The 232,720-nt window shown below is 47.1% G+C and overlaps 1 protein-coding gene across 3 annotated transcripts; it reads right to left on the reverse strand.

Moving 5' to 3' along the window:
- Window positions 1-31,979: 31,979 nt before the first annotated feature.
- On the reverse strand, window positions 31,980-164,730 carry ETS1 (ETS proto-oncogene 1, transcription factor). Of its 3 annotated transcripts, XM_006111157.4 has the most exons (10): window positions 164,602-164,730; window positions 154,964-155,046; window positions 146,180-146,318; window positions 70,192-70,311; window positions 68,844-69,044; window positions 63,941-64,018; window positions 61,592-61,840; window positions 57,827-58,087; window positions 40,345-40,463; window positions 31,980-39,091 (listed from the first exon to the last, which is right to left on the reverse strand). In XM_006111157.4, exons 2-10 carry the CDS (start codon window positions 155,033-155,035, stop codon window positions 38,876-38,878), a joined length of 1,455 nt encoding a protein of 484 aa, XP_006111219.1. In that variant the 5' UTR covers window positions 155,036-155,046; window positions 164,602-164,730; the 3' UTR covers window positions 31,980-38,875. The 3 variants fall into 3 exon arrangements, with proteins under 3 accessions (XP_006111219.1, XP_006111220.1, XP_006111222.1); XM_006111158.4 differs by lacking the exon at window positions 164,602-164,730 and having other exon boundaries at window positions 146,180-146,322; XM_006111160.2 differs by lacking the exons at window positions 146,180-146,318; window positions 154,964-155,046; window positions 164,602-164,730 and adding an exon at window positions 107,990-108,444.
- Between the last annotated feature and the right edge of the window lie 67,990 nt (window positions 164,731-232,720).

The following is a 232,720-nucleotide window of genomic DNA, read 5'->3' on the forward strand; positions in this document are numbered from 1 at the left end:
CCTAAATAGGTTTTCCCCTTTGAATTTTTCCAGTTTCACATCAACTAAGCTCCAGCAAAACATCTGGAATAGCGTTATCCCATTTCTCCTTAGCTGCCCCGCTGTTTGCTCCACTACGCCTGCAAGCTCTTTGGGGCAAGGACTGGCTGGCACGGTGAACCAGTTTTCAAATTCTATGGGCTACTGCAGGAGAGTAAATAATAAATAAGCAAAATAATGTGATGGCAGACACTTACTAGTTTGAACATGTCAAAATGAAATGTTCAACTAAAAAAAAAAAGCAAGTTTCCCTCAGGAACAATGTGCTGAATTTGACTCAATTCGTGAATGGCTTTGGTCAAGTCAGAACTGTATTGTTTGGTGAGTAAACTTTGAGTCTCAACAATTTTCTCCCAACTCTAGTTCCAATACACATTGATAGCAACAGGCTAATGGCATGTCTACACTAGGAAACTATTTTGAAATAACTAATATCAATTTAATAACTCCCAAAATAACAAAATCGAAATAGCATGTCCACACTACAGGGGAGCCTCAAAATTAGTCCAAGGCAGGCTCCATTATTGTGGACATGCTACCTTGACTTAAAGCCCCAGGAAGCACTGGGGAGTAATTAGTTTGAATGACTCTGGGGAGGAGCTATTTCAAAATAGCACAGGAGCGTCCACACTAAAATTAGTGTTATTCCCCAACGAAAGCAGGAGTACAGATTTCAAAATAACAGGCTTGGTAGTGTGGAGCTTATACCTTTGACCTAAGGGGGCTTATTTAGAAATAAAGCCCTAGTGTAGACCAAGGCTAAGGGTGATTGAGGCCTTGTCCACATATGCATGAATTGAACTAGAACTGGTTTTAAAATGAATGCAAACCACAGTGTGGACATACATCTCAGTTTACACCTGACTTATATTGGTTTCACCTGTGTGGGCAAAACTAAATTATTGATTAAATCAATTGAGTTAAACTGTCTCAACTACCTTGTGTAGACAGGGCCATGTCACTGATGATCAGAGAATGGAATGCTTCAGCTCTTGCCATTTCCAAATCCAGACAGAAACCTTTGTTCTGCTTCTGGGCTTCGTTTTCGTGAAGTGATCCTTTTAGGAGCTACACATTCCTCAGTCTTCATTTTACCATCAACTGATTATGCAGCGCTTCAGGATGCTTCCAGGGACTCTGCGGTAGACTTGCAGCTACAGGTCAGTATCGTCGCACACTTCCTGCATAGTCTACTTGTAGGGTGCACAGCCCTTCATCACACCGTCTTGGCCCACTCTGAAACACTGAAAAGTTTTTCATTCTGGTGGGTAACCCAATCCTGGGACTGATTCTTGGGTTCCATCATTGACTTGACTGCCAACCCACAGTTTAAAAGTGGGCAAATCCTCCCTGTCTCTGTCTCGCTCCCCAACTTGTTTGTTGTCTTGCAATCAGATTGTGAGACGCATGGGCAGGGACCATCTTTCTGCCCTGTATTTGTACAGCACCTAACACAATAGGGTCCCGGGTCATGATTGGGACTCTTATGGTAAGTGCACATCGCCTGAGGCAGCAAACCACCTAGCTATGTAATCGTTGCAGTGAGGGTAATGAAGTTTAGGGTAGAGTGACCAGATAACAAGTGTGAAAATAGGGGCATTTTCTTTAAATGGGCCAGGAGGGGAATATAGCTGTATGTATAAGACAAAACCCTTAATATTGGGATGGACCTGCTAATACCAGGACACCTGACCACCCTAGTCTAGGGCTGGGAGTGGCTTTGACAGCCCAAGTTCCAATACAAGCCACAAGTTAAGCTGTATCCAACATAGTGTAAACCCAAATCTGTTGACCCAGGCTTGGAGGTTTGTTGCTGTGGGGTGCCCATTGTACCCATTTCCAATACTACAATGATGGTGATTATTAGGATTAGTACTACAAGGATTAGGTACCCCACCCCAATCGGATATGGGTGTTCAAATCTCATAGGCTCTTTTGAAAATCGTAGAAAAAGCTCCCAACCCCTATACATACATATACCAAGACATTGTCCCAACCCCTGAGAACTTACCAACAAAGCAACCATTGTACAGGTTAAGACAAGACCATTTTATCTGTGAAAATAGATGTACATAGGTCGGGTTGCAATTTAAATATTTGCAGAAAGGAAATTGAGAGAAGCAACACCTTCTTTTTTCCATTTGAAAATTTTCAGGGATTTCGTTTTTTCTTGTGTCAACCACACCATCAAAAAGAAAAATGAAAAATTTCAATTTGTTTTTTTTTTAAATGCCTCAATTATTTTGACCCAAATTAAATTTGGGGCAGGAGAAAATTCCACTTGGCCAAAAAAGTATTTTTAATTGGAAAAAAATTATGGAAAAGTTACTAAGTGTGGGCAATATTTTCCCATCTTAAAGGCCTTAACTGAAAAAAATTATGGAAAAGTTACTAAGTGTGGGCAAAATTTTCCCATCTTAAAGGCCTTAACTGAAATCTGTAAGTTGCTTCAGCTCCTTGGATAAAATCTGCAACATAAATTCATCAAGAGGCACACATATGATGCATACATAAAGTATATCTATCTACTATCAAATCAGAGACCAGGCAGGCGAGATAGTATCTCTTCTTAAAAGCTGTCACCTCATCTGCCTATCTCTCTAATATCCTGGGACCAACACTGTTACAAGTACACTACATATTATAAAATCATCTACTTAGCTCCTGATAATATCCTTCCTTTCGATAAATATATTCCCATCGGCAGTAAAGTAAAAGGCAAGAAGCTACCAGAGAATGATGATTTCTGCTTAGTCTCATGTTTGACTCCAGTATATTATACCTCCAGCTATCCGGCTAATCCTCAGTCCTCTGGCGTCTGTAAGATAATCATGGGAAGGAGGGGGAGAAGACAGAGGTCCTGGTAATGAACCCAGAAGGTTGTGAATCTTCTTGTCTGCTACATGCAAACAGTCATTATCCAGGGAGCATGAACATTGCTGAAAGGGCTTCTGTTGGTAGGTAATTTACTGTCCAGTAGCGATGCAGATGCCCTGAGCAACGGGTGGGGTGGAAGCCTTCAGACAAGCATGGCACATCTGACCCTACTTAACTGCAAGCCCAGAGAAGAGCAAAGCCAGGTATTTTATAGAAATTGGGAACATGCTGGACATGAAGGGAAATCCTAGAGGAAGGTCATCTCCACGCTGAGAGACACACACAGGATATTATTCACTTGCACCTTTCAGATCTGTGAAGAATGAACTTCACTGGGGCTTTTCAGGCCCTTGCAGCTCATAGGAAAAGCCCTTGTTGAGTGTTGACATGGAAACGAAATCAGCGCTTCAGGCAAGGGGATCCATCCTGAACGTGGTTGTGTTGCACGTAGAGATGGGGGAAATTCACAATTTCGTTCAAAGCTGAGCTCTGCGAGGCACAGATCTGCTGAAAGCTTTATTATGTGACAATTCATAAGCTGGGGCAAGTGTCCAAGACACACAAGGATACGTGAGTGGCTGAAAGGACGATGAAGTAGCACAAGCAGTGCAGTTTCCAATGCGTACCACCCCACCTAGGACAGAATGAGGCATCAAATAGCCACAATCCGGGTGCCCCACAAAAGCCTGCCAGAATTCAGACACGTCCGGGGGAAAGGCCAGCAAGAATGTCCTTGAAGCTCAAACACAGGATGGTTCCTGAGGGAATCAAGAAAATATGGCTGCTCTGGAGCTTGTCTGCACGTTGCATTGGTCTGCACGAGAAGGGTGGAAATCCTCGTGCTGCTAGCATGTTGCATACTGCCTAAAAGTTCCCTAGTGCACGTTTATTGACTTACTGGCTCAAAAGAGGACTCTGTACCACACACTGGGGAATTCCCTCTCCTTCACGTAGTGTCTCTCAGGGCTCCACTAGCCTTAATCCGGCCCTGGGTCGAGTTCTCTGGTACAGTGTTCATTGGGCTGCCATGTCGACCATCAGGAGGGACAAGGGGTAGCGATCCTCTGGGATGGTTAGTCCCTGGAAATTCAGAGCTTTCTAACTCTCAGAGGCATGGATATTGTGGAACAGCCTAACTACAGGTTGAACGTCTCTATTCTGGCACTCTAGTCCTGCAACAGCTGTGATCCAGCATGATTTTGGTTAGCCAGATGTCCACTTAGCACGGGTGTGGCCAAGTTTTCCACGGTCCCGTAAAGTTTGTTTACAGCCACCAGTCCTGGCGCTCAGTGTTCTGTGCTACTGTTTAGTTCTAATTTACCCCTAAATGTCTTCTAAGGGCCCAATAAGCCGGGGAAAGGTCAGTAATGCTGCTAGACACCATTGAGGCTCCTGGGGTCCGGAAAATTCCCTGGTTCGGCATCAGTCATGTCCCGAGGGTGCCAGACTAGACCAATTCAACCTGTAGTTTGAAGATGAAGCTGGAAGAGGATGATAATGTGAGGTCACTAGCAATAGCAGGGGAATGGAGACAGTGACTCAGAGGTTCGTGCCCTGTGATCCACATTCCTGTAGGTTACAGCAGCTTTCAGGCCCGGAGGTCACAAGCCCTTTACATTCTGCACTGAGGGGGGTCAGCACCGGCTGGGAAAAAACAGTGTAGATTTGGGGCTCCCATGGGGATCTGAATATTCAGTTCCAGGGCCTTCTCTTAGGGACTGTGGGGGGAGCAATGGCAACTCCACTAGCCCATCTACCAGAAGAGCAGCCACACAAGAGCTGCCCATGATGTGTTAATTACATTCCACAGAGGTGGATGTCCTGCATGAACCTACATCTGAGTCACAAAAGCGCCAGGGGAATAAACACTTGACTCACAGATGCAATGACAATTATTTTGAAGTAACGACATAATGCTTAGATCATTTCCCTCCTGGGAGCTCACAGAATCTGAGTCCTGATGTGTGGTTTTGTGTTAGAGAGGAACACGTGGTCTCTGCCCCAAACAGCTCACAATCTAAGGTTACTATCAATTAGCTTTGCTATAATGATGAGTAAGCACTTTGGGCTTGAAATAGCATCTGTTTCGAAGAAGCTTGTGGGGGCTGTCCAAAGCCTTCTCCTTCACTGGTGCAAACCAGCATAGCCCCACTGATTAGGCAACTGTGCTTTATCCCATAGAGGAGCTGACTCCATAGCGCCTGTGCCCTGCAGCTAGCACACGTTTTGAACTGTCCTGTGAGAGCAGCTGCCGGTGCAGCGGTGTTCTCTCCCACTCCTGGCTGCCGAGTATGGCTCCTGCGTGCCCCTTTGCATCCCTTTATTTCTTTTAATTGCAGCTCGCTTTTTCCTTCTGGCACAAGCCACCCGGTGCCTATTTTTGCCCGCAGAGATTGGATGGGACATGAAAGTTGGACCTCACAGAAGCAACAACAAGACCCGAAAAGGGGAAGAAGAAGAAACCCAAACAAGGCTCAACCCTCCAAAGGCTGGCAGGACGTCTCGTGGCAAAGCAAAGCCCAAGCCTAAGCAAGAAACGGAGCCATGCCAGGGTAGCTGACCCCGGCCCTTTCCCAGCATGTGGGGCAGCTGTGCTTAGTGCTGACAGCAGCAGTTTCTGCACTGCCCTCTATTTGCTTTTTTCCTTGCCAATGAAAAATGAGCCTCCAGTGATACAGAGCACTGCAGCGTTCCCAGTGATTTACCGAGAGCTTTGCTCGGACAAGGTCTTTCCGCTTAACCAGACAGGGGAGGGAGTAGGGTGAGGGGGGTAGGGAATTGTAAACTGGCAGGAAGATTAGAAACAGATGTTTCAAGGGCTCACATGAAGGGCCCTGCAGAGTTTTCTGCCAAAATCTGTGGATTGCTGCTAAAGAGAAGGATTCCTCCTGCATGCCAGTCATATACCTGTGAGACTCCAGGGCTTGTCTGTTTATTCCTGCCCTTCTGCCATTGTGCTGGCCTTTGAGGATCTCTCAGATGCCTACCATCATGGTAACTAAATGCCAGGAAGATCTGCCTTGGCAACACGTCATTTGAGCTGGTGACAGCTGGAAAAATTGTGACCCTTTGAGGCTTTTTGTTTTGTACTTCATTGAATTTGGACACTGACCATCGATTGTTCACTTTCACTTTTGTCTTTAGTCTGTTTAATTGTAATTGACTGGCAGGGTTATCTTAAACCCCTATTCCCAACAGAGATTGGGAAATGGTTATGGAGGCTTTGTTGACTCATTGACTCAAGGAACCCAAGGGAAAAAGGGGATTGGCACTCTCAGAAGACAGGATCTAGGGTGTGGGCCGAGCAGTCTTGAATGAAGAACCCTAGCAGCTGCCAAGCCTAGTCAGCTGGCTGGACTTAAATTTTGTTAATTTCTTTGACGTTAGAGCCAAACCTCAGGAGTTTGAATTTTACAGACCAGATTCATAGAATCATAGACCAGACCAGATTCATAGAATCATACAGTGGGAAGAGCCCTCAGGAGTCATTGAGTCCAACCCCCTGCCCAAAGCAGGACCAACCCAACTAAATCATCCCAGTCAGGGCTTTGTCAGGCTGGGATTCTCATTTGATGTAAATGAGCGTGGCTCCGCTGAAATCAATTGTTATGCTACTTCTTACCAGCTGAAAACCTAGCCCTTTGAGCTTCATGGAAAGCATTAGGGTTTGTCTACACTGCAGGGCTTAACTCGAAATTAGCTATGCAAATTGAGCTACGTCAATTGCGTATCTTATTTCGAAATAGGGAGCACCTACACAGCACTTATTTCGAAATAGAGCACTCTTCCTCCGACTTCCCTTACTCCCCGGACAAAGTTATTTTGGAATAGCACTAGTTATTTTGAAATAGTGTTGCAGTGTAGATTTACCCTTTGGGTACGGCTAGACTACACGCCTGTTTTGAATGAGGCTTTTTCGAAAGATCACAGTGCTCTGATCCGGCTGGTCCGGCTGTGGAGGAGAAGAAGGTGAAGTGCTCAGTTTTATGAATGCACAAACTGTCCCTGCTTGTGATCAGTGAGTAAAGTCCTTAGAACAAGGGATGGGAATGTTCTCACTGCAAGCCCACGTCTGGCCTGGCCAGCAGCCCCGCCCCACAGGGGCCCCAAGGTGGCTAGGGCAACGTCCCGCCCCTTCCCATCCCCACCATGGCCATACAGCCCAGGGAAGTGTACAGCCACAGTGGGCCACAAGACACAGGACAGGGGCCAGGAGCAGCTTGGGTCTCCCAGGGCCCCCACCCACACACCCACCACCTACCCATGGAAGCACTGTCTGCGGGACTGATTGTTGTGTTGCTTGTGCATACATGCCCAAGCGCTAGGTATGACACTTGCGGTGATCTGTGTGGTGTCATGCGTGTGCCCTTGTGACCAGCCTGCTTTCCGCAGTTCCTGGTGGGGGGAGGACAGCCCTCCCTGGGGTCAGACATGTGTGGGGCCCTCCCCGAGCTGTGAGCAGCTGCCCACGTGTGTCCGGGGAATGAAAATGCTTGCACATGCACAGAGAGGTGCAAGCTCATCCAGGAAGAGCATGACATGTGCAGATTGCCCTGCATCCCCTGTGCTCCCACCTCCCCCTTCTGTGTGTGTGACCCTAACTGCGCTCACCTGATGTTCCTTCACCAGCATCAGAGGATGCCTGTAAGGCCTCCTGGGTCTCGGGGACAGGCTCCAGAGTCAGGGTAACCACACGGCAGTTGAGATCCTCCTCCTCCACCTCTTCATCCTGCAGCTGCTCTTCTGGGTTATCCTCAGCCCCCTCCTGGCAACCCCACACTGGTGTCTGCAACCCGGTCTGGCCCAGAACTGGGGCAGAGAGGGGTTCCCACCACCCAGAATTCTGTCCAGCTCCTGGAAGTATGCGCAGTAGCGTGGCGCTTCCCTCGAGGCGGAGCTGCGCTCGCGGGCCCTGGCATAACCCTGCCTTAGTTCTTTAACCTTGGCCTACACCTGGTCCAATGCTCTGGGGTGGTGTCCTTTTTTGGCCAGCCCCTCGGCCATGTGGCCATAAATGTCTACGACAACGGGAATGTGGCGCCTGTAGTGATTCCTCCTCTCCCCATAGTTCTAAAAGGGTCTGACCAGGCTGGAACTTGCCTGTTGCCTCTGGAAGGCTGCTGGGATGGCTCCCTGGAAGGTCCATGGAGGCCTCGGGGGTCTTGGACTTGTGCCATGATGAATTCTCAGAGAGGCAGGGAGAACCGTGTGGACAGAGGCTTCCTCTAGCTGCCTTCCTGCCACAATGGCTGCGCAGGGTACCTGTGCCTTGAAAACATGGCTACAGACAGGAACAAGAGAGGTTTTTCCTGCAGATGGACTGTCCACCAGGGCTTTTCCCTGGAGGTCTGTTTTTTCAGAAAAAAAAAAATCAACACCGCGTCCATAGACACCTTTTTTCAACAGATCACTGTCGAAAAAGGTGTTATTCCTCGTAAAATGAGCTTTACAGCTGTCGACAAAACTGCTGCGTTCTTTCGGTTTACTTTCGAAAGAACACGGTGGTAGTGTAGACGCGGGTGAAGTTTTTTGGAAAAAAGACAACTTTTTTTTTAAAAACTGTATAGTCTAGACACAGTCTTAGAGGCCATGTTATTAAAAGTACCTGCTTGTATCTCTTTATTGAGTCTTTTGCATTAGTGAGGGGCTGCTATGTTTGGGTTTCCAATATATAGATTTGTGTTCATATCAAGCACTCTAATGCCCAGCTCTGATCCTGCAGTTTAAGACACTCTAAATTTAGATTCTGCAGTTAGCTGTGTAATGTGACTATTTCAAAACATTTCATATCACCTGACCCCAGTGTATTCCTGTTCCTTATAATCATTCATGGAAAAATTCACCATCACCAGTGATACTGAACAAACCTCGGGTGAAATGAAAAAGCATCCAAAAGTTTGACAGTTCCTCCAAGCTATCTATCTGGTTTCTCCTGCAAACTTGGGCTTTAAATCTTACCAAACTAAGTTTTCTCATGAGATTTCAAACACTCCTGGCTGGATCACAATTTATTCTGGACCAGCCTAGTTTGACATATTCCAGTCCATCCTACTGCAGGATCCAAACTATAATAGGCTTTAAAAAAAGGTGGGGGAGGGGCAGAAAAGCTTCCAAAACATTTTTGAAACTTTTTTGGGGGGAAAAAGTCACAAAACAACATAACCACTTCCCAACCGAATCCAAGATCCATCCAAAAATCAGAATGTTCCAAAGCATAAGAATGAATAAGAACAGTTAGATAATTAATCCAAAAATGTGGACTTGAAACTTTCTCTGTACAGGTTTAATCTGAAAGATATGTAGGGCCACTTCTTGTTTTATCTGATATGTCCTGCAGGGTGCTAATATTCATATTTTAGATCATAAACCCAAATTCATCCCTGTTGCAGTGCCATTGACTTTAGTGTCATTAAATCAGAATTTGGAAGTGAATCACAGCCACAGAAAATAATGCTGGACAGACCAATCAGTCCATCATCTTAGTCAATGCAGGAGTGTTCTCCAGGCGACATTCATTAGCACTTTGTCATCTTCAGATCCATATTTGTAAAATTCCCAGGCCACTAGGTTTCCCCTACTTCCCTTCAGAAACTAATCACAGCTCTTCCTTCTGGATGTTTATATACTTCAAATATTTTCAGATTGGTACCATGTCCCTTCTGAGTCATTTGGGAAGTAAACTTTGCACATTTAACCCATTTGATCAAGCTCTCCAGCCCCCACCTCAGTTATGGAGTTCTGAAATCCCTCTAGTTTGTTCGGGTAATGACTTACTCAAAACAGAAGGCAAAGAGCCCAGCTGTAGCTGTGTCAGATCTACAGAAAGGGGTATTACTTTCCTCTGGGATGTGATTCCTCTCTGAGCCTTACACTTGGGTGAGGATGTTTAAAAAGAACCTGACCCCATAGCACAAGAGTGAATAGTTTGAAGACCAACCAATACTTTTGGAAGAGAACTAGATCTTCCTGCCTCGGGGTGTAATCCCCAAGCTCTAACCACTGGGGGCGCAATTTTCCCTGGAGGCACAATTATTTCATGATTGCCAACAGAGGGCTTCTTGTGCCTGCCTCCGCAGCATCTGATACTAGCCACTGTCTACAGTACACACTATGGCTACGTCTACACTGGCCCCTTTTCCGAAAGGGGCATGCTAATTTTAAACTTCAGAATAGGGAAATCCGCGGGGGATTTAAATATCCCCCGCGGGATTTAAATAAAGATGTCCGCCGCTTTTTTCCGGCTTGTAGATAAGCCGGAAAAAAGCGTCTAGACTGGCCCGATCCTCCAGAATAAAACCCTATTCTTTGAAGTAGGAATAAGAGATCCTCCGGAATAGGGCTTTATTCCGGAGGATCGGGCCAGTCTAGACGCTTTTTTCCGGCTTATCTACAAGCCGGAAAAAAGCGGCGGACATCTTTATTTAAATCCCGCGGGGGATATTTAAATCCCCCGCGGATTTCCCTATTCTGAAGTTTAAAATTAGCATGCCCCTTTCGGAAAAGGGGCCAGTGTAGACGTAGCCAAAGCCACTCATCACATAATCTCTGCACTTCACAATCTTTATTGTAAGGACACAGTGGGTGAGGTAATAGCTTTTATTGTGTGAATATTTAGGGTTGCCAGGTGTCCAGTATTGAACCAGACAGTCCAGTATTTGGACTTTGTGTCCGGTAAACAAATTGAGAAAATACCAGCCATATAAATGTCCGGTATTTTCTAATTAAGGGCATTTTTCTGCTTTTCCCGGGCCCAGCTCGGTGCCCGACAGAAGCATGCTTGGGACACGCATCAGTTAAAGGGGCTGAGACCGCATTTTGGCCCAACCTCCCAAATCCCCCACCTTCAAGTCTCCCTGCTATTTCCTGGCACTTTTTTTTTTTTTTTTTTTTTTTGCTTGATACATTTTAATCAAATTTTTGTCCATCAGGCAATCCTATGAATATGAGAGACAAGCTTTTAAGCTACAAAGAGCTCTTCTTTGGGACGTTATCGTATTCAAGCTCATCACCCCCTAAAGCAAGAAGATACCATTGTCTTCATTGTATTTTGTCCTTGGAGAACCAAGGCCCAGAGAGATGAAGTGGCTTACACAAAGTGCTGTTGAATGGCTGTGAGGAAAAATGCAGCTATGCGGGAATTGGGCCTGGGCTTCCTGAAACACTGGCTGGTATCCTAACCTAGAGCATCCTTTCTGAGCATGGTGAGATCTAGCACTTGAGAGATGCTGAGCCAATCCAGGATGGATTGATTAAAATGATTAAAGGTCTAGAGAACATGACCTATGCAGGAAGACTGAAAGAATTGGGTTTGTTTAGTTTGGAAAAGAAGACTGAGAGGGGACATGTATCGTAAAGGTTGTTACAATGAAGAAGGAGAAAAATTATTCTTCTTGACGTCTGAGGATAGGAGAAGAAGCAATGGGCTTAAATTGCAGCAAGGGAGGTTTAGATTGAACATTAGGAAACACTTCCCAACTGTCAGGGTGGTTAAACACTGGAATAAATTGCCCAGGGAGGTTGTGGAATCTTCATCATTGGAGGCATTTAAGAGCACATCAGATAGACATCTATCAGGGGTGATCTAGATCACACCTGGTCCTTCTGTGAGGGCAGGGAACTGGTGTTGATGACCTCTCAAGGTCCCGTCTACTTCTAGTATTCTATGAGTCTATGATTCTATGGCCATTTCCAGGACTTCAGCTATAGAGCCAAGAGGCATGAATGGATAGAAAGACCTTTCCACACCATTACAAACATGTTTAATCAAGATACTATCAGGCTGTTTTCTGCACTCTGTCAGGACGGTGAACCAACCCAATCTTTTCTCTGCACTTCCAGTGTTCTTACTCCTGATCCAATGCAGCATCTCACATGGGAGAATGACATCCGGGGTTTGCAGAGAAGCCAATGTTATGAAACACTTCCTACATTCAGATTCATGAATGAAAAAGTGTTCCGGGCTTTTGCTTTGGAGAGGAAATCAGCATGCAGACGGATGGCAGAACAAGGAGCAATGGTGTCAAGTTACAGTGGGGGAGGTCTAGGTTGGATATTAGGAAAAACAATTTCACGAGGAGGGTGGTGAAGCACTGGAATGAGTTACCTAGGGAGGGGGTGGAATCTCCATCCCTAGAGGTTTTTAAGTCTCAGCCTGACAAAGCCCCGGCTGGGTTGATTTAGTTGGGATTGGTCCTGCTTTGGGCAGGGGCCTGGACTCGATGACTCCTGAGGTCTCTTCTAGCCCTGGGATTCTATGATTCTAAGCCATGTGGGGTTATTTACAGCCGGCAAGGAAATCTGGAGGAGTTATCTCATGAAAGCACATGGGCAAGCTTTCAGCTTGGCACATGCATAGAGGGAGGGGCACAGAGGAGAGGCACTCATCTCCCATGTTGGGGTGAGTAACTCCATGACACACAATTTGTGTTCAGCTGCCCATGGATGCATGGGACAACACTGCCAAATGCTGCTGTTTGTCTGGCTCGCTCACCACCTGGTCTGGGATTCATCAGGGAAATATTTAGGATATGACATGGGGAGGGAATGCCAGGGCTCCATTTCCCGTGGCCTGGGCTCAGGGACTGGGGGCTGTTATGCCATGTTTACCCTTGTTTTTGTCAATGGGCAAAAAATAAAACTGAGGCTTAAAAAATGTTGCAGTCAGCACTGTGCCTGGAATGGCCAGAAACTGGTTTCCAGCAGCATCTAAATAATTCATGCACAGCGATCCTAAATAACCCACAGCATCCGTGTACTGCATTTCAGCCAGAGCACTTTACAAAGGATGGCAAATATTGTTATCCCCATTTTATAGATAAAGAAACTGAGGCACAGAGCGATCTTAGGTACCACGGTCTGTTGCAGAGGTGGGAAGGGAACCCAAAAATCCTGACTCCAGGGCCACTGCCTCTTAGAATAGCCACTGTACATGCTTAATATTGGTTGTGAAATACTGTTTGTTTCAATGGATTGTTAGCCTGTACTTCTCTATTCTCCTCTTGAGTAATTTTATTCTCTGGCTACTCAAATCCTGCCTGGGTACAAGGTACATCTCTCACCACTGGTGTGGCACCTCCACCTACCTGGTCACTTTGGGGATTAGCTCTTGAGGTTAAGGCCCCTGTCTGCATTTTGCAGGAAGTTACTCTATTTCTCCATCTGGTCCGCAGCCCCTCTCTGTACCCAGCATCCTCTTTGTGATTCAGCCCTCCACCTAGATCGCTCAGTGTCCCGCCTTCCCAGAAAGCAAAGTCCCTTCTCTCTAACAGCCCTAGGTAGTCTCCACTCCCAATTCCCTGGGGTGTCCCTCCTTCAATGGCTGGAAGGGGAAGTCAGGCCCAACCTCTGTTCTGGCTTCTAGTCAGCCGTGCTGGGCTTTGTTCTTCACTTCTCCTTCCCTGCATTGCTACCTGGCTCCCTTTTTCTCTCTAGGTGTATCAGCTCCAAACCCCTCTGCCATCATAGAATCCTAGGACTAGAAGAGACCTCAGGAGTCATCAAGTCCAACCCCTTGTCCAAAGCAGAAGCAACTAACTAACTAACCAACTCTAACTAAATCATCCCAGCCAAGGCTTTGTCAAGCTGGGACTTAAAAACTTCTAAGGATGGAGATTCCACTGTCTCCCTAGATAACCCATTCCAGCGCTTCACCACCTTCCTAGGATCAAAGGGGTAGCCGTGTTAGTCTGGATCTGCAAAAGCAACAAGGAGTCATGTAGCACCTTATACACGAACTGATGTATTGGAGCATGAGCTTTCATGGGCAAAGACCCACTTCGTCAGATGCATGTAGTGGAAATATCCAGAGGCAGGTATAAATATGCAGGCCAGAATCAGGCTAGATATAATGAGTTTAATTCAATCAGGGAGGATGAGGCCCACTTCTAGCAGCTGATCTGGAGGTATGAATACCAAGAGAGGAGAAGCTGCTTTTGTAGTTAGCTAGCCATTCACAGTCGCTAACTACAAAAGCAGCTTCTTTCTTCGACTTCCCTTACTCCTCATGGAAGCAAGACTACCCCTGTGCAGTCCTGTAGGGTGGACAACCCATCTCAGGCCCCCTTGCAGTTACTAGCAGATGTCATATCCTTCCTCTTGGGCTACCCAAATTATGTAATGCTGCTATTGCCTGTTTTTCATTAGAGTTGTGAGGCACAGGATCATGGTATGTTAAGATACTTTTTCAGGATAAAAAGTTCTTAGCATAAGAATGGCCCCACCCGGTCAGCCCAATGGTCCATATAGCCTAGTATCCTATCTGCCGACAGCAGCCAATTATATTATCCACTCCCAGCTTCTGGCAGTCAGATGTTTAAGGATGCCCTGAGCATAAAGCTGTACCCTGGCTATTAGCGGACATATCCTACATAAATTCCTCTAGTTCCTTTTTTGAACTCCATTATAGTCTTTGCCTTCACAACCTCCTCTGGCAACAATTTCCACGGGTTGACTGTATACATCAACATTCCTGCCAGCAAGCCAAGTCCTTCACTGGGTGGGTCCAGTGTTAGAATGTAAACTGGTAAAAAGCGACACTGAAGGGGCATGAACCCAGCTGAAATAAAAAGCATCGAAAAATGTAAACTTGCTTTTTCACAGTGGGTCAGCCAGGATGAAATTCATCCCCAAGCAGAGGGAACAGCAGAAGATCTGTGTGCTCACTTAAGTCCTGTTTGGGAGCTTGGACAAGATCAACAAAAGTTGCTTGGCTTTTTGCTGCTTTATGAACAGCTCTGGCTCAGGGTTAGTGTTGGCAGAGTTGGGTATTAGCACAGAATGATAACAAACAGAGCTGGGCAAACTTCTTGGATCAAAATAGTTTCCAGCAAAAAAGTGCAGAATCAGGTTGACTGAAACATATTATTGTGAATTCCTGTTGAATGTGCTGATTTATTTCAGTTAAAGTCAAGTCTAAAGGAATCAAAACATTTTGCTGGCCATTTTCAAAAGGAAGTGTTCTGACTTTTCAGGTGGAAACAATTCTTTGTTTAGATGTTTCCTTCAATTTTGTAAAAGTTTTAAAAGCTGGAAAACAAAAGGAATTCATTCCACCCGCGAAGTGGATTTTTGGGTTCACTGGACATTTTCAAAAATAGCCATTGTGGGGAACCCCCAAATGAATGATTCCCCCCCCAAAAAAAATTGTAATTCCCTGTGCACAAAAAAGGCATTCTTACAGCTCTAAAAACAGACAAAGAACTGATTTTAAAAAAAAATTAAAAAGTTTTAAGAGCATCTTCTTCCTGTTCCGAAAGGAAAATTTTCTGCTTTAGATGCAACTATGTTCCACTCCACTTCCCATGCGCTGCAGCATCTGCAGGAAGACCTTAATGGTAGCACAAGCAAAAATCACTTTCGTTTTCACTGCCCCCTACCAGGGGAACATGTCACATTTGCAGACAGAGTGCACAGCTGCAATCAGTCATTTAGTAAAGAGAAGTAAGTAACTTGGATACTGAGTTTCAGCTCCTAGATACTGCCGTGATTGATGCTGGGTAAATCAGTGGGATCGTTAGTCCTCTCCTTGTGGTCCATTGATCACCGGTGGTCTGCGGCGCGCTTGCTGGTGGTCTGTGCACAGCTGGCTGGTTATATGCTTTGGCCCCGCCTCCTTGATTCCAGCTGGTAAATCTCATTAAAAGCAGCTACAAATATGTGGAATACTTCCCTGTTATTTCTTTTCCATGTGGCTATAGTTGTCACTGGAGCATTGTGAGATCACAAATGGGCAAGGTGCTGGGTCTGAATGAATGAAAGAATGGCCTTATTGGGTGAGACCAAAGGTCCATCTAGCTCAAGATCCTTCTCTCCTGTTAGTGGCCAACGCCTGATGCTTCGGAGGGAATCACAGAGGGAATCACAGTGATCCACCTCCTGCTATCCGCCCCTAGCTTCTGGCAGTCAGAGGTTAGGATATCCAGTGCATGGGGTTGCATCCCTGACCACCTTGACTAATAGCCACAGATGGACCAATCCTCCATGGTTATGAACTGGTGGGTCTGGGCTGCCATGAATGAGAAGGGAAGTGTGTGTGGGGGGGAGGGGTCTAGCACTCAGGATCAGGAAGCCAGGTGGGACAAAAAGGAAGGTGCATTTTGGAAAATGACCAGGAAGTGGGGCTGGATTGAGAGAAACCAGAAGAGAGATAAGACCATCCAGGGTGGAATGGGAGAGGCAGTGGGGCCAGGTGGTGGGCTCATGAGAAAGGTGAAAGGAAGCAGGGCAGAGGGGAGGGAGTGCAGGCTAGGTGATAGAGAAAGGGGAGGGTTTGAGTGAGGAGAAGGGAGAGGTGTGAGATGATATGGTCCATGCTAGAAGAAAAGGGGGTGGGAGCAGACATGCCCTGAATTTTGGCAATTTTGGTCTTTTGAGATGCCACTGGGAACAGTCACTCAGAGCCGCTGAGGCTAAGAACAATCTAGGCAGACTTTAGAGCTGCTTAGTCTGTGCTGGTCCTGAAACCCCCACCTCCCAGCAGGGGAGGGAAAAGCTGCTCCTCATTCTGCCTGCATCAGTTCCTCAATGAACCTACCCCAGGGCCTTCCTGTGGCATAGACCTGAGTGGGCAGCCTGGAACGGCTGTTTCTCCCCTCTGGCCCCCGTGCCCATTTCCTGCCCCTCCCGGGAGCCGATTGCACCGTCCAGCAGTCTGGAATTCACCAGCCATGGGGACCATCAGGGCTGCACAGGGACCCCGTCCAGCGGGGGTGTAAGGAGGGTTCTGCCTTCTCAGGCCATTGTGATGTCAGTGGCTGTTTACATTGCCTTTCATTCTCCCATCTCTGCCCTGGAGCCACCAAGCCATAGAAATGTCAGGCAGGAAAGGACCATGAGAGGTCATCTGGGCCAGCTCCCTGCCCTGAGGCAGGACCAGCCCTGACAGATGTTTGTCCAAGCTGTTCCTTAAAAGCTCCAACAAAAAGGATGGCACACCCACCCTGGGAAGCCTCTGAGTGTGAGCTAGTTTTTCCTATTCTCTACCCTAAATCTCCTTTGCTACAGATTAAACCCATTGCTCCTTGTCCTACCTGCAATGGCCATCAAGCACAATCCTCTTGATGGCTGCCCTCTTCTAACAGGCTGTGATCGGACAGTCTGCCAGTAAAGGCAGTGGGAGCTAAGGGTTAGACTTCACTGTCGCTTGGCAAAGGCCCCGCTTATGAACTGTGAATGTACAAAGACACTGGGGAGAGATGAAGCAGACCTGGGAGTTAGAAGTGTTTAAGAGGCAATTTCATTACAGTTTCTTTAAGAACACAGGGCCAGGAGCTTTGTAAGGAGGTAGAACAAGACTTTCCTCTCTCCAGGCCAACAGCTGGGAGAAGAGGACCAACATAAACGCTTCCTCCTCCCACACAGGAAGGTCTCCACCAGCAGCCACCAGCAGGTGATGGCTGGGCACCCTGAAGCTGGAGGCTGATAAAGGAAAAAGAGAGACGTCACCAAAGGCCCTTCAGCTGGTTACCAGAGAACTCAGCTCCAGAGAGAAGTGCTGGAGATGCCTGGCTCAGGAAGGAGTAGCCCAGGGCAGGAATGGTTCCAGAAACAGTGACCCAGGAGCAGGAAAGAAGAAAGGAGACAGAGACTGTTGGTTGGACTGGGCTGGAAGTTACTTCCCAGGTCTTACACCCATATGCCCCAGAATGACATTAGCCTTTTTGCAACTGCATCACATTGGTGCATCATGGCTAGTGTATGATTCCCTGTAAGCCCCAGCTCCATTCCAGCCGTACAACTGCCCCACCAGCTATTCCCCCTTCCAGGGTGGGGGTGTTTGATTTGCCCGTTCTGCATGCAGTACTTTGCCCTCATCTTGACTGAATTTCATTCTGCTGATTTCGGGCCAGTTCTCCAGTGGATCAAGGTCATTCCCAGCAACCACCAAGGGCCACTATGACCCCAAAGAGGCTGGGGACAATATTGAGCCACACCCCCTCCTGCGCCAGTCTGTGTGGCTGGCTAGTTCCTGGGATGGACCATCAGAAGGAGGCAGTTATCCCAGTGATCCAGGTCATTCAGGGATGGTGGCGCCTCTAACTGAGGCATGGCAGTGCCAGACCATCCCAGTGCAGGCCAAGCCTCTGTGTTGAAATCAGCCCTTAGTCAGTGCCAGGGCTCCCGAGAAGCCCATCCCCAGTGGCTCTGAAATCCCCTCCGATCCTTCTCAGAGCGGCTGGGCACAATCGGGCATTGTGTGGATGGCTTCACAGCAGGGCTAGGGAACGCCAGCTCCCGTTGAGGGAATTGGAGATTGGAGAGGCTGGAAAGTTTCTCTTGGACAGGGTTCAGAGGCCTCTGTGCAGCAGGAGAGCCCAGAGTGGAAAGAAAACAGTGTGAGGAATGGAAAGTGCTGACCGGCCCTGGCATCCCCAGCCTGCCAGGCACAGGAGCCACCTGTGGCTGTAATACCAAGCAGAGCTGTCTTGCCAGCGATGACACACAGGCCCAGCGGGGAGAGCTCCACATGGAGAGGGGGAGGGGGACTTTCCACAGGGAAAGGAGCACACACGGCCTAAGAATTTACCATTTACCATTCCCTGTGGGCTCAGTGCCCTCCTCCCCTCTAACCTGGCTCAGCGCTCCACTCTGACATCCCCCCGCCTCCCCTCGTATCCCAGCTCAGATTAATGGGGAATTGTCCCTCCTCAGAATGTTCTAGAAGGGACAGAATTGTCTGTAATACTCAGTTGGGCTTTGCATGAAGGGACTCGAAGAACCAATTTCCAGTGTGTTTCCACAGATCCCCTTTAGAATTTTTGCTTCACGAATCATTTCATATTCCCAGACCATTCCCCCTCACCCTTCGGCTTTCTTAATTCTTCATTGAGGAGCTGCAGTTGAGGGTGACCTGATTCCCCTCGATGACTGACAGAGCTGTCTCTTCTCATAAAAATGCTAATCTCTCCTGAGCAGCCATGGGTCAACTGCTTGAGCAGGAGTCTGGTCCAAATGAAAGGCTGAAATTGAAGTAGGCTCACATGCAGCCTTAAATTAGCTCTGAGCATCAAGTAGGGTTGCCAGATGGTTGAAACAAAAATACCAAGCACTCACCCTCCCCTCCTCTCCAAAAAAACACCGGGAAAAAATTCTGTTGAAGAAAAAAAAAGGGGGGGAGTCCAAAGTTGTTGAGAAAAAAAAAGGACTCCAAGACTTAAGCAAAATAAAATAAAATAAAACAGCATTAAAACAGAATATCCTCTTTAAGAGTTAGTGCAGGGATAGGAACATGGGAGTGGTTGAGCACTAAGACCCAGGGGAGTCATTGCTTCCCCTTGGTCTTTTTGCCAGCAGCCATTGCGGAACCAGATAAGCATGGAGTCTGGGGTCGGGGGGCTTGGGGTGTTGGGGGCCAGAGGAGGCTCAGGGGGGGAGGAGAGAGGCTGGGTACTGAGTGTTTGTAGGATTGCCAGGTGCCCAGCATTTTCACCTCCTGGCCAGGGAAAAAAATCAGAAAATACCAGACATCTTAGGTGTCCGCTATTTTCTGACTTTTTTTTACCGGACAGGAGGCAAAAATACCGGATTGTCTGGGTGAATACCGGACACCTGGCAACCCTAGCATCAAGCTCCATTTCCCAACCCAGAGGAGAAAACTAATATATAGATTTTACTGATTAGCAAGTTATTCTCACACACTCTCACATAGCTCTGTTAAACATTCACCAAGTCAATTAATCTATCAGAACGAAAAGATAATTACAGGTGGGATTTCCCTGCCTTGAGATGTTGTCTGTGTAGTAGTAGAAGGGAACCACTTGTTCAAGGAAAGCTGCAGAACTTAATTTCATTTGTAACTATTTGAGCCATCTACTCACTGTGTCTCTTTTTTTGTGCTCCTCACCTCCTTTTTTCTCTTTTTTTCCTCCTCCTTGCTTCCTCCTTCTCTTATTTATTCTTGGATCTGGACTTCTAATACTCCTGTGATCTGAAGAAGTGGTTGTGCCCATAAAAGCTCATGACACCATTTGCATGTTTTGTTAGTCTCTGAGGTGCTACTAGACTATTTGTTGTTTTTTAAGTTTTTCCTGTTAGGGTACGTCTAAACTACATGGCTCTGTCGACGGAGCCATGTAGATTTGTTGTTTTGGCAAAGGCAAATGAAGCCGCGATTTAAATGATTGCGGCTTCATTTACATTTACATGGCTGCCGCACTGAGCCGACAAACAGCTGATCAGCTGTTTGTCCGCCCAGCGCGCTAGTCTGGACGCTCCCCTGCCGACATCAAAGCCCTTTGTCGGCAGCCCCGGTAAACCTCATCCCACGAGGAATAACGGGGCTGCCGACAAAGGGCTTTGATGTCGGCAGGGGAGCGTCCAGACTAGCGCGCTGAGCGGACAAACAGCTGATCAGCTGTTTGTCGGCTCAGTGCGGCAGCCATGTAAATGTAAATGAAGCCGCGATCAGTTAAATCGCGGCTTCATTTGCCTTTGCCTATGTGTCTAAGGCTGTGTCTAGACTACATGCCTCTGTCATCAGAGGCATGTAGATTAAAGACTAACTCAGCTACCCCTCTGAAGCTTACCTGTACAAGTTTGATACCTGCAATAGAGGTGTAAACAAAGACTTTAACTGGATTACCCGCTACATTCCACATCCTAATGACATAAAAAGCCAAGCTCCGGGTACTTAAGAGTACTTAGAACCCACTCTATCCGCTTCATTTAGCAGGGACATTCTAATTGACAATTTTTTTCTTCTCTTTCTTTCCCTGTCCCCTCACTTTCTCTGCTATTTATTTTGCAACCTGGACCCCTTAACTCCATTCAGCTGAAGAAATGATTTGTGTCCATGAAAGTTCATGATACTTTGTTGGTCTCTAAGGTGCTGCAGGACTAATTGTTTTTTAATTTTTTTTTTTGTTTTTTAAATTTTTGTTAATTAAACAATTAATTGTTTTTTAAATTTTTTCACTCTGTAGAAAACACTCAACACTTCATAATTCAGAATCCTGTCCTATCAATGGAGTTTCTAAAGTGTCCATCCTTATGTTTAGTCTTCAGCAATTTCACTTCCTGTTTTCAATATCACTTAGTTCCCACCCCAACACCCATTTAGATTTTTCAGCCCAGTGAGACCATGCTGGGGCGGGGGGGAACCCTACCCCAAACTATCTACATGTTTTACCCTTTGTTTCTGTGCCTATTTCCTGTTGCACTGGGCTGCCTCGCTTTGAGTAGGTGTATTCTTGGTCGTATGCACTAGAGCATCAGATAAGAACAACCATACTGTGTCAGACCAAAGGTCCATCTGGCCCTGTATCCTCTTTTCCAACAGTGGCCAATGCCAGATACCCCCGTGGGAATGAATAGAACAAGCAGTCATCAAGTGATCCCTCCCCTGTGACCAATTCTGGCAAACAGAGGATAGGGAATGTCATGTCTAGACCGTAGGTCATTGTAGGCAGTCTCATCCCAGACCATCTCAGTTCAGGCGGAGCAATTATGTTGAAAGCAACCCTTATCAGTACCAGGCTCTTGACAAGCTTGTCTCCAGAGGCTCTGAAATCCCCTCTGTTCCTTCTCAGAGCGGCAGGCACAATCGGTGCACGGCTTCACAGCAGGGCTGGGGAACTCTGGGGAAGCTCAGTTTTGAAAGAAGTTAAGGGTTTTGCCCTATTGTACGTGTGCATGTGTGTACACGGGCTCTGAGATAGCAGTTTGGATTAGTGGGTAGATCACTGTGCTCAGAGTCACACGGACTGGGCTCTGCTCCTACTCTGCCACTGATTTGCTGTGTGACCATGGGGAAGTCACTTAGTTTATCTTTGTTCCCTCTCCTATCCTTTGTCAGTCTTGTTTATTTTGAGCTGTGTCCTTCCTCCATTACATCAGTCATAAACCTGCATTGGTCCCAGTCATATTGAGTGTCCAAGCTGAATGTCAGGCTTCTGCATTATGCACGAGTTAAAGCTATCAGCTCTGCCCTATACTCCCTGGAACATCGCCCTGCTTCCCCCAAAGACAACATGACCCCACTGCTGCACTGGGGTGGGAACACCGCACTCTGCACTCTCAGTGCAGATCACGTGTGCAACCATAACATTGGCCCCTTGACCGCTGCCGAGCGAGCCAGCCAGTAGCCTGCATTGATGAGACATGCACTGACGCATCTCTGGTTTGAATGGAGTGAAGAACGAGACCAGCAACAAAAGGTTTAATAGTCTAGTGGAAGACAGACACACACACACACACCCTCCCTGACTACACCCCTAACAGAGAGAATCACTTCCATTATCACTGGGCCAAATTCATCCCCAGGGCTGACCTTCCCATGAGGTGAACTGAAGTGAAGGCCTCAGGTGCCAGACTGGGGGGAAGGGGGGGTGTGCCACTAGGACCCAGAGTGTAGAAAATTGTCTGCTGCTGTTAGTTCTCCTTTACTGGGGTAGGTAGCAGAGCAGTCCCATGAGAGGAGTAGAACAGGAAGAAGGCAGAATTGAGACCTTTCAAAGTTTTGGCCCAAGCGAGGGGGCATGAGCTCCCCGTCTCAGGTGCCAAAATGTTGTGGGAACAGCCCTATTCATCCCTGAGGAGGCTGCGTAAAAGCCACAAGGGTTACCCCAGAGATGGGCTCTCAGTGAGGTGTGGACAGAAAGCAGATCCCGAATCCATCTCTTCCCCTCTTGAGGGCTGATAAGTAGCTGCTGAGAGGCGGCCTGCTCCTTGAGACCTTATCAGCTGGGACTGTCATGGCTGTGCTAGGCCTGAGAGGAGCTTGTTGACAGATCCTGGGTGAGACAGGGGCGTGAATGGGGCTCAGAGGAGAGCAAGGGTGTGGCAAGCCCCAGCTAGCTATTTCCAGGAAATCAGAAAAACACGGAATGGTTTTCTCTTGTGCTCGTCCCCAGATCTCCCAGTTATTCACGTTGGTGCTTGGTTTCTGTAGCTCACAATGATACCCACAGCACATGCTGAGGGCCGCAATTTATCTATATGCAAATATTAATGGAAATAGCTTCTTTCAGCCGGACAGGCATGAATACAAAGATTAAGGCAAGACTACACAATACGCAGGCCCCATTTAAGTCAGTTCTGCTGAAATTAATAAAATGCAATAGTTACCCGATTTCCACCCATGAGCAATGATAATCCAGGAATGTAACTACTAAAACACATTTCAACAGAAGACCATTATATTGACAATTTTGTTTTGGCTTCACAATTTTACCAAATCAAACAAAAACTGCCAGTACCGTATTTACTGAAATATAAGTACAATCAATGGGGGTATGTCTACACTAGCTCGTTAATTCGAGCTAGGTAGGCAAATCAGGCAACCAGAGTTGCAAGTGAAACCCGGGATTTAAATACCCTGGGCTTTATTTGCATGTTCCCATCCGGCCGCCATTTTTAAATCCCCCTTAGTTCGAACAAACTGCCCACGGCTACACGCAGCAGTTTAAAGTTAATCCGAACTAAGTCCTTAGAGAGCCAGGTCCCGTCCAGCCCTCCCACTCCAAACCAATGCCCCTCCCCTCCCCTAGAGCCGGGTACCACCCAGCCCCCTGCTCTAACCCAAAGCCCCTCTCCTTCCCCAGAACCAGGCAACCTCAGCCTCTCATCTCTAACCCAGTGCCACAGAGCTGGGGACATGAATCTACTGGGGCAGAGGGTAATGCCCTGGGTCTCACCAGAGCCCTGCGCTTTTCCCTGCAGGCGCTGGGCCCATGTGCAGAGTGGCTGTGAATGGTCGGGGTGCACGGCTCTGAACGTTCCATTGAAGGCACGTGCTGCCGCCCCCTCCCAGATTCCCTTTGCAGGGCAAAAAATCCCAGACGTTTTTTTCCTTTTAAAAAACCATCTGGATGGTGATTTAACATGTAAAAACAAGGACACGTCTGGGGACAACTGGACGTATGGTAATCCTACCCATGCCCCAGTGCAGACCTTTCTCACCCCGGCCTCGCTGCTTGGCTCTGCCGCCGCCTCGTCACATCTCTCGCTGCCCAGCTCTGCCACTGCCTTGCCACGTGCCTCCCTGCCTGGGTCCCCCGCTGCCTCTTGCCATCCCTGGCAGCTCCTGCGCACATGCCAACACAGCCTGGCTCAGTGCAGCACCACACAGCTCGGCTCCAGGGAGGCGCTGCTTCTGTGGCTGACACGGCAGGCATGCTCTGCTGACACCTCTTGCTGGCCCCACCAGCCAGCAGCTCCTGCACGCGCGGCCTGGCTCAATGCACTGCCATGCGGCTCCGCTCCCGGGAGACACTGCCGCTGAAGCCCACAGCGACGAGGCAGGCAGGTAGCCTGGAAAGAGTCTCAAGGTGCCACAGGCTGCATACGAATGGCAGGCAACCCACAGTCCATGTGTTGAATAGCTCTGCTGTAGCTCATCTCTAACTTAGAGCTGGCAGAAGGGGCTGGAGTGACTCACTGGCAACCCAAAAAAAGTCCCAGGTAGCTGGGAAAGTCCACCCCCCACACACACCTGTCGTCTCCTGACCTGGCGGGATGAGCTACAGAGGTAGGAAGGAAGCTCAGTCTCCGAGGCTCATTCAGTCCTTAGCCTTTCTGCTTAGAAAGTCACTTGGCGTCAGTGGCTTTTGTGTCCGGTTCAGACTCGACTGGGACTCCTCCAGTCATTTCTTAGAAGGCATCTCTGTCTGAGTGAGGGGTTTGGATCATAAGCCCTGCCCTGGTCTGGATGTGAATCCCTGACTTTGCTGCCACATTGACAGCTGGCATTCTAGTGGGTGTACACGAATGGTGGATGGCACAGACCGAGCACTGTGCCCCCATGACCTTGGGCATTACATTTCACTCTTGGCCAGGGAATTCTATTCATAGAATCACAGAACACTAGAACTGGAAGGGACCTTGGGCGGTCATCAAGGCCAGTCCCCGGCCCTCACGGCAGAACCAAGCACCATCTAGATGATCCCTGACAGGTGCCTGTCTAACCTGCTCTTAAATATCTCCATGATAGTGATTCCACTACTCCCTAGGCAATTTATTCCAGTGTTTAACCGCCCTGACAGTTACGAAGTTTTTCCTAATGTCCAACCTAAACCTCCCTTGCTGTAATTTAAGCCCATTGCTTCTTGTCTATCCTCAGAGGTGAAGAAGAACCATTTTTCTCCCCCCTCCTTGTAACATCCTTTTAGGCACTTGAAAACTGCTCTCATGTCCCCTCTCGGTCTTCTCTTTTCTAAACTAAACAAGCCCAGTTCTTTCAGTCTTCCCTCATAGCTCATGTTTTCTGGGACTTGAATGATTTTTGTGGCTCTTCTTTGGACCTTCTCTAGTTTCTCCACATCTTTCCTGAAATGTGGTGCCCAGGACTAGACCCAATACTCCAACTGAGGTCCTAATCAGTGCAGCGTAGAGCGGAAGAATGACTTCTTGTATCTGGCTCACAACACTCCTGTTAATACATCCCAGAATCATGTTTGCTTTTTTTGCAACAGCATCACACTGCTGACTCTTATTTAGCCTGTGGTCCACTATGACCCCTAGATTCCTTTCTGAAGTATTCCTTCCTAGACAGTCTGTGTAGTCTGTGACGGTACTCCTTCCTAGACTGTTCTATTGGTGTAGCACAGTCTGTTAAACTACATGGGCTCGTCTACATTGGCCCCTTTTCCGGAAGGGGCATGTTAATTTCAGAGGTCATAATAGGGAAATCCGCGGGGGATTTAAATATCCCCCGCGGCATTTAAATAAAAATGTCCGCCGCTTTTTTCCGGCTTTTAGAAAAGCCGGAAAAGAGCGTCTACACTGGCCCCGATCCTCCGGAAAAAAAGCCCTTTGAATAAGGGCTACTTTGAATAAGATCCTCCGGAAAAGGGCTTTTTTTCCGGAGGATCGGGGCCAGTGTAGACGCTCTTTTCCGGCTTTTCTAAAAGCCGGAAAAAAGCGGCGGACATTTTTATTTAAATGCCGCGGGGGATATTTAAATCCCCCGCGGATTTCCCTATTACGACCTCTGAAATTAACATGCCCCTTCCGGAAAAGGGGCCAATGTAGACGTAGCCCATCGGTGCATCGTACTCAGTGTGCATATTCGCATAAATCCAGTGGTTGCACTAGTATCAGCTAGCTCACATTTGTGCCATGTGCCCACACAACACTACGCAGATTGTGGCCCACTGCTTTATGGGTAGGTATTCCAGGATTACTGGTACTGCTCCCCCAAATGACAAGTTTGGCTCTGAATGTGTGTTACCTTCCAGAGCATTGTAGGAAATGGTGTCAAAATCACGTCTAGACTGGCGCTTTTCTCCGGCTTATCCCCAAGCCGGAAAAAAGCGGCAGCCATGTTAATGCAAATACTGCGGGGGATATTTAACTCCCCCGCGGATTTTGCTATTCCGATGTGTCTAATCTGCATCCCTTTTCCGGAAAAGGGGTGCAGTGTAGACACAGCCTTGGTGTTGATAACTCTCAGGTCTGTCTAGACACAATAAAAGCCCTGTGGCACTGCCTGTGGTTTGTGGGGTCCCAGACCTTAGGCTCCCGCCTGAGCCCAACTATCTACCCAGCAGTTTTAGTGTCCCGTAGCACAGCCCATTCCCCCGGAGCCTGAGTCAGCTGTCCCGGACTTGCTACAGGTGTTTAATTGTAGTGTAGACTTAAAGTAAACGGCCAGTCCCCCTCAAGTCTGACCTTACTGCACTGATGCTATTCCAGTTCTAGCTCTCCCCACCACTCCCCCACAGCTCTGGCTATGCCTTAGTCCTAGCTTTAACTTGAACAGAGATGAATGTTGGGGGGGGTGATCTTTTGTGATGTGTATAAATGTCTCTCATGATCTGGAAGGAGACCACCGAACTGGTTTGCAGTTATTCCCTCAGCTAGATTTGCAGGGTGGCCTACAGAGAAGAGCTGTGCGGTAACGCTAGGAGAAAGTCTTAAAGAAACAGATGAGAACGGAGCAGCCTTGTCCATTTATTTATGCAGGGAAGTTCTGCTTTGCTGAAGCATGAGGTTTCTTTGCCTTACCCAGTGTTCCAGCTGGGAGGCACAAAGAGATCAAAAGCTGTACCAGCAGTCACATGGCACGCTGGTGGCCCAGAAGGGATTAGAACCCAAGTTTGTTCCTGGCATTTCAACTGTTTTGCTAACCACTAAACCACATGGCATAGCAGCAGGGCAAGCAAGTTTTGCCTTGCCACATTGAGGACAGACATGCTTTCTAAGACAGCAGCCCCATTGTGTGCTAAAATGTGTCAATCGGTTGAACTGGCATCATCCTCTAGATTTGGGTGTTATTTAAACAAGTCTCGCTGTCAGAACACTAGGCGGTCAGTAATCATTAGCCGCAGGAACTCATGTCCATGGAAAAGGCCCGTTGGGTCATCCAGGTCCATCCCACTGCTATGCCACCCTCATTCCCCCATCACGTCTGAGCCTTGCCTTCAGTACCCTGCCCATCTATGTCCCCCACGTGTATCTCACAGCACTGTCTTAGTACCTGCCCAGACAGATAGTCACCTGCTGTAGTTCATATGCCCCAAGTTATTTCCTCTTCAGTATTCTATGCTCTATAGGGGTATGTCAACACAACATTATTTTGAAATAACTTAGTCCGCGTCTACACAGCAGGCAGAAATAATGTCAAAATACTGTCAAGCTGGAGGACTTCTAACTCTATCTCCTGTAACCTTCACTGTACGAAGAGTAAGGGAAATTGTAAGAAGAGTGCTCTGTTTCGAAGTAAGTGCTGTGTAGACACACCCTTAGGCTAAGTCTACACTGCACAATTATTTTGGAATAATGGTCATTATTCCAAAATAACAATGTGAGTGTCTACACAGCAATTCCGTTATTTCAAAATCATTTCAAAATAACGGAAGGCTTATTCCGACTTCTGTAAACCTCATTTTATGAAGAATAATGCCTATTCTAAAATAGCTATTTCGAAATAAGGCGTGTGTAGACGCTCCATTACTGCTATTTCGAAATAGCTCCTCACCACGGCCATTCTAAATTATTCCTCCTGGGGCTCTAAATTGAGATTGCATGTCTACATTAGGGAAGCCTGCCTGAGACTAATTTTGCGGCTTAGAAGTGTAGATATGCTATTTCGAAATAAGCTATTTCGGAATAACTCTTCCAGAATAGCTTACTCTGAAATAAGGGTATGTCTCCTCAGCAAAGTTATTTAGAAATAGCATCCGTTATTTCAAAATAACTTTCCTGGCATCTACACAAGCCAACAGCTATTTCAAAATTAATTCGAAATAGTAGAGGGCTTTTTTCGAAATTGGTAAACCTCATTCCACGAGGAATATTGCCAATTTCGAAACTGCTATTTTGAAATAAGCGCTGTGTAGATGCTTATTTCGAAATAGGGGGCCTCCAGCCCTTCTCAGGGTGCCCTGCTGGCTACCCTGGCCACAAGATAACTTCTGACCTGGTGCGCTGCCGAAACCAGTTCTGGCAGGCCTTAAATGTGATTCAGCGTCCAATCAGTGTGGACGTGCTCTTTCAAAATAGCAAAAATGCATTCTTTCGAAATGCATTTTATGTGTAGACACATTATTTCAAAATAACTATTTTGAAATTAGCTATTTAGAAATAATGCTGTAGTGTAGACATACCCTTACTGTACAGTGTAGGCATAGCCTAGCAGTGCTCACCAACCAGTAGATCGGGATCTGCGGGTAGATCCTGGAGCCTCTGACAGGTGAACTTGACTGTGGAGGCCAGCAAGTACCAGCACATTAATTGCCCCTCCCCCACTGCCGTACTGCTCCTGCCCTCTATCTTGGAGCTGCCCCCTGGCCAGCAGTGCCCAGCTGGAGCCAGCTCTGAAACCCTGCCCTAGTCATGACCCCGTCTTGCACCCCATGTCCCTGCCCCAGGCTCAGCATGGAGCTCCTCCCACACTCCAGAGCCTGCATCCCCCTCTACAGCATCCCAACCCTCTGCCCCAGCCTGGTGAACGTGAGGATGGGGGAAGACAAGGAAATGATCAGGGTGGGTCCTTGGACAAGGGTGGGGAGGTGGGACAAGGCTGTTAGGATTTACCTCAAACCCAAAGTCTGCTCTTAAATTCAAAAAGTGATCTTGTGCTTAAAAAGGTTGGAAACCCCTGCGCTATATCCATCTTCCCTTTATCCGTTACCTTGCTGGCACTAAACAAACATGAAGACTGTAATCATAGAATCCTAGGCTGGGAAGAGACCTCTGGAGGCCATCGAGTCCAGCCCTCTGCCCAAAGCAGGACCAACCCAACTCAATCATCCCCCCCAGGGCTTTGACAACCCGAAACTTAAAAACCTCTAGGGATGGAGATTCCACTACTTCCCTAGAGAACCCATCCCAGTGCTTCACCACCCTCCTAGGGAAACAGTTTTTCCTAATATCCAACCGAGACCTCCCCAGCTGCAACTTGAGACCATTGCTCCTCGTTCTGTCATCTGTCACCACTGAGAACAGCTTTTCTCTGTCCTCTTTGGAGGATCTTAAGAACTTTATCTAACTCAATTAAGCAAATGAACTTCCATAACATCTCTGTTCTAATAGGCATCCATGTTAGGAGGCTCTTCTACTGCTATCCAAAAAGGGTTTTTTTTTTCAGTTTAGGAAGTGACATTGACAATATAACTTTCCCATAGCAAGAGCTGTGCATTTATTTATCAGTGGGCTGACTTTCTTTCTGTGCGGAGACTCACCACCAGGCAGTCAAACTTCATGTTAAATATCTAAAAGGGTATCATGAGGAGGGAGAAAACTTGTTCATCTTGTCCTCTGGGGATAGAACAAGAAGCAATGGGCTTAAATTGCAGCAAGAGAGGTTTAGGTTGGACATTAGGAAAAAGTTCCTAACTGTCAGGGTGGTCAAACACTGGAATAAATTGCCCAGGGAGGTTGTGGAATCCCCATCTGTGGAGATATTTAAGAGCAGGTTAGATAAATGTCTATCAGGACAGTATTTGGTCCTGCCATGAGGGCAGGGGACTGGACTCGATGACCTCTCGAGGTCCCTTCCAGTCCTAGTAGTCTATGATTAAATACTGCATATGTCTAATGCTGTCCCTTGTATGCTGGGGTGAATTACGCCCACCCAGACACAGTAGGGTTGGAATGTGACCTACACATGTTTCCACAAGGCAGTGAGGAGGCGTTCGAATCCACATCATTCCGCCACATGGGTTAGTCAGTCTCGGGGCTGTGTGTATAGGAACTAGTGCCTACTTCAGGTTTGTAAACTAATTTGAGATCAAAGGAGGAAAAGTGGCAAGTGTTGTGGTTACTCCCTGCAGCAGACATGTAAGGACAAGCCTTCGCCTCCAGTCCCATAATGGCTTGGCCAACATGAACAATGCTGCTGAACAATTGCTGTTGAGCTAGCCCACAGTACAGCTGATTGAAATATTTCCAAGAGAACAGTTTTCCATTGGAAAATGCAGATTCGATGGTATGAATGATTTGCAGGAACAGATTAAAAATTCTTCTTTTGTCGCTGGACCTGGAATCTGTTTTTTGTTCCGTGTGTGGGTATGTCTACACTACCACCCTAGTTCGAACTAGGGTGGTTAATGTAGTCATACGAACTTGCAAATGAAGCCCGGGATTTGAATTTCCCGAGCTTCATTTGCATGTTGCCGGGCGCCGCCATTTTTAAATGTCCGCTAGTGCGGACTCCGTGCCCGTGGCTACACGCGGCACGAACTAGATAGTTCGGACTAGGCTTCCTATTCCGAACAATCTGTATGCCTCGTTCCACGGAATAGGAAGCCTAGTCCGAACTATCTAGTTTGTGCCGCGTGTAGCCGCGGGCACGGAGTCCGCACTAGTGGACATTTAAAAATGGCGGCGCCCGGCAACATGCAAATGAAGCTCAGGAAATTCAAATCCCGGGCTTCATTTGCAAGTTCGTATGACTACATTAACCACCCTAGTTCGGACTAGGGTGATAGTGTAGACATACCCTGTGAGAGATATCATGGAGAAGATGCGCATGGGGAGTAGATGCATAGTCTGAGAGAGGCCACGTCTTAGAGGGAGGTTAGAGGCAGAGACGGGCAGGATATTCATGGTAAAGTTGAGGAGTGATATGGGGTATTGACAAAATAGATTTTATAATTGTCCAAAAAATGTTGACTTTTTCTGATTTGGGATGAAAGGAAATTTCAAAATGCCAGAATGCATCCAAATGGTAGTTCTGAGTTTTGAGCTCCTCTAACCCAGCGATAACTTACCACAGAAACACCCTGGAGCAAAGAGGTATCTGGGAAAGTGTTATGCTTTTGAGGGGTGTGTCTGAGTCCCAACATCTCAAGGCCTTGGTTTAAACTAGGGAGTTATTTTGAAATAACCCTCCCTTATTTCAAAATAAAAAGTGGAGCATCCACACTACCAAGCCCATTATTTCGAAATAACGGGCAGGTTATTTTAAAATCTATACTCCTGCTTTCCTCAGGGACTAACACTTATTTGGTAAAAGTTATTCTGAAATAGCATTAGTGTGGACACTTTACTTTGGGGGGGGGGGTAGTTATTTTCAAAATAGCAGCAGCAATTAAAAATAATTACTCCCCAGTGCTTCTTGGGGCTCTAAGTCGGGGAAGCAAGTCCACAATAACAGAGCCTGCCTCCGACTAATATTGAGGCTCCTCCGTAGTGGTGACACACTATTTTGATTTTGTTATTTTGGGAGTTATTTCAAATTTACTTATTTCAAAATAATTTTCTATTGTAGATACGCCCATAGGCCATGTCTTTGATGTGGTCTTGGAATAATGTCAGCATTGTCAAGTCTCACAATTTCATTGTGAAATTCGATACTTTTGTTAAAATCCCAGTTTCTGGAAACCTGTGATTACATGAAAATTTCAGTTTGCATTTAATGGAAGAAAAATAGGTTTCAAAGCCTTGCAGTTGCAGGGGAAAAACTTGGAAACATAGCTGCTAAAGGCTTGGAAACAAGCAGCAAGTAAAAAGAACGCCATATTTGTTTACAGAATCTCCTTATTTTTATGTTAATCTCACAATGCTTCTGGAGTCAGAATCATGCTTTTTTTACCTGTTGGGACTAGCAATGCTACTAAATACTCAATCTAACTCTTTGCAGCAGAATGAGGGATTGGAGGAGAAATAATCATACTGACACCAAATCTTTATGATTTTTTTTAATTTCACATGGTTTAAAATACAATATGAAATAAGGCTACAGTATATAAAAAAACTCTCCAGCAAAATGATGTGCCAGCATCAGCAATTAAAACAAACCCAACCCCCTCCTTTAAGAATCCAAGGTAGGAGAGGCGATATTTGTATTCTTAAAAAAAAAAACCCACACACAGACACACACACATCGCTACATCTCTAAGCTACCTCAGTTCGTTTTTTTTTTTAAAAAAGCACCTGCTTTTTCCTCTTTTTTTTAATCTTGCTTTTAAAATTTTTTTCACTTTTAAAAATATAAATTATATGAAAATACAAGTTGGAAAATAGTTGAACAGCACAATATAACAATCTCTTTTTTCTCTTCTATGTTTATCAGCTTAAAAAAATCCCATGTGTAAAAACAAAACAAAAAAAAGACAAGTTCTTTTACTGAGGCAGTTAATTCCTGGAGATATTCCATTATAACACATATGTATACATATATTTATCACATATTCAAAACTCTTTGGAATGTAGACAACAGCTCGACTGATGTTCAATAGACCCCATCAGAGAGACGCATGCCAAGGAAAGCACATTTGCAGTGTTTAAAATGAAAAGAAACTCAACAAGCTCTAAGAACCCCATCGAGGTCACCTCCCAAACAGCAATGCTCAAAAAGTGCAAGGTTTTGGATATATCCTAAAATTTAGACACTTATTATAACTTTTTTTTTTTGACCTGACATTGGGCTGGAAATCTCCTGAGAGATTCATTTCAGGCTAGTGATGAATCGGCTGTCAGGGTCCTCAAGAAGTCATCTAGGCCAGCAAACTGTGCTGAGGCAGGGCTAAATAAACCTAAGTCATCCCTGAAGATTTCCAATGATGTAGATTCCATAATCTCTCCTGGAAGCTTAATTACCCTTACAATTAGAAAGATTTCTTAATATCTAACCTAAATCTTCCTTGCTGCAGATTACACCCATTATTACTTGTCCTTTCTCCTGGGAACATGGAGAACAATTGACCACCATCCTCTTTCTAACATCCTTAGCATACAGGATTTGCAGACTGTTAATCCACTTTCTTTTCTCAAAACTATGATACAATTTGGTTCTTGTCCTGTTCAGACATATCTCACAAGTGGACTCTCACAGAATGATAATACTCTTTTTGGGCAGAACCTGGAAGGGTAATAGAATGTAAAAAGCCTGATTCATACATATGCACATTTGTGTATGTGATTTTAATACACTCAAATGCATAGGTGATTATCTGTGTATCACCGTTGGTATATTATAATCATCTCTATGTACACAGCAAGAGATGTGCAAACGCTGTAATGAAAAAAAGTCTGTAAATATTTGTTCCTTTTTTTAAAATGAATTAGCTTTGATTGAGGTCACTTTTCATGATCTTTCAAGTGCACAGTTTAACTGGAAGGAAGCCAGTTTTGAACAAATGTTGCAGAATATTCCTAGCAAGCAAACCTAGAATTCCCAATTACAAGTATTCAACAATACAAAGAACCCTGCCTCAGCACAGAGGGGAGGGACTAACTGAGCTCACCAGTCCTACATTTCTAAGCGTGTAAGAATTACACACACACAATTAGGTTCTTCCAGTTGGAAAAAAAGGGGCCATATCATGTGCCTGAGCACCTGTCACATGTTGGATATTAAATTCTCACAATGAATTACGAGCTCATGAATTAGTCAGAAAAAAAAATTGAATCAGGTAGCAGATTTGAGAGCTTCCAGAACAAAAGAGAAAAATAATTGACTTAAATCTGGTTTTAATATTTGCCCACAGTGCAAAATTGACCCCAATCCAGGGGGGCCAGCACAAGAGACACCACTTAACCCATCAAACTAGGACTTGCGCCGGATCTTTGCACAGAGGTGGATTGCAACCCCACTGCATGCTCTCTTTCACACACACTGTATCGATATTGCGTGTATAGAGGTTAACCAAAGTTTTTCACACCTCATAAAAGATGCAGTTGGAGGTTTAGGTGCAGGTACATATTTGGCCTTAACTTTAGCTCATCTGGGTCACACATCCCTGTTCAAGAGTCAACGTGCATTTAAAAAAAAATCTGCAAATTTCCAGTGTATAAACAGCACACCGTGCTTTCTGTGACAGACTCTAGCCTAGAAGGGAGGGGGAAAGAGCAAAGTGTGGGTTAAGTCACTGCACGTAGCCAAGACGATTCTGTCTGCCCCTTGTTGCATTTACACGCAGCCTGCAATTTGGAAGGTGAATGGGGGTGAGTAAACTTGGCACAGCGTTGGAAGAGACATGTTGGAAAAGATGGAGCCATCCCTTTTGCAGCTCTTATAGGCCACTTTGAGAATGTTATGGAAACAGATTGTCTTGAGCAGAAGCAGCTTAAAACAGAAAATCTGCCCATGGTCAACTCTAGCAGAATGAATATCTTCTCAATCCGGCAGAAATCCTGAGGACCAACCCCTGCCCCCAAGTACCAACTCATAGTAAAGAATTATTACTGATTGACTTTCTGCTTGAACTGAACTAGAGGGCCCTGCACTGTGACCAAACCAGGGGACAGACATTTGTTGGGAGGATTAGAAGGTAGAAAGAGGAATGGGATGGTAGGACATCTGCCCCGTTCCCACAAATCAGACATCAGGAATGGTAAGAAAAATAAACCTGTAGGGGAACACTTTAGCCTCCCTGGACATTCAGTAATGGATTTGAAAGTAGCCTTCCTACAAAAGAACTTCAGAACCTGATTACAAAGGGAGACAGCTAAACTGGAGTTCATTTGCAAATTCAATACAATCAACTGGTTAATGCATTACTAAGGCAATTTCCCCTCATTCGATATTCACATCTCCCCATCAAATGCTGTGAATGAGCCACATTCACCCTGATCTGAATAGCCTCATTAATGCAAGCAACATCTTTCTCTTGCTGTTCTTATATATAGCCCTGCCTCTGTAACTTCCACTCCAATTCATCTGATGAGGTGGGGTTTGCTTATGTCCTAATAAATCTGTTAGTCTCTAAGGTGCCACAGGACTCCTCATTGTTTTTACCCCTTACAGGAGTGGTCCTGTAAAATAAGAGATTTAAGGTCCAGCCATGAACTGCCCAAAACTGACGCTGTAAGATGTGAACCTAAGGGCACGTTGCATGGAACACATAGAATGCTAACAACCCAGCAGAATTGTGTTACCAGTTGAGAATTAAACCTCTTTAGCTAACGAGTCACCAGCTACTATCCTAGTTTTATTTGGGACAAGTGTATTTCACTGGAATCACTTCTGGTTCAGGTGGTTCTCTGCCTCCCTGGAAAACAGAGTCCAAAATCTTCTTCCTTGCCTATCTTCTCTGAAACCCAAATTAACTCTACCCTCAGCTACTACCACCTTCAATGCTCAAAAACTCCACTGAGATGCCAACAGCCTACCACAACTGCCAGTCCCTCTCTGCTAAGGGCTAAAGGCATTTATGCTCAGGATGCTACATGAGAACATCTCTTTCAGAAGGCAGACAATCCTTTCTTCATTTAATGTAGACTCCTTTTACCTTCCTTTCATTATCCTTTCCTTCCTCTCCTTCATTCCAACCCATCTTTCTGCATGTCAGGTGGGAATCATGATTTAGAGCTTGTCTCCACTTACTAGGTGTTTGACACTGTAGAGATCGATCTCCCAGGGTTTGATTTAGTGGGTCTAGTAAGGGCCCACTAAATCAACCGCTGAAGGTGCCCCCCGTTAACTCTGGTATTCCACCAGGTCACAAGGAGTAAGGGAAGTCGATGGGAGAGTTTCTCCTGTTGAGGTCCCACCGTAGAGATTCTGCCGTAAGTCAGGATAAGTACATCGACTCCAGCTACACTACTCACGTTGCTAGAATTGTGTACCTTAGTTCAACGTTGTCCCCTAAGGTAGACCTGTTTTTAGGCCCAGCAATATGCTCTGACACCTGTACTTCCCTTGTCCCATAGCCACCATCTGCCTTCAACATTCTTGGTTTAAGCACCTTCCTAATCAGCTTGCTACATTTCTCCATGTGTTCAGCTTTACCGCCCACCCACCTGCTGAGCCAGGCAAAGCTCTCTGGGCATGCTGGGCCTGACTGAGTTGCAATAAAAAAAACATGCTTAAAAACAAATGCCCTGATATTCACAGGTGCTGAATACATGCCATTCTTGTAAAATCCAATCAGAGCTTATCAAGGTGACTTCTTTCCAATTGAACTCAACTGAGAGCCTCCCATTGCTTCCTGTTTGACACTTCCCTCCTATCCCACAGTGCTCTTGCTACATGAAGATGGGAAAACAGGAAGCAAACTGGATGTTCAGACTAAATACAAGAGCATTTTTAGCAAATTTATTCAGAACCCAGTTCAGCAGCCCTGATTCATTGACACTCTTCTATTTCCCCTGCATTGATCTACAAAGTCTCTCCACCCTCCCACTCCCTGTATTGATTCACCACACAGCTTCCGAAATTAGTTCAACCATTAAAGAGAACATAAGCAGTTGAAAGCTTTAATACTGTCTTTGCAAAAGAAACGATATTTAAAGTAGATTCTACCAGGATCAACCCTTGTGGCTCTGGTTTTAGGATCTGGGTCTAAACATTTAAAACTCAGGGCCTGAGTCTCCCTTTTACTTTGGGTCTGATCCAGAAGTAAAGCTAATGAGGAGTTAGCCACTGACTTCAATAGGCTGAAATCTCACTCCTGGTGTACACTGACAGTGCACAGAAATGATTCCTTTGAAGTCAATGGTGTTATAAAGGGAAAGGGACAGGAGTATCAGGCCATAAAAGTATGACTACACAGCAAAAAAAAAATGACACTAGGTAATGAGTCACAAGAGTCCAAGTCAGCTGACTCAGGCTCATGGGGCTCATGCAGCAGGGCTAAAAATAACAGAGTAGATGTTAAGGCATGGGCTGGCACCTGGCAAGATCTGAAATCTGGCTCCAGCTTCCATCTGAATGTCTACACTGCTATTTTTAACCCCACAGCATGAGCCTGAATTAATTGATCCAGGCTCTGAGAACTACTTCCACAGGGAAGGGGCAGTGTAGAGATACCCTCCATGTCTAAAACCTTGTCTATACTTATGGGAAGATCGACGCTCTGGAGATCAATCTTCTGGGGTTCAATTTAGCAGGTCTAGTAAGGACCTGCTAAATCGAATGCTGATGGCATCCCCATCAATCCCAGTACTCCACGAGGTCATAAGGTGCTCCATTGACCTCCTGCAGTGGAGATGCTGGAAAAATTTGATTTAAGGTATGTCAACTCCAGCTACACAATTCTGGTAGCTGGAGTTGTGAATCTTAAATTGAATTTATCGTGTAGTGTAGACCTGGCCTGCTGCATCTACACGTTCCAGACTCAAAGAGATCAATCCTATAAGATGATGGCCAATGCTAGCCTGATCCAGCAAAGCTGTTAAGCACCTGCTTAACATCAAGCATATGAATGATCCCCCTCACTTCAGTGGGGCTATTAATATGTTTAAGCATATGCTTATGAGTTTCTCTGGATTGGGCTTGCATGCTCGGTTGCCCAACTGGGGAGTCAGGGACCCATTTGTAACTCTGAGTTTTCATTTTACAAGTGCCTAGAATGGCAAACTAAAGGCAAGCATGGGTCAAAAATGGAGGGAAAAATCATCAAAAGTTTCCTCATTGTCCTAAGTTTTCTCACTTTTCATTGTTCGAAGTGTTTCATGATTTTTTCCCTAATACACTTTTCCATTTTCCAAACTGATTTTTTGGGTCAGTTTAGTCACATGGTAGGATATTTTAAAAAACCCAAAACCCTAGCAGTTATTTCAAAGCGTTAAAAAACATTCCTTTAGAAAATAACCAGATACTGATTCTGACAATGATAAGTGCAAATTTCAGCAACACACTTTTTTTGAACATATGGCTGTCTTAAAAGAATGGTTTGGGACAAAAAAAGGTTTTCTTTGAAAAATTTCATCCAGCGTTAGCAACAAACAATAGAGCAAAGTGCATGGGATTCAATGCAAGTGCAGAGCATCAACCCAGAATTTTGGTGGCCAGTCTGGCACTCATTTTCCTTCACATAAGATTCAGAGATCATAAGTCAGAGCGCTACACTTCTCCAGTGGGGTCTACATAAACTTTTTTTTTCTTCACTGTGATAAAGCTCTCTGCTGGCAAAACAGAAACATACACACACAATATTGCAAGACTGAGACCATCTTAGAGCTTAAGACTATTTAAAAAAATACTGGCACAAAATTTAATAAAATAAAATTTTAACAAATAATAATAAAAAAAATCTTGGTCCCTCCTAAAAAAAATCTGCCCTTTGTGTAACAGAAAATAACCAACAAAAAGGCAAAGTAACAAGAACTATTCTTCTTTTTTTTCCTATGTCGCCCCCTCCCTCAAAACAGGAAGTTCTGCCCACCCCTGTTCCTCCCATCGATAAAAAAAAAAATCAACCACATAATCCTTAGGAGTCTTGTCACTTCCTGAATTGTCAGTTTGTTGCACCAATAACATAGTAATCAAGGGGATCTTTTAGCTAATAATGTTTCCAGATGGTGTCAGATGGGGAGGGCTTATTTTGATTTTTTTTTTAAGTGAACTGTATTTCTCTGGATTTCTGAATACCCAGAAATTCATGCACACCCCCCCAAAAAAAAACTTCTCTGAGAACTTTCAGATAAACAGTTCTATTTTTCTTCTCCCAATCAAACATTGTCAGATTCAACCTTGACTCTGCCCACCCTCCTCTCCCCATCCAAAATGTCAAATTTGAGTTGCTCTTGAAAAAATATAGATAAGATATGTAACAGTAAAAAAACCCATTTAAGGTCCCATCAAATCTCCAGACCGACATGACATAACCTTCCACACAGTCTGGCTTGGTCGAATTCACTCATCAGCATCAGGTTTGACGTCCAACATGGCGTGGAGTTCCTCGGGCGTGTAGCCCAGAAGGCTCTGCAAGTCACAGACGAAACGGTACACGTAGCGCTTGCCAGCTGTCTTATGGATGATGTTCTTGTCGTAATAGTAGCGGAGGCCACGGCTCAGCTTCTCGTAGTTCATCTTGGGTTTGTTTTTCCTCTTGCCCCATCGCCTGGCAACCTGGGAGAGGAGGAAAACAAAGATGAAGGGGTCAGAGATTAAGTGTACATATGACAATACGTATCTTCCTCCAGGCATGGCTGAGTAATAAGGGACTGGTAGCTCCTTCTGCTGGGTGGGCTAATGGCCCTAATTTTTTTCTTCCTCCTCCATGAATTCAAGGAGGATTGGACCATCAATCCTACTTATTGGGCAGGAATAGTGTCCCTAGCCTCTTTGCCAGAGGATGAAAATGGGTGACAGGAGAGGGATCACTTGAGGATTCCCTGTTCTGTTCACCCCCTCCGGGTCATCTGGCATTGGCTACCACTGTCCTAGGTTACTAGGCTAGATGGACCTTTGGTCTGATCCAGTATGGCCGTTCTTATGAGGAATGGGCTCTGAGAGGAGTTGAATGCCAGAGTTTTCAGCGGGCCAGCAGATCAAACCCCTGATGGGCTGTAGAAACAGCACCCATTGGATCATGAAGTAGAATCAGATGAAGACAGGCAATGGGACCTGACCCATCCATTGAAGTCAATGTAAAGCTCCACCTCTCATCTCTCATAACATACTTCTATGGTAAGCTCTTTGGGGCCCTGGCTGTCTTTTCGAGTAGACAGCGCCTAGCATGCTTGGGGCTTACTCTGTGGTTGGTGGCCTCTAAAGCTATACAAATAACACAGAGGCAAAGTAGTTTCAGATAAAACTGAAAGCCATTTTTTCCCCAAAACGTTTGGCAAATTAAAAAAAAAAAATTGTTCCGGGTAAAAGTAAGCTTTGGCTTGACAATTTGTCAAGGTTTTGTTTCAGTTTCAAGCATGTAAACATTTGTATTAGTTTTTAAACACACTGAAAATAAATGTTGAATTACGGGATGGAATTGCTTCATTTTTCTTGACAGAATCCTCCCCCCACTTCTGACAAAAATGATTTGGCAAAAATGACACAAAATCATGACACATTTTACTGTTGCCAAATCTGCATTTTTCACCCAGAACAAAACAACTTTGGTATGAAATATTTCACCTAGCTTCTACTGCAACACAATTCATCATTACTCATTAATGATCAGATTTTAATGGGAACTCTCTAAACCATTGATTTTTCCAGAAAATATTGAGGGATCAACATCCCACAACCTTACGTCCCCCTGCCCAGAATCATACTGACATGACGTATAGCATCTCAGTCATGAAGCAAGAGGACTGAGGTTATGCTCCTAAGCATTTTCCATGGTCTCTGAGTCTCTGCTCAACTATGGAGTCCCATACCTCGTCTGGGTCTGAGAGCTTGAATTCCCAGCCATCACCCGTCCAGCTGATGAAGGATTGGCAGGACTTGTCGGTGAGCAGCTCCAGCAGGAACTGCCACAGCTGAATGGGTCCACTGCCTAGGAATGGGAAGAAGCCACAAGCTGTTAAAGCCCGGTGAGCCAGGACTGAAATGGATGCAGATTTCTTTCCACCCCAAACTCCTGCATGGGAAGACACAGACAAGCAAATGGATACGAAACACTCTGGCTGCTTGTCAGTACAGAAAGTACTCAGAGCTGAGACTCTGGTCCTGTTACATGCCCCACCACTGAGGAATTGACTTCACCTACTCTGAGATCAAGGCTCTGGAGATCGATCTTTCAGGGTTCAATTTAGCGGGTCTAGTAAGGACCCACTAAATCGAATGCTGATGGTGTCCCCATCAACTCCTGGACTTCACCAGGACACAATGTATAAGGGAAGTTAACGGGAGAGTTTCTCATGTTGACCTCCCACAGTGGGGATGGAGACAGAAATTTGACCTAAGGTATGTCAGCTCCAGCTACACTATTCTCATAGCTGGAGTTGCGTATCTTAGGTTGTCTTTCTCCAGCACTGTAGACCTGGCCACACTCAGATGCCTTCAGTTCCCTTTCTTAACTCCATGGACGCCCTTGAAGACTCCCTCCTTGTCTCTGTCTTCTTAGACTGCTGGTTCCTTGGGGCAAAGCCTTTGAATTCCTCTGTGTTTGTACATTGTGCCTAGCACAGTGGGAGCCGATGGAGTGGGACGTGGATATCAATTATTATTCATATGAATAGGTAGCATCCCCTTTGCCACATCTCAGGGCCCTGTCCTAGCAGTCTGAGTGAAGAGCTGAGCAACTGGCAGTTTGAGAGTTAACGCCTACAGGTAAAGCTACTTCCTACTGCAGTCCGAGTGGAACGCTCCACCACTGGAATGTTTCACCTCACTGGAAGTTACATAAAGAGGACTATTTCTTGGCATTAAAATAAGGAGGATTTTTTCTTCTGCCACTGAATCACCGTCTTCTCCTACGTGCCAAAAACCTCCCAGCTGCTGCTTGAACTCCTACACTATCACGCACCGCCTCCTGACCTTTGCATTCTGCTCCATGGCTGTGCACTGAGATGTGATAAAGGGGACACAGGTATGAAAATTATTTGGCCTCTCTCCAGGACATGTTGCTGCAGGAACCACCTACCTAAACTCGCAGAGAGCAAAAGATCAGTGAGGCAACTTAGTGCAGCCAGGTCGGCTAGGGCTACAAGGAACGGGGCTGGTTGGTCAGTGGGTACTGGAGAAGTAGGAAGGCCATTCTGACGAGTGCTAGAACAACAGAACTAAGGGTCATCAGAGGACAGTCTCACAGGTTAGCCTCTTGAATAATTCCCAAGACTTAGAACTAGATTCTTTGCAAGATTGGAGCGTGCAAGCCGATGTTAAGGTCTTCTGCGTGAAAGGTGGCTGTATGTTCTTCAGCAGCATCCTATCACATTGAACAGGGAATCCCACCCAGCCATGACATCCTGAAATCAGCTGGGATTGAATCCCTTTTGTACACTGTGCAGATCCGAGTCAGCCGAAGAGGAGAGCATGCAAAGTCCAGCCAACCCCTACCCAACCACAAGCAAGTTCCCCATTTGATTGTTCTCATGATGCATTACCATGGACATGGAGGTGTGAAGCCTCCCTTGTTATATACCCTTGAATCATACAAAGCTATTTGCTTTGCTGCTCCATTGTCTAAGTACCGTACGGATGCTCATTTTGGCCATCAGCTATTTGTCAAGCTTGTCGAGAAATGCCTTAGAAATGGCAACGCATGATGTCAAAAACATCCCAGTGATTATCAGGTTAACTTTCATCCCCTCTGACACAATGTGCCGTCCACCTGCCTGCAGCGGGCAAGTAGGCGGTTTTAAATCAGAACTGCCTCCTGCTGACAAACTTTTTCCGTCTGTGTCGGGGATAACAATTCTGGGAGGAGAGCATAACTCATCTGATCAGCAGAAAACTCCCACTCCTGAAACAAGATGCTTATCTACAACAGTCAAATCCCCCCGGATCCCAAATTCTCCCTCCTCCCAGAATTGATTTGCTGTAGGAGCCTTGGGTGTACTTGGTTGAGACTGGACATTTAATTTAAAGGCACAGTACTCCTTGTCTATTTGCATTGTATCTTGCCACGCTACAGGGCATCTGATTCCTACATGCGTAAGCACGGCAGATGCGAAGAAGTACGTGGCATGCTGCCCTGAGAGATTATGCCTTTACACACTTTCCTATCAGGCTTTCACTGGCTCAGAGTCACATGCTGAGTGACTCCTAAATACTGATATCTTCTTTTCTCTCATGTACCAGCAAAAGCCAAAATGGGAGCCCTCAAGCCAAAACCTGTCGGATTAGCACCTTTCACGAGGGACCACACCTAGAACACGGTGTTGCTTTGGGCCACATATTTCCAGCAAGACACTGACACAACTCAGAAGAGTTCAGAAAAGGGCAGTGGAAATGATCCAGGGCTTAGAGGGAATGAGTTGCAAGGAAAGAATTAAACATGTAAAGCGGGTTAGGCAACAATGAAGGTGGGGGAAAGGAGAACCAACTAATAATGGTGATGGGTGAAAGCCCGAAGACGGCAGAAGGAACAACAGGACAAAATCACTCGATGACAATTCATGCTGCATGTCAAGATAAAATTCCTGCTGTTGGGAATCAGAGGATGGGAGATAATCTCTCCAGGATGGTGACGGATGTCTTATTGCTTTTAGATTCATAGATTCCAAGGCCAGAAGAGACCATTCACCCTGGTGGGCTACCAGATTCTTTGTTTAGCTGAACATCCACAGGTATGGCCACTCACAGCTCCCATTGGCCGTGGTTTGCTGTTCCCTACCAATGAGAGCGGCGGGAAGCAGCATAGGCTGGGCCACTACTTCCTGCAGCTCCCATTGGCTGGAAATTGTGAACGACAGCCAATGGGCGCTGCAAGCCACTGTATCTGTGAACGTTCAGGTAAACTAAAATGTCTGGTGGCCCACCAGGGGCTAACCCCAGCAAACTGCCTCTGATCTGTGGGCCACTTTTTGCCCACCATGATCTAGTCTGATATCCTGCATAGAACAGGACAGAGAATTTCCCCAAATAATTTTAAAATCCTGAATGATGGAGACATTTAAAACTACTGGAAACTCAGCAAACTGCTAGTAGACTGGGAACAATCCTGCCTGGGGAAGGGGCAGATTAAATGGAGCCTCATGTGTCTGTTCTGGCTGTAGAACAGGGGTGAGGTGGCTGCTGACCCACAGGGGAAAAAACCCAATGCCTCTCGCCTCGGGGGATGGATCCAGCCACGCCAGGGGCCAGATCTGCCCCCTGGGCCTCAGGTTCCCCACCCCTGCTGGAAAGCCACATAGCAAATGAGAGAACTCAAGTGCCAACCTGACTGGGAACTCAAGCGCCAACCTGACCTGGCTTGCTATCTTAGCACCTTTGCAGGAACCTTGTGAATCCGCGCCTGGGCTCAAAGACTCACTACTGTGGGGTTAGTTTGGGAGGGTATGTCTACACTACCCCGCTAGTTCGAACTAGGAGGGTAATGTAGGCATACCGCACTTGCAAATGAAGCCCGGGATTTGAATTTCCCAGGCTTCATTTGCATAAGCGGGGAGCCGCCATTTTTAAAACCCCGCTGGTTCGAACCCCGTGCAGCGCGGCTACACGCTTGGTTCGAACCAGCGGGGTTTTAAAAATGGCGGCTCCCCGCTTATGCAAATGAAGCCCGGGAAATTCAAATCCCGGGCTTCATTTACAAGTGCGGTATGCCTACATTACCCTCCTAGTTCGAACTAGCGGGGTAGTGTAGACATACCCTTAGTTTGCTTGCAGCATAGATGTCCCTTGAGAGATTCCTGAAGATCTGCTGCTTCTCCTTTAGTTCAAGGGTATCGGAGTGATTATGAGACTCTTTGTTATCAGTGGACTGATGTGCAAAGCAATCTCTCTCTCGCCCCCGGCCTGAGCAAGGGAGACGCTACATTCTGCAGGGAAATATCTGAGAAAACCGCCTTTGGGGAGGCTTTGCCAAAGACTGGCTCCAAGGATTTTGTTACATTTGGTGGGGGCTGAGCTGCAACCCCACTGCCCAGATGCCCAGGCTGGGGAGGCTCAGACAGGGACTTTGCAGCTGCTTGCATTATAATGGGCTGGTCCAGACGCCTCCAAACTTTGGGGATCCCAGCTCTGCTTGCAATCATGATGAATTGCAGCTCGGGGTGGGGGAGCGGGAGCACAGCTGGAAAATTAGTTCTTCCCACCATAGTATTTCGGCAAGGCAGGTGGATGCACACTGTGCAATCCATGTGCGTTGTGCTGCAAGGGCTGATCAAACTGAGCAGGTTCTGGCCCTAAATAGACAACAGAGGATTCTCCTTATGCGGGGGAATTCCCCAACATCGTAAAAACCGACAGAGCCAGCCTCTGTGCCAGCCACTGTCACTGGTGAAGAGGGGGCGCTGGGGGCAGCGTTGCATGGTGCTCTAACTTACGTCGGGGCAGACTGACACGGGGATGCGCAGTAGAAAGAGGATCAGTTCTCTGCCCTGTCGATTTCCCTTAACCGTTGATGCCTGTTCCCACTAATGGGAACCTTGAGACAAGTGATTGACCTGGTCTGGCACATCGCCAGACCACTCCCGCTTTCACAAGCGCTTTCCAGACTTTCCAAGCTCCCAGAGAGGAATTTCTCTATCCTTAGGCCAAGGCGCCTGGTGCAATCAGCACATTCTCCTCCCGCTCGGCTGCCAGCTGGCATGGAGGGGGGTAGGAAAGCCTAGCAATTCATCACTCCAAGCAGTGTGGAATCCCACGCCACCGCATCCTGCAGGCTTTTCTCTTTGCAGGAGGGAATTTTGTCCAATGATTGCACAGGCAATTAGGAGTCAGACTCCACGGGGTCTGTTCCTGGCTGCCCATTGGAGAGTTAGCTGTCCGATAATGAGTGCACTTACGGCTAGCAAGCAGACTTCAGCTCCTGCACACACACACCCAGCCGCAGGGGAAAGCAACAGAAGCGTTAAAGCCCCGCTGCTACTGGAGTGCCACCGCACTGGAAATGTCAGAGAGTCAGCGGAGGCAGACGGCAGCAGGGACTGACACATAATGCATGTCTGAGCCTGTGCAACAGAGCACAGCGCTGGGGAGGCTGCGTTATCTGGCAGCACCTCTCTCGGTATTTGCTTCTCATTCTCAGAGAAGATTCAATTGGGAAGGCTGTGAGCATCGAGGAATGAATCGGGCTGGGTGTGAGTTGAAGGGAGGATATGCTCTGTGATGAGAGCCCTGGAGAGCGATGCTCTCATCTAGCCTTGGAACCAGCATGAATAATGACCGAGATTTTCAAATATGCAAGGGAGTTAGGAGCCCAGGAGCGGGGCACCTAACTCCCTGAGGCATTTTTGAAATCCCACCCACTGACACGGCATGACATTTTCAAAGTGGTGGGTGGTAGCCGATGAGCTCATGTTTGTTCTCCGCTCTCCAAGCACTGAACACTGTCCCCCGCCAGCTGCACACAGGGACCCTTGTCACACCTGTGCCAGCCTCCATCATTCTTCACAGCCCTGCAGCCGAGCCGGGTGGCAGCTACCCACCACGCCAGTGGGCCCAGATTTGGTGTAACTCGACAGAGCTCCATTGACATCAGTGTAGCTATGCTGATTTGTACCAATAGAGGAGCTCACGATGGAGGTCCCAAAGCCAACTGCCAGTGGGCGACTGAGAAGAATCATTAGGAAATGAGGAAACTTGGATCCTGACTGGAAAATCCTTCCTTCCCGGTGACACAAGAGTAAATACCCAGGGTCCCAATGCTTCTGCCAATGCTACAACCTCTACCAGATTCCCACTGGTGTAAATCACAGCAGCTGCGCCCCAGATAGGACACGGGCCCCTTTTGGGGCTAACTCTGGTGAAAGCCAGAGCGGCACCAGCAGAGCCTCCCGCTAAACTGCAGCCCTGCCCAGGAGGGCCCGGCAGGTCCCATGCACTGATGACCTCGTGCCAAATAGCCGGATCCAGAAATCCGCCCTGGGATGCAGATGCAAGTACAGAGGGTGCAAGCACAAGCTGCCTTTTGTGCCGGGGTCACTTCAAACACATCCGGGAGCTTTCGCCCATGCCCGGAGGAGGGTTTGCTGAGCCCACTCGTTCTCAGACGAGCCCCGGAAAAGATGACAACCTCACGCCCCCAAGGCAAGGCCTCTGAATTCTGGGCTGTCCCCGGAGCGGCTTGATGACCTTTGTCCCTGGGAGGGAAGCAGGGGGTGCTAAGAATAGAGCCAGTCAGAGGGGGCTCACATGCTAAATGTGACTCACAATGGGTGCCCTGTCTTGTTTCCCTCGCAGGGAAAAGCATCGGGGAGCATCACGCATTAGGAATTCTTGCACGTCATGGGGAAAATATGCCTCTTAAGCCTGATTATGAAATGCTGCCACAGTGGAAACCCTGTCTGAGCAAGGCTTCGAGTCCCAGCCAGGTCACCCTCCCAGGCTGCCCACCGACTCTGCCTTCCCATGGGCCACTAGGAGCTGGATGAGATGGGGACTTTGGTGCCCTCCAGAATTTGAGCTAGCTCTCTGCACAGTAGACTTTCCGCCCCTGAGCAGCCTTTCCTTGTAGCCTCCCACTTGCATCTGTCCCATCTCGGCCAATGATCTCATCAAGTCTTGCCAGCTAAGCATGGCTGGGCCTATGGGGTGTTGATGTAATGCTGACATCAGCATTGATGCCCAGTTGATTGCAGGGGGAATTGAACCCGGGACTGCTGTTGCTTAGTACATGAGCTTCAACTGCATGCACCAAAAGCCAGCTGTCTATTGGCTAAGGCTGTAGAGCAGATTCATTATTCTCTCTGTGCATAGTCTTGTGCTGCTAGCTGGGACATTACCACACCCGGCAGGTATGTGGGTTACACTGCACTATTCAGAGTGCTGGCTTGGAAAGGAGATGCAAAGCCCAAGCCTAAGACACGTGAATCCTGAGCCCTGATGCAAAAGAGCTTGTTAACCTTAGTATTTAACCCAAACTCCAGCGTGGGCAGTGAATTCTGCCTGCTCAGCACCGAATGTGGTATGCTTCACTTCCTGCCCTGTTGTTCAACAGCTGTTGTAGCCCACCCCAGAGATGGGCACATTTCAGCAGTGTCTGGCATGGTTACAAATCACATTTAGAGAAAAGCATCTCTTCCAACGATGAGGCATTGCTAGAAACACACAATGGCAACACTCTGTTTTTATTCGGACTTTAGGATGGGGAACTTCTGGGGTCCTATTAACAGTGGAATTGAGCCCAAAGGTGCAGGGGGGCTTCAGCTAGGGAAACTTGCACCACTTCCCTAGTGCTAGCAAGAGTACCAGGTTGTGTTTACAGTAGTGCGACATACTGCGGTAAATCACTTGGTCCAAGCCCTGTCTTACACTGGTGCAATGAATCTATGGAGACCGTTTGCACTAGTGTGGCTACATCAGAGAACCCCCCCTTCCATGCCTCTTTCTCCCTACCACCACCCGCAGCATAGACTTTACATGCTGAGGCCCTATCTGAAACATGTCATCCTGCTCCTTCTCTGGCTGATTTTCACACCCTCCTCCCCCCCTTCCCCCCACCCCGCAGTGACACTGTTTGAAAGAAACAAAACAAAAAACGAGAGCAGCGCACCTATTCTTTGCACTGGTGGTTTGTGGTTCCAACCAAACACAACAAGTGGGCACAGCAACATCTCCAAAGCAGCCTTCGCCTCTGTCACGCACTGATCCTGACCTGGACCTCCTCTGACACAGCGCCAGAGACCAGCATGATCAGGAGGAGCTGAGGCCTAATTTTCTGGCTCGGGGCAGTGGGTAGGTCTGCACAGTGGGGAGTCTGTACTGCTGCATTTCAAGTGCCATATCAGCCATGGGCAGCTCTTCTCTGTCTCTCCCTCACCAAATTTTGCTTTGTTGGGAGTAGCCTAGAGGAGGAACGTCAGTTTCAAGCCGAGATGGAGCTCAGGGGCCAAGTTCAGCTCCAGATTGCCTTTAAGTTTGGGTGTGACCGGAGACCATCGCTAGTAGCCAAAGAATGCAGAAAGCCTCCATGGTGGAGCATGCAAGTTAGGGTGTCTATGGCACCCCAAACCTGCTATTTGTACTATCTATGTCTATGGCACCCCAAACCTGCTATTTGTACTATCTATGTCTATGGCACCCCAAACCTGCCACACCACAGACTGTTCTTAGTAAAACTAGATCATGGAAGAGTCAACCCTGAACTGCAGAGGCTGTGTGGCTCGGGCTGCACGTTTTTGTTTTAAAACCTGAGCTGCAGTCATGGTTGGGCAGCGTTGCATGGGGCTGATTTTACTGTCATTTGCATATGTCTGGCAGGTGGCACATGGGCCATTGAACCAAGCCCAGGCCCCACCCGCTGGATTCCACCTTAGGGTGAGAAATGCGTCTCAAAGAGCCCTTTGCAAGGGAAGCCAGTGAAAGCTACAAGCGGGCCGTAGGGGCAAGTAGGATGTAAAGTCACGCTTGAAATCATCCCTCAACAGCAGGTGATGTTCATATCGAACCAGAATCCAAAGAGGGCAAGCGCTCCCCCAGTGCTGCCTGCCGCTAGGACCAGCCACTTTCTGTCTGTCCCCCACCAGCAACTGAATGCTCTTATGAATTCTATAACTGACCCACCCCAGTTCCCACGGATGGCCGACTTCACCCTTCTCCAGCAGCAGGGAATAATCAAGATGCCATAAGGGACCTTGACGTTTCTCCCTATGCAACTCCACTAAATAGAGATGGCCAGGCCACCCCATTCGATATATACCTCCTCCTGTGATGTGAGAGGATCTGAGAACTGTGCAGTGAACAGGCTTTCTAAGTGGGCTGGAGTGAGCAAACTTCCACCACCCCCTCCCCATCAGATCACACCTGTCAGGCCTGCTGGGTGTGAGTTTCAGCCAGCAGCGTGGGCGGCAGCATGAAGAGGCGAAGGAGTATGCAGATCTCCTAAAGAGACCCACTTTCTTCGATGCTGTCGTTTCTTTCTCGTAAACCGACAGCTGTGTTCTTTCACTTTGAAATGGAACCGGCAATCCTCACTCAGAAATTACAGCTTGTCCCACCTGGGCCCCAGGCCTTTGCAATCCGGGGTGGGATTTTGTGGTAGGAGAAAAGTTTTCCAATGCCTATTCTGAAGACATCTGTAAGGGCATGTCTACACTACCCTCCTAGTTCGAACTAGGAGGGTAATGTAGGCATACCACACTTGCAAATGAAGCCCGGGATTTGAATTTCCCGGGCTTCATTTGCATAAACTGGGCGCCGCCATTTTTAAATCCCTGCTCGTTCGAACCCCGTGCCGCGTCCGAACTACCTAGTTTGTGCCGCGTGTAGCCGCGCGGCACGGGGTTCGAAAGAGCGGTGATTTAAAAATGGCGGCACCCAGTTTATGCAAATGAAGCCTGGGCAATTCAAATCCCGGGCTTCATTTGCAAGTGCGGTATGCCTACATTACCCTCCTAGTTCGAACTAGCGGGGTAGTGTAGACATACCCTAAGACATTTGACAGTTGTAGAAAAGGGAGCTTTGGTCTGGACCTCAGCTGGGCAAAGTCGAGGGCAACAAAAATGATGAGGGGGCTGGAGCACATGACTTATGAGGGAAGGCTGAAGCATTTGGGCTTATTTGGTCTACAGAAGAGAAGAGTGAGGGGGGATTTGGTAGCAGCCTTCAACTTCCTTAAGGGGGGGTTCCAGAGAGAGGGAAGAGAGGCTGGGCATAGTAGTGACAGATGACAGAATAAGAAGCAATAGTCTCAAGTTGCAATGGGGAGATGTAGGTTGGATATTAGGAAAAACTATTTCCCTAGGAGGGTGGGGAGGCACTGGAAAGGGTTCCCCAGGGAGGGGGTGGAATCTCCATCCCTAGAAGTTTTTTAATCCCAGGTTGACAAAGCCCTGGCTGGGAAGATTGAGTTGGGGTTGGTCCTGCTTTGGGCAGGGGGTTTGGCTCAATGACTCCGGAGGTCCGGCCCAGGATTCTATGATTCTAGGACACTTGCAGAAGCAATTTGTTCAATGGAAATACTTCTGCCTGCACCAGGGAGGGAAAGGCTCGTGGGAGCCAGCCATTCCCCTGCAATCCAGTGTTGGCTGTCCTCTTCGCTGGCAGCAGAGTAAAGGAGTGGCAGCACTTCTTCACAAGAATGAAATGAAGAGCATACCTACTCGTGCCTGATCTTATAATACTCTTGCGAACCAATGCCGTAAGACCCAACATGCTATTAATTTGGGGCTCCAGGATACTCTCTAAAGCACCTGTATCTTCTTACTCATTAGTGGTAGCTTAGGTCTCAGGAGATCTAGATTCAGTTCCTCATTCTACCACTGATCTGCTGTCTGAGCTTGAGTAAATTGCTTCATCTCTCTGCGTCTTGCTTCACCACGACACAGGGGCAATAGTTCTGACTTATTTCAGCTCTAAGAAGGAGCTGTCTGTACAATCCTCAGCACAGCAGAGCTCTGGAATCAGTTGGGTTCCAGGCATTAATTGCAATACGAATAATAACTCTATAGCAAGCCGCCGCCAAATGTCAGGGGCTTTGCAGAGACGCTGACCTGCTGGGGCTTGGGAAGCACACAAACCCCCCGTTTCTGCTCTGTGTGCTATTTTGTTTGCTGGAGAACCGTGGTGCAGGCAAGTGGCCACAATGGGCAGAAGGAGGTGTGAAGTGTGAGATGGTCTCCCTCGGCTAAGAGGTCAGTGGCTGACGTGGGTTAGGCGAAAGATTCCCGGCACATATCGTGGTCTGAGATAACGGAAAAAAAACAGGTCACAGAAATCAGTGAGATTTAAGAGCTAACTTGTTATGTTGGCCCAGTGCAGGGGTTCTCTCTGCAATCAGTTCTCCAGTGCTTTGTCTGTCCAGTTTTAAAAGCCTCCAAGGATGGAATTTCTACTGCTTCTCTTTGGAAGACCATTCAACAGTGTATCAGCTCTCACTTTTTTGCCCTATTATAATGGAAGGGTTGTGTCTAAATCCCCTAGGCTGCCTGGAAATCTCCAAGCTGGAGCTGGCATTTGGGCACCTCACTTTTAAAATGTTCCCGCTCATTTAGGATGGGGAACAGTTTTTCAGAGCAGTCTCAGCTGACCTAGCTGTGTCCCGGTGAGTGTGGAAACAGGTTAGAAACTGAATTTTCATGAACTCTTGCGCAGTTACATTCTTCCCCCAAAGATAAGAAAATTGCATCAACCTCTCTGAGCAACCATGGCAACTTGTTAAATTAGGTCAAGATGTGGGGACAGATAAGGCCGCTTTGAGCGTCTGCTCACTAGCTGAGTTACGAACACATCAAATGCAAACTGGGCTTCCGCCAAAATGCACCTTCTCTCCAAGCTGTGCGCCTCCCCGGCCTGATACCATCGGTGTACTGCTTCTCTTGTGATAAAGCACAGTGGCACCTCCCCGTGCCGTCGGCAAAGCAGGCTCTTGACAACAAAAGCCAAATGATATTTTCAATGTCTTGCCTACAAAATGGGGATTGCAGCAAAAATATACCATGCGCTCACCCAATGGCTTTGCTCCAGGGGGCTCAAAAGCACTTGACAAACATCAACAGAGCCTTGATGGGAAAAGATGGTTATGCCCATTTTACAGAATAGTGACCAGAGGCATGGAAATGGAGATTTGCTCAAGCCACTATGTGAGTCAGTGGCTGAGAGAGGAATAGAACCCCGGAGTCCTGACTGCCAGGCTCTTGCGCCAACCACTAGACATCACTTCCTTACCCTAATTGCAAACAGAACCCAACCATGCTGGCTCCCGGATCTCCTGCTCCAGCCACTAGAAAGAGTCCTGATGCCCACTCTCCTGCCCCCACCACCCCACATGCCCTGTTTTACCGTTCCTGATATGATGGTTATTTTTAACTAGCAAAGCCCTGTCTCTTCCCAGTGTGAGCTCTGAGCATTATCTTCTGAAGGGAAGAAGCCTGCAAAATCCTAGCACTTTTCCAGGCTCACCCCATCTCTATTCATTTAAAATTGTAGTAAAATGGAGGTTGCAAATGCTCTTTATAGAGATGGCTTGAACAAAACCTCAGCTCCAAACACCCCAGACTTTGAAAGTGTCTTAGTCCAGATTCAAATTTTGGAGGCTCAATTTGCCTCTGCTTTGGAGCTTGTATTATTATCACTTGCTCTTGAGCAAAGTGGTTGTATCTTGCAACCAGATCTCAAACAGCTGCATTTTATATCCACGCGGTGTTCCCTTTATCCGGCAGTAAATGATGAGAAAAGGCAAGGCCCTGGTGAATTAGGGACCTCTATAATCACACCTTCAGACTGACACATCCGCGTACTGCTACAATAATGAGGCAGGTCCAGTCCCTTACCAAGTAGAGGTCTCAGACAGCGATGTCATTAGACTGAGCAAAGGCCAGTGATTTTCAAAGTGACTGGTGATGTTCAGTGCCCCACTTTCCAGGAACTCCACCTGAGATGCTTTTATAAGGTGAAGAAAGCTGCTTAAAGTCTGGGCACTGAAGAACAGAGGCACCCCAAAGCACTAATAAATTCTGAAAAAAAATTGGGTCTGGTGTCTAGGGTTTTGTTGATTCCTGAGTCAAAATGGAATTTGAAGGATGTCTGGGAAGGTTCCCATAAGAGCGTGCATGTTTCTTATACTAACATGTAGCATTTGGGTCATAGACAAGAGTGCTTTGGTACGGGAATAGGTAAAGATCTCGCTTTTTGGAGACATGAGTCCAAAAAGTGGACTGGAGTAAGGCTACATCTAGACTGCAAGCCCCTTTCGAAAGAGGCTTTTTCGAAATATACTTTTCAAAAAGAGCATCTAGACTACAACCAGTACTTTTGAAAAAGCAAGCTGCTTTTTCAAAAGAGCGCACCCAGGCAGTCCGGATGCTCTCTTTCGAAAAAGCACAGTTTGTATTCAAGAAAGCCTCTTTTTGAAAGAGCACTTTAGAAAAAAAGGCATTCTTCCTCATAAAATGAGGTTTACCGTGTTCGAAAAAACCGCCGTGTTCTTTCAATTTTATTTCAAAAGAACTCAACGGCAGTCTAGACGCAGGGAAAGTTTTTTAGAAAAAACCCTGTAGTCTAGACACACCCTGAGTGGAATGAAGGATCTAACTCATTTTAGGGACAGGTGCTCTGGTTTTCTCAGTGTTTCTCTGGTTTTCTCTAATAGTGGTATGAAATGTCTTGGTTTAGTTTGGGGCACATTGCTAGGCGAGGGTTGTTCAGTTTCACCGATGCACTGCACGCCCAGAGCTCTTTGGGAGATACTTGGCCTTTGATTAGGCACAGGAGCTGTGTTATATGAACCCTACCTCTTGACAGCTGATTATGAATAGAGCTGAATGCATAGCTGCTTGTTTTCTGAAAGATCATTCACTTTGGGTTGAACTACATGCTTTGTAGGACCCCAAATGAATAACCCAGGGTATGTCTACACTACCCTGCTAGTTCAAACTAGCAGGGTAATGTAGGCATACCGCAATTGCAAATGAAGCCCGTGATTTGAATTTCCCGGGCTTCATTTGCATAAGCCGGCCGGCGCCATTTTTAAATCCCCGCTCGTTCGAACCCCGTGCCGCGCGGCTACATGCGACATGAACTAGGGAGTTCGAACTAGGCTTCCTAGTTCGAACTACCGTTACTCCTCGTTCCACGAGGCGTACAGATAGTTCGGAATGGCTTGCTAGTTCGAACTATCTAGCCCGTGCCGCGTGTAGCCGCGCGGCACGGGGTTCGAACGAGCGGGGATTTAAAAATGGCGGCGCCCCGCTTATGCAAATGAAGCCCGGGAAATTCAAATCCCGGGCTTCATTTGCATAAGCGGGGCGCCGCCATTTTTAAATCCCCGTTCGTTCGAACCCCGTGATGCGCGGCTACACGCGGCACGAACTAGGGAGTTCGAACTAGGCTTCCTAGTTCGAACTACCGTTACTCCTCATTCCACGAGGAGTAACGGTAGTTCGAACTAGGAAGCCTAGTTCGAACTCCCTAGTTCGTGCCACGTCTAGCCGCACGGCACGGGGTTCGAACGAGCGGGGATTTAAAAATGGCGGCACACCGCTTATGCAAATGAAGCCTGGGAAATTCAAATCCCGGGCTTCATTTGCAATTGCGGTATGCCTACATTACCCTCCTATTTCCAAATAGGAGGGTAGTGTAGACATACCCCCAGTTAAATATCTACTCCCAATGTCATTTCAAAACAATAAGGCAAAACATCTCATTTTGAAAATTCTGCTTGCAGTAGTGGATGTAGCTGTATCAGTCCCAAGATATTAGACAGACAAGGTAGGGTAGATAACATCTTCGACTGAATCAACTTCTCTCTCAAAAAAAGAACTGGTCCAATTAAAGGGCCATTCACTCACCTCGCCACTCCAGTCTAAAATATTTTTTTACTGACTTTTTTGGGGGACCAAATCTAGTGTTGGTCAAAAGTTTGTTTGTTTGTTTTTGTGAATAACCTATTTATCTGAAAAACATTGCCTGGCTCTAAATGGCCGACTTCAAAGCTGGAGGGAAACAGGACAAGCACTTGTAGTTAGAGAGAGAGCACAGTCTCAAGGAAAAACTCCCGCTGACTTCAGAGCAAGGACAGAGCAGAGACTTCCTCAGCTGACTGGGAGAGTCGGTCAAGTTCTGCAAAGGGTCCAACCACACACAGCCTAGACTCACACGGCATGAGCGGGCTTTGGAAAGGAGCTCAGACACATGATGCTTTCCTGACACAGACTGGCCCCAGCAACCCTGCAAAGTGTCTCCCATTGCAGAATGGGATGTCTTTGATTATGAGGAGGCAGGGCAAAAAGCAACAGGAGGAAACTAAGCAAAGGAAAAGATGGGCCTGATCATCACCGTAAAATGTCCTCAAATGTTTGCGGCTACTTGCAAAATAACTGTACATGAGAATGGGCACTTAGATGTCCTGTATTGCTTATGCCAATCCTGCCAATGCCTCTCTCTTCCTAGGAGAGAGAGTGCATCTCTTGGTTAGTGCATGACAGTAGGAAACAGAAGGACTGGGATCTAAACCCAGCTCTGCCCCTAATTCAGGGACATACTTTTGTGCCTCAGTTTCCTCCATGAAATGGGGATCAGCACTAGTGCATAGGGCCATCAGGATTCCAAAGCACTTTGAGATCCCATTGCGAAAAGTCCTATTAGAAGCTCTTAGAAGATTGATTTGCTTGGGGGTAAGAGAAATGGCCAGCGATGTTTATGGGCCTACTCTGTAGGAACAAATAAAGTGTATTATGGAATGGAGACATGATGAAAGTACTGTGTTGCATGGCCCCTCCCCCAGCTGTCACAGGTCACATCCTATCAGGCAGTAACTAACACAGGAACACATCATGATTCAATTGTTTTTTGTTTGTTTGGTTGGTTTTTTACAGGTCACTTGAAAGACTCCCATTCAGTTGGCTGGATTGATCGCTCTCTAACATTAAAGCTATAGCAACAAACCACTTCCTTTTTACATACGGCTCCAAAAATTATCTTTCTGCCTCCTCCTCGTCACTCCCCCTACAAAAAATAAAATGATCAGCCCTAAGATGAACTGTGCGAGTGGGAGGAGCTTTCTGGAAGGGTCTCACTTCAGGATCTGCTTTGAGCCTCTTGATCTTTATCTGCACTTGCTATTTCTGCCTCCTGGCTTCTCCAAGTTCATAGCTGCCCTCACTAGGTGCACAAGGGGAAGGGGAACTGAGGAAAGACACTGTGCTCCCTCTCTGAACTAGATTTCAAATAAGTTCTGAAGTCCGATCACCGTTCCTTCTTCCCTGCTGTTTCCCCCCCAAACCCAAAGATCAATACGAAGTTCAGCAACACAATCCACTTGCCTAGATTCCAAAACAAATAGAGGATAAAATGTTCCAATCTTGTAGGGAAAAGACCCAGCCACATGAAAACACTTGAGAAGCTCTCCGCAGATTTAGGGCATGCCCAGAGCTCCATTTTGCCAGCCTTACTCCCAATGAGTTTGGGCAACATCATGAAGCCTTTCCCAAATGTAGAGTGCCTAATTCTCCATTGTCACACCCTTCTTCAAAGTGAATGACAACAGTGAATGGAGAAACAGGCTTACGTAAGAACAGCCATGCTGGGTCAGACCAAAGGTCCATCTAGCCCAGTGTCCTGTCTGCCAACAGTTGCCAATGCTAGGTTCTCCAGAGGGAATGAACAGAACAGATAACCTTCAAGTGATCCTTCCCCTGTTACCTATTCCCAGCCTCTGATAAACAGAGGCTAGGGACACCATTCCTACCCATCCTGGTTAATAGTCAATGATGGACTTAACCTCTATGAATGTATCTAACTCTCTTGAAACCTGTTAAAGTTTTGGTCTTCACAACATCCTCTGGCAAGGAGTTCCACAGGTTGACTATGTGCTGCATGAAGAAATACTTCCTTTTGTTTTAAACCTGCTACCTATTAATTTCATTCTAGTTCTTATGATATGGGAACAAGTAAATATTTTTCCCTATTCACTTTCTCTACACCACTCTTGGTTCTTACCAGTCAGGCTTCTTACATTTCCATCACCTTCCATTCCCAAGGCTACAAAAGCAGTACACAACCTGTCCAGCACTTCTCAAAATGCAGACACCTCTGGGGTGGAGGGCTGCAGAGAAGTGGACAACACACTGCAGACGAGCATGGGGAAAAGAAACATTGTCCTAAGTGGTGATGAAAATGCCTGTCTTGAGAAATAAGGAACTTGGTTTTCAGTGCCTGGCCTTTCAGAGCTGGGCAAAGGGAGGGCAAATTGCTATCCTGAGCAACATGGGTGCAAAATGCCACCTCGCTAAGTATAAATCAGGCCAAAACCGACAGGCTCAAGAGACATGATGGGATAACAGGAGCTCTCTCCTTTAGGTTACTGCTAGAAATCAGCTCCAGCAGTAACACCCAAAAGCGGGTGGATGGATGGTTGGAGCCTGAAGGGAGATGGCAGATGAGATGGGACCTAGACACAACAAAAGTTATGGGGTGCATGGACCGGCTTCCTCCAGACACAGGAAACTGAGGTAAAACTCAGCCCCTGAGACAGGTTCTCAGAGTGCAAGACTGAGCTCCTCCATAGTTGAGGCCTCTCGGTCCTGCTCCTAAAGGGACAGGTATCGACATCCCAAACTCCATTGTTAGGACTGGAGTGCTGGAGGCCTCTCAAAGGGACTCACGTGTCATTGTCCTGACGGCTGACACACTCCCTCCCCTATAGACACTGCCCCTTCGCGCAGAGCTGAGACCCATAAACTAGAGGGGATCGTTTGCTCAATGCACCTGTCCTGCACCTAGAGGCCTCAGCTGGTCTCTCCCCTTTTGCCAGCCCCCGCTTTATTTCCGAATGGCACCCAAGAGCCGGCTCTACCCGGGGGCACATGACCCTACCTGTGTAGCCAGCCAGGGCAGCGGCAGGAATGACGGGCTTGTCCTTGTTCATGTCGGCCCGGTCTCGAACATAGTCCTTGAAGGTGCCTTTGGGCTTGTGGTTGGGCAGTGCCGCTGGGTAGTCCTCCGAATCGAAGCTGTCGTAGGAGGGGACGCGCTGAAGGCTCTGGAAGGACGACTGGCTGCTCCAGGACTGCGTCAGTCGGTCGCAGCTATCGTAGCTCTCTATGCTCTCGAAGGAATCCTGGCCCCCTAGCTTACCTGGCAAGCAGAAGGGAGAATGAGAATGGCCCGGCCCGCAAGGAGGCAGGTTAAATGAGGTCAGGAGAAGGACAACGCCCCAGGTGTGCACTTCTACCAGACAGCTGCCGGAGCCACAGCCCTGCTAACTGCATTCGGCTCCAGACCTGGACACCGCACCGCCAGGGTGGCGCACCCTTTACCCCAAAGCAAACTTCAGTCCGGCACGGACATCCATGAGGCAGGGATATGACAGAGTAGGGCAATCGGAGGCACGCAGTAGTGAAAGGACTCGCCTGAGGTCACAATGTGTGTCACTTGGAGATCATCAGGAAAAGAACCCAGGAATCTGGGCTTTGGGTCTCCACCTCAGATGCAGAAAAAGTCCCTGAGCTGTATTTTTGGCCACCTAAATAAGACCCGCCTTCTGAAAGGGGATTTTCCTGAGGATTGAAGAGCAATGCACGTACTCCAAAGACAGGTGGGGAAGCTGCAGCCACAGTGCAAAGGTGCAAAGGGAAATCCTGGATCCACAGCCTGCCGGATCAGGGTTTGACTCTCCCAACCTGAGCCCATTTCTACCAATCGTCTGTACAGCACCATAGGGCTGCATGGCACTTTATAATGTTCTAGAGAACTTACAGCGGGGTAGGGAACCTGGGGGCCGGCCGGATCCGGCCCTCGAGGCTCAGGGCTCCCCTCCCAGCACTCCTGTGCTCTCTCTCCTGCTCAGACCCCAAGCCTGCTCCCCGGCAGCCCCCTCCCACACAATGAACCCTTCATTTTTGGTCCCAACCCAGAGCCTAGGGGCCCCCACAAAATCTACTAACCTGGGCCCCGTAGGTTCTGGTGTGTGTGGGAATGTAGGGAGTGTCTTTCTCTTTCTCAGTTGGGGCCACGTCAGTGAGGGATGGGATTTTTTGTCACTTTTGTTTGGCCCCCCAACTGATTTTTCCGTGGGTCAGCAGTCCCCTCCCCCAAAAAAGTTCCGCACCCCAGCTTACAGGTCAATGCATAGATTAAATGATGCAGTTGCACATTCCAAACAGCGTAGGCAAGGGTACAATTCACCCTCGTGCACAAGGCTAGCACCAAGTCCTGCTAAACCTTCGGTGTCTTTGCTACAAGACTATACTGCCACGTTTTATTGCACAAAATTGTAACAGAAGCTCCCAGTGACCCCCATGCAAGAATAGACCTGGAGGGTAAAGAAGAGGGTTGAGAATTCAAGCAACTATTTATATTTCTCCACTAACGTGCACACATCTTATGCTACTGATTATTTTCTAATAAGAGCAGTATATTAGGGGCCGGATCGTCAGCGAGCGTAAAACAGGGAGCTCTGTTAAAGTCAGTGGAGCTACACTGATTTCCACCAGCTACAGATTGCATTCTCTCTATGTAAAAAAATGAAGGGGGCTAAAAAGGGACACAAAAAAGCCTTCTCTCCGGGATCCCTCATTCCGCCTGTTGCTCAACCTCTTTCCTGACAAGCTCCAAGCGTAACAGGATCATTCAAGTTCATTAATTTCCCAAACGAGGCTAAAAACAGCTGCTGGGATTGTGTAAGAGCTCCTGAAGAAATTTCCACTGGCTGAGCTGCCGGTGGCTCAGACCCAGAGAGTACATCTCACAGGGGAAAGGCGGGTGGAATGGAGCTGGCAGGCTCACCCAAATATTTGTTGTGTTCTAGTTTAAACAGCTCTCGGAGCAAGAAGAGCTTAAATAATGTGGGTGTGAAAGCCTATGGACATTTTGTTCAGTGACTAATGGGACTAATGTAAACTAATGGTTTGTTGACTCTGAAACCTAATGATGGTTGTTTATATGTCAATGTTAATGATTTAACTTCTGTCTTGAAGGATTTTGCATTTGAGGTTTCAGCTCAGGCCCACTCATAATTTAAATGATTTTACTGTGGGTGATGCAGATAACAATGCCTATAATTAAGATTGCCCAACATTTATTTCCAGTCTTTGTTTCCAGTTGCTTTTCACTTTTACCACATTTAGTCCTTTTAGGTTGAAAATGTTCATGCCTCAAATGGATATATTCTGGGGGGAGAAAAGCTTCACAAAATAACTCAGTATTTTCTCAGAACAGGGTTTAAAAATTCATACAGCCATTCCGTAGAGAAGCTTTAGAACCCCCATGCTTTGTAGCAGGGACTTGAAATTTGCCAGGAAGAGCAGGTGTTTTGTCATCTATGTGAAAAGCCACCTCCACTGAGCCTTTGAAAAAAATCCCAGTTTGTACATGTGCAACAGAGACTTGTAGTTTGGCAGCTATATTTTCCAAAGATCCTATCTGCACTGAGCATACTAAAGTGGAAAAAATTAGTCTGTGATCATGTAATTAAAGACTTTATCAAATACATATACATATACATATACATATACATATACATATACATATACATATACACAGGAAAACCAAATAAGGATGCACAAATAGCCTTAATTCTGGCATTCCTTAGCTTTTAAGGGTGTGAATTTGCAACCTTAACATTCTTTTAATGTTGTGTTTGTATGGAATTTATAAGAAGCTTATAATTACAAACACAGTGGCTGGAAACCCATTTATACTAATTCCGGCAGCATTAAGGGAATCTTACCTCTAACATATTTACACCTACATGAGGTGTACACAACCAGAGTAGAATTTCATTTCAGGCAGATTCTGGCCCATGGTGTTTCTTCATTCACAAATGAAATGTTAAGGAGTTCCCTGACGTAGCCCACTCTCTCTGACTTTCTTTCCCTAGCACTAGGTGGGGAGGCTGTTATATCAGAACACCCTTTCCCCTGAGGCTTGTGGGGCCTGCAGGCCGGTATAAGATTGAGTCACAATAGTGAAAGTCTTTCAGTAAGAATTACCAAGGTGCCCGCTTTAAAGTTCAAGAGAAGGAACTAAATTAGAAGCTAATCTGCAAAAACAGCCCTTGCAAAAGGGCTTGCCTAAAATTGCAACACAGCTGCCCCTTGGCTCGCCGCATCTGCCTAATTTGCCTGAGTTATATAAATGTTTAACCAACAGAAGTTGTGTTTCTTTTTTAAAAAATAACCCTCCCTGACAACCTTTCCTCAGCTTGGAAATTAAAAAAAGAAAAAGAAAATAATGAAAATGGCCTTGATAGGGTAACATACATGTGATTCCAATGAATGGGGGCATGCTGCTGGTATTGGCAAGGAAACTTGAGTTTCCACAAAGATCCAACATGTGGCATTTTTTCAGTTCTTGTTCCATGTTAAAAAATTAAACAGATGTAACATTCAGCGTCAAGACCAACTTGTATCAACACTGGCATTCTGATGGGTATTGGCGGGGGAAGGGGGTGACAAGACCCCTGGATTCTGCCCAGTATGCAATCTCTGGGACCTCAGTTTATCTCTCAAAGCAGGTAGGGGACACCAATGGCTGTGACTTCTGACAAGGAACATCCAGGGGAGAGGAAGCGAGGGAAACGCCCAGGGGGAGGGAGAGAGTGGAAAACCAAGCAGAGACTTTGGAGCGTCTGCCCATTACCTCGACCGGTGCGCCCCATGCACATGTTATCTGGCGTTACAACTTCCTGCTTGATCGTGAAGTAGTCTGTCTGCAGGGAGTCTGTCTGGACAGGGTCGCGCAGGATGACCGATGGGTAGTCATTCTCGTACTTGAGGGAAAGGAGCTCCTCTGAGCTGATCGGATGGAGGGTCTGGTAGGACTCGGTGATAAAGCTGGGCTCAGAGAACTCCGAGGGAGGTACGCACTGAGCATGCTCAATGCCATAAGCTGCAAGTGGAACAGATGGGTGGGTTAATATTAGTAGACTGAAAAGACAGCGACTGACAGCTAAACAGAGTGCTGCTGTCTCTACCTCCCATCTCCTGTCCTGCGCGGACATGGTGAGATCCTTGGGTCTCTTTTCAATTATTGGTATCTGGATGTACAATGCCTAACACAAAGGGACCCAGAAATAGTCACAATAAGAATTCTCACTATGTCAGTGAGCACCAGACTAAGCCATGAGAAAAATAGGAGCAACCGTGGAGGGGTGCTGGGAGGAAAGCACCAGGAGGAGGCGCTCTACAATTATCCCGGGAAATGGAGTCTGGAGAAGGAGGAGGAGGGTCCTTGTCATCCCATTGGAGCTGGATGTAAATTGACATGGCAGCCGTGGAGATTGCTCCCCTTCACAATCACCAGGAGAGACTGGATGTCATAGTTAGGTTTCAGAGCCTCACATAAGGCTAACTGGCAGCAGTGGGACTCACACAAAGGATACGCTCCTGTTCTCTGCGGGGTGCATAGCTGACTTCTTTCTTAAAAATCTGTGGCAGCCAGAAGAATCCCCTTGTAGAATGGAATCACCCCGCTCTACACTTACTCTTCTTCAACCATTTCAGATGAAATCTGCTTTACACATCACAAGATTTCCACTCATTAGCCGAGCAATCTTACCCTGGCAACAAAGCCAGGCGAGTTCCTCTCTGCTCCAACCCTCCCCACTAACTAGAGAGAGTCTAAAAGCCAAATTTATGGATGTCAATTGTGCATGAAGCACAATACAAGTCGAACCTCCCTTGTCTGGCAACCTCGGGACCTGAGTGGTCTGGATCCATATTTGCCGGACAAGGGGAAGTCAAGACTTCCTACCCAGGCATAGGGCTCTGCTCCCGGCTGGAGCTTCTCTCCCTGCCACCTGCCACTTCCTCTAGCCACCCACTCTGCCAGCCCTGGTCGGGGATGCGTCCTCAACCTCGCCAGCCCCGGACAGAGGCCGGCCCTGCTGCCTTCAACACCAGCCCCGCTGCCTCCAATCCTGCCTCCAGTCCCGGCCCCGCTAACCCGCCATAGTACTGGCCCAGGCTGCATGCCTAGTTGCTGGCCCCGCTGCCTCCAGCCCTGGCTGAGGCTGCACTTCCCCACCATGCCAGCCCCAACCAGCCCCAACGAGGCTGTGTTTTGCCCCATGCCAGCCCCAGCCAGAGCTGAGCTCCCCACCTCACCAGCTTCAGCGGGGCTGCGCTTCTAGCCGCTGGCCCCACTGCCTCTAGCCCCAGCTGGGGTTGTGCTCCCCACCGTGCTAGTCCCACTGAGGATACACTCCCCACTGCCAGCCCAGCTCGGGCTGCACTTTTAAAACTGGCCTGCCGGGGCTCTCTGGTCCAGCAATATCTGTGGTCCTGTAGAACCTCCCCTTTAGGGAGGGGCTCTGAAGGGCTGGCATGGGGAGCTGGATCATTCTAGGTCAGAGACCCAGCACTTTCCTTGGCTGGCTGCTCTGTGGCGCTCCAGACTCTAAGCCCTCATTTACTAAATGCCTGGATTTTAAGCTACCTGGTTTGAGATAGTATAGGCCTGTTTTTCAGAAATGAGGAGAACTCACAACTCCAATCAAAATCAGTGGTGGGGGAGGAGGGTGTTCTGAAAATCAGGTCCTACAGATCTCAGATTGATCGTACAAAATTAAGCAACAAAAAAGCAGATGTAGAGTTAAGTCCTTAAGAGTGATGAGTGATGTCTGAGATTGCAGACAGTTTGTAGCAACAGTTTGAAGGTAGGCACTTCTGGTTATCTCAGTGAATGTTAACTCTGAAACATAGTGATGACCCCCAATTATAGAAAACAAAAGAGGGATAATACTACTACGAAAGTTGCACATTCTGTCATGACTAGTCCAATAATTTGTCAGCATACACAGCAGATGGTGATCAGAAAACACACTGAGTTCAGAGATCACTCTAGAATAAATGTCACTTTTCTAACCACAACCAGCAATTTTAAACAGGCTAGTGGCCAGCCCACTGTAAACAAGATGTAATCACATCAACATGCTTGGTTATTTAGAGGAAAAGAGAAGCAACTTTGGAAAAAGGGGATCAGACTTACTAATGAAGTAGTCCGATGTATAGCGGGATTCTGGGTATGCAGGGTTCACTCCATTAGCTGAGTATGGCTTTATCTCATCTATAAGAAGAAAGAGGAGTTAAAGAAACAAGCTTTATAGGAATCTCACCTTCGCTGAAACTTTCAATTATACTTGGAGGTCAGATTTCCCAAAAGCATTCAGCTTCCATTTAAATTGGAATTTTCCAAGAGGCAGAAAAAGGGCCAGATTAAGGGAGGGGGGCTAGCCGGGCAGCTGCCCGGGGCGCCAACCTATAGGGGGCACCTGACTGAAGTGGTAAGAGGTGCCATGCATGTGGGGGCAGGGCCACGCATGCGCCATGCGTCCGGGACGCCTGCTGTCCGGGGCGCCTGCTGCCCGAGGCACAAATATGGCTCGGTCCGGCACTGGGCAGAAGCAAGTGAGGTGTCCAAATCCCATTGAACCAGGTGCCTCACTTCCTTAGACTCTCTGGGGAAACTTAGGCCTTGTCTACACTATGTGGTGGATCAATGCTGCAGTGATCGATCCACTGGCCAGCGATGTATCGTGTTTGCTAAGACATGATAAATGAATCTCCAAGTGTGCTCCCATCGACTCCAGTAGTCCACCAAGACCGAAGAGTAGTCGGCGTCAATGGGAGAGCAGCCCTCATCGACCTTACTGCGTGCAAGACACTGTGGTGAGTATGTCAACTTCAGCAAGGCGATAGTCTTTGGCTCCAGTAAGTAGTACGGTTTTAAATAATGGTGAACAGGATTCCTATTGGCGATGGACTTTCTAGGCATTACTGAAATATCATTAATTAGTAGGTGAAAACCTGGGCTGTTGTATAGGTTTTATGGATCAAGTGTACAAGAACTGAAAATGTCAAAGAATTTAAAAACGGGATAGTAACGGGCCAGGAATCCCAGTGACAGCTGAACCTGGTGATATTCAGATCCAAAACACTTCTCAGGATCCATGTTAACGTTGGGTCTTTTTTCAATTGCTATTATCTGGATGTACCACGCCTAGCACAAAGGGACCCTGCTGGTTACTGAACATTCTAAACACTCGTGGAACCTCATTACAAAGATTATTATTTACATTTTAATTGTTTTTTAAATTAATTCAGACTCCTTTACACTCATTGATGGGCTGTTAATAGTGCCACCAAATTATGAAATTAGACTTTTTTAATGAAAAATTGGTCTAGAAATTTTTCCCCATTTTTTAACTAGCTCTAGTTGTGGGTGTCCTAATGTGACTCCTGAGCTGCTCCCACCCTGTTCGTGTGCAAAGAACGGAAGATGCTCCTACATTAACGAGACGTTGCTGCATAACCACCAACTTACTCTGATGGAATAGTTTTAGGCCTGTGTAGGGAAGAACCTCAAAGTTACAAACACTAGAAACTGACCAGTCATCCACACACCTCATCTGGAAACAGAAGTATGCAAGTGCACAATCAGACAGCAGAGACAAAAAGAAAAAAAAAAGAAAAGAAAAAAGCAAATGCAGTACAGTCCTACGTTAAATTCAAACTACTAAAAAAAAGGAGGTGTAGTTTTTCTCTTCTGCAGAGAAGTTTCAGAGCTGTCGTAAGTCGATGTTCAGTTGTAAACTTTTGAAAGAACAACCAGAACGTTTTGTTCAGAATTAAGAACAAGCTCCATTCCTGAGCGGTTTGTAGCTCTCTTGAGATTCTGCTGTATGGAGAGCACCCCTCTATCACAACGGGGCCCTGATCTTGGCAATTAACTGATAATAGTAACTGTATACACAATGCACCTCTCATTTCATCCCTTTCAATCACATCAGTGCAAGCGGATTGTGCCTTCCCAGTTGGGAAGCTGCACGGTTTCTGCCCTGGCTCATTTCATTCCCACCTTGCTCACTGCAGGAGCAGCTGCCAAGCGCACTGCGTTGGGATCGAGACAGTGTAATGGGACGTTACAAAGGGCAGCAAAAATAAAAGCATGAATGGCTCTGCCTGTGTTTATTTCTGCTGAGGCTGGAGAAAAGCTAACCAAAGATAATGCACGTTCACTTGAAGGAAGCTAATTTTGGCCTCCTCTCCTGGGACTGCAGGGTGGAAAATATTCTCAAACAAAGGAAGGTTTTGTAGAGAGACCTAATCCCCAACGCTCTTTTCCCCTCCCCACAGAGTCTGCCAAGCGGCAGGGTGGGTGACCACAGGGAAAGGGTGGGACTAGGTTAAAAAGGGCAACTTTCAGCTAGGTTTGCAGTCAAGCAGAGGGCATTGATGGCTGCTGGTAATTGGAGTTATTTTAGGAAGAAATTTGGAAAAATATGACGGCAAACACCCAAATGCATGAAGGAAAAGTCGCCCAGTTGCTGCCATTTTTATACCTTGCACCGCCGCCTGTGGTAGGTGAGTCACTCGCTCTGAAAGAGCGAACAGGAGGGGCATGTTAACAAGAGAGACTGGGAGGTTGCCGTGTGTCCTAATGTGACCTAATGCTTCTGAGTGGCTTAGTGACGGGATGTGAAATGCTTTGGGATTAACAGACAAGGCCCTAGTCCTGCTCCCCCTGAAGAACATGGGAGGCAGCTCTTGGGAACAAAGGGCTGATGATTAAAACATCAGTTTAAGTCTCAGAGGGGTAGCCATGTTAGTCTGCATCTGACGAAGTGGTTTTTGCCCATGAAAGCTCATGCCCCAATAAATCAGTAAGTCTTCAGGGTGCCACAGGACACTAGTTTAAGGTTCAAGAAACATTTGCTCAGTTTCTAGTTCTGCCAGTTTGCATTGGGTAATCTGCAGCATCACCCGGTGCCTCAGTTTCCCATCTGTAAAACACAGATAGAAATATCTGTCTTGTCCATTTCGATTTTAAGACCTGTGTTTGCACAGCAGCTTCCCGTTGATTATATTAGGAGCAGGAGCAGACCCGCTCTTCCCAGTTTGGAAGTCAGATGGTTTCTGCCCTTTTCATTATTGGTAGGTACTTTTCAGCCAAGGATCCCACAATCTAAGCCTCAGAGGGGCATGAAGCAACTTTATTTTACAGACAGAGAAACTGAGGCCCTACATGATTTGCACAAGGTGACACAGCATGCATGAACAGCTGCAAATAGAACCCAGTTGCCCCTGGTCCCAGGCTCTTGCCCGTAGGATAAATGGATAGAACAGAATCCAGAACCTGGCCTGTAAAAAGCCTTTTTGTTTTCTTTGGGACATCTAGCTACCTAGGTAATCACATGACCACAGAGTCAGAGCACCTACACATATTAATAGATTTAGCCTCACAGCTGCCGTGAGAGGTAAGGAAGCATTCTCCATAGTTTATAGTAGGGGAAACTGAGGCATGGATCACTCTAAGCTCCCACTGAAATCAATTCCCAGATCTGCTATACACTCCCTTGGGCATGTCACTTAGGCCCAGATGCCCAAAGGGAAATCAATGGAAGTCAGGCACTTAAACCCTTTTTTAGGTTCTCAGACCAAGTGACTTGTCCCAGGGAGCTGGTATAAGAGCTGGGAACTGAAACCACATCTCCTGAGTACCAACCCCATGCCTAACCACAAGACCTTCGCTCTACTGTGGGCAACTTTACCAAGGGCTCATTAAAATCAAATGGAAAAAGTAAAGAGCTGAAAAGATTCTGGTGCCAAAACAAGGAGCAAAACAACACAGGCTGCTGCAGCTGCATGTTTACCTTCTCAAACCACCAGAGACAGCAAAACTGGCAATCAGTAATTAACCTCCCTTTGCCAATGCGTTTCTTGGACAGCACAGAATCCCCCTCCTCTCCCAGCCACCGAAGCTGGGTTACTGGCAAGGGCAGGCGGTGGACGTAGTGGATGGATTAGGTGCTTAAAGTCAAGCATGTGCATTAGTACTTTGCTGAACTGGATGTGCCTGCTGCCACTGTGCATATCTCAGTTACAGCCAAGGCTCCTCATTGGGCATGTAGGTAGCTCTGTCACTCCAGGAGAGTGCATCAAAATGTTTATCAAAAAATCAAGATCCACCAAAGATGGTATGCAGGGGAAGATGGCGATCACTTCACCCACCCCCTCTGAAATGCAGCCACTTCTGGAGTGGAACACCGCTGGTGTTTAAACCAGGCCTAAGGAACAAAGAAAAATAGTTTCCAGTTGCGACCGGAAAGTGTGGGTGTGGTTCAGAAGTGTTGGCGTAACTGCTCCCATTGATGTCTATGATTACAATTCCCAGTGGAAGCTGTCAGGCCAGAGGTAACTGCCTTGGAAATACCCACCTTTCATTTCGAGGGATGCGGAATGACCCTGCCTGGCCCTGGAATTCAGCCAAGATGTTGCATTAACACCCTTCCTCCTTCAAAGAGCACCAGTGGCGCTTCATTAGCCTCTACTGGTCTGGGACTTCTGCTTTATGTTTTATTGGAAAGACAACATCTCCGGCAGCATCTGTTGTTGACGTGGGTCCGTCTACCTTTGAGCAGGGCGGTGTGATGCCCACTGGCCACAGATGTACCCATGCTAGTGCCTAAAAACAGCCAGGCATTGCAGTGGCACTAGCCACAGCTCGGGCTACTCATCTGTGTATGTATTGGGGGTCCAGCGGGTCTGTACGGAGGGTGACTAATGGGAGCACCGCCTGTGCCACCATGAACCTGCTGAACTCGAGCCAGGAATCACACCTCCCCAGTCAAAGGCAGACAGACTCTCGGAGGAAAGGGCACCAGCTGCATAGAACCACAAACATCATTTCCAACCACACCTGTAGAAGTCTCCCTCCCAAATACGGCCTCACAGATACTAGTCTGGAGGCTTCACTGCACACGGTGTTGGTAAATTACTGAATCCTACGGCAGTCAGACCCTAAACCGGGCTCTTGGAGAGCATGAGATTCAGTTGGCCTCTTTAATACGGGTATCCAAAGCGGTAGCCTAAGCAGTGACCCAGTCCGGTACCTTTCTGCAGGATCTCCAGATGCTCCCAGAGAATATCTCCCACGAAGTCAGGCGCTAGCTCCAGGAAGCAGTCCTTGCCCAGAGCACAGAGGGCAGCCCCGTTCATGCAGAACTTCTGGAAATCCACATCCTTCAGACTGAACTCATTCACAGCCCACATCACCCAGTCCCGGACATGAGTCTCCGTCCACTGCTGGGGGTCTGCACCAAGGGGTCATGGGAGAGAGCTGTTAGTAAGATTTCTAAGGGAATTAATAATGACGGATGTACAACGGTCATTTCTCCACCCCCTAAAATGCAGCTGCTTCTAGTGTGGAACACAGGAGCTGTTTAATCACCACATATTACAGACACAGGTCCAGCAGGCTCTGAGGGCTGGGAGAGGCAATCAGCACTGGGTCTTCCATCCAGGCCCTTGGCTACCCCCCCAAAAAAAATTATTCAGGGCCCCAGCAATCCTGTCAGCTCCCCTGTATAGACACATCATGTCAGTGAGGACCAAAATCTCAGCAATCCCTACAGCTATACAAACAGGGAAAGGTCCCCACAGATTTCCACCTTTGGATTGACACAAATATAACATACAATGGTGGGAAACAACATGAATTTAGCTGTATTCTGTAGGGCTGAGTGTTTCTTTTGTCGGCCGCTGGACAGCCTCTCTCTGCTCCTGACTCGGGTTGGAGACAACATTTCTAACAGCCCATGGGCATCAGTCTTCCATCATGGGTTGCTTATTTTCATTCAAACCACAAGCACCTTGCAGGTTATGCCAAAGGACACCTGACACTTCTCCCTTAGTACCAATGAAAGGAGCTGGATATCTCCATGGGATAGAGGGTTCTTGTGGTGCCTCAAGAGCACGCTAGACCCTGAGCAATAGAGGGGGAGGCAGCGCAAGGGCCAGGAAGGGGCGGGGCCTTAGACAGAAGGGGTGAGGTAACCAACCCTTAGCACCACACAGACTGCACCTCACCTCCCACACGCAGCCCTCAGCATTGCCTGGACAGCAGGACTCTGAAATTGCCACGCCCCAGGACAATAATTCCCTTTTCCCACCCCCCATCAGCAGCCTTGCTCAAGAGGGAACTTGATTAAAGGTGTATTTCTCATTGGGGCCAATGAGAGCAAAGCGCTTCTCAATTTCTGAATGGGACAGAGATCAGAGAGGATCAAGCCACCAAGAAATGGAGGAAGAAGCCAGGGATCACCGTGATGGCAGCAGAGACGGAATGGAAAGGAGACGGAAGTTTGGAGAAGGGGATATTTCAGATGAAGAAATGCCTCTGGTGTATGACCGTTCTGCCTGTAGCACAGGGCTCTGCCCATTAGGCATTACGTGCCCTACCTTTAGGGATTCCCAGCCGCTGTTGCTCTTTTGTGAAACCGCTGAAGGTGGCCTTCAGGGCCTGGGACATCATTTCTTTACTGCTCGGGGTTAGCAAAGGTACGTCTGCACATTCCATGTCTGAAAGAAGCAGAGGAAAAAACAAATAAACCAGACACCAAAGCTCATGACCCACTAAGGCAGAAGACTGGAGTGTTTGGAGCTGGTGGAATTATACCGCCAAAACTGAATCAGAAAAATAAGTGAGCCTAGCAACACAATATGAGCTGAAACCTCTCCCCATCTGCCTCATAAGTTCACCCTCAAATTATCACAGCAATATGCACAGGCTGGAAGAGGTGCTTCCACTGTGTCAACCTGAGGGCATGACACTGTTTCAAGGATGTTCATGGGTAACAAATGCCACCTTGTTAAAACCAATGGACCTGATTCTCTTTTCAGTTTTCTTGGTGTGAATCAGGAATAGCTTCACTGATACCAGAGGGCCTTTTTTTCTGAAAGGTCCCTTATTCCTCTTAAAATCAGGAATAAGGGATCTTTCGGAAAAGGCTTTATTTTCCAAAAGATCCCCATCTAGACTGGCACTTTTTTCCGGCAAAGCCCCGAGCCGGAAAAAAGCGGCAGCCATGTTTATACAAATGAAGCAGGGAAAATTTAAATCCCCGCTTCATTTGCAATTCCGACTTGTCTCATCTGCATCCCTTTTCCGGAAAAGGGGTGCAGTGTAGACACAGCTGAGGAGTTACACCAGCATAAAAGCATGGAATGATGCCTACCTGCTTTGCAAAGTACTTTGGGATCCGCTGAGGAAAAGTGCTATGCAAAAGCGAGAGTTATTATTATGAAGACAGGGAAAGTCAGACCTTAATATTTGTAAACAGAAAACTACAAATCTATTATCTACCCCAGAATTACACCTTAACATTATTAAAATTGTTCACTGCACGTGATTTTAAAAGGAGCTGTGGAAATCAATGCCCAGTCTCCCATTGATGTCGGTCAGCTTTGGGCAACTCCTTTAGGGCCTGATTCATAGCACATGCCATGGAAGTCAGCAGAAACTGCAGGTTCCCAGAACTGGCCAGAGTAGGATCTAATCTAAGCATTGGTCCTGTAAAGACCTATTCATGTACTGGGAGCATCCTCACAGAAACCAATAGGAGTTTCTATGCACCAGAGTCTTTGTACGATTAAGGTGTTAAAAACAATTGCTGGGGCTTCCCCTGCATTTGTGTCCCAATATATTGGTAATTCATTTGAAAGCTCCTCAGCTCGTATCTCCACCCATGTCTCTTGTTCAGACTCTCATGCACTGTCAGCACAAATGCTTAATGATGCTGCTGCTTTGTATTGCTCCCAGGCAGGAAGAATCAATTTTACTTTTGTTCCTAGTCAATTACACTTCCAGGTTCACAGGCACTATCCCAAAGGTTGCGATGTTTGGGTTGCAAAACTCCACAGCACTTTTTGTTTTACATAAGCTTAATTTATATGAAAATGTAGGGCTTTCTCAAAGTTTATTTTAACCTAACACTCTGGCAAAATTTGACCAAGCACTGTAACAGCTCGACATTGTCATATTTCACACGCCCTCCATTGTGATATGCATTCAGGCCTTGATCCAGCAAAGCGCTTAAGGTGATACTCATTTTTATGCCCACGAAGGGTCCTATAAAATAACCAGATTATTCAGATCCTTAAAAGAAAAGGCATGTGCTTCAGTGCTGTGCTGGATTGGGGCCTTTACGGTGCTCTGTAATGTGACACTGTGTAGCCAAGAGAGAATCTCTCTGGTGTAAATGCAAAGGGGAATCTCTAAGCTGATAAATACAGACACGCTCACTCCAGCTGTCTCATCTGCAGGGTTTTATGTAGCGTAACGTCACTCCACAAAATCTAAGAGCCATCCAGGACTGAGCTATCATTGCTGGCTATTTTACAAACACAGCGCTTCATGGACATCAATCAGTTAAGCTTCACAAGCCCCCTGTGGATCCTGGTAGCATGGAAAAGGGAAAAATATAGTTAGCTAAATACTTCAAAGTGCCCTAAAAGTTTGTAATTAGGTGAAAGCTAAAGGGAAAGGAGTATTACTTCCCCTAAATTGGTTTGCCTCATGCCCAGTGCTTGATTCCCTACTGTAGATCTTAGGGAAAAAGAAAGTGAGGAGGAGGGGAAAACACAGAGAATCCTGGAAAAGGCTCTTCATAACAAGACGTGGTGTGACGAAAGCCCAGCAGAAACTCTATTCAAAGGAGGAGGCGAACAAAGAGCTGGAAAATCCCAGATTAACTCAGAGTTACATAAGGCACAATCCATACAGTGAAGTAATTGCTGAGTCAGTAATTGAGCAATGCATGGCCACCCCCACTACAGCCAGTGAGGTCAGGCCAGAAACTCTGGCCCTTGGCATCAATCCTTGTGCGAAGGTTGATATGGCAAGAACCACTTGGATTGTTCAGGGTGGTTGCAATAAATACATTATATGTGTGTGTGTGTATTTGTTAAAAAAAACCAACAACCCTGTTCTCCCAATTAGAAATATGACCCTTGACGTGCTTACTTTTCAAACACACTCCTGAAATATAATATTACTGCAAAAGGAAGTCATCATAAAATAATCATCTCCTAGCACTTAACCCTGCTTTAGGGACTGTAAGTCTCAGAGCACTTTATGGAGCTGCATCAGATAGAGTTTACAAAGGGGGAAACTGAGGAACAGAGTGGCGACGTGACTTGCTTAAGGTCAGTGGCAGTCCCAAGAGCTCCTCTGAATGTTTTTGTTTTCTAACTGCAAAAAGGGTTTTCAATAGAAGGGTTTCATCCCCAACAATTCCATCTGCATTGAAAACACTGATTTTTTTTTTAATGAATTCCTGCATGTGGTTGCCTAAAACTAGAAAGTTTAGCTCTCGCTGATATATTTTGCCAGGGAACAGAGATAAATTCCGGACAGTTCTACTGAGGTCATGTCCATATGGGTCTAAGTGGTGCTGTGGACAGAGCTATGTTGGCAGGAGGGCTTCTCTACCCACGCAGCTGCCTCTGCTTGTGGGGTGGGGGATGGATTAATCGCTGGGAAAGCTCTCTCCCATTAGCTTAGAGCAGCTACACTAGGGAGCCCCCAACTGGGCTGATACCCTAATAAATGTGTTAATCTTTAAAGTACCACCAGACTCCTTGTTGGTTTTGCTGTGAGCTCTGTCGTGCAGCCAAAATGTGTGTGGGAACTTCAGCCCCACATCAGCAGCACAATTAGCTTCTGGCATGTGCTGAAGTCCCACTGACTTCCAGGGAATGAAGCATGTGCTAAGTGCTGTGTTGAACCAGGGGCCAGGGAACTCTGCCGACCTGACACCCCTATTCATCCACAGAGCAGAAGCAGCCCAGCAGCAAAGCCAGATTCCAGCTCCATTCCTGATCCAAAGGGCAGAGGGGGTGTTCAGCCTTCATGTCAATTCAGACTTGGGACCCTGTGCAGAGACTGACCAATGGGGGGCCAGCTGTGGAGTAGCGGGTCTGGAATACAGACAGTAAGAACTGTGAGAAAGCTGGAAACTTATTTCACATAGGCCTGTCATCAGCTGGTAGCAACCTCCAATCCTCAAAGAGCAGGCCGGATTTCAACTGGTGACCTGCCCGGTGAAAGGCTCCATGATCATCCCCGCCTGCTGGCCACCCATCTCTGACTTCAATACTAAACATAGAAGTATGGTAACAGAAGTAGATCAAGGGGCCACATTATCATATAATTGCACCTGCTGTAGCCTCATGCTCAACCCCCTATGGGTATGTCTACACTACCCTCCTAGTTCGAACTAGGAGGGTAATGTAGGCATACCGCACTTGCAAATGAAGCCCGGGATTTGAATTTCCCGGGCTTCATTTGCATAAGCGGGGAGCCGCCATTTTTAAATCCCCGCTGGTTCGAACCCCGTGCCGCGCGGCTACACGGGGCTCGAACTAGGTAGTTCGGACTAGGTTCCTAGTCCGAACTACCGTTACTCCTTGTGGAACGAGGTGTACCGGTAGTTCGGAATAGGAATCCTAGTCCGAACTACCTAGTTCGAGCCCCGTGTAGCCGCGCTGCACGGGGTTCGAACCAGCGGGGATTTAAAAATGGCGGCTCCCCGCTTATGCAAATGAAGCCCGGGAAATTCAAATCCCGGGCTTCATTTGCAAGTGCGGTATGCCTACATTACCCCGCTAGTTCGAACTAGCGGGGTAGTGTAGACATACCCTATCTCTGCAGGCAGAAACTCATCCACTTCACAAGCATCGTGTTAATCACACATGCAGGAGGGTTTGAATGCAGAAATGGACAAGGACACTAGTTAAAGGGCTCATAATTCAAAGGGTCCCTCTAGTCCTGCCACCCTGTGCTTATGGGGAAACTCTCTGAACTCCATATGACTCCTATTGCAGGTTGAGGGGTGAAACGTTGCCTTTGGGCCTGCAGCCCTGCATAGCGACTGGATCTGCCCATGACTCACAGATTCAGATGCACGGGCCAGAGCAATGATGCAAAATTCAGGTCCCATTCCTGCATTCAGACATGCACCTTGATCTAAACTAGGGTTGTAAAGGGTTAACTGGTTACCTGGTAAGCATGTGTCTTACTGGCATGCTTAACCGGTTTACTGGCGGGGAGCCGTTCCGGCAATGCAGCAGGTTTGGCCTGGCCTGGCCTGGCCGAAGCAGCCCCCGCCCACAGTGTGTGGCATGCCAGGCCTGGCTGGGCTGGAGCTGCCCCCCGCCCATGGGATCATGATTAACTGGTTAACTTTTTAACCAGGATTTTACATCCCTAGCCCCATCGCAAACCAACCAAAACTTCTCCTGTCTCCACCCTTGCACCTTCTGCCTTTTGTCATGGCCTGCAAGATAGGCAGCCAGCTCTAAAAACCCAGGAGCCAGAGAGGCTAAATGAAATCTGGCTCTTGCTTTTTAACTCCCTTCCCAGTGAATCATTCTGACCAGTCATCCGGCCACTCATCTATTGTGAATTACAGATTTCCATGCGTAGAGAGCTTTTAAACGGCTACATATCTCCCCCCCATCCCTACGCCATTCAACATTCAAGGCTTGATTCTCCACTCACTCATGCCATATTGCTGAGAGTGGAGAATCAGGACCTTAGAAAACAATTAACAGATTCAAACGCAGCATTTGGTTATTTCCTTGGGCTTGTTAGAGAAGAGTTGAAAGATTGAGCAGGAATCCCAGATCTCTCTCCTATTCGTCTCCTGTTTTGAGATCATGCTGAGAGAAAATGGATCAATGCACCATTCCCTTCATCATCCAGTTACTTTTTAATGATTCCGTTTCTGTACTCTGTAGTTACAGGGACCACACAGGCATATACTGTCCCCTCCCCTTTAGCAGGCTGGCTACGCAGCAGCTCATCGCTTGCTCTCTCTGTATGGGAACATGAGTCAGGATTAACCTAAGAAAACTTCTCCAGCCTTGTTTCCTACTGAATCATCCACATGAACATGTACAAAGTAGAACACTTCAGGCAATGCTACTGGGAAGGAGAGGGAACATTCAGATGTGCACAATGGTTAAAGTGTGGACATTGTCACCATTTTATTACAGGCAAATTAGCATCTGCAAAGTTGTTTATATGGAGGAGTCCAATTCCCCACCCGCAGTCAGTTTTACAGGATTTCACTATGAACATTTCACACAAAGTCATTTTGGTAAATTTGAGAGCCTGGCTCATAGCCCCGGGTCATTCGAGGAAAAAGTCCCATTTTCAAGCTAAAGAAAGGAAAACAAAAAGTTGCAATATGTATCAGGGATTTTTTCATATGGAACTAGATCATTGGAACAAGTACAAACCCTTAGGCTACGTCTACATTGGCATGATCTTGCGCAAATATTCTTTAAGGCAAGAGTTCTTGCGTTAAAATATTTGCGCAAGAGAGCGTCTACACTGGCATGTGCCTTTGCACAAGAGATGTGCTTTTGCGCAAGAGCATCCGTGCCAGTGTAGACGCTCTCTTGTGCAAGAAAGCTCCGATGGCCATTTTAGCCATCAGGCTTTCTTGCGCAATAAATTCATGTTGTCTGTCTACACTGGCCTCTTGTGCAAGAACAGTTGCGCAAGAGGGCTTATTCCTGAGCGGGAGCATCATAGTTCTTGTGCAAGAAGCACTGATTTCACACATTAGAACATCAATGTTCTTGCACAAGAACTCCTCGCCAGTGTAGACAGGCAGCATGTTTTTGCGCTAAAGCGGCTGCTTTGACGCAAGATCGCGCCAATGTAGACACAGCCTCACATTTCCAAATGTGTTGTTTAAAATACATGGCACTAGTTTTGTTGTTGAAGAGGTCACATTAGACTCAAAGGGTATGTCTACACTAGCTCATTAATGGAATGGCAGCTCCTTGTGGAATGAGGTGTAACACTTAATCCAAACTAAGGACTTCTTTCGGATTAACTTTAAACTGCCGCGTGTAGCCGTGGGCAGTTCGTTCGAACTAAGGGGGATTTAAAAATGGCGGCAAGATGGGAACATGCAAATAAAGCCCGGGTTATTTAAATCCCAGGCTTCATTTGCAACTCTGGTTGCCTGATTTGCCTACCTAGCTCGAATTAACAAGCTAGTGTAGACATACCTAAAGTGTGTTGTAACACATTCTGTTGTATTTTTCCCATTGGCTCTCTAGCTATGAGTGAAACAAACTCTTTAGTACTTCATACATGAAGGTCCCAATCCTGCAAAATCATCCCTTGGTTTTAAGCTACTTACATTAGACCCATCAATGTCTTTTTTCCCTGTATTTCCCCTGAATGCAGTGCCAGCTTGGTTTTCCTCTAACTGGTACAGATGCAACCCCAGAGTGGTGACTCATGATTTACATCAGGGTATGCAACAGAAAATTCAGACCCTAGAGTTCTGTCTCCCGACAATTTCTGTGCAATATCGCGGTTGTAGATTTGGAGCAGATACCCAGTGGTCTGAACCAAGAAGGACTTCCATAGCAAGGACAGATGTGGCTAAAGTCTGCTGGTTCAATTTTCATTGCCACCTTAAATTTGGTTTCCAAGACCAAACCTGAGCTAAATATTATGTGTTCCTCTATATACCTCCCCTGTCCTCAAGACACACAACAGGACTTAGGAATTATCTAAGGACAGGGGCGTTAAACCAGGTCAAACACATTTGTTTCTCCTAAGCTTCTATTGGAATTTGCAGCATCATTTAAACGCAACAGAAAACAGACTCGAGCGGAGGCCTGCATGGAGGTCAGGAGATTAGGAGTTCTAATCCCCGCACTGATTCACAAAATGGCTTGTTACTAAGTTTTTGTCTGAGCTGGGCCAACATGTGTTGTTTGCAGAGGTGCTGCAAATAATGTACCACCCTTCATTCCTTCCCACCCAGCTCTGCTGTGATGCCTCTAGGAAACTAGCTAATTTATAACAGCCAGCTTGTGAAGCATGTCTGGAATTTGGGCACATTGCAAAGATGCATTTGATATGTGTGTGTAGGGCGCCTACCGCAGTGGGCCCTGATCCTGCACAAGGTCCTTTGGACATATATTTAATAAAAGAGGAAGCTGTCAGGCAGCATGTTCAGCTCCTTGTCCACAGTACAACTAACACGGTAGCTACTGTACTGCTGGTGAAATACACAGGATCCTGCTCCTGCTGAAATCAATGGCAAAACTCTCCCTCATGTCTAAGGTGCAGGATCAGCATCCTCATGACAGTAGGTCTTATGGCCTGACTTCCAGAGGCCAACGGGAATTGTGGTTGCTCTGAAAATCAGGCTATTTTCTTCTGTGACTTAGCTGCCCAGTGTGGAAAGTGGGGCTACGGCAGGTTGAAGCACCTCACATGGGAAAGTCTGGGGATTGATTCACAAGGCCAAAGTTTTCCAGGGTGACAAAGGATGTGGGAGGGAGAACCCAGCTAAGCCTCAAACTCTTTAAATGGGCCAAGCCTACCCCTTCTACCAATCAAATCTCTTTCATGGGCCTCAGGATGGGCTCCCAAAACCTCCAGTCACTGGAAAAACTTGTCCTGCTTCCAAAGCACCTGGAGAGCCTGGGACAAACAGCTCTAGTCATGTCATCAATTATGTGAGCCCATCAAAATCCAAAGGCAGCTTTATTATTACCGATTATTTGCACCTAAGCGACCCGATGAGGGACCGTTGGGCATGGCCCATTCTTTATAACAGTAACACTAGAAACCCCAGTCATGCACTGGGACCCTTTGGCTGGGGTCTGTGCACCCACAAAACAAAAAGACAGAGGGTCTGATTTTTCAGTGCCCATGGAAGCCAAGGGGTGTTAGGCACCTAAATACTTTTGACAAAGGAAGGGCTGGAAAGATTAAGGCAGTGAATGAGCAGAGAGACTGGGTGTCCTGGAGTTCACCTCCCAGCTACACGCACGTGCGGAACTGGCTTTGCATTCATAAACTATTTATTCACAGCCCCTTTTTAAAAAAAACAAGAGGTTGCCAATTTACAAACTTTGGGGCTTTTGACCTCAAAATGCAAGTGCCACCACCGAATGCCCAGGCTCCAGCATCTGGTTGCTTAAGCAAAATAAATAACTTTTTTTTTTTTTTTAAGAATTAGGCTGCGTAGGGCGGGGAGCAGAATCATTTTTATCCCAAGCTTCCACACAGAGTCAATGCCCTTGAAAACCTCCCATTAGCAGCTCATTTGCTTTCCCATCAAAAGCACCAGTGTGTCCTTGCCCAGACCCCGCTACTTTACACAGTAGCCTGCACATAAATGGATGTCCGGTGGGTCAGAGTGGGGCTGGCTGACCTGGCCGCCCCGTGCCTGCCCCTCCTGTCCTTTCTCTGATGGATGGACGCAGAGGTCAGGAACCCTGCGCGCTGTTGTCCCAGGTAAAAGCAAAATGCCCCCTGCCCCCGCTCCAAGGCCCCAAACGCTCCCGGGCTAATCAAGCAAGATGCCTGGGATTCTGCTGCATGGTTATCATGCAGAAGGCTGAGAGCTCCCTCGGTCAGGGCAATGCCCCTGCTCCACAGGCGCCTGACGCCAAACAGAGGGGTCGGCGGCTGGAAGCTCATGACACCAGGCTGCCCCACAGCAGACGCTGTTTGGTTTGGCTCAGTGGCTCCTCTTGCTTTGACAACAAAGCCGGTCCCTGCCCCAAGGAGCTTAGGGTGCAAAAGGCTGGCAGCAGGAAGGCAGGAGGGGCCGGGAAGCCCCGAGCACAGAGGGGATCGCAGCTTCTGACTCACTTCTTGGGACGCCCCAGAAAGCATTGGCCATGAGGCAGGAACTGGGGAATTTGGCAGTGGGCAGTGACAGAGGGGAGATGTAGAAAGGGGCGGGGCACTGAGACAGGCATCCAACTCACCGCACGAGGAGAGAAAAAGCCAGCTAGGGAGGGCCCCGAGGAACAGATTTGAGGTGGAAGGGAAAGGATGGATTCCCTCTAACTTGAAGGACAAAGCCCCCGAGCTAGCGGCAGCGCTGGTCTATGATATGCAGAAAGCATCTCCAGCACCCTGCGTGCTCCAAAACAGACCGAGGACTTTAGCCCTAGGATGGTCATGAGGAATTTACTCATCCGAGGCACCTTGGATCACCCCAGCTCTCATAAAGTCCTGCTCCCCTCTTTCCCTGGCTGCCAGATCCCCCCCTTCCTCCCCGTGACTATTTATGGGAAGATTATCTCTCCAGCTACCTGCTTTCACCCAGCAGCCAACTGGGAGTCATACAGGTTTTGCCCCCACAGCTCTCCACACATCCCTGCTGCTCAACCGTCCATCCCCTGGCTGGTTCCCCTCATGAGGGATGGGGAGCAGGTCGATCACAGCTAGGAAGCGGGGCGGGGAGGACTGGATCTTGCTACGGGGATATGAAGCCCTCCAAATTCATTGAAAGCAGGGATGGGCTCAGGCCAGGCTCTCCAAAGTGACTGCTGAGGCCACTTTAGTGTGGGTTTCACATAGGCCTTGACCCAGCCATGGCTTCAAGTGGTGAACAAGCAAAGCATTAGCCTTTGTGACCGAGAATAGCTGGGTTCCCACGGGCTCTGGTTGGCGCACACCATGCCTGGACCATTGATATGACCTGGCACTGTGGAAAGCGCCTCTGGGGACCTTTCGCAGAAGCGCAGGTGGGCTCGTGCACGCAACACGCCTGTGAGAAGAGGCCTCCAGATCGAGATCCAGCAATTCACCCACCTCACACTTGCTTCCAATGAGCCATGGCAGGGGAGCAGGAAAACACAAACAAAGGCGAAAAACAAACAAAGGAAAAAAACAAACCTGCCAGATGGCTGGTCTGCTAAATGCTTCCCCAAATTCAGCCTGGCACCTGACAGCCAGCGCTATATTTAATTCACGGTTGCTTGATTTTTCCTCCTCCGTCCTTCCTTGAAGTGTCCAGAAGCCAAGATTCACCCAGAGGAACAGGGTGGAAGGAATCTCGACAGAGGTCAGAGCCCACTACCCAGCCAGGTGCAGAGTTTACAAGTTCACCCATCTCAATGGATGGGGAGAGATCTAGGATCTCCACCCCTCTCAGACAGACATGGGGGGATCCTAGATCTCTCCCCATCTGTTGAGATGCACCAGAGAATGTCCAGGTCTAGATAGGTCCGTCCCTTCTGCCCAGGCCCCGTCCCTTCAGCCTGGGACACCAAGCCACTCCTCCCACAAGGAGGTGCAGCGGTGTGGCCCCAGAGTATGGGAGGGAGGAAGGTGTGTGGCCCCAGAGCACAGGGAGAGCCACACTCTGCCCCCAGTGCGCCTGCAGAAGGCATTCTAGGGGCAGAGTGTAGGCAGGGCTGGGCTGGAGGTCGGGGAAGGCTATGCCTTCCCTTGCCTTGTGGACCCGCCGCCCTGGTGCCCAACCATGTAATCTGGTCACATCCTCCATTGTGCTCTCTTCCTCCTCCTCTGCAACGCCTGCCACCAGAAACTATTTTGCTGTTGCCCTTCTCTAGGGAGCAGTAATGCCAGGACTCCATTTATCTTTGGAGACTGCTTGAAATGATCACAGCTTTATGCAGTGGAGCAGTGCCTCCCAAGTACTGCAACACACCAGCGCAGAGGGATATGGGCAGGGAAGGACTCTGGACCTTCAGACATGAATGATGCTGCTCAGAGGCTTCTGCTAGCAATAAAATGGAAGGACCCCTCCATGCCCTCCCCCACAGAGACCATATGAAACTATGTCTCACCACAGTCCGAGCCTCACACTCATGACACCCAACGTGTCCTGGAACAGCCTGGCCTTTCCTCAGTGCCCTGCTCTGGGAGAGGGAGGGGATGGGAATGCCTGGGCAAATACCCCAGCTGAGCCCCTGTTTGTTTAGGCAAGATCAGGCAAAATTTGTCTGCACTTCTGAACTGTTTTCACAAGCCCGGCCTCTCCCTCCCACACAGGAAGCAGGAGCCAAGCCAGCCTGTTCCAATTAGGGCCCCTTCACGCACCCAGCCCAGAGATCTCCAACCTGGGGGACTGCGGGACGGGAATGAAGCTTGGGCTAGGGTCAGGAGAAAGGAAAAAGGGCAGAGAATGTGGATGGGGAGCAAGGACTGGGACTGAATAGGGACAGGAAGGAGGGTGGATGAGGAATGAGGGTGGGAGAAGAAATGGAGAAGAGTTAGCAGGGCAGAAGAAAGGGGCAGAAAGCCTGCTGAGAAGGAGAGGTGTTTTATCCCTTGGTAGCAATTATTCAGCAACCGTCCTTCCAGGGAAGGAATGAAGAGGACAGACTTGAGCTTTTTCCCTTCAAAACAGGCAGTTTTGGGGGAGGTACGGATGGGGGGGTGGGGTTACAGCTTTTTCCCAAACAGGGAAAAATAAATATTCTGTGTCAGAGATGAAAGCTGGGCTTCAAAAAAAAGGAGCAAGAGCGGAAACTGACACCCCACATTGCTTAGCACTGCAGGAAGAACAACAAAGCTGGCTTTCTTCTGGAGCGCAGCAGCTTTCTTATGGAGATGGCAGGGGGAGGAGAGGGTCTTCCAAAAAAATAAATGAAAGGCTTGAAAAATATCTCCCCCCACTCCAAGGAAAAGATTTGTGCTCCGTTTAGACCTGCTGTGGCCCCATCAGCATCGCTAGCCTCCTAGGGAAAGTTGGGGTCAAAGAGATGTCTGAGCCAGCTGGAATTGGGAGTCGGGGATCCTTTGTTCTATTCCTGTCTCTGCCCAGGGTTGCTGGCATTGGAAGACGTATCATGCCGCCGTGCCTCTGTGTTGTCATGTGCAAGAGAGAGAGGGCATTGACATGGCTTAATTATTGGTAATAAAGTGCTTTGAGATCGTCCAGAAGAGCAACACACTAACTCAACAGTGTGGTCTTATGGTATCACCAGGGCGTCAGTTGTTGCTGGAGCATCTTGCACTCAAAGCTAAGCCCTGGGTCACAGATTTTTCAAACTATTAACACTTCCCTGCGCTCCACGGACAAGCCCAAGCTGTGTGGCAGAAATGCTCAGGCTAATCCTGCCCTGCAGTCCAGAGCCCCAGGCGCATAGAGACACACCTCCAGCCTTGAGTTTCTCCTAGACCAGCCTCCGCCATGTCACATCCTCTCAACCCATGAGCGGAATCGTTAGCGGCTCAAGTGCAGGCCCGTTCTGCATTGCAACAGCGTGTGTGGTGCAGGGCATCCCGGGGGGTGTATTATTAGGGAACATTGAAAAGCATTTAATGGGGATGGAGGGATCATTTGGCTTCTGCTTCCCTTCCCCTCTATTACCGGTCTGCATAGAAATTGGCCAAGAGAAGGGGGTCTCCATACACTCTCGCTGACTGCCAGCATGGGACCAGAACCAACCAGGTCTCCTGATGCCATCAGACCCTCAGTGCACTGCTCTTTTAAAGTGTCCATGCAAAGGCAAGGTCCTCGCAAGATTTCTTGTCCCCTTTAGGATGGAGGTATTAGACTCAGTGTCCTGGAAAATGAGATCCCCTCTTTATCCACAGAGATGCAGTGGTCCCTGGAAGTATGATTCAACCCATGCCTCCAGATACTGCCTTTGGTGGGGTACCTTGGTTTGACCACCACTGATGCAAAGGGACACAATACCAAACATGGCCCTAAGAGGCATCCTCAGTGTGTTGCATTTCCAGACCTGGCAGAATTAAGGGTGTCAGAACAGACTTAAGGGCTTAGAGAAAGGATTTTGAGTAAAGAGACCTCGGGAGTCTATTCCACATCTCTGCTGCAGGCTTGCTGGGTGGCCTTGGGCCAGTCACGTCCCCCTTCTGTGCCTCAGTTTTCCCTTCTGTAAAATGGGGGTGGCAGCTACCTTCAGAAAGGTGCCGTGATTTTAAAAGCCCTGTAGTGGGACAATGAGAGATAAAAACATGAGCCAAAAAGTTTCAAGCAGAATTAGAACTTTCCTCAAGTTTGACAGCATTCTGGACTGGGGGGACGGGACGTTGGAGGGCAGATCATTTACTGTGCAGAGATATTTACTGAGTGTCTTTCATCTCAAATGTTGTGGGGAATGCAGCACATGCAGGAATCACTTTGCCTACTTTTGCTGGACACTGTCACACCCCCAGAGGCGACTGCATTGCCATGGTGGCAGGCAAACACCCTTCGGAAGTTTAAGGCCTGTCTACTTGCAAACGTGCCCTGGTTTAATTAAAGCAATTTAGTTAACTGCAAAGCCCCTTTGTGGGCATCCTTAAAGTGATTTAGACTAAACAGCACTTTGCCTAAATGAGCCATTTCTAAACTGGAATGGTGCTAGGACGTGGGAGCCCAGGATGTCAGAACCCAGAGTGGAGGGAAAGGAGTCAAATGCCCAACATCCTGCCCCCCCTTAACTTAGGAGTCAGCCCTTCGGAGACAATCATATTTAATGGCTAGAGCTTCATGTCACTTCTGCTGCCTCTCAACCTTCTAGGAGGGAAATTATGAAGCAACAGTGTACGGCGGTGGGAAATCCTCTTTAAAAGTGGGATTAGTTCTTTCTCTTGCAGGTTTGTTTTCCTTAAATCCCTTTTCAGCCGGCATTGCCAGACTTACAAATTCAGTGCTCTTCACAGGGACACGCCTCTCCTGTGATAATTAACTCTAATCCCCATGCAGCGCTTTGCTAACTAGCTCTAATTTGCAGGCACACACTGGAAGATAAACTAAAGGGAGCCCAAGGAGCCTGGAATAGGAACCAGGCTCACAATGAAAGGAGGTCAAGTGAACGCAGTGAGTGGCGCAGAAGAGAACAAAGCTTGGACGAGGGCAGCATGCGTCCAGGGGCCAGGCACAAAGGCTAAGACCCAGACTGGACTGAACCACTGTTCACCAGCAATGGGAAGAAACCGCCAATACTACAGCGCTTCCGACTGTTTAAGCAACACAAAGTTAAGTGTTCAGACAACTGCTGACACCTGGCCTTTCTGGAATGGGAGACTCTGGAGGTTTAGTTCTGCCTCCTGGACAGGCTGGGAATGCAGTGGGACCTGGTGTCACTTGCAGGAGATGAAGTTAAACTCTTCCTGGCAAACCCATGTCTGGCTCCCAGCCTTCCACCAAAAAGCTAGTGTGTATTTAGGCTCCTTGCTGGAGGAACTCTGCTGCCCAGCGTGGGAACTGTATTGCATTTCCAATCCACATTACAAGCACCAATCTTTCATGCTAACCTCTAATCTGGGCCCAGTGCAGTGTTACATGGAGCTACAAACACCCCGCCAGCTACATGGACCAAAGCAGTGTTCCCTGTAAGCCGAGCACTTAGGTGGCCACCCAGGAGAGGTTCAGGTGCTGCCCAGCTGGTTAGCAGAGCACCCACAGCCAGCAGAACATGTTTCTGCTGGTAGTGCACATCTGCACATGCTTTGGTGCACATAATAAAATGTATTCTGCACTTGGATGGAAAAAAATTAGAAGGACCATTGGACCGAAGGAGTAAGAGAGTTCAGGATGTGCTGCGAGTTCGTGGCTCAGTTCTGCCTCTGAGCCCCTCACCCAAATTCTTCCATAAGTGAAGCTGGACTATCTAAAAACACTAGCAGAATGAGTCCTCCATTTCCACCTCTGACCATCTGTCATTTCTGGGGTGTAATTTATTCCTTCTTCCAGCCCCTTGGATCTTGCCCTGGGATTTGGCCCGATTCTATTCCACATTGGGTTTTATTCTGCGCTCCTCACCATCCTGAGTGCCTGCCAGGAGAGCATTCAGCAACATGACTACTCCTCTGCCCAGTGTTTGTTCTCTCAGGGTATGTCTACACCACCCCGCTAGTTTGAACTAGCGGGGTAATGTATGCATACCGCACTTGCTAATGAAGCCCTTCACCCTGCCCCCGCCTTGTGCGAGCAGAGTCCTCGCAGGGCGGAGGAAACTTTGCGCGCTCCTCCCGCCCCCAGGCCAATCAGGGTTTGGGGGCAGGGGAGTGCGTGACATCTCCCGCCCTGCGAGGAGCATGTACCACTTTGAAGTGCTGCGTGCTCCTTGCAGGTCGGGAGGAAGTTTCGCGCACTCCCCGCCCCTAGGCCTTTATTGGCAGCAGGGCCTCTGTGGGCCAAATCAACTCGCTTAGCGGGCCGGATCTGGCCCGGGGAGGCCCTTTTGCCCACCTCTGAGCTAAGGGCATGTGACCTCTGCACTTGACTTTCCTTATGACTTCCCCATGCCCTCATCCTGAGGCCCCCATACACTTCCCCTCCCCTCCCCAACCCACATTACCTGGGGCAGGGGGTGGGTACGGCAGCAGGAGGAGTTGCTGGCAGTTCTGTTGCTTTCTTTATGGCCCCTCCCAGCAAGGAAACTCCCAGCCCCACCCTCCACAGAGCCACCTCTCCTCTCCAAACAGCATCTGCCCTGCTGAGGAGAGAGCGGGAGGTTCTGCTCCTTTTAGGAGGGGCAGCAGGGAAAGGCGCAGAATGCTGGCAGCTCCACTCCTGGCCTCCCCCCACCCCCTTTTCCTGTGGGACTCCATGCAGATGAAGCCTGTGGGAGGGTTGGGGGCAGGACAGTGTCAGGTCTGTACACCGTACAGTGAGAACCGTCCCACCGGTACAGCATACTTGCACTGCTGGGCGTTCCTGGACAGTTCCTGAAGGCCAGTTGGAGTCACTGTACGCAACACAGTGCCTACATGATGCTAAATGGACGTAACAGTATTGACTGTGACTGTACACCACGCGGGGAGGTGGGGGTACTAAATCAGCAGAGACACACATTTACGTCAGCTAAAACAATGAGGGGTCCTGCAGCAACTTATAGACTAACACGTATTTGGGCATCAGCTGCTGTGGGCTGGAGCCCACGTTGTCAGACATTAACTCACGTCAGCGGGAGCCAAATTTACATAACTCGGTTGATGCAAGGCAGCTTCTATCAATCTGACTGTAGTGTAGACCAGGTCTAAGGGTGTGACTCCTCCCTAGCACCCAAAGGTGGTTACACAGCAATTTCCAGCCCAGCTACTGAGACTTATCTGCCAATACCAGATCCCTCCTCCCACTGCCCAGCCTGGAATTCCCCAATCCCAGTTTGTCTGAAAACCAAAGTCTTGGAGACACTGCTCTCTCTATGTCTCTCGTGCTCGCGCCTTGCCCCCAGGCTGAGTCAGTGACATGTAATGCCAGACACAGGGCCACATGGCGGAAGAGAGACTTAACTACCCTCAAGCTAGGGTGACGTTCCATGCCAAACATCTCCCCCACACACACTGCAGTGCAGAAAGACAGCCCACATCAGCCATGGGCAACGTAGGCTAGTGAGTGGGCCACATAAATGGCCCTCTTCATGCCAGATTGTCCTGAGCAAGACAGTCTCCTGGGATAGGGTAGTTTTGCTCACTGCGCCTGTATACCTAAGATTTGTGGGTTGTGCCGACTGAACCCTAGCAGCGCGTTGGGTACATCTAAACTACATGCCTCCGTCGACGGAGGCATGAAGATTAGACAGATCGGCAGAGGGAAATGAAGCCGCGATTTAAATAATCGCGGCTTCATTTAAATTTAAATGGCTGCCCCGCTCTGCCGATCAGCTGTTTGTCGGCAGAGCGGGGCAGTCTAGACGTTCCCCTGTCGACAGAAAACCCTTTTGTCGACCGCCCCGTTATGCCTCGTGGGATGAGGTTTACCAGGGCGGTCGACTAAAGGGTTTTCTGTCGACAGGGGAACGTCTAGAGACTGACCCGCTCTGCCGACAAACAGCTGATCGGCAGAGCGGGGCAGCCATTTAAATTTAAATGAAGCCGCGATTATTTAAATCGCGGCTTCATTTCCCTCTGCCGATCTGTCTAATCTACATGCCTCCGTCTCTCACTGTCAATGTTGTGTGCAATCAGCACGCACCTCACTTCTTGTGCCCTGGCTTTACGTGCTTTAGTAACACCAGTAGGAAAAAACCTACAGACAACAACCAGCGGAATCTGGCAACCCTGAGCGTGAACAACAGCAAGCAAAATGTCTCTTGGGCCACACAGAGAAGCCCCTTGGGCTGCAGGTTGCCCATCACTGGTCCACAGGCTAGCAGCTGAGTGCAAGGCCCTGCACATCTGCGCTCAGAGCTGCTGGTGAATCCTGGGGAGGCTAGCCCTGCTACGGAGCTGGTGTGGAAGCTGGCGGTGCTCAGTGAGCTCAGCTGAGGTTTCAGCACTGATCTCTCGCTGTGCAGAGGTGCTCAGAGCTGCCTGCAGGTTGTCACTGCACTGTCCTGCAAGAGGCAGACTAGCCTGAGGGGAGCAGCTGTCTGCTTAGATGGCGCTCACAGCTTCCAGAGGCAGAAAGCATGTGGCCAGCAGTCCAGCAGGAGTTCTGAGACACAGCAAGCCGGGTCACTTCCCAGGAGTTTGTGTGCTTGGAAAGCCAGGAAGGGGGACCCAGCGCTCACTCCCTACCTGGGCAGTGGCAGCTGCCTGCAGCTTACGCCACCCCCCTTTGGCCTAGCTGCTAATTTGGCAATCTTAAATGGGGGAGGTTGCTCAGAGGGAGTGTGCAAGCTGTAAGGTAGCAAGTCCCCCATGCACCCTGGCAGGCCCTTCACTGTTTCTCTGTTCCGGAGAGAAGGCCACTTTCTCTTCTACACAGCGACTGCAGCGTCTCTTTCTATACCACTTCCCTCTCCTGTAGCTTCACTGCCCCGGTACCCAGGGCGGGTGGATTAAAGACAACCTGGGCATGTCTACAGGAGCTGTAATCCCAGGTGGGATGGCAGTGTACTCAGACCCGTTGTGTTCGCCACTTTCCGGGGTGAGAGGAGGTTTGATGAGAGAGGCCAGAAAGCGTGAAGAGAAGAGCAGTGGCTGTATGCTGCCCTGTTGCAATCACTAGGGTCGTTTCTCATCACCCTGCTCTTTGGCCAGCCCTGCTCAGAGACCTTTCCATCGAATCTGAGCCTAAAATCTATTTCCTCATCAAGAGCATTTTTCCCTTCCAGCACGGTATGTGCACTCCCGAATTTACGATGGCAGGGCAGGCCTCACTTCCTCCCCTCTCCCCCACGCGCTGTTCTCATGCATTGTGGCCCTAGTTGTATGCAATGGGTTTTTTTTTAAGAAATCAGATACGGATGTCGTTTCTTTTAAATCAAACAAATAATTGCAGGGGCTTGGCAAGCCGATCAGATTTGGGAGGTTTGAGTGCAGCTGGTAAATCTCAGGAGGGGTTGTTCAGACCAAATAATATTAGACCAAGAATAATCACTAAAAATACAACTCCACTGAAAAAGTAACCAATCCCTGTAGTCACTGACTAGAGATCACAGGGTCTTAGCTAAGGGAGGTGGGTAATGTATGCAAGGGAAGGCACAGCCCTCCCCAAACTGCCTACACACACCCCTGCCAAAGGCTGGGGGTGCGGATGGCAGCCCCAGCCCTACAGGTGGCCAGGAAGAATTGGGCTGGGGGTGGGCAGGTTTAGCTCCAGAGGTGGGGCAGAGCTGGGGCTTACCTTCCGCAACAGGGCCTTCACCCACTGCCCACGGTCTCAGCCCCTTTTCTCCCCTGCCCTACAATTGGAGTCACTTCTTTGCCCCTTTGGACCTATTCCCAGTGGAGTTTTGCCCCTTCTCTTTCTGGCCCTCGCGCCTCCCCACTTTATGGTTCAGACTTGTGGTAGCATTCGCCCCCATGTCCCCACCAACATTTTAATTGCTAAATGAGGTGCCCCAGATCCCCCCCTTCCTGCCCCACTGGGCAGCCCTCCCTGCACCCCTACATCTAGCAAGCACCAGCCGCCACAGTCTGCATGAGTTGCTGAAAGCCAGGGACATCCCAGAATTCGCAGTAAACTTTAACCACCTCCCCAGCCTGGCTGAAGGTTTTCTTCCCCGCCTGGGAGTTAGGCTGCATTAAAAGGCAGCGACAGGATCAGAAATGCACAGGACAAAAGGGAAGCTGGGGCCTCTCAATCAACAAAGCATCTCCCCTCTACTGTAGCCTGCTGCCCTGAAAGCCCTATTGGCCCAGTACCTGGCAACATGGCCGCCATCCTTCCAGTTGTCATGGCACCAGCAATGCCACCATGGGGTCCCCCTGGTTTGTAGCTCTTCCACAGAGCACAGTGACCACCAGCCCTGCCCAGCGGGGTTCAGACTACTTGAGGCCACAGGCAAAAGGCTAAAGAACGCATCCCTCACCAAAGGCTCTGGAAAGCTGAACTCCAGGGCCTCTTACCACCTGAGCTAACGGAGCTCGCTCCCAGCATCCAGCAAATCCCGCATCCCCCCATGGGCGAGGCTCCAAAGAGCAGCATCTCCGTTCATGCACACAGCAGCAGGGCAGTCAATCCTAGTGCTGGCCCTGGGCCGGCAGGTTGGCAGGAGTCCCCGTTGCAGCCTGTGAGCCAGGCCCCAGGGCCCACGCTCCCTGGCAGCGACAAAGGAGGGAGATTTCTCCGAGGTGGATGAAATACATTTGGAGTCCGTTTGTTGCTGGAGAAAGTTGCTGCATGGGCAGCCTGTGTGTAGCCACAGGTACAGGCCCTCTCACTCCAGCCAGGAGCTGCATGCCTGCTGAGGGAGGATATCTGGGCTGCCCTCTCCATGCCCTGCTGAGGCTGCAGACTAGGGGGTCAGTTGTGGTGGTTCCTCCGCTGTCTAAACCTGTCTGCTGGGAAATGGATGGGGCTCGTCAGCTGAACTGGCTGGCGGCCAGCCCACATTTTACCATCTACTATAATTATTGCTGGCGTGCAGTTAGTGCTGGCAATCGTCCTGTTTCCCTCTCTCTGCGGCTTCCGCAGGGATTCTCAACCTGGAGCCCGGACCCCAAGGCTGGGAGGTGAGGCTGGATCACAAAGAGGCAGCTACATCCTGCTCTCCCCGTATTGGTGAGATGGCTGACGAGGGTGGCGGGATCCTGGCTAACTGGGAGGGGAAGCTACAAAGATGCTGGCTAAGGATGGTCCGGTGGGTCAGGTGCAACCCTGGGGCTTCGGAAAACAGCGTTCAAGTCCCTGCTCTGCAACAGACTTGTGTGAGGCGCTTCCCCTCTGTGCCTCCTTCCCCAGCTGCCCAATAGGGATAAGACACTGCTCTGCCTCCTGCTGGGCTGTGAAGCCTTGTTAAACAACAGCAAAATGCTCCAAAGCGACAGTAACCCTGAGCCAGTGGCCCAGAGCAGAGACCGGCATCTCCAGGCACTTTTCCCAGACTAGATTCAGCCTCCCGTCACTTTAGCAAGAGGATTATTCTTCTCCTCCCGCCCTGTTATTTTTACACAGACAGGGAGTATACAGCCCAGAGACACACTGGGGGATTTTCTAAGCACAAATGGCAAAGATCTGACCCCCCCACTCGTCCCCCCGAGTCCTCCCATGCCTGGAAAACCCTCATCACACAACATGGGTTTCCTGTGTCCGCACCATCACCATCCCTTAGAGTCAGTCACAAGGTGCAGCCACCAGGGCAAGACAGCAGGTTGGCCAAGCTGCCACATGCCAACTAGCTGTGACTTCCCACCCAGATATTCCAGAAAAGGTCTTTGCGAGCCCCGATTTTCTATCAGGGACAAAGCAAACTCAGGGAAGAGGAGGAGGGGGAGGTAGCTGTGGAAGGCAGCTAGAGCTGTTCCTTCCCACAGGGCTGTCCTGACAGCCTCGCCTGTCCCGGCCCCAGGGCCAAATGCCAGGAGCAGGGTCCGTTTCATGAATGAATCCAAGTACGGATTAGGTCACTTCCCAGCCTCCTCCTCACTCTCTCAACAAACAGCTGGGAAAAGCAGGGGGCTGGGATGAAATTTTCTTGGATTGGCTTTCAGGCAGCAAGGGGGAGAGGCGGATATATGCGCAGGATGCAGAGCGCAGTATTCACATGCTGTTAAGGAATTCCACCACTCTGCCCCCAAGCCTCCTTCAGCAGAAGCAGAGGGTAAAAGGGCTTGTGACCACCTCAGCCAAGCAGCTCTTAGGGGAGACGTACCTGGGGAGAAGGGGCAGGAACAGTGTCTTTTGGCTGCTTAGGATCTGGGGGTCCTTGCCAAAAGGACCCAGGGAGTTCTCAGTGGATTGTAACCACCTGGCAAAGTCCACCTGTGGCCTGACTGGATAGCTCAGGTGATCAGCCATGGGCAATGGGTCCTGTCCACGCTAGCTCACCATGTGAAATCAGGTCTGTAGCAGCTGAAGGTTCTCACCACTTCATGGTTTATGTGAGATGGGGAGCTTGAGGGGCTGCAGTCCAGGTCTCCCTGGCATGTAGCCTATTTGCAACTCCTAGCAACGAATATCTCCAATGGCCGGTGATGAGACATTACATGGGCAGGGCTCTGAATTACGACAGAGAATTCTTTCCCAGCTCTCTCCCTGGTATATCTCATCCCCATGCACAGGGTCTAACTGATGAGCATCTGTGCAGTCAGGAAGGAACTTTCCTCCAGCTCAGAGTGGCAGAGACCTGGGGAGGGGGAAGAGGTGCCTTCTTCTGCACCATGAAGCCCGGCTCACTTGCAGGTTTGTACACGGGGTTCCTGCTGCTACAAATAACACATGAGAAGAGACAGTATTTCAAAGCTCCAAGGCTCTCCATATGGTGCTTTTCACTATCCCTGGAACACAGAAAGAGATTTGCAGCCACCCTTCCTCCTAGTCAGTCAGCACAACTTCTGGCAAAGATCTTGGTCAAGGGACAGCTCCAAAGCCCTTGGAAGTCAATGAAAGGGTCTGTCTTTGCCAGGTCAAGGCAGGCTGTGCGTTGCAGGTCTCATGATCAGGCTTTGCCTCTTACGGCATCCATCTATCTGGTTTCTCTCCCATTAGTTAAACCTGCAATGAGCAAATAAATAGCCCTGGCCTCACTGGAGCCAACTGGAAGTTTGTTACTGGGTTGACAATCTGCTCAGGAGCGACTGTGGGGAAAGAGGGGGGAATACAATAGGGGGGAACCAACGAGAAACTCTGGAGAGGGTAGAGGCAGAGAGCCGGGGAGAGGAAGAAACTGAACCGAAAGGCAGTGTGGCAGAGGGGGAAAGAGAAAGGGACAGGGAAACACACACAGCACACTGGGCCAGTCTGGCTTACCAGAGCTCTGAGACAGTCTCTGAAAAAGACAGTCCCTGGAGCTAGAGAAAAGAGGAATCTAAAAGGCGACTCCATCTCCGGGTGAGGAAAAGGGCTAAAAATCACAGTGCCAAAAGGGATAAAGTACCAAAAACAAAATCCAAATGTAAACTCTGGGCAGGGCTCCTAACCCCGAATCCTGGGTCAGGCTTCTGGCTCCAGGCCCGAGTGCCCGGGTCTCTGAGTACCTCTCAGTCTTCCCAAGCAAGAAGCAGCCAGCAGCTCCCACAGCTTGGCTCAGCTCCGGACGCCAGAGGTTGGGAAATCGTGAATCTTGACAGGGCTCTGACGAAAGCAGTAGCACAAAGCACTCCGTGACCGTAAGGGGATCTTTTTGGGACAAACGCTTCCGAGACAAGTCATGAGATAGTTTCTTCCCTGGAATTTGCTCCGGTGGCTCCCATTGGCCAGGCGCGGCTGACTCAAGAGACTGCCTGGCTCGGCCCTCCAGATGAGTAAATAAATTGACATGAGGCGTGGGGGAGAGTTCCACATCAATGGCAGGAGGAGATGAAAGAGGGGAACCAGTGGGAGCGTGTATCTATGACTCCTCGTGCCTTGTGCACTCAGTCAGATGGGGATCTGGCCCGGACTTGGCAACACGCTCGCTCGCTGCTGCTTTGTAATACACTGAATTAGTCACTGGATTAGTGAGCACATTTACACACGCTCGCACCCAGCTGTTTCAAGACACACTATCTCCCCCCCCCCGCCTTTCAGCTTTTTCTCCCCCTGAACTTTAGCCAGAGGCCAGATCCTGGCTTTAGATCAGCAATTGCTCTTCTCAGCCGGCAGACTCCACAGGCTAGAAGCAGCCCTTGATTACAGACTGGAGAAGCAGAACAGCTCACACTTCTCAACCCCCTCCAACCAGGGTGGATCCAGGGAATGGATCTGAATAGGAGACTAGGACCTCCCTGCCCTCACTCGTTTCTCAGTCTCTCCTGATCACACTGGCTAGATCACACCAAAGCACTGCGAGGTCGTTCTGTGCCATAGGATCCACATAGCCCCCATACGACAGCATCCAGTATGGGAACAAGAAGGGACAGCCATCCAACTTGAAGGCAAAACTCACACATTCACAGCTTCACATCTGAAGCTGCTTAGAGGGATGGAAAATAGCACCAGTGAGTAAGAGCCCTGCCATGCCACAGCTACCGTGACAGCTCCAAAACCTCACTGCTTACGTAGGAAGCTGAAGCTTTCCTGGTATGACTACGAACACATGGACCACAATGCTAAGGTACCCAGGTAACAAGAACAGGATGAACTGTTGTGACACTAGTTCATCCCTCTGTATCTAACTTTAAGAGATGAGACCCAGATGAGAGGGTCTATCTTACTCCAGAAAAGAGAAATGTAAGTCTAAGCACAGGTATAGGAGCCAGGTCTGGGATGGGGTTTTAACTTCCAGAAACAGTGCTCACTGTGGTTAAACCAAGAATAATTCTACTGATTTATCTCCCGCAATTGTTTTGAGAACTCGGCAGTTGATGCTCATATGGTGCTTTCGAGACAAAGCGCTGAGTGTTCTTGTTACAATTGTTTGGAATGTCACAATCATTTCCTTTTCCTTTCACAATTTCTCATTAACATGTTCTGGCTTTTCCTTGAAAAAACAATAGCAAGAAATCAGAAAGCTGGTTTTACTAATGATTTTCAGTTTGGTTTTCGGAATAAAGTTTTGGGAGTTGGTTTTCAAAAAAATTTTTTATCCCAAACATTTGAAGGGTTCCATTTCTAAAATGTTGACCAAAACAACACATTTCCCCCTAACCTGTTCATCTGAGTCAAGAAGCCATTTTTCGATAGCTCTAGTTATTGTACCAAACCAAGCACCATCTAGAGTTTCCAGCTGCCACTGTGCTACACTTTAGCCACCTTTTCTTTAGCCACTCCCACCTTCGTGTCACCAAGAGACAGAGAATCCAGCTCTGCCTTCCTCAAATCCACAGCCCTTGACCATGCAGTCTGCATCAACTCTTGTAAATTGCAAGTAATGTAGGGCCTATGACACACAGTTGAATGAGTCAGATTCCAGCCAGGAGAGCACAGTGGTGCACATACAAATTAACTGTTAATTATAATGCCTTGCATGCTTGATAAGTGGTCCCATGGATGCTAAAACTGCCTCCCTGATAACGACAAAGGGTTTAGCTAGAGAAGGTTTTAATGCTGTTGATCTCAGGAACTTTCAATTCAGCTGTCAAGGACAATACCAATAACAGCAAATATGGGTGGTGACGGAGCATTTAAAAATAAGAATTTAAGATGCCAATTAAAGGAAACTTTGCCCTTCCTGACTTACTTCTGATGTCGCATCTCTGTGCCCATTTCCTACCCTGTGGATGGACAAAGGCAGCGTCTATAACTGCACCACACTGGACAGGAGAGAGTGGAAGGTTAAGGTATTGAGATTAAGCCCAATAACTGGAGACCAGCGCCTCTGGGTCTATACAGTGACTTTGCACAATGACCTTGGATAAGTCTATGTGCCTCAGTTTCCCCACTCAGTTTCCCCATAGAAGTGCAGTAATGATTCCTTGTCTCATGGAACCTCAGGTTAATAGAGCACTTGCAGACCCTATGATAGGATCTGCTAGATAAAGGCAGAATTGAACTATGCACCCTAACACCAAAACTCTCACTGAATGCAATTTACTGCAGAATTAGGCTTTAAGAGTGAAAAGTCTTGGCCCGTTGCTGCAGGGGGCAGGTTCTATCACCCCACTTTCACTTGTTTGTCCTCACTTTACTAATTCATGCTCAGAGAGAAAAGGGGGGGGGGGGCGAGGCAGGCTACTGAAAGGCTAAAATTAGCTGGAGAGACTTGCCGAAGCATATTAGGACTAGGTCTATATGCACACTCCGGCTATGTCTGCACTGCCCCCGTTTTGTGCAAAAAATATGCAAATGAGGCAAAGCATGGAGTATCGCCATGCCTCATTTGCATAATTAAAGAGGCTCCATTTTTGCGCAAGAGGCTTTTGCACAAGAGCCATTCTTCCGCATTTTTTTCAGGAAGAACGGCTCTTGCACAAGAGGGAGGTTTTGCACAAAAACCAGAGCCTCATTAATTATGCAAATGAGCCATGGCAATATTCCATGCTTCGCCTCATTTGCCTATTTTTTGTGCAAAATGGGGGCAGTGTAGACATAGCCTCCATGTATATCAGACACTCCTTAGAAACATGGCCTTGGTGCAAATATGTTACATGAGAATTGGAGGCAGGAAGGGGATTTTGGCCAGCATCTGGGTTCTCTTATTCAAACCCAAATTCAAACCTACATTGCCCTTTGGGAAAGTGCGCCGACATATATGACCCATGTGGAGCCCCCTGCAGGCCCTCCAGATTAGAGAATATATTTCATTCCTTAACATGCCTGGCAGAGGCTGGGCACTGGCAGGACAAGCCCAAGGTGCTCCCATCAATATCCACCGTATGGCCATCTACTCCCTTTGCAATCAATGTATAGGGAGAGATGCAGGCTCCAATTCCAAAAGCAAGTATACACCAGCTTGCCACCCCGCCACGACACACTGAATGGGGCACAGACACAAGCTTCCTCCCTGTGAACCAAGCCGAGGTGAGCTGTGTGCCCAGCCAGTAAACAGCCTCTGCATGTGCGTGCGTACTCTTCCTTCGGACAGCACAGCGTGTCCGGTGACTAAGAGCTCTACCTCTGCAGGGCCAGCGGGAGTGATGTAGTGGTTGGAATGCGGGACTGATAGTCCCGACGCCTGGGTTCTGATCCCTGACTCTGCTGCTGACCCTGCTTCAGGCAAATCACTGTGTCTCCTGCCTCAGTTTCTCTATCTGTTATGTGGAGCCAGGCTTGCAGATTTTAGGACTGTGGATCCTCAGAAACTATAATTGCAGGGGAAAATCAAGCTATTGCCACAGCACCAGAATATACTGGCACAGGTCCAGGTAGCGCCCTAGCTAAGACCAAGGAGGAAAGGGGGTCAGTGCTAAACCTACTCCATCCTCAGCAGGAAGAATGATGGGTGAACCCTGAAGGCCTCCTGAGAAGCAGAGTGGTGGGGAGGGAAGACAAGACACGGGGGGGGTGTATCCCTCTGTCGACATTTTTTGAGGTTTACAGAATCTTTCGAAAAAGGTTTCTATTTCTGAAAGAACCATGTCGAGATTGCGGTTTCAATGTCAAAATAGCGCTTTTTCAAAAGACCACCATGACGCGATTATGCAAATGAAGCGTGGGAAATTCAAATTCCGGCTTCATTTGCAATATCGATGTGCCTAATTTACATCCCTCTGTCATCAGAGGGATCTAAATGAAGGTTTACAGGAGCTTTCGAAAAAGCACCCCGTTTTCGAAAGACCCGTGTCTAGACTGCAGTTTCAATTTCGAAATAGCGCTTTTACGAAAGAGCTCCATTACGTGATTATGCAAATGGAGCGTAGGATATTTAAATCCCCACTTCATTTGCACTTTTGAAGTGCTTCATTTACATCCCTCTGCTGACAGAGGGATGTAGCCTAGACAGAGCCTAAAGGAAAGGGAACAGAGATCCAACATTTTGCCCTGCAAAGGCCAGAGTGGGTAACTCTGTCCTGTGACAAGAGAATACTGGAGGAAAGAGATACACATAGGGGAAGGAGGCTGTGGGGAGGCCAGAGAGCTTGGGGGGGGCATCTGTATATTGAGAATAAACCTCCAAACTTGGGCACATCTGCTAGGTCCCGAGGCTCCGAAGCTCTGCTTGCTATGGCAGCCATGTTTTAAATGAGCTAAGAGCCAGAAAGTGCACAAACGACTTTGCCTCACCTGCATGTCCAAACTCTTAAGGCACAGTTGTTGCCTACAAAAGTTTGCACAGTATGAAATTTGAACGATGAGGAAAAAAACACACCCCTCCCACCTCCTGAGCCAAATGCTCTCAGAATGTGGGGGAGGGGTGATCAAGATAAGAATTTGGGGTCTATCAGTTGTTTAAACAAAATCCTCCTCGGCGTCCGCTTTTATTTTCGTCCATCTCTCTGGGCCAGACTGTGAACTTTGTATTCCCGCTGAGGAGCAGTTATTCACTCGAGGACAGCGATCGTGTTCAAGTGTCGGTGGAGTTGGGCTCCAAGTTCTCACCGTTTGTTTGCAAACACAGCCAGTCACAACCACAACAATAAAATCAATGTGGATTTGCACCAGCTGACACAGGTATAAACACAGCCATGAGGCAATCCCAAATGCATCATTTCACGCAGGACAGCAAAAACATCTCCCTTAGTATTCAACAATAACATACAGCGGGTATTGTCCGGAGCCGTGGACTCAGACCACAGTTTTGTGTTAAGCAGAGCCAGAAATATATGCTAGAAAGATCCAGCAAGAAATTTGGTTTCATTAGAACTCAAGCAATCCCCCGAAATTCCACTGCACCTGGGAAAAATGTAGGCGCTTGCTAAAGAATCAATAAATATTTATTGTTTCACCAGCAATATTATGACTGTGGATGTAAGCATGGCCCGAGGCCAGCAAAACTGGAGTCTTCTTGGCCAGCGCCACAGACACATTTCTCTCTGCATCTATTTGGAAGATTATAAACTGCACAATGAAAAAAAAAACGCACAGGGCAGAGAGCAGCTTAGTCACGGAATAGGAATAAAGGGGCTGAGAGCCAAATCCCGAGTGGTTCGGGGAACCCGTGTAGTCCTACTGGCTTCAGCAGAGCTTTGCTGATTTGCACCTAGAGAGGATCTGTTGCCCTACCAAGCGCAAACACGCCCTGTTAGAAATCTGGAGCATTAGGCCCTGGTTCTGTCACTGGATACGAGTGAACAGCATCCTGCATCCAAGAGTCAGGGTTCCACAAAGCTCACTGAGGGACAGGGCCTTAAAAAGGAAGCGGGTGATAATAATATGACTCAATCAATAGGTAAAACTCCCCTTGGCTTCAATGGGCACAGGAAGGAGCCAAACTTCCCTCCCCCTCTTTTGGGCCCAGCCTGCTCAGAAGCAGACATGAAAAACAACCCAGCGTGGGATAGAGTTGCCAGATGGTTTCAACAAAAATACTGGACACACTTGACATGACGTCACAATCGACATGATATCTTATTTAGAAAATACCGGGCATTTATATCTTCTCATTCATATTTTCTCAATTTGTTTCCCGAAGAGAAAGCTCAAATACTGGATTGTCCGGTTCAAAACCGGATACCTGGCAACCCTCTGGGGGGATGACCTGTTCCTGTCTCTAACTCCCATTCCCCCCCACCCACCCACCAAAAAAGGCTCATGTTAAGGACCATCACTGACATGCAGCCACTTCTGTGGTGGGGGAAGCAGACAACTGGCCCAGAGCACACTGTGGCAACAATTGGAGAGGTGGAAAATGTAGTATAATGAGGTGTGGCCAATCCCCTTACGAAAGGACCATGAGATCTGTAATATTGATGACGGGCAGGGAGGAGCTCAGCTTTCAAGGCCTTGCCACAAAAAGCTAAACACAATAAACGCCACCCGAGAATAAAAGCTTACTACTATGGGAGGCTGGAGGAGTTCTTTCTCTTGCTCAAGTGGCTGAGGGCTATGCTGCGGGCTCATGGTTCAACCCCTGCTGGTGACCAGGTAGTAATTCAGCACATCTGGAATTCCAACTGGCTAGCTTAGACCAATGAATGGCTAGAATGCCTCTGGGCCCTGGTCTGCACTAAGGCTTTATTTCAAAATAACCCTCCTTAGGTCAAATTAATAAGTGGAGCATCCACACGACCAAGCCCGTTACTTCGAAAAAACAGACTGATTATTTCAAAATAATAACTCCTGCTTTCCACAGGAAATAACACTTATTTTGAAATAGTTATTTCGAAATAACAGTCGTGTGGATGCTCCGGTGCTGCTATTTCAAAATAACTACTTCCCTGTGTCATTCAAACTAATTACTTCCCAGGATTCCCTGAGGCTCTAAGCTGAGGTAGTGCGTCCACATTCACGGAGCCTGCCTCAGACTAATTTTGAGGCTTCCCCATAGTGAGGACACGCTATTTTGATTTTGTTAAATCGACTTAACTCCTGATTTAAGTCATTTCAAAATAGTTTCCTAGTGTAGACGTGCCTGGGAGAACTCACACCTATAGTTTAAAGTCAGGGAGGTTTGGCAAACCTTAGCCCCATAAGCCACCTCCCCGCAGTTCAGTAGGCCAGAATATCCTTTCTTTAAACTAGACCTCTGCCCACTATGGCAGCAACTGAGGAAGTTAAATAAAAGAAACATAAAAATCCAGGCAAAGTGGCGAAGGGGAAAAAACAGTTTCCTCTCCCACCAACCCTGAGACTGAATCTTAGCCCTTCAGCAGCATCTAACCCACTGAGAAATGAAGGCACTGCCAGTGTGACGTTAGTTAGAAAACTCTGCTTATTTTAAAAAAAGGGAACGTTCTGACTCAGCGCACACCTGCTCGCTGCATAGCTGCTCACAGTGAGAGAACTGCTGGAAGAACACAAGGGATCTTCCCTTCTGTCTCCAGCAGCGGAGCTATCAGCTGAAGTTCTGTATCGCTGAAGGTCAATGGGACCAGTGTTCCCTGTAAGCTGTGGGCTTGTGTGGCTCAGTAGAGACTGAAATACTATGCAGCTGATTAGCAGAACACGCACAGCCAGGTTTCTTGTTTCTATTGCACGTTCACACATTTCCCAATGGACATACCAACATTTATTCTGCACCTGGAGGGAAAAGATTAGAGGGAACATTGAACGGGACCCTGGGTTTGTCTTTCAGCTCTGCACCTGGGATCTGAAAGTCTGAAAATGGGAAGGGAGGTCATCACACTCCAGACCTGGAGGAAGGGTGATCTAATGGTTAGTGCACTAGTGGTGCTCTTGGGAGATTGTGAACTTGGGCAAATCACTTAGGCCCAGATCCTCAAAGGGAGTCTGTAGCAGAGCAGCAAATTGAACCTCAAAGATATTTAGGTGCCTGTCCCCACTGAAATCTTTAATTCTAAATACCTTTAAAGAACTGGGGTGCAGCCACTTTGTGCCTCAGTTTCCCCTCTGTAAAATGAGGGTAACAGCACTGCCCTACCTTATAGAGGCGTTGTGAAGACAAATCCATTAGAGACCAGGAAGTGCTCAGATACTGAAGCAATGGGGGGGGGGGTACATATATAAATATCTAGAAACATACCCGTGGGGCTAGATGGTAACTTAACTATCTATCCTGACTAATGGCTGATGGAGTCTGTTCACTGATACTGGTGCAAGCTGGACTGGACCCCAAAGCAACTACAAGTCTGGAATATCCTTCTGCCTTAGCCAGTCACAAGTGATTCTGTTTTCAGGTGTAATGACTATTCAGTCGTCGTCTTGCATGATACCACTGTGGAGACTCTCATCCTCTCATGTAGCACAGCAGTTCATCCAGGCAGTCTCCTCACCCCTCTCAATTTCATTGAGCGGAGAGAGGGAAATAGCCTGCCATAATAACCCTGCATCTAGTTAAATAAGTTATTTGAACTGCTGGGCAATACAGAGGGGAACCTTTTAAAAATATATGGGGCCTTGGTTTGGTGATCGTTTTAATCCCATGACAGATTTGCCCCATCACCTGGAATTCAGGCAAGAGGGTTTTCCTCTTGGACCGGTGAGACAAAGACCTCAGTGTTTTACAGATGTATCCAGTGCACACGAGAGCATCTTACCTCCTGTAATATATTTGTCTCGCTACCCTTGAGAATTGGTTTGTACAAACCCTAACCACGGAGCTGTCAGCTCAGAGTGACAGAGTCTTTTACAGAAGCATTTCTTTAGTTAGTTTCCTTGTAAATATCAGTCTACTCTGCTCCAGACAGGGAGCGTGCAAACCCCAGCTACTTTGCTGAGCAGCCTCCAGCAGTCAGCTATCAGCGTGCAATGCTGGATGGCATGAAACTTGACTGCAAACTCTCTCTCTGGAGAGCTGAAAAACAAAAGACTAAACATGTCACTTTATAAGGTTTATGCCTCTAAGTTTCCTTTGAAAACCTGGGCCCAAGTCCTGTCATGTTTCCAGTCCCAAAACCATAAGAGTTAAACCTAATGCTAGGTAGCCTTTTGTGTACAATAGTTAAATACTTCACTTGTACCATGTGCTGCTCCAAACCACCAGAGACAATTTATAATCAGTACTAAATTATTATTACTGATTAATCCAAGCCACCACACTTGGCTGCTACATATTTGCACAGTACCATAAGGAGACAATTTGCAATGCACTCCCGGAGCTAATGCCGTCCCCTGCCAATCATTTGCAAATGCTAACATCCATGTGTACTTTTATTTGTGGCAGTGTTGCCTAGTAGGTAGTGCATTGGCTTCGCCATCAGAAGACCCAAGTTCTAAACTTGGCTCTGCTGTTTGACCTCAGGACAGCCACTTCTAGCTCATCTCATTTGGGATCTTTAGGCACCGTTATAATATAAATAACTGGGAACTGCACCCTCTGCTTGCTGCGCTTGCCTACCCCTCTCCCTCTGGCCGTTTTCACTTTGCTGAGAGAGCCTGAAGACGTGATTATGTCGTTCTGGCTACATCTACACTGACAATTTTTAAGGCAGAAAATATGCTAATGATGGACTCATTTGCATGAGTTGCAATCTCATTTGCAAATTCTGCTGATCCGTTTTTGCGCAAGAACAAGCAGTTTGGACGTTTCCTTTTTGTGCAAAGCCCACTTTTTGCGCAAGATCCTTGTGCCTCAAAAAAGGAGGTATACCGATCTTGCGCAAAAACAGGCTTTGGCGCAAAAAGGAAACATCCACACTGCTTGTTTTTACACAAAAACCCCTTGCGCAAAAATGGATTGGAAGGAAATATGCAAATGAGAGCACAACTCATGTAAATGAGTCCCTCATTAGCATACTGTCTGCTGCAAAAAATGGCAGTATAGATGTCGTTTCTGTCGCCCGGCAGGAACATTCTGTCGCCCTCCAGGAAAAACTTTTTTATACAGAGAGAAATCATACCAAGGTCTAGTAAGGAAAATGTCATAGAATAAGTAGAAGCAAAGAGTCTGCGGCGGCGCTTCCTCTCTGGCAGCTGCATTTGGGTGTTGGTGATCAGTACCGTGCTTAGAGAGAAAGATCGTGTAGGTAGAAAAGTCTTGTAAAATCAACCGGGAAAAAAAGGAATATATGACGGGGACCCAAGACTGATTTTGTTGGCACCCTGTGGGAAAAGAAAACTGGCTCCCCTCCCTAAAGGGAGCACCCACTCTTCCCTTCCTCCCATCCACCCAACCACCTGGCACCTATCTGAGCAATTCCTTTCCCCCAAAAGACACTCCCTGTTCTGCAGCAGGTGCTGTTAGTTCCCAGGTTCTGCTGCAGTGAAGGAAATATCCTAGCAGCTTACAGTGCTTAGGATTCGGGGAGTCATGCAAGACCTGACAGTGCACTGCTGGATCAGAACCAATCACCTGGCCCCTCATGCTCCCTTCCCCCTCCCCCACACCTTCTAGTTCGGTAGGAGTGGGAAGTCAATGGAAAAAATTCTGCAGCCCTAAAGAGCAATTCGGGATCAGCTTTCTTCTGAGTCACTACAGCAATGCCAGTGTTCCTCCACTTAGGCTAAGCAGGGGTTTCCCCTTGAATGAGGCTGCCCTACAGATTCACCTGTCACCTCAGAGGTCCCGTGTTTGGGGAGGTGTTCCTGTTACACTTGCTAGAGGAAGCAGGATAAATGTTGCATTTTACAAGGGAGCAAGGATGGTCTTGTAGGCACCAGGCCAGCCCTCACTGTTTCTATTCCTAGCCCTGCCCCAGACTCACCACGCCAGTCACTTTCCCCATGCTGTTTCCCACCTGCATTCAGAGTGCTAAACTCCAATCCCAGGTGTTCAGCTTTTAAAAGAACTTTTAGATCCTGCTAGGGAAGGCACTCAAGGCATGCAAAGCATCCATGCACTCATACCAGGATTTCCTTCATTTGGAAAGCCCCCAGATAACTTGGCTTAAGTCATTAGATTGCTTGTGCCGGTGGAGAATTAAGCAACTTGATGCATCTTGGCTCTGTGTCCAAATGCTGGTGATCAGAACCCCCCTCACACGGTAACACTGAATTACACAAAAGTTTTCCACTTCCCCTTTCCTAGCAGTAATCAAGTTGGTGAAATCTTGCTTCAGAACCTGAGTGTCTCTCATCCCAACCCTATAAACCAGGCGAAGGGCTCTCCTGGATAAAAATCTATCACCAAGATGCCACCTGGGTGTGATCCAGTAGAAATAATGAGCATATTCCCACACAGTGTTTGTTGCACTGCCCACAAAGGGCCGGATTCTTCCTCTGGTGTATTCAGGAGTAAGACCGCTTAGCACAATGGTGTTACACCCAGGTCATATTAGGAAAAGCAGGAGAATCAGGCTACAATTTCTCTCTCCCCATTTAATGTTCTATTGTCTTGCTGCTCAGTTACCAGTGGAAAACCCCAAGGGCAACAAGTCATAGAGTTCATCAGCGAGAAACTTACTACAGTCCTCGCTCAGCACTTCAGAGTCCCATTACATGTCCCCAACTTTCAGGGAGGGCTGCCAAGCTGCTTTTTACTCTAACCACAGAGGCCAGGGCAGCTTTACAGAGCTGCAGCCAAAAGAGGGATTTACCTCAGGCAGAGTTTACCAATTTCAATATTCAATCACTTTTATTTTTCTTTAATACCTGGCGAGTTGGATGCCATCTTTTACAGAGCAGCTGGCAAACGACACCCTGCCAATTACACCCTGCAGACTGCTTAGGGCTTTGGCATGTAACCAAACCAAATCATGTATTGGGTTATTAGTGTAATAATTTAACTAAAATGCCACATCAACCTATCTATCTGGGTTCCCATATAGATGTCCATCACCCTGGTAACTGAGTCCTCAACTTCTCATCTCACACACCCACACTGGCAACAAGAGCACTGGATCACACTTTGGAAAGTTTTTACAACTTTGCACCCTTTGGTCCAAGGCAACCTAATCTTTACTTTTAAACCTTCAGGGTGTGCCGCATGTCCCATCTAAGGACGGTTGAACAGGGCATGAGTGGATGGGAGCTGGATTTTATTCCAGGGGCAGAGGAAGAGAATGGGAGGGGTGTGAAGAGCTTTCCCTGGCTATCAGCCCAGCTGAGGCACCTTCATTGTTCTACAGGAGCATCAGGCACCTGGCATATTCAACACTGTTGGTGCACTGAAATAAATGAATTCTCACTGCATACAATGAAGCCAGCAGATAACAGTGTGACTCACAGAAGGCAAAAACAAGGGAGCATCAGGAAGACTAGACGGGTCGGAGACTGACACAAGGCAACAGAATCTTTCACCTTGTTCCGCAGTGACCAAAAATGGCACCATTGGCAGCACTGGCATGTTCGCTGGCCTACTGGAAAGGAGTTGCTGCTCTCTGTCCATTCCTAGTGAGACACGCGTCCATATCCCAAAACACTGCCAAAGGATGGAACACTGAACCATCTAAGCATGGGGGAGTCTAATATTCTATGGACCGAACACCATCAGCTTCAGCAACAACTGTCCACACTCGCCTCATGCTCTTGACAGTCCTCAAACTACATGAAGAAACACTTCAACTTTTCTTTCAAAACGTTAAGGGGGAAATGGGGTTAAGCCACCTAATTGACAACACTGACTTTGGCTCACAAGCATAGTACAACCACCCAAACAGAAGCAACGGGAACGGCACGCGATAGGAAGTCGTCTCATTTTTTAGTGTTCTTCCAGCCACAAGTTTGAACTTCAGGTCAACTTTTTAAAAATGCCTGCAGTCCTCCACTACGTGGGAAGAATCAGGTTAAAACTTTCATGGGCTTGTTAACATACGGAAAAGAAACTCAGCTTATTAGGACCAATGGTTGTCTCTCCAACCAGCACCAGGCAACCAGAGCAGGGTAGAATTATGCCCACCCTACTCCCATGGAACTCCATCAATCCCAAATCCACTGAATGGCTGGAACAGAGCAGACTTGTGCCCCACATGGTGAAGACACCTGGTCCTTACCGGCTGGTGCCAGGAGATGTTTAAATGTTAACGGATGCCTTAGTATGAATACAGGCAAAATAAATCCCCCATCTTGCTCCCAGACCTGCCATACAAATGTCCCCAGTAACTACAGACACTTCTGTGATTCATATCTCCCAGCCTTTACCTTGCAAAGTGACTGTATCCCTTACATTTGAAATTGTTAGCCATTTATACCTATTTCTACAGGCTCTGTTTGGGAGAACAGTAAACAAAAACAATCCTCATAAGTGACTCAAGACCAGATTTTTTAAATGTTTGCAGGCACCTAAAGACGCGGATAGGGGGTTTTCAAAAGAGGGCCAAATCAGTTGAAGTTAGGCACCAAATCCACTTCACTTTTGAATATCCCACTAGATGCTTCTCTGCATCTTTCAATGTTTAAATATGTTTGCACTCCTAAGTGTTTAATTTCTATAGGCTTGAAAACTGTACACAGTATCCCAACATTACAGTACTGGCCTGATTGCCAGAGGTGCCAAGTATCTGCAAACTTCCACTGAAGTTGCCTTTGAAAAAGCAGGCTGCATATACATCTAGGTATTGCATATGGATAGGTGCTCGGTAAATACATTATTACACTTGTATGTGATGTTGTGCAACCTATGCATGTATCGATTTACTGTAGCTATCTGCAGGCAAGCTGGTCTGATATCAGTTTGTAGTTTTATCTCTGCACGCTAACCACAAAACAATGCGCTGGCCCCCTGCATTTTTACTGTCAGCTGTCACTTCTTTTCCCACATGCAGCCTGAAAACACGTCAACTGGCAGGAACAGAGCCCAGACTGGATTTCCTAGAAACTCGATAATTGACCAAGAAATGCAGAACTCTCCAACGGGTTTATTTATTTATTACGCTGGAACCCTATTATGGCCAGAAATGCCAATTTCAATCATCAGAAGATCTTGCCACTGCAGAGTGGAGCAATGGAGCTGCGCTTAATCCCGGCTTGAACCTAGATGGAAAAGTTTTCACGACAGGCCCTTTCGTGATTCAAGACCTGCACTCTCCCCCCAGCTAAAGGTGAAATGGAAGTTGCTTCATTGTTGAGGGACAGAGGAGCCAGTTAAATGAGGTTAAAATGAGAACAGCAACCCTTATTATTGCAGAGGCTGAACTCTTAGTGTTAACCACAGAGAGCAGTCGCTAAATGTATATCTGGTAACAACAAACACATAGCAACAGGTTACTGAAATTGCTGTCATGATAACATCAGTACCCCCTCCCACCCCAGAACCTGTCCAGGGAAAGGCAGCACCTGCAATGCTCTCTGGTTTAGTTTCTGAACATGGCCTACATGCAACGCATGGGATTTGATGGCCACAAGATATTTCCAGGATCTTTCATGAGCCACTTAGAGCTGTTTCAGTAAGAGAAGTTTCTCTCATATTGGAGGAGGGAGAGAGGTCGTACCTCTGTGTAAAAGTGATCAAAGCTTCCCCTCCATCAAACCTCCCCCTCTAGAGTCAGATCCTTGTCCCTTGCTAAGTAGCCAGCTAGAGAAGGGACAACCACGTGAGAGCAGCCTTCATGTAGGCAATAAAACAGCCTTAAAACGGATCCAAGATCAGAGCATTTTGCCTTCCCTAAAGGCATTCCTCGATTCCTTGGTGTACAGGGAATTCGGACGGAGGGAGGGGAAAGGAAGAGGTGGCCTGCAGCAGATCCCATTACAATAAAAGTTGTGGGGGGGGGGAGAAGGGGGGTGGTTACCATTTCAGCCCACACATTTTGCAGAACTCGCAAGGCAAATATTTTACCCCCCTCTCCCACCCACTAAAAGAACAGCTGCAAAAATAAACTGCACCGAGAGGAAAGAGTCTCATGAACCCCTGGGGGAGAAGGAGCGTAGAACCTGGTCAAACAGAACCCAATGGGGCTGCAAAGCATCCCACGCCCCCCAGCCAACCCTCCTCCTAAGCCAGAGACCAGCAGCAGCTCCAGGCAACACTTCTCCCTCTGTGACCGCCTTCCCACCGCTCCTTCAGCGTCCCCGGGGAGGCGACCCATCTCCCAGCACAGCTCCAGCCGTGTTAGGAACCGCAGGTCCCAGATGGCTGAGCAAAGGAGCCAGCAGTGAAATGTACTTAGTGTCCCCCGGTGAGCACAGACCTAAGGCACCAGCAGTGAAATTGACTAACCGGAGCCAGGGTCAGAGCGCACAGCCCAGCCCCACAGATCACGGCTCCCAACCCCTCAGCGCAAGGCTCCGAGCGTGAAACTTACCCCCCTCCCTTCCCACAGACGCGCCCGGTCCTGAGGGGGCGGGGAGGCAGCCGCCGGCAAGCTTACCCGGGGAAGGGAAGAAATCTACATCCACCTTCTCGGTTTTGATGATGGTCAGGGTGGGTTTCAGGTCCACGGCCGCCTTCATGGCTCGCTCCCTGCTTGCCTCGGGTGTGTTTTACAATAGTCCCTGCCGGGGAGTCGTGGGGGGAGGAGAGGCTGCTGCCTGGGTTCCCGGTGCCCCCTGCTGGGAACGGTCCCGTGCGCCCCTGCCTGGCTGGCGCAAAGTTGGCTCTTGGAGAAGAAGGGGGCGCGTCTCTCCTCCCCTCCCTCCTTCCCCGGTCCCACGCTCAGCCTGGCCCGTCTCCTCCTCCTCGGCCCGCCGGGCTCGGTAGCTCGCCTTGCTCTCCCTTCCGCACTCCCTCGCTCTCTTATTCTTCTAGGGCGGATCTTCTCACAGGCGCCGCAGCTGAGCCCCCCTCCCCGCCAGCCCAGAGAGCAGCGGTTGGGGTGAGGAGCTGCAGGGAAGGGGAGGGAGATGGGCCGGGCTCAGCTACAGTGACAGCGGCCAGGGGAGGGACCCGGCTGCCTCCGCCCAGCCGGCCTCAGCGGGCTTCAAAAGACCAGAGTAGCGCGCACGGGTCCGGGCGCTTTGGGAAGGGCAGGGCGCACCAGCCTTCCCAAACTGGCCCACCCAGCGGATGCGGGAGAAGGGCCCGCTGTGGGGGGAAAGGTCCCATGTTGCAGGTAAAGTCCAGGGTCCCATAGGGAGAGTCGAGAGGGGAAACTCCCATGCCTGGCCCATTGGGGTGCATGGGGAGACGACCCCCTGTCCAATCCATACAGTGGGAAAGAAAGCCCCATTCCACTTCCCAGCTGGGGCTGGAGTGGAAGGTCCCAGGAAAGGAGTCTTAACAGAGCTGCTCCCCACTAAGATGCTACAGAACTTACTCTGAAACCTGGGGAGAACTGATCAGAGAATGAGCAGCTAAACCATCCTATCCACAGCACTCTCCATGACAAACCATGGGTCTTTTCTAGGCGGGATGGATACAAATAAGCAGATTGGGGAGGGATGGCCCACAATGTGGTCTCAGCTGCCCACACAGAGCTTGATTAATGATTTCAGTGGGCTATGGTTCAGGCCCAGCAACTAGATAACTGGCCTTCATACAGACTTCTGCCACCCAGAGCTGGGCACACCTAAAAACGGAACTGAAAGACATGTATTTGTATTAAAAACAGTTATGGGGATCTTTGATTAGGACTCTCTGAGAAAACACAACTTGTCATGGCAGGCTACCCCTCCCCCCATCCCGTCCCAGGAGACATTGTTGATGATCCAATATGACTTCTTGTTGAATCCAAGGTAACAGCATTCCTCCTGCAGTTTCAGCAAAATATGGTCCCCCTCAATTCCTCTCCTGAACTGTCAGAGTTGCTGTACGCTGTTACATAGCTAGATGCACTCCACACCAGAAGTGGCTGCATTCATAGAATCTCCTGAGTATGAATGCACTTCTCTGAACATACATGCCATGTGCAGACTCTATGTGGGAGGGGGGAGATTATATGTATGCTGGGGTTTGTTTATGTGTGATAAGGAGAGGAGAGAAAGGAAAGAAGAGAGAATCATTGTGTGTGTGCACATGCGTGCATACATGCGGGGGCTTGCATGCATGGGATGGCTGGAAGTTATCCAGCACAGCCCTAGTTTGCATAACTGGTTTGTAAAGGGGCTTGAAAGGTGCTATAAAAGATGTGAGATCAATATCATGCCAGGGTGTCGTGAGCTTAACTGAAGAGAGGAATCTCGGTTTTCACATAAAGTATGTTTTATGGGTAGCAAAAACTTCAGACCACAAACGGCAGCGCAAGAAGGGAGCTTATGACTCAGAGATGTCAATTTACCGGTAGAAGTGTAAGAAGACCAAAACAAATGGCCTTAGCAACCTGCCGTTGTGGTTCTCTCACTCAAAAGCGAACAGTCGCTGTTCTACTCGGAGAGGGAGATTGGGTCACGTTACTCAGAAACGGGCTGAACTGTACACTCTAAGCATCGATGGCGTTCTGCTCTGAAGTGCCTGATTTTGGAGCCAAATTGCACGGCTGTCTCTATTGTCTAGAAAAGGTGAGAGCAACCAAACAGATGTAAGAATCAGACTAGACTAGACTCACTTCCAAAACTTGCCTATGTCCAGAAGCAAATACAAACTTTGGGGCTCCGGCTATTTGGAGTTGGCCTTAGGGGTAGTTTTACCATTCACCTACAGCACATTTCTAGAAGGAAGAGCTGGGTGGCTTATGAGGCAGTGGGGTTGAGTGACCAGGATACAGAGTTGGAGTCAGGGGCTTGATTCTTACTAATGGCCACATTTCCCAAGGTATTTAGGTGCCAAAAATGCAGCTAGGCACAGAACACTGAGATAAATTTGGCTCCTGAGTCCTGATGAAAGTCAATTAAACTTACAGGCTAGAACCACAAAAAGCACCACTCAACCCCTCCCCCTCCTCAACTGCTCCCCAATCCCATAGGCACCTACGTTACCATTGCTCTTAAGTTTCTGCTGGTAGAGTGCTCTGGGCACTTAGGCAGTTTTGCACATGCCCATGGATGGAAGCTGTGTTCAGATGCCACTGAGCTGTTTGGCAGCCCACTTCATGCCGAAGCCTTAGCACAGGGGTGGGAAACCTCAGGCCCGGGGGCCGGATGCAGCCCCCAGCTTGCCTGGATCCAGCCCCTGAGGCTCAGGGATCCCCCCCACATTGGGGCACTGGTGCTGGTGCTCCAGCACCCCTGCAATCTACCCACACACAAAATCTACTAGCCTGAGCCCCCCCCCCTAGGCCCTGGTATGCCAGGGGAATGTGAGGAGTATCTTTCTCCTTCTCTGTCAGGGGCTTCTCCAGCTGATTTTTCTCTGTGTAAGTGGTCCTTGACTCAAAAAAAGCCCCCCCCCCCCACAGGATTCTCCTCCTAGCCAGTCCTAGGGGCTTGATGCAGTAGCACGCCTACCCGATCCTAATAAGGGTTCAGCACTGACTTGCCCACACCCCTTTGCAGATCTAGCCCCAGGTGTGTAACCCAGTTCTCTGCTTTTCACAATCTTACTAGGCATCCATCTACAGCTGTAGGCACCTAAATCCCTTTGTTCATCTGACTCCCAGACCCTTCTACACCCCTCTAGTAATGGCACGGTAGCACAAATGAGTACAAGGCTCCCTGGATTCTATTGCCAGTTCAGCCTCTGATTTGCTGTGGGAGCTCCAAAAAAGTCAGCCACTGAGCCCGTCGGTGCCTCAGTTTCCCCATGGGAATTCTAATTCCTATCCCGCTTTTTGAAAGGGCTTTGAGCTCTGCATAGGAAAAGCCAGGCACAAATGATACTCATTCTTCTTCAGTATCTAATGCTGCAATCATACTGGAAAACTGACGCTGAGAAAGAATGATCAAGAGCGATCCACATTTCGTATTTCATACTCTTCTTCTGTTAACAAGTGGTTGTGCTGAGAGCTTGTCCCTTTTGCTTGCCTTGTACATTTTTATTTTAGTTCTGCTCCTTCTTCTCCCAGCATAACTGGGAAAGAGAGGCTATGTCTAGACTACAGACTTTTTGCGCAAGAAGCTTTTGTCGGAAGAGATCTTCTGCAAAAACGTATTGCACAAGAGCACGTCCACACTGCAAAAGCGCATCAAAAAAGGGATGCGCTTTTGCGAAAGAGAGTGTGCAGACTGCCTGGATGCTCTCTCACAAGTAAGCAGTGATTGCTATGGACAGAATGGCCACCAGGGCACCTGTGCTTTTCCCTCTTCCTTCTTCTTGCGCAAAAAGACCCTCTTCCCCGTTCACACACACCTTTTCGCGCAAGAGCTCTTGTGCAAAAAGGCATTCTTCCTCATAGAATGAGGATTAACAAGTGCGCAAAAACCCCTCTGATCTTTTCTTACTTGTGCAAAAACACGCTTGAGGTTTGGACGCTCCGTGAGTTTTTGTGGAAAAACGGCCGTTTTTCTGCAAAAACTCTGTCCCTCCTTCTGGCTATGTCTACACTACAAAGTGGAGATCAGAAACTGAAAAAATAGGCTTTAGAAGGAGGTTAGACGGGACCTTTCCAGTTCAAAATCAAAAGCTGATGCAAAAGAAACAGCTGCCCCTTCTGTAGGATTTGTTCCAGTGCAGATTTAGGAGGGAAACATGATGCAATTTACACCGGCTGATAATCTTTCCCTTCCTATGTTTCCCAGGAATGCTGTAATCCCAAGGACAATGTATGTGTGAGTTTATACACATGCATGCTGTAATTTGCCGTGGGGAATGGTGCATTGGGGGAGGGGGTGGCCAGTTACATAGCTGGCTGCAGACTTTTGGCTGTAATGATGAAGCCATCAAAATGCACCTGTGGTCCCCGCAGTATTAAAATGACCCAGCCATTCCGCGGCGTTTGATAATCCAGGCAGTCTGCCTCCTGCTGCAAACCACAATCCTCAGAATGAAACAGACGATGAGACAGGCTCTGAGTCTTACCTTGGGGCCGGCTGCTGGGGATGGGCTGTCAACTACATCCTTGAGAACATAGCCGGGAGGGTCAGCCAGTGGGACAGCAGAGTGATGACAGGCAGGAGAACTACAAAGCTCAGTACGAGGGGCCAAAGCCTCATCTCCTGTATTCTAGCCCTAGTCCCCTGGGGTGATAACTGTTGGCTTGGACCCTATTGCAGGAGATAAAATTGCATGGACTGGCTGGGATCCTGAACACCTGAAACAAGCACCTTTTTGTCTCGTCAAACGTGGTTCTTATTAGGGAGTATCTTTAGGTATATGGACTCCCCACTAAGTTCTGGCCCAGCCAAATGAACAAGATGAGGTCATAGCCTGGTGGGATGTGGCCATAAGTAGCTTCTTCTCCCCCCCCCCCCCCCCAACTTCTATTTTACTTCACTGCTCGGGGAATGAAAGAAGGCACTAAAATACAGCCACAAATTCTGGAGAACCAGGGCTGGAAACAGGGTTAGAAGGAGAGACGGAACATCTGGGAGGCTGCAAATAGAAAATTCCTAGGACATACGAACGGCCATATTGGGTCAGACCAAAAGTCCATCTAGCCCAGTATCCTGTCTTCTGACAATGGCCAGTGCCAGGTACCCCAGAGGGAATGAACAGAATAGGGAATCATCAAGTGGTCCATCCCCCGTTGCACATTCCCAGCCTCTGACAAACAGAGGCTAAGGTCACCATCCCTGCCCATCCTGGCTATTAGCCATTGATGGACCTATCCTCCATGAATTTATGCAGTTCTTGTTTTAATCCTGTTAAAGTCCTGGTCTTCACAACATCCTCTGGCAAGGAGTTCCCCAGGTTGTGTGTTTTGTGAAGAAATATTTCCTTTTGTTTGTTTTAAACCTGCTACCTACTAATTTCATTTGGTGACCCCCTCCGTTCTTGTGTAATGGGAGCAAGTAAATATCTTTTCCTTATTTACTTTCTCCATAGGGGTCATGATTTTATAGACCTCTATCATATCCCCCAGTGGTATTAATCTCTCATCATATGGCAGCTATTCCACACCCCTAATCATTTTTGTTGCCCTTTTCTGAACTTTATTCCAATGCCAAGATATCTTTTTTGAGAGAAGGCGACCACATGTGCACGTAATATTCAAGATGTGGGCATGTCATGGAATTATACAGAGGCAATAAGATTTTCTCTGTCTTATTCGCGTTCCCTTTTTTAATGATTCCTAATGTTCGGTTTGCCGGCAGTGCAGCCTCTCTCTTTTAGACCAGCCACAGCCTGGCTGCTGCCTTCATTGGTGCTCATTTCAGGGCTCGAGACATGAAAGTCCCAGCTCTGAATTCCAGCAGAGTTGCTCAAAGGCTGTGTGTTTGGGAAGGCCAGGGAAAGAGTCCACTGGGTAGTTTCTCCATCTGGGAGGTGACTGTTTGCATTCATGCCTTCCCAGACATGAGTTGGTCTGGCAAGGGCTGGGGCTAATTCCTGCTCGCAGTTGTGAGAAACGTCTTTCCTTTTGAACCTTCAAAATCCCCCTCCTTTCCATGATCTCCGGCTATTGAATGTTCCTCTCCATGAGGCGTCTCTCCTATGGAGGAGGACGTGATCTCCCAGCTCCTCTTCTCACTGATATGTTAAAAAGATTCTGCTGTTGTGCAGAGATAACCATTTGCCCTCCTCCTCCAATGGGACCGGGTTGCTTCTCAAGCCTTTATTGTCTGCCTTCCTTTGTTTCAAAGTCCCCTTGTTCCCCCGTGAGCCCTTTGTTTTGTTTTGTTTTAAATAATAATAACAATAAAGGAATTTACTGCTGGTGAAAGGTGTCAAGACCGAGGCCTCAGTCGTGACTGGGGGTTAGCAGCAAGGCCTTCCCGGGTCTGGCACTTTCAATTTGGTGGAGTCAGATTGCAATCTGAAAGTAACCATCCTGTGAACTTCCAGTTTTTATGTGGCTGCCATTCCCCCTCTCCTCCCCTCCCTCAAATTTCCCCTCTCTTATTGCTGTGGAGACAGCACATTTTCAAAATGCTGTCCTACTACCTGCACAAAGAAACCCCTTCCCCCTCACTCCGACCGACCGCTGAAATGCAGTCAGCTCTGGGGTGAAATGTAGCAGCCGGTTTAACAGCACACAGCAACGCCACACAGCAGTTAAAGGCAGGAAATTAAGAATACCCTCGCCAATTAAATCTGCAGGGGGATATTTACAGCAGAATGTAATGAGCCAAATTGGAGCCCTACCCAAAATTGCAATGAGATTTTTTTTTAGTGGCTGCAAGTCACTGGTTTGATGTCTCATTGAGGAAACAATATCCAGAGGGCACCAGACAAAAATCAGGAGCAACAGGAACAAATGGCACGTGATTCCAAAGGGAAACAGAGACATGAAAGGATTTATTGCAAGAGGGTCACTGATGAAAAGAACAGCAACTCCTCCCTAAGAAAGGGGAAAAGCCAGGGAGGGAGCTGCTGGGTGTGGAGCCAGTGAAAGGCAATAGGAGGAAGACGTGTCTGCCACGTACATTCCTCAGGGAGATACCTTTTCCCAGAATTTAAAAGGAAAGTTTGGAGAAATAGCTGGGAAGCATTACAGACCATTGGGATATGCTGGTGAACAGGGTTGGACTGGCAGTCTGGCGACCCGAGGCTTTTCTTTAGAGACCGAATGCAGCAGGGTAAGTTTAACCCACAAGCCAGCATGTGCCCCTCCGCTGTACCTGATCCCCAGTGATTAGCAGGGCGCTCCAGGACCAGCGCCTGAGCTGCAGAGATTTCTCTTTTCCGTTCTCGCTCTTAATCCCCAATCTCAGCTACCATGGCACAGAACTGGGGGCTTCTCCAGCATCCAAAGAGCTCTGGCCGGAGACTCCCAGGACCCATTAGCGGCTGCGTGTTGCAGGTTCGTGAGCTGCAGAGGGTGTAAGCAACTTGCATCTCAGCTTAAAAGCCTGGAAAGACCCCACCATTTGCGCTCCAGAGGTGACCAGTGAACCAAGATCAGGCTAACCCTTATTCGCTCCTCAGTGCAGAGCTGGGGGGAGTGTCTCTGGCAACCTCCACTACTCACCCACTCAGCAGAGATGACTCACAAAGGTATCACGGAATAAATTGCCTAGGCAGGTTGTGGAATCTATATCACTGGAGATATTTAAGAGCAGGCTGGACGGACGGCTATCAGGGATGATCTAGACAGTGCTTGGTTCTGCTGTGAGGGCAGGGGACTGGACTTGATGACCTCTTGAGGTCCCTTCCAGTTCCAGTGTTCTGTGATTCTGTGATTCTATATTGACTATGAAATGCCCCCAGCTATGCACTGACCACCCCTTCAGTTCACACAGATCTCTACAGCCACCAGGGGGTAACAACAGAAGCATCTGAGGGTGATTCTTAGCTTTGGTTTCATCTCTCCAGTACCCAGTCAGTGTCCTGACAAGATTATGCTTCCCCGATGAAGTTCATTAGTGGAGCACGTTGGCACTCATTCATTACCCTGCTTGTAGAGCTGTGCTGGTGGAAATCTTTATAACCGGCTCTGCTCACAGACGCTTCCCAACTCCTCTGCTCAAGCAGTTGCATTGTTCTCCTAATAAAAGCATCCTGGATTTTTTTGCTACTTAACTCTAGAGTCGAGAGCTAAGTAGCAGAGACTCTTCGCAATTACTCCAAACATGGCAAGCCTCTTACCTTCCTCGCCCCTGCCAACACATCCCAAGCCTGACTTGCCATGACACAGGTCCAATATGCAGCATCCCTGCTGTTTAAGCCCTGGGCTTCTTCAGAGACAAGAGCCTCACATGGTTGTGAAGTATGTCAACAAGCACAGCAGTGTTGTCACATGAAGAGTAAGGGTGTGTCTAGACTACATGGCTCCATCGACGGAGCCATGTAGATGAGTTTACTAGACAAAGGGAAATGAAGCAGCAATTTAAATAATGGCCCGCGGCCCATTTGTTTGCGTCCCGCGGTGCGGCTTGGGTTTACGCGGGGCTCACCACGTGGCCCGTGGGTGGAAGCCAAAACAAAAAGTAATCAAAAAAGGTCTTCTGTTGACATGAGTTTTAGTAGTTAAATTCATGAACTGTCATTGCTCATTAAAAGTGCTGTCCTATGGGTCGAAATGGGGTAAATATTGCATTTTATTAATATCAGCAGAACTGACTTCAATGGGGTCTGTGTGTTGCGTAGTCTTGCTTTAATCCTTGTATGCATGCCCGTCAGTGTGAAAGAAGCTATTTGCATGTATTTGCATATATATTTGCATGTATATGCAACCACACTTAAGTTGCAGCCCTCAGCATGTGCTGTGAGTATCATTGTGGCTCCCGGAGCTTCCAAAGTTGAGTAGCCTTGGGCTAGATGGACCTTTGGTCTAACTCAACATGGCCGTTCTTATGGCCCCACTTTGGACGTCGGGGAAATTCTGATTCTTATTCTGGGGTCATCTCTATACATTGGCCAGCATCTCCTGTCACCCCAGATAATAGATTTAATCGTTGTTGTCCTCTCCCATAAAGAAATTGGGATTTTTGTTCCCAAACATGCACTGGAATCATATGCTGCTACTATGCTAATAAACCAGGGGAAAGTTTTCCACACAGCAAATAGCTATTTGGAATGCATATTTCTCTGCTTCGTCATGGTTATTTAATAACTTCACTTCAAGAGGGATCGCGGGAGAACCGCAATTTGTTTCCATGAGGGCATTGGCAGTCAGACAGTCCAAGCCCAAAGCTCAGCCTAGCATAATATTCAGCCTCGGAAACTGTAGCCATGAGACAAATATAATTGTGTGTATCGGGGGTGCTTCAGACATATGAATGAAATGGACATGAGTGGTTCAGGAAACGAAATTCTACAGCACATCTCTCAACACCGTAAGGATGGCCATGTGGTGAAGACACCAGTCAAGGACTCAGTCAGAAAATTCTCCAGCAGCTGTGCTCCTAAGTGTATTACCATTGAAAAATGCTGATTCATTGAAACCAGAACAGTTGGAGGGACCAGGAGAGACCATGCAGGAGAGGGAATATCTTTTATTGGATCACCCTCTGTTGGTGAGAGAGACATGCTTTCAAACTCCACAGAGCTTTTCTTCAGATCCTGGGACCGTTTTGATGAATTTCCCAATTTGAAAAAAAAAGTTGAAAAATGTTTCAAGACTTTTTTAATCAAAACATTTTGGGCTGGGAGGGGGGGTTGTTTATTTACATTAACTTTCAAAAGGAAAAGTTGATTTGAAGCAATGTCAAGAAAAGTTACAAAGAAAGAAGGTCTCACGTGAGCTGAACTGACTTTTTATTTCAGTTTGTTGGCCCCTGAAAATGTTGAGAGTTTGATTTTTCATGCTCATTCCGGATGAGAACATTTTTCAAAACCCCCAAAATTCTCCTAGGATGGGAAAATCCTTTCCCAGCCCAGCCCCACCCAGCCGTTGCAAATTCAATGCCTAGAAGAATCAGATATTTCCTCTATACTCTTTTACAAATCATTCCTTGCGTCCCAGGTCCTAGGTTTTGCAGGGGTGTTGTACAGATCCATCCATAAACACCTGGGAAGTGCTCTCACAGTGAGACAGGCTGTGCAATTACTTAGACTGAGAGAGAACTTTTTATGCTGACTCCCTATTGGGAGCATTATGGTGAGTCGTGCTTCCTGTCGGAGTAGCAGCAGGTGCTGTATATACATATAATGAAAAGATAGTTCCAGCCCCAGAGAGATGTCAATCAAACATCTGATGAGACACAACAGGTGGGCACAACACACAGCTGGGAGAAGCGCAAGCTCGGGACTATGATTAGTGTAACAAGCTGTGTTCTGGGCACACCAACTGCCTATCTATGGAGCGGAAGGATCAGGCCCTCGGCTAGTCTGCTGCTGGCATTCTGTTGAAAGCACACTTGGGCCCAGTCCCAGGAAAGTCCAAATCTGTCCTCTGCCAGATTTGCTCCTTCGGAGAGGAGACGTTCATCAGGGAGCAATGTGCTTCCAACGAGTTCCTCCCTCTCGCGGTGAAGGATTTTGTCACTGTGCATTTCCCATAGAAAAACCTTGCTCAGCGCTCTCTCCACACTGGAAATCTCTCGCCCCTCCCAATTGTCTGCGCTTGGCAGCCCTGCCTTATAGCGAATAAATGGCAGAGAAAATACTCCGCTCTACACGTGTTTGCATTTTTCAGGGTGGGTGTCTTGGACGGCAGTCCTGGCTGCACAACAATGCCGCGCTTGTTCTGCCTCGCGCTCCAGAGCAAGCCTGAATAGATCTGTCTAAAGTTATAAGCGGCGCAGCCTCTGGGCTCCGAGAGATCACAGGCCGCATGCTAGGCCAGAACAAAGACCCCGCTATTTCCTAACAATTAGCCCATCTAAAAGGACATCTATCTCCCTCTATTAGAGCCACCACGTGCCTCCAAGTCAGCCCATTGTAAGGCTAATTAAATAACACGCCTCTCTCCCCATGAGGGTCTCCTGATTAGCTTCCCTCAGCCCAGAAGCCCTGCTGGTACAAATGGGAAGGAGACAGCTGGTCAGCATGGCCCTTCAGTGGAAAGATCGTCTCCTTTATGTAACTAGTAACAGAGAGGTAGCCGTGTTAGTCTGATCTCGCTAAAACAAAAGGAAAAACTATGTAGCGCTTTAAAGATTAACAAGATGGTTTAATAGGTGATGAGCTTTCGTGGGCCAGACCCACTTCTGGCCCACGAAAGCTCATCACCTATTAAACCATCTTGTTAATCTTTAAATTGCTACATAGTTTTTCCTTTCCTTTATGTATCTGTTATCTTTACCATCAACACTGGTTACTTCAGTTTTTTACATTATGCATGTTTACATCAGTAGAGCGGAGATCTTGGGATACAGAGTAAAGATCTTAGGAGTAGAATATCATTTCACTTCCGTATCTCTCTGCCCATGGAAAACTAATAATAACATGCTCCCACTAGCTACAACTGGAACTGTGACACTCAGCATGTCTGCAGATCAGACCCTTGGTATACATGCAGTTGTGAATTTTTAAGGCCAGCCGAGTTCATTATGATTATCTAGTCTGGCCTCCTGTGTACCATCAGGCGGGGAATTTCACCCAGCAATTCCTACATCAAGTGTTTGTCAAGCCTAGAGCGAATCTTTCAAAATATATCTATTTGTAATGAAGAATCCACCATGTCCTTTGGTAAGTTTATCCAATGCTCAATTACTATCACTTAAATTCAGATTTGAAATTTGGCACAGGTTTTTTTTAACTAGCTTTAGTTTCCAGGCACTGGACCTGTTCAACTGCTTTTTTTGTCTAGACTGAAGAACCTATCCAAAATCTTTCAAAGCACTGAACATTGATTAATCTTCACAGGCCCTTCTCGGGTAGATTAATATTTTTGATGGACAAGCAAACTGAAGCTGAGAGGTTAAATGTGGCCAATGTCAATTGGTCACAGAATTGGGATTAAAATCCAGGACTGCATGACTTCCAAAACTACATTCACTCCTCTACATGGATTTATATTGCATAAAACCCCTTCCTGCTACTGTAGGATACAGTTCCCCCAAAAGAGGATGGCTGTGTCTACACTGGGCCACTTATTTTGGAAAAGCAGCCGCTTTTCTGGAATAACTTGAAAGCTGTCTACACTGGCCGCTTGCTTTTCCAGAAAAGCAATGACGATCTACTGTAAAATTGTCAGTGCTGCTCTCGTTCGGGCAAAAGTCCTTTTCCAGAAAAACTATTACGGAAAAGGGCCAGTGTAGACAGCACAGTACTCTTTTCCGCAAAAAAGCCCTGATCGCGAAAATGACGATTGGGGCTTTTTTCCAGAAAAGCGCGTCTACATTGGCACAGATGCTTTTTCGGGAAAAGTGCTTTTCCGGAAAAGTATCCTACCAATGTAGATGCGCTTTTTCTGGAAATACTTATAACGGAAAACTGTTCCATTTTAAGCATTTCCGGAAAAGGGTGCCAGTGTAGACGTAGCCGATGTGTTTAATATCTATGCACATCTTGCAAACAGTCCATGTTCTGCCTAGAAGTAGGTTAGCCCCAAAATTATAGTATCATAAGTAGATAGAAACCTGATCAATCCTTCTCACATGAGTTTGTCATTGACTGTGACCACAAAAGGATTGGACCATAACGTGAGTACAGTATAATACAGATAAAGACTCATTAGAGTTATGGCATCCAGGCAAGAGGCCAAAATAGGTCTCTCAAATAGAGGCCAGCCTGGTCTGGATAAAAATAAAAACTGACCTGAATCTTTAGCCCTGAAACATTTTCAGCCAGTCAGGAAAGTTCAGATGATCTTTCTCTGCACATGGGAACTCATGAGCCACCAGAACAGTAGACCCCAATGGCTAAGCGAGTCCAATATGCTGTCTTGCCTCAACCTCAATTCAGAATCACTAGAACGGGTCATGGTGAAGCCGAGTGGCCCTTTCACAAACCACAGTGTGTTCCTGCTCAGAATAAAGGCCAAGTTTTGATTTCTCCATCCATCATCTCCTGCTTCTTATGGGGGGATTTGCGTTTACACATGAGCTAAAGCCCAGCGAACAAAAGAGCACAACACTGCTAAATCGCTCCAGATGTCCAACACCTCCCCCTACCATATCACACATGTTCCCCAGACCAAGGAGAAATACAGTTGCTTTCTGCCAAGTCTATAGTCAGCATTAGTTGAGTGCATCCCCCTTGCCCCAATTAAATCATTATTTTTCCATTCTCAGCCATTGAAATCGTTATTTTCACACCAACTAGTGCATGGCTGGAAGACTAGAAGGTGGGTCTGTGGATTAATGAGCTGATTTCCCGTGGACCTCCGGCTGCAGCCTTGGAACAGCTGGAGTTCCTAGTGTAACCCACACACCTTCTGGGTGGGGTGCACTGTCCCATGTACTGGCACAGAGACTTCTTATAGAGAAAAGAATGAGTCTGCACTATAGCCTTAGCTAACAGCCAGCTGGGTTTTGGCTCTGTGCAGCAGAGGCTCATGTTCTAAGCTCCAGAGGTCCCAGGTTTGATTCCGCCCACAGGCAACTGGGGTCTGTCATTAGGTCAAACTGCTCTCCACAAAAGTGAGGCAGTAAGATCCCACATCCCAACTCTTGTCCCAGGGAGAAAGTAAAAGGCAGGAGACGGGGGAGGAAACAGAGCTTTGTTTCTGTTCTGGTGGGAACTTGACAAAAATTAGCTCCTGTTTTCAGACCCCCACACATCTCCCTAATTACTCATGGCCTGGTCCAGTTGCTGCTGGAGCATGTGTGGGAAAATTCTGAGGCGCTTTAAAGATGCATTGCAGCTTGCCAGAAAACAAAAGCATGCATGTGAATGCACATATATATGTGGGATTTTGTAGTAAATGCACAAAGAATAGTATGTCTCAACACACACTGCTGTTCAAATCATACTTGCTGCACCCTCTGCCAATGCAAACATTTTAGGTGAAATTTCGGGGAGGTTTCCACCATGCCAAATTTTTCTTTGCAGGAAGATAAGTGACTTGCCCAGAGCTAATCAATAAGCCACTAGCAGAGCTAGGGTATGTCTACACTTCAAGTTTATTTCAAAATAAGTTATTTTGGAATAATAACTTCCAAAATAGCGATTTCAAAATAGCAAATCCACACAACAGGGAACCTTCAAAAGTAGTCCGAGGCAGGCTCCCTAACGTGGACTTGCTACCTCAATTTAGAGCCCCAGGAAGCACCGGGGAATAATTAGTTTGAGTGACCCTGGGGAGGAGCTATTTCGAAATAGCAGCAATGCAGTGTCCACACTACCGCTATTCCGAAATAACAATTTTGAAATAAGTTTTATTCCTCGTGAATTGAGGGTTTATTATTTTGAAATAAGAAGCCTGTAATTTCAAAATAATGGGCTTGTGGTGTGGACGCTCACTTTGCTGGTTACCACAGAGGACTGGGTATCAGAAGAAATAAGTGCTATTCCCTGGTGGGCATGTCAACAGTGTTATTTCAAAACAACAGACAGAATTTCTCGCATCTAAGACCCCCTGAAGTGTGGCATGTTCAAAAGCACAGATCTAGGTCTGAACTTTGCCATTTGAGTTCCTCCCTTATTCACCTCAAGAAATGGATGGAGACAGAGAAAGCAGAAAGGTGCAACACATTAACCAGGGCCCCCTCTCAACCCATTTTTCCTGAAACCTCTGGGAACTGCTTCCCAAGCCACTTGATTAATAAGAACCCAGGAGGAAAAGCAGTTTATATAAGCTCCTCTTCTCTAAACTCGCTAAGTGCTTTAGAAAGTGGCGGGCCTGGAAACTCAAACTGGCAACTAAAAATATTATCTCTTCCATTTATAAACATCTAGAATGTTAATGATGTGAGATGTTGCAGAGATGGAGAGTCGGGCGCTGCATTCCAATTGGTAAACGTGGGAAAGCCCTGATAAAACCAGCTTCTTTTGGGCAGACGCGGAGTGGAAAGCACAGCAGGAATTGTCCGATGCCACCATAAAATGGTGGTTAGCGAACTTTGAGGGCATGTCTACACTAGGAAATTATTGTGAAATATTTCAGAATAATAACTCCCAAAATAACTATTTCAAAATAGTACGTCCACACTACAGGGAAGCCTCAAAATTAGTCCAAGACATACCCTGAGAGAGCCTATCTACACTAAAGCTATGTCTACACTATGAGTTTTCTCGGCAAAAAATATGCTAACGAGGGACTCATTTGCATGAGTCGCAATCTCATTTGCATATTTTCTGCCGATCTCTTTTTGGGCAAAAACAAGCAGTGTGAACATTTTTCGTTTTGCGCAAAAACCCCTTTTTCCGCAAGATCCTTATGCCCCCAAAAAGGATGTATACCAATCTTGCAGAAAAAGGACGTTTGGTGCAAAAAGAAAACGTCGACACTGCTTGTTTTTGTGCAAAAACCCCAGTGCAAAAACAGATTGGCAGAAAATATGCAAATAAGATCACAACTCATGCAAATGAGTACCGTGTTAACATATCTTTTGCGGAGAAAACTTGTCATATAGACATAGTCTAAGGGTACATCTTAGCTGAAGTTGGGTAGCTTAATTCGACTTAGCACCAAAAGCTGAATTTTAAAGCATTTCAACTTCAGCTACACAACTGACATTGCAGCAGGGCAGTCTACACAGCAGGAAGTCGAAGGAAAGACACTCTTCCTTCAACTTCCCTTACTCCTTGTGAAATGAGGGTTACCATGAGTCAGAGTAAGATGTCCTCTAGCTCACCATTATTTTGAAATAAAGGCTTGCTGTGTAGACACACACTATATTATTTCAGAATAACGCCAGTTATTCCAAAATAATGCTGCTGTGCAGACATAGCCTGAGAGGGCAGGAGAGGATTTCAGAAAATACCATCTATCCTCAAAGGCTGCAAAATGTGGAGCGTGACTTGAAATGAAGTGAAATAATATTTTTCAGGCATTCTCACCTTGACATTTTAGCCCAAATGACAGAGAGGGGCATGCCAACTTATCTAGATGTTTGCTAGACATTTTTTATGTAGCCTGTTGTAAAAGGAGGCAAAGTCAGTGCAAATTCAAGTATCACACAGACAACGAATTGTTTATACTACACACTGAAATGTAAGTACAATATTTATATTCCAATTGATTTATTTTATAATTATAGGGTAAAAATGAGAAAGTCAGCAATTTTTCAGCAACTGTGTGCTGTGACACTTTTGTATTTTTGTGTCTGATTTTGTAAGCAAGTAGTTTTTAAGTGAGGTGAAATTTGAGCATATGTAAGACAAATCAGACTCCTAAGAGGGGTACAGTTGTCTGGAAAGGTTAAGAGCTTTGGGGGTTAGTTTCCCAGACTAGAAAATATGGAATGAATGTCAGTAGCTATGATCCACAAATATTGGTGTGGAAGGTTACGGGCTGACACACAAAATTGCTTGGAAGAGAGATCCTTTCAAATGCTCTCTGATCTGAAGTCGGAGGTTAATTCTTTCCAGGCCTGGGTCACTTTCTTTTAGCTAGTGCTGAGTTTCCCTCCCTGCAGGTTTGGTCTGAAACTCTAGATAATCACTAGTTCAGAGCTCTAGATTCAGATAGTTGTGTACTGGTGAGCAATTCAGATCCATTCCTGGAATTTTAGAGTTGATAGAAAAATAGGGTTTCGTTTCTGCAAACATTTGAGAAACGTTAATTCTTTTTTGTTTTTGTTGGCATTTTTGGTGGGAAACTCCCACTTTTTATGGAAATATTAAACCCCAAAACATTTTGGTTTTCAGATAACAAATTATTGGGCTTGGGCAGTTTATTGACAAAACTGGAATTTTCCATGGAAAGCACACACACAGGGGAAAAAATTTATTGCAGTTGAAGAGCCACGTTTTCCATCAAAAAACACTTTTGACTGATAATTTTTTACCAGTCTTACCGAAGCTGGCAGCCTGAGGCTGAACACTGATAAAAGAGTCCAGGGGTTGCATTCCCTGTTGCGTTGCATCCTATGTAGTCATTTAAACCAGTGCAAAGTGGGCGTAAACTGTAGCCATTCAAATTCAGTCACCTTTCTCACTCTCCGTCTTGTCCACTGACCTAATGCATAATCTTGGACAAGTCACTGCCCCGTGCCTCAGTTTCCTTTTCTATCGAACATGGATAATGATACTAAGCTCCTTTGTAAATTGCTATTAGGAACAGAAAGTGCTGTATTAGAATAAGGTGTTATAACTAATATAAATGACAACACGGGGTTCAGGGCGAAGAAAGAAGAAGAAAAACTTTCCCTCATCCAGTCTGAATTAAGCATCCCAAGTGTGAGACTTTCAATAATTCCCTCGGAAGCTGTTCCAAAGTTTCTCCTGACATACTCAATTTTTTCCTTCTTCTTCCTTTGCATCTAGTTAGCATAGCACATGAAACATTTAGAACTAGGGTCTCCTTTCCCCTGTTCTCTGTGTTATCATTCACGTTAACACCATCACACCGCTGCATTGAAACAGACATGGGTTGATCTTTTCCATTGCTAGCTTCTACGGCTATCCCAACCTCATGGGTCTGTAAAATCTCACAATGAGAGGTCCTTTCATCTGATCTCTGGCAGTGGTCAGGTCAGAAAACCACCCTGAATAGCCTCTCTTCTGGCATGACCTCATTTTTTTCCCTATTATTTTCTACTTAGATCCTTACACCTTGCCCTCCACGATGAATGCCTTAGATCCTGCTTGAATCATGGCGGAACAGACACCACCATGAAAATGAAGAATAAAGAGGAAGGGAAGGCCTTCTCAACATTTTTGGTCACTGAAAAAATAGTTATATATGACCTCCAGGAGGAAAGTCTGGATTACTTCTGGCTCCATGCATCTGACAAAGTGGTTTTTACCCACGAAAGCTTATACCCACATAAATCAGACAGTCTTTAAGGCAGTGTTTCTTAAACTGTGTTCCGTGGCACACTGATGTGCCGCGAGGCAGTCGGAGGTGTGCCGCGGAGAACAGAATTAAAAATGGCCACCCTTAAAGGGGAGGCGATCTTTTTTGTTTGTTTTTGCTCAGAAACTTTCTCCGGGCCCTTTTTTTCCCTCAATAACTTCCCCCCGACCTTTCCCTCCCCCCCAACTTTTTTTTTTTTTTTTGGCTCAACAAAAAATCCTTGGTGTTCCTCATAAAAAAAATTATTGTTTTTAAGACCGAGGAACACCAAAGTTTGAGAAACACTGCTTTAAGATGTCACATGACTCCTCGTTGTTTTTGCAGAAACATGAATGTGACTACCCCTCTGAGACTTGGGTTAGTTCTCTCAAAGAGACATATTTTGCCCAGTCTTCATGCAAATACTCTAATACCCAGTCATTGTCATCACCTGGGATGTTTTCTAGGATGATATATTGCTGGCTATGCACTGTATGTTGAGTCTGCACATATCGTTCCATAAAGCTTTAATGAACGCTTGTTCTGCATCCTGCTATAGTTGTAGTTCAAAGGCAAAGTTCCCACTGAGCACATGTGGGCTGTTAATTCTTTCATGCTGCACCAGTCAGAGGCTGGTCCCCTGAAGTCCATGGGAGATTTGCTAATGACGTACGATAGATTTTTGACCGCATGTACAATTTGCACTAAAGTCAATGGGAGTTGCTCACGCAGCCAAGAGCCAATGATGCTATCTATATATTTTTGTTTGTTTCCAAGGTGCCACAGAACTGCTTGCTTATAATAGCCAACAAGTTAACGACACGCGGACTCGTGATGAAGAGTAGGGATTTCTGGCCAATGGGAGCTGCAGGGGCAGAGCCTACAGAGGAGGGCAGTGTGGTGACAGAGCTGCCCCCAGTGCTCGTGGCTCCAGCTCAGCTGGGGGGAGGGGACAGCAATGCACGGAGCCCCAGGCCAGGCAGGGCTGGCTAACGTTCAGGGGCTTTAGTGCCTGCAGCCCAGGGCCCCAGGCCAAGGGGGCTTTGCAAAAAGATCTGCACCTTTGGCAGCCCAAAGATCTTTTTGCAGGGGGCCCTAACTCTAGAGCCTTGGTTGCAGCCACTACAGACCCATAGACTGCACATGGGGCTGGGGAGGGGACTGCGGTACAACCTGCTTAGGAGGGGAGGACAGAGCCATGAGGCGCACTAATCCTGCACTGTGTGAAAAGCCTCTGGGGCGGACAGGAGTGGCAAGTGTTCCGAAGGGCATAGTGACCGTGGCTGGCCTGGGCTCAACTGCCCATCCAAAATGGTGGATAGCAAAAAAAGTAACCTCTCTCTAGGGTTCACAACCTTGAGTTCTGTGAATAAACCCCGCGGCTGTGTCTACACTGGGCCACTTATTCCGGAAAATCAGCCGCTTTTCCGGAATAAGCTGCAAGCTGTCTACACTGGCCCTTGAATTTCCGGAAAAGCAACGATGCTCTACTGTACAAAATCAGCCGCTATTCCGGAAAAACTATTCTGCTCCCGCTCGGGCATAAGTCCTTATTCTGGAACACTGTTCCGGAAAAGGGCCAGTGTAGACAGCCCAGTAGTCTTTTCCGGAAAAAAGCCCCAATCGCGGAAATGACGATCGGGGCTTTTTTCCGTAAAAGCGCGTCTACATTGGCCATGGACGCTTTTCCAGAAAAAGGGCTTTTCCGGAAAAGCATCCTGCCAATGTAGACGCTCTTTTTCCGGAAATACTTATAACGAAAACGATTCTGTTTTAAGCATTTCCGGAAATTCATGCCAGTGTAGACACAGCCCGCATGTTTTCTCAACAAATAGACCAGAGTGTCGGATGCTACAGACATTTAGATACACGATAAATGATGCCTTGGAACGCTCTTGCCTCTGTTTTGTTGACTCCAGCCCTCCCCGGGTCCCAGAGGTCAAGATCCAACCCATGTTTGAATGTTTAGCCACAATTTTTCAGTCCCAGAGCCCAAGTCAGATGACCCAGGCCATCCATGGACTTTTTATCCCCATGTAGATGTACCCTCAAAGGGAGACGCTGATCTAGCGAGCTTCCTACGGAAACACTGATCTGCTCATGGCCATTTGCTGACCTCCCCATCCGAGAGGGGTCCACATGCACACGGGCAGATTGGAAATATGGGCTTGGCCTTTTCAGAAGTGAAATGTCTCAGCTGGTCTAACTGGCATGGACATTGATGTAGCTGCGCCAATTCCCACCAGCTGAGAATCTAGCACCCTAACTAAAACCCGGCTGAGAGAGCTTGGTTTGGCAAACTCCACCAGCAAATCCAAACCTTTCCCACTTCTCACAAGAACCACCCTTACATAAGCACAACTTTTTCTGCCACTCTCTCATGGCCAGGAGCCATTGCCACACCATCTCAGGCACTTTCTATGCATACCGTCTGCCCAGCAACTTTGCACATAAGCTCATCCGCCCACCCGACTGCCAGAGAGAGGCAACCTGCCTCCTTGTGGAACAGCTGTGAGGAGAGGAGTGATACTTAGTCCATTGTGCAAAACTCAGCAGTCCACACGTTCTGACTTTACAAATGCTGTCCCGCAATTAGGCTTTCCCGCTATTCAAGAGGAGACCAGGGATTCAGTGTAAACTTCCACACAAGTTATACAAACTATGCACAGCATCATGGGGATAGCCTGTCAAATCTTTCTATAGGTCAGACCTCCCTGGTCCAGCACAGACCAGGGGAGGTCCCCTGCCACTGGCCCCCAAACCCATTGCCTGCTCCCAGCAGGGTATCACACCAGCAGGTACCTGCCCCCCCAAAACTGGATAGGCTTCTTGCCCAGCTGCTGCCAGCTCCCTGGGCAGCCTAGGCTTCAGCTCCTGCTGCAGGGCTCCGGTCCTGGTCCCATGCTCCTGGGAGCTGCTGCTGCAGGGCTCTGGACCTGGCCCACTGCCAGGGGACTCTGGCCCTGGTCCTGCTTACCATGGGCTGCCAGGGATTGCTGCTGGGCTCCAACCTTGGCCCCATGCTGCCCCCAGCCAGGCTGCCGACTCTGATGCCCCCAGCCCTGGCTGGCCCTCCTGCCTTTAGCTCTCTGGCCCCAGGACCATCCATGGCTGTTGCTGAACTAGGGAAGTCCAGTTTTTGGAGTTGCAACATTTTGGAGTTGCAACTTCCATGGAGTGGCTTGGTATTGCTGAAGACATCAACCATGCAAAGGGGATTTTCTGCTTTGTAGGAGGAGAGGTTTGTCTGCCCATTTTTTGGAACAGGGAGGGAGCAAATGATTGCACCACTCCGCATGTGTATTGCACCCTCCTTCTCAGGATCTGAAAGCACCTCACTATTCGTCCACACACACATCTTCAGGAAGGGAAGCTGAGACCCAGAGAGGCTAAGTGATTTGGTAAAAGTCCTTCAAGGAGTAAGAGGCAAGGTCTTCCTGTCCAACGTTTTCGCCACAAGAGATTCTTTCCTTCTTCATTGGGTCATGGAAGCTAGAAACAGAAAACAGCCACGAGGGCAGAGACAAAAGCAGAAACTCAACTGCATGCATCTGCTCCCTAAGTAGCTGCAGAATGTTCTTTCCAATTGAATTATGGGCCTGATTCAAGCAGCAGGGTTGAAGATGGACAAGGCTTAGTGAGCAGGCAGAAAAGACAGTGGAAAAGCAAACTTACTCTCCAGGTTATCCACAGAAGGCAAGAAGCCCAAGTGAGCGAGCACAAGATCCAGAGAGGACCCCAACTAAAATCACGCATAGGTGTTACCCCCAACTTTTGGGAGATTTGGGCAGGTTTCTTTTGCCACAATAAAAAGAATCAACAGCCATATTTAAGATATGAAAGTTCAAAATCACGTGGGAACCTTCCTGCCATTCTGACTTGCATTCACATTCTTCTTCAATGCTGGGATCCAAACAAGGCCAGAAAACAGAAGAACCAGCATGACATAAGAACCTAAGAACCGCCCAACTGGGTGAGACCAGAGGTCCATCTAGCCCAGTATCCTATGGCCAATGCCAGATGAATAGAACAGGTAACCATGAAGTGATTCCTCTCTCGTCACCCATTTCCAGCTTGTGACAAACAGGCTAGGGACACCATTCCTACCATGCTGGCTAATAAATATTGATGGACCTAACCTCCATGAATTTATCTAGAAATTTTTTGAACCCTGTTAAAGGCCTGGTCTTCACAACATCCTCTGACAAGGAGTTCCACAGGTTGACTGTGCACTGGATAGCAATGGATAGCACATTACATAAGGACTCAGATGACCTGGGTCTGGTATCACCTTCCCCACTGATGTGCTGTCCAAGTTACTGCTGCTTGGCTTCCCTTTCGCACCCTTACAGCGTAAGCTCTTTGAGGGCTAGGGCTGTTTTTTACTACTCATTTGCACAGTGCCCAACACAATGAAGGTCCAATCTGAAATGGGATCTGCAGGCACTACAAATAATAATCCAAATCCAAAACAGCACCAGAAAGCCTGCTCTCGTGACATTTCCAGCCCAGTTTTGCAGACTCACGGCATTCAAATAGCTCAGATAAGAGGCAGAGAGGCATCTCAACTAGCTTATCTGAGCTGGACACCAACTCCAAACCTTTCAAAATCTGCCCAGCGCTAGTATCATACCCACGTGGAATTCCGTTTGCATGCAAGTCCTCCGCCCCCATGAGCGGCAGTAACAGGGCATTCTTGAAATAGCAAGGGGGAAGCCTGGTGACGCTGGTGTTCTCCAGCGCACAGTTCTCTTGGGAGGCGCATTAAAGTGGGGGTGCTGAAAGGAGCTGGAAGATGACTCAGGGGACCATAGGTGGATCCTTTCACCAATGCCTCTCTGGTGTGAGTCCAGCCAAGAGCAGTTGCAGCTGCACTTCATGATGATGATCTGACCGGAGAGTCAGGCGCAATCTCTGAGACAGCTTGGAGTGAAAGAAGGTTGCCTGGGATTATCATTGAAAAGATCATGTCTCCTAGATTTCGAACAAGGCCATGAATTTGGCTCCTGCCCGGGTCCTCACAAGAATGAATGATGTGGAGGACAGACAGTCGTGTTGTAAAGCACTGGGCTGAGTCTCACAGACCTGTACTCAGTTCCAACTCTACCACGTGCTCCCTGTGACCGTGGGCAAATCACACAGGGTGGGATTCTGAACGCATAAAAATAGCCTATTGGAGCGGACCAATGCTCCAGGTAGGCCAGTGTCCTATCTTCCCGCAGTGGCCGAAGCAGGGGCTTTAGGGAGAATTAACAGGGCAATTAACAAGTGATCCATCCTATTGTCCACTCCCAACTTGTGACAGTCAGAGGATTGGGGACAAGCGCCGCATGGGATTGAGTCCCTAACGATCTTGGCTAATAGCCATTGGTAGAGCCCATTGGTGCCCCAAAGGGAAATATTTCTCCTTTACGCACTTTCTCTACCCCATTTGTGATGTCACAGATCTCCATCACGTACCCCCTTCGTCAGCTCTTTCCTAAGAGGAGCTGCTCCCGTCTTTCTAATCTCTCTGCTGTAGAAAAGCTGTTCTTTGCCCCTAAACATTTTGTTGCCCTCCTTAGTGCCTCTTTCCATTTGAATATCTTTTTGGACAGGAGTGATGTGAGGGGGAGGTCACATGCCCTTGCAAACACCAGGGCAGGCAAGCAAACACCAGGGGAGAGAGGGGTAAGGGACGAGCAGCCAGCGTTGCCAGGTCCCCATAACAGGGGTCAGGCAGGAGCCTCCCGCACTCACTGGGGAAAGCAAAGCAATGCAGCCCTTAGCACTCCTGGATATGGCGTTCAGGGAGAGCGCAGAACCACTCCCCACATTCACTGGCAGGAAGCGGAGTGACGCTGTCATGAGCAGGGGGCACAGTGCATGCAGGGGAGGACAGATTCCTGCTGCCAGCCCCAGACCCTCATAGTCTTCCAGACAAGCAGGCTGAGAGGAAGAGTCAGGGCAGAGCCTGGGCTAGGGGAGGTGCGAGGAGAAGTCATATGAGCTGTCAGTCACATGATCAGTGCTCCTCCCCCCCGTCTCGGTCTCTCCATAGCAGTTGCTCCTGTTTTTTGATATAGAACTCCATGTAGTACTCAAGGTACAGGCTTACCATGAATTTATAAAGTAACATTATGATAATTTCCATGTTATATAGTGACATGATTATTTTCCTGCCTCTTTCCTAATGAGCTCTATGGCTGCGTGTAGACTGGCAAGTTTTTCTGCAAAAAAAAAAAAACTTGCCAGCTGTCTACACTGGCCGCTTGAATTTGCGCAAGAACACTGACAATCTACTGTAAGATTGTCAGTGTTCTTGCGCAAATACTATGCTGCTCCCGTTCAGGAAAAAGACCTCTTGCACAAATGTATTTGCGCAAGAGGGCCAGTGTAGACAGGTAAAAACTGTTTTGCGCAAAAAAGCCCCGATGGCGAAAATGGCAATTGGGGCTTTCTTGCTCAAAACCGCGTCTAGATTGGCCACGGACGCTTTTCTGCAAAAAGTGTTTTTGTGCAAAAGCGTCCGTGCCAATCTAGATGCTCTTTTCCACAAATGCTTTTAATGGAAAAACTTTTCCATTAAAAGCATTTGCGGAAAATCATGCCAGTCCAGATGCAGCCTATCAGTCTGCTAGCTTTTTTGACTGCCAGTGGATGTTTTCAGAGAACCACCCATGGTGGCTCCTTTCTTAATATATGGAGATATACCTGTTTCCTAGAGCTGGAAGGGACCTTGAAAGGTCATTGAGTTCACTCCCGCTACCTTCATGGCAGCCTGTGTACCATCCCTGGTAGATTTGCCCCAGATCCCTAAATGTCCCCCTCGAGGATTGAACTTACAACCCTGGGTTTAGCAAGCCAATGAGCTATCCCTCCCTGTTGCATGGCTGTAGTTAATTTGAGAGCCCACCGTTTGGGATTGTGTTTTCCAGCAGACATCACTTCACATTTATCAATGCCATTTTGTTGTCCAGCAGCCTAAGAGAGTTAGGTACCAAACTCAGTGGAGCTGGCTACCTAAAAACTCCCAGCTATAACTTTGCTGACTCCATTCCCCATCTGTTAAATGAGGCGGATACTTCCCTAGCTCCCAGGGATGTAGAGAGGACAAACAGATTATTATCAAGTGCCGCTCGCTCGGTTCTAGGTGATTGGTGCGGTGTGAGTGTCTTGCCAGAGTTTGCAGGTAACGTACAATTGCCTAATATTATTTATTAATTTACAGTGATACACAGTGTTTCAAATGGCATTATTTTTAGAAATGTATCTGCAATGTCCCTTTTCTGCAGAGCACCACTGACATCTGCCCCATTTATCAGGACCATTTGAAAGTTTGAGTGCACTATGAGAGCCAAAAGACCAAGACCTATTGGAATATTTGATCCAGGGCATGTGTGACAGCAGTAACGCGTGGTCATGGCTAATGTCTCCATTGTGTTAGATGCTGTGCTAACACACAACAAACAGATGGTCCCTGACCCAAGGAATTTATAATCCAAGTATTCATGATCTAATGACTCATCTCGCTTAGGCAAAAATCTTCCAGAATTTAATGCAGATGAACCTAACTGGAGTTGAATAAAATTTAAAAAATTGCAGGGTCCTAATGGGGAATGATCTCCTCTCGATCTGTTTTTGGATCCAGGCCATAGAATTCTAAAATAGAAATAAAATTTGCTGACAAATTCTGTCAGGCGACTCATAGGCCTTGTGGAATATATTAGGAATTGATAACTTCTCTGTTGGGTTTTTGCAAAAGGTCCACCATTCCCAGGGTCAATAGCCAATGCTGCCTCCTGTCTTGCCACCTTTGCTGTCCATGACCTGTTCTAAAAATCTGAGGGGAGGGGGAAGAGGGGATGCTTGAATAAGGCAGAGTTTTCCCCAGCTCACCACCACTCAGCTGTAGTGGCAGCAGCACTGGGGTTAACCGCAGAGGAGCCCTGTAATGCAATGATTTCTGGTTTATTTCAGCAGGGGAAGTGTGTCCCTGCCTGATTAGCCTGATGGTTTCCTCTTTTCCCATAACCTCCAGACCCCCGTGGCCCAAGTGTTTACTTTCTGAAATAAAAAATCTGCTAGTGTTTTTCTTTTTCAGGGCATGTGTATTTTGGGAGGATTTGGGGGCGGGAGGAAAGTTGAATGGGATGGGAGGTTCGCACACACCTCCCCTCTTTTTTCTCCACCTCCCACCCCTCAGCTCTGAACCAGCTGCAGCCTCTGAGCTGAGACTTCTGGCTTCAATGTAAAAGGCCGAGCAAGGAAAACGTATTAGTGAGGGAGTTCAGTCTCCTGCTTCAGCAGCTATAAACACAAGAAACATCTGGAGGGAGCGTGTGGGGAGAGGGGACGGAACGCCATGTTGCCAGGAGCTGAAGGAAACAGACTGTTTTTCCAGAGTCCCAGCCCTCAAACTCCCCACCTCCTTTACACACACACACACACACACACACACACACACACCTCCTCCGAACATGGCCCAACCAACAATTTCCATTCAACGATAAATTAAAGAGAGGGCCTTGCTGGCCTTGTTCCACCACCCCAGTCCTTGACCCTCAGGTCAAAGTGAAGCACTCGGGCTCAACCACCTTGCTGATAGTTCTCTCCATCCCATGGCCCACAAGGTCCCTGCCTCATTCTGCAGGCCAGAGAGGTGGGAATGGCTCAGATAAGCATGGTGGCTCTTGGAGACCCCCTATCCAGCAAACACAAACTCTGAACCTTCAGAGACTGACTGGCCCTGAGAGAATATGCATCTTCCATGGTGACCCTCAAGAGCTTTGTGGCAGCATCTGCCAGCTGGTTTCTTATCTGACCCAGTAAAGATCTTCACTCCTTTCCTGTATGACTCTAAGTTCTCCTCTTTCCCCTGCAGCTTGTTTACACCAGGCTGTTTAAGACGGCTGGTCACCATTTTGCCAAGCTCTTTGTGCGTCCCTCTGCAAGTCTGCTAAGCTGGCTTTTAGCATGCTTAACATGCCTGGAAGAGTTGCTCCTTCAGCTCCAGAGGTACAGGTTATAATTCTGGAAGTCCCAAACTCGACCCCTGGAGTTGGTGACCTACTACAAAAGGCTAATCAGGCAGAGAGGCAGGATTTTCCAGACTCAGACAAGAAACAAACAGAAAAGCAAAACCCTGGATTTTTATCATTCTGCTGTTCAAATTAAAATAAACCTTCAATGTGCACATCGGCACCATCTTATCAGGGGGTTACATAGAGGTGGAGCTGGGCAGCTTCCCCTACCGTCTTGCCTGCAGACAGATTCCAAAAGAGCTTAACACATAGACTTGAAAATACTACATGCTCAAGATGCTAGGCCAGTCGTAGAGGGTGCAAAATGTGCCCAAATTAAATACATAAAAAAACTTTCTTAAAATATAAATACACAACAGGGGAAATGAGGAAATAAATTGACAGAGTGAGATGAGCACCCAAAAGTCAACTACTTTCTGACAGGCCCATCAAACAAAATAACTGAACACCACTGGTTGTCACCTACAGTCCCCAGCTTAAACCCCTCCAGAGCATCATTGACAATCAGCAAGCTATCCTGGAAAATGATCCCTTACAGGCCTTGGGAGACAGGCCAGTCTTTGCCTACAGACAGTCCCCTAACCTGAAACAAATACTTACCAGCAGCCAAGACCACACCACAGAAACACTTACCCAGGAACCTACTCCTACAATACACCCTGCTGCCAACCCTGTCCACATATCTATACAAGTGACACCATCACAGGACCCAACCCCATAAGCCACAAAATCAGGGGCTCATCCATGTACACATCCTCTAATGTGATATATGCCACGAAGTGCCAACAATGCCCCTCTGCCATGTATATTGGCCAAACTGGACAGTCTCTGTGACAAAGGATTAATGGACACAAATCAGACATCAGGAATGGTAACATACATAAACCTGTCAGGAAACATTTTAACCACCCTGGACATTCAGCAATGGATTAAAAAGTAGTCATCCTTCTACAAAAGATTTTGTCATTTGATTACAGAGGGAGACAGCTGAACTAGAGTTCATTTACATGTTCAACGCTATCAACTTAGGCTTGACTAAAGATCTTAACTGCTCAACTCACTACAAAGGCAATTTCCTTGCCTTTGATATTCACATTTTCACATCAAATGCTATGAATGAGACACATCCAGAGATACTTAGTTGTAGGACCAATGTTAATGAAGCTAATTGACAGGTAACTTCTTTTGCTACTCCAGCTCCACTGATGAAGTGAGTTTTACCCATGAAAGCTCATGATCTAATAAATGTTAGTCTCTAAGGGTATGTCTAAACTACATGGCTCCGTCGACGGAGCCATGTAGATTTGTTGTTTTCGCAAAGGCAAATGAAGCCACGATTTAAATGATCGCGGCTTCATTTACATTTACATGGCTGCTGCACTGAGCCGACAAACAGCTGATCAGCTGTTTGTCCGCCCAGCGCGCTAGTCTGGACGCTCCCCTGCCAACATCAAAGCCCTTTGTCGGCAGCCCCGATAAACCTCATCCCACGAGGAATAACAGGGCTGCCGACAAAGGGCTTTGATGTCGACAGGGGAGCGTCCAGACTAGCGCACTGAGTGGACAAACAGCTGATCAGCTGTTTGTCGGCTCAGCGCAGCAGCCATGTAAATGTAAATGAAGCCGCGATCATTTAAATCGCGGCTTCATTTGCCTTTGCCTATGTGTCTAATCTACATGCCTCTGACGACAGACGCATGTAGTCTAGACACAGCCTAAGGTGCCACAGGACTGCTCATTCTTCTCAGCTCCCACTGATATGAATGTCATTTGGAGATGCAGAAGGCCTGCACCTTTGCAGGATTTGTCCCTATGTAGGAGCTCAGTCACTTCACCCACTTCTGGGGTAGAACGCAACCCTGCACAATGGCTTAGCCTGTATAATGGAGCATGATTCCCTGTCCCACTAGTGCTGAAGAGGATTGAGAGATGGCGTACAATTACCCAGGTGAATTTGAGCCACAGCACAAGGGCTGAGAGCCCGGAGTTTTGTGCATAGTGCAGCAGGAAAACCAAATGGTCTTTGGTTGTATGATTCAGATGAAAGGAACAGAGACCATCTCTCTTTGCTGCTGAGTGAAAATGAGTGCCCATTAATGGAGAGAATTGTATTCATTCTACGCCAACTCCAGAGCCTCCATTTGGAGCAGGAGGTATGATGCCATTGAGTTCCCAGCCAATGAGATTCGGCGGGTGGGGTTGAAGGCATCCAATGAAACCAAATCCAGTCAGGTTTTAAATAAAGCAGGCTCCGAGGGTATAGCGTTTGTGAGGGGCTGTATTGGCTCAGCCCTGGGCTGCTGCAATCAGGGCAGCAGTGAATTAAGAGACGGTGCAGGGGAGGGAAGGAAGAAAGCAGGAGAGAAAGATAGTGATGAGCCCAAGATGGGACAGCTGTTCTAGACCTTCATGCAAATTCATTCCCTTCATTTAGCCTAGTAGTGAACAGACATCCCCAGTGCCCCCTCTTAGTCCCACCTGTCTTCCTCACGTGCCCCTTTCTCTCTCTGCTCCATTCCCCACCACCACGGCCCCCTCTGCTGGAGAGGTGGCGAAAGGGATGGGCCAGTGGGAAGGCCTGCCAAGGGGGCCTGAGAACTGCAGCCGGGGTTCCCAGACACACACAGATGTGCTTTCCCTGTGAAAAGAAGCCCATTCATGTCTGCAGAGAGAGAGCGGGGGAGGCATCGGCTTCAGGGGGTGGAGGGGGCAAGTGTCAGCGAAGGCTGAGAAAGGGAAGGAGGCTGCTGTTAAAAATAGGATAAAAGAAGATGGAAAAATGCAGAGCATTTTGTTAAGCAGCGCTTCGAAAATGTGCTGCAGCTGGAGAAGCCATTGGGGGCTGGGCCATGCTGGCCTTCACTCCCCCCCCCCCCCCCCCACCTCCTTCTTCCTCTGAGAGAGGGTCTGGAAAACAGCCCAGAAAATGCACACAAAGAGCCTTCCTCTGGGGAACTCCACTAGCGATAGGGGGTGGGGGGAGGAGAAGAAAGGGGGCGCGACAGGGCATATTTCACAACAAATATGGAGCCACAGAGGCAGGATCTTTGTGGGGGAGTCCTCCTAGTCCCCAGTCACCCAGCTGTGAGCCCCCCTACCCTCCCCAGCCTACTCCAGTGAATATATTTCTGATTCTTGAGCCCTGCCACTGCGTGATTCTGAGTGAAGAGCACAGCACAGTGAGTATGTGTGCTGGGAGGGGGAAAGAAATCGGGGGGTCCCCTTTGGTCCTGAGGGGAACAATGAATGCCATTTTGCCAGCCATTAACACTCGGCCCCTGGTCGCATTTTGCAAGGCAAAAAGAGTTTGAACTGTAGGTTAGTACCCATCACCTCAGACCTAGTTCCTGGGCCTCTAACAAGAAAATGCCACTGACGTACCATTGAACTGGTCTGGCCAGAGCTCAGCTGGTGGAGCAGTTTTTATGAGCCTGCCTCAGCTTGCTCACTGAGAGCAGCCAGGCCCTTTGAATAGGGATCGGAAACGTGCCCTGGAGACAGCTTGCGCCACCGTTGCTGCACCACGCACGAGCTCCGTTTTGCTGACAATTCAGCCGAAGAGGAGCAGTTGGGAATAAAATGGTCACACACCAACATTGCTCTGCGGCAGCCTCCCAAGTCTGATCAATCAGCAAGGAGGCGGTCGGATTGCCTCACGACCTGGAACCATGGGTGGGGGAAGCCACTGCCCTCCCAAACCGCCAGCCTGACTCCGCCCACACTCCGCCCCAGAACGCCTTCTGTAGGTGTACTGCAGTCGGAACGCTGCCCCTGAGCTACTGCCCTTTCCAAAAAGCTGGGATCACATGCCACCTGCCCTCACCATGCTCAGGGGGCATGCTGCCCCGCCTCCCCATGGTGTGGGGAGAGGGGAGCTGGAGGCAACTTGGCTCCCATGGGGGGCGGGGCCTCAACAGAAGGGGTGGGGTTGAGGCTGGGGGCTGGCTTCCTCCAGCCTTACCTTCACCCACCACCCATGTCTGGGACCCAGTACCACAAGGGGCGTGCTTAGAAGGTTAGGGCTCATAGCGAGATGAGGACAGGCACCCCACTGAAGTGTCACATCCTCACCCCATCAACTTTGTTGGCTCCTTCTCTACCTGATGTACCACAAGAGCTGAGTGATTGAGGGAAGGCAGGTGGAGGGAGGGAAGGAATGAAGGGCCTGGTTTAGATGAAGCACCTCAGCCGTTAGCACAGGATGAGCCTGTACCAAACCTTGGTGATTCCCATCTGGGCACAGACGGGCAGATTTACACACAGCAGGAGATACAGCAGGTCTGACTAGAAAGCAGGGAAGGAATTTCCAGGCCAGCGCAGCAGATCCAAGCAGGATTCAGGGATTCATCAGAACATTTCAAGCCAAAGATCAGAGTGTTCCAAGTGGTGCCAATTTTAATTTTTCTGTTGGGGAGAGATATCTATATTTAAGCATTTCCCCCTTTTTTAGCTATTGAGATGTTCACAGTTGTAGGGAATGATGGGGGAATCAGACAATTGGGGGGGGTCAGAATCATTTAATACAGTAGACATTGAGATTCCAGGAGTTAAAGCTTTATAACTGTTGAAACGCAAATGATCAACATCATCTGTCAAAATATACAAAGCAAACATCCTTACGTCAAACTCCAGTAAATTCTGAAGCAGCATTTTTCTTACTTTGCCCATCTGGAAATGCTGATTATTATCCATGGAAATATATTTTTCATTGGTAAGTATGTGCATTTATGGTGAAACTGATATTCATCAGCAGAAATCTAAGCCTTCAAAGCCTACTTACGAAACTCTGCGAGCCTTTATCCTGTCTTTGGGGCATTCAAGGTGTTTATTCAAATAACCCCATTGAAAACAATGGGACTGTTTGTACAGTAAGGTACTAATAAGGAGGGGCAGAATAAAGCTCTTAGTAGGTATTTCTGCCACCTCCTAGGCTAGGTTTTAGTCTTGTTTATTGCTGAACAAAAAGGGGACCCAGTCTGATTGCCCTCGGCAGTCAAGACCCATTTAACAAAGGGATGCTAGTGTATGATCTACAGTGGGACACACCTCACCCCTAGGATTTGTTGAATGCCGCTCAAAAAGATTTATGGAAATTTCCTCTTCCTGAACTAGCATAATTTCAGCCATCTCGCCCATTAAACAGGATGACCTTACTTATCACTAAGCCAAACAAACTTGTGTATAATGGCAGAGCCCTACTGAAACGTCCCTAGCTGCTACAGAAGAGTCTGCCAAGAATATTTCAGTTTCCAAATCTGAACACTACCCTCAGATCTGTTTCCCTCCACCTGGTTCGTGCTAGTCCTGGTACCTGGCTGACAACTGGGGAGAATGATGGATGGCCACTCATTCTACTGAATGTAGGGTGACCAGGTGCCAGGTTTTCAACTGGAAACTCTGGTTAAAAAGGGGACATGACAGTGCCCAGTCAGATCTACTGACAGAACAGCTAAAGTCCAGTTACTGCAGGTGGGGAGACATTGTGTTATTACTCATGCCAGCTTCTAGTCAGCTGGGGCTGCCTCCTACCTGCTTTGGTCAGCTGCAGCTCCCAGCCTTGGCAAAACAGGTGAGCTTCTGCTGCAGCCGGAAGTTGGGGTGGAGGGGAAATGCAGTGAGTGATGGGGGAGATGGGAAGAGGAGAGGAAAGGGGCAGAACCTAAGGGGAAGAGGCAAGGCAAGGCCAGAGCATCCAGGGACGAAACAAGGCAGGGGCGGAGCCTTGGGACAGGGCAGGGGTGGAGCCTTGGAGGGGAAGAGGTGGGGCAGGGGAGGTTTCAGCACTCTTGCTGGGATGTCTGGTTTTTAAATATTACCAGGTTGGCAACCCTAACTGGTGCATCCTGCGTGACGGTAGAGTAAGATTCTTACCTCAGCTTACCCCTCTATGGGTGCTTCCAATCACCTTGTCCCTCATCTGCTGAGTAGAATAAGAAAGTGCCAATGGGGGGAGGTTCTGGGATTGTGTGGAGGCCTCTCACAGAGTTGTTAATGCTTCACTTTGCACTGGTGGCCTAGAAAAGTGAAGGGCCCTGCTTCTTAGAAAGAGCCTTTGGAGCCACCTTACAATGATGAACCAGCTTAGGACAATGGCACAGGCTACCTTCTTCTGTGGAGACGGTTACATTCCTGGCTGCCTAAATCCAGGGTGAGAAGTTGACTGATCCAAATCAGAGTCTTCGCCAGAAAATGGACAAGCCCCCCATGACCACACAGTGACTCCCAGGTTGCCCAGCCTGGCTGGGCCGGCAAGACCCTGAAAACAGAGCTCAGCTGGCATAAGGTGTCACCTCCACTCCTGCACTTGTTCAGAATGCAACAGGAAATGCATCCCCAGGGCCCAATCCTGTTCGGTGCAGAGAGTCTCCTGCAAAGGGCAGAGCACCCATATTTCCCACCAAGGGAGGAAGGCTCAGCCCCCCAACACTGTAAACATTTACACTGTCAAATCACCTGATTTTCCATTAAGGCTGGGGCTACAAGGTGAGTAGAGATTTAGTTTTTCTGAGACCCACATGGCCCCCTTAGCCACAAGACCCCCGATTTGGATCCCCCCTTGAGCACTGCTAGGGGATGGGGCTGTTTTTCCTTTTTGTTCGGGAAATTGAATGTTTACAGAAGACAGCCTGGGCTACAGACACATCATGAGCAGACCAGTGCCCTGAAAGCAGCCATACAGTAAATACACCCCAACCCTGCAGTGTCATTCCACAGCCCCACCCAATCCACCCCTCTCAATGCCCCTTAGCCCTAACCTGCAGTATCCCCTGCTGTCATGCCTCCCTGCTTCCCCCAAACACACCCCTCAGTCCTCTCAGCTTGGAACCTGCTCTTTGGTCTGCAGCCCTGAGCCACACTCCACTCAGCTCCTCCACTCCCATCCAGCTCTGCTAATGCCCTCTGGGCTGACAGAGACCTAGCTCATTTTATGAGCTTCAGTGCTGAGCTGAAATTCCAGTCCTAGTCCCTCAAAGGCCTCTGCTTCTGCACCGCCTTCCTCAGCAACAGCAGACACCAACTGCCTGAGCAGACAGAGCAAGTGATGCAGTAGTTACATTTTTACGTGCAAAAGTTCACCATGGATTCAGGATGGGCCCTTCACTTTGAGGCTCATGACCAGGGAAGATCAAACCTTTCCTGGCTGTCTGCACCACACCACCCAGCCCAGCTGCAGCAAGTTACGCTCTTCCATCTCTGTGACGCAAAATAGGGATAAACATTCCAGTTGCAAATTCTTGCATTTTTAAAACAGAACCCCTTCTCCCATCCAACCCCCCAATTTTTATGGTCCAGTTAAACTCCAAGTCACGCTTTGCCCTGTTCATATCACTCCATAATCTTATCTGACTTAGAGTGCAATGTAAATAAACTCTCTCTAGCATCAAAGGCAAAAATTCTTCTGTTCGGGCAAGTGACTCTGAAAGTTTGAGCAAAGCTGCAGTTTTGTATCACAAAGGGACACTTTTACACTTTGGTTTTCCTTCTGGTTCTTTTATCAACACGAGGGCCATCAAAACAAAATAGCCTCCTCTTCTTAAAGAGGTTAGAAGGCAGCATAGGACTTAGTTGTGTGACCAAAGAACAGAGGAGCAGAAATGAAAGTGCGGAGTGGTATATACAAATAAGGGTTTCCTCTCAAGTAAAATTAGAAACTCTTCTAGACCATAAAGGCAAGAAAAAAAACCCAAAAGGTAGATTAAAGAACTGAGAAGAAGAATATGCTACAGATAATCAGAGGTCCTGTCAGGGAAATCCGATTTCTTTTTCAGATACTGCTACATGAAAGACCTGAGCTAACGTCCGTTGAGGCCAATGGGAGTTTTCAAACAGGCTTTGGCGCAAGCCCTGATTCCTGCAGCTATGATATTTCACAGACCCTGCTGGAGGACAGGGGGCTGGGTCGCAGGTACTCCCATTCCGTCCAGAGCACATTCTTGCAGAGAGGAGGAGAAACACAGAACTTGTCCAGAGCAGTGTTTGAAGTGAATCCAAACGGTGCAAGCACAGACTGCGTCAGGGCAGAGACCCGACGTGGTGGTCAGACAGGTCACCCACAGAGCTGAGCAAATAGCCACCTTCAGAAATGAGAGGAATATTCACTTGCATTCAAAAGGGAATTTTAGTTCAACCACAGCCTGCCTCCTGCTAACATAGCAATGCTTGAGCTTCATTACCATGACTACTGGTGTGCACACACACACACACACACACACACACACACACACAGACCAAACCCCAAAAATGTTTTTCATTCAAATGCTTGAATATTTGCCAAGAATGAATTTCGAAGGATACATTTGATTGTAAAATTCACCAGTTCTGTTGCATTCATCATGTGTTTTCATTGCTTTCCCCTGAACAGCCTAGCCAATTTCTATAACTACCAGTGGGGGGGGGAGGGCAGGGGGCCAGCACACACCCTATGCAGCGTCGAAGCCTACACAACACATGATAGGCTTACATGGGACATAAGTGAGGCAATAACCTCGCATTGGCTTTCTGCCCAGAGGTCACTTTCGCCCAGTCTGAATTTTATCTTAAGTGCTTATTTGGCCCTGTGTTCCCATAGTATGTGAACATCTGCCTGTTTTTAATGTATCTATTCTCACAAACTCTTAGGGAGGCCAGGCAGTGCTATTATCCCCATTTTATAGAGGGGGAAACAGAGGCACAGAATGACTTAAGTGTTTTTCCCTGCTCTGCTGCAGGCACTGGACAATCCCATCTCTTTGGAAGTGTTCATGTTGAACATGCAATTTGAGATTTGCAGGGTGTCAGTTAGTGGCAGGAGGGAGCACAAATTGCAGCATGACTGTAGTATTCCCAGTCTGAACAATCTACAGAGCAAGAATTAGTCATTGATTATATTTGTAATGACTTTCAAATTATGAATAAATTGGAGAGTGTCATGGTCTGGGGGAGGCGGGCAAATAAAAAGCTAAAAATGATGAGTGTTTGTATTAAACTGTCATGCAAAGACCCCCTCCCCCCCAGTCAGGCTCATAGCCGGGGCTAGGTTCAGAACACACGTTTTGTCAGTTGTCCGTTTCTAACTTGGGCTCAGCTCCACAAGTGGGTAGTTCTGTGAAGAAGAGGTAGGAGTTTCCAAGCCACAAACAGAGGAAGACACCCACTGATCATCCAGCGGTTTGACACTTTTACCTGTACACCAGTATGGAAGCTTCACCTGGTTTTTGGTGTTATTTCTGTGCACGTCTAGCCTGTGAAAGTCACATGCAAGGGAGAACAATTAGTGGGGTATCACCTAAGAACCTCCATCATTGATCAGTCCCGGCCACTCCTGGGTTCAGAATCTTGTTTGACAGATGGGTCACATGTGCACAGGACAGACAGATGGATCGGGGGATCAAGAGACCCATGAATTTGGTTGTAAAGTTGGCACTACAGCTCTTTGCTTGGTGAGGCAATGCTGGATAGTATCAGATTGCAAACATCAGCTGGGCATGATGGTAAGCGGGAGAGCTCGCCCCCTTAAAGAGACTGCAGTCTCTCACTCCGAGTTAATTGCAACACAGGGCTCTGAACTAGGGGGGAGTAGGAGAACGAACGAAGTCCTAGCTGGAGAATTCTTTCATTGACCAAAAAGAAAACCAAGACCTTTGACTTCCTACAGAAGCCATCTCAAGGAAATGCTTCCAAATGTAATACTATTCCCTAGTTCTTATGTCGCTCTTTTCATCAGCAGAGCTCAGAGAACAGGAGGTGAAGATCATTGTCCCAGTTTTACAGATGGAGAAACTGAAGCACATAGGAATTCCTGCAAGGCCTCCCAGGGGCAGAGCCAGGAATACAAACCATGTCTCCGGAGTCCAGTTCCCATTCTCTATCCACCTAGCAGCACTGCCGTCTTACGGACAGAGTGTGTTACTGGCATTCGCATCTTCCCTGAGAGGACTGCCCCGTTTTACAGATGGGGAAAACGGGCTCATTAACGTAACACCAAGATTAAAACACAGAGGCCTCAGGGGCCTGTGTTCAGTGCAAACTGTGCCCTCTTCACTAACAATCTGCAAGGAAGTCAGTCCAGATGGAGGATGGGCCAATTCTAGTAACCAGGTGCAGAACTACCATGGAAGGGACCAGCAGTCTGGCTTGCCCCTCAACGCACAATCTTCTTTGCCATCAGCAAAGGCCCCAAAGAGGAACTTGTAAGCGCGAGGCCTGACATTCCATCCAGCCCAAGACAGAAATGTATGTTCACACTACAGTGGACCTGCTGACGCACCCCCGGCAGTCTCAGCTTCAGAAGAGAGAGCACCAGGGCATCTCCAGCAATGTCACTTCACAGGAGTCCAAATCCTTGCCTAGCAGTTATCCACATCGCAAGAGTCAGGCGCCATGGTAATCTACTTAGATGAGCCAAGGGGAGAACAGAATCTGGAACCCCAAACATAGGCCTGTACCTCATGAGCTAAAAGGAGAATTTCTAATTGGGCTAAATAACACTAGGGCTTTTATCTTTTAGGCCTATTGCCAGTAAAGGAAGACAGTCACAAGCTTGCTTTCACTTCAAGAGCTGTTTTTTAAGCAGGGGGGCCATGTCTCCCCTGCCTTTTGAGAACCTGAACTCCACCGGGATACAAAAGGAGGACACACAAGGCTGTCCTGTGGCTCCTGACCAGAGATGGGTGGCAGGGCCTATTCCTGGTTGGCATGACTGACGGACAGACGGGCCAGATTTCAGTGAATGGCAGGGTGACTGACTGCTCACCTCACCGTTGCCCCCTATGACACATCCCCACTCACTGCTGCAGTCCTGGAACTCTGTCAGAGGAGTCAGTGTGCTAGGCCCTGTACAAGCGTTTCAGTCAGAAGAAGGCAGACCCCTGTCCCAAGCAGCATACAATCTTATATCAAGACAAGATCTGAGCAGAGGACAGAAGTAGAGTGGGGTGGGGAGGATCACAAGATAACCTGAAGATTAAGATAGCCCAGTAAGCAGTATAACCTTAAAAAACAACAAAAGAAGTAGGCTGTGCCCACAAAAGCTCATGTTACCATCTGCATGCTACCAGACCATTCGTTGTTTAAGTTTATCTTGTACAGGCTAACTCGGCTACGCCTGAAGCCGTGAGCAGTAATTATTGCTCAACCCAGCCTCGCTGTGGTCAGATAAGAGGTTTTCATAGGCACCACCGTAAAAGAGGAAGTTGGTGCCTTTTGACCAGGAGGTTGCAAAGTTCCTTGAAGAAGCTCTCCTCTAAAAGACCCAGCATGCTGCTCTTTAGATGTGAGCTATCTGCCAAATCCTGCAGAGGACACAAGTAAAATCCCCTCCATGCTCACCAAGACACTTTCAACTCCTCCCCCACCTTTTAGTAGAAAGAAGGCCTACCTGTATTGTAGTGTTCTAAGCCAGTGGGCACTTCTTGAATGGCTGTCTCATCCCAGATTGGGTAGCAAATCCTTTGCTGGTAGCAGGTGGACTGCAACCCACAGCTCATCCAAGGATCTTCATAGGGATTGGCAGCACCCTGCCTCAATTACAAGGGAAAGACATCAGCTGAGAAGAAGATCTAGGCACAAACATCACAACTGTTTCTTCCAACAAAGTCTCATGAAAATGTCTTCCAGGAGAAATTTCAATACCGACATTTTGTTCTGTCAGATAAAAATATATTTTGCGGGGGTGGGGAGGAGGGCGGGGCGAGTTGGGAAACAAAAGGTACAACAGACAATTCAAAAAGAAAACAAAAATCCAGAAGGGTGCAGAAAGCCCCAAATATTTTCCTCCGCCCACTTCTTCAGGCATGAGGGGTTTGGAAAGTGCAGCATGCAAAGACGTAGGCTGACACGAATCCAAACACCAAAATGTCTATTTTTCGTCCTTTGCTCATCACCAGCCCACCGCCCGGAACAAGCTCCAATTCGTGAGGATCCACAGCCACCAATTAAAGCAGGCAGCAGAAACCTGACAGACAGAAGCTGTGCAGCCACTTCCAATCCAGCCCTCCCCCAGAAATCACTCTGCTCCATATTCTGTTGCCTACGGGTGCAAGCTGCAACCCTTCTCACCAACGGGGGAGAACTGAGCTAATATTTTGTAATACTTCCCGCCTGCTCCCCATCTGTTTGCGGCCAAAACTAGCTGATAGAGTCAAATAATCCTAGGGTTGGAAGAGACCTCAGGAGGCCATTGAGTCCAGCCCCCTGCCCAAAGCAGGACCAACCCCACTAAATCATCCCAGCCAGGGCTTTGTCAAGCCGGGACTTAAAAACTTCCAGGGATGGAAATTCCACCCCCTCCCTAGGGAACCCATCCCAGTGCTTCCCCACCCACCTAGGGAAATAGTTTTTCCTAATATCCAATCTAGACCTTCCCCACTGTAACTTGAAATTATTGCGCCTCATCTTGTCATCTGCCACTACTGAAAACAGCCTCTCTTTGGAAGCCCACTTCAGGAAGTTGAAGGCTGCTATCAAATCCCCTCTCATTCTTCTCTTCTGCAGACTAAATAAGCCGCAAACCCTCAGCCTTTCCTTGTAGGTCATGTGCTCCAGCCCCCTAATCATTTTTGTTGCCCCTCACTGGGACTCATTCCAATGCATCTACATCCTTTCAGTAGTGGGGGACGGGGAGAGAGGGGGCCAGAATTGGACACAGTACTCCAGATGTGGCCTCATCAGTGACTTCCTTAGATCTGCTGGCAATGCTCCTACTAATACACCCCAGTGTGCCGTTAGCTTTCTTGGCTACAAGGGCACCCTACTGACTCATATCCAGCTTCTCATCCACTGTAATCTCCAGGTCCTTTTCAGCAGAACTGCTGCTTAGCCAGTCGGACCCCAGCCTGTAACTATGCTTGGGATTCTTCTGTCCCAAGTGCGGGACTCTGCACTTGTCCTTGTTGAACCTCATTCTTTTGGCCCAAACCTCCAATTTGTTCAGGATCCCTTTCCACATGTGCCCATGCTTATGGCCTCATCATGCTGCCTGGTATCCAGCAGCTATCAGGATCATCCAGCAGCCAGGCTGCCTTTTCATATCCATTCTTCACCCCCTTTTACCTAAGTCACTTCTTTCCAAGGCACATAGCTCTTTGCAATATTTGAGTATCCCATTTTGAACAGCTCGGCATGTCGGGTGATTGGCCACAAGTGAGGGTGCTAAGCCCATGAAAACCTGGCCCTGGGTGCATCTGAAAAAGTGGACCCACCTGAACTGACCCTAAAATATGAGAATTAGTCAGTGAGAGGAGCTGTATCGTGTCGAATGATTCATCCTGAAAGCACCTCAATTGGGGAGCAAGCTGGGTCATTAGAAGGTCAAAAAGGCCATGAGGCATAGTAAGAAGTTAAGAGATCCCAGGTCTCTTGTCTTGTATTTCAGGACACTGAAGATCAGGCTTGCCAATGGGGGGGGGGCAAAAGGAGCAGTTGCCCCCAGACCTTGTAAATCACCACCAGAGCACCACACAGAACACTCCATGTAGCCCTGAGGGTTGTGCTGGCACCGCCCCTTCAACCCATGGCCTCACCTCTTCTTGGAGCACAGAGCAGGTCCCTTCTGCCTTTCCCAGGGGTCCAGGGAAGCTGTTGGCTCCCTTGCTGAAGATAATGACATTTGGATGAATATCCCTTCCTCATTGTCTTCCTGGGAATGCTCTGTCCACAGAAGACACTTAGGGTGTGTCTAAACTACATGGCTCCATCAACAGAGCCATGTAGATGAGGCTGATCGGCAGAGGGAAATGAAACCATGATTTAAATAATCACGGCTTCATTTAAATTTAAATGGCTGCCGCACTCTGCCAACCAGCTGATGATCAGCTGTTTGTCGGCAGATCTGGGCAGTCTAGATGCACTGCGGTCGACAAAGAAGCCTTTGTTGACCGGTGCAGGTAAACCTGGTTTCCTTGTTGACCACGGCGCGGCCAGACTGCCCCGATTTGCCGACAAACAGCTGATCATCAGCTGGTCGGCAGAGCACGGCAGCCATTTAAATTTAAATAAAGCCTCTTTTCGCTCTGCCGATCAGCCTCATCTACATGGCTCCGTCGACAGAGCCATGTAGTTTAGACACACCCTTAGTCAGCAGAGATCATGGGAACCACACCCTGTTCTGCTTTGCTTGTGCATTAGTGGTTGGTTTTTCTTAGCCCCGGTGCACATCCCACCACCAACAATTAGTGTTTTGCCAGTGCTGGGGGACACATTCATCCCTCAGACCTGAAGGCACACAATCCGTGCCCCCTCTGCTCTGAGGCAAAGCTGCACAAAAGACAATATTACAAGGAGGGAAGTGGGGTTTGCCACAAAAGAGCAGCCTTATTCCAGCTGGGGCAGACTCCTTCCCAAAAGAACATTCCCCCAGAGAAGCACGCACTGGTAATACCTCCTAGCATAGGTGACTGGTGCCTGCGAAGGACAGGGGTGCAGAGAGGGCTACCCAGAGGAACTGGGAGGAAGCATGAGGGAGCACCCCATTGAACCATCAATATTTTAGCAGGGGCAGAGGCAACAGGGGTGTGTTGAACTTATAAGCTATGGTGGTTAGTGTGAGCAAGGCTAGACATTGAAAGGTTATGGGCTCAAATCCCACCAGAGTTTCTTATGCCTCCCAACTGGTCTTGACCCGTCCCCTCCACCTTAGGTGCTATTGGGACCACAAGGTACATTTCCTGGGAGAGTCAGGCTGGTTTTAGTCCTGTCATGATAGCAGTTTTCAAGTGTCTAAAAGGGTGTATGTAAGAGCAGGGAGAAAACTTGTTCTCATTGGACTCTGAGGATAGGACAAGACACAATGGGCTTAAATTGCATCAAGAGAGGTTTAGGTTGGACATTAGGAAAAACTTCCTAACTGTCAGGGTGGTTAAACACTGGAATAAATTGCGGAGGGAGGTTGGGAATCTCCATCTCTGGAGATATTTAAGAGCAGGTTAGATAGATATCTATCAGGGATGATCTTAGACAGTACTTGGTCCTGCCGTGAGGGCAGGGGACTGGTCTTGATGACCCCTCAAGGTTCCCTTCCAGTTCTAGAATTCTATGATTCTATGTGACTTCTCCCCACTCTCCCCCTCCCTTCCAGGAACTAGGGAACCCACAGGCTGATTATAATGACTATAGTTTGTCCACACCTCAAAGGCTCCAGGGATGGAGGCATGGGGGAGAGGGACCATCGTCCATTGAACAGGTGATATCAGGAAACATGGAACTCCTGGATTTGCAGGGCCCAAACTCTTCCTCCAGTTCCTGCAGTGATCTACAGCAGCAGAGCTACTTCTTGCACACAGGCAATGGGAGCAGTAAAGGGGTTTTGAAGAAGTAATGAGATCATGGAAGGAGATTCAAACAGGCTGGAGTTGAAGGATGTGTCATTACTCCCATGGCAGCGATGGGCAATCTAGGCTAGTGAGAGGACCACATGAGCGGTCCCCCTTCATCTGAGTGGGCTGCAAGATTGAGTGGGCTGCAAGATTGTCATAACTAAGATGGCCTCCCAGGACAGGGCAGTGTTGTTGACTGCACTTGAGCGTAGAAGCACTTGATTGGCTACAGAGGGAGCTCTCACAGTCAATGTGGTGTGCAATCAGCACCCACCTTACTGCACGTGCCCTGGCTTTATGTGTGAGCCAGTTTAGTAATGCCGGTAAGAAAAAAAACGACACAGACAGAAACCAGCAGAATCTGGCAACCCTGCACATAGAACCATAGAACTGGAAGAGACTTCAGAAGGTCATCAAGTCCAGCCCCCTGCTCTAGGCAGGACCAATCCCACAGTAAACATAATGTCTCACAGGCCACACATAGAAACCCGATGTGTCATGTGTGGCCCGTGGGCAACCTGCAGCCCACCACTGTCCCACAGGCTCCCACAATAAACATGTGCCCCCAAGCACCAATCCAAGCGAGCACACCTAACAAGGAAGCAATAGGGTGCAAAGAGCAGGATCAACGTGCCCACGGGAGCCTTCCCAGCCCCATGCAGTGACACTGCCGTTACTCAAGATATAGAGAACCAGGCCTGTTTCACGCTAGACTGAAAACGCTCTGAAAATGAGTGGGGCTGTTTTCCCCGAGAACTTTGATCTGCTGGCACAGAGATTCAGGGTCTCTCCAGCAAAGCCCCACCTATCGCTAGCTCTGCACACACCGGGACCCCAGTAGGACTTCTGAGCTGACAGGCAGTAGGAGGTCATGGCCCCAAGCTGTCAGGAACTCAATGAGCCGGAGACAAAGGGTAAGGGAGGAAGACAAGGAGGCCAGCAGTAGTAAGAGAAAAGAAATATGGTGCTAAATTCCATGAGTGTTTGAACTCAGGAACATCCATCGGTTAGGACACTGGGCTGGGACTCAGAAACCTATAGCAGAGGAGGGAAACAAATCTGGATCCCCCAAGTCACTTTCCCGCTATGAGATTTAATTTGCAAACTATCAGAGGGGTAGCCGTGTTAGTCTGTAAGGTGCCACAGGACTCCTCGCCGCTTTTGCAGATTCAGACTAACTGAAGTGAAGGAGCATAAGCTTTCATGGGCAAAGACCCACTTTGTCAGATGCATGTAGCGGAAATTTCCAGAGGCAGGTATAAATATGCAGGCCAGAATCAGGCTGGCCTGATTTTTGCAAACTGTAGAAGAGGGTTTATATTATCCTATCCAGAAGCACTGGGGTCTGATCATTGTTACACAGGGCTGGCTTTACATCAGTCAGTTCTGCTTGTCTAAGGTTTGTCCTTTATCCAGTGCCTAGATAAATCCAGACACAGAGGACGCACCAGCAGGGGCAGGATGGTGGGACTTTTCAAAATGGCATTCTACGGTGAGTGTGAGGTTGCTCTGCCAGAGTCCTGGTTGTGGAGGTGGGGTTGCACCATATCCAGAAGCATTGAAATGTCCTGTGTTCTGGGAACACATGCGTGGCCATCCTAGACTCTGGGCTGCTCCACGCATAGGATTCCCAGTTGCTGCAGTGAAAGTTTTGGGCGGCTGCAGAGTCCCCTCAGAAGGACAAAGTCGAACAAATGCTAACCAGCACAGTGCTTACTACCATGAGTCATGCAGTCTCATGCAAGCCATGCTAGGTGCAAGACTTAACAGAACTGGGCCCTTGACATGCAACTCTGGAGGGCACCTTAGAGCTCCCAAGATGCACCACAGATATGGACCCAAAGCAGAGAGGATGTTGTAAACTAGCAACTGCCGTGTGTGACCCAGATCCCAGCTCTGTCCCCCACAAGAGGAGCAAAAGAAGAGCATAGTTTAAGACACATGCCCAGATACAGGAGTGTGGGTAATGAATAAAGTCCAGGAGTCAGTTCTTAGTCTACTATATATCTGAGAGAGTTTGTCTGTCTGTGCATGAGACTGTCTTCCTGTCTCTTTGTTCAAGAACTCCTAAACTGTAAGAGGTAGGATCACCGGCTACGTCTACACTGGCCCCTCTTCCGGAAGGGGCATGTAAATTTCACGAGTCGTCGTAGGGAAATCCGCGGGGGATTTAAATATCCCCCGCGGCATTTAAATAAAAATGTCCGCCGCTTTTTTCCGGCTTTTAAAAAAGCCGGAAAAGAGCGTCTAGACTGGCCCCGATCCTCCGGAAAAAGTGCCCTTTTCCGGAGGCTCTTATTCTTACTTCAAAGGGCACTTTTTCCGGAGGATCGGGGCCAGTCTAGACGCTCTTTTCCGGCTTTTTTAAAAGCCGGAAAAAAGCGGCGGACATTTTTATTTAAATGCCGCGGGGGATATTTAAATCCCCCGCGGATTTCCCTACGACGACTCGTGAAATTTACATGCCCCTTCTGGAAGAGGGGCCAGTGTAGACGTAGCCACCAAGTTTGGTGGGCAGCTTCCTATTATCATAACATAAAGCAAGGTCTGGGTTTGGTTGGGCCAGGACAATGGGATGTGCCTGGAATGGGACTGCTTCTCATAAAACACAGCTGGAGGATTCTCTGCATCTTGGGGTCTTCAAAGTATTTGAAGGCTTCAATATCTGAGATATAGGTGAGAGGATTATTCTAGGAGGGGTGGGTGAGATTCTGTGGCCTGCACTGTGCAGGGGGTCAGACTAGATGATCATAATGGTCCCTTCTGACCTTAAAGTCTGTGAGTCTATGAGTAAAACCATGCAGAAGAGAGACAGACTCATGAGGCAGATGAAAGGGGCTGGGTGGCGGTGCACACATCCAGGACTGTACCAGCCCCAAGCCGCCCACCCCCCCGGTGTCCTACCCATCATCCAGGCTGAAGTCCCCTCTCCCCTGATTCATATGGGGATGCTGTTGGCTGTTCCCCTACTTTAGGGAGACAAGGGAAAATGCACAATTTGCTCCATTCCTCAGTCTAGCTGGGGAGCACAAGGGGCAGACGAACCTGGACCTGCCCCAGGTGGGGGACATGCACCCTGCCCCAAGCTGCTGAAGTGAGAGAGGGCTGGAGTTGTCCTCTCTCCCCAGGGCAGCCTGCACACTGATCCTCATCCCCAGCCCCATCCCAGAGCCATGACTTAAATCAAACAAAACAAAAATTGATTAACAACCAGAGTAAAAAGCATTTGATCCCAATCAATCAAATGCTTCCCTTGATTAAATCCATAGCAACCAATCCTTTGGTGCCAATAACAGCAGGATCAAGCCCAGATAAATGCCTGGCCACAGGGTTATTCCATTCAAACGAGCCAGGTAACCTCCAGCACAGTGAGAGAGATGGATGCTGTCACCTGTGATAACAGGAAAAAGAGCTTTCTTCCCCTCACACCCTGTCCCAGCTGTTTCCAGGCCTGGGCTCTCCATCACTGGCCACACATTAACCATTTCCTTCCCACTCTGTTCCTCCTAAAACTATGTGGAGGTCAATGGAACTCTGAGGTATCTGATCTCTGGAACAATATATTTTTTTCCAAGAAGAAAAAATGTTCCCAAATCAGAAAAGAAAAAAGATCATTTTGCTGCTGATGGGGGTGAGATGAAAGATTTTCTATGGGGAAATATGTCCATTTTTCATTAAAGAAACAGCATTTTTTTTCCTCTTTCAAATAATAGAATCCCAGGGCTGAACGAGACCTCGGGAGGTCATCGAGTCGAGCCCACTGTCCAAAGCAGGACCAACCCCAACTAAATCATCCCAGCCAGGGCTTTGTCAAGCTGAGACTTTAAGAAAAAAATCAATAGTTTGAAGCTGAAATTTTTCACTCTGAAGTGATCAAATAGTTTCATTTTTATGTCTCTGAGCAGAGATTTTTCCAGAACTTTTTGTTGTGTGAAAATTTTCACTATTCCAACTTTTTTCCATTTGGGGACAAGCGAGAAAGAACTAAAACACTGAACTTTATTCTAAGACGGAAATTCCACTTTCCAACCAACTCTACTTAGCACCTAATTTTAGCATCCCAAATCTATAGCTTTCATGTGCCCTACCTAAGTTCTTATTCTGTACTTGTCATTCGGGTGGACGAGTGCCTGCTGATGCAATTTTAGGGTGTACATCTGTGCCTATGTGATCGAAATACCAGAGACACTGGGATAGAAGGTTAGTTTCAGGCCCCTGGGACAGCCTCTTTACCCGACTCCGTCAGTATGAAGGAAACAGAATATCCCAGATCAAGAACACTTGCAACCCCTTGCAGCTGCTATCATTGCAATGGGAGAGCAGATCAGTGGCCAGCTGCCAAGTATTTGCTTAATAGCCACCCACGTCAGAGTGTTCTGTATTCCATATAACGTTTCCTTGCACTGTTGACCACCTTCTCCCAAGAGGCAAAACAGAATCTGGCCCAGAACCTTCCTCCAAGCTCTGATCAAACCTTGTCTGACATTTGAAAAATCAGGGATGCCTTTGTTCCCAGCCCATTACATGTGCATTCATCCCAGGAGGTCCTGGATTTGGGTTAGGGCCAACTTTGGAAAAGGAGGCATGGATACATCAAAGGTCATTATCTTAACGTCATTGCTCTGACTCATGTTGATGCTCCTACATCCAGCTCAGATTTGCAAGCCCAAGAGGTTCAGATAAGGTTTGGATAAGAGCTGAACATGTAGCGGCTTCTCTGAATTAACAGTATCTCTGAACTACTTGACATGAGCCTGTCTCTACTGCCAAGCAGAGTTTCTCCAGAGGCCTAGAGCGCTGTTCCAAACTCCTTTGAGATAAAAGAAAAAGAACCCAACACCCTTCCTTACCATCACGCCCGGACGAGCCAGAGGATAAGGGGCTGGGCTTCCAATTGTTGTGTCCATGTAGTAACTCATCATCCCCAAGACACCTACAAAAACAGAAGTGGGTGATTAGCTGCACTACCTAGGAAGCCTGATCAGACAGAGGGGCGGAGGGTGAGGTTGCAGGACTAGGTCCTTATTCCCAAGAGAAGTCACACACAGAAGTCCTATTGATCTCAATGCAAGGAAGGGCAGCAGAACTGGGGTTCAAAAGCAAAAGAGACCTAATAGGCCAGTTAATTTATCCCTGTCATGACCAGTGCAGGGGTGTTTCCAACAGTTTACTCCCAGCTGTCTTACTTAGACCAATCTTATGTGGCTCTTGCACTTGTGAATAGCAGCCTCACACAGAAGGCCTGATCTGACACACTATTCACAGGCAACCTCGGTGAAAATGGAGATCAGTTAGAGAGACCGTGCTCCTCTCCTGCCCTCCAGGTGGGTTGATCTGCTTCATGTAGGCTAAAAGAGGGACAGCCCCCAAGACCTCCCCCCTCCCAAACACACGAGCCTGCAGCACATGCAGGTAGAATGGCATGTCACAGACTTTTCCCCTCCTCTAGCAAAGGGAGCTGATTTCACCCTGGCACAATCAAACATCTAGATTCCAGAGGCGAATCCAGTCACACTAACAGCCACAGCCCACGGAGAGCAACAGTGAGAGCTCCCCTAACCCTGCCATTGCAGCCTCAGAGGGCATAGTAGCTTGCTGTCACTCTCCCGGGCCCCTTCTCCCTATGGCATTGGCAGAGGGGGGCCAGTTTTAGCCCAATTCAAACACCCCTTCCAGTCAAAGGGAGTATTTGAAGTCAGAGCCTCGGTGCCCACTGTGGTGTTTTAATCATGTTGACACCTATCCTGTAGAGCAGTGTTTCTTAAACTTTTTGGCTGTGTCTAGACTGGCAAGTTTTTCTGCAAAAGCAGTTGCTTTTGCGAACTTGCCAGCTGTCTACACTGGCCACTTGAATTTCCACGAGAACACTGATGATCTCATGTAAGAAATCACTGCTTCTTGCGGAAATACTATGCTACTCCCGTTCGGGCAAAAGTCCTTTTGCGCAAAAGGGCCAGTGTAGACAGCTCAGATTTGTTTTGCGCAAAAAAGCCCCGATCGCGAAAATGGTAGTCGGGGCTTTTTTGCACAAAAGCACGTCTAGATTGGTATGGACACTTTTCCGCAAAAAGTACTATTTGCGGAAAAGTGTCGATGCCAATCTAGACTCTCTTTTCTGCAAATGCTTTTAACGGAAAACTTTTCCGTTAAAAGCATTTGTGGAAAATCATGCCAGTCTAGACGTAGCCTTTGAGGCCACGGAACACCAAACAATCAATTTTTTTTTGAGAAAATGTTCATAGGTGTTCCGCATAAAAAAAAAAAAGTCAAACAAAAAAAGACAAAAAACAAAGAAGAGGTCACGGTACACCTGCGAGTTGTTCATGGAACACCAGTGTTCCATAGAACATAGTTTAAGAAACACTGCTGTAGAGGACTGGACTGAGATCTTCAACCCAGGCACTGTATAGCCCAGCTCCTTAGCACCACACTAGCTGCCAGAACCTAATACTTCAATCAGTCTGTGCTGTATAGATTTGAACAGTCTGATGTTTATGTATTAGCTGTACACACCGACCTCGGGTGATATCAGTACAGTCCACAGAGACACTCTGGATTCTATACTGCTTCACGGTAGCGGAGATCAAAGTCTGGCCCATGTACCAAATGCACATCATTCTTTGACCTATTTATACCCTATTTCATGCACATGTATATGCAACCTGTTCTTTGTGGAGCACATTCATTTGGAGCTGCGATGGTGGAGCCAGTTTAGCCTCCGGCAAAGGGGAGACTCTCCCTGTGCGCTGCTCTAAGTTACACCCGCCGACAGACAGCGAAAGCCCTCGTGGGAAAATCTCCAAGGTTCAAAGTCTGCTCCAGTTCCCCACCTCCCCAGAGAGAGTTCTGTCATGAACTGCCCTGTGCCTGTTGCAGTGGCCCTTTGCACCAACACTGTTCACTGTGGGGATGTTGTACCTGCCCTTTTGCAGAGCTGGGCTGAAGGGGCTGTCACTTGGCTCCATGTATGTGTAAATAAAGCAGGAAATATATGTGCCTCTGCCCCACCAGTGGTTTAGACTCCTAGGAGAAAATGTAGGGCCAACACGCTTTCCATTCCATGCGAAGTATGAGAAATATGTGCACTCAGTGTCACTTCCCCTACGTCCAGAGCCTTTTGCCTGGAAGGAAACTGTAAAGAGGGAGTTGTCAGGGATTCACAGAGCTCTGTTGCAGGAAATAACGCAGAGCCAGACGGCATTACTATTTTTATAAATTTATTTATTTTAAAAACCCATTCCGCCATCACAGGAACAGCCGTCAATGGCATAACAAGTCTCCACCCCGAGAAAGCAGCGACTCCATTGCTCTCTGGAGAATTGGTCATTCAGTTTCTTTAGAGTCCCCAGTGCCACTGTCTAGCTAGACAGCTGTAACCAGAAAAACACTGAGCCCTCTTTGCCTTGACTTCAGCTTTACATGTTATGTTCTCGGTCTTGCTCAGAGCTGCACCAACCCTGTTTACTGCTTTTGCTGTTTGTATATATATATATATATATATATATATATATACACATACACACACACACACACACACACACATATATTACACACACACACACACACACACACACACACACCCTGGATCTGTAATTTCCACTCCAACTCATCTGATGAAGTGGGTTTTACATGTGAAAGTGCATGATATATTTGTTAATCTCTCAAGTGCCACAGGACTGCTCGTGTCTTTACCCAAGACAAGGTTACATGTGATGTTCTTGAGTGTGTGACTTCCCATTGCAAGCTCCAAACATCCAAAAATCAGGAGTTGGGCTCCAAAAATAAAAATAAAAAAAAAATTGTAACGAAAAATCCTGAGATTTTTAGGCCACATACTTATGGATGGGTTCTTTCTCCTTGCCTTCTGGTTTTTTGAACCATTGGGATGCACTTGGGTTATATTTTCAAGCTTTCCTCTGACCAGCTTTCACTTAACAAAATCAGACAAGTAAATGGAGTTCTAGACTCTAGAATCCAGGGCTTTAAAAAAGAACACCATTTAATATCAGGATTTGTAATTAAGTCACCAGAGCTGGCAAAACTGAATTTCATGCAGATTATGGCACAATGTCAATTAAATGGTCCTAGACACTATAGGACACAATAATCCTTCATCTAAATCCACTTGCCGCTGTAATTTTACAACAAGGATTTTTTTTTAAATGTGAGATTCTATTCAGGCCCCTATATACCTTACCAATCACCATGTTGTCAGAGCTACAATAGCTCTGCTATTAGATTTTCTTCTGCTAAAAAGATTTCAGTCCCCCAGTTAGGGATCAGAAATACTATGTGACTTAGGTCACCAATCACATATCTCAAGTTTGACTTCTTTTCCCTAATTTATCCACATCCATGACCTATAGGCAGACTCAGAAAATTCAGTGAGGGCGTATGAGTCTATATGCCACTCTATGAGCAAACTTCTGATCCAACTGAAGTCTGTACAAGTTTTGATATTTCACTCCCAAGATACAGTGTAGATTTAGCCATCTGCAACTACACTGTAAGTGGAGTTAATCAAGAATTGAAATTTGATCGGTACCAAACAATTTGTATGTTATAGAGCTATTTAAAATGAAGGAGGTGATTTTTGTGAAGAAAAATCAATAGTTTGAAGTTGTATGAAACAGAACTTTATTTTGGTTACTTTGCAAAAATAAAAAACGGAAATTTTAAAAATGTTCATTCTCTCCTATTTTTCTTCATTTTGGAAGAGAGATCAATAAAATAAATTTTGTCTCCCCTGCCACACACACATACTTTTGCAGTTTCCTTTTTCTCCCTTTCATCCATCTGTACTTTTCCCAAAATTGAGGATGTTGTGGAAAATTGCAAACTAGCAATAAGAAATTTGAAAAAGGGGAGGGAAATTCCCTTTCTCATATGGAAATGAGGTATGAGTGTAACTGTACCCACATAAGGAGGGGGGTTGGTCCACTTAGCTCTGCTGTATAATTAAACAGTACACTTTTATGTTTAGATGAGGCTCGAGGGTTGATGTTCTTATACTAGGTGAATGAGCTTTGTGAGCAATAGAGTTGTTTTAGAGTTGCAATAGCAAGCTGATGTTTCTGATCCTTCTGCTGTGTGGTGATTTGGGGGGGATTTCATCTGGACCATGGAAGATTTGTTAGGGCATGTCTACACAAGGAAATTATTTTTGAAATAGCTAAATTCGAAATAATAACTCCTAAAAAAAAAAAATCGCTGTTTTGAAATAAGCATATCCCCCAAGGAAAGTAGAAGTACAGGTTTTGGAATAACCAGCCCGTGATTTCAAAATAATGGCCTTGCTAGTGTGGACACTCTGCTTATTATTTCAAAATAAGGAAGGTTATTTTGAAATAACTCCCTGGTGTAAACCAGAGCAACCAGGTTCTGTATCTTAATAGGGTCCTAGCCAAACCTATGCTCCCAGGGAATGAGCCCTGGGATGGCATTGTAAAGAAAACAGCAGGAGGCAGGAGTGTTTACATGGCTCCATAGAGTTCCTGAGTGCTTTGTCCTGGCTAATTTTTAAGGACTCAACTGATAAAGTTTCCACCCTTCCCTAGAGGAATTTTTTCCACAACCTACTACATCTCTGTGTCCACGAATATCTCTGATGTTCAGGCTACAATTTTTCCCCCTTCAGTTTCCTCTCATAGGACCCTGAATAATTCCTCTCGTTCCTGGGAGTTTACTTCCTGCAGATACAATTAGATGGGTTTTATGGCCACCCAGGCAATTATGAGCTGAACTAAACTCTACCTTCAATTACACTGGTGTAACGGCAGAGCAAATTTCCTGATCACAATGGAATTATGCCACAGTAACTGGGAACCAAAGCAAGGTGAATACTATTTTTTTTTAAAGTGTTCAAAAACATTAGGTTGAACTGCCTACTAGACTATCTATGCTATTCTGTGAACAGCCATAGATTCTATTTTTCTTCTCCCATTTCTGCTTCTTGATTGGAAACTGGTTAAACACCATTATGTGACCAATCACATACAAGAAGTCAAACTGCAAAATTCCCAGGGAAGTTGAATGAGTTATTTAAAAAATATCAAATCCTGAAGCGAGGTGAAATTTTTCAACTGAAAACTAAACAACCAAAAATACAACACACACACACACACACACACACACACACACACACACACACACACACACTTTTCCATCAATAAAACGAAACAAAAACACAAATTCCCACAGGGGAAAATGTCATTTTCAATTACATTTTTATTTGCAGTATAAATAATGTATATATAGGGCTAAAATACGCTATTTTAAAAATAACCACTCATGTATGTTCTAAGAAATTACCATACTGGTGTTAAAGATAGGGAAACTGAGGCACAAATACATTAAGTGACTTGCTAAAAGTCACTTAGCTTCTATGCCTGGCTCTATCGCTGACCAGTTAAGTGTTCTGATTCTCAATATATGTCCTCTCCATTAAGCACACCGCTTGTTAGTACAGTTTTTGGCTTAGTCCATATCTAGCTTTTGAGTCACTGTGTTATGCTCTGACCCTGCCTCTCTCATAGGTTCAGTACCCTGCAGTCATAGTGTTGGTGGTCCCTTTAAGAGGGTGATGGGCACAGATACAGGACAGAATTAGTGGGCTACTCTACCCATCCCCTCCCTGTAAATCCAGGCAGGCCTTTGCCTCATAAGCACTGATAGATGAGTAATGGGACAGGATGGGGGCAGGGGAATTCAGCAGCCACATCTAAATGTTTCTAATCTTGATTCTAACCATCATTAAAAACAACAGGAACTCAAAGCAAGTGGTCTCAGCTGACTGGCTGACCCAAGGGTACTTAGTTATTGCCACTGGATTTTTGTAGTAAGCAATAATTTATCATCTTTGGGGAAAGATAGCCCATGGAAGTGACCTTCTTCTGCAGTACTTTTAACTCTTGAAATGCCAGCATTTTCCAGGCTTCCTGACCATTTAAACAAAGTGTGTTTATAGCTCCATTAAAACACCATAAACCTGTTCAACTCATCAAGTTCAGGAACTGATTTAATATCTGATCTTCCCACCAAAGGGCTCAGATGGAACATGGCCAGCAGGCATGAGAGTTCTGCAGAGAAAACAATGTACAAGACATTTCTTTAATACCCTCCTTCCTCAGGGTATTTCTTTAATAACCCCCCTGCATCCCCCTTCTGTTCTGAAATGTGATTTGTCCTTTTCATATGTGTTCATTTTTTTTAATTGTATCCTTTGGTATATATGGTTGTGACTATTTTCTTCCACTATTTGATCTGAGGAAGTGGGTCTGGCCCACGAAAGCTCATCATCTAATAAACCATCTTGTTAGTCTTTAAAGTGCTACATAGTCCTGTATTTTGTTTCAGCTACACTAGACTAACACGGCTACATTTCTATCACTCCTTCCTCAGTTATCCTTTGAGGCCATTGTAGTTTCCCATACCTCATTAATATTTAGCACTCTTCATTAGAGAATCTGAACATGCATGTATTTTTATAAAACTCTCTCACCTACAACATGTTATATACAACTTACTGGGGGGAAACGGAGGCCAGGAATAGTCAAGTCCAAACTTTTCAAATATATTATCTTTACAGCACAAATATATTGTCGATATGACACTTCTGATAAACAAAGATTAAATGACTTGACCAAGGCCAAATAGCAATTTAGTGAGTTGTCATGGGTAGAACCTGGTATCTTGACTCCCACTCTCCTATGTCAAACACTACAATATGAAATGATTATGTCAGTTGGTTGACTTCAGCAGGTTTTTCCACCACAGAGAGGTTCCTGAAGGGAAGGTTCATACAATCTTCTCATGCAGAGTAAGGTAGTTATTGCAGTAGGGAGCTACAACTTAAGCAATGTTTGTGGCACCGTAATACCTTGCACTCCCTACAGAACAAATTGGACTCTTAACTTAAGCCAAGATGAGCTAATGCTGGCACACAACCCTTCCCCCACTCCCTGCCCCCATTTTTGGGAAAAGTGCCTTCTGGTTAAGAATTCTCAGATTCTATACCTACCTCATTAGCCTTTGACAAAATTACTTCTCGGCAGCTAATTCCCTAATTTGATTTGAATAGTGGCCCCATTAACAGCACTGCAAGCCAGTTGGTAAACTGACAGCTGGAGGTCATTTCAGGGGCACCCAACGCTAGCCAAACACTTTGCTGATTAGGCAGGCACCTAACCCAAAGAGGTTGCTGCTGTTACATCTTTTGCAGCTGCTATATATGAAATTGCAGGAAGATGCAGAGGGGGCTGGGGCTGGGACAGGGAGAGTGAGGTCATTTGTTATTCCACGCCAGTGTTTCCAGCAATGAAACAGTTGGTTGAAAAAGCATCCTGGGTCAAATCTGCAGCTGGTGTAAATTGACGTAGTTCTTTTGTGGAGCTAGGTTCGTTTTCAGCAGCTGTTGAAATGCTAAGGAAAATGGCCCAGTGGGGAAGGTGGCTATCCTGGAATGTGAAGAACCTATGTCCAGTTTGCTATGCTGCCACAGAGCTGGAGCAAGTCACCTTGAGCCAGATGGTTAGATGTATTGAAATGCCTCAAGGCATTTTGTGGAAATTTAAAAGTGAGACTTTTGAGAGCAATTGACTCCCACGAATGAGGCACTCAGCATCTCTAGGCACTTAAATACATCTAACAGGAGTCTCAAGTGGGAGCAGAAAAAGTCTTTGTTACCTCTGTATTTGTGTAACCATCACCAGGTGGATTTGAACCTAGGACCTCTGAAGCTGAGTATAGAAAACTCTACCCTCTGAGCTAAAAGCCAACTGGTACAACTGCAATATGGTGTCTAGGTCTGATGCAATTTGAGAGGGAGGTTGGTATATTGGGGGTGGGTTCAGAGAAGAACCACCAGAATGATTAAAGGATGGGGAAGAAAACCTCAGCATGTCAGGCTCAAGGTTCTCAGACCATTGAGCTTAACAAAGAGAAAGGTATAGGGGTGACAGTACATAGATGGTAAACTTGGTGACAGTACATGGATGGGAAACAAATATTTAATAATGGGCTCTTCAGTCTAGCAGAGAAAGATACAGCATGAGCCAACAGCTGTAAGCTGAAGCTAGACAAAGACTGATTTTTAAGGGTGAGGCTCAATTGTTTCATTGGTTAATTACAAAGGGTCATAATTGGGTTCTCCATCAGTGACAATATTTAAACCAAGATGGGATGGTTTTCTAAAGGTTCTGCTCTAGGGATCATTTGGGGGAAGTTCTCTGGCCTGGGTTATACCAGAGATCAGATTAGATGATCACAGTGGTCCTTTCTAGCTTTGGAATCTATGAATCTAGCTATATTGTGAGGCTCAAAGGTTGCAAGGTGCCTGTGTAAGTACCAAAGATAAACATCTCGAAGCAATCTGGCCAGGAGAGCTCTGAGCCATAACTGGTTAAACTCTTTCAGCACCAAGACTTTTATAATAAAAATCAAAGCCACTCAGCAATCTGTGCTTGGGCCAGCATTTCCTGTTGTTTAAAGCAAATGTTCCCATGTAACACCAAACTTGCTTTAGTAGAAAGTTTTTTAAAATGACAAGGGGGAGGGGGGAGATCAAAAACATAATAAAATCAGCATGGAATAAATACTCACCAGTAAACCCCTTCTGCAGCCCACCCCCTCTCCCTGAAGGTATCAGATGGCAGAGTCAGAGTCAATGGGACCTTAATAGCAAATTAGTGGCCACATGCAAAGCATCAAATTAAAGACTAATGGAAACATGGAAGACCTGACTCTGCATTTAGCAGAGGCTCAAAGCTCCCAGTGAGTTCCAGAGAGCCAGCGGGAAGGCTGGTTTTGCAAAGGATGTAGGATTCCATCCTGCATGATGTGGAATTGAAATCCTTGCACGGATAAAGTGTTTTCACTGTTCCCAACTTCAGCTGCTTTCAGAAGCAAAGAACCAAAGCTGGTACATGTCTGTGTTACATTTGTTTTTTTCCAGTAATGTAAGGGGGAAAGGAGGGGTACAAGCAATGTTTCCTACAAAGACAGAAATGGCCAAATTATTAGCTGGTGGAATCAGCTTCTCTACAAAAGTCAGTGGAGTTGCACTGATTTACACCAGATGAAAGTTTGGCACTAAACATTTTGCTGATTCGCCCCCTCCACTGTGGAAGAAAACTCTTTAACCCACTGAACAACAACAAAAATACACCAAATTAACAAAAATAATCTTGACTAGTCTGTCTTTCATTGTAACTTGTTCCAATACAGGTTCACTAATCATGCCAAGAGGCAACTTTCCACCCCACACAAGTAAAGCACCAATATTACCTTAACCTCATTTAATACAAAAAACATTTCAAAGGACCCTAAACACACCCAGATGGAATCAGCAAATAGATATATTTCAAATCAGCTAGGTGAAATTGCTAATGAAAAGAGAAGGAGTAAATATCCTAGCAGGTCACCAGCAAAGTAAATAGCCTGAAAATCAACATAAGGTAGAGTTTAGCATAGAGTCCAGAGCTTCACTTACTACTTTACTGAAAGACCAGAGAAAAGAGTTGTTTCCTCCACAGCTTCCCACACTTGTCTTAGGTCTCTTGCCAACTACCTGGTGAAATTCTCTGCACTAGAGCTAAAGAGGATGGAAATACCATAATGTTTCTAGCGGGGCCGCCTATCAAATAGAAAGGGGGTGTGGTCAGGACAGCAAACCCAGGGCGGCTGGAAAGGGCTAGCTTTGAATTAAGCTCTGACACAGCACCAGCAGCAGGGAAGGGAAGCTAGTGAAGCCACTACTGCCAGATGTGACTACCCACAATGTGAGCATGTTAAATTCCCACTTGTGTTCACAAGAGTCGGAGAAAGCCTCTGTCAGAATCTGTCCCAGGGAGAGGGATTGTGATATTTGCCTTCAGTGATTTGTGAAGCCTTTATATAATTTAATAAAACAAATTAGCTGAGGATCTCCAAGCACTTTCCAAGTATTAGTTGGTTAAGTATCACATCGTCACTGGGAAGTATTAATGCGTCCCTCCATGAGGCGGGGGGACTGGCTGAATGTACCTAGCGACACATTTCCACATTGGAATTCTTAAGTGAATTTTCTTCACTTATGTTCCAATACCATGATAACGGGCATTAATATAAGGAATTCAATGTGGACGGAATAGATTTTTACTACAGACAGTTCTTTCCTGTGAGTCTTGCCCCCTTGCTCAGTCTCTAACTGACTGCCAGATTTGAGGTTGGGAAGGAATTTCTCCCCTGCTCAGACCAGCAGAGACCTGGAGTCGGGAGAGGGGAGGGCTTCCTCTGCAGCATGGGGCAAGGGTCACTTGCTGATAAGAACTAGAGTAAATGGTGGATTCTCTGTCACTTGAAGTCTTTACATCACGATTCGAGGATGCCTCTACTGACAGACACGAGTTATATGGGCTTGTTGCAGGAGTGGGCGGGTGATAGGGTTACCAGGTGGCTTCCAAAAAAAATACCAAGCACACTTGATCTCAGATCAAGCCGGTGGCAAGCAGGGCTTGTAGAGGGGGTCGGGGGCAGCGAGGCTGGCCAGGGGAGAACCAACCAGCGGGGAGCAGGGCTGGCGAGAGTGGGGCTGGCTGAAGGGGGAGAAAGCAGGGGAAGAGAATAGGGCTGACCCAGGCGCGCACAGATCCCAGAGCGCTGCCTGTCCTGCGCTCGGTCCCAGCGAAGCACGAGCAAATCCGGCCGTGGGGATTCCATCTCGCCCCGGCCCTGCCCCACCCTCACGTAGTTGTGTATTGCCTGGCTGGTAGACACACTCACACAGGCAGTTCGCAACTACGTACGGATACTGCTAATAATAATGAACTTACCTAAGTAGAAAATACCAGACGTTTTATATGTCCAGTATTTCTCAATTTGTTTCCCAAAGAGAGCCCTCAAATACCGATCTGTCCGGTTCAAAACCGGACATCAGGCAACCCTAGCAGGTGGGGTTCTGTGGCCTGCAATATGCTGGATTTAAGACCAGATGCTCATGATGGTTCCTTCTGGCGTTAAAGTCTATGGGCCTATTATCAGTTTCCTGTGGAAAATCTCTAGACAATTTACTTGCTAGAACAATTTCAGAAGTGGCAAATTTTAATACTCATAGGAAATGAATTTAGAATTTACAGTTAATCATTATCCAGTCAGGAAACTGAAATATGTCATGTGACCCAGGTGTCCAGTCAAAGCAGCCTGAATATTGCATGCTCACGACAAACTGAATGAGATCAAGCTGCAGATCAAGCATTCTTTTGCAGAAATTATTCAGGGAAAAAAGTTTATCTATAGGGCTACGTCTACACTGGCCCCTTTTCCGGAAGGGGCATGTAAATTTCATGAGTCGTAGTAGGGAAATGCGCGGGGGATTTAAATATCCCCCGCGGCATTTAAATAAAAATGTCCGCCGCTTTTTTCCGGCTTTTAAAAAAGCCGGAAAAGAGCGTCTACACTGGCCCCGATCCTCCGGAAAAAGCGCCCTTTTCCGGAGGCTCTTATTCCTTCCTTTGAAGTAGGAATAAGAGCCTCCGGAAAAGGGCGCTTTTTCCGGAGGATCGGGGCCAGTCTAGATGCTCTTTTCCGGCTTTTTTAAAAGCCGGAAAAAAGCGGCGGACATTTTTATTTAAATGCCGTGGGGGATATTTAAATCCCCCGCGCATTTCCCTACTACGACTCATGAAATTTACATGCCCCTTCCGGAAAAGGGGCCAGTGTAGACGTAGCCCAGGGGTGCAGCTACACTGCACAGTAGCTCGAAATAAGAGCTATGCCCAATCTGAGTAAATACCCTCGTGACATGGCACATGTGTGCAGTGTACCTTATTTCAATCTTATTTTGAAATAGCTTATTTCGTAATTTGGTGCTGTCTACACAGCACCAAATTTCAAAATAACCCGCTATTCCAAAAAGTCCCTTACTCCTCGTGGAACAAGGTTTGCAGGGATGTCGGAATAGCGTGCCCATTATATTTCAAAATAACAGGATTTCTGTGATGACACGGGTAGCTATTTCGGCATACTCTGGTATCCTGAAATAACATTGCAATGTAGACGTAGCCTATGTGTTTCATGGCATCCATCACCGTAGCACCTAATCGCTTTCCAGGGAATTAAATATGCAAAGTGAAGTTCCTCGTGGACTTTACGGCATCTCATGCTCTTCTGGAATCCCTGCTTCTAGGAGGGGCTGTTTGTTCAAATACATACAGGAACAGATTTATGAAGATATTTTAGTATCTACAATAGGTACCGAGTAGGGTTTTCTATCTGCATCTTTAGTCACCTAAATACCTTTTAAATCAGGCCCCCATAATTTGTTGATTTTTTTAAACTTATGGGTGAAGTTTCTCTAAATAATGAATAAATTCTAGAAATCTGCTGATCTCAAAAGATTTCCACCCTCTTGGGCCGAGGTCCCATGAAGACAATTGGAACCATGAGATTTCAGGTTTACCAAGAGGAATCAGAAGATCAGCTCCTTTGGGGTTTTAAGCCTCAAATCCAACATCTCACCTAGCCCCTCAAATTCTAAGGGGTTCCATTTTAGCCCTTCCCTGCATTACTGAGAAATATGAGACAACAGGTGTCTTGATGGCACATTATCTGTGGAACTCACAGTCATAAGGAATGCATCATTCTTGCAGCTATTTTAGTCCGGGAAATCATTTACAGGGTTCCATATTCTAAGGAAGGAACCCAGTCTGCTGGACTTTGATAAAAAAAAAGGCTCTTTCAAATCTGAGCCAATAAGAATGGCATATATCCAACAATCAAAGTGTAATCTGGGCATCTCTTCCCGAGGCTGGAGGATGATGGCAGCTGCAAACAAGATGTCTTTAAGGTGTGGGGGAATGAGAGTTTATTTAACTATAGCAATTGATTATTTATATTAACAGTAGCATCTAGAGGCCACAAATGGGAGCATGGTCCTATTGTGCCTGGCATTGTACATATAACTAGGCAGAACCAGTGCCTGTTCTAAAAAGTTTTCAATCTAAATAGACAAAGGGAATATTATAATTCCTTTTTTGCAGGTAGCTTAATGTTAAACACAAACTCATAGAGAAAACCTGACTGAATCTAGCACTGAACCCAACTCCACTAAGTAATAGCCTACTGTTTAGCCACAAGTCCATCTTTCAAAGCAAGAAAAAGGAAGTACAGATAGCCCTCTACCACTGATGGGCTTCAAGGCTCCATCTATTCTGTACGTGGCACAGAGCCATATGCTGTGTCAGCATTTAATGAGCAGTAATCACTAATCAAGATACTAATTCATGACAGTGTCTCAAAAATGAATATCCACATCAATATTCTGCAGAGCCTTTTTTTGGTTTTGCTTAAGGGTTCTTGAGTATTGGGCACAAAAAAAATCTCTATTGGTTTTAGTCAGACATTTGTTTAATTTTTCTAGTACCCATTCCCAAGGCCTTTACGGGTGCGTCTACATAGCACCCTTACCTCGAAATAAGCTACGCAATTTCCTCCCCACAGAGAATGCGATTGGAAGGAGTTCCCCAGAGGAGAATGGGCTGGATCCTCAGCTGGCATGTCCTCCAAGAGAGGCGTGGCTTTGCTGCATGAGGCACCGGCAGCCTGCACGAGAATGAAACAATGCCGTAAGGAGAAGAGGGTAGCAGGCCCTTTGGTCGAGCAGACGCTATGCACCACTGGCTGGCACGATCCCGAAAGTATTCCTGGGCTGTGACAAATAAGCAATAAGCAATAGCTTATTTCAAAATTTGGAGCTGTCTACACAGTGCCAAATTTTGAAATAAAGCGCTATTCTGACAAATCCCTTAACCCTCATGGAATGAGGTTACAGAGATGCCGGAATAGCATGTCTGTTATTTCAAAATATATTTCAAAATCACGGGTGCATTTAAAGATGCGGAATTGCTCTTTCGGGATACTTCTGGTATCCTAAAATAGCCCCAGTGTCTAGACATGTCCTAAATATGCAGGGCCTGATCCTGCAATGCTCTAGGAAGTCAGGAAAATGGAGGGTGCTCAGCACTTCACAGGATCCCAATGATCCTTCTCCCATGTGAAGCCCATTGCCTCCAGGGGGGAGCCAGAAGAAACCCTGAGGGTCTGATTTTGGAAGGTGCTGAGTACTAGCAAAATTCCCTTTGAGTACCCTAGCAGCAGGGATGAATCATCCCTTGACTATGGCTAAAATCCTTCAGGGTACGTCTAGACTGCAGACTTCTTTCAAAAGAAGCTTTTTTGAAAGAGCTCTTCCGAAAAAACGTCTTCCAAAAGAGAGCATCCACACTTCAAAAGTGCATCAAAAAAGCGAACTGCCTTTTCAAAAGAGAGCGTCCACACTCCTTGGCGCTTTCTCACATGTAAGCTGTGATTACTACGGACAGAGTGTCCACCAGGGCACCTGTGCTTTTTCCTGGAGGCCTCTTCTTTCAAAAGAACTCCCTCTTCTGCGTCCACACACGCCGTTTTCGGAAAGAGCTCTTTCTCTTCCTCGTAGAATGAGGTTTACCAATGTCAGAAAAACCCTTCGTTCTTTTGATTTCCTTTCAAAAGAACGCAATTGCAGTGTGGACATAAGTGAAGTTTTTTCGGAAAAACAGACATTTTTCCGAAGAAACCCTGTAGGCTAGATGGACCCTCAGTCATTACTCATGCTCAGTTCCCAGTGGGAGTTTTAACGGAGTAACTACCAAGTATGATGTGAAAGGGACGGTTCTTTGTACGTTTGTATTTTTTAAGGTGAGATAGGAAGCCAGGTGCTTTTTCTGTGCCACCATCCCCTCTGATGCTCCTTACACTGTCAGTACGTCAAGGGCATACCCAAGCATTGACCTCCCCATAGACAATGTGATTGGAAGAGTTCCCCAGAGGAAAATGAGCTAGATCCTCAGCTGCACCACTTTGGCATGGACTGGCAGGATCCCGAACGTATTCCTGGGCTGTGACAAATATGAAAGGCCAGTTTGGCTGGTTCCTCCTAGATGAGGATCTCAGAGCACTTTTAGGATAGGCATGAAGAAGGAACCTTCCACTCCATTCGGGACTGTTAGGGAGGAAGCGCCGTGCCCCTTTAATAGATGAAAACGCAGCAGAGGCAAAGAGCAGTGAAGTCTCAGCACGTGCTTGATTGGCCACTTGGTGCCATCATGCACAAGCCAGGCTCCAAGAGTAGGGGCTGGAGCCAGATTTTGCAGCCAGGAGGGTGGTTAGTGGTACCATCTCCATTCACACTGCTGCATCTCCCTACTCCTTGCCCTGCCAAGGGGGCACTGATGACCTACAGCAGCATGTCAACCCTAATCCCAGCCCGATATGGAGGGCAGGCCTCAGCGGGGGAGCTGGAAGAGATCCCACCTCATGGTAGAAGCGGCTCCTTGCCTGCAGGTCTGGGCCTGGCTTCCCACTCCAGCGCTATGCACGGGGTTGCAGCACTATTCACATGTGGGCCAGCTGCCCATTTGTCATGACAGCGGCAGCTGGGCCCAATCTGAGTAAATACCCTCGTGACATGGCACATGTGTGCAGTGCTCTGCAGACCATGAACCATGTCACATTGCTCGGAGCCAGGAGCTGGGCCCAGCCCTGCAGGACAGGAGCTGCTGCTACGGCGTGTCTGGGTATGAAATTGCCTAGGAATCCCCTAGAAAGGCCACTCCTGGTGGACCTTTTCCCTGGTTCCAATGACAAACTAAGAACAGCGGGGACCATGTAGTATGATTTTAGTTGAGCAATGAAGAGTTGTCCCTCATTTCCCTTTGCCCCTCAAACAGAACAAGCACGTGACAAAAGGATGAATTTTCACTTGAAGAACATACTTGAAAAGGTACCACGTACAGCTAAAGGGTGCCGGGGGAAGTCACCACCCATCTGCCTCCCTGTTAGCTCCGTCGCTGAGCAGAGAATTGTCACAAGGAGGCATTTTACAAGTTCCTTTGCTCAGGGGTGAGTGCCTAGACAGGGGCAGCAGCGAGCCGAGCCCGTGGAAGACGTAGGAACTATGTCCGTAGCCTAGGACACCAACCATGATACCATTTTTGCTCCGTGCTGCTGAGCAGTGATCAGACAATAGCTGCATATCCAGGGCAAGAGCCTCCACTCCGTTGCCATGTGTCACCCCGTCACATTGCCACGCGTGGTGTGACAGCATGAACATTGTGCACCTCGGCGGCGGCGGCACACTTCCCCCATCCCCCTCTCCACTGTAGCAGGAAGTCAGCCACTGCAGGTTCTCTACAAAATGCAACAGGACAGCTCCGCGCCTGAACTGAGTGGCATAAAAACAGCACAAATGTTATCCCTCTGGCACTTCAGAGTCAACACGACAGCCACCGGGGACAGAAAGTGGAACCAGGAGGAGAGAGAAGGAGACCAGAGAGACGTCCCTGCTGCTTGGAAATCACACTGTGGGTTTGCCCTGACTAGACTAGTGCCCCTGCCTTGACCCGTTCTAAATCACGCAAACTGGCGCGTGCTGCAGATGGCCTTGAAGGATTGAAGCAGGGATGGCCTATGAGCAGCTGTGCACATCTGGCCCACAGGTGTACAGGCTTCCATTTGCCAGCTACCCCTTGAGAGCAGCCAGCGCTCTTGACAGAACCCTCCCACTTACACCCGATTGCTGGAGACAGGGAGAGAGATCAGTTCACTCACTATCCTAACGTCCTCCCTGTGGCGGCCCTCGGATACGAGTAACTCCCCTTTCCAGGCAACAGGCGGCATCCAGGACTTAGGGGCGAGGCTGAGTGATCTGGGCTTATCAAGTCTATGGAAGAGTGAGGGGGGATTTGAGAGCAGCCTTCAACTCCCTGAAGGGGGGTTCCAAAGAGGATGGAGAGAGGCTGTTCTACATTTAGACTGAGGAGATCTTCTTCCCAAAGAGCGCGTCTACACTGGCCAAGTGTATCGAAAAAGCAATCTGCTTTTTCAAAAGATAGTGTCCAGACTGTGTCTCATATAAAAGGCCACCCGGAACCACTTCAGGAAGGGCTTTAGGTCACCGGTTGCATCCGAGTGCTGGTGCCAGAGCCTTGCACAGACACGTTCTTACAGTGGAGGAGAAGCTGGATATGAGTCAACAGTGTGCCCTTGTAGCCAAGAAGGCTAATGGCATAGTTAGGTGCATTTGTAGGAGATTGCTAGCAAATTTAAGGCAACTCCACATCTGGAGTACTGTGTCCAATTCTGGGGCCATCTTGAAAGAAAGGATGTGGAGATAGTCCAGTGGAGGGCAACAAAAATGATTAAGGGGCTGAGGCACATGATTTAGGAGGAGAGACTGAGGGATTTGAGATTATTTAGTCTGCAGAAGAGAAGAATGAGGGGGTATTTGATAGTAGCCTTCAAGTACCTCAAGGGGAGTTTCAAAGGGGATGGAGTGAGGCTGTTCTCAATAGTAGCAGATGATAGGACAAAGAGCAATGGTCTTAAGTTACAGTGGGGGAGGTCTATATTGGATATTAGGAAAAACTATTTCACTAGGAGGGTGGCGAAGCACTGGAATGGGTTCCCTAGGCAGGTGATGGAATCTCCAACTTCTGAGGTTTTAAAGGCCAGACTTGACAAAGCTCTGGCTGGGATGATTTAGCTGCTTTGAGGAGGGGACTGGATTAGATGACCTCCTGAGGTCTCTTCCAGCCCTAACATTCTACGATTCTATGCCCAGAGGAGGGATTTTGCACTGTACACTGAGGGTGAATCTACACTGTACCCTTAGCACGAAATAAGATATGCTATGTGAGTTATGCCTATTGTGTAGCTTATTTCAAGTTAATTTCTGAATAGTTTATTTCGTAATTTGGTGCTATCTTCCCGGTGCCAAATTTCAAAATAAACCACTATTCCAAAATGTCCCTTAATCCTCACGGAATGAGGTTTACCGGGGTGTCAGAATAGCAAGCCCATTATATTTTGAAATGACGGGCTTGCTTCAAAGACGCAGAACAGCTATTTCAGGATACTGGAATTTGCACGGTTGTCTAGTCGTACCCTGAGATACTGTTCCACTGAAGGGGAAATGGAGGTAGTGTGACAAGGTCAGGCCAGAGGGCCTCTACAGGGTGGGGAAAAGGCAGCCCAAAAAGGGTAAAAAGGCCTGCTAATTAGATAGGGGGCTTCGGGGCAATTAGGAGCAGCTGGCAGGGAGCTGGCCCAGGTGAATTGGGACCAGCAGACTCCACTTCAGGGTATCCCCAGTTCAAAGGTGGGGGGGGGAAGAGTGAGAGGAGAGAAGTAGAGGTAGAGAGCAAGTGTTATAGACAGTACCAACAGTTACAGAGCTAGAGAGAGCAGGGGAGGAAGTCCCAGAAGGAGTGGCTGGGTTCCCTACCCAAGAAACCAGCTGGAAGCCCAGCCCTTGGCAAAGTGAGGAAGGCTGCCAGCCCAAATGCTGGCCAGGGAAAGAGGGGCCCTTGCCACAGTAGGCATATGGGTGTCATAGAATCATAGAGCTGGAAGAGACCTCAGGAGGTCATCAAGTCCAGCCCCCTGCCCAAGGCACGACCAAACCCAACTAAATCACCCAGCCAGGGTTTTGTCAAGCCAAGACTTAAACACCTCTAGGGATGGAGATTCCACCACCTCCCTAGGTAACCCATTCCAGTGCTTCACCACCCTCCTAGTAAAATAGTTTTTCCTAATATCCAACCTAGACCTAACCCACTGTAACTTGAGACCTTTGCTCCTTGTTCTGCCATCTGCCCCCACTGAGAACAGCCTCTCTCCATCCTCTTTGGAGCCTCCCTTCAAGGAAGTTGAAGACTGCTATCAAATCCCCCCTCACTCTTCTCTTCTGCAGACTAAACAAACCCAAATCCCTCAGTCTCTCCTCGTCGGTCATGTGCTCCAGTCCCCTAATCATTTTGGTCACCCTCTGCTGGACCCTCTCCTATGCATCCACATCCTTTTTATAGTGGGGGCCCAGAACTGGACACAATACTCCAGATGTGGCCTCACCAGGCCATAGCCTGCTGCTGGAGGGGGTCCCATGGAGTTTACCTTGTGATGGGGATCTACCAGTGATCCCATCAAGCCAACAGCCTAACTTTGGTCAAGTTGTTTTTGTAGGCCCCATGGAAAAGGAGTTTTTTGAGCAGGGTTTTGAGTTTGTTTTCAAGCCAGGTGTGCAGACCATCGAAGCATTCCTGTGCTGCAGACCATAGGAAGTGGTTCCTACATTAACAACACTCCAGCACACAAAGGGAGTTGGAACTAGACCCTCCCTATATAGGTTTCTTGCCCTTAAAGGACAGGAGAACACTACTGAGAGTGTGAAGTCTTTTATTCTTTCTATGAGCATCAGGCACTCACATGCACAAAGCCAGTACAGCGCTTCGGCACCATTCCTGCCCAGTTACTGTACATCTGAGTTTCCCAAGTTTCCATTTCAAACTGGGAATGGGCAGGGGCTGAAGTGAATATAGGATTGAAGGGGATTCACAGAGTTGGGGTAGATCCTTAAGAGTTAAGAACATCTGGCCCATGACAAAGTGATGCAGTGTCAGCTGCAGTCATAAATTAGCTCCTATTCTCATGAGGCTGCGTCCAGACTGGCAAGTTTTTCCGCAAAAGCAGGTGCTTTTGCGGAAAAACTTGCCAGCTGTCTACATTGGCTGCTTGAATTTCTGCAAGAACACTGATGATTTCATGTAAGATTATCAGTGTTCTTGCGGAAATGCTATGCTAATCCCCTTTGGGAAAAAGCCCTCTTGCGCAAATGCTTTTGCGCAAGAGGGCCAGTATAGACAACGCGGTATTGCTTTGCGCAAAAAAGCCCCGATCGCGAAAATGGCGATCGGGGCTTTCTTGCGCAAAACCGAGTCTAGATTGGCACGGACGCTTTTCCGCAAAAAGTGCTTTTGCGGAAAAGCGTCCATGCCAATCTAGACGCTCTTTTCCGAAAATGCTTTTAATGGAAAACTTTTCCATTAAAAGCATTTGTGGAAAATCATGCCAGTCTAGACGTAGCCTCACTGTATTACTTTAAGCCAGTGCAGAAAGAGTGGCTGCAGTTTCTACAGTGCCACAGGACTATTCGTTGTTTCGAAAGTTGCAGATGAACGCAACTACCCCACCCGAGACTTTCTAGATTTCGAGTGTGGGCGGGGGCTTGGAATGTAGGCATTGTTCCTCTCTCCAGTATGAACCATCTTAACCTCCAATGTGGTGGGATCTTGGACAAATCACTTCCCATCTGAGTACCCTTCCCCCCTCTTATACCTGGTCTTATCTATTAAGAGATAGCAGCGAGTATCCCATTATAGTTGTGCAGCGCCTGGCACAACTGAGCCCCAATCGTGCAATCTATAATAGTGACCAGGGTCTGATCTGAAGTTATTGGTAGCCTTCCCATAAATATCCCTCTGGTGAGCAAGAATCCCCCAAGGTTATGTGCCTACTCCTAGTTCTACCAAGTCTAGTGGGTTTCGTTCTGTTTTTCCCCCTATACATGAATGTGAGCACATCCTCAGAGAGAACAGGACAGCATGACACAGGAGACTGTGCGGGAGAAATGCTGCATTCCACAACTCAGAAAGCTTCCGTAAAAAAGTGCTTATGCGGGCAGGCTTGATCTAGGGAGTGACCGTTTAATGGTCAGTAATGGAAGGGCGTATTTATTATATGTGCGTGGAGCTAGAGAGCTAGTACTTGAATGTGAAGGAGGGTGGGGGTGAGAAAGCAGCTGTTTGCTTATTTATGAACATGCACATCCCTGGACCAACCAGGATTCCACCCAGACAGAGGCTGCATTAAGGAGGCTGCTGATCATTTTGCATCTCCTGAGGCAATTTCTTTCTGTGGCCACTTAAACCTCATCTGTGTGATGGAATGCCATGCATTATTCAGTGAACGGGCACTCAGGCCCCAAGCATGTGCTGCTGGCTCCTTGGAATGACTGACGGGGCTGGACACATGGGAGAAGTACACAGGAAGAGGCACGCCTAAAACACCTACCGCTCTTTGTTGTAAGCTCTGTGCCTAATAATAGAAGGCAGCTGAGTAAAGAGCCATTGTAACAACAGAGGCAAGAGTTCCATGAGTCATGTGCTTGTGCTGGGATCCAAGTCTAGGACCTTGGTCCTTACTCTTCTAAGCACGCATGCTGTGGTTACGCCAGCTAACGGAGACCTCCCTTGGGCAGCTGTAGCAGTAGGATTCTTAGCCTCTCCATTGTCCAGCAACTACATGGTAATAGCTCAGGGTGTGTCTAGACTACATGCCTCCGTCGACGGAGGCATGTAGATTAGACAGATCGGCAGAGGGAAATGAAGCCGCGATTAAAATAATCGCAGCTTCATTTAAATTTAAATGGCTGCCCCGCTCTGCCGATCAGCTGTTTGTCGGTAGATCGGGGCAGTCTGGACGCGCCGCGCCGACAAAGAAGCCTTTCTTGATCGGCACAGGTATGCCTCATGAAACCAGGTTTACCTGTGCTGATCAAGAAAGGCTTCTTTGTCGGCGTGGCGCGTCCAGACTGCCCCGATCTGCCGACAAACAGCTGATCGGCAGAGCGGGGCAGCCATTTAAATGAAGCCGCGATTATTTTAATCGCGGCTTCATTTCCCTCTGCCGATCTGGCTAATCTACATGCCTCCGTTGACGGAGGCATGTAGTTTAGACGTACCCTCACATGCCTTTTCTCTGTGTCTCACACACACAACGAATCTGTCGTAATATCCAGAGCGAATGGACCAGCACACCTGTAATGCCAGGTTCTCAACGCCACGAATGAATTGAGCTTCCCATGGCCTTCTGTATCAGCACATGTGCTCACATTTCCACAAATAACGCACCTGCGTGACAACACAAGTCAGCATATATACTAGAATTAGAACTAGGAACCTTCTGGTGCCTAAGCCCCTACTGGGTCAACTAAATCACACCACCTCTGCAAAGCAAATAAGTCAAACAAATAAATGAAAAGTTATCCAAAGCATGGGTGAGCTCTTCAGCTGGAGAAGGTTGGCAGAGTAGTGACATGTCATTGACATCCTCAGAGCTTTGCTGATTTATGCCAGCTGTGGAGCTGCGATTGTGTGTTTAACCATGGCCCGAGTGTTGAGTGAAGGCTTAAGTCAGTGATGGGCAAGGTAGGCTAGTGAGTGAGCCACATGAGTGACCTCCTTCCCCTCAGTGGGTCGCAAGATTGCTGTAACCAAGGCAGTCTCTCAGGATCGGGTAGTTTTGCTAACTGTGCTTGCGTACGTAAATGTGTGGGATGTGTCACCAGAGCCATAACAGCGCTTTAATGTCCTTAGCCTCCAAACAACCCCATGAGAGAGGGAAATGCAACCCCCTTTTAACAAGGGCAAACTGAGATCCAGAGAAACCTAAGGGTGTGGGGGCCTAAATACTTCTGAGCATCAGGGCCCGAGGAATCTGTGTCCTGAATTCCAGGCTCACCTCGATGAACCTTCCTCTTGTTCTTGAAGGAGCTGGCGCTGGCCTCTTCAAAAGACAGACTTAACGAGCCCACTGCCCTGCCCTGTGCAGAGGGTTGGTATCTTCCCTATGCTGCTTGGTCGTGCCCATCCTGAGCATTTCCAAGCCACTTCTCCCACTGAGACAAAATCCCCATTAAAGCTGACAGGAGCAGGCCCAAGTCTATTGTTTTTAAGCAGAGCAAGGGGCAATGGAGAGAAGATGGGTCAAGCCGGGGTGAGCTGATGACCAGCAATAAGCATAATTTATACAAAAAATAAAGTCTGGAAAATCGACATTCCTAGTCGTCTGCATGTATAACACACAGAAATCCCTCATAAAGGAGCCAAAGATGTGTCTATGAATCAGAGCTTTATTCTGCAGCACATGAATTTGGGTGCATTTTCCTTTTTTTAATTGCTCTGTCTTTTAAGCCAGGCTATTTAAGGGCTGCCTGACTTAAGAGAACAATCCCTTATTAGAAATCAACCCAGTCATTTGGGCTATGACTTGTATCTGTTTTTCCACCATCTCCTGCTTGGCTCTGAGACAACAAACAAGCCATTAATGTCTGGGAAATGGCTTTGATTTTGACTTAGCAGCCACAGGACAAATTTCTCCTGGTGGTGCCAAGTGATACTATTAACGCCAGGCCATCCACAGGTGTGTGTGTGCTCAGTTATACTCAATACTGGCATCATGCCTTCCACATGCAAAGAGCTTTATGTATGATGCTCATATTGACACTGGAGCATATCCACAGCCAGGCCATCGACTCCAGTGCCGGTACTCTGGGTTTACTGCATTGTAAATCAGAGCTGAATTTGTCCATAAAACTTACAATAGGCCACTATGCCCATTTTGCAGATGGGGAAACTGAGGCCAAGAGTGCGACATGGACATGCCAAAGACCACACAGCAAGAGTAGCAGAGACAAGAAAATAACCCAGGAATCCAGGCTCCAAGGATTTGGCTAAGCTATGGAGCCAACGTTGGGATAGCTCTTCTATCAACACAGCTGCCTCTACACTGGGGGTTATGCTGACACAGCTATTTCAGTCAGGGTGGTAGCTTTTTCACACCCCAACCATTGTACTTATTCCAGTATAACTTTCCTATGTCAATCAAGCCCAGCTCCCCTCTTCTAATCACTATTGTTGTTGTTGTTTGTACTGCAGTAACACTTAGAGGCCCCAGAGAAACCCCTTGCCCAAAAGAGGTTACATCCACATGTTTCTATTTTATTTGTGTTGTGGGGGTGGAAAACTCTTGTTTGCTTGTGTATTTGGTCATGCTGCCTTCTCTGGAAAAGCGTGGTTCCAGTTATCCTTTGTGAAGGTAGCCAGAGGCCACCAGGTGGGGGGAGCTTGTTAGAGCTAGCAAATTAGTTCCAATTGTATGAGAAGTCTGTGAGGTGAAGTCTATCTGGTGTAACAGGTGTACAAAATTATATCCAGGCCGGGAGTCTGAGAACGCCACTCGCCAGCAGGGAGAAGTTGACTTCTCTCGCCTCCTCAGGACTTCAACATCATGCACTCTGCAGGAGTGGAGATTTTTCAGCCTGCAGGATCTATGTCTGTTTACCTTACAAGATGATTATCATGTGCCCATCAATAAGATGAGATTTCAAAGTTCTGTGTAAACGTTACTGAATTAAACCACCACACCTGTCCTGGAAAGTCAGGAAGTATCACTCTGTGAGTGAGCTTGTCCAGATGATGTAAGAAGTCTGTAGAAAAGCTAGGAGCAAATTTCCTGACTCCAGCTGGTTGAGTAATCATAAAACCAACTTTCCTCCTCCAGGCTCTCCCTGTTTCTCCCCAAATTCAACCATTTGACAGCTGTGACACTCAAGACTCCATAGTAGCTGGTATTTCCCACCTGGGTGTTGCTGCCATTGGGAGTTAGGCACCTAAATTCATTTGAGGATCCAGGCCTGAAAACCCTCACTCTAAGCATCATCAGAACTTGTATCTCTAGCAAGGCTGCTACAAGAGATAAGAGTCTGAGATACAATGTTCAAGGTTGAGTGCTTGAAGTTATGCACCGAGGGGAAGATTTTTAAAGACACCACAAGCAGTTTGGGGTGCAAACCCCAGAGATAGCTCAGCATCTAAATTCCATTTGCCTCTGAAAACCACCCTCATAATGCCATATGTAGGCCCTTGAATAAAAGTGGCTGTGACAGCAGGAGATGCAGCTGCTCCGCCCCTCTAAAAATCAGGGGCCTGATTCAGGTGCCCAACACCCATAGGCAGCTGTCTGAATGGTTTGGCTGAAGGAAGGGGATAATAGAAGGGGGGTTTAAACTGTGGTTTTGTCTATGGGTGAGATGGAAGGACCTGTCTCAGCTTTCAAGGGACATAGTGGGCAGCCCCAACAGGAAATGAAGCAGGGTTCGGAAATGCTGGCTCAGGCTGAGTTGCCGTGGGACTTGCAACTCTGGCTGGCTCAGCTTCCAGGAAATTCTCATTACCAGCCGCCTGGAAGAGAAAGGTCTGGCCGTCGTTTCTGACTTGGTGAGTGATCCTTTTTCCCAGACAGGGCCCACCTCTCCTTCACCGGGCAGCAGTGAATCACTGAGGCTGGTGTGGCAATAACGCAGTGCCAATCAGGCAAAGGGTCATTCCCAGTAGCTCAGCCCACCGTACGAGTCACTTCGACACTAGCTAGCCTCAGAGAGCTAGACAGTTCCTTTAGCCATGACCCTAAGCAAGGGGTAAGGATAAGCTGCACTGTGGCAGGAGTAGCCATAGGGGGCACTGTGGTGCAGCACGTTTCACCTGAACCCGCGGCAGATTCTCTGAGATAGAAAGGAGTGGAAAAGGAATGCAATCACGGGAATAACTATAGCAAAATTATTGAATAGACCCATATGAATGAATACTTCCTGTAGCTCCCTTTGGCCGGGAACAGTCATCCGCAGCCAATGGGAGCTGCAATTGCCTATACCTATGGAGGCACAAGTAAACAAAGCATCTCAAAGCCACCTCATGGCTTGCTCTTACAAGCTTAAACCCAGAGTTTGAAAACCCCTGTTACAGCTTATATGTGTCTTTAAATGTTGAATGGTTCCATGGTCAGGGGAATTGGCTACCTTTTTATTTCAGCTCACACATTTATTTCAGCTCACACATCCTGTGGACAGGAGCTCAGCGCTTACCTCTGATACTCACTTCATAGAATCATAGAATACTAGAACTGGAAGGAACCTCAAGAAGCCATCAAGTCCTTTCCCCTGCCCTCATGGCAGGACCAAGCACCATGTAGACCATCCCTGACAGGTGTCTGTCTAAAATGCTCTTAAACTCCATCACACTCTAGTGATGGAGATTCCACAACCTCCCCAGGCAATTTATTCCAGTGCTTAACCACCCTGACAGTTAAGAAGTTTTTCCTAATGTCCAACCTAAACCTGTCTTGTTGCAATTTAAGCCCACTGCTTCCTATCCTGTCCTGTCCTCAGAAGTTAAGGAGAATATTTTTTCTCTCTCTTATCAACAGGTGTGTTGTAAGCAAAACTCGTGAAGTCATTCTGCCGCTCTACTCTGCGCTAGTTAGGTCTCAGCTGGAGTACTGTGTCCAGTTCTGGGCGCCACATTTCAAGAAAGATGTGGAGAAATTGGAAAGGGTACAGAGAAGAGCAACAAGAATGATTAAAGGTTTAGAGAACATGACCTATGAAGCCAGGCTTCATGAACTGGGCTTGTTTAGTTTGGAAAAAAGAAGATTAAGGGGGGACATGATAGCGGTTTTCAAATATCTAAAAGGGTGTCACAAGAAGGAAGGAGAAAATTTGTTCCTCTTGGTTTCTGAGGACAGGACAAGGAGTAATGGGCTTAAAGTGTGCAGCAGGGGAGGTTTAGGCTGGACATTAGGAAAAACTTCCTAACTGTCAGGGTGGTCAAATATTAGAATAAATTGCCAAGGGAGGTGGTGGAATCTCCCTCTCTGGAGATATTTAAGAACAGGTTAGATAGACATCTGTCAGGGATGGTGTAGACGGAGCTTGGTCCTGCCTTGAGGGCGGGGGGCTGGACTCGATGACCTCTCGAGGTCCCTTCCAGTCCTATTATTCTATGATTCCTTGTAACAACCTTGTAGATACTTGAAAACCGCTACCATGTTCCCTCTTGGACTTCTCTTTTCTAAACTAAACAAACCCAGTTCTTTCAGTCTTCCCGCATAGGTCATGTTTTCTAGACCTTTAACCATTCTTGTTGCTCTTCTCTGGACCCTCTCCAATTTTGGCTTCATTCCCAGCCAACGGGAGCTCGGGAAGTGGTGTCATGAGCCACATTACTTCCTGTAGCTCCCTTTGGCCAGGAACAGTCATCCGCAGCCAATGGGAGCTGCAATTGCCTATACCTATGGAGGCACAAGTAAACAAAGCATCTCAAAGCCACCTCATGGCTTGCTCTTACAAGCTGAAACCCAGAGTTTGAAAACCCCTGTTACAGCTTATATGTGTCTTTAAATGTTGAATGGTTCCATGGTCAGGAGAATTGGCTACCTTTTTATTTCAGCTCACACATTTTGGAATAATATAATCTTATTACATTTAAATCCTATATACATGCTATTATTTTTATTATTTCAGAGCCTGAGTTACTCAGGTGACATTCCCATTGAATTCTGTAGGACTTTTGCTTGTGTGAGGACTGCAGGATTTTGGTTGCCACCACTTAAGCCATTTCCAAAAAAACCAGAAACTCAGACAATGGCTGCAATTTTCAAAGCGACCCAAGGGTTTTAGACACACCGCTCCCATTCACTTCAATGGAAATTGTGCCTCTCACTTCCCCTAACTGACTTTACAAATCCCTGCCTCAAGTACAGATGTTCTGGGCATGAACAATGGACTATGGGGTGAACTTTGACCCAGTCCTGCCTATCCAAATACTAATTCTTCTCTCTGCGTCTGTGAGAGGGGAGGGATCTTGTTGGACTCAGCATCCAACAATCTGAACTTCCTCCCCCTCTGAATGGCCTCATTAGCTTGGGCAGCCAGCACTTCCACACTGTAATGTATTCTGCAAATGGCAGGGATAAAAAAAATACTATAATCAAAGTGTTTAAGCCTCCGCCTCATCTATGCCAACACAAACCCTGAATCTGAGGAAGCATTAAGCTAAATATAGATCCATCAGAAAAACCCAAGTGTGCACTTTTTTTTTTTTTTTTTTTTTTTTTTTTGCATTTCATACTGTAGAACATCTGCTGAACAGTTTCCTATAACTGTTTTTGGCCCTTAAATCAAAGAAACAAGAAACAATGTCCCATTTTTGTAGCGAGAGGGGAGAGGGTAATAATAGACCTTCCTCTCAAAGCGGGATGACAATAAGGATGGAAATAGAAAGGGGAGAGTATTGAAACATCTTGAGTCCAGAGTGTAGAGGCAGGACTAGGTATGTCAGCTTTGCCTCCCCATTTCCCATTTTAAGAGAGAATGATAAGTTCGTCAAGGTCAGGAATGGGAAGAAGCAATGCAAAGCACCATGGGAGCTTTGGCCATGCAAATGAGCTTTGGATGGATCTGATTGGACCAGGGGGTTGCTGTTGGGTGGAGGCTAGTGTTAGTAGGCATGAAGGTGTTAGATTTTTCTCGCTTCATGACAATAAGAGTTTATTTCACCAGACACACCCAATCCTATGAAAAAAAATATTTCCAACAACTACAACAGAAATATACAGTTAGACAAAGCCAGAAAATGCTGCTTCAGAAGTTATGAGAATTGGATTTTAGTTTGAATATTTTGACATGTGATGTTGACAATTTGTGCACAAACCGTTATGAATTTTTAACTTTTTGAAAGTCAGCATCTACTGTTATTAAATAATTGCCTGACACACACGCCTCCTAATTTCCTGCAACGGTGAAAAATGCAAATTGATAAAAATGTGGGTAGAAGGGGAGGGAACAAACCCTGATATATCTGTCAAAATGATAAAAAAAAACAAATTCTTCTGAGTCTCTGTCTAGGTGTGTAAGAAGAAGAGAAGCCAGGGATTTGTGGGAAAGGGGAGTGGTAAAGAAGAAGGCCAACAATTTGCTTTTTCCCTGAGGGGAAAAGAAAAACTTTCTGCAGTGATTAACAAAACAATAATAATCATAATATGATGGAAAATAAGTGGGGTCGGTGCAAACATAATGACCTTCTAATATGGATTGCAACCAAGACATCAAAACCACCCAAAGTACAGACCTCTGCCATCTGAGCTAATGGAGCAACTTCATTAGGTGGTAGCAGCAGTATGCACTTATCCTGTAGCACGTAGGGCTAGGAGTGTCACAGGCATCTGAATTCCCTTGCCCCACTCAGTTCAGGGATCTAATGGTCAAACATGGGATTCTAAACGGGGGTTTCCACACACAGCAGATAGTGAAGCCAGCTCTAGCATATATGGAGTGAACAAGACTGCTAAGGACACTGAGCCATATCATATTTTGAGGAATCACCATCGCAGAACCCTAAGGTTGGTCCCGGCTCATGTGGAATGGTGACTATCTATGCAGTGACCTGCCATCTATATCTCCAAGCCATGCACTGCATGCCTGACCAACTGTACGGTGTCCAACTGGCAGCCCACAAGCCAGGCCCAGCCCACAGCAAGATTCAGTCTGGCCCCCATGGAGGACACTATTTTGTAGAACAAACATCTCCAAAATGGTGTTCTTCACACAGCGTGACCTTGTACACCCTGTACATGTGAAGCCGCACCGCGTGGAGCACACCATTCTGGACGGCCCAATGCATACAAAGCCTTAGTAAAACTGTCCCGGCATGCCACTCCATCTGTGAGACCCCAGGCCTGCCCTCAACACATCTGGTTTTGCCAGTGTTCCGAGAATGGCCCCATCACCTCGGGCATTACCACGGGACTGACCGGAAGGGTCCCACACTTGAGAGCAGCTGGTTTCACAGGTTTTGGTCTTTAGGTTTCTGCTCTCCACACAGCCTGTGCCGTCACACTTCTCTGACTTCTTGGCCACAGAGCCTCCTCAAAGTCTTTGCTGCCAAGACACAGGATGCGATCACAGTGCAGCTGGAAAAACTTCACAACAGCAAAAACAATCAAAGAGTGTCTGTGGAGTGTTCTCTAAAAATGGCTCTTGCATTAGCACCAGGCTCACCCTCAGCGCTTTCGTCAGGAGAGCTTGGTTTGGAACCTATGACAGAGAGACATCTAATCTCGCTTCCTTTCTGTAACAGGGATTATATGTTTTCCACCTTCATGACCTTTTGCAGCCCAGTGGCAAAGTCTCCATTGTTCAGCGCCAAACAGAGTCCCACAGAGCTGCCACAATGCGATGGTGGGCACAAGGATTCCTGGAGTTGCAGACCAGAGTAAAATTTTCAAAAGGGTCATCGTGACAGCTCCTACACCCGTTTTCAAAAGTAACTTTGGTGCCCAATGGCCCAAGTCCTTAGGAGTCTTAGTCTAAGTCAGTGTTTCTTAAACTGTGTCCTGTGTACACCAGTGTGCCGCGTGTCAGTCAGAGGTGTGCTGCGGAGAACAACATAATTCAAAATGGCCGCCCTTAAATGGGGCAGGAGACCTTTTTTTTCTCAATAGCTTTCCTCCAACCCTTCCCCCCCTTCCCCCCCCCCCTTTTTTCCTTGGTGTCCCTTATAAAAAAATTATTGTTTGGTGTTCCTCAGTCTTAAAAAGTTTAAGAAACACTGGTTTCAGTGAAAGTCAAAGAGATTGAGGCTGCTCAACACCTAATAGTGCGATTTTCAAAACCATTTAACTCAATGGGAGTAATGCATAATAACAGATGCCAGGCCCATGGGGGTTAGGTACCTAGTTTCTTCCAACATTCCCACTACAAGTGCCTAATGCCAATATTTTCAGAGATCTGGGCCTATGCGACTTTTGAAAATGGGACATAGGCTCCCAAATCTGTTAGGCAGTTTTTAAGTTGTTCCCCCAGAACACTAGCCCCACTCCTAAATAGTCAACCTATAAGTGTTATCAAGATCTCTTGAACTGAAAAAATGGCTGGACCCAGTGGTGGGTGTTCACAGGAGGGTGCAAACAAACGTGTTGTTGACTCTCCGGATTTCATCGTGATTTGTGTTATTTGACCTTTTTGTGTAAAGCCCCAGGTGCTTATACAAGACTTTCAGCTTTTGTTGTTGTTATTAAGTATGTATCTAAGCATTATGGTTGCAGAGAAAAGCCTGAAAATGTACATTTAAGAGCAGGTTAGATAGACATCTATCAGGGATGATGTAGATGGTGCTTGGTCCTGCCATGAGGGCAGGGAACTGGACTTGATGACCTCTCGAGGTCCCTTCCAGTTCTCGTATTCTAGGATTCTGTGATTCTATGTGACCTGAGGGAGAACGGGCAGAGCCAGATCAAGGCATACACATATGGACCCATGCCTTGGGCACCGGCTCCTGAAGTCTCATGGTGATGTCTAAACCTCAGCTTCTGTTTATAAAAAAAAAGACGTTTCTAGCCCTTGTGGTTATGAACAAAAGCTTGAAAATGTGGCCTGAGCACAAAGGCCCAGTGACATCTGCCAAAGCCTGCAGCCGCCAGCTCTGCTCTGTGTATTTCTGCTCTGTGTATCTCAATGGGGCGTCCGCTCCCCCAAACCCATTGGTCTGGAGTCCCCACCGGCACTGACTGCCCCAGCAGAGGAGTCTGTGTGTAGCAGCAGGAGAGGAATGTTATGGGTCTTGCCAGCCTATCCACCCCTGAGGTGCCACCCAGTGTGAGTAAGCCCCACAAGATCCTACCTACTGCCCCTTTGAGGGTGAGAGGGGCATTGGTTTTCCCCAGTGGTAAGATGATTGGGGATCTCTATGCTACTGCCCCTACCTCCCCACGGCTGGCATTCCAGAGGGTGAGTCCTCGCCTGGGGAGGGGACATAGCCCAGCGAGGCTGTGGGGGTGGAGCCATGATGTTCTCATGACACGGTGAACCTCGGGCCCTGCTTTGCCTCATCACTGTGTGGCAAGGGGGCACTTGTCGGACCCCTTACCTGCTCTCTGGGACGGGGGCAGGGTATGAGGCCTGCAGCTACTCTAGTAGGCGCTCTCAGGATCGGAGCAGGCGCAATGGGCTGTCTGGGCACCTAACCTCGCCCACCGCCCGTCCATGGCTGCGCTCTGCCATGTGTAGTGCAGAAGAATTTCTTCCACTGCCCCTTTGCCCTCTCTGAAAGGGAAAAAAATCAGCCAGCCCCACCTCCTCAGTGGGAGTTTGACAGGACAAAGAAGAGCAGAACGAAAGCCAGGAGGGCGGAAGTGGCAGGCTCGGGGCTGTGTCGAATCAGCCTGATCCGTAGCAAAGAGGCGATAATTAAAACAAGCTTGGAGCACGTGCCGGGGGAAGGCATGAGCCTTGGGAAAGCCAGCTCCCCAGCCACCCCCCATCCCCTGCTTTGAACAGGAGGGATTAATCAGCTGTCCCTCTCCCTGGAGCGTGTGTGTTCAACTGCTGGGGCGGGTAGCAGAGAGAGAAGCAGGAGAATTGGAGGGATCTGGAGAGAGAAGAGGATGCAAAGGGGTCCCAGGAAGGGAAGTCGGTGCTGCTCCTACTTATTATTTAGTATTTGTATTGCTGAAGCCCCCAGGAGCAGGACCCCACTGTGTCAGGCGCTGTACAAACCCAAACCAACAAGGCTCAAAGAGCTCGCAATCTAAGTGAGGGCCAGCTGTGCCCTCTCTGGTACAAACTAACACCCTGCCAGGACCCTGCAGTGAGGAGGTGTGCGCTGTCCTTTTTAAAACAGCAGCTGGAAGTTAACCAAGACGTACCCAGAGAAGGTTTGAGACGGAATCGCTCCAGTGAGACACAGAGAGATGGGGCCTGAGTGTGCATAAACCACGGCTGTCCTGACCCACTAGCATCATGCCCTCACTTGAGTTTGCTTCAGTAGTGGCCAAAGGTACAGGGCAGGACTGTGCTGGAGGGCCGCTCCTGGAGCTAGTTGGAAATTTTCTGCCAGAACAGGGTTGTGCTGGGAAATGGGAGTTTTGACAACATGAAATATTTTTGGAGGAGGGGAGGAAGTGTCTGCTTTCTGAGGGACTTGGGAGTTTTCATCAAAACAACAAATAAATAACCCAGAAACCCTGCAGAGTTATGGACTTTGACTGAGAACCCGTGCTTTTTAGGCTGCAAACTGAAAACTTCGGGCGCTCACCCAAAATACCTGATTTTTCAGTGAAAAGTCATTTTTTTCATGGGGACAGGAACATTTTCCAACTCGCTCTAGCCAGTACAATGGTCCGTTATTCGAACATCGCCCCTGGGATGTTAGAAGACAACAGCACTCTCTGGAATTCATCCCCATTGTCACGCAGGAGAAAAGGAAGGGGAGAGGCGGGAGAAATGGAAGGAGAGAGGGAGAGGGAGAAGCAAAGATAACAAACCCCAGAGCAAGGTGAGGAGGGAGGAAGCAGAGGGGCTGGGATTTGACATAGCTGATTAACGACCCCACGTCTCTCATTCCCAGTCACGACTCTCCTGACTAAACAGAAAGCTTGACTTAAACCAGGTTTGGTTTTGATTCTTCCTTGCTGTGATTTCTCTCCCCCCGGGCCCGGCCTGCTCACGCCATGCCCCCATCCACGAAGACTTTTATCTCTTCACCCACCTCCCTCCAGGGGTTGCACTGAGGCATGGCAGAATGAACTGGGAGTGACCACTTTCTCTCCCTTCCCTCCCCCGCTCGTCTTGCTCCTACTGTCCTGCACATTCACTCCTTCAAGCATGCAGCCGACATGGCAACCATTTTGCTCACCGTGCCTGTTCACCCAGAGAAGCATGACACTGCTTATTTCTTAGAATTCAGAACAACACATGGTAACCGAAACCAAAGAGAGGCAAAGCAGGCTGCATCCTAAGAGAGGGAAGTACAATTCACCTCCCCGTACTCCCAGAGAGCTCTCTGCAGATCGACATCTGCCAATTGCATGCTTCCCTACAGAGCCCCCTAGCCTGCAAGCAGGGTCAGGAACACCACCCAGCCTCTCTTCCCTTCTGCCCCCCCCCCCCCCCCCCCCCCACACACACACTTCTAAAGTGATAACTTGCAAACCTAGCACAGTCCTCAATATGTCCCAGGAACCACGCAAGCCATTGTCCTCCCCCACAGGAGCCAGGAAAGAAATAGGGGAGGGAGAGAATGAGGGGAAGTTGGTGGGATCCAAGGGGTTGGTTGTGGGGTTACACAGGTGGTTTTTTGTTCTGTGTTTGTATGGTACCGAGCACAGCAGGGCGCCTGGTCCATAATTTGGACTCCTAGGCTCTACCCCAAAGCAAATAGTAATTATATGAGCCATCAAAGAGTCCATTTGTGGGAGGCCTCCTAGGGTGAGGAAGTTTTCCAGCTGTCGGGGAATGTATTCTTGCATGTGTGTCTGAGATCTGTGCAGGTGCTTGCAGGGGAAAGGCAAGAACAGCCATTTTCATTGTTTTTTAATAGAATGCATATAGAAGTCTGAGGAGCAACACTTGTGGTGTGTTTTCCCAAGGATGCTCTGCAGGTGTGATGCCTGCCATCTTGGCCAGCCACGGGGATTGAACAAGGACCCTCTAGAGCCTAAACCTGAACTGCAACCACTTGAACTAGAAACACAGCCTCTGTCAGGATGCACTGTAAAAAAATCATCCCGTTGGTGGTTTAGCCCAAGAAGGAGGTGTATAATGTGGCTCAGTGGGTCAAACTGTGCATGTGTGCACATTTCTGTGCTTTTTTGCATGTACACGAACACATAGGTTACCTGTACATGCTGTGTGTGTGTGTGTGCATGGGCATTTGCATATACACAATAGGGAGCCTTATGAAGAGAGATGTAAAAGACAGGGGCTTTTCAGCTTAGACAAGAGGAGACTAAAGAGGGATACGATAGAGGTCTATGAAATCAGGACATAAGAATGAGGGGTCACCAAATGAAATTAATAGGTAGCAGTTTTAAAACAAACAGAAAGACATTTTTCTTCACACCACGTGGAGTCAACCTGCGGAACTCCTTGCCAGAGGATGTTCTGAAGACCAGGACTTTTACAGGGTTCAGAAAAGAACTATAAAAATTCATGGAGGATATGTGGATCAATATTTATTAGCCAGGATGGGTAGGAATGGGGTCCCTAGCCTCTGTTTGTCAGAGGCTGGAAATTGACGACAGGAGAGGATCACTTGATGATTCCCTGTTCTGTTCACTCCCTCTGCAGCATCTGGCATTGGCCACTATTGGAAGACAGGATCCTGGGCTAGATGGGCCTTTGGTCCCACCCAGTATGACCGTTCTTATGTTCTAATCATATGAACAAGGAAGAATTTATACGGCAGGTTTACCTGTGTTCGCAGAGGATGGACTCACCCCACAAGGTCCTTTCCTGTCCTTAGTGTCTATAATTTGTGCTTGCAAATTATGAGTTTTGCAAGGGCATCATTTTCAGGCAGAAGTTGAGTCCTTCAACGTTTGGGAAATTATAGCCGCGGTTCTCATCTCATGTTTTCATTCATGCTTCCTCTCTCTTCTCCCTAGTGCATTTCTTGCTCACGCTCTCATTCATGCTCTCTCGCTCACTCATTCTCATTTCCCTGGCTGTATTTTTAGCTCCCGTGCTGTTGTGAGGATGTGAACATTATCCCTGAGTCATGACTTTGTGAGGAAACAGGCAGACAGAGCTCTCATTACAGCTAGTAAGGGCTCTTATCAGCTGCGATGCAGGCCTGCTGGGTGTGGGGGTGGGGGGAGCTTGGGGGAAGCTTTATCTCCAAGTTCCTCTTCTCTTCCTTTTTCCCTAGCTGCTGTATCCACAGAACCGTCACTGGCCTCTGGATGCATCATTTCGCTGCCTCTTCTTGCAGCTCACGATGAGATACACTGAAATTGACTGCAGGGGATGGAAGTCAACTAACTAGCCTAGTGTAGACTCAAAAAGGGAATTACGTGGTGTTTAATGCTGAATTTTACTGCTCATAATTCACAACCCACCCCAAGGAAATGTGACAGAATGACCTTTGGGGGCTAGGCTTCGGATATTGCTCCAGTTTCTGACAGCCCAAAGACTATGAGCATTTGGACCTGGGATTTCAATTCAGTACTATGTTTTTTTGGAGAATAGATTTAGCATCACCACAGTGGATCTGTTCCAACTAGTGGGCCAACTGGTACTTCTGAAATAAGAACTGTCCTGAACTGGGTAGAACTGATCGAATTTTGGGGTTTGTTTAAATTAATCTGGGTTCAATTTTGAACTTTGCATGGGGAAAAATCAGCAAAATGCCCCTCCTGTTGTCAACTAATTATAGAGCTAGTCTCATTTTTTGTAATTATTAATAATGTGGGGAAATGTCATAATTTTCTCATTTTTTTTTCTGACCAAAATCTTGCATCAATTCTCAACCTTCTGTCTCCAAATACTTCACAGGATTACATGATATAAATCTAATGTGTAAATCACAAGGGAGAAAGAAAGGGGCTGTCCTGGAATGGAGACAAGCTGTTTTGAAATGACTTGGAGAGTGTTGAGGAGGCTGGTGCAGGTGTCAGAAGCTGCAGAGGAGAAGGCTCTCTCATTGGCAAAATAAGGTTGAGGGGAAGGAAGAGAGAGCAGCCTAGTGTTCAACGAACAGAGTGAGCCCAGTGGAGGGAAAAGAGCGGCAAAGTTTGGGAGATTACGTAATGCCCACAGCATGCTAGGAGACAGCATGAAGAGCTGCAAAAAGTCAGAGGCAATTTTTGAGCTGGCTCCTAAAATGAAAGGACAGCCGCTGTGATAACTACTAACCCAACAGATTGCTTTGAGACCAGGGCTGGATTTCCAGTGAGGAACAATGCGCATGTGGCAAGGGCCACTAGCATTCTAGGGGCACCTAACTGTTAGAAGCGGGTTACAAGTTGCATTTTTTATGAAAAACACAAAGGTTGGCTTCAGGCAAAGGTGCTAAGGCAGGGGTGTCCAAACTTTTTTCAAAGAGGGCCAGATTTGATGAAGTGAACATGCGTGAGGGCCGACCATTTTGCCTGACATTCTTTGAACCATTAAAATTAAATGCAAATTAACTATTTTATGCAAAGTTTATTGCAAACGGCATACTTTTCATTTCGTCACATGGATGACATCTAAACAGGTGTTAAATCACTCTGCCTTTCATATCTGAAGGCCAGATGAAAAAAAATCCAGGAAGCTGAAATATATGTCAGGAACATTGTAAAGTACATTACATATTATTGGTAATAAAGGTTGTCTGTCAACTTTTAAGTTCAAAAAATATGAACAGGAACATAACACCAAGTATACATGTTGTGTCCAAATATATTTATAACTGATTTAGACCAACTGACATTAACTGAGCTTTTACAATGTATTCATCTCAATACATATGGATTCGTTGGGGGCCATAAAAGATAGATATTGCCAAATTACCTGTGGGGCCGTATTAAACCTGAACACGGGCCGCAATTGGCCCGCGGGTCGGACTTTGGACATGCCTGTGCTCAGGAGTCTGTGTCTTGTGTCTGTGTAGGCAGGGGTGGGCAAGATATGGCCTGCAGGCTGGATTAGGACAGCCAAGCCTTCTGATCCGAGACAGGCTCTCTGCCTGCTGCAGTCTGAGATTGTTCACATCACCTGGCAGTGTGCACCCGCTGGGGTATTGTGCAAAGTTTCATGCTCCCTCCCCGAGTGGCACATGGAGGGAGCCTCCAGCCATTCTGAGCAGCCTGGGGTCCCTGTTGGGTTGTTGGCCAGGAGCTGCTTAAGATAAGTGACTCCTGGACCAAGCCTACCTCTGGCATCCCCTCCCGCTTCAGTCACTACCCCCATGTTATACCTATCTCATAGAGCCAGAGGAGACCTTGAGAGGTCATTGAGTCCAGTCCCCTGCCCTCACAGCAGGACCAAGCACCATCCCTGACAGATTTGCCCTAGATCCCTAAATGGTCCCTCAAGGATTGAGCTCACAACCCTGGGTTTAGCAGGCCAATGCTCAAACCACTGAGTTTTCCCTCCCCAGATCACCACCCAAACACTGCATCTCCCCACACACACCCCAGGTCACAACTCCCTCCCCAGACCCTGCACCCCCTCCTACTCCTCTCCTCCAAGCCAGAATCCACTCCTGCACTCATACCTTTGCCCGGACCCTGCACCCCAGTCTGCTACCCCAAGCTCCCTTCTGCACCCCACCTCCGTCCCACACCCCCTCCATGGAAAAGTGCAGCTCTTGACCAATTGCCAACATCTGGGAGTGGGTGACAAAAATTATTCCCCACCCCTGCCCTCGGGGCATGTCAGGTGTAAATAGGACCCCATTTTGAAACAGGGCATCTGAGCGGAACAAGCAGGAGCCCTGAGCCTCCAGCTGATTTTAGAACGGGGTTCTCAGAAATAAGTTTGAAAACATGTGTTTCAAATGTGCCTGACGCTGAGGACAGAGCCTCTCTCTGGGATGGACGGTCTGTGTAACGAGGCCCTTTAATAAGCCTCCTCACTGTGCGGGTACATCACTTTCCCCCTTGCTGACGGCTCCCGCCTGTTTGATTTTGCCCATGTGTCCTGTGTTAGCCTGGAGGCTCTGCTCACAGGAGATTCACCTTTTCATGACATTGAGCTGCTTTCAGCTCATTTCCTGAGATTTTCCTCTCTAACCTTTATGTTATCTGTTTCGTATTCTTTCCTCCCTTTTCCACCCAGCAGCTTATTTTAGCTTCTTCCTGCCTCTTTTGCAGCTTCTGTGTATGTCTCCCCTCCCTGTCCCACTCCCTAGGTACATCCCTCCTCTTCTGCCCACTAATTGCTCTCTCTTCTCAGCCCCAGGTAACCTTACAGTCAGCATTTTGATGCTCTTTCCGTTCAGATAGACCGGAATACTTGGGGTGACACTGAATAGGGGCTTTCATACTTCCGAAAATTCACGGGCTTTGTTTTCTAGCAAGTCCTTCTTTGGAAACAGCGTGAGTCCTCTATTTATTTCCGGTCTGGAGGGGCACTGCCGTGACTGAAAGATACAAACATTGAGCATTGAGACATCGTTGTTTACTGTATCCTGCAGGACAAGCCAAAATAGCTGCTCTTACAGTCTGCCTGACACGTCCTGATTTACAACCTGCCAGACACACTTTCCGCACCTCAGGGCAAGCACTCACTTGGGTGGCTTTCATGAGGGGCTACCCTTTCCCCCAGCCCCACTGACCTTACTTTAGAGAATTGATGTGACTTCAAAGTTCATTTGTCAGACCCATGGTAACTTGGTCATCTCCATGTGGCGTTTTCATTTGCTAACGTGAGTCTCCTCTTCGGTTCATAGGTTGGGAGGGAAGTAGTGAGACACCAAAAAGCATCACAGATATGCCAAGAAGTGGACAATTCAGGGCATTGGTAACAGGACTCAGGATAGAAACGACTAGTAGAAATGACAGAAACGACTAAAGTCTACCAGCACCAGTTGAAATGAGTCTGTGGGCATTCTCTTGTGTCCAGGTTATTGCAAACGTTATGAACCATTGGCACTAATTAGCAAGTAGATCCCAGTATGAGAGATTCCACAAATACATAACCAGCCACCTTATTGGTCATCTCAGCAGACACCAAGAACTGAGCAGCTGATCTAGTGTCTTCCCCTGGGGATATCTCCTCAGGGGGGACAGCGTTTGGGGGAAACCTGGCTCTGCTAATGGCTGATGTGTGCCTATTACATGGGTCCTGAGAGGCCTCTGGTTCCCGAGGCCTCGACTCCAGCGTCTCTCACCAGCATGGTTTACTCTCAAATAAAATTAGCCCAGGCCCTTTTGGGGTCCCGGGACACAGGGGAGCTGGCTCCTCATGATTGAGTTTGTCCAAGAAATCTGTCAGTTTACAATTCCAGAGTCAAAACACTGGAGAGGTGGAAGCCAGGGTTTCCTGGGCTGAGCCCAGTTGCTAAATTAAAGACAAAGGAAAGAGTAATTAGATGCCATTAATTGTTGCAAAGAGCATTTTTGTTGGCTGCCAATGCTTCTCTCCGGGGATGCAACACCGGAGTTACCCAGCCTGGCTGCAATAACACTCGTGTGTGGATTGTGTTTATTTTAAGCAGAGCTCCCCTCATTCTCACAGCCCAGCTCCTGACAACCCTCCAGACTCCTTTGTCTTCTCTGATTGCCTTAGCAATCTTGTTCCTGATGAGTGCTCTAGTTTGCCAGGGTAGAGCAGAGCCAGCACTCCGGGTGGGTGGGGAATGGAATCTCAGCTCCTCCTAACTGGCCTGACGTGCAAACCTTGTGAATTCTATGGGCACCGGTGTTCCCTGTAAGCTGGGCACTTTGTGGCCCCTCAAGACAGATTCCAACGCTACCCCGCTGGCTAGCAGAGCACCCACAGCTAGGTTTTGTGTTTTTTACTGGTGGTGCACATTTCCACATGCCTTGGTGCACAAAAATGATTTATTCCACACATGGATGGAAAATATTAGAGCAAACATTGGTGGGCACCTCTCAGATATTCACAACTGACTCTTGGATATTGCAGCCTTCCCTCAGCTTCAAAGCCAACGTGCCTGCTCAAGCCACTAGCTCTACACAGCTATGTATAGTGCTGTAGCAGGAAGCCTGCCAACCCAGGCGCCGAGACTCGCGAACTGCCACTCATGGTGGAGACACACCTTATAAGGTTTCCCAAATTAGGCACCCAAATCACTAACCACATTTGAAAACTCCAGCTCCCCTATTTGCAACTCACCCTTTCCAGCACTCCTAGAGAAGGGAACTCTTCCCTCCCCTCCCCAGGCAGGATAGGGCCCAAAATGACTATATGTGAGAAATGGATTCTGGAAGATAAAACACAAAATTGTGTGGATGCCTGAAAAATCTGTTACAGATCAAAGTCTGTAAAACACATGTAGGTTATTGTGTCCTTTAAAATAATTGAAAGACCCTCTAGCCTCTTTACTCTCTGTACCTGAACTCTGAGTTCTTTATTTCCCCATTACAGGTGAATTATTATAGCTATTGCTTTATTGTATGATAATTAGTATAGCACTTTCTACCCGCCTTGTAGCAGTCTGCAAATGATAACCAATTTAACAGCCAGGTGCCAAACACTTGAGGCCTTAATTTCATTTCCACTCAGTCTTTGCTGGCCCAAAACTCCATCAGCCTAAGTCAAGAGTATTGCAAAGCAAGGAGTGAGTTAAAGCAGAGTAAGGGAGCTCAGGATTTAACCATTTTTGTGTCTATCAACCCTACTTAGAAACATTGAGCAGTAGAGTTGTATGGTACAGAGAGTATGATTATTAAGTTTGCAGATGATACCAAGCTGGGAGGGTTGCAAATGCTTTGGAGGATAGGATCAAAATTCAAAATGATCTGGACAAACTAGAGAAATGGTCTGAGGTAAACAGGATGAAGTTTAATAAGGACAAATGCAAAATACTCCACTTCGGAAGGAACAATCCATTTCACACATACAGAATGGGAAGTGACTGTCTAGGAAGGAGTACTGCTGACAGAGATTTAGGGGTCATAGTGGACCACAAGTTAAACGTGAGTCAACAGCGTGACACTGTTGCAAAAAAAAAGCAAACATGATTCTGAGCTGCATTAACAGGAGTGTTGTGAGCAAACATGACCTATAAGGGAAGACTGAAAGAATTGGGCTTGTTTAGTTTAGAAAAGAAAAGACTGAGGCTATGTCTACACTGCAGCTCTTTTCCAGGATACTGGAGATATTCCAGAAAAGCTATGCCACGTACAAGGAACGTGTCTGCTTTTCTGAAAAAAAAATTGGAAAAGCAGACGCATTCTTTTGCCATCCCTGTAAACTTCGTTGTACAAGGAAGAAGGGATGTGCTGAAAGAGAAGGGTTTTTCTGAAATTTGGTGACATGTAAAATGCACCAAATTTCGGAAAAGCCTCTTCCGAAAGAAAAGCGGAAAAAGATACGCAAATTGTGGTTTGCAATTTCTGTATCTTTTTTCGACTTTTCTTTGTAGTGTAGACACAGCCTGAGAGGGGACATGATAGCAGTTTTCAAGTATTTAAAAGAGTGTTACAAGGAGGAGGGAGACAAATTGTTCTTGGCCTCTGAGGACAGGACAAGAAGCAATGGGCTTAAACTGCAGCAAGGGAGGCTTAGGTTGGACATCAGGAAAAACTCCCTACTTGTCAGGGTGGTTAAACACGGAAAGAAATTGCCTGAGGGGGTTGTGGACTCTCCGGCTGTGTCTACATTGGCACCCGTTTCCGGAAAAGGGATGCTAATAAGACACTTCGGAATTGCAAATGCCCCGGGGGATTTAAATATCCCCCGCGGCATTTTCATGAACATGGCTGCCGCTTTTTTCCGGCTCGGGGTTTTGCCGGAGAAAAGCGCCAGTCTAGACGGGATCCTGCGGAAAATAAACCCTTTTTCGGAAGATCCCTTATTTCTACTTATTTTCCGCAAGATCCCGTCTAGACTGGCGCTTTTCTCCGGCAAAACCCCGAGTCAGAAAAAAGCGGCAGCCATGTTCATGCAAACGCCGCGGGGGATATTTAAATCCCCCGGGGCATTTGCAATTACGAAGTGTCTCATTAGCATCCCTTTTCCGGAAAAGGGTGCCAATGTAGACACAGCCTCCATCTCTGGAGATATTTAAGAGCAGGTTAGACAGACATCTAGCGTCTAGACTGCTACCGTGTTCTTTTGAAAGTAGAACCTTTTTCGACCGTGGAAAACCTCATTTTACGAGGAATAATGCCTTTTTTTGAAAGTGCTCTTTCGAAAAAAGGTGTTATGTAATGCAAACTGGCTACATCTAGACTGCAAGCCTCTTTCAAAAAAAGAGGGTCTAGGCTGCAACCAGTACTTTTGAAAAAGCAAGCTGCTTTTTCGAAAGAGAGCACCCAGGCAGTCTGGATGCTCTCTTTTGAAAAAGCACAAAGAGGGAAAATCACAGGCGCCAAACAGAGACTGCATCAGAACCAGATTTAGAACTCAGGAATTCCTAGTTCTCAGTTCCTTGGTTCATTTTCCCATGGTTCATTTCCTGAAGTGACCACTGTACCCACTAAGGAAACGCAGCCACCTCTGGAGAACATTGCTCTGCCCTACTACATACTAGTTTGGGACAGAATTTAGCGAGGACGACTGCTGTAGCCATTGCAAACTGAAGGAGCGATGTAGGTGGTCAGCTCAAAGAGAGCAGGGAATGGTCCTTTTTAGACGTTTGTCATGTCATGAGTTCTGGCAAGTGAAACAAATTCTGGAAGTCCAGCCTGGACTTGGCACACATGGCTAACTGAACATTATTATTTGTATTTGAGGTGTACACAGAGGCCTCAAGCAAGATCAGAGCTCCATTGTGCAGATGCCTTGTGCGAGACAGGGTCTGTCCAGAAAAGTTTTAAGCTAAATAGACAAACCAGACAAAGGCCTGATCTACTCTTGCATGCTTTACTGGCATGCATAGTTCTAGCAGTGAGGAGTGTAAAGAAAGAGTCACACCCCTAACCAACATAGCTGTGCCAGCAAAAGCCCTTGTGTACACACAGTAACTGTAAAAAAAAAAAAAAAAAGTCGTCCCTTTGCTGGTATAGCTTATTTTGTTCCAGGAATTGACGTATACTATACCGGCACAAGCTTCTTCTGCTGCCCTAAGCTGGTTCTCAGTGAAGAAGGATTGCTGATATAGCTCTAGCAGTATAGCTACCCTGCCAAACCCTTTCTAGGGCAGATAATATAGGGGTGAGGGGAAGTGGGTAGGGTGAGAAATACAGGCAGAGAGGGTGAAAGTCACTTGCCCACGGTCATATAGCAAGACACTGCAGACCCAGTAATAGAACCCAATCCTATCTGAGTGCCCTGCCCATTGGACCACACAGTCGTTCAGTGGAGAAATCCCCCAGCTTAATGTTCAGCAAGAGCCTAGCTGCGAACCGGACCAGTGCCCGGAGGAAAAAACAGCGCCTTCTTGGGTAACTCTTTGTTATGTGTAAGTCAACAGATCTAGTCTGCCCCTGGCTGGGGAGTCTAGAAGTTGTTTTTGTGTTTTCAAAAATGCCAACTCTTTGTAGTTCACCTTGAAAGCATTTTTTTCGCAGCTGTGGCAAGCAGCGATTTCCCAGAAAGCTCTGACTCCTGCAGCGAAGCCTCTGTGTTTTCAAGAGACGTTTTGCTACAAACAGGAGGGATTTCTTCTCTATTTTGAATGTCATTGTTAGAGGCTGCCTGTTGCTTCTTTTCACATCTCTTTCCTTCTAGGGATGCTGGCGGCTATTACAGCTCAACGGCGCCCCCTAAAGGTACGTTTATGTCACAAGGCATGGCCAGGCTGGGGGCCAGCAGAAGAGGTTTGTTTAATCAGCCTGCTAAACTGCAGCCGGAGCAAGAGTTCCTGCAATGGGCCAACTCCCCCGTTTGCAAGAAGCCCTGGCCCTGAGGCCAGAGCTGGCCGAGAGAAGCTGGCCTCTTTCCCAGATTAACCTGGGAGGCTTTTCTTTTTCTCCATTAGCTCTTTCCAGCATGGCTTGCGAGAGGACCACTGCAGACCCCAAAGTGCTGGGGGTTGGCCCCAGATGAGCAGTTGCCCACAGACCAGTGTCATGTCAGAATCTACTTCCAAGGTTCATTGTGTGGGGAGCCAGCAGTAATTCAGGGTGGTGGGGGGAACCCCTATTTTCATGCTGGAAGCAAAAATGACTGCTCTAAATTAGTGAAGCAAGATCCCACCTAAGGCCCGGGGGCACTGGATGCAACCCCAGCTTACCTGGATCCAGCCCCTGAGGCTCTGGGCTCCCCCCAGTATTAGGGAACCCACACTGGCACTTCAGCACTGCCATTCCCCGCCACTTCACCGCAGGGCTGGAGCACACAAAATCAACCAGCCTGGGCCACCTAGGCTCTGCTGTGTGAGGGGAATGTGGGGAGGGTCTTTCTTCTTCTCAGTCGGGGGCCACGTCAGCGAGGGGTTGTTTTTACTTCTCACTTGTTTGCGGCCCCTGACTGATTTTTTAATGTGGGTCACGTTCCCCACCTCTGCATTAGTGGGAAAGGAAAGCAATTCAACCCTCAGAGACCTGAGTGGAGACTCCCACTGTCAGGGAAACAGTCAGGCTACGTCTACTCTGAAGGCTTTTTGTGCAAGAATGGCCGTTCTTGTGCAAAAATTTCTGGAGCATCTATGCTGCACGCATGTTCTTGTGCAAGTAAATGTACAGTAAAGTGTTGGAACAGAGGGCTTCTTGCACAAGAGTTATTCCTTTCCCCATGAGGAATAAGCCTTCTTGCACAAGAGCTCTTGCACAAGATGGCACTGTGGACGGGCAACAGAGGTTTCTTGCGCACAGGGGAGGCCTGTGAGCCTAGGCAAGCTAAGCAGCTGCCTAGGGCGCCGTTGGCCTGGGCTCCCAATGATGACGTCACGTCCATTGACAGCCATGCAGGCAGCGACACCGATTGCACCGCCCCGCCTAGGGCATCAGCTTGTGCAAGAAACCTCTATGGCTAAAATGGCCATCAGAGCTTTCTTGCGCAAGAAATCTATAATCTATTCCGATCCATTTTTGCGCAAGAGGATGTTGTGCAAAAACATGCCGTGTGGACATGTCCGCTTTGTGCAAAAAACCTTTTTGTACAAGTTCCTTATGCCTCTCCCGGGGGTTTTTTTGCGCAAAATTGACATGTCCACACGGCATGGTTTTGCGCAAAAGCCTCTTGCGCAAAAACGGATCGGAATAGATTATGCAAATGAAGCGCGACAAAATGCTAATCAGCGCTTCATTTGCATTGCCTCGTCTGAAAAAACACGTAGTATGGACATTGCTGAATGATGGGAAAGAAGGCACAGTTCTACCTGGAAGTGAGAAGCGGCCATTCTCTAACCTGGCCCGTTGTTTCATCAGCCAGGCTGTTTATTCTGCAAACCTTCAAAAATCACTCCTTGCCTGACCCAAACTCACTCACTCGCCTCCAGCTGTTCAGATGGGCAGGCACTTGCCTGGGAAAGTGCCTCTCTTAGGAGGCCTGTTGATTAATGCAAACTGGAAGGCTTGCTCTTTATTATTTCTATAGCAACACTGCCTAGGAAGCTAAGCCTCATTGAGCCAGGCTCCATGGCACACTTGTGGGATAAGGAAGTGTTAGTGTCCCAGTTAAAACAAAAACGGGGAACTGAAGGCCAGTGAGAGGACTTGCCTAGAAAGACTCTGGGGGAGCAAGAATTTTCAGCTAGGTCTCCCAGGACTCCAGCTCGCACTGGACCATGACCCACAACACCCCCACTGCTATAGAAGCTGAATACACCTCCAGTATTTAGGGGTTTAATACTGAGCCCATTCCCGAGAGACAGAAGTTATTGCCATTCCACAGAGAGAGTCATTGACTTGACCAAAGTCACATAGGCTGTCCCTGTTGGGGCTGGACATCCAACCCTGATCTCCCATGTTCCAGGGGGCAGTGCCTACCCACACGAGTGATGCAAACACTCTTAGACAGCAGTTTTCATTAGTATTTATAAAGGAGGTGAATTCCATTATTCCCATTTCACAGATGGGAAAACCAAGGCACAAAAAGGTGAAATGACTTGTCCTAAGTCATTGAGCAGATCAATGGCAAAGTTGAGAACAATACCCATTTAGTCATTATCCACATGGTCACAAAAGCAAACTTCCTTCTTGAACAAAGTTAATATGTTTTTAGAATATTCCATTCAACCAAGAAATGTGTTTTTCCCTCTAATTGGATATTTTTAAATTTACTTTTTATTTTAACAGAGTTAAAAGTACTCTGTCAAATTAAAATTGCTATAGTTAAAATCCTCACCTGTATTACAAATAATACTTTAGTTTATTAGAATTGAAATAATTCTTTAAAGCTAATTCACTTTGTTTATCTGAGGGTTTTTTTTTTTAATTTTTCTCTCCGCTTGGTCAATGAAAGAAAATATTCTAATTAGTTTCATTTCCCTTTTCGAGTCAGTTTCTAATCCATTTCACTCTCAGGCTCTCATGCATTAGCACAAGGCTGCAGCCTTTGGACTGCAGACACAGTGGAAGAAGGTTGGGTTTTGTTTGGGGTTTTTTAAGTTTCCATTAAAATTAAAAATGAATAAAAATCATAGAAACATGTCTTTGGGTGTCAGTTAAAAAAATAAAACTTCTGGAAAATTTAAACTGAAATTTTGAACCTGATTTTGAAGACTTACATTCTTTTTTAAAGCATTTCTAAACCCTATTGGAAGATACAACTCACATACTGGATTCATTTAGAAAACAATATTTGAGTGAATTAATAAAAAACACAGCATTAGTGTTTTGCGTTAAAGGGCAGCTGTCAGCGCCCTTTGTGTTTTTCTGTCTCTGGCCCTAAGCACATATGCCAACGCACACACACACACATACTCTCTCTCTCTCTCTCTTGCTTTTCAATTAAGTGATCTGGTTGACTGATCAGTGTCTGCAATGAGGCAGTTTGATTCAATTCCCTGTGCTGCATCATAGGGAGACCCCTGCTGTCTGGTCTCTTCAAATGCAACCACTTGGTTGAGGAGAAAAATTAGAGCTCAAAAAGCTCAGCTCAAGTTGAGTAATTCTCAGCAAAGTGTGGTCAAAATGTAACCTCCTCTTTGCTACAGATCATCAGATCTGACAGTTGGAGACAGACTTCTAGCCGAAGAAAGGGTCTCCTCTTATCTTCACCTGTTTCTTTTCAATGTCCTCCCCTGGAGTGTTTTGAAGGTTGCTTCTTTTGAAAGATGGGCTTACACGTCAAAGCAAGTCCTACACATGTATATGGACACACTACAGTGTTTTAGCTATACTGCCCTGCACACCCCTGCTCTGTATTTCCTGATGTTATTTGATCTGGAAGCCAGAAACCTTGCTGGGTTTTTTTAAACACATGAGAATTCTTTCCATCATTAGTGTGTCAATCCTTGGGACAAAAACGTGCAGAAGAAACCGATTTTCTAGCCTGTTTTCTACAGCCATCTCCCAAGGACAGAAAGAAGAGCTGGGACTGAAATGCCTTGGATTCGCTGATTTCAGCAAACAGCTCACAAGGCTAGTTTTCAGTCCTGCAGAAGGGAGAAGGGGGAATTAAACCTGAGGTAGTGGGGCTTTCCCATGAGATCACTGCAGAAGGCTTGGGAAGGTGGCAGGTGGCTTAGAAGACATGGCGCTTTTCAGCGTTAGGCTGCTGCCTTAAATCTGCTTCCAAGCAACTGACGTGAATTTGGTGACTCCTCAGTCCATGTCCCAGTGGGCATCTCACACTACAGCAAAGGGGTGGTGGTGCCATTGAGACTGAACTCCCCTGTTATCACAGAAATAATCTCTCCAGTTCAGCCATGCGGGGGAGCTCACACTTCTGCCTGCACCTCTAGTCCTTCAAGGGGCCTGGAGAGAAGAATGAAGCAGGAAAAGCAGCTAACAGAAAGGCATAGGCCTGAGGTAAAGTAGGCCACCCCCTTCCTATAACTTAGAGGCATGTAAGTGACACCAGTTTACAGTCCTTTGCTAATCTGTAGGCTGGCCTGCAGAAGTCTAGATTCCACTAGCGCACTCCTGAACTTCGAACCTGTCTGTCTAGCCTGGCTCTTTGATTGATGAGGCCTCGGTTCCCTATATTATTTTACTTCATCAAACAGAACATGCACAAGTCTCCCGTTTCTCCCCAGAGGGAGAAAATAACACCCCACCCGGGAGGGGTTCTCCTTCCCGACGAGACCAGGAGCACAAGAAGTCAAGTTTGACATGTGTCAGTGCTCAGATCCCAGACACACAAGGCTTTCCTGTCACTCTCCTGCCAGCTTGAAGGCAGCAAATCTGAACGCTTCTCAAAGGGGCACCTAACCTCAGCTCTCTATGCCCATGTTACAGATCTCTCAGCAACAGTCCTAATCCAAATTCAGCTGTGACTTGATGCAGAAAGGAGTTGCCCTCATTTGTGCCAGCACTGAATTCACTTCCTAGTGCTCATGCTAACTGTCCTAAATTTCCTGACTGCATCCAAAAGTTCATCATTTTCTCAACTTATTTTATGTTTACCCCATAACGCTATATGGGGTAAATAGCTGAGTCATTTTGTCTGCTGCGAGAAGAGGCAGCCACCTTTGAAATAAACCAGACACCTTGTTCTCCTTTGTCTTTCTAACTCAGAATGCTAGCCGTTCACCCTCTCTCGGCACTGGTGTAAATGCCCCAGGTGATACAGTTCTGCGGAAGACTCGACATAGTTTAGCGCTGAGCTAAGGAATATTACAGTACGTTGCCATTTGAAGCACAGGTAGAATTTAGAACCTGAGTTGGAATTTGCACAGAACACGCAGTTAATACCCAGGTGGGCCACTGCAGAAAACTACATGGAATCCAGGATGACCACAAAAGATCCAGGCCCTGGTCTCTATTCATCTAAAAGATGGGCCCTTCCAGCAAACCCTGATTCTACATCTAAGAGCAGGACATGCTGCCTCGCCAGTGTTACTTCCCACACCAAGCTTTCTCCAGAGATCTCCTGCTGTTCCTGCCTGGCCCTTCTTCACTGATCAGTTCTAGGGGAGAATGGGCTCAGCTGGAAAAGACATAGGTTCAGGTACCCAAGAAAACGCTCACCAAACAGCCGGTATTTGCATTATTTCAATCTCTGTAGATGCCCCATTTACCTCGGGGGTACTTGGTTTTAAGAGGACAAATGAAATATATGAGATGTATCTCACACACTGTTCAGAATCAGTTCTGGAACCAGTAATAGAAATACAGATGGTAAGGCCAGAAGGAAGAGTTAGATCATCTACTTTCACATCCTGAACATTACAGACCATAGTATTTCACCCACTTTCTCCTGTATTGAGCCCAATAGCCTGTATTTTACTAAAGCATGTCTTCCAGAAAGACCTTCCTCTCTGGATCTAAAGACATCAAGAGATGAAGAATCCACCAGACTCCTTGAAATCTGTTCTCACTGTTAAAATACTGAGCCCTATTTCTAAAATGGAGGATACTGAGAGTTAGGAATACATGTCTGGACCATTTCTAGGGCCACATGTCCGTTTATCATAAGATCGACACTCTAGTAATCAATTGTCCAGAGTTTGATTTAGTGGGTACACCTCGCAAAGGGAAGTCAATGGGAGCATTTCTTCCATCGACCTCCCACTGTAGAGATGGCGCCAAGGTTGGCTTAAGGTACGTCAACTCCAGCTACTTTATTTACATAGGTGGAGTTGCATACCTTACGGCAACCTTTTGGGTGTAGTGTAGACCTGGCCTACATAAAGAAATACTCAGACTATCTCTCTAACTAGAAGAAAAATTGAGGGGGAGGGAGGAAGCGACAGGGAAAATGCAAACCACAAGCCAATGGGTTCATTATCAATAGGTTGAACTTCCATAAACAACTTTGGCCATTTCACATGCAACTTGTTCCAAGATGGGGAGCAGTCACTAGTTGATCCCAGCTAGCTCCATTGCCTCTGACTTTGCTACCATAGTTGGTTTCCTCATCGTGCTGAGGAAGATGAAGGGAAATCAAATCAAAGGGCATGATGGGGAGGTAGGACAATAACAGACCAACATGCTTTGAGTTCTCAGCTCATGTTTCAGTTGGCTCTGGAAAAGCGAGAGCTCTGTGCAGGCAGAGGTGAAAGGATAATCTGAAACTCAAGGAGGTGGGTGATCACTTGAAGACAGATAAAAGCTTTAACTGTTTGGCTTGTGGCTGCACATTGAGCAAACAGAATGTTAGGAACGGGATAAATAATCAGACCAAAATTATCATAATGCCACTACATAAATCCATGCTACTCCTGCCTCTTGAATATTGCATGCAGTTCTGGTGACCCCATCTCAAAAATATATTAGAATTAGAGGTATGGAACAGCTTCCATTTAAAAAAAGATCAAAAAGACTGGGACTTTTCCGCTTGGAAAAAGAGACAACAGAGACAGGGGGAAGGATATAATAGAGGTCCATAAAACCAAGACTAGGGTAGACAAAGTGAATGGGGAAGTATTATTTACCCTATCATGTAAAACAGGAACCAAGGAGATCATCCAATAAAATTAACAGGTTTAATGCAACATATGGAAATATTTGTTCCCACAGTACACAAGGCAATATGTGGAACTCATTGCAAGGGGATGTTGTCCAGGTCAAAAGTATAACTAGGGTCAAAAAAAGAATTAGATGAGTTCTTGGAACACAGGTCCCCCAATGGCTATTTGCCAAAGTCCCATGCTCTAGGGCTTTGTCTATACTGCCAGTTTTTGCAGCAGAAAATATGCTAATGAAGGACTCATTAGCACGAGTCGCGATATCATTAGCATATTTTCTGCCGCAAAAACTGGCAGTGTGGACATAGCTGGGTATGTCCCTAAGCCTCTGGCTGCCAGAGGCTGGGAGTAGATGACAGGGGACAGATCGCTCAATAACTGCCCTGTTCTGTGTATTCCCTCTGCAACACCTGGTATTGGCCACTGTCAGAAGACAAGATTCTGGGTTAGATGGACCATTGGTCTGACCTAGTCCGGCTGTTCTTCTGTTCTTAAGTCTGAATTTCAGCCAGATGCTGGGAAAGCAAAGAAGAGACAAGGTCCTGGCTGAGTGCCAGCTGGCTGATGCTCAGCCCAGACAGGACACAGTCAATACTGGTAGGCAGAAGGAAGCATCTGGAGGAGCTGATGACAAGACCCTTAGACTGAGGTCATGTGCCTACCCATGGCACTCGCCTTGGAGTTATGCCTGCTCCTGCATCGCTGGGGTACAGCAAAGGCCCAAAGGGCCCTGATCACTGGTTAGACTGGTGACCTGGTGGGTTTTGCCACATTTTTACTCACATTTGCCACTTCCAGGCCAGGCAGCTGCAATTCTCTCAGTCTTGGCTTGAAATCCTGGGCATGGAGCTTTTTCAGTTTCCATCTTTTCCACAGGCAATTGGGCATGCAAGGTCTGAGAGCAGAATTCGCACTCAAGCCCTAGGCACTGACTCTGTGAGTGCTCTGGGGCTTAAGCACCCAGGGAAAAAAAGTAGGTGCTCATCACCCACCAGTTACAGTGGTTCAGCAGGGCCACTGATCTCTGTTTGGAGACTGGGAGGAGGTCACGTGGGGGAGGGCAGAGAGCAGCAAGCAGGGGAGGTAGAGGCAGAGGCTATGTATATAGACTATGCTTTATTTTCGAAAGAGGATATGCAAATTCCGTGGGAATTTGCATATCTTCTTCTGATGTCACATTCAAAAGTGGGTCTTTTGAAAGTAAACGTAGTCTGGTTTTTTCAGACCTGCCCCCTTTTTTGAAAAACTGCGTAAACCTCATTTTTTAAGGAAGAGCTGGGTTTTTTCGAAAAGGGGGGGGTCCGGAAAAAAAACACTTCCAGAAGACTTTCACTTTCAAAAGACCCACTTTCGAAAATGAGATTGGAAGAAGATATTCAAATTCCCATGGAATTTGCATATCCCCTTTCGAAAATAAAGTGTAGTTTAGACGTACCCAGAGAGAGGGCGGGCCTCAGGGAAGCAGGCAGAATGGAGGTGGGGCCTCAGGACAGAGCACCCGCCAGGAAAAATAAAAGTCAGTTCCTGGAACTGACGCCACCGCTGGAAAGCAGGAAGCAGTGCCATCACTTGGGACAGCCCAGCATCAATAAACAAGGCTCCACCCAAAAAGCATCTACCAGTCCCCTGCTGGATTGCCTGTGAGCCTTCGCCGTGAGCAGGAGATGCAGGGCGGCTGCCCCAACACACTTGCAGGTGAGGGATCTACTTTCGTCTTTCTGACGCGCCCCCGTTGGGCCACGCTTGCCTCCGAAGAGCCCCAGGAGTGAGTGGCTGAGGGTGGAAGAAGAAGCCCTTTAGGGAACCTCAGTTGTCAAGAGTCCCTTCTGTCCTTCACAGAGATTGGATGTCTTGACATCCTCGCTCTCCTAATGCCACAGCAGTGTGTGGAACAGCATGAAACCAGATGTCCTTGTAACCAACTTTTACTGAGTTATTTATATCCATATAATATTTGACATTTCCTCTTCTATTAAAGGGCTCCAGGTCCCAGGCACATCTTAAAAGGACTCAGAATAGAGGCCATGTTAGCACCTGGGTAGAGAGGACAGCTCCTGTGTTTCGTGAGTCAACTTTGCCTCCTCAGAACATGACTGTCAATGCACCAGGGTGGGACAGGGGTCAATCTGGTTAAGGGATGCACTGAGAAGAGACTATTGTGCATTTCTATAGCACCCACCAGGTAGAGCTATCAGACTAGTAGTAGGGACTCTGATGAAGGGGTGTGGACTCAACTATGTGCTTGCACCAACACTTAACTCTGCACCTTTGGCTCAAAGAACCCAACGTTCCCTAGACTATAATCCGCAGCTGGGTTCAGCAGATTCCATTTGTGGCATCAGTAAATGGGCGTAAGTAGGCCTAAGCAGCTAGCTGGAGTTTGTATCCACACGTCCCATGCAGCAACTGGTGATGGAACCCAGACAAACTCTGTGTCCAAACACTCCCAAACTTCAGGCTTCCAAACTTCAATAGGCCTCTGAACTTCTGAGCTGCTCCCTCTTTCTATAAATGATTGAACCAAAATCCCAGCCCCACAGTAGAACTTCAAGAGAGAAAATTCGAAGGGGCAGGAGATGTTTGAAATCCCAGATTGGAAGTGCATAACTAGAGATGGCATGTATTTCCCAATGGCTTTGCAGGACAGACATCAACAGTTATGATGGCACCATAAGAAAGACAGTAGTTATTATTCAGAACATGATATCCCCTCTACTATCCTACAATCTAATGCTCAGCCCAGAAACGTGTCTGATCAATCTATGTTTCACAAACTTTCATCCAGTTTGGAGCATTTTCTAAGTAATGAATGATCATTTTACAAAATAGAAGTTGACTGGAATGATCCTAAATTAAATAATGTTATGTTTCTGAACTACCACAAGGTGGAAGTGTTTCAGAACATTACTCTTCCAGCTAACCCAGCAACTGGTAGACCTGAACTTGGGTGGAGGAACTGCACCCCTCTGCCACTCAACTGTAGAGTCGTTTTGTTGATAGATGTAGTGAGGCAAGGAGAAGGAAGTGTTGTAATTGGAGACTACAATTTGTTGAGCTAAGAACATGCACGGAACAATTTGCTTAGCGTCTACATGAGTGGCATTGTAGAATTCAGTGAATCATGACCCCATTTATGGTCCCAACCCTACAGAGTTAGACAGCTGTTTTTTTACTCCACCTGGAAACAAGAAAGGGGTGTGGTTTGTCAAAAAGAGGTGTGGCTAAGGAGGATTGCCAGCTCCCAGAATTGTATCATGTATTTCATAGTATCTGGGATTTGTGTGTGTGTGTGTGAAATTCCAGCAGTTAGCGTCGAGTGTTTACAAGAGCATCTCTGCTTCTATTTAAAAATAAAGTAAATTTCTAGCCCTTATGATTCCAGAATAAAGTTTGAAAACATCATCCCTCAAGGTGCACACACCAGAGGACTATTAATGTTTTATATATTTCAATTCACGCACAATTTAATGTATGAGGTGATTTAAATCCGCATTCGTTGTCTGTTTTAAAACCTCATGGCAATAAGCCAGTCTTGGGGTTTGGGGGGGCCTGACTCAAGGCTTTGGGGGGGTTGGGTATGCAGCATGGTATGATGGGCTAGGAGCAGAGTTTAGCTCTTCGTAGCCAGTTGTTCCATAGTAGTTGTCTTACTGGACTAGTGCCACCACCACCACAAGCTGCTCTGCCAGTGCCGGCCTAAGGGAAAATGGCACCCTAGGCCAACTGTATTTTGATACCCTGTGTTGCTGCATCCTTCCCACCCCCCACTCCCCATCCCCACTGCCTTCTCTCCCCATTGCCCCAAGCTCCTCTCTGTGGCCTCACACCCCAGACCCCCCTCCCACTTCTTGGCGCTCGACCACGTAGACCGGCCCTGACTCAGTCCTCCAACAGGGCCACTATCTTAACGCCGCCTGCTTCCCGGGTCACAATTATCCAAAAAGTCCCAAAAACCACAACAAAAATCGTTCCTCCTCTGGGGAGGGTGGCTCCATCTCAGCCTGTAACTGCCCTTCCCCCGCTCCTCCCGTGAGACTTGAGAATCCTTATAAGAGGCTTGGGATCAGCAGGGAAACCCAGTTCCACCCTTCACTGGGTCTGCTCCCGCTGTGCTGCAGTTTTTCCTGGGACACATTTCCTATCCCGCCTCTGCAGCTCTCCTCTGGATCTCTCTGCCGCTTAATCAGGGTCTTTTCCCAGCCTCCCCAGCTGAAGAACTTTCCTTAGCTCTCAGAGCTTTCTGCCCCATTGTCTGTCTCTCCCTATCCCCAGCTGGGCTGTCTCACCACTTAAGCCTTGTTCTTATACCCAAAACTGCAGCCCCTCTGCTCTTGATAGGGAATATGCCTGACTCCCCTTTGGTGGGGCTTGTTCTATAATCAGGGGTATTAGTCCCAGACTCTCCAACCCACCTCCTTCCCCAGCAAGCCACCCTGTTACATTAACAGACGGGAGTCACACATCCCTGGCTCTGCTGCGTGACTTGGCACGTCCCCTAGCCATACCTCAGTTTCCCCTGTGAGAAATCAGTGACCTACATCTCAGGATGGCAGCGAGAATTCCCCTTTGTTTAAGTGTATGGATCCTCAGCTGCAAGGTGGCATGAGAAGGCCATATTTGAGGGATCAGAGGAACAGCTAAAACGAGGACCTACCTGAATCATCATCTCTGAAATCCCAAATGGGGCTAAATGTGAAGTTTTGCGGAGGTCCAAAGAAGCGTGATTAAAGTGTGTCTGTGCACCTCAGACGGGATCACACCTAGGAATGGAAATGCCACGAGAGAGGTGAGTGTTCAAGGGTGTGTGCCCCAGCTGAAACAAAAAGGGCTAGGGACCTTCTGAGATGGACTGGCTCTTCTCATGACTCTTCCAGTGTGGCTCCCAGCTCAGAGTGTGGCAGAGAAACCTCCAAAGAGCATCAGAGGGGTCGCCATGTTAGTCTGGATCTGCAAAAGCGACAAGGAGTCCTGTGGCACCTTATAGACTAACAGATGCAACTGACGAAGTGGGTCTTTGCCCATGAAAACTTATGCTCCAATATATCTGCTAGTCTATAAGATGCCACAGGACTCCTTGTCTCCAAAGAGCAGTTGTTGAAGTTCTTCCAACTGGCTGATTCTCTTCCTCTCCTGGACGAAGGTACAAGAGTACAATTACCCTATCAGTCTGATATCCATCTGACCCCCTTGCTGGCACTTTGCCAGCCCCGCTTAGGAAGAACATACCCTTAGTAATTCCTCTAAGTCTTGATACATCCCTGATCTTCAGATAGGGAGGAAAGCTGAGTAAATGGGAGTGCTGCCTAGGGCTTAGCAATTTGCAACTGCAGCTTAAACACTTGCTCATTCCAGATCTCCCCCGTAACCCTTTAAAGGCCTAGCCACAGTAGCAGGTAAGTTCCAAGGTATTGCATCCGCATGTTAAGTGAGACCCCATGACTTGATAATCATTTGAAATGTAGAATAGTTCATGTTACCTAAACAAATATAGTAGTATTGAGAGATAATGCAGTGTGTCCACATTGAAATGTAGCAATTTGGATGCACCCTATATTTTTATTACATACAATTTTATTGGATCCACTGATCCATTTTTGCTAGTGGCCCAACTAAGTCCTCTCTGCCATTCTAATAGCTTTTGAATGGTAAAAAGTGACCGACCTGTTTATAAGCCAACTCCAGAGGACAATCGCAGCTTGTCAGCTTCAGCATGGGCCGAGGGACACCGAGCTTCTCAGGTCCCATTGGCTGCTGTTCACCCGCGCTCCTGTTCACCCGCGCTCCTCAGCTCCTGTCCCCTCCAGCCCCCATCCATGGAATGAGGGGGCTCTTGTGGACAAAGGGATCTCTGGAGCTGCCAGCTCCTCAAGGGTGGAATTTCGGGAAGGTAGGGGGCCAGGGCAGCACTTCGGGAGCATGGGGGAAAGGAGGGGCAGTAGCCATGTGCTCCAGGATGCAGCTTGCTTTTGATCCCGTTCCCCGGATGCTAAGGGAGCAAGGGGAAAGTGCTTGCATCCTGTGCATGCCTCTCATACACCAACCAGGTGTGAGAGGCATGCACAGCATTCAAGCACTTTCCCCATGCTCGCTTAGCTTCCAGAGAATGAAATCAAAAGCAAGCCATGTCCCAGCGCACACAGCTGCTGCCCTCCCCCCCTTCCACACTCTGGAAGGGTGGGGAGAGAAGAAAGGGGGAAAAAAGTAAGGATCAAGGTCAAGCCTTACTTTTAAATCTTTCTGCGGACCCCTTGCAGTGCTGGGGGAATGTGGACCACAGGTTGGGAACCACTGGGGTAGTATACTGTGAAGCCCCCATGGAAGTGAAGAGATTTGATTGGCTGGAGATGTCTGTGGCACTGGAACATCCATTCAACGTTCCATTCTCAGTGCTGGAGGTAGCATTAATACTTTCAGTTCAATAACATCATGTCTAGAGAGTGGTGTCTGTAAGACAAATCTGGTTAGAGAGGTATCTCTTGTCATTTGAGATTCAAACCTGTCTGAGTGAGACCAGAAGGACCATGAAGGAAACAATGTTCCTAGAAATACTTCTGACCCCAGGGAAGAGGGTGGAGTTGGCCAGTTTGGAATAACAGAAGGGTAGACAAGTTGCCATTATTTAATACATTTACTATCACTTACTTCCTCATCCTAGTATCTCAAGCCCTTTGCAAATATTGAGCCAGATGCTCTGCTCATGTATATTGGCACATCAGCTGAGGACCAAGTCAATTATTTCCATATTTTCAAATATTATGTTCTATGTCACATGTGTTTTGTTTAGTCTGCTTCTGCACAATGCTCTAGTGAGGCAAGGGAAACATTATTCCCCTTTGGACAGGAGGGGAAACTGAGGCACAGGCTCACCCAAGGTCACACAATTAATCAGCAGCAGGCCTGGGAATAAAACTTCATTGTCCTGACTCCTTGCCCCTGGCTTAGGCAACACTGCCTCCTCATTAAAAATCCAGTTGGGAAGATTGTCCTAGAGAGTCATTACACTCCTGGTGTTGCAACTCAGTAGCATATCTGGGGTTTTGACAAAGCACTAAAGGTTTCAATTCAAGCCAACTGGTGATGCTCAGGTGTACAGGTGGCAAGCAATGGAGTATTTCCCACTGATAATTTAGACTTGTCATTGAAGAAAAAAGTGAACTTTTTGGCTGAAATCCATAACTTTTTGGTAAAAAAAAAATCCTGCCAACAACTGAGAAAAATTTTTTGACAAAAAGCTGCCCGGCCCTTGCCATATTGGGATTCATGGGATTGGGGTTTCTGGTGCAACACTGAAAGGTTTGGAGGAAAGCAGACGCTTCATGTGAAGTTGTCCATTGAGTCAAAAAAAAATAGAAAATTTCTTTTTCAATAGAAAATTTTCAACAAGTGCTACTCCCATATTTGCCTAGCACTGAGAGGGTGCAACACTTTCCATCCAAGGTCTCAAAATGCTTTGTGATGGCATGTGTGTATTCACCAGAGAGGGAAACTGACGCGCCCAGGGTTGCAAAGCAGATAAGGTGCAAAGCCAGGATGAGAACCTACTCCACCATCTCCTGTCCTATGTCTTGGACCACACTGTCATGTATTGGGGGTTGCCTCGGTTTACCAATATGGGAAGCAAGGCAGTGCATTTGTACTCCGCTGTGAGCTGCTAGCTAGCTGCAGAGTGGCACTGGGCACCAGCTGACAAACAGAAAAGACCCAGAACATCTGGATGCTGTGGTAAAAGATGTGACAGAAAAAGCCCCACTCCTTTCTCCTGTCTCCGCTGCCTTGCTGCTAACACAATACAGAAGAACTTTAAAAACAAACATGCTGTCGCCAGATGTTTATAACATCTGGTGAGACCAGTAAAACAAAAACAACCAAAAAAAAAACCCCTGTAAAAAAAGAAAGGCTTTATGAAGCCTGCAGCTTAAATCTCTAGCTGAGCTGGAACTCCCCACCAAAGCACAGCGATGTCCACAATACCAGTGTGCCAGGAACATACCTGCTCCCAGAGAAAAGGCACTTTTAACTTACCCAGATACAAGGCTCATTAATTGCAGTGGGATTTGGACACCTGATTTCCTTAAGTTTGTAGGGCTATTGTTGCATGGATATCTACCTCATGCTCCCTGATACTGTAATATCCACACATATGTCACAACCTTTAACATAGTCACCCCTAGGGGTGGGGAGCGAGGAGATCCTGTCGTTATCATTTTACAGGCAAGGACTTGATAAAATAAGCGACAAGCACATGGACAAACAGCAAGTCTGTGGCAGAGCAAAGAATTGAACCTACATTACCAGCTAGCACTTTAACCACTGGGCCATCCTGCCTCCAGCCATCATGGCTGTGTGAACTAAGTGCAAGCCAATACAGTGATGTCTCCTGGAGTCAACAGAAATCAAAGCTCAGCAAGAATGAATGACACTCCCCTTCAGCAAACTCAGAACTGTGCTCAGTGGAATGGCCACACAGAGAAGTAGACTGAGGCTGCTCAAAGCATGGAAGGAAGAAGAGGAGCCGTGAATTTCTGATCGCTTAGGGATGGCAATACTATAAGAGTCAGACCCCCCCTACCCAACACAAATCACAAGATTCTTTTTAAAATAATAAAAATAAAAGTTGGCGGTGGTGTGTCGCTGGATCGTAGACTCCCCAACCCATCTCCAGGGTGTGAGTGATGGGGAGTGTTACCCACTCTCCCGAGTATTTTGGGTAAGAAGATTTTTGTTCCTGCTGCTATTTGGGCATATCTGCAGAATGAACAGTGAGCGATAAGTTAAGACCCTGGTATTTGGCATAATGGATGGTCCGAATTGGAGAGGCAGACCCCACAGAGAATGGGTAGATGATCTAGTAGATTGGTGCGGAACTAGTCTACAGAAACTAAGCCACTCCACACTGGACAGGGAAAGATGGAAGGAGATAGTGAGGGAGGCATCGGACACCAACGGGCGTTGAGCCCATGCTTGTTGTTGATGATGATGATGATGATGATGATGCAGGAGCTCTTGCTCCCAAATCCACCTGTCTCCAGCCCAGCAATATTAATACTGCCCCTCCAGATCTTCAAATCAGTCATGTCCCTGCATCAATTCTTGCATCCCCACCCGCACATCTGCCCAGCCCTCGCCCTCCCATTATTACTGCCCCTTCTCCCAATCCCCCCCCCCCCCACTCCTCAGGGGGTTCTGCACCCTGCTTTCAGCCTCAGGGCCTGCATTTGGATCCCTTCACCTCTGCTCTTCCCAGGTGCTGCTGGGAGAGAGAAGGAAGAAGGAATAGTCTGGGAAGGGCTGGGAAACAGAGCTCTCCTAAGGCTCTGGGTCCTTTAACTTCTTCTGCAGCAGCTCTGAGCAGTTGCTCCACCCTAGGGGACAGGCAGTCCATCCAAAGGGGGGCTTCTACCGGGCGGGGCTCCAGATCACAACAGGGGTGAGAGAGGCCTGCAAGAACATGGTGAGCGTTAGCAACTCCAGGCCATTGACATGTGAATGGCAGCGCATTCAGGAGTGGGCGGGATTTGGATTGTGGGTGGAGCTGGGCAGAGAAACCCAGGATGACCTCTTCTCCTCTCAGTGGGTGGCCTGGGCCCAGCTAGCCCTAGTTACTAAGCGGTCATTCCGAGCTGGAATCAGTCAATCCCGCAGAAAGGGTAGCTGGAAGATACAGCGAAGGAGTCTCTAGGCAGGATGGAGAGATGATGGCACAGGCTGCCGGTAGTGAGTAGGCTCCAGCACTGGAACCTGGGACTTGGGGATTGAGATGAGAGGCAGGAAAGGCCTGACCATGACCTGACAGAAGATGCAAACAGACGGACTTGAGAATAACTCGGACCCCAAGAAGGGGTGTGAATGGACACGAGGGTTTGTCAGTGACTGAAAAAGGCCCTTGCAGGAGAAGACTGAGGCAGAGAGGATGCACCGGAGGCAGTCACTATGACAGCTACCCACAAAGCTTTGCAGAGTTAGCAAAACCAACTTCATTAAAATATTACAACCCCCGCCCCCGATTCCACCTGAAGAGCAGCTTCTGTCAGGATGAGTTTAAAGCTGTTCTGATCCACGTACGTTGAAATAAAAGAAGCCTGGTTTAAAAAGCTATGCAGGGTTCCACCATTGGGGTAAAATGGCACCTTAAGTTAAATAGGTGAAACGCTGTGTGTAGACAACCCTTAAATTTGTTCCCCGCCTGCATCAAGCTGACCTCACCAATCACTGACAGGGAAACAAGAGTCCAACCCTTTGCAAGGCTCAGAGTTGGACTTGCTGGGAACTTGCTGCTCTGCTTTTCACACACATTTGCACAATTGCTTGAAAAAGCCCCGTGCTCCCAATTCCCACGTGTACTTGTGTGTAGCTCATGCTGGGTAGACAAGTGACAACTGCTTGACAACTACACACTCCCTTGTGCCTCTGGTGCCATTCCAGGAGAGCACTGCCCGGATGCTGTGGTTTGGAAGGCAGCGTTTGGCCCTGCTGATGAGGAGAGGGCTGTAAAAGCTCCCGTGGCAGCGTGGCTGGAATAACACGTGACTCTGAGCAGCTCAGAGAATTTTACAAAGCTGGGCGAAGTTGTGCAGAAGGGCCCACACAAGCAGAGGGAAGGTTTGGGCCTGGGTAGCTGAAGTCCATGCTCTGCTCCTCTGAAAAATACAGCCCTTACTGACCTGCGCTTGCTTCAAAATAGCAACAGAAGCAGGACTAAAAGGCAGGGCTCCTGACACCTGTGCCCCTGCTCAAACCACCAGCCCATGCGTAGGGTTGCCAGGTGTCCAGGATTGGCCCGAGCAGTCCAGTATTTGTGGGGTCTGCCCGGTAAAAAAAAACAGAAAATACCGGACATGTAAAATGTCGGTTATTTTCTGTTTTTCTCGGACAGAAGGCCGCTTGGGACATTCTTCCCCTGCTATGTCTGGTGGGGCAAGGACTGTGGGATTTAAAGGCACCGTGACTTTTTTGTGTGCAGGATTTTATGGGGGGGTTTTTTGGTCCACAACTTTGGTCCCCGGTTTTTTTTTTCCCCCCTCCACCAATTTTTTCACCACCATGTTCAGTATTTCTTCTGAAACTATCTGGCAACCCAACCCATACTACCTCCCCCCAAGCACATGCTCCCTTCCAGTTTCTCCTGGCCAGAATGGGAAGCTTGGCTGGGAGCCTGATGAGGGAATATTGTGCCACAAGAGGGCACTTTTGCCTCCCAAATTTCACTGCGGTAGGTTATTTTTAATTGAAAGGCCAAGCCAGGATGAATCAATCATCTGAGCAGAGCCGAGGCTCTCGTTTGATGACATGCGCTGGCTTGCGAGCAGGTCTCCCGGTGAGACGGGGAACGGCCCAAATAAAAGCAACTGTTAATGGGGTGTGTGGAGAGGATTCAACCGGAGACGTCTCAGGTAGTGCAATCCAGCGACCGGGCAGCCAAGAGCATGACGGCCCTTCGGCAGGCCTGCAGGAATGACCTCAGCCTGCAACTGAACGGCTATACCAGTGCCGCTTTCCAAGTTAAATAAAGCAAGAGATACCGCTCGATGCCTCCCACCATCTCTTCTCGTGCCTGTATATGCTCATTCCTCTTCAGCCGTTTAAAGAGAAAACAGAGCAAAAACACAGGAGTTTGCTCTCTGCCAGCCCAAACTGGCTCGCCAACTCTACTGCTCACAACCCAACATGGCTTGGCAGAGGGGAGGGTAAGTGTATGTGTAAAGGGGGAAAAAGCTGTGAGCTCCAGGGAATGGAAACTGGCAGCGTCTTGACTAGCTTCTTCTATAAAACAAAATGTTGTCTCTTAATTTTTCTGGAAAGCGCTGTTCTCTTTCCAGCCAGCAGGGACCGCTCTCGCATGACAAATTTGACGCTCAGCGTGGGTGGTCATGCCACGTGTGCATCCGACCTGGCACCTTCTGTGGAGCCATGTTGCCACCACTCCATGCTGCCACCGAGCCAAATGGAAAAACATGATTCACGTCTTTCCTTGGCAATTTTTAGGCATGTCCACCAGAGAGTAGCCTGCGGCCTACAATGCTGGGTCAAGCAAGAATCTGACTGTATGCAGTGAAATGGGGCTAACAGCTAAAAGAAGGATTCTTCATAAAAACTAATGACTAGCCGAATTTGGGTTTTAATGAAGACGCTTGCCCAGATTTGGATCCCGTCCATGTGCTATGGGCTGGCTGTGGCTTGTGGAGAAAAATGTGAGTAATGTTAAAGTGTGACAATTCAGTTGTCTTTCCAATGATCCAGCTGAAGTCCTTCTAAGAGTTGACATTATCTTCGGGACCAGTTCCCAGGACTTTGGGGACAACAGCTGATTACAAAGACGTGGGCAGGGGGATTTGCAAATTCTTTCGTAAAATGTTTTGTCCACAAGTCTACTTTGAAATGGGAAATTTGGAAATTTAAAACAATTCAAGCAGTTGTAAAGTTGGTCACAAAACAGGACGTTTTGGGGGGTTATTTTCAAATTTTGAAAAAGAGAAAATTTCAGCCAGCTCTATGGGAGACCTCAGAGGGAACCACTTGTATTTGGCAGAGGGAATTCCAGGCACCGAGAGGGAAGCTGATCTGCTGCAGGACTGTGCAATAATAGCTCAGCTGATGCTGTGTGAATCAATCCATAATGGTACATTTGGAGGAAAATTCTCTCTCTTATTTAATAAGTATTTTCCAGCACCCAACACAGCTGGTTGAGTCCCCTTAGTGCTACTTAACATAAATATTAGTAATAACAACTATAAGTAATAAATTCACTTGGGGCGGCAGCACAAATTGTATGCATTGTTTAAGTGGTGCATGGGCTTTCTGCTGGCACTCTACCAGGGGCACATCACATCCCCGATGAGCAGATGTTTTAGACCTGGCGCTTTGCAGAGCAGGATCCGTCTTTCTCCTGTGTTTGGAAAACACCCAGCGCAAAGCAAGTACCATTAGTAAAGAAAAAGGTAACTCATCCTCATTGATTCTATTCAGGGCAAAACTCTACCATTTTCACCAGGAGGGGCAAAGCCAACACTTTCATCCTTCCATTTTTTAGGTTAGTCAGCAGTTGTACATGGCCAAAAATGGTACAAAATAGGAGCTGAAAAGTTATTTTTCCCCATTAACCCTTTAAAAATGGGTTGGGAAGGGAGGGAAGAATGAAGAGTTTGAAAATTTACTAATGTGAATGTCATGTTGATGAACATAATGCTCCATCCCAGGGGCCATTGTGGTTCTTTCTGTATAGATCTGACGTCGCACAAGCAACGATATTATTCTAACACTCTCGTGATAACAGCCGGTCTCACAATACCTCAGTCACCAGGCCAAGTCAGTCCTTGGCCTGTGACTATGAGCAAGTGCAACAGTTAGGCCAAATGGAATGTTATTGTTTGTTTGTGATCCATCCACCTAGAACAGGACTATCGCAGGACTATCTCCAGTCCCTCAAAGTCTGTTCTACTTCAAACAGGAATGAATTCAGGGCAGTCCTCCTGCCTGTGTTATGCAGGATGTCTGACTAGATGACCTCACTGGTCCCTTCTGGCCTTTAGATCTATAAATCTGTCACTGAAACCAGCAAAACCGCATCATCTATGGCATCCAGAAGCATCAACAGCTTCCAGTTCCTGCAGGATGAAAGGATTCAGATTGTCAAATCCCTGAAATATCTCATCATCATAGGGCCAAATCCTTGCCCACCAAAGCCAATAGTAACACTCCTGTTTTCAGTAAGGCAGGGAAATGATCCAGTAATAGCCAGGGGTCAGGGAGAAATGTCTCCCATAGGCATAATTCTCTCCATGATGGAGAATTCCTCAGAAGCATGAGCACTGGCCATTGTCACAGGCAGGATACTGGTCTGGATAGGACATTGGTGTGAGCATGTCCGGGAGTTTCATGTTCCACCAGTTTCAATGGGTAGGATCTATCTATATCAGAACCTTGCTGCTCTTTGTTCATTTCACAAGATGGGGTATGACTCTCTCTGCCCAGTGCTGCCTTACTAATGTTCTGCGCATGTTTATTTCTCTTCTGTTGAACCGCTCTCTTAAGCAGAAACATGAAAAGCAAACTTTCTTGTGCTGCTTTGCCATCTGGCAGCCCTCTAATTATTACAGTAGCAAGCAAAACCCAAACATTGAAAACGGCCCCACTGAAAGTGCCTTTTTAGGAAAAGGCTTGGGCCAGTGGGAGAGGTGGGAACACGTCTCATCCCTTTTTTTCTCTCTAGTCGCTTGAGAACTTTAGTCACCTGAACCCTTGATAAGCAAAGATGCCTTTCAGCTGAGGCTCTCAACGAGCTTTGCAAACAGCAAGGCATCATCAACCTGCATTGCAGGTGAGGAAACTGAGGTACAAGGCCACATAATAAGTTGGTGGCAGAGCCAGGAATAGCCCCCCACATCTCCTGATTCCAAGTTTGTTTGCTCTAACTAACCACTAGAATCCACCACCGTGTAGGCACATGAGGGCTACATATGCTCCAACGGGTGGGGTCATTTTCTTTTGGGGGTAAGGAAGGGCTAAATTCCTTAGAGGAGGATTTTCTCCTTTTGTTTTCTTCATGGGAAATCTCATTCTGTATGGATGAACCCTTTCGGGAATAGATGGGTGGAAGGGATACACCTTTCTGGTGTTGGGAGAAAAGTTCTGTTGTCTTGAGACTGTCATAATAAAGGAAAAGTTTCCATGGGAGCTTTCCATTTTATGACCAACAATTGAATTCCAGGGGTGTGGTAGGGGGGATAATAATACTGTAACTAAAAGAAGAAAAAGGACTACAATGTTGCTCTGGATGGAGCATTACGTTCATCACATCCACACTGTAATCTTGATTTAAGTTATGATAAGAGGAAGCTGCATGCCTCCTAACTCTGACTCTTTAGGTGGAGTTCTTGAATGGGATTCATGGATGGATAGACAGACAGACAGATACACTCATCTTCTTACATATTTTAGAAATTTGTATTACAGTAGTACCTCAGGGATCCCACATTGTACTAGGGGCAAAGTAGCCACATAGTATGGAACAAAACAGATCCTGTCCAAAAGACCCTGTCATTGCAAAACACCAATGCACAAGACAGATAAAAGAAGGATTAAACATCCCCACTCCAAAGAGGGGCACGCAAGTACAAAGAGCTTAAGTAACTTGTGCAGTGTCGTATGGGAAGTCCTCATCAGAGCTAAGAATTGAATCTACCTTTTCTGAGTTCTAAGCTAGAGTACGTCTACAGAGCAGCGTTATTTTGGAATAACTGATGTTATTCTGAAATAACATAGTGCACGTTCTACACTACAAGCCATTATTTCGAAATAATGTTGAGCTGGAGGACTTCTTATTCCGACTCCTGGTAACCCTCACTTCATGAAGAGTAAGGGAAGTTGAAGGAAGAGTGTTCTTCCTGCGACTTCCTGCTGTGTAGACAGAGACAAAAGCCAAAATCAGCTATTTCAATTTCATCTACACAATTAATGTAGCTGAAGTTATATAACTTAATTTGACTTTAGACCTGCTGTTTAGATGTACACCTAGGCTATGTTTACGTTGCGCATTTTTGTACAAGAAGATATTCAAATGAGGTTCAGCGATGAATATCCCCGCACCTCATTTGCATTCCTAATGAGATGTCATTTTTGCGCAAGGGGCTTTTCCGCAAGGAGCAGTCTACACTGCTCCTTCTTGCACAAACCCCCTCTCTTGCACAAGAGCCGTTCTGCCTGAAAATAAGCAGCAGGGGGGGGGGGGTTGTGCAAGAAGGAGCAGTGTAGACTGCTCCTTCTTGCGCAAAATGGCGGCTCATTAGGTATGCAAATGAGGCATGGAGATATTCATCGCTGCACCCCATTTGCATATCTTCTTGCACAAAAATGCGCAATGTAGACGTAACCCTAGTGTGTTAACCCTAAGTCTTCGGCTACACTGACGGTTTTGCTGGCAGTGAGTATGCAAATGAGGTGCAGATTAGCATATTGCCGCACCTCATTTGTATAATTTAAGCAAGCTGTTTTTGCTCAAGGGGTTGTTGTGGAAAAAAATGTGTGTGGACGGGGTTTTTTTGCACAAAACCCCCATTTTCCACAAGATCCTTATGCCTCTCTGGGGCTATGTCTACACTACATGCTTCTTGCACAAAAAGCCTCTTGCGCCATCAGAGCACCTGTGCTTTTTCCCTCTGGAGTGTCCACACTTGCCTTCTTGCACAAATAGCTGTAGCGCTAAAAGCAGTTTACCTAAAACAGAAAAAGCCCTCTGTTCTACTATTTAACTGCCCATTTCATTGCACAAGAGCTCATTTGTGGTGTGGATGCTCTGCAGGTTTTTGTGCAAAAACCTTGTTGTGTAGACATAGTCCTGGAGAGGCATAAGGATCTTGCAGAATATGGGGTTTTTTTTGCACACAAAAAAAAGTCCACACTACATTTTTTTCTGCAAAAACCCTTTATGCAAAAACGGCTTGCATATATTATGCAAATGAGGCACAGTGATATGCTAATCTGTGCCTCATTTGCATACTCACTGCTGGCTATAACAGTAACAGTGTTAAGTAATTTCCAGGACAATGATCATTACAAGAAGTACCAATAAAGAAGATAATCAGGGCTAAACTTAATAGTCCACAAGAAATCTATTTGCTACAATGAATATTACACCAGCTGGTTTAGCTGCTTATATTCAGCCTTTTTTAAATTAGGTAGACAAATAATCACGTGTACCCTTATTACTATGTACCACACCCTGGATTTCTTGGTGGGGGGGAAATTTGTGATACTTGTTTGATTGAAATTTATCACCCTGTCTCTTTCTCTCTGGTGCACATATGTAAAAACCCTCCATAGCCAATCTTCCATCTGCAAAAAGGAAAGAATACTTGATTTTTTTTCAGGTCAGGGGCTGAACCCAAAAAGCCCAAAAAAAGATTTTTCCACCCCCAACTGAAACAGATTTTTTTCTCACTGAAATAAGAAGAAAGTGGTTCAAACAGAAGAGCAACCGAATTTAAGAAAACAATCCCGAACTAATTTTTATTTTCAGTATTTTGTTTCCTAAAATATATAGCTGGGCAAAATTAGTTTTGGATAGAAAAAGATCTGAAACTAAACAATGAAATGTAACATAATGTTTTCAGGTTTTGGGTTTGGTTTGGTTTCATTTTGGGTGTTTCTCCCCTTTTGTTTGTATGATTGTATATAGATAGATAGATAGATAGATAGATAGATAGATAGATAGATAGATAGATAGATAGATAGATAGATAGATAGATAGATAGATAGATAGATATTTGAAAATAAAAAGTCAAATTGTCCTCTCTTGGAATGGTCAAAAAGAAAAAAAAAGACTCACCTTTTCCAGGAGAAAAATATCTATTTGTTTTTTACCTGAAAAATCTATTTGTTTTCTATTCACCAAATTCAGCCCCAAGTTCACAAATTGTTTTGGTGTCCACCAAAATGCATTTTTCTGAAATGTATTGTTTATTATTAATTGGGGGAAAAGTTGCCATCTCTGATCAGAAGCCGGATTGGAATGGGTATGCTATGCATCCCCCTTGCACTTATTCTGTGGAGGAGCAAAGGAGGATGCAAGTGTAATGTACGAGGAATCAAGATCCTTGCATGTCAGTTACTGAGCAAATCCCCTCTCCCTGCACCTGCAAAGGAAGCAGAGTACATTTGTCCTGGGGGAGAGCAATGAGTATTTCCACTCCCTCTGGGGTTCCTCTGGGGGCAGATTTCCCTTCCATTGGGGATCAGTAGGTGAATTTTGTAGAAATATATTGGAGTGGATCCACTGGTGACTTGAGGCCCTGCATCCTCTGGTGTGGATGAAAGGTGAATTTAACCCATTGTGTCGTGAAGCTCTGCCCTCTGGCAAAGCCACATGGACCCCTGTTGATCCCCTACATCTTAAAAGAGGATTATGTTTTCCTCCCAGGCTAGTGCAGTCCTGAGATTGTTAGATCACACAGCCGCTAGTGACTAGCCCGAGCTTCTGCACACCCATCAACCACAGGGTAACTAGCAGTCACTGGAGTGAAGAAGAGGAGTCCACAGTAATGGTGAGGAAGCTTTATCCTTACTCCTGCCCTGATTTTTGCACTAACACCCGGATCCTGCCACCCCCCTTGAAATCAATGGCCCTCTTGCCCTTTACTCCAGTGGGGGTCAATAGAGTGGGAGTTGATCAGACAGGACATCAGTGAAAAATGGACCTTGGCTTAAATGAAGTGATCTTATCTTTGGCCCTCTTTCCTCCCCCTGGGGGGAGAGGGAATGAGCTCTGGTTTGGTTGGCCTCCATTTCCCTGGGTGGTCATGGGTGGCTGGGTCCTTCAAATCAAAGTGGGGTGGTGAGAGGCAGGAAATGGGGCCAGGGAGACAAGGGAGGGCTGAAACCACTCCACCAAGGGGACTGCAGGACAGGGGGGGGTTTCAGAGCCTCCACGGGGCTGCTGGTTGTGATCCTGTGGCCAGTTAACCTTTCCATTTACCGCTCTGTGATCACACCAGGGATGCCGATCTCTGAGCTTTCAGAAGGAGAAGACAAGAGCCTGTGATATTTCCAAAGTGCCTGATCACGTCAGTTGCCTCCGTTTTTGGAAACACCTTAAGATGGCCTGATGGTCAGCAGTTTGTGTGTGCGCACGCACACTCAGCGTGTTCAGAAAAATCACTAGTGGCTCTTAACATCAGAAAGATTCTGAAAGATTTTGCCTAACGAGACCCCCGCTCTGATTCTCTGCTGCCGCATCTCCTTTCTGCATCTGTGGCATTGTACACGTGTGAATGAGGACAGGAAGGGGAAGAACTAGGCCAGAGGTCTTTATCTGGACTCTCACTGAGGGAAGCTCTGTGGCATTTGCGATTGGCCCTTAAACGGATACAAATATTCTTTGTGTCTATTCCCCTGTTTTATATATAAAGCCCCTTCTACACAGGGACAGACTTGAAAAGATAGGGAGGTACCTAAAGAAGGGGCATTGACCCTAGCTCTGTGGACTGCTCGTTTAACAGCACAAGCACAGGTCTGTCCTTCCTCTATCTTGTCAGCGAGAGCCAGAGGTTCTTCTGATGTTGATGCATGAGGCAACACCTCCCAGAACAAGCGCTTTCTCTACATTATGATAAGAGAGGTGTTTCCCCTGCTCAAATGCCTCATTCCCACACAAAAGCATGCTCTTTCTCCTTCCACAGCTCCCCACCCCAGTGACTCTCTTTTCTTCCTGGCTCTCAATCCCTCTCCCACCTGTTATTTTGGATTAATTTGCTCTCTAAAAGCGCTGCTTGCTGCTTGCATAAAAGATACAAAATACGGTCTTTTTTGTACATTCCCAATGAAGCCAGCTGGAGTTTTGAGGGCATGTGGAAAGAAAGAGGGACCCTAAAATTTTACCCTGTCGGTTGTGTTACGTGGTATCCAATCTCCATCAAGGGCCATTCTCCAGAGGTTCCACTTTTGTCATGTCAACTTGATTGCACAAACTGGGGACTGGATCTGCTCCCAACAGAGTCGATAGCAAATGTTCTATTGACTTCATTAGCATCAGAGGTTAATTGATAAAAACTGCACAGCATTTTTCATCCACAGCTCTCCAATTGCTTTAGACCACCGTTGCCTCAGGCCGTGAGTCATTATCAGATTCATGGTAGTGTGTGTATCTCCCAAATATCTTAGTTTGTCAAAGATCAAAGGAAATATGTGAGATCCAGAGAGAAGCATTCTGGGGCTTGTTCTTGTATGTCTTTGCTCTGGGCATGACCCTGCTTCCGGAGAAATCAGTGGGAACTTTGCCATTGACTTCAGCAGGAGTAGAATTGTCACTGAAGAGTCAGGCTCTGTCTACACTAGAACGTTTGGCTACACCGGTATAGTAGATGTGATTCCACCCACGTAGTTTATTCTTGTTCAGGAAGTGAAATCAGGTAATACTGGTATAACTGCTTCCAAGTAAGACTTATTCCAGTATAACTATATCAGTACAAAAATCACACTACTGACTAGCAGAGTATACTAGTAAACCTTCTCGGCTGTGTCTAGACTGGCCACTTTTTCCGGAAAAGCAGCCACTTTTCCGGAAAAACTTGCCAGCTGTCTACACCGGCCACTTGAATTTCTGCAAAAGCACTGACGATCTCATGTAAGATTGTGAGTGCTTTTGCGGAAATACTATGCTGCTCCCGTTCGGGCAAAAGTCTTTTTCCGAAAATCTTTTGCGCAAAAGAGCCAGTGTAGACAGCAGAGATCTGTTTTCCGCAAAAAAAGCCCCGATCGCGAAAATGGCGATAGGGGCTTTTTTGCGGAAAAGCGCGTCTAGATTGGCCACGGACGCTTTTCCGCAAAAAGTGCTTTTGCGGAAAAGCGTCCTGCCAATCTAGTCGTGCTTTTCCGAAAATGCTTTTAACGGAAAACTTTTCTGTTAAAAGAATTTCCAGAAAATCATGCCAATCTAGACGTAGCCCACTAGTATAGGCCAGGCCTGAGAATACACCTCCTTGGTTTCAATGGGGCTCCATGGAGGACAATTCAGGACAGAATTTGTCTGGTAATTATCTAAAATGTTTGCACTGCAGTTTAGTTAGGAAAATTCCATCTTCCCTTTGACACTGATTGGGCATATAGGGACCTAATAGGGTGACAGAAGCACATAGTTTGCAAGGGCCTAATGCAGCAGAACCTTCATCAAACTTCCTCCATCAATCTCCAAGAATTTCTTTTCTTATATCCCAGTTTGGACTCTGAAACAACTTTCTTCCTCTATTCTCCTCCCTGCCCACCCCCAACCCCCAACACACCGTTTCCTTTTCCTTACACAAACAATTTCAGATTGAAAAGTGAATTCTCAGGACATGCAGAATAAAGACAATATGCCTCCTACTTCTTATCTCCGGCTATCTCCTGCTGCCTGCATTCACAGCAAGCTGCCAGCCTAGATTGGGTTTACAGTAGATTTCAAGTGTTTATGGGCTGCAGGAGAGAGAGAGAGAGGAGGGGAAATCTGCTAAGCAAGATAAGTGCAGGAAATAGGGCTAGCGACCGGAGAGAGTCAACATGTTGAGTGAGCCACTGGACCCCCCCTCACCCCCATGCCCAAGGATGTGTGACTCAGTGTCACGACTTCAACTCCCACAACAAACAGGAGCACTTAACAGGGATTAACTTGTAATTCTGCAGCACGGTTTTGTTCATGTGGCGGGGAAGGGACACTGTCCGTTTATGTATTTCTAGCTGTACTGCTTAGGACTAAGATTTTCCAAACTGGGAGACATGACTTCATATTTAGGCTCTTAAATGAGCAGCCTAATTTTCAAAAAGTGCATAGCACTCACTGGCTTCCCTGCGGGATCTGCCTACTGTCTGCACTAGTGTTTTATATTTTGTCAGTTACAATTGTGAGGTCATTCCAGCTGGGACAGTCTTTTGATCTTTGTTTGTATAGCCCCCATCCTGGTTAGGCCATTTAAATGATCCCAAGCAATGTTCCCTCTAATTTTTACCATCCATGTGTGGAATAAATTTTGTTATGTGTACCACCAGTGGAAACATGCTGTCAGATGTGGGTACTGTGCTAATCAGTTGGGTAGCATTTGACTCTCTCCTGGGTGGCTGCCCAAGGACATAGTTTACAGGGAACACTGCTCCTAGGATGATGATAGAAAATGTGTGTGCTAACACACACACACACACATGGACACACAAAAACCCTTTATTCTGGTCTAGAGAAAGCCCCTCATTGTAACTAGTCAGATTAGAACAATCCCTGGCGTGGGCACAGTTATACCGGTATAAAGATATATACTGCTGTAACTTTTTTTCTCTTCCCTTATGGGAATAGCCAATTCAACATAAAGCACCTTTATAATGATGTAACTACTGCAACATTAGAGGGGATTGTTCCCATATCGTTAATGCCATTCAGCATTTGTGCATAGAAATGGCCTGGGTTATAATAACTCTTAAAGGAAAAGCCCTACATGGGACTCTGTTACAATATTGCTCTGGATTTCCTTTTATTTCATGGCTCAACTAATTAAAAAAGAAACCTTCTCCATGGAGATGGGGAATGGGAAACAAACATCCCTGTCAAATCACTTGGAGTCAAGTCAGACTCCTGCCTTACCCAGGTGGTTGGGGGTGTTTTATTCACCTCATTTCTCAATCATTTGTCTATTTATGTTGCTCTACAGTGGAGCTGGCTTAATTCCGTCTAGCTCCATTAGGCTTTTCTGCTGCCAAGCATTACGGTAGTACCTGGAGTGCCTGCCATATAAAATCAATAAACGAAAAGCAATAGTAATGTTCCTAACGTGTTTCATGGAGTCTCTGGAACTTCTCCCATCTCAGAGTAAAAATTCTGCTTGGGGAAGGGGTTTGAATCTTAGATTTGATTAATTTCTTCTTTCTTTGTTGAACATGGATGATCAGGGCTTATTTGGTAGAAAGTGTGTGACAACTCGGGTTTATTGGGTAGAATGGGTGTCATTCAAATGATGGAAAGGCTTTTTTATTATTATTATTATTATTGTTATTTCCTAAAGATAGACTTTGGATTCACCTTGCCTCTTCTAGGGGTTTATTCTCCTTGCCTGAGGATGCTTTCCTCCAGCTCTGGTACCTTTTTTCCAGAGCTCAATGATCTGCCTTGTCCCAGAGGGCATAGCTGTCATGCAGGTTCCAAGATCCAAACTGAGTCCTTCACAGAGCTGGGATTCAAACCATGAACTGCCTTGAAAATTAGGAGAAAAGCTTTAATCTAGCACTGGAAGTGAAGTGGGAGCCAATGGGGGCACTTGAACACAACCTGATGCACTCTCAGTAGCTCATGTCATAGAGAATATGGTCCACTGAATTTTGGGGTGCATCATATTCGCATACAGTTTCAGACACCAGGAATTACAGTAACCTCACCTGGAGGTGACCAATGAATGGATCATGTCCTCTTCAGAATAGAAGAGATATAAACAAGCTGGAGATAATGCTGCTCCTGAGACATTCAATATGAATATTTGTATGTATTGATTGATAAGTAATAATTATGTTAGGCTTGTTTCATTATTCTAGAGTTCATATAACTCAGGAACATGAGGACAATCATCGTGTATTTGTGAAGATGACCACGAATTCCCAAAAGTTTTATAAACTTGAATTCAGGTGGTTATTTATCTGAAAAATAAAAAACAGAAACTATGCTATCAGATGTTCCCTAACTATCCTACTCATTTTAAAAGATTCTACCATTCAATTTGGGGGCTCATTCAAAAATAATTGTGGGTGGATTAAGTTTTAGGCAGCAGGTTGGGGTACTTGACAATGAGTCAGGAGACCAAGCTTCTACTCCTGCTTTTGCAGCTCATCCAGTGAATGGGCTCAATTAAATCATTACCTTTCTGTGTGACTCAGTTTCCCCATCAACAAATCAAGGGTGCTGACAATGACCTTCCACTTAAAATACTTGAAGGTCACAGATGAAAATCACTATAAATGAGCAAACTCTGAACATCAGAGGTAGTGTTGTCCAATAGACTAGGCAATAAACAAGAAATAAAGTAACATGGATTCTATTCCCACTTCTGCCACTGACCTACTCTGTGACCTTGGGGAAAATCACTTGAACTTACTGTGTTTATGTTTCCTTTCAGCCACTTGTCTATGTAGCTGGTAAACTATTCACCACATTTATATGATAGCTAGCCAGCATCTTGACTGGACCTCTATGAGGTACTGTTATATACAAAATTAATAATAATATAAAAGAGCTAATTGGTATTATTTATTATTCATTTCTAAGTGACAAGTCCCACTTGATGAATGGCTTTCATGAACAGAGACAATATTCTATCACCTGCAAATCATTCCCTCCAACTATTCTGCAAATAATGACGACAAAGGAAGGAAATCAGGATGGATTTATGAATGATTCATGAATAGATAAAAGAAAGACTAGCTTCACAACAAATATTATTCATGAAGAATAATTTGAGAAGCTTCTGCTCATCAGTTAAATAATGTAAACCCAAGAAACACGCAAAAATTCCTGTTTGCCACCTGTCCTACCTTCCCCAACCCAACAGATTTATTCTGTAGCTGGAGAATGTATGAAATGTCAACTGCATAACTAATTCTTTTTTTAAATAATAATATAAAATAATAAAAATAAATAATGTGAGGGAAATATTTTGTCCAGACACCTATCTGAAGAGACCACTTTTTGTTTATAATTTTAATTGCAAAGAGAACTCACAATTTTCTCCATTTGGTGTTCTGTTCCAGACAATATTTATGTAATATTTTATTTCATGATTTGTTGTTGTTATTAATCGATAGTAGTTCAAAAAAATTTCCAACAGAACCATTTTCCACAGGAAAATACTCATTCAACTACATAAAAAGGTTTTGCAGGAATATATTGATTTTATTAAAATTGCTGAAGGAAAATTATTGCAATGTTTCATTTTGATAGGACCAGAACATTGCATTTTTTTCCCCATTTCAACTATTATTTTCTATTATATTAAATATAAAAGTCATATTGCTAAGTTCATTTCAATATTTCCAAAATGCAGTATTTCAGGATTTTTTTTCCTATACATTTCAAAGTTTTGCATTCTCCTTCCTAGGCTAAACAAACAAACACAATTGTTGGAATTTTCCACAGAATAGAAATTGTGAATTTTGACCAGCTCTGCTTATTGTCATTGCCATTTTATTATTTATTTCAGGCAGCACTTAGGAGATTTAATTATGGACCATGATTCCTTTGTGCTAAGTGCTGTGCAAAGACAGAACAAGACGATGGCCTTGGCCCCAAAAATTTCCCTGTAGTATCCAAGAATCTTCCAGAAATGCATTGAGCAATCAGGCCAACATCTGAATGTTGAGGTTCATTCTTTCTGCCTTGTTCTTCCTGTGTGAGGATTTTTTAAATGTATCAGTGACCATTGAAACAACTGCTACACCAGACTAACACGGCTACATTTCTATCAGTGACAGTTGGCATTGTGCTCTGCTTGTACTAGTAAAACAAGCTCACCAAAGTACACTTTGAATTTAGACTGGAAAATGGGATAGTGTTGAGTCCCTGGAGGGATTGACTTTAATCAGGGAATGCCTCTCCCAGAAAGCTCTCTCCCCTACACAAATTGTGCCCTTGTGGTGGACAATGCCATTTTGCCACTTGAAAGGAGCTGTCAATTACGTCTCTCATCCTGGATCTTTTGGGTGATCTTTTAGGTACCCTGACTCTAGGCTGTTTATTAAGTGCCTTGAAAATTGGATTTCAGATCTTGAAAATAATGGGACCGACTTTCTTCTTAGGATCAACTTAAAAAACATAATGGTCTGGTAGTACTTTATAGACTAACAAAACACTAGATGGTATTATGAGCTTTTGTGGGCACAGGCCACTTCTTCGGATGACCAGTTTTTTGATACCATCACGTGTTCCATTAGTCTATAAAGTGCTACCAGACCATTTGTTGTTTTTTAAGTTTATCCTGTACAGACTAACTCTGCTACCCCCTGAAGTTTCTTCTTAGGTTTAAGTTGATGTCCTGGTTAAAAGCTACCCTGTTTTCCTCTGAAGAAAATAAACCAGAGAGAGAGAAAAAGTGTTGGGAGAGGAAACTGTGTGTGTGTGTGTGTGTGTGTGTGTGTGTGTGTGTGTGTGTGTGTGTGTGTGTGTGTGTGTGTGTGTGTGTGTGTGTGTGTGTGTGGGGGGGCATTATTTAGCCAGTGCTGGACTCATTTTCACTTTGCATATTTCCCCCTTACTTTTAATTAACATGTTGGGGAATTTAAAAACACAATAAATGGTTACTTCTAAAATCCAGAACACAGGACTTGCTTATTTCAAGTTTGATGTAATCTTTTATAGCACCAGCTCCCTCCTTAAACAGTTAATCTTATAGTGACCTATTAAAATAAAATGAATTGTGTTATAATTCATCCTAAAGCAACCTCAGGGTTGGTGTATCAGGTAACTCCTGCCTTTGCAGCCCTTGTGACGTTTTTAATCAAGTTCAGCTGTAATTGCTGGACTATACACATGCCTCTTTTAATACTCTTCCTACATTTGGGACTAGTGAGTCTGTTTTCTCTTAACGTAGCTAATAAATAGAAAACATGAAAAGAGCCCATTTTTCAGGACTCTGAGCTTTTCCACCCGTGCCATTTGGTCGAGCAATTGTCCAGCAGTCTTCTGAGAATCAAGCACTTGTCAGATTTTTTTAATAAAAATTACATGTGCAAAGTAAGTTGTTGGTTGTGTTGCTAGTATTTAAGAACATTGCGCTGCAAAGGGAAGTGTGAGTGTGGGTGTGAGTTGTTGCTTGTGTTGCTAGGACTTAAGAACATTGTGCTACAAAGGGATGGATGTGTGTGAGAGAGTTGCTTGTGTTGCTAGCGCTTAAGAACATTGCACTAGGAAGGGAGGAGTGTGTGGGGGGCGGGTGTAAAATAGAGATGGAGATTTCATAGGCATCTTTAAAAGATCGCTGTCTGTGATGAATGTTGAGACATTGTTTACCTACAAGTCACCTACAGTTTGCTGAGGCGACCCTGAAATGGCATGCCAGCGTTGAAGCTATTTGTGTAAACAAAACTTCTGTAACTTTCTCTGCTTAGGGGTGAATTTTCTTTTTTTTTTCTCAGACCGCAGCTGTTTCCCATTTCCCAGCAATTTTCATCTGGACTAGTAAAGCTCCCAAGGGGACTTCAACTAGCCACATGGGTATCTGGACTCGCTGTGGGGTTTGATTACAAGGACGAAAGAACAGCTCTCTCTGTACTAGGGAATCTCTCCCCAGACCCCAAATTTCTTCGCATCCTGACCTTTTGTTTAGCACTAGCCATTAGAATGACTTCACTGCCCTTTATTGGGTATATGGTGGATACAGTCGGTTCTGCATTCGGTTAGGAGAGAGGATTTGGACACACGTTTGGTAAAAAGAAAAACATGGGAAAGGAAAAATCAAACGTGCAAATATATATTCAGATCATGTCTTAGCAAAAAAAAAAAAAAAAAAAAAAGGAAGAGACTTTTGAGCAAAATATTGGCCTCCTGGGTTTTCTCTTGCCTTTTGTGTCAAACATCTGTTGACAACGCAATCACAACAGTTGTGTTCAAACCGAAGGGAGCTTCACCACTTTTCTTGTTCCTTTCTTGAGGAGTGGGAGCGTGTGCGGGGGAGTGTGTGCACACACAATCCTTAGGACAGTAAAGAACCCTCCCCCGTCCATTGTGCTGCGCGGGGTTTGAGCCAC

The sequence above is a fragment of the Pelodiscus sinensis genome, chromosome 26 (assembly GCF_049634645.1).
Source record: "Pelodiscus sinensis isolate JC-2024 chromosome 26, ASM4963464v1, whole genome shotgun sequence".
In the NCBI taxonomy this organism is placed as follows: Eukaryota; Metazoa; Chordata; order Testudines; family Trionychidae; genus Pelodiscus; species Pelodiscus sinensis.

Excerpts from the sequence above, each read along its gene's own strand:
- ETS1 (XM_006111157.4), bottom strand. The coding sequence starts at position 155,035 with ATGATGAGTTACTACATGGACACAACAATTGGAAGCCCAGCCCCTTAT. Across the intron at positions 146,319-154,963 it reads TGGCTCGTCCGGGCGTGATG|GGTGCTGCCAATCCCTATGA; the intron begins GTAAGGAAGGGT and ends TAATTGAGGCAG. Across the intron at positions 39,092-40,344 it reads AGCTCTCAGACCCAGACGAG|GTTGCCAGGCGATGGGGCAA; the intron begins GTATGGGACTCC and ends CTCCTCTCCCAG.